We start from the raw sequence: 288,358 nt of genomic DNA on the forward strand, positions 1-288,358 counted from the left end.
CAGCAGCCCAGGGTCTGGGGTTCCATTCCCCCAAATGGCTCTTCCTTAATATAATCCAGCCATTTGGGCTACGTGATCCATTTTACTCCTTTTACCTTTTTTGCCCTTTTGGCCTCTTGGTCTCCTGGTCTCCCTTACATGGCCTGGCTCAGGGTCATTGTTACTCCGGACCCTTCCAGGTGCCTCTTATCTACAACAAACCTTCTCCTCCACCATACAAAGTAACAGTCATGCCCTCCTTTTTACTTCTTTTTTTTTTAATCAGTACCATCATCAGAATCCCCTACCTCCTCAGTAACAGCCGGCTGATCTCATAGCCACTAATCTGTGCTCACTAATCTGTTTTCCAAACTGTTGGCCCCTAAGCTAATTATAGCAGTGTTTCATGCCACCCACCTCAACCCTATTCTTGTTCTCTGACTCCCACCAATCTACACATACAGAGGACTGCAGATATAAGAGGCTGGGAGGCCAGCTTAGCAACCAGAGCTGAAGGCTCATGTGAACTCCAGCTCTAAATCTCCCTACTTCTAGCCTACTAGGCCTACCGTCCTTGCCTTTAGCATCTCCTTTAGGGGGAGGAGAGAGGCATCTTTCCTGATGCAAGCAATGGATTTTCAGGATGGTTGATGTAAGAGACTTCTAGAATGCACCACCCTCAACTCATCCCTCTGACCAGGCCTGGTATGTACTGAAGGAAAGCACCAGAAAGACATTTCCCTCTCTATGGTTCCCTAGAACCTGAAGAGATGGGTGGAGCTAGGGTGGGAAATTTTGAGGAAAGTAATAAGAGGGAAGATAAGTAAGGGCAAGGAGGACTTTTCATCTCCACGGAGACTTCTGCCACCAACAGCAAGAAATTGAGCGCAGCAACCCCTTCTCCCCTACACCTTTCCTCCTCCTCCTCCTTTTCCCCTTTCTTCCTTATCTTAGCTGAAGGTCAAAAACGTCCTAATTCAGCGTCAAGTTCATTCCAGGGACAAACAGAGATATAATCCAGTCACTTATTCATTCATTTAGTTAACAAACATGTCTCGCCAACAACTGTGCGCCAGCTGAAGTTCAGTATCGTGCAGCCCCCAAACCATGGTTTAAGAGACAAAGTGGGATCAAGTGGGATAAATAGAAAAGGTTAAACAAATAAGACAGGGAGCAACCAAGGAAGACACTGGACATCCTGTTGACTCTCACACACATGCATACATGCATGCATTTTTATACACACACACACAGAGACAGAGATCGGCTTATAACAAATAGGGAGGGAGGTGTTTTCCCCTTGTCCAGTTGGCCAAATGTGTAACTGAAGAGGTGTCATAGGAAGGGGGAAGAACAGAAAGCACTGGGTGCTGGTCTGGTATTTAAGTAAGTGTCTAGTATACTAGGGGCATTTCTGTGGGATACTGGAGTGCGGTGAGGAAAGTAGGGGTTAAGTAACTGAGCTTTCCTCCTTTCCCTGTCCCAGAAAAGAGTCAACATAAATTCCTTGGTCAGCATGTCCACGTTAAGAATTCCTTCTAATGCTCTGGATCTCTGGATTGTTCCTTATCCAAATCTGAGTATTTGCCTTTGGGATGAAAGAGTTCATAGCTTTGCCCCCCCCCCCCCCCAGTTATCCCTACCTTTGCTCTGCTCTATCTCATGCTCTTGGAGCCTCTTCTAATCCTAGGAATCTTTTCCTGTTCCCCAAACTTCCCTTTCTTTTCTCTCCTCTTTCCTACTCTGCCAATTCCCTTCCTCTTTCTGATTTGCACCCCATAGAGTGTTTAGGGAGACTAGCTCCAGTGGGAAGGTAAGAGAACCTGGTACAGCCGAGTAAATGAAAGTGCAAAGGGGACAAGCGGACACATCCCTCAAGGTCTCGGCGGGCTGAGCTCTGGGCTTCGGGAATATTCATTCAAAGATAACTGAGACTGACCCAGCAAGTTGTTCCACACCAGCTTTCCCTGTACCGGGGAAATGAGGCTTCGTGGATGATTTGGACATGATGGAGCCCATTGGTTAGTGAGTCCCAAGGGGGAAAGAGCCTGCGAAGGGAGTGGCAGCCAGGAAGTAAAAGACAGGCCAAACATGACCACACAGAACAATGAGGCCAATTGAAGGGTAGGAAGGGAAGCATCTTTCCAGGAATCAACCCCTGTCGAATTCACACTCAAAGGTTTTCTGATCAGGATGCCACCTCTCCCTCTCTCTGAAGATAGAGCAATCCTTGTCGACCCCGAGTACTTAAAAGTTTGAAAGAGTAAATAGAAGTCCTAATTGGTTTTTGTAAGCTGCAGGAGAACCAGCTCCTGTGCAGAAACGCCACACATGCGAGATAGACGACATGAATGAGAGGCCTAGGCCAGAGGGGCATCAGAAGACTGGAAAGTCACAGGAACTGTGAGTGTTTTGTCTGCCGGGTCCTGACAACCAGGAAGTAGGGCATAATGTGGCCTCGTTCTTTTGGTTGTAAAAAGAACTAGAAGTGGAGCTCACGGTAAGCACTTCATAGGACCCAAATCTCAAAAGATTGTTTATTTTTCCCCCAAAGAGTATTCAAAATAACTATGCTTCTAGAGAACAAATAAAATTATACTCTTCAAAATTACACAAAGCAAATATGTGTTGAAGTTAAAATAATGCCTTTCAAAATTTCTGGTTTTCCCCATTATTGGTATGGTGGTCCTGCACGACTGTTGGTTTCCATTTAAGCTTAGACGCCGATGGAGTGAAGCAATACACTGAAAAGCCCATATTTTTACATAAATGCCTTGACCTTCAAATGCTAACAACTCATTAAAGACCTGTATAGGTCTTTAACTATTCCATTTATTTATTTATTTATATTTTATACCCTAAGTGTCCCTTGGGCTTCCAATTTGTAAGCTGTGATATATGTCATTCCACTGAGTTTTTCCTTTATTTGTTTGTGTGTGTGTGTGTCTGTATGTGTGGAGACAGAGAGAGAGAGAGAGAGAGAGAGAGAGAGACTGCCTAAACATTCCTTTAACAAAAATTCCAAAGGAATAACAACCACAGGCAGTAACAGCAGGAGACGGCACTCTGGCAGCAGAACTCTAATTCAAGATTGCTCAGAAATATTTTCCACTGCATTTTCCCCTTTTAATTTGCACTATGGATTAACCCCACTGTGATCCAACTGGACTGAAAATTGGGTTCAACTTGAAAAAAGATTGAATCAGTTGGTGATGGCTAGTCTAGAAACAGCCCTTAGATGTTGAAGAATAAACGCGCCTTCATCTCCCAGATTAAGCACTCTGAATAAGCATTCTGGCAAGTTTCAAATATCAGAGAAACTTTGCAGGATAGCCACGAGTTAGCTAACTTATTTATAAGTAACAAATACTCTGTTTCTAACATCTAAATGCCCCGCCCCCAGTGCATTCCTAAAAATGCCCAGAATATCATAGGGAAGGAAATATTTACTTGTAAAAATTGCATGCTACTCGGCATGATGGCCTCCATCTATCCCAGTATCTAAGAGACTGAGTCAGGAAGCAAAGTACAAGTTCAAGGCCAGGCTAGCACGTAGCAACTTTCAGACCAATGGAGCTGCGTAGTCAGAACTTACCTCCCCCAAAATGCTCGTTTACTCAGAAATTAGATAGATTTTTTCGTTTCCTCTGAATTTCTTTTATGTTTCTTTAGCAGACTTTTATATTATTGTTCATTTAAATCATACACATTTCTGAAGTTTACCCCAAGTTCTATGTTTGTTCCCTTTCTGAGCATCATCTCACTTCCACCGTATTTTCTTATGTCCTTTTCATCAGAGGTGTGTGTTTTAATGGAAAGTATCTTATTCTATGCCATTGAGTGCTAGCGGTGAGTGAGATAAAAGACGTGGGGATGCGACAGTATTACTGTCTAACAACACTTTACTTGGCCTATCTCTGTGCTGTTTCTCACAAATGCATGCAAAGGTACACTGGTCATGAAATTAAAAAAAGTTTCATTTCAAAAATGAAATGAGAGACAAGTTCTAAGTACCTGAGATGACTTTGTGTTCGGTTACAGAAACAAAACAATTGGCAACAGATCACAGAAGATAAATAACATGGCCGTTCTCTCTGGAATATGACGTTGTGGGAGAGCTTTGGATTTTCTTTTCGATTCTACTTTCTAATACTCACAAGTTTGTATGTCTATGCTTCATACAATTAAGACAAAGAAAAAATGGAGCCATTTAGAGAAGACATTGATTTTTAAAAGAAAGCTACCAGATTTGGTAAGGTAGGCCTGTAATGCCCAGTAACTCAGGCAGGATGATCACAAACAAATTCAAGAATGGGCAATTTAATGAGAGCTTGTCTCAAAATAAAATGTGAAAAGAAAGCTAAGTGGTGGGGTGCTTGCCTAGCATGTATGAGATCCTGTGAGTTTGAGGCCAGCCCCGTCTACACAGTGAGTTCCATGCCAGCTAGGGCTACATAGTGAGACCCTGCCTCAAAAAAGGTCATAGGCTTGATCCCTATAATCACCGTACTACCACCAAAAGTCCAAAGAAGGCAAGGGGAGAGCCAAATGAAAGAGTTAAGGAACGAGTCAGGAAAGGGTCTAGTAACCTTTGTGGAGAGGTTGTCAACCTGATAAACTGTTCTTGGAACACCTTGCTATGGGTGCCTAACTCGGGCCATGGAAAGAGCAAAGTCAATGAGTGCGGCCTAAGCCCTGATTTGAGCTCAGCAGTTCAGCATCATCTCTCTCCTCTGCTAGGACATAGCCTTCTTCTGACTACAGAGGAGGGAGGAGAGATAGCAAGAGACCCAGAAGCCATGGAGATGGAAAGGGTTGGATTGCAGGGCTGGGGATCTGGCTTGGTGGTAATGCGAAGCCTAGCATTTCAGGAGAGCTATTCTCTTGGAAGGCAGAGGCAGATGGTGCTCTGTGAGTTTGAGCCAGCACTGAAGACTCTTTCTTACATATTTTGTATATCGCCATCATATTCATCCCCCATTCCCCATTCCCGAGGATCTCCTCCTTCCTAACCATTCCCCTCCTACTTTCGTCTGGTTTCGTTTTGGTGTATGCAGCAGTTATGGATCATGTACAACATATATAATAAGTTGTTTTCTATTCACGCATGGCTGTTGGCAGTTCTCTGTGTAAAGACTCCAGATAGACTTAAAGTTACCCATCTCTGTTCTCCACCTTTCCTGTCACTTTAGTTTTGGAGTACACCTGCCTACCCCGTCCCACACCCCATTAGTACACTTCAGAGGCTCTCTGTCTACCCCTAATCTTAGATAACAGCTGCAAAGTATGAGTTCACTTGTACCTGTTCCATCTTTTTCTAAGACTTCTATCACCATTATTATCATCATCATCATCATCATTATCAATCATTCATATCTATGGATGCTTCCAAATAAAATTATTTTTCTTTCTTTGTTAAAAACGGGGTCTTACGCAGCTCATTCTGGCCTCACTCATTTCAGAGCTAAAGTTAGTCATGAAGTCCTGATCCTCCTGTCTCCACCTCCCAGGTGCTGGGATTACATCTAAATACCACATTAAGCATCAAAGGGATTTTTATACATTAACTCCTCGTAGCCATCCTCTGAGTGAACTTTGGTACACATGAGACTAGGCTCTAGAGTCTAGACCCTCATGAGTTGTGACCTGAAGTTCTGAACCTGACTGGGGATGTGGCTTAGTTGACAGAGCGTTTGTCTGACATGCATGAAGTCCTGGGTTCAATCCTCAGCACTGCAGAAACCAGACATGGTGGCACATGTTCAGGAGTTCGAGACTACCTCAGGCTATGGGATACCCTGTGTCAAGATAAACAAATGCATAAATAAATAAGTAGAAGGAGGGGGATCCTGAACCACTACCTAACTTTTTCTTTACTTAAGGATTTTTGTGAAGTCTACATAATAGAGTTATGGCTCACAGTGCAGGACCATTTGTGTATTGAGGGTATGTATGTACGTGCTGTGTGAATGTGGCGGTAGTGCATGCGAGTGTACATGTATGCATGCCTGTTCACCCACATGCTATAACTTATGCACTTGAGATGGGGTCTTTCACTGAACTGAGCCCAGCATGTTGGAAAGGCATGATGGCCAGTGACCTTCTGGGATTCAATTGTCTCTTCCCACAAATGCTGGGATTACAAGCATATATGTGCAGCCATGTCCAACTTTTTATGTGGGTTCTGGAGATTGTAACTCAGTCCTTGTGGTTGTAGAGCTAGCACTGCTACCCGCTGAGCCATCTCCTCAACTCCAGTTCTATTTTTGACAATCATACTAACAGGTTCAGAGAAGTCAAGGGAATTTTATAAGTCCTATTAAAGTCCAGGTATCCTGACCCGAAATATTTTTGAAATTTTGTTGTTATTATTACGTGTTTGTATGGGCACACATGCATATAATATAGGTATGTCAATGCAGATGTGATGGGGTGTGTGCGGAGGTCAGAGAAGAGCTTAGGAGTGTCAGTTCTCTCCTTTCAGCTTGAGGTCTCTCTTGTTCTGCTACTCTGTCTAGCTGACCCATGAATCCCCTGCCTCTGCTCCCCTCTCGCCTTATGAATGTAGGGATTACAGATGTAAGCCACTATTTCCAGCTTTTCGTGGGTCCCAGGGATTAAAGTGAAGTCATCCAGCTTGTGGGGATTACCCATTGTGCTAGCTTGCTGGTACCTGACCCTAAATCTCGTTAACTCCTTTGAACTATTAAACATTTCAGGCATAAAGATTATAGCTACTACCTAGCTTTGAAAAGAACTATAGAACCTGAGGCTTCCTGTGTCCTTCTTTGAGTCTCTCTCCCTTACCTTTCTCTTTTCTCCTATGCAGGTGACCACTCTCCTAGATTTACTGTTTATTTGTTCCATGATGCCTGTACACTTATAATTTATGTTTATGTATCTACAACCAATTTTATATTGTTACATACAGTTTTAAGCTTTATATAAATGGTGATGCACCATGCATTTAGTTCTGCTGCTAGAAGTTTTTTTTACACACTGTTGGTATTTTTTTTTTGAGATTTAATCATGCTAATATATTTCTTAGTCCATTAATGCTGATATACCATAATACCCAAGACTGGGTGATATATAAGGAAAAGAAATCCATTTTCTTACCATTCAGTAGCCTGGCAAATCCAAGTTCAAATGATTGGCATGTTCAATTCTCTGGTAAAAGCTTCTCTTTGCATCTAAAATTGTACCTTATTGCTGGGCCCTCCAGAGGGGAAGAATGCTGTATCCTTAGCTGACAGAAGAAACAGAAAAAAAGATGGATGCTACATAAGTCTTCTCTAATAAGGGCCTTAGCCCCATTCATAAGTGAAGATGAGAAAAGTTTCAATTTTACTAGACAGCACCAGTTTTCCAAAGTGGTTATATTAATGTAGTTCCCACCAATTGTTCATTTGAACTCCAATTGGGCTATATCCTCGTGAACACTTAGTGTTGTCTGGCTTTAATATTTTGACAGTCTGATCTGTGTGAAATGTTTTCCCACTGTGACTTTAATTTGAGTGCATCTGATTACTACTGAGACTACACAAATCATTGGCCAGTCATTCCACTTGTGCTTCTACTAAGAATCCAACCTCATTCTTTGCAAACTTTGAGAATGGCATATTTTTTATTGATTTGTAACAGTTATTTTATTCACATGTGAACAGGTATATGTGGGGACCAGTGGCCAACCTTGGATGGCATTCCTCAAGAGGCACTGTCTACCGTGTTTTCTGAGATGGGATCTCTCACTGTCCTGGGGTTCACTAGTTAGACTAGGCTGGCTGGCCACTGAGCCTCAGGGCTCCCCACCTCTCCCTACCTAGCAGCGCTGGGATTGGGAGCATGTACCACCACCACGCCCCACCTTTTTACATGGGATCAAACAGAAGTACTTATGCTTTCACAGCGAGTTCTTTGTCAACTGAACAATCTCCTCAGCCTCCCAGAGTTCTTTATATTCCAGACACTAAATATGTGCTTCAAATATGTTAACTCTGGATTTCCTTTTTCAATTTGTGAAACTTTTAACAGAGACATTTAAATTTTGCCTGCAACCAAATGCATTGATCCTTTTCTTAATGACCACGCTTTCTCGATTATAACAGGGTCCTCTCTGGGCCCTGCTATCCCCCATTTAGGATTTCCTTCACCACTGCTCTGAATAGTCACTCTTTTCCTCCTTTGCCTGCAGTGTTTGTCCTGTTGACATGCGCTTTTCGCTATGGCCGTGATGACTTGGGTGTGATTGGTCTGACATGCGCGAAGATCTCTATGTACAGGCCAAGCAAGTGGCTCCAGCTGAACCCAGCAGCATCCAGGGCCCCCTCACAGCCTTACAGCTTCTGCACAAACTTGGGGCCAATGCCTACCCTTTCACAGTCCAGGTACTGACTTTAAGTCTTGGGCAATTTCCAGAGGAGACTAAGAGATAAAAGAACAGGAAAAGGTCTCCATGTTTTACTGAGCTCCTTTTGATTTCTTAGGTGGTTGCTACCCTGCCCTATTCGGTGACACTGCACCTAGGCCTGAAAATTCAGGAAAGGCAAGGGAAGATGATGAGTTAATTACCTTTCCACCAATGACATAGTCAACCTAAAAAGACTTTTTGTCTTTTTTTCTCTTATGGTTCAGTCTATGGCAACTCAGTTGATCTGGATTTGTGACAACACAGTACATCGTGGTGGGAGCATATGGCAGAAGAGATCTGGTCACCCCATAGTGTCCAGGGAGGAACCAAGAAGTGCATGTCTGCAATAACCAAACTTTCCCAATCTCTCTTAAGAGGTTTCAACTCTTAGGTTTTTTTCGGTTTTTGTTTTGTTTGTTTTTTTTAACCACCTCCCAATAAAAACATCAGCTAGGCTGGGTGTGGTGGTGCACATTTTTAATCCCAGCACTTGGAAGGCAGAGGTAGGCAGATCTCTGTTGAATTTGAAGCCAACCTGGTCAGTATAGTGGCTTCCAGGTCAGCCAGGGCTACCCAATGAGACCCTGTCTTCAAAAGAAAAGAAACATAAGCTGGGGCCAAACCTTTAATTCACAGGCACCTGGGGAATGCTTTGGCTTCAAACAGATAGAGAGCAGATAGACAGACATGTAGTTATGATGGGGTGTAGGAAGAAAGACAGGTGGACGAGATTGGAGAAATGGACAGCTAAGGGATGAAGACATTTTTATGTGGTCCCACAAGGAAGGGAGGGATAGAATTGGAAATGCATTTTCTTTGTTCCTCTTTACAGCTGTGTGGGGCGGACTTTGAAGAGTTTCTGTGCAGAAAATCTGAATGAGAAAATCCCTAAGAGGTATTCCTTGGTGTTCCTCAAATCCTTGCCTTACGCCTCTACCACAGACCCTGCTCTTAGGACAGAAGCAGACCTCGTTACCATAGCACCATTGCCACCAACTTGGATGTCCTGATTCCCTCCTATTTCACTTTCCTTCTTCATTCTAGGACATGGGTTGGGAGACATGTGAAAAGCCAAATGATGCATATTTATATTCTGTGGGCTCCCATGTTTTGGTTGCAACTGCAGAACTCTGTTGTTGTGGTGCTAGAGTAGTCATGGATACCAAAGAAATGAAAACATGTTGCTGCATTCGAACAAAACTGAATTCTTGGACACTGACACTTAGATTTTATATAACATCTGTCATAGACTATGGCTTTTTCTTTATTTTAGCCATTTACAACTGCAGGCATCATTCCTAGATTGCAGGCCATAGATAAACAAGAAATGGGACAGATTTAGCCAGCGGGCCAGTTTGCAACCACCAAGGATTCAAGGCGTTCTCTGAGGGAGGCCTTTCCCCACCTCCATCCCCAAGTAAACACAGAGATTTAAGGGTAGTATGGAGTTGTCTGTGGTTCTAGAATGAGATTTTGATCTTATCCCTTGCCTCTACTCAGTCATTCTGTGCAGCTGGTTACACGGAAAGTGCAGTTTTCACCCCAGAACCAGACCCTGGTCCCTGTGCACAGACTATTCGCAGCTTCTTCTCATCAGCTCAACCCCAACAACTCCAGGCCTGGATGGACAGCGAGGTTGGTGATACCCACCTATATCCTATCCCTTACATTAGAACCCCTCTGATATCCCCTTTTTACTGATGTCTTAACTTTAGTAGGCAGACATGGGAGTCGGGACAACAGTTTTAAGGAAATGAAAATTCTAGATTTACGTCTGGGCATCCTCCCTCCAACCTTCTTCTGGTTCAGGTTCACTACCATGGAGAAGCTATTTTTGTCTATGTTTCTATCAACAACTGTACCAACAAGGTCATCTAAAGAGTCAAGATTTCAGGTGAGTGTCTTATTGCTCTGCACCTAACCCCCAAACCACAGGTTCTAAAACGCAACTTGACTACTTACTCATTTACATTTATCTTAGTTTTGTTTTTGTTTTTTTCCCAAACAGGCCTATAAAAACATGTGATCACTGCTGGCTGGTGGCAGCACATGCCTTTAATCCCAGCACTCGGGAAGGAGAGGCAGGTGGATCTCTGTGAGTTCGAGGCCAGCCTGGTCTATAGAGCAAGTTCCAGGACAGCCAGGGCTACACAGAGAAACCCTGTCTGGAAAAGACAAAAGCAAACATGCAATGACAACTTACTGCATATGTATAGGGTCACGGACCTTGGCAGTAACTCCACTCCTGGCTGCCTACTACCAGAAACAGGGCCTGGCACTGGACGGCAAACTCAAGCACGAAGGCACCAATCTGGCCTCTAGCACAATGTAAGCTCATTGGTAATTTGCAACCTCTGCTTTCTACCCGTAACCCATCCTACATGCTATATGTATGGCTCTGAGGTTTCATCTTTGTTTGAGACTATTTGTCTTTTAAAATGCCCCTCAGCTAGTGTTCAGCATAGTCACAGGCCTCAGAGCCAGCCTCAAGCTAAATGAATACCTATGGGACCCATAGGAAGCTCAGATCTTAGGTAATGAGAAAGGAAAATGCAGAGAACAGAAAGTCTTTGTTATATAAGATTTTTACAGTTCAAACGAGTCACGGGGGTGCTTGCTTGTAATCCTAGTACACTTAGTGGTCAGCACTGAGGCAGGAGAATCACAAGTATGAGGCCTGCGTAGGCTGTACAGCAAGACCCTGTCACCAAAATGATACAAATGGGGCTAGTGTGATGTCTCAACAAGTAAAGGCGCTTCTTTAGCTCACTGCTTGAGTTCAATCCCCAGGATCTGCATGGTGAAGGAGAGAATCAATTCTTATTGTCCTCTGACATCCGCCTGTTTACAATGCCACCTGTACCCCCACACCCATACAAGGGCACAAAATGGAGAAATCAAAATGTACTAATAATAGAAAATGAAAACAAGACACAATTCCCGAAAGCTTTATGTCTATCTTCCCTTCCTAAGAATACTATTTAGGTGCACTGGCCAGGTGGGTCAGGGTTTCACTGTTTCTGAGGTGCAGAGGATGAACTCGGGGCCTCCCATCCCCAACCCTGGCCAGGTATGGTATTCGACTTACACATATGAACTCTGAGGCTTATACTTACCTGCCAGGGGAGACACCATGATCACACAGGTGGTTTTCCCAGGACGAGGCTCACCCATTGTACTTGGGGTGTGTTGATCCCTGAGATTTTCCCAAATGTGGGAAACTTGACTGCATAATTTTTGTTAGTGGGGGACTGTGTTTGTGCTTTCCCCTGGGGGTGAGGGAAGAACTCTGGGGCTTAAAGACAAGGGACTTGGTCAAGTTTGAGCGATTATGAGGCAGATAGGATTCTATTATATGCCATCTGGCTCTAACCATGTGATCTCCACAATAGCTACTATCCAGAGAAGATAGAATCGAGTAGAAGGTTAGGAGATAAGAAATAGCAGAAAAGGAGGACATAAAATGAGAATTATATGACTGGAATTGATAGAATTCTTTGATGTCATTCATTTGGTTCTATGCCTTCAGATTAGCACTAGATGTGTTTCTCACCAAAGCCATTTGTCCGTCATTTACAATCATAATTGCCCAGTTCTCCCCATGCCTTACCAAACGACTATCTACAGGTCATTATTTTTAGAAATAGCCTTAGAAATTATCCAAAGAGCATCATTTTATAGAGAGATCAGCACCCCATTATTTTATAGAGAGATCAGCACCCCAAAGCAACCAAAAGACTACCCCAAGATTCTTACAGCTTTGGTATCTTATTTTTATTGAGCGTTTATTACAAGTTCATTTCTCTGCAACACAATCAGATTATACAAAGAAATTTAAGGCTGTCTTTGCCTTCAGTCAATATACAGCCTGGATGAGGAACACAGGGGAAAGCGAATGGAATCCAACAGCTAAGTGTTAGTTGTATGCGGGTCATATTATGAAGAATGGGTAAAATCTGGATATTAATAAAAGAAGGAAGGAACATTCCAGACTGGAAACCTGGCATGGGAAGAAGCTAGAAGGTAGGAATCCCACATGGCATTTTGAGGAGCAAAAAAGGAAGGCGGTTCTGCCTAGGCTGTGTTCTAGGTGTTTAGGAGTTAGGGCAGAAAAGAGAGAAGTAGATGAGGCTAGATTGCTTTGGCTCCTGGAAATCAAACAGAGTAGTTATAGTCAATTAAAAAAAAAAAAGTCCCTCGAACAGACAGTAACACAGTCAAATAGAATTGTAGGAAGAAAAATGTCATCCCAACTGGGTAAAAGCAATCACAATTTGGGATATCTTTTGAGAAAGACACAGGTAACAGGGAATGGTATTAGAAAACCACAGGAAGAATTTGGGGGATCTAGATTCAATTATATTCCTAACATCCCTAAACTGACACTACAATATCAAGTCTTCAACCTGGAATGAAAAAGGAGCTTCTGGGGATCCTGGTATCCTACAAAGTTAGAGTCAACCTAATGGTGTCCTATGTGGGGGGTAAGTGAAGGTTTCCAGTTGGTCTGGGCAAGGGTAGATAGGATGCCTAGGTTTTCAGGGGACATATAGGTGAGGGGAGACCCAGGGGAAAAAAAAAGGAGGGAGAAGAGCAAAGAAATTTCCTCACGGGACTGCATAGCCACTTATGAGCCATTTTGCGTTCCTCTCCATCCTTGCCAAGGTGGCTACCAGGTAAGTCAGTATGAGGCTTGGAAGCCTATCCCACCCCCTTGCCTACTGCTGTTTTATGATGGAATTTTTAAAAGCTTCCTCTAAGTGTCGCTTTCAAGACTGAACCGGAAGCATGATCTAGCTTCATGTCACAGCCTGGTGCTTTCCACAGCCCTGTTTTCTGTCTCCCTGCCTGTCAGCTGGTGATCTTCTTGGAATTGTTCTTCCCCCTCATCCCTTCCATTCTCTTCTTTCCCTTCAAAAACCCATTCTGCTGTTTTCTTTATAATTCCTTACCCACTGACAAAACTGGGTTGGTTGCCCCTTCTCTATTTTAAGCTGTTGATTTGGGGTACATTGCATCATTCCTCTCTTCCTTTTATAATCCCTTCCCTCTTCCTGACCTTCCAACACTCCCGGGACACCATTGTCTAGACAGACTCAAAAGGGAAACAAGCCCTCCACGGAGGTGGGGGGAGGGCTGAGAAGCAGGAAAGGGAGTGCCTTTCTAGAATCAAGAATGTGGAGAAAGCCCAGGAAGAGCTTTGCTAACCCTCAGTTCTCCTATGCTGCTTCTGCAAGCTCGGAGGACATAGTCCTCGAGGAGTTTATGCAGCAGAACAACCAGGCAGAACTGGAAAACTCCAGCAGCAAACGGAGTTCAGAGACGCCAGCAGCCTATCTCTGACAGTTCTGTGTAGAAGCCCCACTGCAGCACTTGAAAAAATAGCTTTGTCCAGACCGGCTGGTGATCTCTGTGCTATTTCCTTCCTCTTGGGGAAGGATTGGAACTACGGGGGATGATCTGTCCGTTTCAAGCACCTGCACCCCTCCCCCACCTGGCTCACAAGCTTGATTAGATTACCTGTATTAAGTACTTTGCCCCTTTGCGGTCCCAGACTTTCCTCTGACAAGTCACTTGCCTTTTCTGACTTCAGCTACCCTGGTCCCCACTCGATCACTTATTCTTGTAATCAACTTTTGGCCTAGCAGTACCTAGTACTTACTTATACTGTTCAGAAGTGCAGAGGGGAAGCCAAAGGGGTGTGGCCACTGCCAGGCCTGGCTGTGAGGACGACTGTTACCAGTTGCTACTGGAGAAGAACATGGTGTGATGTCAGGTGGTACAGGCTCAAGTGCAGAAAACCATTGTTACATCATTTCTGCCTGTCCAGCGCAAGGAATGTTTCTACTCCTTCTATGGTGAGGCCAAGAGTCCTAGAATGAGGCCAGAGGCTATGTTCTAGAGCAATAGGAAACACAGATACCAGTCTCTATGCAAAGCCAGGCTCATGTTTCTGGTCTGGGATGGGCTTTAAGATAAGAAGCTACGAATACTATGGAATGGGATGGGGAGGCTACTTCCAGGATGAGTCTCTCTTGTGGTGCGCATTGGCATGTGTTGACGGTGAAGGGGTCTCTGAAGAAAACACAATGGTTGGCCTTTCACGGAGACAAGTACTAGATGTATGGGCAGAAAGAAGTGTCACCAGTGTGGTGTATGACTGCTCTGAACAACAAATAGTAAGGTTTGTTGGTCTGCACACCTCAAGTCCAATCCTCACAAGGAGGGCCTACTGTGTTGTTTATATGGGGGAGCAGAAACTAGGTTGGAACAGAAAGTCATGGGTTCAAGGCTTCTAGTGCTCCTGGCATCACCATATGTAAAGGAGTTAAGCTCACTACAGGTTTCCGTTATCTGGTCCCTTTACTATCCTCCTTTAGCTAGGCAAGTCTCTTCATAAGAGGGTGAAGAATAATTGAATTCAATGGGAAGTTTATTGAGACCAGTGCCAAAATCGGCTGCAGTGTGAAAAACACCCATTTCTCTTTCCAACACATCCTTTGCACTCTCTACTTACCCACCACCACTTAGATAACCTTATATTGCCCTATGACGGCGAGGAGGCAAGGTTCATCCCCCCATCATACAGCCTGAAAGCACAAAATCATCTCACTCTCTGAACTTTTGAAAATTGCTTGCACTATCCATATACTAAGGCAGCAGCACTTGCAGTAGTTTCTGCCCTTCCTTTCATAAATGGCTTCACCTCCACTCCTGAAAAAGGGGCACATCTTTTTTTTTTTCTCCCGGGGGTAGGGAGAGTGAAAGCAGAGCAGCAAGCTTCACTCAGTGTTAAAAGCCAGGACACTGCTTAGTGGTAAAAGAAAACAGAACTAACTTTAGCCAAAGGGAACTTCTTCGTTTGACTTTATGTAAAGACCATGTGGTCAGAACTCCTCATTTTTACTAGTTGTCCCTAGGAGACTGGACTCATCTCAACTCTCCTACCATCTCATAAAACTTAGGGGCTGAAAACTGACTTAAGAACTTTCAGAATTCAAGCATCAAAACCCCTTTCCCCATCTATGGCTTAGGTCATCGTTGCCCAATTTGGTAGACACTGTTTGGGCTTCCCATAGCAGCTATTCTTTCCCATCCCTGGGGTGATGGCGGTTTTGTTTTGGTTTGTGGAGACAGGGTTTCTCTGTGTAACAGTCCTGGCACTCATTTTGTAGGCCAGGATGACCCTGAAGTCACAGAGCTCTGCTTGCATCTGCCTCCCAAGTGTTAGGATTAAAGGCGTGTGTTACCACTGCCCAGCTGGTTTGTTTGTTTTTGAGACCACAGGAAAACTGATATTTACATTATAATTCATAACAGTAGCAAAATTAGTTATGAAGTAGCAACGGAAATGATTTTATGGTTGGGAGTCACCACAACACGAGGAACTGTGTGAAGGGTCAAAGGGAAGGTTGTGAACCACTGTTCTATGTAGTCCGGGCTGTCCTGGAGCTTGCTGTGTAGACTAGTTTGGCCTAGAACTCACAGAGATCCTCTTTGCCTTTGTCTCCTAAGTGTTGGGGGTCAAAGGCGTGCACTACCACACCTGGCTGGGTTATGGTTTTAATACTCTCTTCTAACTCGTATACTTAAAATAAAGCAGCTCCCAGGAGTAGTCAGCTCCTTTTACTCCATCTCCTAACTACTCAGTGACACAGAGTACCCTATCTATCTTCATTGATGACTAAAAGGCCAGGTTCACAAGCTTCATTAAATGAAATTTAACCTGGAATCCAGCTCAGTGGCACTCTACTGGGCCTTGAAGAATCTTATTTAGAACAATAACCACATCAGTAAAATTAAAATGACTACTTGTGAACCTCGTCCTAAAGCAGTGGTTCTCAAGCTTCCTAATGCTGCGACCTTTTAATACAGTTCCTCCTGTTATAGTGACCCCAGCCATAAAATTATTTTGTTACTTCATTACTACTTCATAAACTGTAATATTGCTACTGTTATGAACTATAATGAAAACGTCTGTTTTCCGATGGTCTTAGGTGACCCGTGAAAGGGTCGGTCAACCCCTCAAAGGGGTCGTGACCTACATGTTGACAAATGCTATTCTAGAGCAAGATCTTTACAAGAAGCTTCTATGGGCTTCCCCCAGCTCATCATACTAATCTCAAAAGTTCTTATGCAGGTAGCCATAGCTGTGGTGTTCGTGACTACAAGGCTATGTCACATCCAGGAGACAGAAGAAAGCTCTATCTATCCTCTGGCTCTGACATATTTCCACACCATCCCCCTTTTCTACGATGGGGAGGCAGAGAGAGGAAGCTCCCTGGGACTTCCTTGCCAAACAAGCCAGTCAAATAAAAGGATTCAGGTTCAGTGAGACACTGTCTCCAAAAGATAAGGTGGAAAGTGATTGAGGAAATAGTTGATTTGGACCTTCACACACACATGCACACCACACACACACACACATGCACACCACACACACACTTGTTAAACACAGCTTGGTGTAGTGGTGTACATCTGTGATCTCTGAGTTTCAGAGGATGAGGCGGGAAGATCCTGAGTCCAAGGCCAGTTTGGACTATGTAGCAAGAACCTGTCTCAGGGGAAAAAAAAAACTCAACACAAATTTATTAACCACGGAAAGAGTCTTGACTTTAACATTGTTTGGTAGACTCAGCTAATAGGTTTTGAGGAAATGTCCATGCTTTTCTTTCTCAGATGGCCACTGGGGGTCAGCAGAGCAACTTAGAGGATTTCTCAGGAAGACAAACTAATTCTACTTCCAGCTCTGTTCGAAAGGTACAGTGCCAATAACAGAACTGAGCCTCGAGCAATACCTTTAGTATAGCTGGGGTAGGATTCATGGGAAGAGCCAGTTTCTGCATGTCATCCATTTGAAAAACTGATTTAACTTGTTTATTTAAATAGGTAGATTTCTAGTCCTCCCACAAACCAAAGATTCACTCTCCAGAAGGAATTAGGAGATTCAGTTCAGTTCCCCAGGACTCTTGTATGTGCTTGCATGCCAAAGCCTGCAGGTGGAGGGCAACAGACAACTTTGGGAATCAGTTCTCTCCTTTCACCATGTGGGTCTTGGGGTCGAACTCAGATTGTCAACCCAGAGAGCCATCTTGATGACTCTGTGGGATTTTTAAGTCAAAATTTGGGCTTTCATTGCAGCAGCACCTTCTTCAGAGGGAATAAAAAAACTTTAAATTCTGAATGGTATTTTGATGTCAGTGGAGATTGCACAGATGTGATTTCTGTAGTATCTAATGGTCAGTCACTAAATATCTACGATGACAAAAAGTTATTTGGGGGTGGGGTCAGAAAAAGGAGGAAGTTGGCAGTTAGCTCTACTCAAACTACAAGTGGGAAATCACGAACCAGTTTCCTACTGCGGCTTGTGAGAAGCAGTGTATCCATGCTACTTCCTTGGTTTAAGTTCCAGATCAGAGAACATGGGAAAGGAGAATATATTAATACCAGCCCCTGTAGCAGACAGCCTAACACTCCTGGGGAAGGGGCAGTTTTAGCCTGCAGGGTCCTTGACCCTAGGCATCCCTTGGTTATTCTACAGCTAAGGTTCTTTAACTTCCCAAGTACTCTAGCCAGATACAGATAGTTGTAAAATAGATTTGATGAATGGGTCGTGGGGAGTGGGGGGAGGAGGAGGGAAAAGGGAGGCGGGGAGGAGGCAGAAATTTAAAAAAAAAAATAGGTTTGATGTTGCTGTTTCTTTCAATGTTTGGTTGTTGTAGGTTTTTTTTTTTTACTCAGTGGTATTTTATATTCATATAGTATCACTCAAGCCACATTTGTTTGGTACTGTGTTTTTACTTTAGGGGGATGAGGAAGAAGGGGCAAAACCAGTGTCTCTTCAGAGTCTCCCAAGTGTATGGGACTCCAAAGTATATGTACAAGGACTAGGTGGCATGGCTAGGCAAATCCGATGGAAGGTCCCCAGATTCTCTTTCTGATTTCTACAAATAAAATGCTAAGTGACCCATCTGTGGTACCTGATAAATGCCAGTTGCTTTCCAGCTGGCTTTCCACACAGGTTACAAACATCACCAGTTTTCTCCTTTTCCAGAATGAAACTCACCTAGGAAACTAGGGGAACTCCAAGGACAGTACAGTTGATATAGAACGCAGCTGGTAAGCTGCTCCCCATCCTCCCCACCCGCAAAGCCAGGAAGGCGCTGAGAGTAGAATTTCCCGACTGCATCTCAGAGGGCTAGCAGGCCTGCTCGGGCAGATTCCACATGGAGGGCTATGGGCTGCAAGCCTCTAGTGCACAGTCCTCTCTTTTTGGCGATGATAATCTGGGGCAAGAAAGAACACACCACATTATTTTCGGGCTGAGCTCCCAATTTCCCCATTCCCAACTTCCAGGGGTTGCTGTTCTCCATATTAAAAAGAGTTCTATGTACCTAGAGCCCTGCCATGTAAGGAAAAAAAAAGTTGTCTTACTGTAAGGAAAGAAGCGCACGCGCATGCTGATTTCTCGGGCTGTCTTCAGGATTTCAACAGCCTGGAAGGAACACAGCAGCTTGTACAAATGATGAGAGGTTACCCAGGACAGAAACATACCAAAGGAATGTAATATGCCACTTCAAACATCTAGGTCACCGAGAGCTGCTCTCTTCTGGTGCATTTCCCTTGAAGAGATGCTTTCTTACAGATAAAGCTAATCCCGTCCGGCCTGTCCTACCTGAGATGACTTCTTATACGACTATAGCCCATGTGCTATGCTTACTTTGCTGTGCTCAATATCCTGGAAATCCACATCATTCACAGCTAGAACTTGGTCCCCTTCTTGAAGTCCGGCTCGATGTGCATCAGAGTCTGGAATGACCTGTTAGTAAAGGGATAATACACGTAACTGAGATGGAGTAATTCCAGCAAACGGCAGGGGAAATTCAGGGTTGCTCAAGTGTGCCATTTTCTGTGGCACTACAGGGAGATAAGCCGGCTGCCAAATGAAATCTGCTTCTCAATTTGTTTCTGGCTTTATAGGTTTATTTTTTTTGGTTCCTTTTTTGAGACAGGGTTTTTCTGTGTAGTGCTAGAACTTGATCTGTACACCAGGCAACCTTGAACTCAGAGATTCACCTCCTCTGCCTCCCGAGTGCTGGGATCAAAGGCATGCAGTTGGCTTTATAGATTCTTTTTTTGTTGTTTGGTCCCAGCTGTTCTTAAACTCAGAGATCCACCTGCCTCTGCTTCCAGAGTGCTTGGATTAAAGGTGTGCACCACCACCACCTAGCCTACTTTATAGATTCTTATTGCCTACTCCTGACCTTCCCGCTCCTGCCTCTGGAGTCCTCAGATTACTGACCACACCTGACCCAAATGCAATTTTGAGAAGGAAAGGGTGAGTTCCTGTTATGCCCATTCTATGACTCCACCGGTCATCCATTCCCCAGCTATTGGGGCACCAGTGTATTTTAATAAATCCCCTTTGTTAAAAGGAAAGTAGCTAGCCATACAGCCTGCCACACACACATATTCATGCACAGACCTTGGAGATGAAGATGCCTAGCTGGGAGGCCTTTCCTCCTCGGATGTTAAATCCCAGCTGTAAGACAAGACCACAGACACAAGAATATGTAGGAACATCAGTGTACTCAGAAGAAAACGAGACACTACGGAAGCACCAGCTTTTCTGGCCACCTACTTCCCAATTCACATTCAAGCCCCAACCAAGTCCAACCTCTGGCATGGCCAAAATGTAGGCGAGATTAGCAGCCTCTATAAGTTTACCTGTGCACCAGGGGGCTTCTTCAGTGTGACGATTCGGGGCAGAAACTGTGTCAACTCATTGTTGTAGTCTGGGTGGTACACTCTCTGCAAGACACAGCAACCTCAGAAATCTTACTGCCAATCTTAATTACACCTACCTTCTTCTAGAACATCAATAAACCAGCTAACTTAGGGCTAGGAAGTGAGAAAGTCACAGACTCAGTTTATACGGAACAGATACCACAGTCTAAATGAGATGTTCAGCCTCAGGACCCGCTAGCAGCCCCAAAGATCCCTGTTTTATTGACAGAATGGAAACTATGATTCCTAGTTTTCGGCATTCACTGGTGTGAAAGGCCTTGGAAAGATGATACAAGAAGCCTCCTATGGATCCCCGTTTGGAATCCACCCCTTCATTCACTCCATTCAGCTGCACGATCTTGCTACGTTATCCTTCATAGATCTCATACTTGGAGGTAGCTATCCCTTATTCAGGGACGAGGATGGCTCCCACCTCATGAGGAGGAATCCATGCTGGGGGATTCTCATAGGCAGGCAGGAAAACCACTGGGTAATCATCATAAGGGATCCGGGTATCCATTTCAGGCAAAGCCCTGAAAAGGAGAAATCAAAGCACACAAAATGATTTTCAAAGGGCTAAGCTCTCTGTTTTAGAAAGCGTTCCACTCTAAGGCCATCCATATATGGGCCTAGCAACATGGACGTGTTGAGATTGGAGGGGGACAAGGGGGCAAAAAAAAAACTTATCAATTTTTCTAAATATCTAAATGCCTAGCACCTTGTTAAGCACTCTAATGGCATGTTCTCATTTCTCACAATTCTAGAAATATAGGTGTCACCGCCTTCAACCCAGAGAAGGGGAAATTAGAACGCAGCTACAAAGATCTACTTTAAAACAGCAAGGGAGTGCCAACTCTCTCCCATAGGGCTTGGGGCCAGGCGCCGCCCCACCTTCTCTAGAGGTGCTTAGTAAACGCGCCCGTCCACAGATGGACTCCGTCGGCACCGGCTCCTTTCCAGATCCAGGTCCTGCCTCCCGCCTGAAGCCCGCGCTCACGACCACTTAACGCAGCACCACCTCACCGGCAAACAGGCCTCCCTCCGCGGCGCCCTGGAATTCGGCCCAGGAACCGGAAGCGGATGCTGGCTACCAGCGAGCGTGGGCGGAGCTCGCTTGCAGCGAGCTGGTTCCCAAGCCCTCGCCGGCGTCACGTTGTGCGTGCTCACGCGCAGGCTCCCGGCCCGGCTGTCTGCGCTGCGATTGGCTGGCGCCTCCGGGCTCAATTTGAAACTTGGCGGTTACAGCTCCAGTTGGAACAGGGCGCCAGAAAAGATCCGGGAAAGGGACGTTTAGTTCGGTGAGTTATGGGGCCGCGGTAGCTCAGACGCGGCCCTTTCTAGAACGTTAGGGGTTTGGCGAGGTCGCTGGCTCCGCTGGAGGGTTTTTTTTCCTTTTTATTTCAGACACCGCAGTGCTGAGACTGACCGACCTTTAGGCTGTGGCCGAGTGTGAGTGACTGGAGGGCTGTGATCTCGCTGGGAGGGAGGCTGCCCCGCCGAGTTCCCAGGGCCCCTACGGCCTCAGGGCCTTCCCTCTCCCGCCAGCTTCCGGTGCCCCCTCGGAGAGCCGCCTTCACTCCGCGTGGACGCCTGCTGAGCTGCTACCATGAAAGAAGAAGTGAAGGGAATTCCTGTGAGGGTGGCACTGCGTTGTCGCCCCCTGGTCTCCAAAGAGATCAGTGAGGGCTGCCAGACGTGCCTGTCCTTTGTACCCGGAGAGCCTCAGGTGGGTAAGAGTTTAGCTCGCCCCAGCTGGAGCTGAAAGGCAGCTGGGGGCGTGGTCTGGGTTTTAGTTCTCCCCACCCCCAATGCCTATCTTTTGCCTTTTGCAGGTGGTGGTTGGTAATGATAAATCGTTTACCTACGATTTTGTGTTTGACCCCTCTACTGAGCAGGAAGAGGTCTTTAATACAGCCGTAGCTCCACTCATAAAAGGCATATTTAAAGGTGAGGCTGTTTAATTCACTGTTTTTTGAGCATGTATTATGTGTGGATATATAGGCACTACAGATAGGAATGGCTGAAGCAGACTCCTTCCTTAAAAAAAAAGCCCACAGCCTAGTAAAATTTGTGAAAACCTTTCAGTCTTTTTACCTTTGAAGCTAGTTTTAGACTATGCTGTTTATCTTTGACCTAGGCATGTTTTTTTGTTGTGGGATCACTAGAGGGCCAGCTCAGCCCTCGGAGTATGGTGGTGCATGCCTTTAATCTCAGTGCTTGAGAAGCAAAGGCAAGCAGATTTCTGAGTTCCAGCCTATCTGGGCTACACACACACACCAAAAAACAAACTCTGTCTCACAGACACACACACAAAAAAACAAAATATAGATTTGTTGGTGCTAATGGTATGCCAACCTGCTGGTGTGAAAAGCCTCAGTATTCAGATAATCTAGCCTCTGGGCTCTAAAAGGAGTTCAAAGTCCAGAAAGGTCAGAGAACAGGTAGATGACTACATAAGTGAGTTTGAATACATAGAAAAAAAACCTAAAGTTTTGCACCTATTTAAAATGGTTTTCGTGATTTTCTTTTTCTTTTCTCTCCCCCCCACCCAGAGTTTGTTATAGCCCAATCTGGTTTATAATATAGCCAGAAATGGATGTGATGGTGCATGCATTTAATCCTAGCACTCAGGGGTAGGCAGAGGAAAGTGGATCTCTGTAAATATCAAGGCCAGCCCGTTTGGTCTACACATATTGGGTTCAGGACCAGCCAGGGCTACATAGCGAGACCCCGTTTAATGTGTAGCATTGTGGGAACACACACAGTGACGCCTACTATAGACGTTTTGCTGCTTTCCTACGAAATACTATGACAAGTCAAAGGCTGCCACTAGCTCCTTTTTGGGGAGTTTAGGTGAAGGTCCAAGCATAGGGAACTTTTGAGGTAGGTATTGAATGATGAGTAGAATTTTTTAGATAGTTTTTTTTAAGCCCCTGAATATCATGGCCAGTTAATAATCTTTCTTACAGAAGCAAAAGTTTATTAGCAGGATTCCAAAGAGAATAGAACCTGAGAGATGTCTAATTGTTTTAGTACAGTGGTTATTCAATTTTTTAATTAGTTGAGAATTTCATGCAAGCATATCAGTTTTATCAGTTCTTCTCCCATCTCCCTCCAGTCCTTCCCCTATTTCCAGCACATATACTCTCTCCTCTTTTTTTGGAACACAGAGACTGTTTAGTGCTGCCAGTATGTAGACGCTTCTTATAGAGCATGGGTAGCTTCTGCAGGTCACATCCCTGAAGAAAAGTGATTGTTCCTCCTCCCTTGAGCTCCCATCAGTTGCTGGTAGTTCTTCAGCTAGGTGCAGGACTTCATGAGTATCCATGCTGGGACTTTGTGCAGACCTCACCAGCTGTTCATTTAAAAATTAGAACTGTATCATATTAGTCTTTTCAGTTATAAAATACATTGCATCTCGGCTGCCTAGACCCAAATAATTATACAGAAACTGTATTAATTGCAACACCATTCGGCCTATTACCTCAGGCTTCTTATTTATCTAACTCTTATACCTTAAGTTAACCCATTTGTATTTCATATTTTACCACGAGGCTCTTAGTTTGTTACCCCTTGCTTCTTGGGTAGCTACATGGTGTCTGCCTGACTCCACCTTCTTTCCTCCTCTTTATCTGCTTGGATTTCCTGCCTTACTATAGCAATTAGATGAACTTACAGTGTCTTGTTTGTGGCACGGTCTCATTTATCCCAGGCTGACCTTTAGATAGTTATGTAGCAGAAACTGACCCTTAACTCCTGATCCTTCTGTCTTTACCCCTAAAATGTTGGGGTTATATACACGCACCACTACAGCACACCTCCAATGTCTGTTTAAAGTTTTTCTTTGACAGAGAAGTCATACTGTCATTAAGTAGCCCACTCAATGGCTGCTTTCTTTTGGACAACTCAGTTTTTTTACAGTTACTTTGTGTGAGTGTGTGTCACAGTGTGGGAGAGGGGAGTCAGAGGACAGCTTACAGGAAATGGTCCTTTCCTACCATGTGTTCCCCCAGATATTTAAATCCATCTGTTGAACTTATCAGCTTTTACACAACTTTATTTGTGCAACAAAGATCTCAATACTGAAAAGAAATTTACCTCCCATTAGTTTCTACCCAGTGATCTTAGTTCATCATTCTAGATACGCTCAAGCCTTCTAAGCAACAGCTAGTCAAATGTATTTTCATCCTTTAAATATGATACCATGGGAACTGGACTCATGGCTCAGTGGTTAGGAATGCAATTACTAGCTGGGCAGTGGTGGCACACACCTTTAATCCCAGCACTCTGGAGGCAGAGGTAAGCAGATATCTGTAAGTTCGAGGCCAGCCTGGTCTACAAGAGCTAGTTCCAGGACAGGTTCCAAAGCTACAGAGAAACCTTGTCTTGAAAAACCAAAAAGAAAAAAAAGGATGCAATTACTGCTCTTGTAGACAGCCCAGGTTTGGTTCCCCACACTCACATCAAGCAGCTCACAACTACCCAGAACTCCAGTTACAGGGTATCTGGTGCACTCTGGCCTCCACAGGCACCTGGTGCACATAAACTCATGCAGGTACAAATAGAGTTAAAAAAATTTAATCTTAGCACTCAGGAAGGCTTAGACAGGCAGATCTCTGAGTTCAAGGCCAACCTGGTCTACAGAGGGAGTTCCAGAACAGCCAGGGCTACACGGGGAAACCCTGTCTCGAGAAACCAAAAGGAAAAAAAGCAAAACTTAAATGATATGGTGTCTCAGGGTATATTAAATATCGAAGTATATGCACATGTGTATACAGATGTCCTTGCTCATGCATGTCTTATTGCATGTAGAGGTTAACAGGTGTTTTCTCTATTGCTCTCCATCTTGTTTTTTGAGACAGGGTCTCTCTCCAAACCATTTCAGCTAGAATGAATGGCCAGCAGGTCCCCAGGATCCACCTGTGTCTGCCCTCCTAGTGCTGGCTTTACACAGCTATATGCTAACATGCCCAGTTTTTATGTAGCTTGCTAGAGATCTCAACTCAGGTTCTCAGGCTGCACAGCAAGCAATTTGCCCACTGGGACATCTCCCCAGACCCAGCCTTTATTCATTTATTTACTTTTTTAAAATATTTATTTAATGTGAATTGTATGTGCTAATGTGTCACAATGAACATGTGAAGGTCATAGAACAACTTGCAGGAGTTAGTTCTTTTACTATTTGGGTTCTAGGGCCCAAATGCCAGTTGTCAGGCTCAGGAGTAAATGTTGTTAATCACCAGACCATCTTGTCAACCTGTTTTGTTTTTTTTTTTCTTTGAGACAAGGTCTCCTGCAGTGCAGGCTTTCCTGGAACTCACTAAATAAGCAGGAATGACCTTGAACTTTTGGGTCTCCCTGTGACCTAAGTGTCAGGATTCCAGATGTGTACCTCCATCCCTGGTTTGCTTTATTCTGTGCTAGGAAGCGAACCCAGGGCTTAAAGAAGCTATCTTTTTTTCTGGAATCAATTGTGATAAGTTGTTAATCTATTGCTGCCATCTAATCCCTAGAGCTATTCAAATTTTGTCAGTTGTTTCAGCAGTACCCTTTAATAGCAAAAGGATTTAGTTCAAAAATCATGTTCTTTAGTCCTCAGGTATAAAGTAGTTCTTGAATCTTTGTTTACTTTCATTGTCTTGATACTTAAGATTACAGAGCACTTGTATGTCCATTTGCTTTTATCTGACATGATAAAATTTGAGCTGTATGATTTTTAGCAATAAACACCACAGGTGTGCTTCTGCATTCCCATTGATTCCTGTTAGGCAGTACATGGTTTTTATTTGCCCTATTTTTGCTGGTGTTCATTTTGATATTCTGGCCAAGGTATTAATCTGCCAAATTTTCCCACTGTAAGGTTAATTTTTTCTTGCTTTTTTGCATATTTGGAAAACCATTATGTTTCTAATTCTCTTCAAATTATTTTTCTCTTTTACATGATTTTGTTTAGTTCTCATCTAATTAACTCTTTCTTCCCTCCACTCTCTTCCTCATCCTATTTATTTTTCAATAAATTATTCCCCCTTCCTTTTCTCTTTAAGTGCATGGCCCCTTTTTGTTATCGTTTTCTCTCTCTCTCTCTCTCTCTCTCTCTCTCTCTCTCTCTCTCTCGCTCTCTCTCTCTCTCTTTCTCTCTCTCTCTCCAATGCATAATATGTAAATAGAACCTGCTGAGTCTATAGTGTTGCTTTATATATGATTTCAGGACTAACCACTTGGTATGGATAACCAATTAAGGGGATCATCCCTGGGAAAGACTTATTCATCTCTCAGCAGTCGTTAATTGACTGTAGTTCTCTGTGTAGGAGTGGGGCCCTATGAGTTTTCTCCCTTCCGTGTTAGCATGTCTGTTGGTATTGTCCTTCTTTGGGTCTTGTTTAGGCACCTATATTGTTGACGTCTTGTAGGAGAAGCCTTTCTGCCTTTCCTAGGTGACACAATCTCACAGCAGAGTTACTGCTCCTCTGGCTTTTAGAATCTTTCTTCACCCTTGTCTGCCATGTTCCCTGGCCTTAAGTGGAGGATTTGTGTTGTGTATGTACCCACTGGGGCTGAGCACCCCATGATGATGTGTCTCTGTATTTTGACCAGTTATAGTTTCTTGTAATGATCTCTATCTTTTGCAAAGAGAAGCTTCTCCAAAGTGTGAGGGCCTCTCTTATCTGTGGGTAGAAGGATAAGTATTTAGAATGCAATTTGAAATTATACTTGTTTAGTAAAGTAGCTTTAGTAGGTTCTATAAGATCCATGCCTCACTAGCCCTGGGTAGTTGGCTAGGTTTCAAGTATCAGGCATGATTTCCTTCCTGTTCAGGGGGCCTTAGCACCAAGATATGAGTGTCACTTATTGAACCTTTAGGGATATCAGGTTAATGCTGGCCGTTGTGGTTCATAAGCTTCACAGCTAGGTAGGACTATTGGTTATTTCACTTGCTCGGCAGTTTGCATAGCACCTTCCTTTGCTATGAAAGCTAGTTCCCGGGGAGGAGGCTTTCAGGTCAGATCCATTGTAGATCCTCCAAGTCCAGTGTCCAAAGTTCATGGTGTCTTCAGCAATAGGGATCTAACCTTCAGCCTCTGGAATGTAATAGCAGTAGCCTGTATTGTACTGGGAGTTTCTTGTTTCCTCTGATCAACAACTTGAAAGGAGGTTTCTCATGTCTAGCACTACTAGGGTTTTGTTAGATAATCTATGACTCTTGAAGGGGAGCATTGCCAATCCAAATGGTATAAGTTCATTTAAACTATATATGCATATACATACACTTATATGTACTATTTGTAATTAATAAAAATAGTATAATTTCTTATGGCATTTCAAACATCCTTAGTGTTATTTGTCCCTCTATCCTCCCTCTCCCGTATTGTCCTCTCTGGCTCCTTTGCAATTAAAGCCCCACCCTTATTTTCCTCTTTCCCCCTTCCTATCACATATATCCTGCTATTTGTTTTGAGACAGAGTCTCATCGAGTGCATGCTGGCTTTGAATTCTTTCTGTAATGCAGTAGAGACTAGCTATTAGCTCCTAATTTTACATACCAGCCTCAGTTCCCCTACTGTCCCTTTCTCCCCCCACCTCTCCCCATCCTATCCCCCATTCACTCCTTGGAGTGGGTAAGGCCTCTCTTGGGCAATCAACAAAGTCAGGCATACCAAGTTGAGGCAGGATCAAGCCCCCCGCCCCCGTATCAAAGCTGAGCAAGGTATCCCTTCATAGGGAATGGGCTCCAAAAAGCCGGTTCATGCACCCAGGATACATCCTGATCCCACTGCCAGTCCTCCCAACAGATCAAGCCACATAAGAGCTCCTAATTCTTTTGCCTCATTCTCCTATATGTCAGGCTTACGGGCCTGAGTCACCATGCCCAGCTACCACCCCTGTTTTCTTTGGTCATTTCTAAAACAATATTTTTTTAGACTCTTCACTATCTGGTCATTTTCCACAAATGCACTTCCGTAGTTTAGTAAAAGTACAGTAGTTGTACTTTTTATTTATCTATTTTTTATTATTTTAAATTGTGTGTGTGTGTGTGTGTGTGTGTGTGTCTTCTACCTGCCTGCCTGCCTGCCTGCCTGCCTTTCTCTTGGTGTGTGAGTTTGTGCACATGAGTCCAGGTGTCCGTAGAGGCCAGAAGTGTCAGATTCCTCTGGCATTGGTTGTGAGCCACCTGAAATGAGTGCTTGGGAGTTGAACTCAGGTCATCTGGAAGAAAGGTGCATTCTCTTAACCACAGAGCCATTCCTTCAGCCCCGTCTTTTGTATTCTTACCCTGAAAAGTATGAGGATTAAACTGTATTATTTGAAGACAATGGCAAGTATAAAGTGATTCAGATTATGTAGCACAAATAATAAAAACCCAGAGACAGATATTGGGGTTCAACTTGAAGATCAGAAAAGCAAAGCAGCCAAGCCACTAGAGAGCTCTTACCTCTATAAAATCTTCAGATTGAAGGAGAGTGAGTTCTTGTCTCATCCAGCCTTATATTCCTCTCTAGTGCTGGGATTAAAGGTGTGTGCCACCACCTCCTGGCCTCTATGGCTAACTAGTGTGGCTGCTGGGATTAAGGTGTGTGCAACTACTGTCTGACCTATATGGCTGACTAGTATGACTGTTTTGCATTCGATCTATAGGGAAGCTTTATTTATTAAAATATAAATGAATATATGAACACAGATATACATGTGTTTGTTTAACACCTTAATGGCAAGAACAAATCTTGTCTTTTTATGTTCAGCTCAATAGTATCCCCTTATACTCTGAACTCCTGGTACCAGAGTCCTGAGTGTTTTTGACACAGTACTAAAACTTGGTTTCCCAAGATGTTGTTGCTTATCTGCATTTGTGGTATTGTAGAAAGTTATAGAATGTTATATCCTGCCCGACTGTCATCAGATTATAGCAGCAATATATTAGAAACTTCTGGTTACCGGTTAAGAGCTTAGGGTAGAAAGATTTCTCTTCTCCATTCCCTCCCCTTCCTTCCTCTCCTCTCCTCTTCTGACAGGGTCTAGCTTGCCTGGAATTTGTTGTGTAGACCAGGCTGTCTTAAAATCCACAGAAATCTGCCTGCTTTGCCTTTCAAGTGCTGAGATTCAAGGTGTTGAATTACCACACCAGAACTTTTTTTTTTTTTTTTTTTTTGGTTTTTCGAGACAGGGTTTCTCTGTGGTTTTGGAGCCTGTCCTGGAACTAGCTCTTGTAGACCAGGCTGGTCTCGAACTCACAGAGATCCGCCTGCCTCTGCCTCCCGAGTGCTGGGATTAAAGGCGTGCGCCACCACCGCCCGGCCAGAACATTTTTTTTAAACTTCAGAGTTATCACTTAAATTGGCCTACTTTTTTTTCAAAATATAAAGATTTTTTTCATTTTCTATTTTTATGTTTTAAAAAGTTGTGGGGTTTGTGGGTTTGTTTGCTTTATGTATGGACGTTTTTTGCCTGGATGTATGTTTGTATACCACATAACTTGCAGTGCCTGGAGAGGCCAGAAGAGGGCATTGGATTTCCCGAGACTGGAGTTTCTGATAGTTGTAAACCACCATGTGTGTGCTGGCAATCAAACCCAGGTCCTCTAGAAAGAAGAGCAGCCAGTACTTAAAACTGCTGAGCCAACTCAACTCTCCAGCCCCAAGATTTTTCTTTTTAGGCTCCAAAATTATCTGGGTAAAAAGTAAATGACATCTTTGACAAAAATATAATGGTTGTTTTAACAGAGTTGCCTTTAGACTGTGTCTAATCCTCTCATAAGGGATGACTTTTTGAGGTATTTATTAGATGTTGAAGTAAATTTGAATTTATAGTTTCTTTAGCTATTATACTAAATTATTATACTAAATTAGTGAGTTATAATAATTTAATGTATGAATAACTCATAGATTATCTAATTGTTTTTTTTTAAATATATTGCTGTAGTTATAGCTGGAATTATCTGCTTCCAGTTTCAGTCAAAACTCAAAATTTATGGTATAAAGGGAAATGTACAAGTAGTATTCCGTATTCTCTGGCAAGGCAGAAAATAAAAATAGATGTAGAAAATAATACTTGAACTAAGCTCAAACAGGTATATATCTTATCTGTCTGCAAACGATGCAGATTATATAGGCAATAGGAAATACAGACACTATTCCATGATGCGTCCCATTTAGTAATTTAAAAGTTGTTTACCATCCTATTAGTCACAGATAATCATCACAATGTAAATTTATAGCCTTTTGATCTTTTCCTATATTTTTATTTACACTTAAATTACTTTTAACCTGCTATTTAAACCTCTTTTTTTCAGTTCATTATATCATGGACTTTTTAAAAAAACATTTCTAAAACATTGTTTTAGAGACAAGAGTATTCCTGTGTAACTCAATCTGGTCCTAATTTTTTTTCTTTTTTTGAAACAAGGTCTCTTTGTTTTATACTGGCTGGCCTACAATTCACTATCACTGTGTAGATCTGGATAGCCTCAAACTCAGAGATCCTCCTGCCTCTGTCTCCAGCATACTGGGATTAAAAATGTGTTCTATCATACCCAGCTTGGCCATGAACTCTCCAAAGTGCTGGCATTAACAGAAAAGCTCTACCAGGCCTGGCTCATGAGCATCTATGAATGGATTATTCCTTATTAATAGTCTATAAAAGCAAAGGATAAATATGACATTTAATCATACTTAAATGCTATTTCTGCATGGATCCTGACAATATGGTCTGTGTATGTTCAGATAGTTCAGAGAGATTTCATCAGTTGTAAAAAAAAAAAAAGTTACTGCTTTTCAAATTCTCTCCCTATCCCATCTCTTTCTTTTTTTTAAAGATTTATTTCTTTTTATTTTATGTGTATGGCTATTTTGACTTCTTGTATGTCTATGTACCACATGTTTGGCTGCTGTTCACAGAAGCCAGGTGAAGGCATTAGGTTCCCTGGAACTGGAGTTGCAGACAGTTATAGCTACCATGTGGGTGCTGGTAATCAAACCGGGGTCCTCTGGAAGAGCAGCTACTCTCTTAACCACTGATCCATCTCTCCAGCCCCAGTCCCAACTCTTAATCCTGCACAGCCACCTGAATTCTGGGATACAAGAATGTGCTTTCATATACAGCTGCTGAGACTTCTATTTACTTTTTACCTTTCATAATTTAGAATTGTTCGAAATAGGGAGTATAAATCCTCAAGAATAAATCTTTGAAAGGCTTTTACCATGACTTGACTACCTTTATTATTTTAGTCACGTCTGTGGTTTTTTTAAAAGGTTTATTTATTTATTATGTATACAGTGTTCTGCCTGCATACCTACACACCAGAAGAAGGCACCAGATCTCATTATGAATGGTTGTGAGACACCCTATGGTGGCTGGGAATTGAACTCAGGGCCTTTGAGTACTCTTAACCTCTGATCCATCTCTTCAGCCCCCACATCTGTATTTGACTTCCTAGCTTTTAAGGACTTTCAAAAGGTGGTACAGTTTGAGACCAGTAATTTTCTTTACTTTTCTTGAGTAATATAAAATTATAACCCACAGAACTCTTCTTTGTAGCTGCTATTAAAGGATTCTGTCTTAAGAAAGCAACTGCTATCCATATGGCTTCTATTTTCCCAGGATACAATGCAACTGTCCTGGCCTATGGGCAGACTGGTTCTGGAAAAACCTATTCAATGGGAGGTGCATACACTGCAGAGCAAGAACATGAATCAACTATCGGGGTCATTCCCAGGGTAATACAGCTTCTCTTCCAAGAAATTAATAAAAAGAGTGACTTTGAATTTACTCTGAAAGTGTCTTACTTGGAGGTAAGTGATTTATCTTGTTATTCTGAATTCAAGATTATCTTTGAGTAGAAAAATACATTGAAATGAGATTTTTCCTGGCATGTCTCAAATTAGTAAATTGAATTTTTAGTAAATTGCATTTTAATAAATTGATAGCAAAAACTTACTTTCTCAGTTGGATCTGGATCCAACCCAGTTCTTTTCTTAATTAGAATTAATCTGTTTAATCTGATTGTTATAAGAGTTGGCACTGCCATACAAAAATATATAGAAATTCTTTAATTTTAGTTTGGCTTATATCACTGATTCCCTGTGGAGTATGCAGAAAAGTGCTCCATTTCACTTTACTGCTGAGGCTTGAGTTATAATGCTGCTGCTTCATGAAGAATGTTAGTAAAAATCAGGCAAAATATTATGCCATGTAAGTGGTAATAAAATATATATTTACTCAATAGATACTTTTTGAGCATCTACTATGTGCCAGACCCTGATCTGGGTACTCAGATAGATAATGTACATGAGAGATTCAGTGGACTAACAAGATTTTAAAGACCCTGTCCTTAAAGGAGCCTGAATTGTAGTGTATATCAGTATAAAATTGATTGGCCAATTGTATCTAACCTCATGATACCCAAAGGCATAAGGCATATTTAGAGAATTTGGCTTCTGAGAAGCTAGTTTATTGGTTCTACTGCAGTGATGCAGTGATAGCTTTGAGGAATAAGAATTAAACTTGCAAAATTTATGCATGTTAATTGTAAATTGTATGTAAATAGTTCATCCTGATGTCGAGTTGTTATATATTAACAGAGCATAAGAGATAAAATTAGGAGGTTAAAGATGATTACAGTCACCCCTTATTTTCTAAAGATTTGTTTTATTCTTAATTGTATGTGTGTGTGTATGTGGGTCTGTGCACATGTGAGTGCAGGTTCCCGACAAGGCTAGAGACAAAGGATACCCCAGAACTGGAATTAGAGGCAGTTGTGAGCTGCTTAACGTGGGTGCTAGGGACTAAACGTGGGTCCTCTACAAGAGCAGTACACTGAGCCATTTCTTCAACCCCATCTAGCTTTGCCTTCTTGAGTTTTGATTGATTCAGCCTTGGTCAAGGTAATTGAATATAGAAGTGATTTGAGAAACTAGCGTGTTAAAAATGACATCAGCAATAACAGTAAATAAGTGTAGAGCTCATCATGTATGAAACATTCTCTTTTATACTTAAGTTTTACTGTTTTATTGAAGCATTAGTTTCAGCTCTTCCCTTGTTCCCAACTTCCACCCTTCCTCATCATAAGCAACCATTGTTCACATTTTAACTGGTAAAGTGATGCTGTTGTGGTAGCAGTAAGGAACTGAATTTGGGGGCTGGAGAGATGTCTCAGTGGTTAAAAACTCATGCTGTTTTGGAGAGTACCCTGGGTTCAATTCCTCCAGCTCTAGGGGATCAGATGCTCCTGGCCTCCACAGGCTCATGCCCACATACATACAGACATGCACATAATTAAAATACAAATCAATCTTTTTTTGTAATGGAACTGAATTTGAACACCCATATAACTAACTTTTCCTGTGCCTGTTATTTCCAAGAGACTTTATCTTAAAAGCAGTATTAATTTTGTTATATGAATTTAATATGAAGTTAATACATATAAAGCCCTTTTTCTTCTCCCCTTTATCTTTTCCTCTGCCCTAATCCCTTCCTTCTTTTTCCCCCTCCCCTCTTCCATCTCCTCCTCTTCTCCCTTTCCTTTTCTCCTACTTTCCTTTTCCCCTCTTCTGTTTTCCTCCCCTCCAGTCTTCTCCTATCTTCACCCCTCCTGTCTCTATTCTTTCCTCCACTCCTCTCTTTCTCCTCTACTTTGCTTTTCCTTTGTATCTGTTGTTTGCAGTGTTAGGGCCTTGTGCATGGTAGGCAAGGGAAGAGCTCTACTACAGACCTATACCCACAGCCATTAAAGGCTTTAAAATTAATTTCTTCCTTCCTTCCTTCCTTCCTTCCTTCCTTCCTTCCTTCCTTCCTTCCTTCCTTCCTTCCTTCCTTCCTTCCTTCCTTTCTTTCTATTTATCATGTGTAAAAACATATATTTCTTTTATATATTCTTAAAAATTACTTATGATTGTGAAACCCACAGAGATGGCCACTGTTAACATATTTTACCACTTTCTTTCAACAATGTCAGATTTACAATGAAGAAATTTTGGACCTTTTATGTCCATCTCGTGAGAAAACTCAAATAAATATCCGGGAGGATCCAAAAGAAGGCATAAAGGTGTGTTTTTCTTTTTTCCTTTTTGTGATGTTATTACAAATGTTGGTAAGTAATAAAGGTCACATCCCTTTTTTGCCACTGGTTTTTTAGTGATTGCCAACATCTTAGTCTTTCAGGTTTTGTTTGGCCCTAATTCATTTATATAAGCTAGAATTGCTAGAGGAATGCTCTTGTGAGAAGAAATTAAAGGAAGATTTGTATCCAGCGTCATCGCTTTCTTCTTGAAGGATGCAGAAGCAATTAAACATTGTTTATAGCATTCTGAGACTAAGCCCTTTTGTATGGTAGCCACTTGCTACAAGAAGGTATTTAACTTGTAATTAATTAAAATTGAACAATCTGTTCCTTAGGTACACTAACCACATATCCAGGGGTCACTTTTCTGTGCTGCTTCTGACTACTTTGTTGTTGAGCACAGATATGTAACATAGCCATGATCATAGAAAATTCTACTGGACATCACCACCAGACACTATACTGGGCTCTGGAATGGTTTTAAAAAGTAGAAAATGAAATACAGCAATTTAGAGTATATAGCCCCATAAGGAAATGATCACTTATCTGAGAACTTTGATCACATGATCTAGGTGCAGTACTTGAGTATTCAGAACTAGAAGAATCAGCGGCGTAGAACAGGCTTGGGGAAATGTGGGAAATTGTAGCTTATCTATCTTTTTTCTTTCTTGCTCGTCACAAAGAACAGAGAGTGACTATTTAAGGTGTAGCAAAGACTAGGTGCCAGTCCTTCTGAGTCTTTTTTCCTGTTATCCAGGTATTAAAGCCACACTTGAAATATACCAGGCTTGGTACGTTTGAAATATACAGGAAGATAATTTGGATAACAAAGATAAGAAATCTGGGCAAAATATATCACCAGGAAGAATGTGGGTGCTGAACTACCTCTTGACTATGTCTTAAGATCTTTTATGTGCCCCACATGAAGACAGGGCCGACATTGTGTGATTCAAAAAAAGGGGGGTTCCTGGCACAAATTGGTGTAAGAATAAGGTTTTACACATTTTCCAGATAGCATTTAAGAAACAATCAAACAGGAGGTCTGTTGAGATAGCCCAACAGGTAAAAATGCTTCCCACCAAGCCTGGTAACTGTTTGAGCCCTGGGGCCCACAAGGTGGAAGTAGAGAACTGACTCCTACCAGTTGTCTTCTGACCTCTGCACATGTGCTTTGGCAGCAGATGTATTGCTGTGGCAGCTGTATCTGTACACATACACTTACACAATAACTTGCATAAAAAGACTTTATAGTAAGGAGTAACTATAGCAGGAAAGTAAAATAAGCCTAGACCGGCCTGTCTAGGATAGGAAACTTGGGCTGGGAAGTGAAAAGAACTGTGTTAGGAAAAGATTATGAAGCCAGCCTAGACAGCTTAGTTTTTCCCTAGCCCCCATTCACTAACAGTACGTAATTATGTAAAGCTTCTGAAGGAAACACTCCCCTGGCTACTTATACTAGGCTTTTAGTCTTATGTGTGTATCTCTCCAACTTTGTTGCTTCCGGAACTTCAGAGAGAATTTCAAAGTGTCTTTGTATCCACCTCATCTAGAATAAGGGTTAGTAGTATGCTGACATTTTAGGAAGGCTGACTGGAAATGAAAATAAACCTAATGGGAGAAAGACTAGGGTGATGAAGATGCAATTGGGGAAATTATTGCCTTGTGTTTTGCACATGAGGTAATATTGGTGTGGATGTGGTTTTAAAAAGAAGTAGCTGATTCCCAATAATACCTGAGTTGGTGATACATGGGATATGAAGGAGTAAGAGGAACTGACAGTGACTTGAAGTTTTGAGACTATGAGGGTGGAGCTGTTAATAGAAATGAGACATAGTAAGGAGAATTGGTATTGGTGGAAGGAAGCAAGATGAATTTTGTTTATAATGTCCTGATTCCAAAGGATAAGTAGTCAGCAACTAGAAATAAAGGAGAAGAAATTGGAGTCACAGATACCGATTTAGGAATACACTCGTCGTATACTAAGGCTAGCAGGAACCTCATGAATAATACAGTCCTATCAGCCCGACCCCAAAGCTCCAAGAGAGTTTGACTTGTGTAAGTTCCTTCAGGTAGTTAAGGACCATGCCTAAAAACTTGATGTTTGTGGCTTCCTAAGCCAGTGAAAACATGCTGTTTTCTCTAGGAGAAAATGGAGTATGAAATGGATTGGAGGTACAGGAAGGAACAGTCATGTGGAGGAGAAAATAGCAAAGAGAAATGCCATTGCAATTTATGTTGTACTTGATCTCTTTTGGAGCAAATGTTGACTTTTTACCCTCCAAGATTTAGAGACCTTCTCTAACTCCAGCACCATATCTAGTACCCTTTTTCTCAACTTTATAGGTAAGATTGGAGACTTTGGTTCTCAGATGTCATCATATAGTTCCCTATTAAAAGTTCTCATTTTTACAACCTTGCATATAATGATATTCTCCTAGAACAGGAAGGCATTTTCCATTCTCTAATCCCTTTACGTCTATTCAAGAATTAAAAGAATGAATCAAAGAACCTTTTTTTTCCTCTTGAAATTAGATTGTGGGACTCACGGAGAAGACTGTGCTAGTTGCCTCGGATACTGTTGACTGCCTAGAGCAGGGTAACAACTCCAGGACTGTGGCCTCCACGGCTATGAATTCCCAGTCATCTCGATCTCATGCCATCTTTACGATCTCCATAGAACAAAGAAAGAAAAATGACAAGTAAGTTAGAGCATCACAGTTGTCATGTGCTGCGAAGACTGAATGTCAGGTGGCCTTTTCCGTTGATTTGACATTTAGACGTTATAATGATGAGCATTAATGACCGCTGGAGCTACTTTTACTGTCTTGAAAGAAATAAGAGCTGGCCAATTAGCTTTGATAACTCGGCTGCTTTCAGGCTCATGTATTGTTTTCACTGTGTCTTCCTGTTATCATCACAGAAACAGCAATTTTCGTTCCAAGCTGCATCTTGTAGACCTTGCTGGCTCAGAGAGACAGAAGAAAACCAAGGCTGAAGGAGATCGTCTGAAAGAGGGTGAGACAATTAAGGTCATAGCTCTTGATAAAAATGTGCATGCTTTTGTTGGTATTGTTGGTATTATGAAAGGACTATTTCAGTTTACCTTCTAAATAATATCTACAGTTCAAATTTGAGATTACTTTCAGAAATGGTGAAAAATTATTTCTTACCCTTGTACTGACTCACAAATTCAGGTATGAAATTTGAACCTCTCCTTTGGTTTGATTTCATCTGCTCCAGTAAATTTTAGGTTTATCTCCACCCACATATAATTAAAATATTCCAGTTCTGTTGTTACAAATATCTGCTGTCCCTTACAGATGTTGCCATATATAAACCTTATCAACATGGTTTCCGTCTTTGTTCAAGTTGTTGACTAGAGAAGTGTGAAAGTTGATGCTATTGGAAACCATCTAGTATGACAGTAACCCAGTGATATACATGAACTATCTCTTCGGCATCCATCTTTTATTTCTGAATGAGTTTTATACACACTCTTCTTGTTTACTATTCACACTTTGGATTTTAGCCTTTGTAATATAATTTCAAAGATCTCATACCCATACCTTCTTTTTCTTATTTCAGGTGTTTAGTTCCAAGTTGTTTTCTTTGGGAGATTTACATAATTGAGATATAATTCAACGTATTATGTTTAAAATTGTGCATGTCAGTTGATTTAGTATGTCCACAGAACAGTGCAGGCATCACCACAACCTCATCTCAGAATCTTTTATCATCTTGAAGAAAAGCATCACAACTTGTTGGTACCCATCCCCCATTCCCATTTATCCTTAGATGAAATATAGTACCTTTGTGACTGACTTGTTTAACTTAGTGTGAGATTTGCGAGGTAAGCACATGTAGCATATTAATCAGTACTCATTCTTTTTATTGCTGAATAGTATTCAGCTATATGGATATACCACATTTTGTCCGTTCATCAATTATCAATGATGGCTGTTGTAAATATTTTTCTCTAAGCCTCTCTATATAAGTTTTCAAACAGGTTTTGTTTTAAGACAGAATCTTGTTCTCTATTTTTAGCTCACGTGGAATTCACTATATATACACTAGGATCATCTGCCTCTGCCTGAGTGCTGAAAGTAAAGGTGTGAACCACTATGCCTGACCCAAGACAAACTTTTAAATATATATTGAGAATATACATAAGAATGGAATTGCTGGGCTACTTGTTAACTCCATTTTAACTTTCTTTTTTGTAAAGTTATGAGTAGTGTGCCCTTTTTAAAACATGTAACTGAGTGAATTTTAGTTACTCATAAGGAGTTCTTAGCCATCACCAAAATAAATTTTAGGTTATTTTTATTCTTCCCCCAAAGAAATTAATATTCATTAGCAGCCACTCCCTATTACTTATTAATCCTCTCCCTCTACAAATTTGACTCTTTGGAGCTTTTCATATACAAGGAATTATGTAGTTATGTGCCCATTTTTTATTGACTTTTTTTTTTGAGCCAGTGCTAGAGATTGAACCTAGGTTTTTGTGCATGCTAATCCTGAGTGCCTCAGCCCTTGATTGACTGTTTTTCTCAAAACATGTTTTCATAGTTCATCCATGTAGCATGTATCATTGCTTCATTCCTTTTAATTGAAAATTATTATTTCACGCATTTATTTATTTGTGTCTATGGTGTTCTGCCTACATGTATTCCTGCAGGCCAGAAGAGGGCGCCAGATCTCATTACAGGTGGTTATGAGCCACCATATGGTTGCTGGGAATTGAACCCAGGTCTGCTGGAACAGCAGTCAGTGCTCTTAACCTCTGAGCCATCTCTCCAGCCCTATTTCACACATTTTATTGATGTATTCTTCCCTTGACAGATGTTTGAGTGGTTTCCAGTTTTTGTTTGCTTTTTGGTTACTATGAATAATGCTGCTATGAATTTTTTTCAACCAGGTTTCATGTAGCCCAGTCTGCCCTTAAACTTTTGATCTTCTTGCCTCCACCTCCTATTTGCTGGGATTACACACATGTGTTACCATATAGATTATGAATATTTGTACACAAGTTTTTTTTAAAGATATATGCTTTCGCCCGGGCGGTGGTGGCGCATGCCTTTAATCCCAGCACTCGGGAGGCAAGAGGCAGGCGGATCTCTGTGAGTTCGAGGCCAGCCTGGTCTACAAGAGCTAGTTCCAAGACGGGAACCAAAAAAGCTACGGAGAAACCCTGTGTCGAAAAATAATATATATAACATATGTTTTCATTTCTCTTTGGTATAAATCTAAGAATAAAATTGCTGGCCTGGTACTTGCTATGCACAGCAGGCTGACCTTAAACACAGAGCATTCCTCCTGCCTCTGCCTCCTGAGGGCTAGGATTAAAGGCATGTACCACCATATCAGGTATTTACATTTTTTTTTTAATTCTAGCCCTCCTAGTAGGTATAAAATAATATCTCATTATGGTTTTTATCTGTATTTAATTGATGACTAAGTATGTTAAACATTGTTTCATGTACTCATTGATAATTTGTCTATCTTGGGGAAAATGACCATTTATTTATGTCTGATTCATTTCATTAATTTTTGAATGTCATGTTAAGATTATTTCCTCATTTCCAATCTGTTGCATGTGCATATCTAGATATCCAGTATTATTTATTTGAAGACTATTCTTTTCCCACTAAATCTCATTGATCTCCCTGTAAGAAGCAGACTATTCTGTAGATCTATCTCTTTTTTCACCAGTGCCTACCTGACTTGATTACTGTAATTTTGTAGTAAGTTTTGAAGTTGAGAAAAGCGATGCCTCTAACAATTTTTTTTTAAAGATTGTATTGGTTATTCGTGGTTCTTTAAATATTCATTGCAATTTGAGGATCAGCCTGATTGATTTCTGCAAAGAAGCAAACAGGAATTTTCAGAGGTGTTGCATACAATAAGCAGGTCTGTTTGGAGAGCATTACTCCTTCAGCCGTGTTCAGCCTTATAGTCGGGAACACTGTCCTTTTTCCTTACTATCTTTTAATGAGCTTTAAATTTTTTGAAGTATTTAATGCTTCTGTTAATTTTATTTCTAAATATTATTTCAGCATTATTAAATTGAAGTTTTCTTAATTTCATTTAAAAATCATTTATTGAGTTTAATATAATTGATCGTGTATCCATTGACCTGCACAGTTTATTGGTTCTAATAGTTTGGTTAGGTCTTTCAGGATATCTATCTACAGGATTATGCCATTTGTGAAGAGAGAATTTTACTTCTTTCTTTCCAATCAGGATGCTTTTATTTCTTTAGTGCTTTTCCTTTTCTGCCTAAGTGTCCTTGCTTGAAGCTTCAATGCATTATTTGATAGAAATATTAAGTGTGGCACAGGCTGGCCTCGAACTCGTGATCCTCCTGCCTCTGCCTCCTTCAGCAAATCCTACCGGCGTGCGCCACCACAACTAAAGTAATGATTGGCCCTAAGTAGCCCCAGATGAAAATTTTCCATTCTTATGTTCCCTGCATAGGTCTACCATGGCTGATGGTTCTATCTGTATATGAATACATTTTTTAAGGTAAAAGCTTAACCCTAGGAATCTCACATTAGAACTGCGTTCTTTAACTTCTGGGAACAATCATACTTTTGGCCATCATTAAGGAAATCATTGGTAATTTCTTCTCTAGTTAACTTTTTAAATCCATAATAATGCTTTGTTTTGTTACTTTTGAGTAAACCTTTACAGTACTTTTCTTAAAAATGTCAGACTGGTAAAGTTTTATTTTGGCTACATTTATAATAAATATCTCCTATTAAGAAAATAACTGAAGAAAAGAAAAAAAATAGAAGTCAGGAATCTCAAAGAGAGGAAAATTGGATAATCAAGGACTTACTTCTGTCACCTATTATAAATTTAGTTGCCACAAAGGGGTCAATGTTAAAAACACTAAAGCCAGTGGACTTTAACACATATGTTTTCAAGTTCTGATGCAAATTTAAAGGTGAGGCGTTCAATTTAAACAAAAGGAAAAGAAGGGATGGTTTAAATTTGTCACATTTCAAACCTGATCTTTGGACTGAATTTACCATCACTATCCTTTATCTTCTTTTACAGGGTCTTGTTTCCATATTCATATAAAAATCACAGATCTTTGAACTTGAAAGTATCTATAAATGTAAAGTTACAGACTGCACATGTTCTCACTTGGTTTGTTGCTCAAAAGTGGAGTTTTCTGGATCTATTCTGCAAAGAATGTAATTGGGTTGACCAGGAATGTTACCAAGAACCTGAGCTTTTAGAATAATGATTCAGTTTTGTGTCACTTGTTATGAGTGCACTAAACCTAAAACTAGCAAATACATCTATGTTTTTCTACGATGTCAGAACTACTGAATACCAATGAGCTTAACAAAGTTTAAGAAGTTCAATGACAGCAATTTGTCATATAATCTTACTTACCTTGATAGTCTGGCTAAGATAAATGAAAACTTTTATTCCAATCTTAATTAGTAATATTAAGTCACACATACCATCCAATAAATGTATCTATATCTATCTATAAAAAAAAGAAATATTAAGTGTGCATATTGTCGTGTTCTTGACCTTAAGAGAAAAAAAAACACAACAGTTTTTTTTTCTACATTTAGTGTATGTTTGCTATGCATTTTACATAGAAGCCTTCACACATGTTGAAGAAGCACTAAGTCTGGTTTGCTGAGCATTGCTTTTATTATATATGGGTATTTGTCAAGTGCCTTTTTGTCATTTTTGACATGGTTGCATTATTTTTATGCTTTCATATATTTTTTGGTTGTTGTTGGTTTGTTTTCAGTTTTGTAACTTTCTTGAGTTAATTCTGTGTAGTTTCTGTTCTCTCTAGTTTGCCATCACAGAAGTTTCTGCTTACTTAGTGATTAGCTAATGATTAGTCACAGGTTTCCTTAAATGCTTGGACTTGCAAATCTCCCATCATTTACCAAGGACTTTGTACATGTTGGGAGATACACCTTCCACACTCATGCACTTTACAGCTCTGCATTAGCATTTATTCATTGCTTGAGCAAGCCTCAAATTTTCTATATGCTTTCCCCCAATTATTTTGATTTTCTTTGAACATTTAGAATTAGCTACTGTTGGAGTGATTATTTTTCTCTCTTTTTAGGTTTATTGAGTTTTTTTTTCTTTTATTGTTTGGTTTTTCGAGACAGGATTTCTCTGTAACTTTGGAGCCTGTCCTGGAACTAGCTCTTGTAGACCAGGCTGGCTTAGAACTCACAGAGATCTGCCTGCTTGAGTTTTATTTTTATAAATAAACATCACATATGTTGTTTATACTACCTTTAGCATCATGTTTTGATAATATTATTGTGAAATTATTAGCACAGTCAAGCTAATTAGTATATCCATTACTTCACAGTTGTTTTTGTCAGTGCTTTATTGCTAGAGACACCATGACCAAGTCAACTCTTGTAAAAGAAAGCATTTAATTGGGTGCTTGCTTACAGTTTTAGAGGCTTAGTTGATTCTCATCACGGCAGAGAGCATGGTGGCAGGCAGATATGGTGCTGGAGAATTGCTGAGAGCTATATCCTAATCCACAAGCAGAGAAAGGTAGAGAGACTGAGACTGGGCCTGGCATGGGTTTTTGAATCCTCAAAGCCCACCTCCAATGGCACACTTTCTCCAGCAAGTCAGCACTTCTAGTCCATTCAAATATAAGGAATGATTAAAAAAAGATTAGCAAAGTATAAAATGAGGCTGAAACAAAAGGATTATAAATTCTAGGCCAGACTGGACTCATAGTAAGACCTCGAGACTAGGGCTAGAGAGGTGTCTCAGCAGTTTAGAGAATTTGCTGCACAATCATGAGGACCACAGTTTGAATCACAGCACTCCTGTAACAAGCCAGACATTTTGTCAATACCCACAGCTCAGAATCGGGTGAAGACAGGAGCATTACTGTGGTTTGCAGGTTTTCAGCCTAGTTGAGAAAACATGAATCCCAACTTCAGGAGAGACCCTACCTCAAAAGAATAAGCACAAAATGATGGAGGAAGACACCTGATATCCTCTTTCTGGCTTCCACGTTTACACATGCTCATATGTAAATAATGAATCATTTGAAAAAAAATAAGGTAGATTTTAGTTGTTTTAGCCAAAAAAGAAAATAGTTCTGCAACATGCAAGAAAATAGAATCAAATGTATTAAACAAATTAAGTCAGAAAGAAAAATATGTTTTCTCTCATTGTGGATCCTAAGTTTTATATAGACACATAAAGTCTTTTGTGTGAGTGTGTGTGTGTGTGCTTGCATATTAAAAGTAAAACTATTCAGTATATGAGCCTATAAGAGGTTATTTTTATTCAAGCTACCACATTCTGTTCCCTAGACCCTATAGACTTTTAGCCATATCATAATGTAGAATGCCTTCAGTCCAACTTCAATAGTTCCCATAGTCTATCAGTCTCAACAGTGTTTAAATGTTCAGAAGACTCTTCTAAGACTCATGACAATCTCTTAACTATAACCTCCCATAAAATGAAAATAAAAAATCAGATCACATACTTTCAACATACAGTGGCATATTATTCCAAAAGGGAGGAAAGGAAACATAGTGAGGTAATATTGACCAAAGCAATACCAAAACCCTTCAGAATAAATTCTGTATTTCTGTCTGATGTCAAAACACTCTTCAGAACAACTTCTTTCAGCTGTGGTAATTGCAGTGCACTTCTCTCTCTTGGGCTGGTTCCACTCCCTGTTATAAGCTCTCCTCAGCAGGTATCCCACAGCTCTGGCATCTCTAACTTCTTGGGGTCTCCAAGGCAATCCAGATTTCACCTTCAAAGCTTCACTCAATGACTTCTCCAGGCTTCCATGCAAGGAAATCCCTGAAATGCACCTACCCTCCGGGGATTTCCTTAGCCACAGAGAGAGATCCCACAACTACCCAAACATTAGACAACGTTGCCATCCCACCCAGAAATTTCCTTCACCCGTTTTACCCCCATTCTACTTGAAGCAGCCAATTACTATTTTCTGGCCCCATAGTAATTTTGCACATTCTTAGACTTCTTTTTTTTATTATTATTTATTTGTTTGTTTGTTTATTTGTTTATTTATTATGTATACAATATTCTGTCACTGTGTGCCTGCAGGCCAGAAGAGGGCACCAGACCTCATTACAGATGGTTGTGAGCCACCATGTGGTTGCTGGGAATTGAACTCAGGACCTTTGGAAGAGCAGGCAGTGCTCTTAACCGCTGAGCCATCTCTCCAGCCCCTCTTAGACTTCTTTTAGCTATGATGATGTAGTGTGTGTGACACACACCTAGCCTATTTTACTCAATATATTGAGCTTTGTGTTTCCTTTGCAGTGCTGACGACTGAACCCATGCCTTTGCATGTGCTAGACAAGTGCTGTACTACTGAGCTAAGTTCTTCAGGCCCAGTATAATGTTTTTGAGGCTTATTCATATTTTTGCTTTGATTAGTAATTGCTTTTTTTGTATTTCTGAATAATGTTCTAGCTTTTGATTAAATAATGATTTGACTTCTGTTACATTGGTGAATTATTTCAAATTTTATCCATTATGAATAATGCTGTTCAAAACATTTACGTGCCCTTTTGTGAACATGTTTTAATTTTTCTCCAGGACATACCTAGGAATTCAAGAGGGTAAATACATGCTTAAGATGATAAGAAAATGATTAACAAACTCTGGCATACTTGGTACCATTTTACATCTCCATTGTATGAGGGTTCCCACTTGTTCACATTTTCATAATTCAAATGGTTTCATAGCATACTTTTACTGAGATTTAGAGTTCTGACAGTTGAGGTAGGCACCAATCTATGAGTACAGCAGAATATCATTAGGAATCATTTCAGTGACTTTTTTGTCAGTTATGTTTGCTTCTATCCTAGATTTCTGGGCTGTCTAGCCTCTGGGTCCTGGCCCTCCAGGCAGTATCAGGGGTGGACTCCCTCTCGTGGTATGGGTCTCAAGCTGGACCAGTCATTGGTTGGCCACTCCCACAATTTCTGTACCACCTTTACCCTAGTACATCTTGTAGGTAGAATAAATTGTAGGTGGAAGGTTATGTGGTTGGGTCGGTGTGCCAGTCTCTCCACTGGAAGTCTTACCTAGTTACAGGACATAACCAATTCAGGCTCTGTAATCCTTATTACTAGGACTCTTAGCTAGGGTCACCCTCACAGATTCCTGGGAGTTTCCATTGCACTAGGTTTCTAGCTCATCCTCAAGGTACCGCTTAATTCTAATAGTCTCTCCTAGTACTCTCTCTACCTCCATTCTCCTTCCACCTGATCCTTCCCACCCTCCTGGTCCAGTGCAGACAGAGCTTTAAAAAGTTTTGTATATTGATACAAATTCAAAATTAATTTTGTTAAAGCCTGCTGTACATCTTTCTAATCTTGTTCAAGGCACTGTACCAATTCAGCTCATTTAACAATGTAATGCAAATTTCTAGTTATTGAAAGTTATTATTACCAATTGTTTAGGATAATAAAAAAATACAGGTTAGTAATTAGTCACCTATTACAATCAAACTTGTAGTCACATTAGGTATGTTTTCAAGGTCAAATATATTTTAAATAGACAAATAATCTTCAAAACACTCCAGAGATCTACAGAATATAGCACTTAAGGTGTTTTAATAGCCTAGGTTCTTTTTTATGACAATGAGACATGTCTGCTTCTGGCAGCCCCAGTCTACTTCAAAGAAGTTGATGGGCATCGAAGAAACTCCATATGGAGTTTACTTTCTTTGTGACAAAAGTAAGCCTCTGGGCAAGAAAATGCACTTGCCTTCACTGTTGACAGTATGCTGTCCTAATGAGATAAGCAGGACACAAAAGAGAGTGACTGCCAAATCTTGTCAAGACAAAATAGGACAGCACTTCAGAATATCCTGCTTCATGGAAAAGTCTGTCAGTTATTTTAGGCCTATAGTCTGAAGATGGATGCTCCAACATTTGGGTGACTGTCCAGGCACTCAGCTGTTTTTGTCATTTCTCACATTTTTTGAAAGTCACTTGCTTACACTTCCTGCTTACTGAGTTAATAATATTTCCTTCTCGGATCTCTGAGGTAGATGAAGACCTGATAGTTATAATTTTTCTTGTTTACCAGACTCAGAAAAGTAACTCACTAAAGAGGTGTAAAGTATAAAAGGTTGAGAGACCTTAAAAGATAATTTGATAAGGCAAATCAGGATAGAAAGTGAATTAGGTACAACATTTTGAACTCATCAAGATAGGATAGATATGAAGTATTTTTTTCTGAATTTGTCAAATGCAAATGAACTAGACATTGCTTATCTATTACCTGTATATATTGTATATAGTTATTGTACTTATTGTATAAAATTTTTATTAGTTATAGCCTTTTTATTTTAGACAAAAGGGGAAATATAGTGATATATTATTTGTGTTTTAATAAATCTTGCCTGAAGATCAGTGCAAAGCAGCCACACTAGGTAGCCATAGAGGCTGGGTAATAGTGGTGCACACCTTTAATTCCAGCCCTAAAGAGGAATATAAAATGGGAGGAGACAAGCCTCACTTTCAGTCTCAATCTGAGGATTCATGGAGGCAGAATCGCTCATTTTGGTCTGAGGTAGATGTAAGAGCCAGTGGCTGGCTGCTTTGCTTTACTGATTTTCAGCTTGAACCCCAATATCTGTCTCTGGGTGGGATTTTATTACTCATGCTACACTGCATGTCTTGTTAGGATTTCTACACAATATTATAGTTTTATTGATATTTTGAGTACTTCTGTTTTCTATGTCTGTATAGGAAAATATTACTTTTTAGATCTTGTTTGGAACCTAACTCCTTTCCACTGTTCTTTTTTTTTTCTGGCTTTAAAGTGGCTGGCTTTAGAACTCATGTAGACCAGACTGGTCTGGAACTCACAAAGATCCACTTGCCTCTGCCTCATTATTTTCAGTTAGATATTTTGGTCTCTTTATTTCAAATATTTATGCCTCTCTTCTTTTGTTAATTTCTTCAGGATTATGCTAGGTGGTGCCAGTGATGTTGTCATTCTTGTATTTCTTTTTGTTTTGTTTTTATGCTCTAACCAGAAAGTTTGCAACTATTTTACTCTTGGCTGTACATTTATAGCGTGTAGCCATTATCAAGTTAAGGAAGTAGTCTTTTATTGCTAATTTGTAAGTAGTAGAACTTTTAAATTATTTTATATGTTATGGGTATTTGGCCTGCTTGTATGATTATGCACCACATGTGTGCCTGGTGTCCATAGAGGCCAGGAAAGAGAGAGTTGTGAGCCACCATTTAGGTGCTGGGAATAGAATCTGGGTCCTCTGGAAGAGCAACCAATGCTCTTAACCACTGAGCCATCTCTCCGTCCCTAGTTGTATATTTTTAAAAGAAGAAATGAGTACCAGGTAGACATAATAGGCACACTATAATCCTAAAATGTGGGAGGTGGAAGCAGGAGTTCAGGATCATCATCATCATGTGCAGCCTGGACTGCATGAAACACAATCTCAAAACAGAAGAAAAGGAGAGAAACACATTAGTGCTGTATTTTATCTTGATTGGAAATGAGTTAGTGTACTTTTTTCTACACTGTTGATAAGATTATAAAATAGATTTTCTGTAAGTTACTGAATTGATCATGAAATGTTATTCTTTATCTCTGCAGCTAGGGTAACTGTCTTAGGACTCAGGACTTTTGCAAGTCTGGCTCTGTGAGAGAGTGCCTCTAATTTTTTTGGTATATGTGCTTTCCCATCTAATTTTAGTTTGAAAATAAAATAATTTGGAACATTTTCAGTTTTTCTTTAATGCCATTCTTGTAACATGGGAAATATTTTCAAAAATGTTTTGGATGATTTTATTTTCTATATATTGATTCAATTTTGCTCATTTATATTTCTCAAAAAATTATTCATTTTGTGTAGATTCTCAAATTTGTTGGCATAATATTGCAAATAGATTTGCTTTCTATTCTCTAGCTCTAATTATGTTTGTTTTTGTCATTTGTATGTCTTCTCTACTTCTTATCAGTTTGACAGATGTGTTGACTAGCTCTACTTTTTTCTTCTTATACTTTCACCCTCTTCCTGGGTTCTGAATTGTATATTCTTTGTATGACTTCTTAGGTTGAAACTGAGTTTGCCTCTTCTCTCTCCCTTTAAAAAGTTTTATGAGCATGTACCAAAGCGACCAGACTGGTATGATGACGCCCTCAGGTATGTCAGGCGGTTTTAATGGTGATTAATTTGTGGCCAGACTTTTCATCTGCACCCTACCTACTTTCACCCTCTGATAGTTTTCAACAAGAAAGTTGCATGCAGGGTGGTATGGCTGTAACCTGACAATATTTTGAAACAAATCTTGAATGTCTTGTTTTACTTATTTCAGTGTGCATATGTAGAAAATAAGAACTCTTTTTTTTTAAAAAAAAGATTCTTGCCTGAAATGACTTGCTATTTAAATTATCTCAGATTTTATTTGAATAAAAATCTAAACAAGAGCCATGCCTTGTCATTGTTTGATAGGCCCTAGGTTTTTTTGTTTTCTTTGTTTGAGGCAGGGTCTCACTGTTAAGCCCAGGCTGGTCTCAAACTCATGCTCTTACTGCCCCTGTCCACAAAAGACTGGGGTTACAATTGCGAGGTACCATATCCTGATTGTGAGATATTTTTAAATCTGGAGGTATCTCTTTCACCTACCTCTTCTTCCCCGTTACGTTCTTGGGAATTTATTTATTGAAAAGTTCAGGCAGTCTTCAAGAATTTCCCAGTCTGAATCACTGATTTTGTGTGTGTGTGTGTGTGTGTGTGTGTGTGTGTGTGTGTGTGTGTGTGTGTGTGTATGGAGGGCTTATTCTTGCCATATCTCTGATCTACATTTACTTACCTCATTTGTAAAAATAGCTCCTTAGAAATACACTGATTAAACAAACTCATAGTTAGAAAATAGCAGAAGTCCTAGTAAATAGTAGCCTGATTGAGAACTATTAATTCCTTCTGTGTTTTCATTTGTTCTGAGCAATGTCTAATAAGTAACAGAGTGTGCTAATATTTGTGTGCGTCAGCTGAATTAAGCATTCTAGGAGTTTTTTAGGTGCTTGTTACATTTGAGTAGCTTTTGAGAATGGAAGAGGGTCTTATGAATGTAGCTTCTACCAGTGGAATTACATCAGTGACTATTCTCAAAGATGCTTCCTCTCAAAGGAATCACTTTCTACCTATTAAAAAATAAGAAAATTGCTAGCTCTTTCATAATACTTGAACAGAGTAGATACAGCCCATCAGAGAATTACTACATGTTGTATTATGGAGAGTGAGGAAAGCAGGTATCCAAGTGGTTGATTTGATTTGTGAGGCAAAAGAAGTTAATGGAAAAAACACAGTTGAGTCCTAGATAAAGAAGAAGGTGCTAAAACTGTAGGAAAGGCAGAAATAAAGCTCAGCCATGTCACATAACCATAACTGTCAACAGGGAGCCACATGCACAACCTCAGTTACAGAAGATTATATCTCCTAGTGACATTGTAGTCATCTAAGTTTGTGTAAGTCTGATGTCTGCAATAATAATTAAATTATCTAACTGTTTTTCATGTGGTGTCCCTTGCTGTCAAGTGACTAGTAGAAAAGAGACTACAGAGGGAGAACTTCTGAATTTGATTTGGAATTTATCAGTTTTCAAATACATATTAGTAAAAGTCCAGGAGGGAGTAGTAAATTTAGGATACTGGACTAGAGACAAATATTTGAAAACTATGCAACTAGATAACGAGAGAACCAACATTACGTATTAGTGAGGAACACTCACATTTTAAGGCCAAGAGTAAAGCAGTCAAATAAAGACATTGAGGAGACAGGATGGTGTGGTGCCTAGAAAACCAGAGTATGGGTTTCTATACAAAGGGATTGTCATTTGTAGCAAATGCTTCCTTGCTGAGAAAGGATTCACCCCCCTCCTCCCCCCACACTCCCACCCTCCCCACCACCCCCAACCCCCCCCCCCCCCGAGGTTTTTAAGGTTTTGGTTTGGTTTGTTTGTTTATTTTACCAAAGCAGTCTAAGGAGTTAGGTCAGATTACATTGACCTAAGGAGTTAGGTCAGGTTACTCTCCTTAAGGGAGAGATCTAACTACTATTCTAAGTATGGGCTGCTATATTTCTCTTTTTCATTAATTTCTCTATCCTTGTATCTTTTAGCAATATGTACTGATGTTCTATCAAATTCTAAACATGAATGACTTCATTATGTATGTGTCTTCTGTTTACCTCAACGTTATATTCTTGAAATTCATCCATTTGATAAGACCTGTTTCAATAGAATTGTTTTATTAACTAGAATCTTGAGTTTTCTTTATCTTGAGTTTTCTTAATGCAAAACTGATTAAAAGAAAATTACCTTTGTTGATATTAAATTGTGATTATTTCTATTCCTTTTTTTATTTAAGCGCAAGAAGGATGTCATAGCATATAACCTGGGTTTATGAAGTTGTTTTCCTCAGGACTTTAGTTTCCAAATTAAATTGTAATTGTTTCAATGTTTTATTGTTTGAAATGATAAATTTTTGGCAAATAATATCTAATTCTTTTTTTTTTCTTTTAGAAAGTTTTTTTTTTTTTTTAATACAAGTTATATGCTTCTTTTTTTTTTTTTTTTCGAGACAGGGTTTCTCCGTAGCTTTTGGTTCCTGTCCTGGAACTAGCGCTGGGATTAAAGGTGTGCGCCACCACCGCCCAGCTAAGTTATATGCTTCTTTTAACTTTTTTTAAAGTTGTGTTTTATATATTCCTTCTACTGTTTGGTTTTTTAGTCCCTTAAGTGTACCGTTTTCCTTTGTTCATTAAGGCTCAAATATGCCAAAAAGGCACAACATGAGATTATTCCTTTTTCTACTAAGTATTGTTCTGATTTGCTAAGGGTAAATGCTGCCTCATGAGTTTAATATACTTTTACATTTATCGAGCATTTCTCTTCCTGGTAGAATTGCCCTTTCCAGGTATTGTTCTCCTTTCAGTCAGTGAATGCTGACATTTCCTATTACATCTAGCCCACTTTTTTTGTCTTGATTTAGAATATTTAAGCAACCACCAGATAGATTACAAAGACAGTACAAGAAGTGTGTTAGTCCACCGAAGTATTAATCTACATATATGAAAGTGCCCTGATGATAGTTGTACACACGTAAATAGCACCTAGTTGAAGAAACAGTATGAGAAGTGTCCCAGAAGTTCCATTTGTGCTCTCTTCTATTCTCCTAAAGGGTAACCACAACCCAAAACCCTTCATGCTGCTTAACTACACTTGGGATTCCCCCTTATTTTTTGTAAGGTAGCACAGAAAATTACATAAGTAATGACATAGATTAACAGATAATTATAACATAAATCCTACCCATGTAAATCTTACCTAGGGTGATAAGCAGAGCATTCCCTAGCATTTGATGGATATTTCAGATGTTCCAGATTGTGACTATTATCAACAATGCCATACAAACTTTTGTATCTTCATGCCTATGTACGAAAGTTTTCTAGAGTAGATCCCTACAAGTAGAACTGGTGGGTCATTGGGTATATATACTACAAACTCTTCCAAACTGTATATGCCTATGTAGGAGTCCTTTTCACTCCACATTGCCCAACTTTTGTATTTGAACATTTTTTTGGTGGTGGTGGTGTGTGTGTGTGTGTGTGTGTGTGTGTCTATATGTGCAGATGCATATTCTGATGCATGTGTAAAGTCAGAGGTCAATCTCAGGTGTCATTCGTTTGGTGCTGTCCACCATGATTATTGTGACAGGATCCCTCACTGGACCTTAGGCTTGCCATTTAGTCTAAGCTTTGTGACCTGTCTCCACTTCCCCAGAGTTGGGAATATAAGCATGGACTATCATGCCTACCTTTTTACATGGGTGCTGAGGATTGAACTCAGATTTCTATGCTTGCTAAACTTTACTGTCTTAGCTATGTCCCCAACCCCTTGTCTGAATTTTTAATTTTTGCCAGTTGAGTAGGGATGGAGTTCCTACTTCATTGTGATTTTAATTTTCTTCCCTGATGGCTATGGGATTTGTTCCCCTTTCATATATTTATTGGCTATATGTCTTTTGTTTTCTGTAAAATTTCTGTTCAAATATGCCTTTTAAAAATATTCACTAAGCTGGGCGATGGTGGCGCACGCCTTTAATCCCAGCACTTGGGAGGCAGAGGTAGGCGGATCTCTGTGAGTTTGAGACCAGCCTGGTCTACAGAGCTAGTTCCAGGACAGGCTCCAAAGCCACAGAGAAACCCTGTCTCGAAAAACCAAAAAATAAAAAAAATATATATAAAAATATTCACTATAGGGGGCTGGAGAGATGGCTCAGAGGTTAAGAGCACTGCCTGCTTTTCCAAAGGTCCTGAGTTCAATTCCCAGCAACTACATGGCGGCTCACAACCATCTGTAATGAGGTCTGGTGCCCTCTTCTGACCTGCAGGCGTACACACAGACAGAATATTGTATACATAATAAATAAATAAATATTTAAAAAAATTTACTATGAGCCAAATGGTGTTGCAGTTCTTTAATCCCAGCACTCAGGAGGCAGAGACAGGTGGATCTTTGTGCTTTTGAGGCCAGCGTGCTCTACAGAGAGAGTTCCAAGACAGTCAGGGCTGCTACACAGAGAAACCCTGTCTCTGGAACTAACAGCAATTCTCCTACTTCAGCTTCCCAAGAGCTGGCATGAGCCACCACACTCAGCTTTCCTTGTAATATTTTACATACTATTCATATAGTTATATTTTGGGGGACTCTTCCACTCCTATATAGTGTACATGTATCTTCCTCTTTTCTCCATCTAGCCCTCATTCTAGGGGTGGAGCCCAAGGTCTTGCACATGTAATTTCTCATTCTATTGAGCTACATCCCTAAACTTCACTTTCTTCATTCATGTATATGTTGTTTTGTGCCTTATTTAAGAAATTCAGCACTGTAAGGTCTTGAAGGTATTCTGTATTATCAGTGGAAATGACACAGTTTTATCTTTCGCAATTGTCTCTAATCTACCTAAAATGTTTTATATAAGGCATGATAAATAGTTCTAGTTTTTCCATATTAATATTTGTCCTAGTACTATTTAAAAAATTCATTTTCCCTCTGAGAAGCAGTGCTACTTTTTTAAAAAATATGTGTGGTTATATGGGGTTTTGTTTGTTTTCTCAAAACAGGGTTTCTGTGTGGCTCTGGCTGTCCTGGACTTCTTTCTGTAGACCAGGCTGACCTCAGACTCACAGAAATCCATTTGCCTTTGCTTCTGGCATGCTTGGAATTAAAGGCCTGCACTTCTACACCCAGCTAATGGATGGATGGATGTAAATAAAGTACCCAAATATTGCCTTGATCTGTTTCTGGGTACTTCATAAGAAAAAATTAGGGTGTGGTGACAAGTATCTGTAACTCCAATAGTTGGAAGACTAAAGCTTGGAGTTTGAGGTCATCCTGGGCAATAGAGATATCCCACCACACAGGTAGGTAGGTAGGTAGGTAGGTAGGTAGGTAGGTAGGTAGGTAGGTAGGTAGATGGATGAATGGGTGGGTGGGTGGGTGGATGGATGGATAGAGCTGAGGAGATGGCTCAATGGCTCAGTGGTCAAAATGCTTGCAGTGTAAATGTGAGGACCTGAGTTTGGATCCCTCAGACCCACATAAAAAGTAGGTATGGCAGCATGCATCTATAGTCCTGGGTTTGAGAGGCTAAGAAGGTAATGTCCCCACCGCTAGCTAATCTAACCAATCCAATCTAACCAATCTAGATTCAGTTTCAGGGAGATACCCTATCTCAAAAATAAGGTGGGAAGTGATAGAGGAAGACACCTAATGACTTCTGGATTCCACACACATATGCATAGGTAGGTCATACACATACCGCACCACAGCCACACACATCTAAAACATTTAATAAACATTTACATAAATTAATAAACATCAAAGCATATACACATATATATGGACTGGAGACAGTTAAGAGCACTGGCTATTCTTCCAGAGGACCCAGTTCTGATTCCAGCACCCACATGACAGCACACATCTATCTATAACTCCAGTTCCAGGGGTTCTGATACCCTCTTCTGGCCTCCTTAGGTAAATGCATCACATTTAATTTAAAAAAATTCTAACTTCCACATAAAAGAACCCATATCTTCCTGTGTCTGACTTTCTTATTTATTTATTTATTTCCATTTAAAAATTTACACTTTCTCCCCTCCTCCCATTCCCCTCCCGCTCCCCCTCCCTCCTTAAGGGAGGGCAGGGAATCCTGCCCTGTGGGAAGTCCAAGGCCCTTCCCACTACATCCAGGCCTAGGAAGCTTTGCATCCAAATAGACTAGGGTCCCAAAAAGCCAGTACACAAGTCTCAGTGCCTTTATCAATGGCTTCTCAGTCAGCCCCCATTGTCCGCCACATTCAGAGAGTCCGGTTTGATCACATGCTCATTCAGTCCCCAGTCCCGGTCCAGCTGGATTTGGTGAGCTCCCATTAGAACAGGCACACTGCCTCAATGGGTGGACGCACCCCTCGCGGTCCTGACTTCCTTGCTCATTTTCTCCCTCCTTCTGCTCTTCAACTGGACCTTGGGAGCTCAGTCCGTTGCTCTGATGAGGGTCTCTGTCTCTATCTTCATCCTTCACCGGACGAAGATTCTGTGGTGATATTCAAGATAATCATCAGTGTGATAGTGGTGGTATGTACTCACTCGTTAGTGGACTCTAGCCATAAACAAAGGACATTAAGCCTATAGTTCACATGCCTAGAGAAGCCAAATAACAAGGTGACCCCAAAGAAAAACATATATAGATCCTCCTTGAAATTGGAAGCAAACAAGATCACCGGGGCAAAAGTTGGGAGCACGGGGGGGGGGGGGGGGGTGGACTGGAGAGAGCTTGGGGGAATGGGAGGGTGGAGATGGAGGAAGGGTGGATATAGGAGCAGGGAAGAAGGTATCTACATTAAGGGAGCCATTTTGGGTTGGCAAGAGACTTGGCTCTAGAGGGGATCCCAGGTGTCCACGGGGATGACCCCAGCTAGGTCCTTGGGCAGCAGAGGAGAGGGTGCCTGAACTGGCCTTTCTTCGTTTAAAATAATGTTCTCCAGTTCTGTTCATTTTACTTTAAAAGGCAAACCTTCATTCTTTACTGCTAATAATATTCAATTGTGTGTATATGTACCAAATTAACTTTTTTCAACTTCTGTTGAAGGACACCTAGGCTGATTGCTGAGTTATCTATCCTGGTTAGTGCCATAATAAACATAAATGTAGATGAATAGCCCTTTGGCATTATTTTGTTTCCTTTGGCTATATAGTCATAATTGGGAGAACTAGATAATATAGTTGATCTATTTTTAGTTTAGCTAGTGTCCATACTGTTCTCTATGACAGCCATACTAATTTCCACAATGTATAAGACTTCTTTACTCTCTACATCCTTGCCAGTATTTATCTGTTTGTATACAGTGACAGTATCAATATAACTTGGATTTGCATTTCCCTGATAGCTAAATATCGTGAGCATATGTTCTAAGTTTATTGGTGATTTATAGTTTGAGAAGTATTTATTTCAATCATTTATCTATTTTTAATGGAATTGTGTGTATTTTTAAGGTTTTGGGGTTCTTTATATATTCTGGATATTAATCCTCTATCAGATGAAATGTTAAAAGATATTCCAAGCCGGGCGGTGGTGGCGCACGCCTTTAATCCCAGCACTCGGGAGGCAGAGGCAGGCGGATCTCTGTGAGTTCGAGACCAGCCTGGTCTACAGAGCTAGTTCCAGGACAGGCTCCAAAGCCACAGAGAAACCCTGTCTCGAAAAACCAAAAAAAAAAAAAAAAAAAAAGATATTCCATTCTGTAGCTAATCTTTTTACTTTTTTTATTGTTTCCTTTGCTGAAAGTTTTTGACTTTCTGTAATTCATTTTATTAATATTTACTTTTGTTTTCTGTGCCTTTAAAGTTCTATCCAGAAAATTATTGACCATACCAGTGTCTTGAAATAATTCCCTTGTATTCTAATAGTAGTTTATGGTCTTACATTTAGATTTTTCATCCATTTTGAGCTGATTTTTGTGAAGACTAAAAGATAAGGGTTAAGTATCATCTCTTCACGTGTGAACACCCAGGTTTTTCACCACCATTTATTTCAAAGGCTGTCCTTTCTCCAATGCATTTTTGGCATCTTTATTACTTTAGGTTTATTTCTGGAGTCTGTTTTTTGTTACATTGGTTTGTATGTTTGTCTTTCTTCCAGGGCCATGCTGTTTTGACTACTGTGGCTCTGTAGTGTGTCTTGAAATTAGGTATTGTTATCCCTCCAGCTATTTGGGGGGATTAAGATTGCTTTGGCTAGCTGAGAATGGTGGCACTTACCTGCAATGCCAACACTATGGAGGCAGTTCAGAGTTAGCCATAGTGAGCTCAAGGTCAGCTTGAATTACATAGCAAGACTCTGTCTCAGAAAAACAAAGAAAATTCACAATGTATCTCAGTGATAGAGTACTTGTCTTGGTTTTGGTCCCTGTTCATCACTAAACAAAATTTCTTTGGAGCCTTTTGTTCTTTAATATGAATTTTACAGTTAATTTTTTCTATTTTTGTGAGGAATGTCATTGGTATTCTGATGCAGTATGAGCATTTTGCTTTTTTCCCCCCTGAGACAGGGTTTCTCTCTCTCAGGACAGAGCTTTTGCTGTCCTGGAGCTTACTCTGTAGACCAGGCTAGCCTCGAACTTGGTGAGCCCTCTGCCTCTGGAGTGCTGGGATTAAAGGTGTGCACCACCACTGTTGAGCACAGTATGGACTTTAACAATATCTATTCTTCTAACCCACAAACATGGGAACATTTTCCTGTGTGTGTCTGTGTGTGTGGTTCAATTTACCTCACCAGACTTTTAAAACTTTTCTCTGTATAGGTGTTTCACTTCCTATATATTTATTTTGTAGCTATCACAAATTAGATTGTTTTAATAATTTTTAAGTAGATTCATTATTGATATGTAAGAAAGATTTTTGTTAGTTTTGAATCTTGCTATTTTACTGAGTTCATTTATTAATTCTAATGGCTTTCTAATGAAATAAAATACTTCAATTTTTTCTGTATATAGAATCATATTATCGCCATGGCTTAACTTCTTTAATTTTGTTTGTGGGATCAGAGGTTTGAACTCAGGCCCTCAAGTTTGCACGGCAAGTGTTTTATCCACTGAACCATCTCCGCAGTCTTATTTTTTTAACTTTACTTTTGGTATACATAAAAACAAAATTCACTTATTCTTATCTTTATTGAAACAGGTTCTTACCATGTAGCTCTGGCTGTCATGGAACTCACTATGTAGACAATGCTGGCTTTGAACACTCAGATCCACCTGCCTCTCCTTCCTAAGTACTAGGATTAACGGATCAAAAATAAACTTATTAATATTGATTTTGTATCCAGCAACTTGTTTTGTTTTAGATTCAGTCGTCTGTGTTAGCTTTTGTTAGTGCCAGTATGTAGAAGATCCACCATGAATATTTTAATTGTTAGAACCAATTGGTTCTTTCAGTACTTATCCGACCGCTCTGTGCATTGACACTTCAACTAAGATGTTTTAAAAATGATCTTTTTATTCTTTGGGAATTACATACAACGTATTTTATCATCTTCTTTCCTCTACCTCCCTACTCACCCAACTTTACGTCTCTTCTCTACTTTTCCCCCATCAAGTCCAGTTTGTATTGCCTGACTATTGCTTTGTGTGAGTCCTGCCCTAGAGTGGTCAATATGTCAGTTGTTACACCAGAAAAGAATATTGACTTTCCTACCAGAAACCAAATACCAATAGCTCCTCTGCTAGGGGTGGGACTTTCTGCCTTTCCCCCCTCCATGCTGGGATTTTGTCTGTCTTGAGCTCACACAGGTCGTGCTCATACTGTCACAAGTGTTGTGAGTTCATATGAAATCCTGTTTCGTTGATGTCATTCACTGCCTCTGACTCTTATCATCTTTCCATTCTTCATCCTCATCTTCATTCTCATAAATCCCTAAGAGGAGTGTGTGTGTGATGGAGATACCCTATTTTTAGGACTGAGCACTACACAGTATCATATTCTCTGCATGTTGACAGTTGTGTCTTGCTGTTGATTGCCATTTACTTTAAGAAAAATTTTCTCTCATGAGGGTTATAAGATATACTGATGTATGGGTATAGCAATAAGTCATTAGGAGTTGTTTTAATGCTATAATTGACTCCCCCTTTTTTGAACTTCCCTTGATTTGTAAATTCTTACTGTCTTAGTTCATTTTTTAATTCATATGATTCCTTTTCTTTTTGCTGTTCCATTAGGTTAATTATTACACTCAGCATGATCTCCCCAATTAGGAATGAGTACCCACTACCTGCTGTTCGTTCTTTCTTAGCACTAGTGTGGAGATGCACCCACTTCCATTCTGTTCCTGTTGTCTCTGCCAAGTTTATAGCATCATCCTGTACATCTGGAAAAGAGCTTCCTGACTGGACCATTAAAAGGCACTCCATTCCAAATACTATAGCTAGACCAAGTTTCTTAAGATGCCACTTTGCGTCTGATACCTGTTCCAGATACAAACTGAAGCATCATGTCCTACTTACAGGATGAACTTTAAACACTGCCACTTGTACCCTTTGCCCCCCCCCCAAGCTCTAGCCTAGCTCCTCTGCTGTCTTTCATAGCTTCCCTACCCACACTATCCACTCAAGCTATGTGGCCCCCACAACATGCTCGGTTTCTGTATATGTTCTCCACAGCCTTCTCCTCTTGCACAGAACCCAATGTGTGCCTGCCCCTACCCTACCCTCACAATCAAACTTTCTCTAACACAGCCTTTCTTTAAAGCTCAGTTTGTCTTGAAGGTTTAGACATTGCCTTTTAAAAATGATTTCATAGGGTTTTTGTCTTAAAATTCTATAGTGACAGAGAACTGTAATGTCACTCTCTGGCCTCTGTGCATTTTCAGTCCACATCCATCAACTTATGTTGTCATCTGTAACTCATCACTGTCTACATAGTTGTGTTGATTCAGATCTCAGTAGCATTACAGTTTGAGTGTTCTCTCCTGGGTTTTCTCCCCTTCCCATTGCCTTCAGAAACTTGGTTACATCAAGTGCACATGCTCCCTGACTGTGTATGTTGATTCTGGTACTGGGAATAGAACTCAGGTTTTTACAGGTGAATATAATTCTATTGTATAAATATGTATAGCATTTCTGCTATTCATTCTTCAGTTGATGAACATCTAGATGGATTCTACTTCCTTGCTATTGTGATTAGAGCTGCAATAAACATGGATATACAAATATCTCTTGTAGAATATGGAATTCTTTGAGTACATACTCAAAAATACCTAGGTCATATTGTAGTTCTGTTTTTAGTTTTTTGAGAAACCTCCATGCTGGCTTCCATAGTGGCCATACTAGATTACATTCCCATCAACAGTAAATAGGGCTTCCCCTTCAACTACATCCTCCCTAGCTTACACCAACATCTGGCTTTCAAGGCGCTTGAGTGTAAATTCTCTTGGTTTCCCCATATACACATAATTTTAAAATAATATCAAAATATTACTAAGCAAAATGGGTTTTAGATGCATTTATATTATTTATTTTTGTTTGTTTGAGACAGAGTATGTATTACAGCCTGGCCTCAAACTCAGTAGGTAGCCAAGGCTAGCTTTCCACCCTCAATCTTCCTGTTTCCACCTCTCAAGTTATAAGTTCAAATTTATGATACTGAGTAAGTAAGTCACTCTAAGAATCTCTGTGTGGAGGCCAGTAAGATTACTCAGTGACTAGAAGAGTTAGACCTAAAGATCTGAGTTTGGTTCTTGGTTCCCACAAGGTGACAAGAGAAAAGCAGTCAGAGAGCTGCCCTCTGATCTCCACTTGTCTACCAAGGCATGTGTGCCTGAACATAGGCACATGTACACAGAGAGATATACTTGCTAAATAGAATATTTTATTTTAAAATCATGCGTATGCTTGTATGTCTTTGGGTATTGTACATGAGTGCAGCTTCCCAGAGAGGCCAGAGGATGATGGCTTTGGTTCCTCTGACTCTGAAGTAACTAAACCACCAGACTTGGATGCTAGGGACACATAGGTCCTCTATAAGAGCAGAATGTGCTCTAAACCATTAAACCATCTCTCTAGCCACCACCCAATCTGTGAATGTAGAGGGGGGTGAGTTCAGATGGGTGTATGTAGACAGAGACTGCGCTTTTGTTTCCCTGCTTCCTAAACCCAAATAATCACACAGAAATTATATTAATTGTAGCACTGTTTGCCCAATGGCTCAGGCGTATTCCTAGCTAGCTCTTAAATCTTAAACTAACCTGTTTCTATTAATCTTTGTATTGCCACAAAACTGTGGCTTACTGGTAGTATTCTAGCATCTATTTTCTTCAGTGGTTACATGGCATCTCGTTGACTCTGCCTTCTTGTTCCCTGCATTCAGTTTAGTTTTTCTACCTAGCTGTATTCTACCCTACCATAGGCCAAAGTAGCTTCTTTATTAACCAATTCTAATAAAACTTGTTCATAGCCGGGTGGTGGTGGCGCACACCTTTAATCCCAGCACTCGGGAGGCAGAGACAGGCGAATCTCTGTGAGTTCGAGGCCAGCCTGGTCTACAAGAGCTAGTTCCAGGACAGACTCCAAAGCTACAGAGAAACCATGTCTCGAAAAAAAAATAAAAAAAAAAATGTTCATAGCATACAGAGGGGAATCCCATATCATGGGTATGTATGTGTGATGGATTTTGGGTATGTGCTTTGGTTACTCTGTATTGAAATAGAATCTCTCATCTATCCTGAAGCTCGTTGATTCAGCTAGCTACCTACCTTGTGAACTCTAGTATTACACTGTCAGTTTTTGTTTTGTATGTCAACCTCTCCTTTTAGGCTGAAGTTCTCAAAAATCAACTCATTTAATTACTTTTTTAAAAGATTTATTTATGTGTACATTGGTGTTTTTCCTATATATGTGTGTGTGTGTGTGTGTGTGTGTATCTATATGTATACACACACACACACATACACACATGTCTGTGGGGTGCCAGATCCTCTAGAACTGGAGTTATAGACATTTGTGAGTTTCATGTGGGTGCTGGGAATTGAACCCAGGTCCTCTGGAGCAATCAAGCAGTGCTCTTAACTGTTGAGCCATCTCTCCAACCCCTCATTTAATTCTTACAATAGTCCTATAAAGTAGATATTTACTCATCTTTATATATCTGAAAGCTAACTAGCACAGTGCTAGAGATTGTACATATCCACCAAATGTGCGGTGAATAAAAGCCTTGGATATGTGGGGGTGACAATAGGGAGACTCTAGGATGAGTCAGATTTGCTATTGATTGGATGACCTTCTAAAGATGAGACGATGAAAAGGAAGTGTTGGAAATAGAGTAAGAGTGCAGCTAAGCAAATTCTGTTCTGTTCAGGTCTTTTGTGCAGTGCCCTAGTCTAACCAAGATAGTCAGGGAGCGCTCACAGTACAGATTTGGACATCAGGAAAAAGGCCCCGTTTGTGGATACAGTTTTCAGGGCCTGATAGTAGTAGATACTTGGAACTCTAGGCATGGAGGAGGTTAAACAGAAGGAGTATAGACTAAAAAGATTATAACATGGTTATAAGGGAATACCAACATTTAATAGAGATACAGAAAGCCTTGCATAATATAGATAGAGAATGATTGAAAACAGGGGATGGGTATTGTAGTTTCACGACTCTAAAGAGCAGAATTTCTAGCTAAAATCATCTTCAATGATTTTAATTCATTTATTTGCAGATAATTATAATTTTATTAATCTTGAGGCTTAAAAATATCATTTATTCATTCATATGTATATGTATGTGCATGCCATGACACGTGTGATCAGAGGACAGTATGTGTCAGTTCTCTCTATCATGTAGGTTTTGGGAATGGAATTCAGGTTGTTAGTCTTGGCAGCATGCACCCTTATCCACTGAGCTATCTTGCCAGCTTGAATTTTCTCTTTTGAAAAGACTCCTATTCATTTCCCTTTACACTTCATAACATTGGCATCTTAAATATCATTCTTTCCTGAATTTTAGAGATGATTTTTATGAAATCTCAGGTACTGACATTTGTCTGTTCCTTAGTCTCCTATAACCAGATTTCTATCAGTCCACTTCTAGAGTCAGTTCTGTGTTATCTTGAAAGCAAAAGTATTCACTTCTGTAATCAGTTGTAGTTCCTTCTGGGTGACGTAATTGTCATCAGAGTAGATACGGGATTTCAGCCTCATGATCTAGCAAATAGCCAGATTATCTAAGGTTTTCTACCCTTTAACATGAATTACTTGTATATGGCTCTCAATGGATGCCAATTTATTTTTATCATACTTTCATGATCTAAGGAAAAGATTGCCACTGTTTTATGGAGAAAATTTGAAATTTGTTGGTAAGTGATTGAGGCCAAGTTTTAGTTAAGGTCCTCTTGTCTCCTAATCAAGTGCTCTTCCCACTTTTTGAATGGTTACCTCTGTAAGGTTCTTTGCTTGTTTTTGTTGTTTTAGAACCATACACATCTCGGGCTGGCCTTGAACTTACTTTATAGCCAAGGTTTTTAACTCTTCACCTTCCTGCCTCTCTACTCTCTAGTGCTGAGATTACAGGTGTTTACCACCATGCTGGTTTACACAGTCCTGGATGTAGAACCCAGGGCTTTCTGCAGTGCATGCTAGACAGGCACTCTACCAAATGAGCTACATTTCAAGCCCTATGTAACTTTTAAAATCTGTTTTGGTAACAGATTAATCCATTCCTTTTTGACTGGAGCACACAACCATATTATGCTATTACCTAAGTCTTTCCGGGCAACTTCTTCAGCCAGTCTACCTGACTTTTATCCATGCATAATTTTCCTTTCATGTTAACAGGATTTGTCACTTGTGGTACTGTTGACATTTTGAATTAAATTACTTTGTGGGGAGCTCTCTTGTACTTTTGTAGAATGCTTAACAGAATTCTTAACCTCTTCCTATTAGAAACATGTACCGCTCTCACCCCAAGTTGTGATAGTAACTATCTCCAGAGATTGTCTGCTGTCCAATAATAAGCAAAATTGCAAATAAAAAATTTTAAGAAAAAAAATAGAGCTCTGGTGGAAATGGCAGGTCATAGGAGCATTGAGTGCTTGAGAACACAAAACTGAAATGATTGGTTGTGGCTTCAGAATAGGCAGTTAATACCCCCAAGAAGCTAATCCTGAGATGTTAGTTTCAAATTGGTAGTCACAAGAAAGGAGAAAATAGGGTCCATGAAAGATGTAGTCAGTGAGGATTTTGGAGTTTTTCATCATGAACAAGACTGCTGAGAAAGTTGGCTTAGAGGGTGGAAGCTATCTTTTGGCTCCAAGTTTCAAGTTTCCGTCTAATGTTTCTTAGTCCTTCACTGAGCCTGTGGCGAGGTTACATGCCATTGTGGGGAGGAATGATTCACCTCATCTCTGGAAAACAGAATCAGCAGAATAGGAAGGGATAAGATATACCCTTCATGTGGCTGGAGAGATGACTCAGCCGTTAAGAGCACTGGCTCCTCTCCCAGAGGACCTGGGTTCAGTTCCCAGCACCACGAGCTGGTGGCTTACCAGGGAAGATCTTAACCTGCGTCTGTCTGGAGTGGGAGAATCATGGCGACTGCCTGACTCGGCTTCTTTCTCCCAGCATTTTGTTCTGTCTACTCCGCCTACCTAATTTTCTGTCCTATCAAAGGCCAAGCAGTTTTCTTTATTAATTAACCAATGAAAAAACAGATAGAAAGATGACCCTCCTCCATCACTACATGGTAGCTCACAACTGTCTCTAACTCCAGTTCCAGGTAATCTAACACCTTCATACCAAATGTACATAAAGTTAAATAAAGATATACCCTTCAGAATCATGCTCCCAGGGACCTACCTCCTCCAGGTAGACCCTGCTTCCTAGTAGTGTATTCAACTATGAGCTCATCAATGGATTAGTCCATTGATACAGATAGGGCTGTCATGGTCCAATCATGGTCCTGAGTTCAATTCCCAATCACCTGCCAATGGCACTACCAACTGTGGAGGAAACCTTCAACATACAACCTCTGGGGATATTTTATATCTAAACTATAATAGGATTGTGTAAATATATTTGTTTCACGTTATAGGGGAATCCAAAGTATGGCTGAATAAGTATAAAGTTAAGTAGAGCTAACAGTAATGATACAAGTTCTCATAATTCATCTGTACTACTTTCACAATCTACCTTAGGATAGGTAATCCATAAACAGTAGAAATTATGTTTTTACACCTGAAATCTATGAATGCCAGGATGATGTCACCATCAGAATTGGTATCTAATAAGGTTGCCTTCTCTGTGCCCTCACATGGCAGAAAGACTAAAAGGTCTTGCTAGATCTGTTCTATCCATGAGGGTAGAGACAGTATTATCACACCCTTAACCTCTTTTTTTTGCATTGTTATTATTATTATTATTATTTGGAACTGGATCTCTCTATGTAGCCCTGGCTATCTTGGAGCTCAGTATATAGACCAGGCTGCCTTAGAACTCACAAAGATCTTCCTGCTTCTGCCGTGGAGTGCCAAGATTAAAAGTGTGCATCACTGCCAGGCCATACCTCTTAATGTTGCTTTGGAGATCAAATTTCAACCTGAATTTTGAAGGAAACAAAAACATTTAAACCAAAGTATTATTTGTCTAACATTTAATTTCCTTTTAGTTATAACATCTCATCTAATTCCTTCCACAACCCAACAAAGTAGAGAGTTGCCTCATTTTACAGAGCATTTTACCTATGATCCTATGACAGTAACAGAGCCAGGATTAGAAATCTAGGTCTACATGACACCAAAGCCCATGGACTCAACCAGCATCCTATAAAGCCTTTGTGCTGTAAATGTAACAGTGGGAGAAGTCAAATGCTTTAGACAGACCTCAAAGATTTTGAGAGTGTTTGAATTAAGTAGAAAATAGAAAAGCCCAGCTCGGGATGCTGGTGGAAGAGCTTGCAATGAATGGAGATCAGCCTATAGAGTGAGGCCCTATTTTAAAAGAAAAGTAGATAATAAAGTAGAAAAGTAATCTTTACCTTTTTTAAGCAACAAGAAGTATGATATTCCAATGTGGTACAAAGAGCGTAAGATAGGCTGAAATTCTGAAGTGGAATCTCATGCCTACCACTTACTATTTGTATGTAGGGAAGCCATCTAACATCTGAACTACTTTCCTTACCTGTTAAATGAAAATAATGGTGATGAAAATAATGATAAGATTGTTAAAGTAGTTATAAACCTAGTTTCACAGTGTTACTTTAAAGATTGTCATAATGGATACAAAAGGTTACTTTACTATCTATGTATATGGTGGTTGTCATAGCAATTGTTACCTGTCTCCGCTTTGTTTCCATGAGAAACAGTAAGTGCAGTGCACTCAATTGTACGAACCTAACATTTGAACCTTTGCCCCCTGAGCTTTCCTAAGAAGCAGCACTCCCGGAAAAATGAATAGAATTAAGACTTTCCTTAGTATTGCTGGTGATATTTCTATGAAGTATTTTCCTTTGTCAGAAAAAAATGTACATATTTGTTAGCTGTTTTCCCAAGAAGTTTAAATTTTCTTTCCTACTATTAGGTATTAACATTAACCGGGGCCTCCTGTGCTTGGGAAATGTAATCAGTGCTCTTGGAGATGACAAAAAGGGTAGCTTTGTGCCCTACAGAGATTCCAAGCTGACTCGTCTGCTTCAAGGTAAATCCAAAGTGCCTCTAAAATAAGAGAGGGTAGTTTGGGATGATAGTGTGGAGAAAACAGAGGTGAAACAGGCAAAACACTAATGGGCTGTCACATCCACAGCTAATTGATGAAAAGATGAAATAGCTATTGGCAATCAGATTTCTAAGAGAATAAGAAAATGTCTTTACAGGTGGCTTTGAGAGCCAAGGAATCTGTAGAATGCCAACTGTACTTAGGACCTTGCACCTGAAAATAAACTTGGTTACATTTTCTTTAATTGACAGTATGCTAAGAAGAATTCTTTGGAGAGTTAAAATCTACATTGACAGGACATCCTAGGAATATTTAATCTCAGTAGAGGCTCGTAATGGGCCTGAGCCAAGCCTGGTTTTAAAACCTGATTAACTGCTGAACTCATAGTTTCTCTTGAGTCTAGTGGCATATAAAATAGGATTCTAAATCTCTATCATTTTATGCATCTGAGGTTTTACTATTCTTATATTGAAACAAATCAAAAATTTGTAGCTATCACAGTAAATGACCCCACACCCATGAGTATATATGCAGCATAAATTTTAATCATTGAACTATAAAAAGAAAAGAGATGAAATTAGGGTCAGATGGTTGATCTGGGATGGGTGGGGTGAATAGAATCAAAATATATTGTATGCATGTGTGAAATTTCAAACAATAATTAGAATGGTTTTAAAATTAAAGCCAAATAGTTCTGAAAAATAAAATCAAAGCCAAATCAAGTGTCCCTAAAATTTTTCCTTTCATCTATGAATTAAAAGTCATCATCCCAAATAGGCAGCTTTTGCTTGCAGCCTACTTGTTTGATTTTATTTCCTTTCATTATCCCTTATTGTTCTTTTCCAGATTCTCTAGGAGGCAATAGCCATACACTTATGATAGCCTGTGTGAGTCCTGCTGATTCTAATCTAGAGGAAACATTAAATACCCTTCGCTATGCTGACAGAGCAAGAAAAATCAAGAACAAACCTATTATTAATATTGATCCCCAGGCAGCTGAACTTAATCATCTTAAGCAACAGGTATAAGATTTTATTGGAAAGTTACAAAGTATGTGAATGGAATGATTTAGCTTCTATTTCTTTGTTCTACTTATATTTGTCAAATAATAATACTAATACGGTGTTTGCTATCCCTTTAATATTAGGGGGTGCCGTTGGGTATTTTACTGGTAAGAAGTGAAGGGTAAGAAGGATGGTGGTGGTGCATGCCTTTAGTCCCAGCACTTGGGAGGCAGGCAGATCTCTTGTGAGTTTGAGGCCAACCTGGTCTACAAAGTGAGTTCCAGGACAGCCAGGACTGTTACACAGAAAAGCCCTGTATTTTAAAAACAAAACAAAAAAGTGAAGAGTAGATGAAGCAAGAACACCTTGCAGGGCTCAAATCCTGAAGTTCTTTAATATGTTCTGTTAAAGAGCTTGGAACTGGAAAGTATTAAGGGCTACAGATTTTAAGTAAGAGAATAACTTGATGAAATGCGCTTGAAGGAAATCTGTTTTTTGTACAGTAACAACAGATGAAAGATGACAGGCTTTGTAATAACCTGGGTGAGAACTATGGTCTGTACTAAAGACCGTAGCAATAAAAATCAAGGAACAGTCACAGAAATAGAGGACAAAGAACAAGAAGTAAAATATATTGGGATTTGCTTAGTTGCAAAGTTAATGTAGGAAAAGAAGTGGGTAGAATGAGCCACATTTGATTTTCAAGTTTCTTCCTTGAATTACAAAAAATCATATTGATAAGGAAAGGAGATGGAAATCCAGAGTTGCACATGAAAACAGGAATGATATATTTAGGTCATTTTGAATTTGAAAGGTGTTTAGGGAATGTGTATAGAAATACTCAAATATTGCTGACTACATAGGCTTGATTTAGAGGGTCTCAGATGAAGAGTAAAGAGGCAGCTCTAAAAGCATTAGCATTTAGATGATATCTGAACTTAGTGAGTACGGGAGAACAAAGTGTTATCACACATGGAGTAATCACTGAATGTTTGCTAAAGAACCAAATGAAGAGATCCAGACCTACAACTTGAGAATACCAGCTCTTAAAGAATGGATAAAGGAGAAACAGGTAAGAATAGACAGGAAGAAAATCAATGATGTCACCAAAACCAAGGAAAGAGTCCTTCCTTCAAGGAGTGTTGCCATAAGAACAAATTTACTAAGAAGTATAAAGATGAAAAGTATCCATTGATTTTTTTTTTTTAATCGTCAGGGAAGCTGTTGGCAACTACTGTGAAGTCGGGAGTGATAAGAGCCAGTCAGTGAATGATAAGTAGATAGAATAGTAGATAAGTGAATGGCTTTTCATTCAAGGAGGCAAAATGAGAAAAGGCAATGGCCGGGTAATCAAGGGCAAAGAGATATAAGTTTGTTTTTTTAAGTATGATAGAGCCTTTAATCCAGAGAGACTGAAAAGGAAAACAGCGACTAAGGACAGATCATCTAATGGTGAGCAGTTGGGTAATAAGATAGAGAAAGGACTGGAAGAGACCACACATGGCTTAAAATCATTCTCAACAGAAATAGAAAGGTATCTGTCTCTTTGTAAATTTGTGGTGGTATACATATGACTGTAGAGCAGCTCACAGTCCTAGTACAGGAACCGTGAATGCAGGAATTGTATTTATGTGGAAGGTTTTGAGGGTTTCTGGTTGGCTGGTTGGTTGGTTGGTTGGTTGGTTGGTTGGTTGGTTGGTTGGTTGGTTCGATTGGTTTTTTTTAGACAGACTCATGTAGCACAACGTAGCAGAGGCTGGCCTTGGACATTTATGTATTTGAAGATCCTCTTCTCTCCTTAGTGCTGGGATTACAGGTGAACACCACTATGCTCAGGTATTGGTGTAGGGTTTTTGTATTTTGTTTTGCTTTGGTTTGTTTTGAGACAGGGTCTCACTATGTGACCCTGACTAGTATAGACTCACTATGAAGCCCAAGCTAACTTTAAAATCACAGAGATCAGCCTGCCTCTGCCTCTTGATTGTTAAGATTAAAGGTACACATCACCATTTTTGGCCCTATTGATGCAGGTTTAAAAGAGTCAAGTTTTCCTGCATGCTAGAGGAAAGAGGACTCGATTTCCACTTGGAACTGTATTCCCATCTGTCCAGTGCTCACTCCTCCAGCCTTCCTCCGCAGTGATAGTGACTATATGTTAATGTCTTCTTTCTTTTTCTTATTCAAGGTCTCTGTAGCAAATACAAGTAATAACCTGCATTATTACTTCTGAATTATAAAATAACATTCAATCTGTCCCTTTATTTTCTCTTATGTCTATTTCTATTGACAAAAAATGCCCATCTTCTACTTATTTGTTTTTCATTCAAACAGTTATATGACAGATGCCACATAAGATATACTTAAGTGCTTAAGGTGTACTTAAGGTTTCATGGGCATTGAGTAAAATTATCCTGTTGCTAGTTGTAATGACTTCATTACAAAGGGTTAGGCCTCATTTTGTGGATTGAGGTTGATAGTCTTGATTATGTATCTTGTTCTGGTTGGGAACTCAGAAACTCTGTGTAGCCATGGCTGGCCTCAAATTTTTGATCCTCTTTTCTTAGCTTCTCAAGTACTAGAATTACATATGTGTGCCACCACACCAGCTGATAAGTGGCTTTTGATTATTAATTAGCTGATTATTTTTATTGCATCTCCCAGGTCCAACAACTGCAGGTCTTGTTGCTACAAGCCCATGGAGGTACCTTGCCTGGAAGCATAAAGTAAGTCATAGATTAATTTTAAAGGTGTTTTCTTCTAGAGGGTATTTTGCCTGCTGACTGTTTTCTTCTGATAGCTTGTAGTTTCTCAGGACACTTGATGTCCTGGAAGTGATCCTGCCAACCTTGTCAATTACTTAGGATTTCAGTAGTTATCCTTATGTAATGGAAAGAACATAGATTCTATACCCAGAAATGTATTAATTAGAATGCTCCTTTAAGGAAGAGCTGTCTCTGCCATCTACTTATTTATTTGACTACTTAGTTATATACATAGATTCATGAATACTTATTCTTGGGTTAACATCCATAGCTATCATTTGGTTGATTTCTTTGTCCATTCAGAGTTCCTTCAGATGGACTCTTATGTTCAAGTGTTCGAGCATTTAAACAAGATATTACAAATAATTCTTTTTGCTCCAGGCCTAGAATTAACCATATCTCCAAGGAGTTTTGGTTTCCTGTATTGGAAAATGGTGTTTAGAAACCAAGATCTGTGTGGTTTTCTAGCTGTGCTCACTGTTGCAGGGGTATCACTGCCCCTGAGCCTTCTTGGTGGGTAGGACTCAGAAATACTTGCATGTATAATAACCTACACATGCACTCATCTACACTTTTGTATCTATCTATATTGTATGTATATTAAAAACCACAGTTTTCTACTGATACTTTTGATTTCCTTCCAGAAAATTTTAGTGTATGCTCCTCTGTGTCATTGTGTGCTAACTTGGGAGGAGTCCAGATCACTGCTGCCTGAGAATGTGGCTGGGAGAGTGATTCCACTGAGGGGCTGAAGACACTGTTCCCTGCTGCATTCAAGATGTACTGTAAATCTGTTACTAGGGACATCAGTGGCTGGATGGAGTTGGAAGGAATGGGTAGAGTTGAGAAGGAAAGGCCAATTTAGAGTTAGTCACATATTCAATCTTTGTGAACTTAAAAATATTTAGGCATACTTAAGATACAATTAAATTTACCCATTTAAGATGTAAAAAAAATACACTAAAATCTACTAAAGCAAGTCTCAACTATATTTCTCCTTGTTGTAGCAGTTGGTTCATCCATTTCTAATCACTTAACCTTGGTCCCTTTTCTGGAATTCTGACCAACTGATAAGCTCAAACAGCAGGTATACCCTTGCTTTCAATTCCCTTGAGTATGCACCTAGAATTAGAATGACTAAATCTTGTGTTAATTCTGCTTTTAATTTTATAACTAAACTACCAATACTGTTCATAGGTACTGTACCGTTCTACATTCTCACCAGTAGTAGACAAAACTTCTAGTTCCTTCATATTCTTACTAACTCTTATTTTGATGCGTTTTGAATGATAGTAAACCGCCCGGCATTAAATGCTATTTTTATAGGCCTTTGAAGTGTTTGAAAACCATTTATCTATCTAAATATATCTGTGTATGACCTTGAAAACATGCCTGATATAAGTTGGACTTATAGATGACTATTATCTGTATTTCTTAATTATAAATTATATTTTTAAAGGAGATGCATAAATATAATACTCCAAATAAGAGTAGACTTATACATACCATATAAGAAAATTAAATTTGTGTCAGTATACAAAAATCCATACCAGGCTGGGCGGTGGTGGCGCATGCCTTTAATCCCAGCACTCGGGAGGCAGAGGCAGGCGGATCTCTGTGAGTTCGAGGCCAGCCAGGTCTACAAGAGCTAGTTCCAGGGCAGGAACCAAAACCTATGGAGAAACCCTGTCTCGAAAATCAAAAAAAAAAAAAAATCCATACCAATTAAAATATTTTGAAATTAATAGTTGTTTTTTCTTTGCTTTAAAAGTAGATTCCATAATCTACCCTTTTATCCTATCATTTCTATATCCCCCCTTTTTCTTTTCAGAAAGATCCTTGTATCTAATCTTCTTTGTTCAGCATTTTTCCTGACCATTACCAATAAGAACTTGTAACCAACCCCCCTTAAAAGATAATGAAAATTTATAACCCATTTTGGGGGAATGTGGATGTTGTTCTCTAGACTACTCCCTGTTGTTTATGGATGCTGATATCTTTGGGGGCACCTTGAGACAACCAGAATAATTGTTAAGTCTTGGCTGGAATAGTTTGTGAAACTGGGTAAGCTCATCCAGTAGCCTCAAAGCTGTTTTTGATGCAGAATTTTGAGGAGACTGTAGCAGGTGTTTGGGGATGTTGGACTATCTGGGCCATCCATTTTTATTAGTGTCCAGTCCCCTTGTTCTGAAAATACATAAACTTTTAAAGGTAACATATATATGGTATGAAATATGTGATGTGTCCAAGTCAGTTAAAGATGATTTTTTTTTTTTTTTTGGTTTTTTTCGAGACAGGGTTTCTCTGTGGCTTTGGTGCTTGTCCTGGAACTAACTCTGTAGACCAGGCTGGTCTCGAACTCACAGAGATCTGCCTGCCTCTGCCTCCCGAGTGCTGGGATTAAAGGCGTGCGCCACCATCGCCCGGCTTTAAAGATGATTTTATTGTTTTATGTTTAAGCAGGTAAAATACACGTTATGTGTCTTAACTAGTTCTTCTAGGTTAAATTTTTTTAATACCTGTAGCCAGAATTTCAGGGGCACTTCCCTAATCAAACCTGTTTTCTTTAACCTGAAATGAATTCACAGCTTCTCATTGCCTGTGGAAATAAAAACATAACATCCTCCCCAAGGTAACATATCTTTTGATTTAAATTTTGAAATCAAGACATTTTTAAAATATATAGGTTGGTTTAATCTAGCAGCTTTCATATTCAAATGTGTCTCAGCAGCTCTCCTTTCTTTATTAGCAATCAGAAGATCTAAAGACTACACAGGAACATATGGGATCCAGACTCTGTATTTTCCACCTTTATGTGGCTTATTTTTTTTGTGTTACTTTACTCCCTTTTTAGGATTTTATTTTATTATTTTAAAATTAGTCATGTGCTGCTAATGCACCCCTTTAATCCCAACACTTGGGAGGTAGACCAGGCCAGATGAGTTCCAGGCCAGCCTGGTCTACAGAATGAGTTCAGGATAGGCTCCAAAGCTACAAAGAGAAACCCTGTTTTGAAAAACCAAACCAAACCAAAAAAAAAAAAACCCTATATTTCTTTTTTATAACTGTCTATACATTCGCTTTTCTCTCCCAAGCCTATGTATATTTTTAAACAAAACTGTAACCCATTTTTTCCTATCTGAATCTGTCTTTACTGTGTAACTGTAATCTTTTCTGTTTGCATGAACAAAATCCCAAACCATCCATGCAACGCTTTGGCAGAACTTGCACTAGCAGCTAAAGTCCACATGCAGTGACTGAGAGACAACTCTCTGTATGGCGGCTTGTGTAAGATACTACAGGAACCCACCATGTGGTTTAGCTCATGGCACACTGGCAGAACTCAGGCTGGCAGCTCAAGTCTGCAGGCAGCTTCTAGGAGATAAGTCTTCACATTGTTGCCATCATGAGAGACATGAGACTAGAAAGCCAAGTTTAGCTTTTTTGTGTGTGTATTTAGAGCCTTTTTAAAGATTTCTCAGGTTTTTTTTTTTTTTTTTTTTTTTTTTTGTGGCGCTTCATTGCCTGACACTGGGTACCATTTGTAGGTGGAATTTTTGTCCCATCTCTTCCCAAGTAACTGACATAGAGACTTAATATTAATTACACATGCTAGGCTGATAGCTCAGGTTTATTGCTAACTGTAGGAGGAGGGAACCGCTTGTTCATCCCGGCCACCCAGAACCGAAATAACCACACAGAAACTGTATAAATTAAATCACTGCTTGGCCCATTAGCTCTAGCTTCTTATTGGCTAACTCTTATATTAATTTAACCCATTTCTATTACATGGCAGTGGCTTACCGGGTAAAATTTCCAGCATCTGTTTCTGGTGGTTCCATGGCATCTTTCTGACTCTTTCCTTCTCCCAGCATTCAGTTCTGTCTTCTCTGCCTTCCTAAGTTCTGCCCTATCAACAGGCAATGGCAGTTTCTTTATTCATTAACCAGTGAAAGCAGCACATAGATGGAAAGACCTCTCCTTCACCATTATTTCAGGGCTAAGCTAGCTGGTTGGCCCGAACAAACAAGCGGCCTGCTGCTATAGCTAACTAGCTCTTACAATTTAAATTAACCCATTTCTACTAATCTACATATTGTCACGTGGCTAATGGCTTTACCTGTCCTCCAGCATGTCTTTTTCACTCTGTGTCTCTTAGCAACTCTCCCTAACTCTGTCCTTCAAACCAGAATTCTCCAAGTCTGGCTCTCCCACCCAATTTCTTCCTGCCCAGCTACGGGCAAGTCAGTTAACCAATGAGAGTAATATATATTCACAGTATATAGTTGGCGTAGTACTTGGGGTATGGTCTCTGAAACTAGATTGCTGACTTTAAATCCCACTTTCACTATCATCTCCTAGTTATTTGACCTTGGCTTATTTAACCTCTTTGTATATTAGTTTCCTCAACCATGAAATGAGAATCACAAAAGAACCTACTTAATGGGGCTGTTGTGAGAATGAAATATTTAATGTACATAAATGTTTATTATAGAGCCTAGCACATGCTACTATGGAAGTATTCACATATTTTAGTAATGTTTAAATATTCCAGTATTAACCTCAAATTGTAGTGAAGAGTCTTATAAGTACTAAATTTTTCTTGGAAAAATGAACAGTTCTCTTAAGTATGATTTCTCCACTTAGAGAAATATTTTAGGAAAAAATAGTGAGTTAAAAGTATCACTACTTTGAAGCTTCTTGAATGATATGGGAGTTTTCAATTTAATGATAAGGGAATAAAAAACAGCATTCTAAAATAATGCTACGTATGTTAATAGTTTTTGAATGAAACTTCTAAAGAGTCTTGGCAAAGTCTTAACAGGGTGATAAGAAACCTTATTGTGTGGCCTTGCTATTAACTTGTTGATAAAGAGCAAGTTTAAGAAGTTAAGATTGATTGAAGTCTAAAACTGGGTGAGAGGTCATGTTGTATTCCTGAAATCATTTGTCATTTACTGAGATTGTGAACAGCTGCTCCCTGAGCACTACTTCCTCTGTCTGTCTGTCTATGTGTCTGTGTGTGTGCGCGTGCACGTCTGTCTGTGCATGTGTGCATCTGCAAGTGCAAACACCCATTCATGCATGTATGAAGGTCAGAGGTTGGCATTAGGTACCTTTATAAGCACTTCACCTCTTTTTTTTCAGCTAAATTTATTATTTGTAATTGTGTGTGTGTGTTTGTGCATGTGAGTGCTGGTTCTCTGGACACCAGAGGAAGGAGTTACAGGTAGTCACCAGGTTGTAAGTTGTCTGGTGTAGATTTTGGAATCTAAACTGCAGTCCTCCGCAAGAGGAACAAACTCACTTAACCACTGAGCCATCTCTCCAGCTTCTATCAACCTTAATTTTGTGACAAGGTTTTTCACTTAACCTGGAATTCATTGATTGGCTAGACTGGCCACCAGTGAGATCCACAGTCCTATCTCTGCCTCCCAGCACTGGAATTACAACCACATTCCGCTATGCCTTGCTTCTTACAAGGGCACTGGGGATCCAAACTTGGGCCTTTGTGCTTGCAGAGCAAGCATATTTTTCCAGAGTCGTGTTCATGAGTCCATGGCCTCCTTAATTCTTAATGAGGAGTTAAGGGTGGGAAGAATGAGAGAATGTGTATTTCATTTTGTAAGCTGCATGACACAAATAGAAAAATCCTAAACTATGATCGGTGACAAAAGTTAATCATGAAGCCAAGCAGTGGTGGGGCACACCTTTAATCCTAGCACTCGTGTGGGGAGGGGAGGCAGAGGCAGGTGGATCTCTGAGTTTGAAGCCAGACTGGTCTACAGAGCTAGTTCCAGAGGTAGCTACGGCTGTTACACAGAGAAACCCTGCCTTGAAAAAACAAAAAAGCCAGGTGGTGGTGGCGCATGCCTTTAATCCCAGCACTCAGGAGGCAGAGGCAGGCAGATCTCTGTGAGTTCGAGGCCAGCCTGGTCTACAAGAGCTAGTTCCAGGACAGGCTCCAAAACTACAGTGAAACCCTGTCTCGAAAAAGCCAAAAAAGAAAAACCAAAAAAAGTTAGTTATGCCTATTATATAGCCTTATCTGGTTTTGAATTGTTACTTCTTCCAAATTATGAAGTACTTGAGTGCTTTTCTTATTCATACATTAATATACTGCATGATTGGGAGGATAGATAGTGGTGGCCTTTTCTAATGTAGTTTTACCCCAATCAGGCCACCAAATGTATTTTTCTAAAATTTTACTTTCTTTGTTTTAGTGTGGAACCATCAGAAAATCTACAGTCCCTGATGGAGAAGAATCAGTCTTTGATAGAAGAGAATGAAAAATTAAGTCGTGGTCTGAGTGAGGCAGCTGGTCAGACAGCCCAGATGTTAGAGAGAATCATTTTGGTGAGGCTCCAAAATTCAAACACCAACACTTTGAATGTTTATTAGCTTCATTTCTAAAATATTTAACATGATTTGTATTGTAAAAGACATTTATACAGCATGGTACAATGAATACTTATCACTACAATTAATCTATACTAATTCATTTTAAAATAGGTTTGTCATAAAATGTCCCAGAGGAAAGAAGTGAATTCCTGTTACCTTAAATCCTGCCCAATTTTTATCCACAATACAGCTTGAACATCCCTAATCTGAAATCAGGCAGAAAGCTCTGGGTTTGCTTTCCAGTTTGCATAAACTAGATGTGGTGTGTACTCCTGTCAGTCCAGCTCTTAGGAGGTAGGGTTCTGAGGATCAGATATACAGCAACATTGTCAATTTGAAGCCTGCTTGGGCTACATGAGACAATGTCTTAAGCATGTGTACACCCTCAGACTATGTTAATAAAAATGTTTGTGATGGAGACATAATGAATTTCATGTTTAGATTTGAGGCTCATTCTTGAGATAGCTTGTAATGTATACAAATATTCCCAAATCTGAAAACTATTTGAAATTTGAAGCATTTTTAGGTCTCAAGAATTATAGTAAAGGAATATTCTACATATGCCAAGTAACCATTCCTTCATTCCACTCTGAATTCTCTCACTCTCTTTGCCTAATGCTCTCACATTTCATATTTCATCCTAACAGCTGTCATGGGGAAGTAAAACAGCTGGGAAAATCATTTGAATTAATTTTCCATATGTTAATTTCCAAATAAGTGGTTTGCTACGTGACTGATTACACCACTATCAAATCCTGCTTGTCTGATTCTAACCTCATAAATCAGTCGGTGCATGCTGACTCTCTCACTACAGTTTTCCTCCTAGCCTAAGTAGAACTCAAATGTTAGTTGTATAGCTATTGCCGGAAGGGAAACAGTTTCTACCAAAATGGAACTGTGCCTCTGTAATGTAAACACTTCATGCACGAATGCTTTCTAGTTAAGGAGAGGGAAGCTCCTGAGAGTTTTCTTTAGAAATGACCAAATCCTGCAGCCATTTTATTGTCCTCTACTAGCAAAAGGTGCAAGTGGGATCTAAAAGAGTTTATTGGGGGCTGGAGAGATGGCTCAGCGGTTAAGAACATTGCCTGCTCTGCCAAAGGTCCTGAGTTCAATTCCCAGCAACCACATGGTGGCTCACAGCCATCTGTAATGAGGTCTGGTGCCCTCTTCTGGCCTTTAGGCATACACACAGACAGAATATTGTATACATAGTAAATAAATAAATAAAAATAAATAAATAAATAAAAGAGTTTTATTTTCTATTTTAGTGCCACATTTTTTTGTCTTCAAAGTGGTATGTTTCATATGTATGTGAGTATGACTGACATAGTAGATGATACTTCTTTTTTAATTATTTTTTAAATTTATTATTATTATTATTACTTTATGTTCATTGGTGTGAGAGTCAAATGCCCTGGAACTGGAGTTACAGACAGTTGTGAGCTGCCATGTGGGTACTGGGAATTGAACTCAGGACCTCTGGAAGAGCAGCCAGTGCTCTTAACCGCTGAGCCATCTCTCCAGCCCCCTAGATGATACTTCTTATTCTAGCCAAATACCTATATGACCTTTATAAGGTTGTTACAATGGCTCCCTGATAAGCTTATTGTTTTATTTCCTGTCAGAATTGTCTTTCCCAAATCTGTTGTAGCATCCAGGTTCTCATGAATTCTCACGAATTCTGTGATTGAAATAATCATTCTTCCTAAAACATAGATGCCTTCTGTCATTTATGTTTTTCACTAGCATTATTCTTATGCCTTATCTTTTTTCTTTCTTTCTCTTGTTAAAAAATAGCCTACCATATCAGACAGTATAATTTTTTCAAGAATCCTAGCTCAAATTGATCTGAGGTCCTTTTATGTTTAAATACTCTAAATCAGTAGTTTTTGACCTTCCTAATGTTTCAACCCTTTAATACAGTTCCTCATGTTATGGTGACCCACAGCCATAAAATGACTTTCATTGCTACTTCATAACTGTAATTTTGCTACTGTTATGAATGACAATGTAAATATCTGATATGCAACCTCTGTGAAAGGGTCATTCAACACTCAAAAGAGTTGTGACCCAAAGGTTGAGAACTGTTTCTCTTAAATGCTAAGCCGGAGAGTTGAGTCAGCAGTTAAGGATACTTGTTGTTCTTGCAGAGGTCCTGATGGTTTACAAATTTCTGCAACTCCTACCCCAGCAAGGCTCTCTTCAGGCCTCTCCAAGCACTGCACACACATGAAATACATAAATATATGGAGGCAAAATACTCATATACATAAAAAATAAAATAAATTGAAAATTCTAAGTACCGTGAAGGAGGCAGTTGAAACAGCAGGAAGTATTGGTTTTCCTCAAGTTGCAAAGTTCTTTCTGAAATCAAGGCTTCACACTCTATCCCATAGCCTGAGCTTCATAGAAGACATAAAAATCCAGCTGTTTAGCTGTTATTTTTAGTAGCTCATAATTTTAGGGCTAATTTTCATAAATGCTAAAAAATACCATTTCCTACTATATAACCAAAGCCCACTAAGTCCTCTCTTACAGGAAAAGAGATAGCCCTCTACCTAGGTCTTCATCCACAGGGTAGAGGATTGAGCATAATTAGGTGAAGCTCTCAGATACTGCCATTTATCATCTCCTGGATCTTTGTTCCAGACTGAGCAAGCGAATGAGAGAATGAACGCCAAGCTAGAAGAACTCAGGCAGCATGCAGCGTAAGTTTCCAATGAGGTATTTGTTAGCAATGTAAACCATCTTCATATGTAATCTGGCCTTTGTGGTATGATTAACCCTTGCGTTCTTTTGCTTGAATTTTTAGCTGTAAAGTGGATCTTCAAAAGCTGGTGGAGACATTGGAAGACCAGGAATTAAAAGAAAACATAGAGATAATATGCAACCTACAACAAGCGATTACTCAGCTGTCTGTAAGTCAAGTAGGTGCACTGTAATAGGCCTATCACTTTCATTCATTTTTTGACGCATATACACATTTCTAATTCTATGAACTTTTGCTGAAATAGCTAAACTGAACTGTTTGAGACATCATGAAACATTGAATATGATCTGAACATTAAGTTCTACATTAAAACATTCATAGGTTTTATACATATATATGTATAAATAATACATAAATATTTCTGTATTACACCAAGCCATGGCACTGCAGACCTATAATTTTGTCATCACAATAGATATGAGACTAAGACATGATTCATTCTCTCTCAGCAGAGGCAGGAACATCACAACTTTAAGGCTAGTCTAGACTACATAATATTCTTTCAGAAAACAAAGAACCACTCTTATTTTATGGATGGAGGTCCTGTTTTAAGAGGCTATCTTTAGAGCTTTTCTATTTACATTCTTCAATTTATTATTTTATAGCATAAATGTATTTGTAACTACCTAATGGAAATTCTGCCCTCTTGGGAAGAGGTTTATATTTTCCTAGAACAGTGAATTTTCCATCTCTGGTCTTGCCAGTTTGTTTTTTCTAGAGTTTCTGGCATATTATGACAAAATCATCCAAGAGATTTAAAAGAGTAAATGAAAAAATAAACTATTATTAAGTTATGGAGGTCAATTCTAAAATAAGTAAGTAAATCTCTCTAAAACATTAGACCATGGTTTAGAATGAGAGATGCTATAGAAAACTTGAGATCAAAACTGTCGTTTACTTATCTAAGAAACAGGACATAGTAATAAGGAATGTGGGCTCCAGAGCCAGACCTAGTCAGGTTTAGAGCCAACTCTGCCGTTTACTAGTTATGAAACCTTACTTAATGTATTTACTGTCAGAAAGAAATAATTGTAGGTGACTTAGGTTGAGGTTAAAGACATTATTTCAGCTTATGCACATGTGGGGAGGACTCAAACACTACATAACTTCGCAAAGATTGAAAGCTTTATAAGGTGAAAAGAAAAAAGGTGTGTGTGGTATCCTTGTGTTTTGGCTCAGGTGGCAGATTTTTTTATTTTAAGATTTATTATATATAAAGCATTCTCAGTATTCTGTCTGCATGTATACCTGCAGGCCATAAGAGGGCACCAGATATCATTACAGATGGTTATGAGCCCCCATGTGGTTGCTGGGAATTGAACTCCTGACCTTTGGAAGGGCAGACAGTGCTCTTTAACCACTGAGCCATCTCTCCAGCCCGGCAGTTTTTGTTGTTAATTGCTGTTGAACTCTTGGTTGTTTCAGTTTTCATGTCCCTTCCTTAGGAAAATGTTGATGCAACCCCTTTCTGGAAGTTTTCTAATTATTTTTGAGACTTTATTCAGACTCTCTGGGTATAATTTCTTCCATTCCTAGCAGACCAGGTCTCACAGCAAACTCCCCAATCCTCTGGCTCTTACAAGCTTTTCATGCCCACTTCCATTGTGTTTCCTGAATCTTACATGCAGGAGTTGTTTTGCAAATGAATCCATTGAGACTGGGCTCCAGAACTCTGCATTTTGATTGGTCATGATTTTCTGTAATGATCTCTGTTGAAAAAAGAAATTTCCTTGATGGGGGTTGAAGAAAACCTAGGCCTCAGCTCTACACAAAGAACTCCAGGCAACTACGGAATGCTGGAGTGGGACAAATAGTCTTCCCCAGGGAAGAGCATACCAGTTGGTTATCCGATGCCCAATGCTTAGCTATGAAAGCATAGATATATATATATGCAAGTAACATGCAGACTGAGAAGTGTAATTGTACTTTCTTATGTGGACCGCTAGCCTGCAAATAACAACACAGAGACTTCTTATTAATTGTGAAAGGTTGACCATTTGCTTAGGTTATCCCACTGGCTCTTATTGCTTATTTTAACCTGCTTTTATTAATCTATATTCTGCCATGTGGCTCAGTTACCTCTATTCTGTATTGTATGTCCAACCTCTTCAGTATCTCCCTAGCATATGCTGCACACCTAGATTCCTTCTGCTTTTCCTTTCTCTCCCCAGAAATTCCACCTATCCTCTCCTGCCTAGCTATTGGCCATTTAGCTTTTTATTACACCAGTTACAGCAACACATCTTTACACAGTGTACAAATATCCCACAAAAGAGGTGGTTATATATAGGATATGTGTGTGTGCATGTATACATATATGCATGTAAGTAATCAATGAAAAAAGAGACCATAAATTTGAAAGAGAAAGGAGGATATATGGGAGGGTTTGAATGGAGGAAAGGGAAGGGAGGAAATTGCATAATTTTACAATAATTTCAGAAAGAAAAGAAAAATAATTTATCAAATTAACCCCAGCACTTGGAGGGGGGAGGCAATTGGGGCTCAGTGAGCTCAAGGCCAACCTGGTCTACATAGCAAGTTCCAAGCTACCCAAGGTTACATAGTGAGAATAAAAATTTATTTTTATTGAGAAGCTAGAGAGATGACCACCATTTAAGAATACTCATTGCTCTTCCAAAGGACCCAGGTTTGGTTCCCAGTTTTAGGGAATCTGATGGCTTCTCTGGCACCAGGCACGCACATTACACATATATAATATCCAGGCAAACACTCACATAAAATAAAAATAAATAAATCTTTAAAATTACTTTACTCAAACTTTATGGTTTATGATCACTGGCATAAATGACAGCAAAGGATTGGAAGAGGCGAGATCTAAAGAAAACAAATACTGAGAAATTTCTCAACATCTGCCTTAACCTTTTATACATTTGCATATGAACATTTTTGGAGGCAAAAGAAATACTTCCAAAAGCCAAGAATTATTGAAATTTAGAAGATGGGAAGATTTTGCAATACTTGCTGAAGAATGGCTAGCACAAAAATAAATGCTTCTAGTTCTAATTCTGTTTAACTATATATGAAAAATATGAGTTAACCTTGTGAGTTGCCCCCAGAACTATGATAATGTAGGGTACAGAAACCTACTAGAGCCAAAATTTACAACCCCTGAAAATACAGGCTCAGGACAGCAGTGTTCGTTGTCACACCAACTTTAGAGAATTTCATACTTCTCATTTTTGAGATCTGAATTACATGAAAGATGAAGCAAAGCCATGGAATGAACTTAATACAATAAACCATCCTCACTGAAGAGCTGGCAATAGAGCTGCAGCCTGGTATGCCTGTAGGCAGTTCTGTTAGTGGTGACTGGCTCAGAAGAACTCTGTAGAATTGCTGTCTGCCACTAAAATGCACTTGGCACACACAGTAGGGGAGTGCTAAAGATTGCCACAAGCTGATAAAGTTCTTGGCTTCCCTCCACCATCATAGTTAATCAGAGTAAACCCTTTTATCCAAGGCTCCTGCTGGACTCTTGAATTAGAGTTTTTCTTCTCTATTGTCTAGAGACCTTCCCAGTTACATATTTTTTAAATACACAACAATATATTCCCCATGACTTTTATTAAGACTCACAACAGTGAAAGCAAAGTGTTTCAAATGTAAGTACATGTGCCCTTCATTCTGAATTAAAACTATTTTTATTTTAAGTGACAGGTGAACACCCCATTTTTATTTATGAAGGCAACCATTGTTCCTGGACGTTCCTCCTGGGGCTTTAGGTACCAAGCTGTACCCTTAAAGTATAATTCAAGTAAACTTTGTTGTTGCGGTAATCTGTGAGGAAAATCAGTCATTTTGTTCCTGCAGAATCAAGTACGATTTTTGTTTATATCCCCTCTTCCAGGACAAAGTCCATATAAAGTATTTTGCATATCTTTTCTAAACACATACTTCATTTTGGAAGGCTCTGCTATTAATTGTAAATGAAGTACCCTGCCTTTGATCCCCTATCACCTGAGTTGATCATACATTTTTTGAAAAAAAAAAAAGACATTGGAAGTTGCAGCCTTAGATTGGGTGTAGAAGAGGAGAAAAGGACTTGTTAGGCTGAAACAAAATCTACTGTTAGATATTTTCGGAAGTCTTTTGGTGGGGAGGGTTCTGAAACAGGGTTTCTCTGTAGCCTTAGAGCCTGTCCTGTCGTTCTGTAGACCAGTTCGGCCTCAAACTCACAGAGATTTGCCTGTCTCTGCCTATGGAGTGCTATATTAAAGGTGTGAGCAACCACCACCCGGCCTAATGTTACATAGTTATACATTTATAATTGTGAGAACCGAGCCATTCTGTGATTATACAAAACACATCGCCATAGCCATGAGCTGAAATGTTGGCATTTTGAAATTTCACTGGTCCAAAAGCCATCTAGTTTGATCTTGATCCTCTTAAAGGTGCTAGGAAAAGTCTTTAGGCTGGAAATGTTGTTGACTACCGTAATCCCAGAACTTGGGACATGGGAGCAGGAGGACAGTGACTTTGAAGGTAGCTATATGATTTCCAGGAAGTACATTGCAAGTGGCTGTTTCTAAAAAGAGCCCCCAAAGAAGACAGTGTTATGAGCTCTTATAATCTCTAATGGTTATATAAATATATTGAAATTTTAATACAGGAGAAAGGGTAACCACTAGGCAATCCTAGATTGGTGCCTCGTTTTTAAAGACCTTCCCCTATGTCTGGAGACTTGCCAATGCTGTACATTAGGATAAGAAAGAATTTGCAAACACTGAAGCTTCCTTTGAGTTCTCTTTGATCCTCACTGGTTAGGAATTTCTGGGCAGAACAAGGGAAATGCTTTACAAACAGCACTCATTAAAGGTCCATCTCCTGACCTTTAAGGTACTAAGATTGCAACTGTGTGTTGTTTCACACAGCTGATACAGATGCTGCGTGTTCTAACCCTAAACTCTTTGACAACCAACACTTGTCACCTCTAAACTCCTTCACCACATGACTTCCTGAGAACAAAGCTTTCTTCCTAAGGCTTCAGAATTACTGAAGCAGAAGCAGTGATATATACATTACAGTGCCGAGTGAAGTGTAAATTTCAGTGATGAGAATAGAACTGCTCAGATGATTGTCTAGAAACAAATTCGTCCTAATAGATAGTTTTCAGTTACCTTTCTAGGTGTTTGTTCCAGTGCACAAAAAAGGATTAGCCATTCTCTACAAGGGAACTTAACCTCCCAAGGTGCTTATTCTTTCACTCCTAGTAACTACCGACAGCAGCATCATAGGATGCAGCATCATAGGATGCGAGCAACAGAGGCCACAGGACCATGTGTAACTATGAGTACATTTTTTTCTGGCATACTCAATCTAGGACATTAATTTCCCTGTCGAGTGAGAGCTTGCCATCCTGCCTGACTATAAAATAAAAGTCAAAACCAGCTCTTCATTCTGTCTACTTTCCTGATGCGCTATCATTATTTTATATCTGTTTTTTTTTGCTGGTATGTCCAGAGGAGTGGCTAGGCTTGTACATTAATAGAGACTCAGTGGGAGAAGCATAAAAGTAAAGTGTAACTGTCTATAAAATGGGTTAAATTTTGACTAGAATGGTTAAATGTTTCACTCGGGCTTAGTGATCTTTGCTCCCTTACTACATGATCTTATTTTTTCCCCTAAAGACTACACAATTACCCTTTAGAAAAAAGAAAGCTTCCTGAGAGGTGGGAAATGGAAACACATTGCTGTTATGTTATCTCTGAGTACAAAATCAGTCCAGTACCATAAATGACCTCTGCATATAATTTAAAAATATCACTTAAAATCAAATAAGCAGTATAAAAAAATTGTAAATTTGACTTCACTTTTTTTTCCTAAATCAAAACATTTTTGCTGCAGGATGAAGCTGTTGCTTGCATGACTGCAACCATTGATACTGCAGTAGAAGCAGACACTGTAAGTAATTGACCCATTTGAGTGGAACCTGGAGCTCTCACTGCTGCTTCCTATAGCTTCCTATAATTGATCATTTGATTCTGGAAGAGGATCTGTGATTATTACCATTCTTCATAGAATACTCTGGAAATCTAGAAATCTTAAGAGTAAATCTGTTTCATAATATCTCAAACAAGGATAAGCTCTGTTTCTAATAATTTAACTAGTAATGAGCAGCAGGACTTCTCAGGGGGCATCGTGTTTCATTTTTCAATATGGCTTATTTTCTATTAGGTGGTAGAATTCTGTTTCAATTACCCAATAAGTCAAAACAAGGTAAGGAACAAATAATGACAGTGTCAAAAAAGCATTTGAGGAGAATGTTTTCTGAATATGCTTTTCTATGGATGGGATGATCATGGACTCAAAGAAAGGAAAATGTTTTGAGTGTTCAGATCATATTGATAAAGTGTATCTGTTATTTACTTTGATTGAAGGTTATACAGTAAAGTCAAAAATAGAAGTTTGGTCAGTGGTTTTCTTGAGGCAGCTTTTTACTCCCAAGCAAGTACATATTAGTAGTGTCCTTATTTTGAATGAAACAAGATGAGAGATAAATTAAGTAATAAAAGTTAGCTGTGTCAGAATAAATGAATCTTTTTCCATTTCCAAAGTGCCATTTCCTGTGTCTTCTCTTCTTTAGGGCCCTCTTGAGATGAAATGAAAGTAAGGATTGTTTGTCAGATCAGTATAGGAAAGAGCAAGAAAACTTGTGTTTATTAGAGAGGATTATATGAGCAAAGGAATAAGCTCCATAGCTAATTTCAAGTGTTTCAAGCAGATATTATATGATAAACCACAATAGTGAAAGAACACAGGTATTGCTGATAGAAAAAATGGCTTTGGGGAGTGAAGTAGTATTTTAGGCGCTCCAGCTTCCTGTATCTCTTACAAATCTGTATTAGTCAGGATTCTTTTAAGTAATAGTAATAGAACTTATAGAGTCATTCATAGATAGACAGATAGACAAATAGACGATAGACAGACAGATAGATAGATAGGATTTGTTAGAATGACTTACAGGCTATGGTTCAGCTAATCCAATAGTGACTTCATATGTATGCAAAGTCCAAGAATCCAGTATTTGTTGAGTCTATAAGGCTGGATGGCTCAACTGATCTTCAGTAAGTATATGCTAGAACCCTGGAGAAGTAGGCTCTAATGCCAGTGAAGGAATGGATTTGCTCGTGAGTGCAGGAGAAAGCAGGCAAACAGAGCAAGTTTCTCTCTTCCATATCCTTTATATAGTCTTCCAGCAGAAGGTGTGGCCCAGATTGGAGGTGGGTCTTCCACTTAAAAAAAGAAAAAAAAAAGACTGGCGTACCCAGTCATTTTTAGGTTTTAGTTAATTTTAGATATAGTCAAATTGACAACCAAGAATAGCTATCACAAAATCATTATCTTTTCCAGCAAGTGGAAATCAGTCCAGATACCAGCAGGTCTTCTACTGCTTTCAGCACTCAACATGCTCTTCGTCAAGCTCAGATGTCCAAGGAGCTGATTGAGTTGAATAAAGAACTTGCATTGAAAGAGGCACTAGCTAAGAAGATGACTCAGAATGATAGCCAACTACAGCCCATTCACTTCCTGTATAAGGTAAAGTGTTTTCTCCGTCAGCAGCTGGTCATGTCTACCATCATTAACTGATAGAAAGAAGATAAGCACACCACTTTTGATAATGAAAAGACAAGGTAATGTGCACGGTGCACCTGGAATTCTATTATCAGGTTTTCTTAAGGATACTTTCCTTACAGGGAATTTGTAATTTTGTTCCATTTAATGTACTGTCCCATTGTATGCCATGAGCATGTGATAGTTTGATAATGTTACCATAAATGTAGTCCCTACTTATAGAACAAGTGTGTTCTAATAAATGTGTGTGGTTTCTAAGACTGTTTCCATTCTGGAAGTCACTTGCTGTTTTTCAAAGTTTGTTGAAATGTTTTGAATACTGCCTACTCTTCATGCTTGTTAATTTACACAATTTTTGCCTCATTTTAGTGGAATTACAGGAAGAAGGATAAAAATGTAGTTCAGTTGTCTATGACAAGGCATACAGTACAACCCTTTTTATGTCAAATGTGTTTTTGTTTTCCAGGATCAATAAAAGATTGCTAGTGAGTCTCTCTTCTTATATTACCCAGAAACATGGAAAACAAGTTTCTCTAGGATAGTTCTTACTCTATAATATAAATAATGAGATATAGATGAAGGAATGTAGCTAGTTTTTACCCCCTAGGAACCAATTGTAAAAAGAAATACTCTTAATAAAAATAGTACCTTTTAATTACAGGTAAATCATTCCTTCTCTTTCTAAGAAATAATGACAGTTTTCCAATTTTAAAAAAAAGTGTGTGCTTGCGTGTGTGCGCACACATGCTCATCACTACACATATGTAGGGATCAGAAGACCACTTTGTGGAGCTGATCAAAAGCCAACCTTGCAATAAATTCTTTTTATTGATAGGTGTCTCAGAACTACTTTATTAACTCTTTTCGGAATAGAAACTAAGCCTAAAGGGGGTTTTCTATTGTATGCTTAGTGTTATATTTAAGATTCAAATTGGAAGCCGGGTGGTGGTGACGCACGCCTTTAATCCTAGCACTCAGGAGGCAGAGGCAGGTGGATCTTTGTGAGTTCGAGGCCAGCCTGGTCTACAAGAGCTAGTTCCAGGACAGGCTCCAAAGCTACAGAGAAACCCTGTCTCAAAAAAACCAAAAAAAGAAAAGATTCAAATTGGAGCCTTTGAAGTTCACAAGTCCTTTTTTTTTGCTACCACCCAGCTTCATTAAGTTAAAAAGTATTTTTAGCAGCTGGGGAGTGGTGGCGTGCGCCTTTAATCTCAACACTCAGGAGGCAGAGGCAGGTGGATCTCTGAGCTCAAGACCAGCCAAGTCTACAAGAGCTAGTTCCAGGACAGGCAGTAAAACTACACAGAGAAACCTTGTATTGAAAAACCAAAAAAAAAAAAAAAAGTATTTTTAGTGTGCAATTAAAATTTAATTCATAAAGCCACATGTGGAATCCCTGTAACCTTAGCATTTGTGACTCTAAAGCTTGAGAATAGCAAAGAATCCAGACTGACCTGAATAATAAGAATCTGATTGTTTCAAAGAAAATGAGACCAGGTGGTGGTGGTGCACGCCTTTAATCCCAGCACTTGGGAGACAGATACAGGAGGATCTCTGTGAGTTTGAGGCTAGCCAGGTTTACAGAGACAGGTTCTAGGTTCAGGTTCAAAAGCTACACAGAAACCCTGTCTTACTTTTAAAAAAAAAAGAAGAAGAGAAAGAAAGAAAGAAAGAAAGAAAGAAAGAAAGAAAGAAAGAAAGAAAGAAAGAAAGAAAGAAAAGAAAGAAAGTGAAGGAGAGAAAGGAAGGGAAGGAAGGGGGAGGAAGAAAAGAAGGAAAAATTAATAAAAGTAATTCACAGGCCAGGCAAAGTAGTATACAACTTTAATACAAACACTCGGGAGGTAGAAACAGGCTGATCTCTATGATTTTGAGGCCAGTTTTCAAGTTCCAGGCCATCTACAGCTGTATAATGAGACCCTGCCACAAAAAAAATAATAATTTATGGTTCTTGGAGACAGAATGTTGAATCAATTGTCTTCCCATTCTATTTGATCCTTTCTTTCTGGCCTGTATTGTTTTTAGGATAACATTAAAAATCTAGAGTTGGAAGTCCTCAGTCTACAGAAGGAAAAGGAAGAATTGGTTCTTGAACTTCAAACAACAAAGAAGGATGTCAACCAAGCCAAGTAAGAATAAAGTCTTTAAATGCTAAGGCCCTGTCATATATAAGGTGATTTTGAGAGAATGGAGAAGTAGAAGATCCATTCAATGTCCCCAAATGATTTAAACATAGTAGGGAGGGAAAAGAAACCTAGACAGAAGAAAAATTAAATAATTGAGATTTTTTTACTTTTTTATATTATTGGGTTATAGTATGTGCACATGAGTACAGGTGCGCATGAAGGCCAGAAAATGGTACAAGATCCCCTGACAGTGGAGTTACAGATGTTGTTAGCCCCCCAGTATGTGTGTTGGAAACTGAACTTGGCTAATCTGCAAGAACAGCATTTGCTCTTAACTCTTAAGCCATCACTCAAGCCTCAATAAAATAACATCTCAGGATGACAATAAAACCATGCTATATCACAGCAAACAACTAGTGCCCAAATCAGTTTTTAGCAGTAACTACAAGTTAGTTTGTTAAGAAAAAGCAGTATTAAGCAGGGCAGCAGTAGTACACGCCTTTAATCCCAGTGCTAGAGACGGGTAAATCTCTGTGAGTTCAAGGCCAGTCTGGTCTATAAAGCTACTTGCAGGTCATCCAGGACTGTTACACAGAGAAACCCTGTCTCGAAAAAACGAGAAATAAAATACAAAGAAAAGATTGTATTAGCGTTCACAGACAGGAGCTACTGATTCAGGCTAGTGTGATCTAGGAAGGATTTAAAAAGTTAAATGTGAGCAGGCACTTGAAAAATCTTAAGGCCTCCTTGACAATGTTTATGCCTCTGTTTGTGAATAGAATTAATGCCCAAGTTAATAATTAAAAATCAATCTAGCCATCCATCGATTAGTTAGAATAAAGCTAAGATAGGCAATCAGAACCCCCTCCTTTCTCTTAGATTTTTACCGTAGACAGCCTAATTTGCTCTTACTTGGGATTGTTTTCATTTTAAACCTCAGGTTCTTTAGAGTCATGTTAAATGCTTACTTTCTGTCTCCAGTTTATATAATAATCATTAGGATTAGTGCTTACAGCTAAAGCAAAGTGACTTCCTCCCTTTGGACATGAATGATGGGAGAGTATATTAGAAGCAGTTCATTTTTGTCTACTCAAAAATGTGTTGCTTTACTCTGAAATGAAGCTCTCATTAGTAGAGACAGTTTCTATTGGATGGGTTGTAGTCGTTATTTTAAAGAGGGATGGATCTAAAGTTGTAAACCTGAGAGTCCTTTGTTACATGTTTTAAAATAAACCATTTCTCTTCTCTTCTGTTACAACTGTGTTTAGGTTGAGTGAGCGCCGTCGCAAACGTCTCCAAGAGCTAGAGGGTCAAATAGCTGATTTGAAAAAGAAACTGCATGAACAGTCCAAACTTCTGAAGTTGAAGGAATCCACTGAGTATACTGTCTCCAAACTGAACCAGGAGATACGGGTAATAAACTCTTACCCTTGACCACATTGGAACTGCAAGCATAGGTGTTTCATTTACAGCCATGCCCGAAGTGGTTTCAGGAGAGAAAGTGGGAAGCAGGGCAATTATTTCAGATGTAAAAATGACCATAAGTATGGTATTCTAGGACATTGTACTAGTCACTCTCTAGAATCTAAAGTATAAAATTTTGCTTTGACCTTTGACTTCTTTTTTGCATACAGAAATTTTAAGGTTAAACCAAGAGATTAAAATATGTCAATATTTAATGGTGATGTTCTAATCTTCTTCCATGATCTCAGGGTACAATTTTGTAAAGTAGTAGCAAGATGTCAGACATCTAGAGGATATTTTCAGTTACTGATTGTTTAGCTTGTGCTATCAGCAAAGTGATTACAGCTCATTTGTACTGAATTCTTTAGAATATTAATAGTTGATAAGCGAATTTGTCCCTGATTTTAGGATTAATTCGTCGGAGCCACCTTTAATCCTAGTACTCCAAGTGCAGAGACAGGTGAATTTTTCTAAGTTCAAGGTCAACCTGCTCTACATAACAATTATTAGGCCAATAAGAGTTACCTGGTGACACTATCTAAAAAAACAAAATATCTTCTTTACTTTCTTGAGGGGCTAGAGAGATGACTTGGTAATTAAGAGCCCTTGCTGTTCTTCCAAAAAATCCAAATTCAGTTCCTAATAATACCCACCTCAGGTGGCTCACCTGGAACTCCAACTCCAGAAGACCTAACACCTCACCAACATTCATACACACACACGTACACAAAATAAAAAAAAACACAAATGCTTCCTTGAAAGTCTACTTATCTAAAGTAAAGGTAGGGCTGTATTTAGCTTTTTTGAAGGTTTCTTTTGAGTCTCCATTCGTATGGTCTATATTTGGAAATCCTGTGTAAGTCTAGCTAAACTAACCAGCATTTGTCAGTGACCTTCTCAGCTTAGCTCTAGCCTTCCTCTCTTGTTTATGGCTGCTCTGTCCTTCTGTACATCAGCCTATAATAAAGTACACATGACTAACACACTGGTTTTGTTTGGTTTAGTTTACTTTTGTTTTTTGCAGATGATGAAAAACCAACGAGTACAATTAATGCGTCAAATGAAGGAGGATGCTGAGAAGTTTAGACAGTGGAAACAACAAAAAGACAAAGAAGTAATCCAGTTAAAAGAACGGGTAAGTTAGTTAAAGCTTCTCAAAAGCCTAGCTAATGAGCCCTTCTCCAAGGTTGTAATACTCAAGATTCTTTTTGTATATTTGATACCTCCAGAAGTATGACATTCATGAATTGAACAGCTTTCTATTGGTGCCTACCATATGCAAGGCACTCTGGCCTAGGTACTATGGGAAGTTAAAGCTGAGTAATAAATGTGCTCTATCCTTGAATAATATCTTGTTTATACAGGAAAGTGCAATGTAGGCCTGGATTTCTTGAATATAAGGACTAAATCTTTGGAGGATTTAAAAATAATACAAAAAGAGACTCAGCAAGTAAAGGTGTTTGCTGCTAAGCCTATTAATCTGAGTGACCCCCAGAAACATATAAAGATGGAAGGAAAGAAGTGTCTCTACAGATTGTTCTCTGGCCTCCACACATGTGCCGTGGCACATCCCTAAACACAATGATAAATAAAATAATTTTAAGAAGAACAACACACAAGAAAAATAATCACTTCAGCAAAAACAAGCAGTAACGGAAAAACAAGACCAAAATATATGAGACATAAAACAGAAGACAGAAGGTAGACATTGAACCTCATCAATAGCATTTGATGTTGCTGTGGGATAAGGGACACTATCTGCTTACCTCCAGTGATACTGTGCTAAAACCAGAATGATCTTATAAGCGATTCAGCAAGTTACAAATGCTTCTGATCCTAAATACAGGAAGGATTTGGCAGGGGAGAATTCTAAAGAAACCAAAGTGTCACTAGGGAAAATATACTTCTGATGATTGCTTATGGTAATATATAGCTCACAGAGTCAGAAAAAAACACTTGATTTAGCAAAATCTTTTAAGAATTATTTTTATTGTATTGTGCAGAGAGAGGAGGACACCATCAGTCAGATTTGGGAGGTCAGAGAGCAGCTTGTGCTCTACCATATGGATTTAAGAAATCGAACTTAGATCATGAGGCTTGGTGGCAAGTACCTTTTCCTACTGGGCCATCTCACCACCACCATCTCACCAGATTTTTAGTATAGCATTTTTCAGAAAGATTTTCAAAGTGTCTGTGTTTAGTTTAGTTTAGGCTTAACAATGGGCAGTTCAAAACCAAGCATGCTACTTGGACAAAATATGAGAAGAAAGAGCATAGTATGTAATAGAAAACAAAAAAATACTCCACAATTGAATGGTTTAATAGAGCACACATGGAAACCACAGTGGAAATCACCTCATCCAACTGGAAAAGCTGCAATTGAAACAGAAAATAGCAAAGTTGGTGGTAATGTGATGAAATCAGAACCCTCACACATTACTAGTAGAATGTAAAATGGACTGGCCACTGTTTTTTTTTTTTAACACTTATCTCATATATGTGTGTGGGTACACATGTGCCATGACCCACTTGTAGAGATCAGAGGAGAAGTTGCTCTAGTTGATTTTCTCTACATGTGAATCTCAGGAATCAAACCCAGGTCACTGGCTTAACAGCAGGTGCTGCCACCCTTCTGCTGGCTTACCTCCCCCTTTTACAAATATACCATCTGTTAAACAGAGAATTTTCATGAAATTTGGTTTGCTTGAGAACCTGGCTTCAGCCCTCAACACACACAAACACACACACTGATTTTAATCCTCAACACAAATCTGCAGAGGCATTTTACAAAACCCAACCTTCTTTCATTAAAAAAAAAGTTAAAAGATGACTTCCTGAATCTGTTAATCATGTATGTAAAACTAACATTAGATTATACTCAATGATAAAAATTTTTCTCTTAGATAAGGAACAAGGATGTCCACTCTTATTGCCTTCTCTTAAACATTCTCATATTGATTCTAACCTGTAAAATTGTTGGCAGACATCATGACCAAATATACAGAAAATTCCAGAGGGTGCACTAAAATATTTCTGCTAACATATCAGTTCAGCAAGGTTGCAGAATACATAGTCAATATAACAAAATAAGTTGTGGGGTTGGAAAGGTGACTCAGTGGTATTTCCTGCTCCTGCATAGGACCTAAGTTCAGTTCCCAGCACCCACATAATCACTTATAACTGCCTCTAACTCCATTTCCAAGAAACCCAATGCCCTCTTCTTCTGGTCTCCTCAGGCTCATGCATGCACATAGTACACATTAATTTACACAAGTAAACACATGTGCACATAAATAAATAAAATTTTAAAGCAGAAAAAGTTGTATTTTATACATAAAAAGTAGGGAAAACCATTTAATTTGGAATAGCCTCAAAATAAATACTTAGAAATAATTAGCAAAAGAAATTTCCAATTTCACACTGAAGACTATAAAACATTGAATTAAAGACCCAAATAAAAGATAGTTCATGTTCATGGGTGGAAAGATTTGATATTCTAAAGATAGAATATCCCTCAGATTTCTTTGTAGATTCAATATAGTCTTAGTCAGAACTTTAGTGACAAAATGCAGTCCTGGGTTTAGTCCCTAGTGTTACAAAACAAAACGTATCTGACTTTCTCACAGAAATTCACAAACTAATTCTAAAATTCAGGAGGAAATGTGAGAGCAATAAAAAAGAAAAGGCTATAACAGTTATGACTAACACTGCACAAACATAGATACATTATCAGTGGATTAGAATTGAATGTCCAAAATCATGATTTATAATCAGTTGTGTTATTGGAGTGCCAACATCAGAGATTGAATGTGGAGCCTTGCCCACATTCAGCAAGCATTCCACCATTGAGCTATATCCTTGGCCCTGGTTGTACTTTTATTTTTAACTTCCTAATTTTTAATATTTAATATTTGGTAATTCCATACATATCTATAATGTATTTAGATCTTATTTACCTCTACCCATATTTCTCTAATTCCCCCCAGATGCCCTCTTCTACTCCATGTCTTTTTAATATATTTCTTTTTCATTCCAATCTCATTGAGTTGTACAAACTGGGCTACAACTTGCTTTGTCCCAGACCCTGCCTGAGTAGTTGTGGAATTACAAACATGTATCACTAGAACTGGTGACCCAATTGATTTTCAGCAATGGTGCCAAGACAATTCAATGAAGAAAGAATAGTCTTTTCTTTGGGGAGGTGCTCAATACCCAATCAGACTGGGCTGTTCTATGAGTCATTGGTGCCAGTGAGAGACCATGTCTCAAAAAACAAGATAGATTCCTCCTAAGAAATAACACTTGAGCCCGAGGGGGGGGCGGGGGGGGGCACACCTTTAATCCAAGCACTTGGGAGGCAGAGGCAGGAAGGGGGATCTCTGAGTTTGAGGCCAGCCTGGTCTAAAAGAGCTAGTTCCAAAACAGGCTCCAAAAGCTACATAGAAACCCTGTCTCAAAAAACCAGAGAGAGAGAGAGAACACTTGAGACTCACCTCTCACTTCCACCATGTGCATATGTATGTATGCACATATATCCTCACATTTGCATATACACAAAGAATAGTTTTTCCTTCAAACAATGCCAAATCAACCAGGTAATCAATGGACTAAAGTTGGAACCTGCCTCACACCGTATATAAAATTAAATCAAACCATATAAAAAGTTCCTCTGTGACCCAGTGAGATAGCCTAACCAATAAAGGTACTTGTCACCAAGCCTGAGTTCATTTACTAGAACCAGCATGTTTAGTAAAAGGCGAAAGATTTATACGATCTGAAGAGAAACCAGAGTATGAACCAGCATGTTTAGAAGGAGAGAACTGTCTTCTACAAGTTCTCCTCACTATGCATACACACACATTCTAAATAAATATATAATAAAATTTAAATATATGTAAGAGCTAAATCTATGAATTTCTCAGAAGAAATCAAAGGTGGTAATATTTGTGACCTTTGATTAGGCAAAAGGTTTTTTATTTTTCTTTTATTAATTTATTACTTTATTGTTTATTTTTTACATACCAATCCCAGTTGCCCCTCCCTCCTCTCCTCCTGCTCCCTCCTTTCCCCCCTACCTCCCATCTGCTCTTCAGAGAGGTTAAGGCCTCCCCTGAAAAGTCAACTATGATGGTCTCATCCCCTCATTGAGGTAGGACCAAGGTCCCCCACCCCCTCATGCCTAGGCTGAGCAAGGTGTCTCTACATAGAGAATGACCCCACAAAGCCAGTTCATGTTTTAGAGTTAGATCCTGGTCCCACTGCCGGTGGCCCTATATACTTCCCAAGCCACTCCATTTTTTTCAATTGGATACCTAAAGCATAGTCAAAGAAAAATTAGATTAGAAAAACTTAAAACTGCTCTACTGTAAACAATACCTGCATCAATATAAATAGTAGACGAAAATGGCAGAAAGTATTCCTAAGTCATATACCTGCTAAGGGTCTTAAATTGAAAGTTCATAAAAAATCTTACTGCTCAGTAAACATAATCCAGTTGTAAGATGAATAGAGCAGCAAAGTGCACAAAAGGTGCTCTGTGTCATTTGCCACCAGGTATATGCAAATGAAAACCACAATGACATACTACTTCACACCCACTGAGATAATCATTGTGAAAAGAAAAGGCAGGGTTTGGCAAGAATTCACAATAGATAACATCGTACATTTGCTGGTAGGATGGGAAAATGGGGTAGCTGCTTTGACAAACAATTGACAGTTTGTTAGGCTAAAAAAAAATTGAGGTACTGTAATGATCCAGTGATTCTATTCATGGTTCTGTCTACTGAGAAGGTATAAAGGCTTATCCTTGTAAAAACTTGTATGCAGATGTTCACAGAACATAAGTGATATTAGCCAAAAATGTAGAAGGAAACCTGAGTGTATCAATAAGTATATCTATAAATAAAAATATATGTATAGAGTGAAATACATAATCATGAAAAGAAATTAAGTACTGGCATATGCTACAACACAGATGAACCTTGAAAACATTATGCTAGTCACAAATAATGATATATTACAGGAAATGTCCAGAACTGACAGATTTATAGGTTGAAAATAGTAGTTACAGTGACATGTGTCATGATAGGTAAATGTTAACCAAGGTTTCTGTCCCACCAGGTCCCTCAGTCGTTCAGTCCCAAAGAAATACACAGAGGTCTACATTAATCATAAACTGGTTGGCCTATTAGCTCAGGTTTCTTATTAATTAATTCTTAACATCTTAACCCATAATTCTTTTCTGTGTTAGCCACGTGGCTTGGTACCTTTCATCAGCGAGGCATTCTCATCTGTGTCCTCCACATCTAGGTGACAACTGCAGATTGAATCTTTCCTCTTCCCAGAATTCTCCTGTTCTCTTTGCCCCGCCTCTACTTCCTGCCTGCCTACTGGCCAGTCGGCGTTTTATTAAAATACAAGTGACAGGATAAAAAAAAACCATTGTCCCATAGCACTTCTCCCCCCTTTAAAAAAACCTTTTAACTTTTTGTTCCATTAATCCATAACATCTTTTAACAACGCTCTAAACATAGATAAAATACATACTCCATTTTTGTGGAATATGAGCATAGGTTTATAGGCTACTTCCTGCTGATTGGGGACCCTGATAATCTTATGGGGGGACCTAAAGAAAATTTAAGATTATGGTCAAGTCCTGGCTGGAAAATTCTGTGAGGCTTGATCATCTCAGCCAACAGTCTTGAAACTCTTCTGGATGCAGAGCTCAGAGGAAACTCCAACAGAAGTCCTCTGAAATGTTGAATCATCTGTACCATCTGCTCCTAGTGGAGATTCTTCAGGGGGTCTTCCTTGATCAAACCTGATTTCTCTTAGCCCAGAATGAATCCGCATCCTCTCATTTCCTGTGGAAACAAAAGCAAAACCTCTTCTCCAAAGTAACATACCTTTTTGATTTAAATGTTGAAGTCAAGGCATTTTTAAAACATATGTGTTGATTAATCCAGCAGCATTTATAATCAAATATCTTTTAGCAGTTTTGCTCCTTCCTCAACCATCAAACAATTTAAAGACAACACAATTTAACATACAATATCCAGACTCTGTATTTTTCATCTTTACATGGCTTTATTTTAAACTCTATGTCATTTATTTTTAATTTTTAGCTTTTTGAGACTGGGTTTCTCTGTGTATCTTTGGTTGTCCTGGAATTCTCTCTGTAGACCAGGCTGTCCTTGAACTCACAGATCTGCCTGCCTCTGTCTCTCAAGTGTTGGGATTAAAGGTGTGTTGCCACCAAACCCAACTACTCTCTCTTTCTTTCTTTTTTATTTTAAGGACTTTATCCTTTTTCTTTTCTCTCACAAGCCTACATATATTTTTAAACACAGTGTAAACCATTTAGAGGTTTTCTTCATCTGAATTTATCTTTACTGTTTATCTCTCTTTTTCAGACCACATGAGTCTTTAATTTGCTAAACAATAATGGCTAAGATTAAACCTGTGGCTTTGACAGCTGGATCCAACCCATTCCTTAGCTTTCTGAGAGCCTAGCTTCATGGCGGAAGTACTGGCTGGAGCCATGTTTATTGCCACAACTCAATGGAGTTTCAAGGTCCCTGACACCAAGAAGCATGTTGTCAGCAATTCATGAACACCATTTAAGTGTTTGGTGGCAGTGCAAAGTTTTGTAGCTAAAGCTGAGTCAAGAAGCCACTCTTAAATGAGATGCACTTGCCTCTAGCAAAGAGAGCAAACCCAAGAAATTACTGCTATCAAGAAGCCATGCTTGATGCTGTTATTTTTTGTCTAGAATTACTTTCCAAGCTCTCTCAGTTTTTCTGTGGATGCAGTTGTCTACACTTTGGTCACCATTTGTTAACAGAGATTTCTGTTCCGCCCAGTCCCGAAGGTGTTCAGTCCCAATGAAATACACAAAGGTCTACATTAATTATAAACTGATTGGCCAATTAGTTCAAGCTTCTTATAACTTATATTAGCCGATAATTCTTTTTTTTCCCCCAGGGAAAAAAGAAATCTCTTTATTTAAAACTGCAGGTTTTTTTCCTCACTGTGAGTCTACAAGTTTATAGGAGAGGAGAGAACTGCCCCGGCCCTCCCTCCCACCACTCTCCTGCCTGGGCCTTTGGTGGAAGGGATTCCCCACTGTACAATCCTGAAGATCATGAGGATGTCTGAGGGGATCAGAAGGGTTCAGGGCTGAGATGAGACCTTGTTTATGTCTTCACTCATACCTGGCATTCTGCAGCCTCCCTCTTCTCCCCACCCCCTTGATTTTGGCATGGGATTTTAAAAAAAAAATCAGCAGAAACACTTATTTTTGTAGCCCATAATTCTTATCTGTGTTAGCCACGTGGCTTAGTACCTTTTTCGGTGAGGTAGTCAGATCTTGCTTCCTCTGTGTCTGAATGACGACTGCAGACTGAATCTTTCCTCTTCCCAGAATTCTCCTGTTCTCTTTTCCCCACCTCTACTTCTTATCTGGCTACTGGCCAATCGGCATTTTATTAAAATACGAGTGACAGAATAAAAGACCATTGTCCCACAGCAGGTAAAGGAATTGAGATTTCTTTCTGTGGTAGTGAAAATGTGGCGAATGTGGTGTTGGTTTTACATCAGTTCTATGAATATGCCAAAAGCCATGAATCATACATTAGGTGATTAAATTGCATTATGCATTATCTCTATAAAAGCACTAAAAACAAAAAAAGGCTTATCTATAAAACCCTATGTTATTACTTTATAGCAGTGGATATGCTTTATTGCCAAGAATCTTCATTTTGTTCACTTTCATTTTTCCATTGACTGAAACAGTGATTGTATATTATAGTATGCACTCAGCTAATGTTTACTGAATTACCATGGTGATAAGAAATGTAAATATACGTTTCAAAAATGAATCAATGGCCAGGTCATCACCTGGCACACGCCTTTAATTACAAGACTTGGGAGGCAGATGCAGGCAGATCTCTGTGAGTTCGAGTCCAGTCTGGTCTACAAAACAAGTTCCAGGACATCCAGGACTGTTATACAGTGAAACTCTGTCAAACAACCACAAAAAAGAATCAAGGAGAGCATCAACAGTTACTCCAGGCTTTTGAGTGAGGCAAATTCTAGTTTGCAATGATGATGGTGATTTCAGGAGTGTAATCACTGAGACAGAGAGACAGTATTAGCTGAGTTGAAAAGAGAGAATGGACTGGAGTTAATAATCAGGGAATTATCTAACAGAAATGTGAAAATTGAAACCACAGGAATAATATTACTGTAGAGATGGGGACTATATAGAAAAAGGAAGTATAATTAATTCAAGGGCATCCTGTAGAAAGAAAGAAAAAAGAGAAAGCTAAGAATAAAATCTCTTTATTTCACATAGAATAAAATAATGAAATTTGTAAGACTGAAAATGGACAAAGATACTGCAATAAGGTTTTGAGAGTGCTAATGATGTTTGGTCTGTTGTCAAAAGTCAGGGAAGAGATTTCAGGACAGCAGCAGAACTAATTACAAGTGAAGTGTAAGGACAGCTAGAACACTAACTTCTTTGAGAAGCTTTGTGATGAGAGTGTTGGGTTTTCTTGTGTCACTAAACAAGTTCAGTCTTCTAGCTCTTTAATTCCGTCAACCTCATACTAACACACATCCTATTAAAATAGGCCTAACTACAATTCTACAATTATATTGTACTCTCTTTAATTATGTGTCATTTATATTCATTTGTAGTCTGTGAGAATGCTTACCAGATCATCTTCATGTCTACATCCCAGAACGTAGTGCAGTACCTACTGTATAAATTTTATGAGTTATACAAAATGAATAGTCTTCTTCTTTTCCCTAAGACTTTTGCACAGTGGACAAGCACTCTACCACTAAGCTACGGTCCCCAGTGATGAAACTAATAGTTCTTTTTTATTCAATTTTTTAATTTGTTGTGGATGCAAGATTATTTCAAGACTTCATTCCAGCTTTAATCAGTGCGCACATGTTATAGTTTTCGGGGTCAGATAAATTCAAAAGGCCAACTGAAAGCCTTATCTCATGCCTCACATGGCCTGTTTCCTAGAATCAGTATGTTCATCTTTTTATTGAAAATAAATTTTTTATATTCTGATCACCATTTCTCTTCCCCCAACTCTTCCCAGATCCTCCCTGCCTACCCAAACTCATGCCTTCCTTTTCTCTGTTTCGAAAACAAATAGGCAAAACAAACCAGAATAATTTTTAAGTACAAAAAAGTGTATACAATAAACTCCCAAGAACATAAAATTGAAGAGTAATATACAAGTAAAACAACAGTAAGACAAAAAAAGTACCAAAACAAAATTAATATGAGACAAAAAGTCTACAAAAATACCCTTGAGTTCATTTGTGTTAGCCATCTCATAATAGTTCTTGTATTTATGCTGGCAAAGACATGACTAAAATGGTTGACAATGCCATCCAGATTCGGTAAGCAACAAGTATAACCAGAAAACTGAATGAATTAAAAAGATAAGGACTGAGTTAAGAAATCAAAGCAGTTAAGTATGTGGTTGTTTGAAGCGACTAGTATCCCATAATGTTTCATGATCCTGATTTTTCATCTCTGAGCAGAGAGGATATATTCAGATGAGCTAGATTTGTTCAGAAATGAGAAGCTTCATTAGCTGGAGTTGTCCTAATTTTATAGATGTCTAGCTCTGTGGTAGCTTTCTCCTTTTTTCTGGCCACTGGGTTTTATAACCAATCAGCTCCTAAAGTTGAGGATAAAAGAGTACTCATCAGTAGAACCGAGTTCTAGCTGTCAGCAGCCACCTATGTGGACAAAGCTCTTCACTGGATGATCTTTGATAATATTTATAATTGACGTAAGTCTGAGAAATGGAGAATTTGGACATAGAACAATAAGCTGAGGAAGACAAGGTTCTTTGTTATGTATGCAAACATAGTTTCTAGAACTTCCAGTTCTTAATTCTGATAAGAGAAGATAAGGCAACTCACAGTATTGTTGTACTTAGACTTAAATATGAAGGACATCTGGGAAGGCTTCTCAGTTTAAGTTTTCATTTTAGTTAGCTGAACATCAATTAAGATCTGACTCTTTTGTTATCAGGATCGTAAGAGGCAGTATGAGCTGCTCAAACTTGAAAGGAACTTCCAGAAACAGTCTACAGTGCTCAGACGTAAAACTGAGGAGGTAGGTAAGAAAAGCCCAACTGCTGCACTAAATGCTTTGTCCTTTTCAAACTAAAACATGTGTCTTAGGGATGGGAGGTGTCAATATTGGCCAACAGTTCTTAAGTCTTTTTCTTTCTTTTGTTTTATTTGGGGATTTATTTTTTGTTTTTGTTTTTCTGTAGTTCAGGCTGTCATTGAACTCACTGTATAGCCAAGGCCAACCTTAAACTCCTAATCTTCCTGACACTACCACCTAAGTGTTGGGACTACCTTCCAAGCTGTATAAGTCCTAAGTCTTCATCTCTTTTTATCTAGTATGACCTGTGAACAAGTAAATGTGTTGAAAACTACCATTTAAATGTGATTTTTTTTTAATTCTAATTTGGATTTTTATTTTCTTAAAAAAATAAAACAGACTGCTAGCAATACATGACACTCCCAGACATTTTCAGCCTGCAGGAGTTCCTTTAAATCTACCCCTCTTGCAAGTTGAAGCAACAGTTATTCATCAGTTATGTCCATGGAGATTTTAAAACCTGGCTCCTATAGGAATTCAAACCGAGAGTTGTTTACTGAGATGCTACAAATTAGAATGTTCTTCAACATCACCGTTTCCCGTTGTATTTAGGTAGCAGCTGCCAACAAACGTCTTAAGGATGCTCTCCAAAAGCAAAAGGAGGTTGCAGATAAACGGAAAGAGACTCAAAGCCGTGGGATGGAAGGCACTGCAGCTCAAATGAAGGTATGAACAGCCTGAACTGCCATTTTCCTTACATGCACTTGGGATAGGAAAAATAGGAAATAACTTTCTTTTGATTTAAAAGTAAATATGGAATTTGAAGTTCTGCCTGAAATCCTTATTTTTCAAAAGATTTATATCTGTAAACTGTTGTCAAGAACAAGAGTAGAGAATTCTATCCCTGCCTGTCAAAGCTCAGTTTCCATTTTATTCTGGTATAACAGACATATGGTGACTGGCACTTATTTAAAGTATAGATTGATGAAATGCTAGGTCGCATCATACCATGAACCAGGTTGTAGACGGAAAAAAAGGACAGAGTTTGAGTATTCCTGTCATTCTGCTTTCTGACATTCAACATGGTATGACCATCCACCTCACACTCCCCCCCTCACATGCCTTCCCTGTTATGGGGAGCTGTATTTCACTAAACTGTGAAAACCAATCAATTGTTCCTTAAGTTGCTTTTGTCACGTGTTTGAGCAAAGCACTGAGAAAAGTAACCAATATACACAGAATCCCCAAATACATTTTTTGGCAAGGTATGGTGGTATACTGGTGACCTAGTAGCATTTATGAAGCTGAGGCAAGAAAATCATGAGTTCAAGGCAAGTCTTTGCACCATGGATTTGTTTGAATCCACTGGTTCATATACATACATTCAGGCAAAACATTCATATACATTAAGTAAATCTAAAGTTTTAAATTTTTTTAAATTAAAGACCCAAATATAACCAGGCCTTTAATCCCAGCACTTGGGAGACAGAGGCAAGTGGATCTCTGAGTTTGAGGCCAGCCTGGTCTACAGAGTGAGTTTTAGGACAGCTAGAGCTGTTACACAGACAAACCCTGTCTTGACAAACCAGAGAGAGAGAGACTGGTTTAGCTTTAACTATAGATTTGTTTTAATTTTTTATAATTTTATTAAAATGAAATTGCATGGTATCTGACATTTTGGCCTCTTATCAGCATAATTATTTTCACATTCATTCATATTATTACAACAGTTACTTTTATTGCTGAGTGGTATTTTCATTCATTGTATTAATATATCATAACTTCTCTGGTCACCCATTGTTGCTCATTTGAGCTACTTCCAGTTTGGACTATTACAGATACTACATTGAATATTCATGGACTAAGTTTTTGTGGGAACTATGTGTCTTATTTCTTTTGGGTAGACATCCCAGACTCGAATGACTTTCTCATCTGCTAAGTATATGTTTTACCTATTAAACAATTACTTAACTGTTTTCAAAGTGGTTGTACTACTAGCAGTGAATGAAAAGGTCCTTGTTGCTGCATTTTCTCAACAATACTTATAGTATTTTCAGTCTTTTAAATTTTATTTATTCTACTAAGTAAATAATATACCTTGTTTTCATTTTCCTAATAACTAAGGATGCTGAGCATCTTTTTATGTGTCTACTTGCTTTTTGTTTTTGTTTTTTGTTTGATTGTTTTTATTTTTTTTTTTTTGAGACAAGGTCTCTGCATAGCCCTGGCTGTCCCAGAACTGACTGTGTAGATCAGACCGTTCTCAAATTCATAGAGATCTACCTGCCTTTGCCTCCTGAGAGCTGAGATTAAAGGTGTGAGCCACCACACCCAGCCTACTTTTTTGAGTATGTTTATTCTGTAAAGTATCCAAATATTTTCCCCACTGTTTGACTGGATTTTGTTTTTCTTATTATAAACGTTGAATTCTTTCTGTAACTTGGATATATCCAATAGATGACCTCTGTTTTATAATTATTTTCTCTTAGGCTCTGACTTGCTTTTTTCATTTTTAAATGGAATTGTTGGAATACCAAAACTAGCTACTTATCTTTGTTGAGACAGGACCATGTGTGTTCCTGGCTGGCCTCAAACTCACTGTGTGGCTGAGGATGAACTTGAGCACCTGATCCTCCTGCCTCCACCTCCTGGGTGCTAGGAATATGCTCTTGGTTTTTCTTTAGATTGTGTAATCTTTCACCACTAATTTCTGGAATTACAGGCATGCACCACCATGCCCAACATAGGCTTTTAATTGATGTTATCCAATTTATTGATTCTTTTATGATTCATAGTTTCCATGTTTTACTTGACATCATTAATAAACTCAGGTTTGCGAAGATTTTCTCCTAAATATTCTTTTTGAAATGTGTATTTTTAATCATTACATGTAGGCATATGGTTCATTTTGGCATGAGACTTCTGTCAGAATTATATGTCTGTATATCTATTTGTAGATTCCATTACATTGATCTACATATTTATGCTACTACCAAAATGTCTTAAATGCTATTCCTGAATTTCCAAAACATCAGATAGTATAAGTCCTCATAAGTTCATTATTCTTTTTTCTTTTCTTTCTTTTTCTTTTTTTGTTTGAGAAAACTAGGTCCTCCGCATTTCTATCTGAATTTTAGAATTAGTTTTTAAGTTTCTGTCAAGTCTGCTACGAGTTTGATTAGGATTGCATAAAATTTATAGCTAATATGTAAGAATATTAAGGGTTTTACAAAATGAGGGGGCTGGAGAGGTGACTCTGTGGTTGCAAGCACTGGCTCTTCTAGAGGACCCAGGATCAGTTCCCAGAACCCACATAGAAGCTTAAAACCATCTGTAACTCCAGTCCCAGAGGATCAGACATCCTCTTCTTACCCATCCAGTACCAGGAACACATGTGGTACACATACATACTTTCAGGCAAAACACCCATATACCTAAAACTAAATAATTTTTTATCAAAAATTGATTTCATTTTTTTCAGTTTTCCCTTTATTATCAAAATAATCTCATGGCTTGATTGTTTTAGCTCTTAGGATATAAAATGATATTACTTTTTTTTACCAAGTTTATTTTATTAAAGCATAATTGACAAAGTGTGTGTGTGTGTGTGTGCGCGCGCGTGTGCTTTATTGGGTAGTTTAGTAAGTGCTAAGTATTAAAGCCAAGGCCTTGTGCATGCTGGACAGGTACTCTACTGATGAGCACCTCCCATACACTGATCTAGATCATGGTTAGCTCTCCTTTGTGTTGGTCTTATAATTACAAACATAAAATATGGGTTCTTTTTTTTTAAGTTACTTTTTTATTTAACTTCATTTTATGTGTATTGGTGTGAATGTATCAGATCCCCTGGAGCTGGAGTTGTACAGTTGTGAGCTGTCATGTGGGTTCTGGGAATTGAACCTGGGTCCTCTGAAAGAATAGCCAGTGCTCTTATCTGCTGAACCATCTCTCTAGCCCAAATATGGCTTATTTTAATATGATGTATTTAAGATTGAATCATCTCAATTTTTGTGTATAAGTCCTATTCCAGTGTATGGATTTACTATGGTTTGTTTATCCAATCAATTGTGCTTTTGACTTTTTTAGGCAAAGGCTGGCCTGGATTGCTTGTGTAGCCCAGGATGGCTAGTCTAACTTGTAGCATTCCCCTTGCTTCAGCTTCTAGAGTGCTGGGAAGTATAGCTATGAACTGCCACACCTAAATAACAATTTGGGATTATATCAAGTTTTTCAGAGTGACAGAACCAATAGACATCAGAGATTTATGAGGAGAAATGGCTCACATAGTTAGAGGGCTAAATGTCCCATAGTAGTTCATCTGCATGCTGGAGATCCAGGATACCATACCACACTTGAGTCTATGATAGAAGGCTAGTTATATAACTGTAAGTCACAGGGCAAAGGCTTGAGAATCTGGGGGTGTTGAATTAAGTCCTGGAGTCCAAAGATCAAAGTACTTGGAGCTCTCATGCCCCAACTCCAAGAAAGTTAGAGGGTTTGCCCTCCCTGCCTGTCAGTTTTCTTCTATCTGCTACTCCGGCCTGTTGTGCGTGGTAGCCACCCACATTGATGATGAATTTTCTCGAATCAGTCCACCTTCTCAATTGCTATTCTCCCCTGAAAACACCCTGACAGATATACTCAGAGAAATGACTTCACTTGTTCTTTAGGTATTCCTTAATCCAATCAAATCAGAACTTAAAATAAGCCATTACATGAATTAAACTACTACTAGAAAGTTCACATGCAAATTTCTTTTTTAAAAAACATTTATTTATTTATTATGTATACAATATTCTGTCTGTGTGTATGCCTTCAGGCCAGAAGAGGGCAGAAGACCCCATTACAGATGGTTGTGAGCCACCATGTGGTTGCTGGGAACTGAACTCAGGACCTTTGGAAGAGCAGGCAATGCTCTTAACCTCTGAGCCATCTCTCCAGCCCCCCACATTCAAATTTCTGCATAAGCATTACCTTTCACTTTGGCACACCTAAGAAATGGGATACATCATAATTTCATAGAGAAAATCTACTAAGATTCTGAGCCATAAAATAAATTTTAGTGTGCTCTGAATGACTTAAGATGGTTTAAGTCTTGTGCAGTATTTTTTTTTTTGACCATGATGGAATTAAACTAGAAATAGATATCAAAAAGATACTTGAAAAACAGCATGGTGGTACATGCTTGTCATCTCAACATCCCATGGGTAGAGGCAGGAGGATCAGAAGTTCAAGACCAGCCTCACTACAGTTTGAAGCCAGCCTGAGTTACATGTACTATATTTGAAAAACTCCCCAGGTACTTAGAAACTAAGTGATATGCTTCTAAATAACCCACCATCAAAGAGAAAATTAACCCAAACTTTTAGAATTTATCTTGAATTGAATGAAAATACATTGCTTTTAAAGGAAAATGAACGCAAGTCATTGATATCAACTTCTTCCTTGAAGAAACTAAGAAAGTAAAATTAAATACAAACTAAGCAGAAATAAGGAAGTAATAAAGACCAGAGTAAAAATTAATTAATGAGCTTTGTAAAAATTATTACTAATTTTGATAGTTCATACCTATGGTCCTAGAATTTTGGGGATCAAGGCAGGAGGATCACAAAATAAAAGTAAGCCTAGGCTGCATAATAGCACCCTATTTCAAAAAGTGTTACATTAAGCAAAAAATATGTTTATGGTAAAATAAGCATCAATTTTTTCCAAGTTAGCCATCTGTAAGAAGGAGTTGGTTGAGGAAGGAAGGAAGAGTTGGTTCTTTCATAGGCCTCTGGATTTCCTGATCAAAAAAAGGTAGAAAACAAAATGTAATTAATAGAAATTTCATAAATTATATCACTGTATATTTTATATACTATAATGATTAAAAAGGAATGTGCTAAATGCCTACTTTGAGAGTTTGACTGAAATAAACAATTTCTCTGAAACATACAAACTACAGAAGTTTACTGAAGAAGAAAGAAGCATGTAATAACCTGAACAACCTGATATCAGTTTTTGTTGTAAGGAGAAAGGGGCCCTTTGTTTATCCCTGCCACCCGGCTAGGTTACACCTGAAATAACCACACAGAAACTGTATTCATTAAAACACTGCTTGGCCATTAGCTCTAGTTTCTTATCTGCTAATTCTTACATCTTAATTTAGCCCATTTCTATTCATCTGTGTATCGCCATCTGACTGTGACTTACCAGCAAGATTCTAACCAGTATCCATCTCAGACAGAAGATCCATGGCATCTCTCACACTGCCCTTCTTCCCAGCATTCAGTTCTGTCTACCCTACCTACCTAAGTTCTGTCCTATCAGGTCCAAAGCAGTTTCTTTATTCATTAACCAATGAAAGCAACACATGAAGAGAAGAACCTCCTACACCAAGTTTTTGTGTGTTTAGTATGTGTATATGCAGGTTTGCACAAGTGGGGGGGGGTGGACCTTGTGAAGGCATGGGTACCCTGTTTCTGCCTCCCAGGTACTGGACTTACAGGCAGGCCCCCATCCCTTGCTTTTTAAATAGATGCCGGGAATCTAAACTTCACTTTTCATATTTCTGTGATAAGAGGTCTAACCACTGAGTCACCTCCCTAGCCCCTGCAATCCAATTTTGAAGTTGAATTTGGTTAATTTCCTTTCTGGTGATGGGAATAGGGGAAGAAGTAGAGGGTGGCCTTAAGTTAGTCGTATATGAAAAGATTTATTTAGGTTTGGCTTCCTGGAGCTCACTATGTAGACCAGGCTTGCCTCATTCACAGAAATCAACCTGCCTCTGCCTCCCACGTTAAAGGTATGGGCCACTACTGCCCAGCTATGAAAATCTTGATCAATAAAAAAATTTTAAAAGCCCAGGTGTGCTAATACACACCTTTAATCCCAGCAGATCTCTGAGTTCAAGGGGACAGCCTAGTTTACATATAGAGCTCCAAGACAGCCAGAGAGACCCTGCCTAAATAAATAAATAGATAAATAACACAACAAAGCAAGCAAGTAAACAACTATGTAGCCCTACAAATCCAAATAGCTTTTCTAGTTCTCTCTCTCTCTCTCTCTCTCTCTCTCTCTCTCTCTCTCTCTCTCTCTCTCTCTCACACACACACACACACACAGTCTCTGGGTTACCTGTAACTCCCTAAACAGATTAGGCTGGCCTTGAACTCACAGAGACCTGCCTAGCTTTGCCACCCAAGTGCTGGGATTAAAGGTGTGTACCACCACGCCCAGCCCAAATTCTTTCAAATTTTTAGGGAAGAAATGATATTAGTTCTGTGCAGAGTCTTTTAGACAACTGAATCAGAAGGACTACTTTTGCTGCTCAACTTATGAGGTTGTCAGTAGTTTTCTCGGATAACCAAAACCAGATACAGACATTACAAGGAAACTACAGACTAATATCTTACAAACATAGTAGAACTTTTTTTATTATTTTATGGATGGATGGTTCTCATCTTATAATGAGGCTCTATCCCAAAACACTTGCATTAAGTCACAAATGTACTTAGTACACCTCATCTGCTAAGTATTATAGTTCAGACCTATCTACCTTAAGTATGCTGAGAAAAGTTTGCTATAGAAAGCCTCTCGTGACTTTGGGGATATTGTTGATAAAAGTTCTTAGAGAGGTAATGGTTTTAGTGAGATAGACATAAATAACAACCTCACTTCTGGTTTCATAGGCTCTAGTCCAAATGAAATTAAGTTCAACTATATCTAGCCCAACTCACACGTCACTGATTTCTCTTCTAGAATTGGCTTGGAAATGAAATTGAAGTTATGGTCAGTACTGAGGAAGCCAAACGGCATCTGAATGACCTTCTTGAAGATAGAAAGATCCTTGCTCAGGATGTGGCACAGCTCAAAGAAAAAAAACAATTTGAAGAGAATCCACCTCCTAAACTCCGAGTAAGTGTCATGGGAAAATGCTAACAATAACCACATAGAATTTCCAGCAAATCCTCACTGCTTTGGAGTACTCTTTCCTTTTAACCTTCTTGCCCACTGTCTTTACAGAGGCGCACATTCTCACGTGATGAAGTGCGTAGTCAAGATTCAGAAGCAGAAGATTGTATTGCAAAGAAGATTGAAAGCCGGGAGACTGAACTGGAGCTCAGGTAATAGGGCTATAGCTGAAGCATAAAATGTTAAGCCTGGAATCCAAATAGGTGCCACCATCCCACTCATTCAAGAGTTGTCCTCTTCAAAGGATTTTATGGTGGGAAAACAATAGCAAACAGAAAGTATCGGAATTTTGAAATCCATTCTGGACTGTGTCACTATGATGCTCTGTGAGGTAAGTGTCATTCTTCTCTCTTTACATTTGTGAAGCAAAGTTGGGGGTCTTAAACTTTTTGACAGAGAGACCAACAATACACACTGCAACAAAGACAGCATCTTTAAGAAATGATACAGTTCAAACTTGTAGCACCAATAATAAAACCCAGAGACAGATATTAGGGTTCCAGCTGAAAAATCAGAGAAGCAAGGCAGCCATCCACTAGAGAGCTCTTACCTCTACAAAATCTTCAGACTGAAAGGAGAGTGAGTTCTGTCTCATCCAGCCTTATATTCCTCTCTTGTGCTGGGATTAAAGGAGTGCACCACCACTGCCTGACCTGTATGTCTGACTAGTGTGGCTGCTTTGCACTCTGATCTTCAGGCAAGCTTTATTTATTAAAACAAATAAAATATCACTATACAAACTTGTTAGCTACATATAGAAGAATGAAACTAGGTTATTTATTTCCTCTCATACACAAAAAACTCCACATAAATCACAGACCTGAGACCATAACCCAATAGAGAAGAAAATAGTGAACACACTTCAACTTATAGGAAGCACACACTTTTTTTTGTTGTTGTTGTTTTTGTTTTTGTTTTTTTTGGTTTTTTGAGACAGGGTTTCTCTGTGGTTTTGGAGCCTGTCCTGGAACTAGCTCTAGTAGACCAGGCTGGTCTCGAACTCACAGAGATCCGCCTGCCTCTGCCTCCCAAGTGCTGGGATTAAAGGCGTGCGCCACCACCGCCCGGCGGAAGCACACACTTTTGACAGCAGATGAGACCTCATGAAAAATAAAAGCTTCTGCACATCAAAGGACACCATCATTCCAGTGTAGAGGCAGCCCATAGAATGGGGGGGGGAATCTTTATCAGCTGTACATCTGACAGAGGGTTAAAAATTAGAATATATACTGAAGTAAAAAATTTTGTTTTTGTTTGTTTTTCGAGACAAGGTTTCTCTGTAGCTTTGGAGCTTGGCCTGGAACTAGCTCTTGTAGACTAGGCTGGTCTCGAACTCACAGAGATCTGCCTGCCTCTGCTTCCTGAGTGCTGGGATTAAAGGCGTGTGCTACCGCCACCTGGCATAGTAAAAAATTTTGAGACACTGAGACAAAGAACTAACAGGTAACATACCATGATGTGCTTACCCCACACCTACATATACACAGAGATATAAATAAAAGGTAGAAAAAAATCAATTTTTCTAAGCCTCTACATATATATATTCTACTTATTTCAACCAATATGTAATAAAATTAGATCCACTTTGATATTTCCTTGGGCTTCCATTTGTTTATAGATTTGGAGGTACCACATAAACTTTGAATAAGGTGGCTTATTATTTTTTTTAACTGATCACTCCATATATAAGAGTCTTTTAATTTTCTTCTCAGAGCTCCTCCCTTTCTTCTTGCTGTTGAGGCTGATCACAGTAAATCTCACTGTTCTCTCCCTGAAGGAATGCTCAGATTGCAGACCTCCAGCAAAAGCTCCTAGATGCTGAAAGCGAAGATAGGCCGAAAAAACGCTGGGAGAATATTGCCACAATTCTGGAAGCCAAATGTGCCATAAAATATTTAATTGGAGAGGTAAAATTACTCTTCCTAATGATAACAGTTATAGGGGACCTGGCTGGGTAGGTTGAAGTGTAAGGAACACTTTTTTCTTTTTTTTTTTCATAGTTTAATTTTTATTAAGACAAAATTTTACTGCTAGCAAAGAAACCTTCTACTTAGAAACATGATGAGCTAGTGCTTTAGAATTACGTTTTGTTATTTATGAAGTACTGTTTTACACAAAGGCATTGTAGTAGCTATTGCCATTCTAAGCTGCCAAAATGCTATGAAGGCAAAACCATCTCCATCTACTTCTCTTGCCTTCCAAACTGAGAGTTTGGTACATGAAACTGGATCCCACCTTTGTTTTTAAGAACTGCTCCTATGATGGATCACTATTTTTGTTTTCCTTTTATTTGCCATTTTTTGTCTTCCCATAATATTTTACTTCTATTATAAGAAGAACATGTGAAGAAATAGTATAGAAGGAAGGGATTGCTGTGTCTCTCCTGTTTATTATGGACAAATGAAGGAATACTTTCTTAGTGCTATAGCTACTTTTCATGGTAAAAACTCCAAGATACTAACATTGAAGAGTTTGGTAGATGAAAGGTGGTTAAAAAGAAGGACAGGACAGTGACTTAGAAAAATATCATAAATTGATATTCATCATGCCTGACATATAGCAAGTATGCAGTAATGTGACCTGTTGTTAATAGAAAAAGAAGTTACTGGTAAGCATGAAGTATTGTACTACTTTGAAAAACACCTCTGAGATAGTATGTTTAAAAATTTGAGACATAGTCTCAAGGAGAAAACTTAGTCATTTTGGCATATACAGATTCGTTTTAAGAAAAAGCCCTCTTTGTTATCTTGAATATATTTTGTCGTAAGCTGCCAGAAAGTGAATCAAAATTGATCACTCAAGACAAGCATATAGTTTCTGAATTCAGAAGTTTGAGCATTATTATGCTTTATACGTTTTTATCTTGGGCTAGCAGATTTAGTCTACTAAGGAATCTTGACTAGTCTAATGCGTACTGGTATTTATGATGCTCACTGTCTGGACTAGTAGTGAAAATAAAAGTAGGTCAGTACAGCATTCCAGTCTTGCCTAAAGAGGTTTGTCTTGAAAGTTCTACAATTTCAGCTGTCAGATCTACAAGTTCGAACATGTGAACAGAGATTCTGAAACAGAATTGACAATAAGCTGTGTCCTGTGAGTTCTTCTTTAAGATTTAAGATCTTTTTAGAATTTCAGAATTTTGGAATTGTCAGATATTGTCCATGTTAGGTTTCTATCCTTGCCTTTATTCAGAGCAGCAGATAAATGACTTCAGTTGTGGCTTCTACTGCTAAGATACCTGTCTCTGTAGAAATATCAACTTTATGGCCTAGGAATAAAACAGTGCTGTTAGGGTGCTAGAGAGATGACTCAGTGACCCAGGAGCACTGACTGCTTTTCCAAAGGGTCCAGGTTCAATTCCTAGCACCCATGTGGTAGCTCACAACTATCTGTAACTCTAGTTCTAGGTGACCTGACACCCTCTCTTCAGACCTCTACAGGATCTCGGCATGTACATAGTGTGCAGACAGACATGCAGTCAAAACACCAGTACACATCAAAAGTAAAACTTTTAAAGCCAATAGTAGTATTTCAGTTCAGTATTATAATCTATTTGACATGGTAAAAAATTAGAGTGGATTTAGACTTTTTTGGAAGAACTTTTCTCAAACTGTTTCAAGAAAACTGACCCTTTCTTGTTTAGTGAATGGGGGGAAAGACAGATCATTCTTCAAATAGAATGACTCTCTCTTATCCTTTCAGCTAGTCTCCTCCAAAATCCAGGTGAGTAAGCTCGAGAGCAGCCTGAAGGAGAGCCAGGCCAGCTGTACTGACATGCAGAAGATGCTGTTTGAAGAGCGAAATCATCTTACTGAGATGGAGACAGAGTTAAAAGCTGAGCTGATCAAAGTGGAGCAACAGAACCAAGAAAAGGTAACTTTTAGCAAGATAAGAAGTTAATGATAAGGCATGGGCTGTCACTGCCTTTGGTGGTTCATTATTTTAAAAAGTAGAATATAAAAAAAATAAAAAAATTAAAAATAAAAAGTAGAATATGCCTGACATGGTGGCTGATGCCTGTAATCCTAGCATTCTGGGAGGCTAAAGCAGAAGAATCATCTCAAGTTCAAAGCCTATCTGGACTACATTGAAACCCTATCACTATCTAAAAAAATAAATAAGTAAACAAACAGTGATGGCACATGAAGCTTTTTTCAAAAGGCTATGTGGTCTTTTTCACATTTTGTAAGTAAGTAACCTGAAACAAAAATGACTTTTCTAGCCACTGGCTGCAATCCCAAGGATACATGCTGAGAAACAGCTTTAAGAGGCTTATTGCTTTGGACCATGAGAAGACATTTTTTACCTTTAACTCACAAAAAAGTTACATGAATCACTACTTGAGCTAAATAACATCCTTTCTCCCCTTACTCCTTTCTTATCACCCAGTGCTTGTGTCTTTCTTTAGGTGCTGTATCTTCTCAGCCAGCTGCAGCAATGCCAAATGGCAGAGAAGCAGCTGGAGGAGCCGGTTAGTGAAAAGGAACAGCAGCTGCTGAATACACTGAAATGTCAGGTATGCAAAACATGATGGAAGGTCCTGTCCCATTTGAGCCATGGCACTTGCAGCAGAAAGTAATTAATGACAAACCAGAGCCTTTATTCTTTTGAGGCCCTGTTGAATCTGGTTATGGCAAATCAGTGTAACTACAATAAGAATAGCCTGATATTCAGGCAGGGCGGTGATGGTGCACACCTTTAATCCCAGCACTTGGGAGGCAGAGGCAGGCGGATCTCTGTGAGTTCGAGGCCAACCCAATCTACAGAGCTAGTCTAGGACAGCCAGGGCTACACAAAGAAACCCTGTCTCAAAAAAATAAGGATAAAACAAAACAAAAACCTAATTTTCAGTACTAAAACAGAAGGGTCCATTTCAGACTTAGGCCTCCTGATTCTTTTGCCTTATTAACCCTAAGCTCCAGAGCTGAGGAAAATATGGTATTTACTTAAAGTCTTGACGGCAGGGGCCTGAAGAGATAACTTAGTAGTTAAAAGCACTGAGTGCTCTTGCAGAGGATTGAGTTGTCACACACATGCCGGGCAGCTCACATGTGCATGTAACTTCAGCTCAGGAGGAATTCCATGCCCAGCCTCCAGCATGTACAGACATCTGTGCTCATATACACTTAAAAATAATACAAGTAAATTTTAAAAAATACTGAAGGCATTCAAATGTATCTCTCTGAACTTGTTCTGGGCCAGGGCCAAGACCTGACATGTTTTAGTTTTTCGAGACAAGGTTTCTCTGTAGCTTTGGAGCCTGTCCTGGCACTAGCTCTTGTAGACCAGGCTGGCCTCGAACTCACAGAGATCCACCTGCCTCTGCCTCCCGAGTGCTGGGATTAAAGGCGTGCGCCACCACCGCCCGGCTGACATGTTAATAAAATGCCTAGGTCTAAAATCTTTCAAAGTCCGGGAACACCACACCCTTTAGTAGCATGTGAGAGCACTATTTTAGTCCAACTTAGAATCTTAATTTCTGCACTGTCAGTCCGGGAGTGCCTTAGCCCTTCACACCTTAAGACATAACCAGACAAATTAAAGTTAGATAGATGAATTCAGTTGCCTTAAGTGCTAGCAAGTTTAAGCAGGCTTGTTAGAGTAGCATTCAGACTAGGTAGTCTATGTGAGAAGGGTGCACAGAAGCACATGCAGATTTCTGAATCAGCATGCTGATGTCCATAGATGCTATGAGAGCGGGAAATGACAAGAAAGCTTACTTCCTGCAAGTATATTCAGGGATGTTGGGGAATACTGAAATATGAGGCATTCACAGTACCTAGGAACAAGGAATGAGACATCTTTCTGTGTGTCTGCCTGGGATGTAAAAACCAATCATCTACCAGCCACTTGAAAGCAGTGTTTTCGTCTGAGTTGTTTAGTAGCTCGTGTGTACGATCCAAAATAACCCCATCTATAATTATGCTATCGGGAAATAGGATGAAGAGCTTAGGAAGATGCAAGAAGTATGTGAGCAAAATCAACAGCTTCTCCAAGAAAACAATGCCATCAAGCAGGTAAGATGGCGTTCCACCCACTTGATAAGCCTCAGGAGACCCTTGTTGCCACCAAGACTAGCTAACCCTTGGAAGCAGTCCCCAGTTTTGATGACTATATTTAGCCTGATTTTGTAAAGTCTCCATCAAGGTTTTATGTGAACCAGTCATATGCATTTCAAAGTGTTGGAATGCAAGTTTTTGTCCAGCAGTTTTAATCCCAGCACTCAGGAAGCAGAGGCAGGCAGATCTCTATGAGTTCGAAGCCAGCCAAAGATATATAGTGAGACCTTGTCTCAAAAACCCACATGGTAACAAACAAAAAATAAAGTATACCCCTCCTTAAATATCTTTCCTTAATCTAATAGTGATCTTAGAAAGTTAAAGTCCTCCAAATACTCTATTGTTAACCATCCTCACTTTATTGTGATATACAAGGAGGATAGCCTAGGTCTGGAATCTTTGATTTAGCCATGAACGCTCCCAGAATCTGCCTTAACATTATATACTTTGGGGGAGGGGGAGGGAATGGGAGGTGGTGGTGGGGAAGAGGCAGAAATCTTTAATAAATAAATTAGTTAATAAAAAAAATAAAATACAGTTCCTCGTGTAAAATAAAATAAAATAAAAAATAAAAAAAAAACATTATATACTTTGTCTCTCCTATTCAAACAGAAACTGACCCTCCTCCAAGTAGCCAGCAAACAGAAACCCCATCTTATGAAAACTATCCTTCAGTCTCCAGACTCTTCCTTTGAATATATTCCACCTAAGGTAAAATGTTCAGTTGTCTATGATACCTTTACATAGCCCAAGTTTGAGTGAGTGTACTAAACCTGTTTTGCGTAAAAGGCTATAAGAGTAAGGAGTCCCAATAAAACTAGAATACACTCGTAAGGAAAATAGGCACTCAGCTTCCTCAGAAGGTTAATTGTGGTCAATCATGCAGTTATTACGTAACATAGCTGAGAAGGAACAGAAGCAAAGAGCAATGTTCAGCTGTCCATCCAGAGATGCTTATCTTATTAAACCATGAGTCCTCTCTTCCTCCCTCAGATTGATTGACCTCCAGTTTCTAGCTCTTCAAAGACTCTGCAAGGCTAAAGCAGAATTTTTGTGATTGGCAAAATCAAGTGGAATATATTTGAGAAGTCTGAAATCTCTGTAAATACTGCTGACAATAGTTACTGAGATGATAGCATGTTATATGTCGTTTTCAAAAACTTTATTAACAGCCTTATTTTCTATAGCCCAAACCTTGCCGAATTAAAGACAAATGCCCAGAGGAAAGCTTGGACATCGAGGAGCTACAATATTATTCAGAGCATTCTGTGACCGAGCAGGAGAATGACAGTGATGATTGTGCTGATGAGGAGTGGATACCAACAAAATTAGTCAAGGTGTCCAGGAAGAACACCCAAGGGGTATGAGCCAACTCTCTAATTTCACTCATTTGAATTAACTCCAGTGGGCTAGCTTCTGAATCTCACATTTGTCCCTGCCCTGCATCTGAACTCCTTAGAGCTCCTTCAGAGGCATCAGCTCTAAGGGAAACTTGTCAGACTACCTCTGTATGAGCTGTGAGGGCTGCATGAACACCGAGTATTCAAGTTGGCTGGCTTGTTTTGATTGTTCAGGATTGTGGCAATCTGAATGAATACTAGCTTTCTGTACCATTTCACTGAAGCTGATACCCAAGTGATCATCCCAGTCCATGTTGTACAGCTTTTTTTATAGTTTAACCAACCATTCTTACACATCATCTTTTAATAATTATAAACAAATCCAGAGAGGTATTTATGGTTTGCATCTTACAGATAGGCTTCAGATCCACAAGAGGAAAGTGAATTGGCCCATGGTCACCAAAATAAGTGATAGTCAGTATTTGAAATTTAGTGTTTAGACTCCCAGATCTAGTTTATTTTCACCATATTATGGTGGTCACATTAGTGTTTTAAAAAAAACCTTGGACCCGAAACTGAAGTGGGTACTTTATCTTCCTTGCCTGTTGTGGTCTTTTTCCTTTTTTTCTTACTAGGCTAAGGAACAAGTGGAATTATGGAAAAAGATAAGAACAAACATGCTAAGTTAAGGCTAATTAGGAATAATCTGACTTGGGTGTTGTTTTGCTTTGCTTTGCTTTGCTTTGTTTTAGACATGATACCTTATATAATCCCAGGCTAGGCTTGAACTCATTGTGTAGCCTAGGGTGATGATCAATACCTAGTCCTCCTACTTCTACCTCTTGAGTGCTTGTGTAGCCTAGGGTGATGATCAATACCTAGTCCTCCTACTTCTACCTCTTGAGTGCTAAAAACTGTCCTGACTTTAAGGTGTACTTCCACAATGTTAGTGCTCCATAATTACTAAATACAGGTGTTTTATACTGAAACATTAATTTCCAAAATACTATGCTGCATCAGTAGTCCTCCTGTGCTCTGTAACCACCTTCTTAAAGAATGGCTCCTAATTTAACTTACTGGCTTCCTTGAAATAAACTTGATTTGACCAGTTTTGTAAAGCAAAGTTAAGTGAAGCAGACCATAAGGAACAAACGGACAGGTGGTGTCACTGTTGGTCAGGTGGTGACATGGATAATGCAGCATACTGTGCCCTCAGAGAGCTTCTAACCTAATGGAGGAATCCAGACAAGAAATATGAAGAAGCATATTGAGAACTTTAGTGCATTCGTGTCCGGAAGAATAATTGGGAGGGTTTTGGTTTTTAAAGCCAATCAGAAGAAGTGTAGATAAAGGAGATGACATTGAAGGAGGTGACTGTTGTGGCAAAGATAGTGTTGAGGACAAGAGAGAGAACATTTGTGGCACAATAAATCATAGATATCAAAAACTTAAAGCAGAGTGTTGAGACACTTACACAAAATGAAGCAGGATTTTAACTTTCGATGTATGTATGTGTACTGTTTCACCTGCACGTTTGTGTGCACACTATTTGCATGCTTGTTGCCTGCGAAGGTAAGATGAGGGCATCAGATGTCCCAGAACTGGAGTTACATATGGTTGTAAGCCACCATTTGGGTGTGGAAATCAAGTCCAGGTCCGCCGCAAAGGTAGCAAGTACTCTTAACTACAAAGCTATCTCCCTAGCCCCCAATGTCTGTCTTTTGTTTATTTCCTCAACCAATATTTATACTATTATGATTGAAGTAACAGTGTGAGCTAAATGTAGATTAAATGGGCATCTAAGTTATAGAGACAGAGTTCAGAAACATACATAAAAACAAAAGGATAGAGGGCCTAAAACCTTTGGAAAGGAGTTTGCAGGTATGAAACAATTATGGATACACTTGCTCTTGAAAAAGCTTATCAGCAGCATTGTTGCTCTAACACTGGGAAGTGATTCTTTATAATTTGGTAAGTGGCTATGCATGGACTTTAAAGAGATCAAGTGGACTCTCCTATTTAACAACCTCAAAATATTTAGATGCCATGTCCACTCTTGATCAGACTGCTTGGAAGACACATTAGCTATACATGAAGGCCATCTTTATTATTGTTGCTTCAACCCAGCTGAAGATGGCAGCTCTAATCACTTTCTTGTGCTTACTAGAAAAAATACTATAGCAGACACCAAAAGGATGGCTTTTCCAGAATTAATGTCTTCCTTGCTAAGGAGATGCTAAATGATAAGTCACTTGCTATAGTAGACTGAGTAACAACTCAGAAGGTAAATTGGCATGGGTTCTAGTCTGGAATTTATCAATAGTTCATTGAGTAACTGAGCAAGGTACTTAATTTCCCTGAGCCTGCATTCCCTTATGTGTACAATGAAGAGATTAAACAAGAGTAGATTACGTCCAGTACTAATGTCTTGAGTTCAAGGACTAGTGAAAAATTTAATACTACCTTTATATAATGTTATATTGTATATTAGAAGTTTAAAAATATATAAAAATCACCTTGTAAGGGATAAAATAATTATATATTTTTATTAAAGCACTGAAAGCATCTTTAAATATTTTGCAGTCAAATGCTCTACCACTGAGCTATATCCACATTTAACTTTTTTGCATTTGTCACCTGTGTTGGGGGCACATCTTTATTTGTTTTGCTCTGTTTTCTGAGACAAGATCTTAGGGTAACTAGTTTGGCCTTGAACTCCTTATGTTGCTCAGGGTGGCTTCAAAATCATGATCCTCCTGCCTGGGCCTCCCAGTACAGATGTGTGCTACCATATGTGCCCAAAAGGGAACAGATATTGTCTCTTCTGTGCTAAGGAGAGAGTAGAGCTGAAATCGGAAGTGACTTTTCCATGGTCATGCCAAATATTAAATTTAGGGATAAAAGCCATGCCTCTTAAGTCCTGCTCTGGTATTCTTTATTCTTTGAGTTTAAAATTTGACCAGATCTTATTCTTCTGAGACATACTGAACTTACTACTAGAGTTACAGACTGTCAAACAACCATCTCAACCCTAGTTTTTCTCAGGGGAGCTCTTTAAAAAATAGAACCTGGGATGAGTTGATCTGAGGTAGGACTTGAAGTTTTAGAAAAGTTCCCCAGAGATTTTTTTTCTCGTGTATATGCGTGGGTCTGTGTGGGTGAATGCCACATGTGTACAGGTGCTCGAGCCCAGAGGCATAGAAGCTCCAGTTTGAGCACATTGGATCCTTTGGATCTGGGAATTGAAGTTGGGTCCTCTGGAAAAGCAGCAAACACTCTTAACCACTGAGCCACCTCCCTAGCTCCTGCAGAGATTTCTCATGTATAGTAAGTGCTGAGAAGGCAAACCTAGGAGTCGTCCTGTCCGTGCTATCTCTTGAGATATGCAGTTTCCGTACAGTTGTGTCAAAGTCCTTCTCTGGCATTGTAATCTGCTTCCTGGGATGAGAGAGAATAAGATGGAGGCATAGCAAAGGCATATGACATTCGTTTGGCGCATCTGTCAGATATTCATGAGCATTCAGCTCTACCATCATCACTACCAAGTGCCCGTCTCTAGTCTCTGCTTGCCTGAAGACTAGCAAAATCAGAAGTCTATGGGTTCAAAAGCAGCCAGCTGCTGTATGCTATTAGATTTTAGAAAGTGTTCCTTCCGTGTGTAAGTGTGCTATTCTATAAATCCTTTCACCAGGTTATGGCTATGAAAAATTCTAATCACTCATGACGGCCCTTCAGATATCATTTGCATCATCCCGTGTGATAAAATAGAGAAATGCTGGCAGGGTAAAAAGAGCATTTTTGAAGCCTTTACATGAGCCACAAATGGACAAAGGACCTAGGATGCTGTAATGGTTCAAGGCCATGCTGAAGGAATGTCTAGAAGACAGATCATAAAACTCTTTTTTTTTTTTTTTTTTTTTTTTGGATTTTTCGAGACAGGGTTTCTCCGTAGCTTTTTTTGGTTCCTGTCCTGGAACTAGCTCTTGTAGACCAGGCTGGCCTCAAACTCACAGAGATTCGCCTGTCTCTGCCTCCTGAGTGATGAGATTAAAGGCGTGCGCCACCACCGCCCGGCTCATAAAACTCTTATATTTTGTTTGTCTTGCTCAAAGTAGCTAAAGGGATTTTTTAATTTATTATAATGTATCTTGTAGATAAAAGTGACTAAGACGGAAATTCTTATTTAATGCTACTAGAATTATAACTTGGTATACCTGTTCTGGAAGGTAACCTGAAAATATCAGAAACTTTAAAAATATTCCGTCATGCTCACTTCGGTAACACATATATTAAAAGCGTTCCTATTCTTTGATCCAGAATTACTCACATAGTAATTCATACTAAAGAAATAATCATCAAGAATCTTTTCTAAGTAGCTTTTTGCCAGGAATGAGCATATTTCTGAGAATACATTTAACTTTATCGTTGTGAACATATTCTTGTAGGAAAAGAGATAGTATCAAGAAAAACAAAGTAGTTCTGAATGGTGATAGAGAAGAAAACAAAACTCCATAGTGAAGTTAAAGTGATAATGGGGAGGGGAAAGGCTGTTTGGGAAGCAGATGGTTAAGATGAGATCTAAACAAAATGAGGAGCACCAGGCATGGGGGGACATAGTTGTATTCCTGGCACTCTAGAGGCTAAGGCAGAAGAATTACAAGTTCGAGACCAACCTGGGCTATGTAGTGCCAGCCTAAGTCGCGAAAAGAAAGTGAGAGAAGTAAGAGTAAAGGAGAGAAGAAAAGGGAAGAGCAAATGAAAAGACCTCAGGGTGGGATGAGGTTCACATACCTGAAAAGGCCATTGTGACGGTCATGCATTGAGAAGTGGGAAAGGTGAAGTTAGGTGTACTTGGGCCAGAATTTGAGGGCCTTGCCTTGTATGTATGGTTTAGATTCCATATGTGTACAAGGATATTCACTAAACATGATTTGTAATAGCGAATTTTTTTCTTTCTAAACTATCTTAGTATCTATCATTAGGGGACTGGTTAAACAAACTGACGTATCTACATGATGGAATATTGTATATAGCCTTGGGCTTTAAAATTTTATAGGATGATATACATTATCCTCCTGATCAAAAAAGTGTTATTGTGGGTTTCCTATATAGCTACAGAACAAAGATGATAGTTCTTATGTGTAAGGCCCTTAAGATCTTGAATTTTATTATAAATTCAGGATAAGTCCACAGATGTCACCAGGAAAAAAAGCGCTGACAACTGTAATCTCAGGACTTGTTAACCACCATACTATTGGATTGATTTTGGTCTCACTGTGTAGGCCTGGCTGGCCTGAAATTCTCCATGTAGATTGGGTTAGCTGCCTCTGCCTCCCGAGTGCTGGGATTAAAGATCTGAGCTGCCTTGACCCACCGTGCAAACTACTTTAAGCTAGATCTCCATATATTGTATTTAAACAGCTGATTTGGAGGAGCCCAGATGCCAATCTTGTATTTATTCCTATTGTATCCTTTCTTTCTACTTTCAGCCTATAATTCCAGCCTGTCAAAATATTTAGATTGTGATTTTTGTTATCTTACCTATTAGTCATCCTTTCAGCTTTTTGCCATCATTAGAGCCAATAAACAAATTGACTATAAGGGGTGTGTGTGTGTGTGTGTGTGTGTGTGTGTGTGTGTGTGTGTGTACTGCATGTGTGTGCTGTGAAAACTGCAGTTTCAAATATAAATGATTTTAATTCCTATCTTTGGTGATATTGAAGATGAGTTAGTGCTCAGGACAAAGCCCTAGCTGACACTGGACAAAGTGTAGAAATGTGCATTGAAAGAAAGTACAGTTAAGTAGGTCACAAAATGCAGAACAACTTGACTCTGTCCCTAAATAAGCCTAACTGTACTAGCATGGTCTTTGAGCGTGAAACTGTGACTAGTATTTGTCACAGTGACCCAGTACTTGTCACGAGAGAAGGGTGTTAGGACAGCCCACTTATCTTTCTTCAGCTATACTGCCTAAAATAGAGCATTTCATTGTTTGGTGTAACCTGCTCTTAGTTAACCTATGGTGGTTCCTGGTGATCCTGGTTAATGAAAGGGACTGGTTTGGTAGAGATGGTGGCTCTTTTCTCTTGTTTCTAAAAAGACTTGCATATGAAGGAAAGGTACTTTAGAATCTAATCCTTTCAGTAATGTGTCTTCCCACAAACCTGTTTTGCAGTGTTCCTGCAAAGGCTGGTGTGGGAACAAGCAATGTGGATGCAGAAAGCAAAGGTCAGACTGTAATGTGGCTTGCAGCTGTGACCCCACAAAGTGTCGGAACCGACAGCAGAGCCAAGTAAGATCAGTATTGCTTCTTCTCACCATCTCTTCAGACCTCTCCAGAGTTTCTAGCCTTTTGCTCCTTCTGCCCTGAAACCTGGAATCTCCTAACAATAATCCCTACACTTCTTCCTCTGTACCCAGAAAGAAACATTTCACTCCTTAGGTATGCAGTCCCCACCCCTAGCCTTGTTGGAGAAGCTTCTGCATGATTTCTGAAACAGGAACAAGGAACAGGAAAGCAAGAACTTACAGGTTACAGAGACACAGGATCAAACTAGTCCAGAAGCTTACTTGGAATTGTGAAAGCCATGTACTGAGATAGCAGTTTCCAAAAAGGAAGTGAATCCTTCTGGCATCTTGAGACAATTGTTAGTAGGCTGTATGGGAACCGAGCATTCCATGACTCTGGGAAAAGCGCGTTGTGAAGCAAATTAACGTAGCTGTCCTTCTGTTAGTCCCAGGAAGAGCAAACTCCGGGAAACAAAATGTTCTCTGAAAAGAGCAGCAGCAACCAGGTTCAGTCTCTGTACTTGCCTTATACCTGCTTAATCCGATGGCAAGAAATCTTGGCCACAGCTCTTGACACATAATACAAGACTTGCAAGTGTACTGTATAATGAACATTCATCGTGCATTTCTGAACATTTGCACAGGAATAGTCTGGGCTTGGGCCTTTTATTTCGAAGACTTCTAAGCTAAGTAAGTTATGTATAGGTCAGGCTAAAACTCAGAGACATAATGGAGGCCTGTAAGGGTTCACTGTTCTCATGGTTTTTCATTTAGGATTCTAGAACCCTGAAGCTGCAGCATAAAAGGGTCTCTGCCTGAAACCTTTAGAATTTTATTTCCATCAAAACAATTTGCTCTTCACTTACTTTCACATTGGGCCTCTCCTTATATTTTCAGTTAAAACCAGGCAGTGGTGGCACACAACTTTAATCCCAGCTCTTGTAAGGCAGAGGCAGGTGGATCTCCATGAGTTCGAGGCCAGCCTGGTCTCTAAGAGCTAGTTCCAAGACAGGTCCCAAAGCTACAGAGAAACCCTGTCTCGAGAAACTAAAATAAATAGACAGACAGACAGACAGAATTTCAGTTAAAGAAAACCACTGATTTGGGGCAAGGTTTCCATTTTACAAAAGAAGAAATTAAATTCCAGAGGCAAACTGAAGTTACTTGCCTGATATATAGCTGTCCTGACAACTAAGATTAAACCTCAGGCTTCCTGGATCTCAATCCAGCTGTTTTTTACAACAAACCACTCCAGTTTTAATCCTAATTCTGTGCAAAGTCACCTTATGACCCAAATGACTTCTGTACCCTAAATAAATACTAATGCGGAGAGCCTCCTATAGGTGCTATTGCAGGTTATAGGCAGAAGAACTTTAATCAAAGAAATAGCCAGCCGGACGGTGGTGGCGCATGCCTTTAATCCCAGCACTTGGGAGGCAGAGGCAGGCGGATCTATGTGAGTTCGAGACCAGCCTGGTCTACAAGAGCTAGTTCGAGGACAGGCTCCTAAACCACAGAGAAACCCTGTCTCGAAAAACCAAAAAAAGAAAAAAGAAAAAAAAAAAAGAAATAGCCAAAGCTTGACCTCATTTTCCTTCTTTTATAATTTTCTTTGAGACTAGGTCTTGCTAATTCCCCCAGGTTGTATCAAACTTGTCATCCCTCTGCCACAGCCTTCCAAATCCTGGTAGTAAGCTATATACCCCCACACCCAGCTCGGCCTAATTTTAAAGTTCCCTTCACCATATGTCTCATTCTAGACATGAATAAGTCCTTGGAGGCTACCTCTTCCTTTTTGTTGTTATTTTGGTTTGGGTTGTTTTTTTGTTTTTGTTTTTTGTTTTTGAGACAGGTTTTCTCTGTGTAACAACTCTGGCTGTCCTGGAACTCACTTTGTAGACTAGTCTGACTTCAAACTCAGAGATCCACCTGCCTCTGCCTCCCAAGTGCTAGGATTACAGGCGTGCGCCATCACTACCCGGCCTAAAATTTGCCTTAAGTTGAAGATATTTTCTTTTGTTGTTGTTTTTTTTTTTCCTTTTTTGGTTTTTTTTGAGTCAGGGTTTCTTTGTGTAGGGAGTTCACCTCTTAAGCACAAACTCATTTCTTTGGGGACAGAACATGTTAAGCCCTATGGCTTCTCTGAACAGTAGCTCCCTTAGGTTTGCTTTGAGTAATGGGCTGATCAAGTCCTCAGAGCTGGGACTTCCCTGACTGAAGAGGAACAGGCTATTTTGTAACTCAGGGAGCTAAATTATAATAAGCCTGTCTGCTTGATTTCAGGATAACTTAGATGCTACTGAGCAAACCCAGGATTCTGAAAGTTCCTTTAAACTGGAAGACCCTACAGAGGTGACCTCAGGATTAAGCTTCTTCAACCCTGTCTGTACAACTCCCAGTAGCAAGGTGGGTGGCTAAATTCAAAACATGAAAAAACTGTGTTTGCATCCTTTTCTGCATTAGCTATGATAGAAGCCCATGGGAGATAGTTGTGAAGAAAGATATAATCAAATTGCTGGGTGCTGGCTGGAGTGTGTTATCTAATAGAGAGCATTTGTAGGGGTTGTATAGAACCTTTGTAGTGGCTCAGCTGGGCCCGTCTATTCATTTCTGTCTCTGTCTTTCCTAGATCCTAAAAGAGATATATGATGCAGATCAGGTGCTGCTGGGCAGGCCTGCTTTTGTTCCTTCCTCTGACCACCCAGAACTGAGACCTTCAGAATCACAAGAAAATAAGGTCACAAGCAAGAAGAAGAAGCGAGCTCTAGCCAGCAATACCAGCTTCTTCTCTGGCTGTTCTCCTATTCAGGAAGAGTCCCACTGAGGTTATGGTCATAGTCTCTCTTCTGTCTGTCCTGGACACATTCTCAGGGTGCAGCTCAGAGGGGAAGGGTGCTAAAGACTTCTGTAGCTTTTAGGTTTTGCTTTTGAAAAAAGGAAAAAAAGTGTCACTGAAAGGAAGAGGACCTTTGCTGAATGTTGACCTTTTCTGTCTACTCCAAACAACTACTTTTCTTCTCCAGAAGGTGCTGAACCATCTGTTGGAAAGAACTAACTGACCTTCCTGATGACTGACTCATAGGACACCCAACCCCAGCACAATCTAGCTCTTTCTTTGCAAGCAATTGAGTTGTCTCCTCATGCAGCAGAGGCCAAGATGTTCCTCTCTCATGGTCATGTCAGCTTAATGGAGGAGCCTCGTGCAGGATGGAGACCTGACTCAACTCCGTCACCGCAACTCAGGAGTGGGGCTGCTCCATTCCAACTCTGGATTTTAACAGGAACTTCAACTGTCTGTCATGTTGCTAAAGTGAATGAAACATTTTTAAATGTTAAGAAAATAAATAAACCTTAGCTCTTAAAGGAGATCCTTTTTTGTTAGAGGAAGAAATAAAATTCCAACACTTTTTCCTCAGCCCCCTGGGAAAACAGTTAAGGGGATCTATTACAATTTCCCCACCAATCCGGATATTTCCTTCGTCTAGGAAGTCTGCCTAGTGTTTTGTTTGTTCGGTGTTGTGTTTTGTTTACAGGGATAGGAATTGACACAGGGCTTTGGACATGTCAGACAAGCATTCTGTCACAGAGCTACACCCTGCCCCAGCTTCCTACCCTTTCCTGGAGCCTGGCACACAGCATGGCACTGCCTTTCTCTGCTGTGCTGCTCTAGGAAGTAGGAATGGCATGGCCATTGCCACATTCCTGCCATAATTGTATTTGCTTCTCACCAAAACATGCTCGAGGTTGATAGGAGCCTGTACTTTACATAGAAGAAAATAGAGTGTCGGCTTCCCCATACTATAGCAAATGCCTGGGATAATGAGTTCATGGAGAAAATGGGTTTATTTTAGCTCACAGGTTTGGGGGTTCTAGACCATGGTTTGTAGCCCATATCAGATCATGACAGAGGCGTGTGATGGTGCAGAGCTGCTTACCTCATGGCCAGGATAGAAAAACCAGTAGAAGGATCTGGATCCCATCATCCCTTCAAGAGAATACCCTAAAGTATACTAAAAACATTCCACAAGAAGCTATCTCTTAAAAGTGTCCACAGCCTCCCAAATGGCACCACAGGCCAGAGAACAAATCTTGAACTCATGGGCCTTCCGGGAAATGCTGAACATCTAGCACACTGATAGTACCGAGGTACAGGGAAGTAGTTATGGAGAGTTACAATGTTCATGAAGAAGAGAACTCAATATATACTTACTATATGACCCTTATGCCCTGCAGTCTGCTCAATGGGTGTCGCACCACGCTGTTTTTCAGTTACAGAACAAAACTACCAACTGGCTCCTTGTTTCCCCTTGAAAAGAGAGAGGAGGAACAAGACTTTTTACCATCATCTCCAATTAAAAGATAGGGGCAGCCTTGCAGGACCACATACAGGCTAGATTTGAAGCCTTGAGACTCATAGCAATGCATACTGAATCCTGGTCTGTTCCCCCACCCCCTCTGCTTCTCAAGAGCTCACAAACTGTCCCCACATGTAAGAAAGACAAAATTCTAGAATCCAACACAACCAAAGCAAAGAAACGAAATTGAAAAACAACCTGCCAAGAATGACTCCCGGTGGAGGACTAGGTGACCCGCTGGCCCTCCCTGGCTTCCTGCCAGCAAGCAGCCTTGTTTCTCTTTGCATTTTAATTCTGAGAGAATTAGGGAATCTCTGTCATTGCCAACTAGAGCCTCTGGATACAATGGGAAAGCTGAGAGGGAGGGGACCAGCTCCTGGCAGAAGAGAACCAATCTCCCTCACTCGTTGAAATTGAGTGTGTGGAGGGGGAGGGGAAGCCAGCTTATCTGTAACAACACCCCATCAGTGCTAATGCACAGACCCCAAGTCACTGCATCAGCCACAATGTAAGAGCTGTCTCAGCCCTTCCAAGCTCACAGGCAACTCTGCTTTATACTCAATTTACCACAACTTGCTAGTCCACCTCCTGTTGATGCTGGAGTGATTCTTTTGTGCATGCTCATCTTCCAAAAGCATGGTACCCCAATACACTCCACACTCCCGAAACGATTCTTGAAATGATTCAATGTTCAGGTAAGCAAGGCAGCAAGCCCGATATCCTGAATGAGGATCTCATGTTCCGCAGAGGGGGCCACAGGGACCCCTAGTCCAGAAATCGGGCAACTGTCTGCCCAGAGTTCAGAAAGTCATGCAAATAGCCCAAGAGGAAAGGGAAGCTAATGATTGGAAGTTGTACTTCCAGGAAGGTTGAGGTGAGACTTTCTCATCTGCTCTAGAGTTTCCAGGGGACTGGCAGGGCCCCTTCTCCTCACTGCCAAGTTGCAAAATTGTGTGGTCACCTCCCCCATCTTCCCTCCCGCCTGTGCCCTCAGCCCTTGCCTCCCAGAACCAGGACAAAGCCCTCTGGCAGTGACTGGGAGGGGAACAGGAGGAGGGACAGAGGGATGGGGAAGGCTGCACAAAGAAATTCCTCACACCAAGCCCCCTGACCGCCAGTTCCTGCGAGTAAAGAAGCCGACCTCCTTTCCCAGCTCTCTGGCTCCCGCCCGCCCATCTTCCCACCATGGCTGGGCTCGGGCCATAGAGCCTCAGCGAACATTCCAAGAGGACCCACACTTCTTCCTGTAGGTGGCAACAGTGACACCTGTTTGATCTGTGAGGCTGAGCCAGGGACTGCAAAAGGGAGGAGGCAGACACCTCGGAGAGGAGCTGGGAAGCAGAGCTGCGCGCTCCCTGAGTAAAAGGTGTGAGGGCTGGGGAAGGCTGGGGGCGACCGGTGGGAGCTGGGGAGTGGGGACCTGCTCAACCCCGCAGGGATGGAGTCCAGGGGTTCAGGCAACACCCCTATCAAATTCTCTGCTCCGGGTCTTTCAGACTGGCCAGATCCTGATTCATCTTCCAGGCAGCTCTGGAAGGAGGGAGGGAGGACTCTGGAAGTCTGAGGTGCAGGGGAACACCCTAGAGGAGACAAGGGGTGTGTGATAGTGCTCAGAACAGGCTAGTGTAGCCCAGTTCGGGGATGGAAGAAGCAGGGGCTTCCCTTTGGGTTGACTACAGTCTGGGAAGAGACCCACAAGGTAAAGGTTTCTTTCTTCCCCAGACCCCACCCCACTACTCCCTAGACAGAACCCTCCTTTCCCAGAGGGAACTTGAAATAAGGGGAGCAGTTTCAAGAACAGACACACACACTTTTCCTCCTTGCTGGAGCCCTCCCACTGTGGACCCCTATAAGACTCACGAGTGAACAAGGGGCCCTGTCCTTTTGTACAGGACAGTTAGATGAAAGAGAGAGGCGGAGGGAGGGAGGGAGGGAGGGAGGGAGGGAGAGAGAGAGAGAGAGAGAGAGAGAGAGAGAGAGATTACCCAGGGATTCCTTTACATTTTCAGTCAGTTTGAAACCCATTTACTGGCAGCCACTAGTCCACTAGTGCACATACACGTACATATGTTGACATATCACACACAAGCACACCCTGCTTACATTGGTGGTTCAGTAGTAGAATTCTCTACCTGCTACAAACCGTCCAGCCTCTCACATAGAATCACAGTCATATGCCCAGCCCAGTTTGTGGATCAGCTTGGTCTCAGCCATATTCAGAACTATAAGGTACAGGCCTTCCCTGCTCCAAGACAACTCCCCTGCCGCCACCACCACCACCCCTATACACACGTACACGCAAATGCAGGCACTCACACATGCACCTTTGCCCTGTGTGTGTGTGTTGTACTTTCATTAAGGATAACTCCGAGGGTGGGGCCCCTGGGAGGGGGAAGGTGAGAGCTGGATTTCTCTTTGGGGTGGAGGGTGACTGTACATGATGCCTGGGCAGGAAAAGACGAGGCTAGAGTGGGGGGGGGGCTTGGATTTTCTGGACTGCGCAGGCGGGAAAGGGGCTCCTTTAGAGGCCTAGGAGGAAGGGATCCAGGCAACCAGCTCCTCTCCAGTTTTCTTAGCAGTGCCCCCAACCCTGGGAAGTGGACATGGAATCTTTCAGTCCAGGCTTTGTGGTTTGTACAATGTCTGTATCCATAGCAACTAGTCAGCCTGCTCTGCCTCCCTTAGCCCAGGGTCGAAATGGGAACCTCTACTTCAGGTTACTCCTGCTTCCTGGGGTGGAAGGCAGCAATGGGCTGGCTGCTTCAAGCTCGGTCAGGTCTGCCTTAACTTGCTGAACTGAATTTGCCCCACCCTGGGGCAATTCTCATAAGTTAATCTGGGCAAGGACTCCAACCCCAGACCTGGAATGTCATTAAATAGAAAGGAACTGGAGAGACAGGTACACATTATGCCTGCAAAAAGGCTGGACCACTGACTTCCCAAATATCAAAAATCAGGGGAAATGAAAGACTCCAAACAGTCCCTCTTTTCCAGGCTTGGGCCAGTCACCTCATTGAATCCAGAGTTCTGGGTCTTCCTTGTGACAGCAAACCCAGGAGGGAGGGGAGGCTGAGATCTGTCCTCTGTCAGAGTTTCCTGACGGTCATGTCCCTTCCCCCAGGCCTTCACCATGGCCGAGTCTCCTGGCTGCTGCTCCATCTGGGCCCACGGCCTCCACTGCCTATATAGTTGTCACTGGAGGAAATGGCCTAGACAGAGGATGAAGACCAGCAAGGTAGAGTGGAGTTGGGGGGGGGGGCAGGCCTCGAGTTAGACAAAGGGCTGCTTGGAAGGAATATGGAAACTGATTGTACTCATAGGCAGTTGGGAGGAAGGAGTTTTCTCTCCCCAGGAAGAAAATCTCCTTCAAATACAGGAAGAGCGGCTCAGTGTAGGACAGAGCTGCTGTCATGGGGGCCTCTGAGCATGAACAGGGGATCAGCTGAGAGCTTCTCTCCTGCCCCTCTGCAGTGCGACTGCATCTGGTTTGGCCTGCTCTTCCTCACCTTCCTCCTGTCCCTGGGCTGGTTCTACATCGGGCTCATCCTTCTCAATGATCTGCACAACTTCAATGAGTGTGTCACGTTTCACCTACCCCTTCCTCCGCATATCAGCCTTCCTAACCCATGCTCAGCCCCCCCCACACCCCCGCTATCAGTCATCCCCAGCTCTACATGGCCCCGGAATCCCGCATTCCCAACCTCTTTAGAAAAGATCCCCCCACCCCCACCGTCCCATCCCTGGAGACCTTGGCCCTATGAAGCATTTCCCCTTTGCTCTAGTTATTTTCCTGGACTCAACTCCCAACCCCCTTCAGGTCGCCTCCTCCCCTTGAACACCTCCCTTTCCCCTCCTACAGATTCCTGTTCCGCCACTGCGGACACTGGATGGACTGGTCCCTGGTAGTCGTGCTGGTCACCTCTCTGCTGGTCACATACGCATCCTTGCTATTGGTTGGTCCAGGGATATCTGACCTAATTCCCATCTAAGCCCTTCAGTCCTGCTCAGGTCTATTGTCTTGCTCTCGTCCTAACCACTGAAGGGATGGCGATAATTCTGGGGTGGGAAGGAGATGCCAGTCTGCACATCCCCACTGGGTGAACTTGCCTTCTCCCGGCCCCTCCTCAGTGCCCCTACCCTCTGTCCCCAGCTCCTGGGCCTGCTCCTGCAGCTCTGTGGACAGCCTCTGCATCTTCACAGTCTCCACAAGGTACAATGATGTGGCAGTGAGGGAGAAGGAATGTCGGGTCCAACACCGATGGCTATTTGCTTGAGGCCGTCACTTTTCGATCCCTGGGGTCTGGGTCAGGACCTGAAACCCAGCCCGTATTTACTGAGTGAAAGCAGAGCGGATGTGTTCAGGAAGGGGAAGAACCCTGTGTCAACGGCATAAGGAGGTAGCGCACTCAACCCTGAGCCGAGGCTGACAGTGAAGGCCCATTTGTTCTTCCTTTGCCCCAGGTGCTATTGCTCCTCATTATACTTCTGGTGGCCACTGGCCTGGTAGGACTGGATATCCAATGGCGGCAGGAGTGGCATAGTCTCCGACTGTCACTGCAGGTGAGTGGCTGATCTCCACTGTCTAGGCGGGAGCGGAATATTACATTGCCCATGGTCCCATGAGACTGCAGGTCTCTCTGAACTCCAAAAGTTCGGCCCTAAGAGGGAGGCGGGGAGACAATAGGAGGGCGAGCCTTCCTCAGCAGCTGTTATCCACAGGCCACAGCCCCATTCCTTCACATTGGAGCAGTTGCTGGAATCACCTTCCTGGCCTGGCCTGTGGCAGATACCTTCTACCGTATCCAACCAAGAGGTGCCAACTTCAGCCCATACACACCCTCACTGGACACCAGTGTCTCTTCCCACTGCTCATTCGGCTTCTTGTGCATGAGCGTCTGCCCTCTGCCCCTAGAGTTCCCACTCACTTGCTGCCTTTCCCCAAAGCCTGTCCTCCACTTTCTATAGGCCCCAAGGTTCTACTACTGTTCCTATTTTTTGGAATCACTCTGGTCATCTACCTGGCCCCCCTATTCATCTCCTCCCCATGCATCATGAAACTCGGAGACTTGCCCCCCAAGCCTGGTCTGGTGGGACACCGAGGGGCTCCCATGGTGAGTGACAGAAAGAAGCCTGGGCAAATAAGGGAGAATCTGCTAGGCTTCAGCAACTCGGCCTGTGGATTTCCAGACCCCTACCCTTACCCTACTACATCCTCCTGACTCCCTTTCCCAGCTGGCCCCCGAGAATACCCTGATGTCCTTACGGAAGACAGCTGAATGTGGAGCTACTGTGTTTGAGACAGACGTGATGGTCAGGTGATGGAGGGTGGGGCCCAGAGGCGTTGGTGGGCTAAGGGACACTGTGAAGGTCTCAGGAAAAGATGACAGCTCCAGAGCTTGGACACCTGACACTCCTTGTGCCCTCAGCTCTGATGGAGTCCCCTTTCTCATGCATGACGAGCGGCTGAGCAGGACTACCGATGTAGCCTCTGTGTTTCCAGAGCGAGTCTCAGCCCACAGCAGCGATTTCTCCTGGACTGAACTGCAGAGACTCAACGCTGGAGCCTGGTTCCTAGAGGTGAGGACGCCAGCTAAGAGGCCACCACCTCGGTGGCACTCAGGACAGAGTTCATGCCAGCAGTATGTACTTGCTGCACCCTGTGCTGGTCACTAAGAACAGTCTCTGCCCTCATGTCGCTCCCACGTGCTAAGAAGGAGAGAGAGCCAGAGCAAAAGACAATCAGAGTCGGAAATAGAGCAATAAAAATACTTCTCCTGGGCAGACGGGCGTGAGGTCCACTGTTTCGCAAAGCCAGAACGGGAAGCTAGTTTCACAGTGCTAGGATGGGCCTCAGAGCCTTGGCTAGACAAGCACTTAACCTGACATCCGCTCCAAACCCTTGCTTGGGACATGGAGTTGCTAGTTTGAGGTAAGGGCATGTGGAATGACCAGAAACACAAGCAGGTTTCTAGAGAATAAAAAGTAGCTCAGTGGAACTGGCAGATTCGATTCATGGAGCCGTGGGAGGTAGGGCTTGAGCTTAAAGAATTTTGAAGGTTGGGCCATTAAAGTGTTGACTTTAATCCTCTAGGCAGTGACAAGTATTTAAAAGGATATTTTAATTTCATAGTACCTCTTTTCCTGATGGCAAAAGTAGTATTTGTTCATTGTAACAAAAAAAAACACAGAAAAATAATTTATGAATTGGAATCTCCCATAATCCAACCATTTAAAATATTCACTGATAATATGTATGTACGTATTTTTTTTTCAAAAAGATTAAGATCACAACACAGACTTGCAGGTTTCTTTTTCTTTTATAAATTTAAGTCTATATCTGATGGCATAGTAGAGTAATTAAGAACAAGAATGTCTATCTTTTTTTGTTTGATTTTGTTTTTGTTTTTCAAGACAGAGTTTCTTTTTTTTTTAAATATTTATTTATTTGTTATATATACAATATTCTGTCTGTATGTCTGAAGGACAGAAGAGGGCACCAGACCTCATTACAGATGGTTGTGAGCCACCATGTGGTTGCTGGGAATTGAACTCAGGACCTTTGGAAGAACAGGCAATGCTCTTAACCTCTGAGCCATCTCTCCAGCCCCTCAAGACAGAGTTTCTATGTAGCTTTGGAGCCTGTCCTGGAACTAGCTCTTGTAGACCAGGCTGACCTCGAACTCACAAAGATCCGCCTGCCTCGGCCTCCCAAGTGCTGGGATTAAAGGCGTGCGCCACCACCGCCTGGCAAGAATGTCTGTATTTGAACTTTGGCTTTAGCACTTACTAGCTATGGTGACTCTGGCCAATGATCCCTAGCCAATCTGTGCCTCAGTTTCCTCATTTGTATAACAGGAATAATAATTGTAGTACTTCCTTTCTAGGGCTCTCAGATTGTCCGTTCATATACAGAAAACACTCGGCACATAGCAAATACTCAGTGTTACCTAGGTTTACCTGTGTCAGCACTTGAGATCTTTAGTTGATAGTAAGGGAAGGAAGGCAGGATGGCAGTAGCTTAGAACAACCCCTAGGAGCAATGGGAGAAAAGGCCAGTCAAGAGCAAGTAAAAGGTTCATCAAGCCACAGTGAGTGAAAACAGGAAATGCAATGCCGAGAGTCTCCATGCTGTCATCTGCCTGAGACAGTATGCAGCCCCCTGTCCTAAAGGTGGAGGAGGCAGACAGTTGGGAAACTGAATCAGAGTTTAGAGGGTGTATGTAAGGCAGAAAGGAGTCTCTTGAGAGCACTGTGCAAAGTAACTCATGCAACAAGAAAGGAACCGGAGGACCAGGAGGAAAGCAAAGGCTTAAGATCACAGAGGCTATGAGACTCAAGAGATGGTGTAGAGCCAGGCGGTGGTGGTGCACGCCTTTAATCCCAGCACTCGAGAGGCAGGGGCAGGTGGATCTCTGTGAGTTCGAAGCCAGCCTGGTCTACAAGAGCTAGTTCCAGGACAGGAACCAAAAAACTACGGAGAAACCCTGTCTCAAAAAATCACCCCCCCCCAAAAAAAAAAGAGAGATGGTGTAGCAGGAGGAAAAGAAGTTAGAAACCTGGAGGGGTAGGAGGCTGAGCCATAGGGTAAGATTAGATGGGAGAAAGCAACAGTTTGGAGAAAGAGACCTTGGCTCAGAGGTGGGTAGAACCCAGGTAGCACACTTAGTAAGATTGAGGGAAGCAAGCTGGGTGTGGTAGCTCACATCTTTAATCCCAGACAGAACTTGGGAGGTAGAGGCAGCTCACTGTGAGTTCAAAGCTAACATGCTTTACATAGCTGCATAGCAAATTCCAGGCCACCAGGACTGCATAGTGAAAGCCCGGCTCAAAATGAACGAATGAACGAACGAACAAATAATGGCAAGTATCAGGAGAAAACTAGAGGCTTCCTGTGATGTTGAAATAATTCCCTTCTCTTACAGAGGCAACCCTTCTGGGGGGCGAAAGTGCTGTCAGCCTCTGATCGGAAGGAGGCTGAGAATCAGACAGTGCCAGCCTTAGAAGAACTGCTGAAGGAAGCAGCAGCCCTCAACCTCTCCGTCATGTTTGACCTGCGCCGACCCCCGATCAACCACACATACTATGACACGTTTGTGAATCAGACATTGGAGGCTGTGTTGAATGCAAGCGTGCCCCAAGCCATGGTGATGTTGTCCAGTGCTCCCAAAGTCCCCCTTTTTGCCCCTCTTCCCACCTACCTTCCTTAAGCCATGATGATTCCGAGGCTGCCTCCTGCCCTCACCCTCCTACCCCAGGTCACATACCACATTCTGTGGCCAAAGGTCTCTGCACCTGTCCCTGGAATCCCTGGGACTTCCTTGGCTGCACACTCATCTCCCCTGAACCACAGGTCCTTTGGCTCCCGGATGAAGACCGTGCTTCTGTGCAACAACGGGCTCCCAGGATGCGCCAGATATATGGACATCAGGGGGGCAACAGGACTGAGCAGCCCCAGTTTCTCAACCTCCCCTATCAAGACCTGCCAGTGCTGGATATCAAGTGAGTGCCAGAGGAGAAGAATAAAGGGAACCCCAAATTGAGTGTCAGGAAAGAACCGCTGCTGGGGGTAGCTACCCATCCATCCGTTTGTTCCCACAATGGATACCTATCGGATGCTTGCTATATATCACGTAGCATTTATTGTAGGCCTAAAGAGATCATGTGAATAAGACAAGAAAGGTCCCGGCTTTCATGGAATTTGGGAACTACCAAAATATATAGACAAGAAAATCACATTTTTGTCGGGTAGTGATTGGGGTTGGGGGTAAGGAAGCAGGGAAGCCACGTTAGGATGCACTGAAAAGTGGGGTGAGCTAACCGTGGGAAACCCAGAAGAAGCAAGGAGAGAATAAAGAGCAAGAAAGGGGAAGAGGAAGCTGGAGAGAGAGACAGGGGCTAAACTGGATAGAGCTTTGGACATGAGAAAGGCGTTAGTATTAATTCTACATCCCAGAGATCCGTATAAAAGAGAATGGATCCAGGGCAGAGTCTCAGCCGTGAGCTGGGCAAACTCTGGATGCTTCCTCATTCCTTTCCCACTTGCACAGGGCACTCCACCTGAGTAATGTCTCAGTGAACCTGTTCGTAGTGAACAAGCCCTGGCTCTTCTCCCTGCTCTGGTGTGCAGGGGTAGATTCGGTCACCACCAATGACTGCCAGCTGCTGCGACAGATGCGCCACCCCCTCTGGCTTATTGTAAGGGCTCCCGCATTGTCACTGTTCCTCATCTCCGGTCTCTTGCCTTCCTTAAACCTGTCCCCTTCCATACTTGTTTACACCCATATGCAACTCCTGGGGACTCGACCACTGATGGGCCTCTTCTAACCCCGTAGCCCCCTCAGATCTACTTAATGATATGGATCGTCACCGACTGTGCCTCCATTCTGCTGCTTTCGTGTATCTTCGTCCTTCGAGGGTGAGTGTTTTTGCTTTGGTCACCTGGGTCACTGCTTCCCTGGGGCCCCAGGTAATAAAGCTAATTCTGACTCATGTGCTGCCCAGGATTGGGATCTGGTCCAGTCCGGTTGATTTTTGAGCTTTCCTTATACCAATAAATTGTCTTGGCCCTGGGCAAAGCAGTTTGGAGAACCCCTGTGTTCTGCTACAAGTCAGTGGAACTCACAATAGAAAAACTTTCTCTCTCTAGGAGATGTGCCAGGAGAAAGAGAACAGGTAAGAATGCCCCTTCGCTTCTCATTGACTCCTCCTCATTCCTGTTGGTGTCGCCCCCTACATGAGCCACCTCTTCTCCCCTGCCCTAGGCTTAGAAGCAACAGTGTTACTGACCAGGATCAACAATGTCACCTCGGAGTGAATGCGGAACCCTTGCCCCCATCAGCTACAGACCAAGGGCTGTGTGCAGCAACCAGAGGGAAGAAAGGGAAGGAGCTCAAGTGGAACATCCCGGAATAAAATGTTTGGAGGAGGGGAGCATTCATAACAGAAGTTTTCAAACTAAGAGGGCCCTCTGTCCAAATGGTGGGCATGTCCCAAGCTGCCATGGAATTTGCTGCCTTTGACATTTTAACATGACTTAGTTGGAAAGACAGTGACAGGAAGTTACTCCCAAAATTATACCAAGTGAGAGATAATGTCTTGGGCCTGCACGCACATGTGCTCGGGTAGAAGACACCGGGTGTGTCAGGGTGGAATAGCACCGAATGATGACTGAGGGAAATTTGGCAAAATGGCCTTTCCTGGAGAACGTAAAGATGATGAAGACAGTCCCCACTCCAGTCCCTTTCTCTCCTCACCCTCACAATTTAGCGTCTTTCCTGCCCACAGGTTGGGAGCTGGAAAGCTCATTTAGCATTGCAGTTCTGTGCCTACGGTGCTTTTGGTTGTGAGCCATGAATGGTCCCTGTATCTTGCCTGTTAATCTGTTATTCAATGAATTTTTAATTGTCATTCAGTCACAGTTTAATCATTTCAGTGCTGGGGCTGGACAGATGTGCATTCCATCAGGAACTGAATGTAAAATGACATTGAGAGGTCATCACATGGGGAGACGGGTGGGGGGCTAACACCTCCCGCCTCCCCAGCAGGCTGAAGAGTAGCAACTGTGGCCTCTGTCCGGGTGGCCCAGGAGCAGGATTGCGTTGTAGCTCCACCTTGTGGTCATTCGTCCCTGAGAGGGCTGGATCCCTTGCCACAGTGACATGCTTGATGAATGCCACCAGTTTTCCTTGCGTGTTCAGGGACTTGTGCCCTTGACTTCAGACTGAGGGCAAGGACTGATTTCCACCTCCCCCCCCCCGCGCCGTCTCTGGGATACATACAGGGTCTGGTTCTGGATAGCCTTCCCCTTGAGGAGCAAATGCCTCAATATGTTGCTGCTTGTAAGGCTAGAAGCTGAGGCGGCCAGTGTCAAGCTGACCTGGCGGTGGTGAGGCAGATAAAAGAGGATTGGGAAGCAAAGACAAAAACTAGGACAAGAAGGGCTCTGTCAGGCTGACCCTGCAATCCTTCATTACACTGTCATTCGTCCTGGTTTGCCCCTCCACTCAAAGGCTAGTCAAATTAAGGTTTTGGTCTGACAGGGAAAGGTCCTCGATTCATCCTCTCCTGTCAGATCAGAACCTGGAGCAGTACTAGCATCTCAGGCCAAGACTTCACCCCCATCCGTCCCCCCCATCCCCCCACCCCTGGTTACCGGCAGTCATGGGAACTACAATTCCCGTTGCCATGCCTCTCTCTGTCTCTCTGTGTCTGTGTGTGTGTGTGTCTCTCTCTCTCTCTCTCCCCCTGCCTCCCAGCTCTCATAGTCTTCCACACCGACACACCTGGCCCAAGCAGGCGTGGCATGGGGGACAGCAGGGTAGACCCTTGGGAAGGTCCATGGTGCCTTCAACACAGCAGATCATACTGCCTTTCAAACTGCATTCCTTCCCTTTCCTTCCTCCCAGTCCCGCTCCTCAGTCTAGCCGACTACCGAGCTCAGCTCTTGGAGTCCCCCAGCCTGTCAGGTTGTGACCCTTGGGCATGTGTACTTGCTTTCCAACTCATACACTTTTTTCTCGGCTCTTGTCTTTTGACCAGGCTCGTTGCCCTGCAGCTTCTTCCCTCCCCTCCCCTTCCCTCCCCTCCCCTCCCTTCTCTTCCCTCCTGACTCCATACCATCAACCTCCAGCCTCGCAACTCTAACCTCCCAACTCCCCAGCTCTCGGCTGCAGTCCTCTAACCTCAGCGTCCAGATTCCCCGAGTGCCAGCACCAACTCAGACCGTGCTCCCAGCTCTTAGCTTCGCATACTGAGTTCTGAGTCAACCACTGTAAACTCTTCTTGCTGGGAGAACCAGACAGCTGTAGGCACTGAACCTCTATGAGGCCCCGGGACTGGAGACTAAGACTAACCAAAATTTGAGGGCCGAAGGCCAGGGGGAGCTGTTCACTGAGTTTTGAGTGCAATCGCTCGTTATTTTTAGCTGCTGAGTCACAACTCCTGGCATCTGGGTTTGGGGCTAGCAGGCTGGGTTAGGGGCTATTAATAGAGCGAAGGCACAGCCCCGACCCAGTTCAGTTTGGAAACATGGGGAGCAAGGAGCTTTGAGGCGCTCCAGTGGATAGAAGTAGTGACTGGGACAAACACTCTCTGGCTGCAAGGTTCCTCAGCCTAGTATCACTCAAGGGGTAGCCTACAGGCACACTCCTGGGTACAGCTGTCCCCATGCTTGCTATGAATCGGGGGCTCTACCACAACGAAGCTTCTGTTGTACTAGCTGAGAGGGCAGAGGAGAGCCCCTCGACGGAGAAGTTACTGCGGCAGGGTCTTGGCCTGCATGGGCCTACTCCTAGGTTAGACAAAATATTAGCTTACTAGACGGGAAAACTGAATTTCTGGTCCCCACAGCCTCATGAAAGTAGGGGACTTCAGCACCATCCTGGTAAAGGGGGCACAGAGCCAAGAAGCCTCCAAGTTCCGGGTCTACCACCCGACCACTCTTCGTATTTCTCTCCCTCTTTTGAGGCTCTGGTCCTACTTGATGAGCTCTCCTTCATGTCTCCGCAAGGAAACCTACTTCAAAAAAAAAAAAAAAAAAAACACGGGGGGCGGGGGGAACGTGTCCTGCTGAGGTCTGAATAATCCTTTATAGTTTGTCATTCCTGTGGAGACTTTATTTTAATGGGCTAAAGTAGGAGTTTCCTGAGGCACATGTTGAGAATGGTAGGCAAATCTTGATACTTTCGCTGGCCTAATCACCAAAATTATTCCCACCCACTCGCAATTTTCTACAATTCCCTTTGGTTAGGAACATCAATCTTCGTCCTCCACCCTTTACAAACCGGAAATCCCTGCTTTCAGCAACCTGCTCATCTGGCCCCTAGATGAAACCATGTGTGGGCCAAGAGAGATTGTCTCTCCACCAGGACTGAGGTCACCTGCTAAAGCTCTATTTTCAAGAATGAGCTCAGATTATGAGACAGCGGTGAAGAGTGCCGCCCCATCCCAGCTTTATTTGCTGAGGGCGCTGGAGAGGCGGTGGAAGGAGAGAGAAATGGTCTCTGCGCTCACAAATCCCCCAACTGTTCAATCTCTGAGTCTGAGCGCAGGCTGCCTGGTTGCCTAGCAACCACAGCAGCCTGACTGTGTTTGGGGGCTGCGTCAGGCCAGTAGGGGGCGCCTGTCTCCCTGGGGCCCCTAGCACAAGCATGAGCAGTTGGCAGATTTCCTTGTTAGTGTCAAAGCATCAGCCTCGCAGTGTTACTGACCTCCTCCTCCCAGGCCTGTCAAGCCAGTCTGTTCTAAGTGTCAGAGTGCCTGTGGAGTAGGGAGAAACACCGAATCTAGATGGAGTTTACACAGATTCACTAAAAATGCAGCAAAGGATGGGACTGGAGAGACGGTTCAGAAGCACTTAACCAGAGGACCCAAGTTTTGTTCCTAGCACCCACACTGGGTGGCTCACAACCCCCCCGTGACTCCTGCTCTAGGGTATCTGACACCCTCTTCTGATCTCTGAGGCCAGCCACACATATGCAGTATATATTTGCATAAATACACAAATATATACATAAATAACCTCACACACCCTTTTAAGAGAGACTGGCAAGATAGCTCAAGGGAGTAAAGGCAGTTTCTGTCAAGTCTGACAACCTGAGTTCAATCCCTGGAACACATGTAGTAGGAGAGAACCAATTCCCAAAAGTTGGCCTCTGATCTAAAGGCACGCATATGTGAGCGCTCTCTCTCTCTCTCTCTCTCTCTCTCACACACACACACACACACACACACACACACACACAAATTCGAGGGGCTGGACAGATGACTCAGTGGTTAAGAATACTTGTTGTTCTTGCAGAAGACCCAGGTTTGGTGCCCAGAATGGACATGGCGGATCACACCCACCCAGTTCCAGAGCATCCAAGGCCTTCTTCTAAACTATATGGGCATCAGGTACTCACGTGGGGCACATGTAGGCAAAACTGAATTTTTTTTTAAAAAAAATTAAGAGTAAATGTCTTTGTCAGTGTTCTCTTGTTGTGTTGAGACAGCATGGCCTTGGCGACTCTTATAAAGGGAAGGATTTAATTGAGACTTGCTTAGAGTTTCCATTGTCACTGTGGAGGAAAGTATGGGGCTGGATGGAGAAGGTGCTGAGAGCTATACATCTGGATCCACAGGAAGCAGGACAAAAGTGACTCTGGGCTTGGCATGGCCTTCTGAAACCTTAAATCCCATCCCCAGTGACACACTTCCTCAAACAGGACCACACCTCCTAATCTTTTCAAATCTTAGACTATTCTTCTTCAAACCACCACATTCAACTCCCCCATAGGACTGTAGGATTGTAGCCATACCATACTGTGAAAAAATGCAGCCAGTCCAATTTCAGGAATCCCTATAGATCTATCACAGTCTCAGCACGGTTTAAAAGTCCAAAGTCCCTTCTGAAACTCAAGGCAATCTCTTAACTGTAACCCCTGTAAAATCAAACCCAAAAGCAGATCACGTACTTCTAGCATACAATGGCAAAATGGGGGAAAAGGAACATGGTGAGGAAATACTGGACCAGAGCAAGACTGAAATCCAGCTGGGCAAACTCCAAACTCTAATGTCAAGTGCTCCTCAGATCGCCTTTCAGCTTTGTTGACTGCAGCACACTTCTCTCTCTCTCTCTCTCTCTCTCTCTCTCTCTCTCTCTCTCTCTCTCTCTCTCTTACTCTCTCTCTCCCTCCCTCCCTTCCTCCCTCCCTCTCTCCCTCCCTCCCTCCCTCCCTCTTACTCTCTCTCTCCCTCTCTCTCTCCCTCCCTCCCTCTCTCCCTCCCTCTCCCTTTCTTTCTCTCCCTCTCTCTCTCCCTCCCTCCCTCTCCCTCCCTCTCTCTCTCTCTCTCTCTCTCCCTCTCTCCTCCCCCCTCTGCCTCTCTCTCTCTCTCTCTCTCTCTCTCTCTCTCTCTCTCTCTCTCAGTTTTTCGGGACAGGATTTCTCTGTAGCTTTGGAGCCTGTCCTGGAACTAGCTCTTATAGACCAGGCTGGCCTTGAACTCATAGAGATCCGCCAGCCTTTGCCTCTCTAGCAGCGCTGGGATTAAAGGTGTGCCACCACCAGCAGCCAGCCACTTCTCTCTCTTATGTTGGTTCCACTCCCAGTTAGCACTTTTCCTTGACAGGTATCCCATGACTCTGGCATTTCCAACATCTTGGGGTCTCCAAGGCAATCCAGACCTCATCTTCACACAATGACATCACTGGGGCTTCATGCAGGAGCACCCCAAACACGCGCTTGGCTTCAGGGTCTTTCTTTAATCATGGAGGGAGATTTCGTGACCCCTTTCATCTGTCCTTGACTCTAAAGCTAAAGCTTCCAAGTTCTGCTGCTTGCTGGAGCTGAAGCATACCCCCTTGTTCAACTACATCTGCATCAGTTTTCTGCTTTCAGTGCTTTTTCACTGCTTAAGCTTTTCTCTAGTTCCTTTTCACAAGTTGGAAGGTTAGCTGGGTGGGGTCTTGCCATGAGAGCACCCCTCCTTTAATGCATTTAGCATCAGCCTTTTCTTTAATCTTTTTATCTCCTCAAGCCCAGGACTTACCTCCATTATATTTCCTGGTGCTCCTTTTCTCCTCAAACTGTGTGTTTTGTATTTTTTCTTTGCTTAGCTTGCTCCTTTTCATTATAGATCTGCATGAGAGAGACCACTAATAGCCATATGACACAGTCTATACTAGGCTGTCTGGAAATCTCTGCCAACACTAATAGTCCAAAACTCTTTTATTTAGCCTCAGGCAGACTTTTGGATAAGGATAGAAAGCAGCCACATTCTTTACCGAAATTTCACAAGAACAGTCTCTAGGCCACTTACTAATATCCTTCTCCTTTGAAACCTCTTGAGCCAGGACATCATAATCTACATTGCTCTAAGCACCACCATCTTCCATGCTCCTACTAATATGGCCCATTAAGCTTCACTTAAAACATTCAACTGTTTTTCTAATACAGAAACATTCCAACATTCACATCTAATTGGGGCTTGCTTGCAGTTCCAGAGACTTAGTCTATTGTCGTCACGGTAGGGAGCCTGTCAGCACACAGGCAAACATGGTGCTAGCCAAGGAGCTGAGAATCCTGTGTTGGACTTTACACACAGCAGGAAGAAATACAACCAACCATCAGACTTGACTTGGGTCCTTGAAACCCCAAAGCCCACCCGCAGTGACACACTCCCTCCAACAAGGCCACACCTACTTCAACAAAGTTATACCTCCTAATCCCTCTAAAATAATGCCACTCCCTAATGACCAAACATTCAAATAAATGAGCCTAACGGGGCCATTCCTATTCAAACCACCACAGATATCTTTACAGTGATTGCACATGTATGATCTTGTGATTTTCTAAGTTACATTGTTCAAAGGATTTATTCTACAACAAGGTTTAAAAGGTGAAGCAAAGCTCAAAATTTTAAGTAAAGCTTAAAAAGAAAATGGAGAGATGGTTCAGTGATTAATAACATTGGTTGCTCTTTTAGAGGACCTGGATTAGATTCTTAGCACACACATGATAGCTCACAACTGTCTATAATGGCAGTTAGAGAATCCAGCACCCACTTCTGGCCTCTGCAGGTACTGCACACACAACACAGCCATATATGGAGGCAAAACATTCATGCCCATTAAGAAATGTAATTTTTTGAAAGTTAAGAATATATAGGCCGGGCAGTGGTGGCGCACACCTTTAATCCCAGCACTCGGGAGGCAGAGGCAGGCGGATCTCTGTGAGTTCGAGACCAGCCTGGTCTACAAGAGCTAGTTCCAGGACAGGCTCCAAAACCACAGAGAAACCCTGTCTCGAAAAACCAAAAAAAAACAAACAAACAAACAAACAAACAAAAAGAATATATGAGTCAGGGGCTGGAGAGATGGCTCAGAGGTTAAGAGCATTGCCTGCTCTTCCAAAGGTCCTGAGTTCAATTTCCAGCAACTACAAAAAAGAAAAGAAATCAAAAAAAAGAAAAGAAAATTAGTGGGAAAGACAGTTGAGGGGGAGGGATACAGATGGACTGCTCCATGCGAGCAAAGGATGTGAAGGTTTTTGTGTCCCTTGTTAACACTCACCAAATGTGACCTCATCAGAGGAGAGCCCCAGTGATCAAATAGATAGATGGATGACTTGTGGTGTGGATGATGTCAGTCTCTTTTCCCAGCTATCTTTATCACTGTCCAATGGGCTCATGGAAAAGTGGCCGTGGTGGAAAGGATGGAGGATGCGCATGGACTCAACAATATGGACTTTCACTCACCGAGGATGACCTGGCTGTGGCTGTTGCACAGTGATAAATTTTCCATAGTAGGGGCTAACACTGAACCTCCAATGTAACACTAGTCCCTGGTATGGCCAGCTAGTGACCTGGTAGCATATATGGATTACGTTGGGTCATTTCCATTATGATGAAAAGGCAATGTGTTGTTCTTACTGGAATAAACACTTGTTCTCGTTATGGATTTGCCTTAACTGCACATCAGAGTTTTTCTGTCAAAATACCGTCCACAGGCAGGGGGATAACTAATATGAAAGATGTCTGTAAAAGTTCTATGGAAACCTATTATTTTATGAGCTACACACAGACACACACCCACACACACCCGTACACACACATGCACACAAAACAGTTCAATTGGAGTTACCCTACACAGAGGATAAATCTCCCCCCCAGAAGCCTTAGGTTGCCAAATAAAAAGCCCAAAGCATGAGATCTCCTCCTTAGTTGTTGGCCAGGGGTGTTCTGGAGATTTCCCCAAACAATATAAGATATTGCTAGTGCTCTTGGTTGCCTACCAGAACTTGATATTAAATCCCTATTGCTGAAGACACCATGTATTTTGGTCACATGGCATGGAGAAATCAAATTGGTACTGACTAGGAGGCTTTCTCCCTATTGGACAGCTTTCAGAGTACTGGAAATCACTATGCAGGCTGCTAGGGAAGAAAAGTCTTCAACGGTCTTACCAAACTGTGACCCCTATGAACTACAGTAAGGAGCGGTGTAACAAGATAAACCTGTGGGTGGAAATAGTGCCATGGATGTCACAGGAGTAACCAACAACTTTACTATTGGATTTAAGTCCTACTCCACAGGTAGAAGCTCACGCCTGGTACTGTAACTCTAGCCAAGCATCCAGAGACGGGGAAGATACAGGCTCCAAGGGCGAAGCTACTGTACTTATTTTGCTAAATGAACATAGTATTGTGCTGCCGTCCAAATTTTCACTCCTCTACCCTTATGTTTAGCACAGCTCTGACACCTCCTTAGAGAGGCTTCTTTGTGCAGTCAGTAGATGGCAGTTGATATAGAAGCAACCGGCGCAGAGAATGCGTGTCTGTGGAGTGCTCAGACACAAATGCGACATCTGTATTGTATCTCACTTCAGTGAAATTAGTGTGCTGGTGGGCTCATGTTCATAGAATTCACTGCCTTACACTGTAGCCTCCACCATTCTAAAGCAACTGGCTTGAGAGAACAATGAAATAACCTTTCAAACAGTGTCTACTACGTGGCAATAGCCTGGAGGGCTCGGTAGGGTTCTCCAGAAGGCTGTAGGTATACTCTCAGAATTAGCATCCAATATATGATGTAGTTCTTTCTTGGTCAGGATTCATGGGTTCAGGAATCAAAGGATGGAAATGGGAATGATACAAGTCACTATCACCCCTAGTGGCCACTAGTAAATTTTTTAAAATTTCTTTTCCTGAGACCTCACATTCTGCAGGCTTCTACCAGGATAAACAACAAACACTCGGTTGAACTCAAAGCTAAGACTTCCCCCTGGCCACTTTGGGCTCCTTGTGCTCTTGAGTTAACAGGCTAAAAAAAGAGTTACAGTAGTAGCCGGAGTTACTTAATCCAGACAATCACAGATCTATTGGCCTCGTGCAGATCAGGGAAAGTATACCTGTAGTGTAGATGATCCATTAAAGCCTTAGTGTCCTGTGATTAGGGTCAATTAAGGAAATCCAATCCACAATCCAATCCAGACGCGATAGGAAATGGCTCAGCCCCTTCAAGAATGAGGGTGTGAGTCATTACTCCAGATGAAGAATCGAGACCTACTAAGGTGCTCACTGAGCGTGGAGGAAGTTCAGAATGTGTAGTAGAGAAAAAGAACTATACATACTAGCTAAGGCCATGTGGCTGGTTGTAGAAAGAATTATATGACCCTGAAATTTTGTTTTCAGTTACATTAAGGATGTATTTGCTTGTAGCAGTGGGAGTTCTGGAGAGAGGGCTCGGTAGGTAAGGCTTACAGAAGACCCGAGTTCGGCTGCCAGCACGGTCTCAACAGCTCACCACCCTAGTAACTCCAGCTCCAGGGATCTGATGCCCTCTTCTGGACTCTGGGAACACACACACACACACACACACACACACACACACCATAGTCTATTGGTTTTGTTTCTCTAGGGACTAGCTTCTGGACGTGGGTCACAACTCCTCCAAGGCCTGAAAGTCAGCAAGTGTAGAAATCCTTAGCCCTCTGCAACCCACTTCAACCAGAAGTAGCCAAGCGGACTTGACATTCATCTTCTAAACTATTCTAGGGTCTCAACTCTTGAAGGGGATGTTAAGTAGCTAGATAGTCATTGGTAGACTTAGAGGTCATTGAGAATGGGTCCCTTCCTCCCAATCACCTTTGAACCCCACCCCTTCTTTCCACGGGAACCTTAGAAAGGGAAGCAACACACTTACCCGTCCTTGATATTTAAAACACCATATGAAAAGGGAAGGTAGCAGGACTTTGTTGAGGTCCACTAAAGGAAAACTACTTCCTCCAGGTCAAAGGAATGGACTTTGAGTCATACCTCAGTCACTGGGTGGAGAGATAATGACATTCTGACTTGTCCCAAAGATTAGAGCAGTTCATACTATTGTTCCTTCTCTGAAGACTTCCTTTAGCTGGGCCTGTCAGAGGACCATCCCTCAGGAAAGATGAGTCACCCGAAGAGGCACTAAGAAGATAGGAATGAGATAATGTACTTCTGCCCCCAAGAGCACCTCCCCCGGAGCATTTACTCGCAGTGCTTCACTGCCCACTTCCCTCAGTTCTAACTCAAAAGCCTACCTTTTTCTTTTCCCCTTTCCTTGAATAGCAGCCCAAACCCAAGCACGCTTTCTCCGACAGTCTAGACTTCCGTTCTCCCTCGAGCTGCTTGCAGACTTCCATTACCGACCCTAACTCTCCTCTAGCCATCTCATTCTTCCTAGTACCTACTGGGATTTACAGTTTGCCTGTCCTGCTTTGTTCTGTTCTGTTCTATTCTGTTCTGTTTTTCTCTCTCAAAAACTAATCAAATGGTTCTCAAGCTTTTAAAGAAAGGAAGAAGGGAAGAGTTCCTGTATACACAATAGCCAAAAATTAATTTAAAATCAAATGTTGAAAGAATTTAAGGTATTTCTTTTTTTTTCTTTTATTGAGACAGGGTTTCTCTATGTAGCCCTGGTTGTCCTGGAACTAGCTCTTGTAGACCAGGCTGGCCTCAAACTCACAGAGATCTGCCTGCCTCTGCCTCCTGAATGCTGGGATTAAGGGTGTGCCACCAGCGCCTGGTGGATTTCAGGCATTTCTGACAGCAGTCCCACTGAAGTCTTGTTTGTGAGGCTATAACGTATGCATCTTGCCCTGCACTTGCCTTCCCATCACACAGCACCAGCCAAAGCTAGGCCTGGACACTTAGACTGGGGTTTTGAGACTGTTGGATGTTATGTATCACCGCACTTTTTACCGCACATACCAAGTTTTCTGGCTTATAGACATATAAAAGTTTGATTAAAGAAAACCTAGCCTTGCAATGTCTTCTTTTCATCACTCCTCAGCCTGTCAATATAAAATGGATGTGCCTCTGAGAGCTTGTGCGGAGACTGTAGTAGGGGAACACACCCACGTGTCTACTCTCGATCAAAGCGTAGCCCTCCATTATAGAGGGAGGCCTTGCTCTTTGAATACACAGCTTCAGGAGGGATACGAGCACATGGAAAGGTGATGGAGGAAGGAGCCACCTGCATAGGCAGCCAAATCAACTGAGTCCCTCGTGGAAGTCAGTGGAGAGATACGCTGCAGCCAGATCGCTCTCATATTCAAATTAATATGTTGTTGCATTAGAATGTTTTGAGGTGGAGTGGCCTCACACAACACAGGTTGGCCTTAAACTTGCTTCATAGTTGAGGATTCCTTTGAACTTCTTGTGTGTGTGTGTTTTTTCTGGGATGGGGTTTTTCTGTGTAGTTCTGGCTATCCTAGAACTCAATCTGTAGCCTAGGTTTGCCTCAAACTCATATCGAGCTGCCTGCCTCTGCCTCCGAGTGCTGGGCTTAAAGGATTCTTTAAATTAATTCGCTTGAACTTGTTATCCACCTACCTCTGCCTCCTAAGTACTGGAAATACAGGCATATGTCATCATACCCAGTTTTAGGAGGTACTGAGGATCGAACTCAGGGCTTTACATGGTAGTAGTAAACAAGCATTCTACCAACTAAGCTACATCTTTAGCTACAAGAAGATCTTATTTAAGAAATTTTTGCCTAAGTTTCTGTTTTGAGTTACATTTAAAGATGTGAATTGTTGGGCTGGAGAGATGGCTCAACAGTTAAGAGCATTGTCTACTATTCCAAAGGTCCTGAATTCAATTCCCAGCAACCCCAGGGTGGCTCACAACCATCTGTAATGAGATCTGGCGCCCTCCTCTGGCGTGCGGTCATACATCGAGGCAGAATGTTGTATACATAATAAATAAATAAATCTAAAACAAAAAACAAAAAACATTTGTAATGAGGTCTGGTGCCCTCTTCTGGTCTGCAGGCATGCAAGCAGACAGAATATTGTATTCATAATAAATAAATAAACAAATAAATAAATATTAAAAAAAGAATGTGAATTGTAAGCCTGCTATGCTAGTGCATGTCTTTAATCCTGGCACACAGAAGCCAGACGCAGGTGATCTATATGAGTTTGATGCCAGCCTGTTCTGCATAGGACAGCCAGAGATACATAGAGAGAGCCTGTCTCAACAAAACAAAAACAGAAATGTTAAATGAATTTTGAATTGATATTAAAACATAATTTCTTATAGTTTATGAGTTGAACATATTTATCATATATGCACACATACAGATACACTCATAATTAAAAAATCAGTCAAGATTTATTTGCATAAAAGTAAACACACTTTCACCTTAGTAATGCAAATTTCTTTTCATCTTTAATGAATGGTAGAATTATATGTATACTACAGAACTTTTAAAATAAATCTCTTTGTAATTGCCAGCATACATTTATTTTGTGCATCTCTTTTATGTGCCTGTATACCTTGGGTGACATAAACATTTCTGAGGTGAAAAGAAGTAACAAGTGGGAGACGTTTCCAGAGCCCTGAGCTAGAGAACCCTGTGTAAGCATGCTGAGCCATGCTTCAGATGAAAGGAAAAGGGTGTGCAGCAAGATGCTTTAGCAGTGCTAGGAAAACAAGCGTGTGATATTTTGTCCAAAAAAGAAAAAAGAAAACATTGTCATCACATTTTCGTTTTGTTTTATTTTTGTAATGCTGAGGTTCAAATCCATAATCTCGTGCAGGCTAAGCAATTCCCTTACCACTGAGTTCCATCCCCATTCTTACTCTACATTTTAATGTGCCAATTTCCAAAAAATAAACAAACCCCTCATTTACAAAGAACAGACAATTATCCTCCACCTGGATCCTCGTGAATTTGGTTTGCTTTATCACATCTCTGTCTTCTACAGATCTCCTCCAGGATAAAAAAAAAAATGAGGAGCTGGAGGGATGGCTTGCTGAGAAAGCACGTGAGGACCCGTGACTTCAGATTCCCAAAACTCACACAAAGCCAGGCACAACCGTCTGTGTCTATAACCCCAGCACTCCTACGGCAAAATGGGAGGAGAAAACCTGAGAATCAGGGATGCTCCAGAGCCAGACAGCCTGGCGTACACAGTGGCAAACAAGAGATCCTGCTTTTAACAATGTGGAATGCGAGGACAGAGAACTAAGACTTCTGACCTCAGCATGCATGCTGTGGCCCACCACTCCACGTGGGTAGATTTTAAGAATTGTTTTATTTGATGTGTATGCACAGTTTGCTTGCATGTGTATATGTGTACCACATGTGTGCCTGGTGCCCAAGTCGACCAAAAGAGAACATAGGATATCCTGGAACTCAAGTTACAGAAGGTTGTAAACATGAGGGCTGAGAATCGAACCCTAGTCTTCTGAAAGAGCAGCCAGTGTTCTTAACCACTTAACCATCTTTCCAGCCCTAACAGATTTTTGTTTTAAAAACTGAACATTTACCAATATACGGAAATGTTCAGAGGATACTGCATGAACACTGCTTCCTTATCGGGTAAACAAATGCTAATGCATTGCAGTGGTTGCTCTGTTCTTGAATTTCCCCACACGTTTTCCTGACCCATTTGAATCTATTATGGTATATTTCATCTCTAACTGCTTCAACAAGTCTTTACTGATGGACATTTTCTCACATGACCTAATAAAAATAACAAGAGTTGAGTTGCAAAGGTGGCTTTTCCAAAGGACCTGAGTTTGGAGCCCTGAACTCACATCAGGACACTCACAAATGCCTGTAACTCCAGCTTCAAGGGATCTGGTACCTTTTTTGACTTCTTCAAGCACCCACCCATTGTGTATACACACACACACACACACAATAAGTAAATAAACAAATATAAAATCTTAAAAACAACAATAACTGCTTCTCATCTGATGCTTTCAATTCTATTATCCAAGTTTAACAAATTTATCTTTTCTATTCTAAAATCAAAATCTAATCAATCATAGTACTCACAGCATTTGTGTCTAGAGGCTTTTGACTATTTGTGGCTCTTCCTGCACATACATCTGTGCACCGTGTGCAAGCAGTGCCTTGGAGGTCAGAAGAGGGTGTCAGGCGCTCTAGAATTGGAGTTCTAGATGGTTGTGAGCTGCCACGTGGGTGCTGGGAATCAAATCCTGGTCCTCTGGAGGGGTAACCAGTGCTCTTAACCACTGAGTCATCTCTTGAGCACCAACTTTTGATTTTTTACTTTTGAAATATTTATATATTTAGAGTAACTTGCAGATAACACAGAAAAGACCTGAGTCCCTTCCCCCAGTATCCCATAATAATCACAATTTTCAAAATTATAGTACAATTCAAAATCAGGAAATTGACATTGATGCAGAACATTCACAGTTCAATGCCATTTCAGCACGGGCAGAGAGTCCTGCGATGACAAGTGCAATCAGTTCAGAACGACCGTGTCACCAGAAAGATCCCTGATGTCATCATTTAGCCAGACAGAAGAGAGAGTAGAAACTTTCCTTCCCTCTAAGTCCTTTTCTCCTGCCCTATTTATAGTACAGTTCTGTTAACTATCCCCTCTAAACAAATGCAGATCCATACTAGGCAATGGTACAATTTTTGCTTCAACTATCAAACATAATTTAGACAATTGAAGAGAAGGGAAGTCTATTGTATTCACTTGTACTTTTGTTCGTTCTGTTCTTTCGTTCCTCCTGATAGTCTAAGATTTCTTCTTTTATGATTTCCTTTCTGTATTGAGAATGTTCTCCAGCATTCTTTAAGAATGGCCTGCTAGGACAAATTCTTTCAATGTTCCTTTGTCTGAGAATGTCTTGGTCTCTTCCTCATTTCGGGAAGATATTTTCATTATACAAAACATTCAGGGTTGACAATTCTTTTACTTTCTTTTTCAAATCATAAAGAAATTTTTTTTGTCCCTATTTATTTCTTTTTTGTTATTATTTTTATTGAGCTCTACATTTTTCTCTGCTCCCTTCCCTTCCTCTCCCCTCCCCTTCAACCCTCTCCAAGGTCCCCATGCTCCCAATTTACTCAAGAGATCTTGTCTTTTTCTACTTCACGTAGATTAGATCTGTGTATGTCTCTCTTAGGGTCCTCATTGTTGTCTAGGTTCTCTGGGATTGTGGTTTGTAGGCTGGCTTTCTTTGCTTTATGTTTAAAAACCACCTATGAGTGAGTACATGTGATAATTGTCTTTCTGTGTCTGGGTTACCTCACTCAAAATAATGTTTTCTAGCTCCATCCATTTTCCTGTAAAATTCAAGCTGTCGTTATTTTTTTCTGCTGTGTAGTACTCAATTGTGTAAATGTTCCACATTTTCCTTATCCATTCTTTGGTCGAAGGGCATTTAGGTCGTTTCTAGTTTCTGGCTATGACAAACAAAGCTGCTATGAACATAGTTGAGCACATGTCCTTGTGGCACGATTGAGCGTCCTTTAGATATATACCCAAAAGTGGTATTACTGGGTCTTGAGGAAGGTTGTTTCCTAATTTTCTGAGAAATCACCATACTGATATCCGAAGCAGCTGTACCAGCTTGCACTCCCACCAGCAATGCAGAAGTGTTCCTTTTACCCCACAACCTCTCCAGCATAAGTTGTCATCAGTGTTTTTGATCTTGGCCATTCTTACAGGTGTAAGATGGAATCTCAGAGTTGTTTTGATTTGCATTTCTCTGATGACTAAGGATGTTAAGTATTTTCTTAAGTGACTTTTATCCATTTTAGATTCCTCTGTTGAGAGTTCTCTGTTTAGGTCTGTGCTCCGTTTTTTAAAATTAATTTCTTCTTATTTTATATACAATGGTTTTTTGTCTGCATGTCTATCTGTGTGAGGGTGTCAGATCTTGGTGTTACAGACAGTTGTGAGCTGCCATGTGGGTGCTGGGAATTGAACCCTGGTCCTCTGGAGGTGTAGTCAGTTTTCTTAAATGCTGAGCCATCTCTCCAGCCCTGTACTCCATTTTTTTTATTGGATTATTTGTTCTTTTGGTGTCCAGTTTCTTGAGTTCTTGGTATATTTTGGAGATTAGACCTCTGTCTGATGTGGGGTTAGTGAAGATCTTTTCCCATTCTGTAGGCTGTCGTTTTGTCTTATTGACCCTGTCTTTTGCTTTACCGAAGCTTTTCAGTTTCAGGAGGTCCCATTTATTAGTTGTTTCTCTTAGTGTCTGTGCTACTGGGGTTATATTTAGGAAGTTGTTCCCTGTGCCAATGTGTTCAAGTGTACTTCCCACTTTCTCTTCTATAAAGGTCAGTGTGGCTGGCTTTATGTTGAGATCTTTGATCCATTTGGACTTGAGCTTTGTGCATGGTGATAGATATGGGTCTATTTTCATTCTTCTACATGTTGATATCCAGTTATGCCAGCACCATTTGTTAAATATGCTTTTTTTTTCCATTTGATATTTTTTGCTTCTTTATCAAATATCAGGTGTTCGAAGGTGTGTGGATTGATATCCGGGTCTTTGATTCGGTTCCATTGGTCCTCCTGTCTGTTCTTATGCCAGTACCAGGCTGTTTTCAGTACTGTAGCTCTGTAGTAGAGTTTGAAGTCAGGAATTGTGATGCCTCCAGAAATTGTTTTATTGTACAGAATTGTTTTGGTTCTTCTGGGTTTTTTGCTTTTCCATATGAAGTTGAGTACCGTTCTTTCAAGGTCTGTGAAGAATTTTGCTGAGATTTTGATAGACATTGCATTGAATCTATAGATTGCTTTTGGTAGGATTACCATTTTTACTATGTTAATTCTACCTATCCAAGAGCATAGGAGATATTTCCACTTCCTGGTGTCTTCTTCAATTTTTTTCTTCAAAGATTTAAAGTTCTTGTCATATAAGTCTTCAACTTGTTTGGTTAGAGTTACTCAGAGATATTTTATGCTATTGTGGCTATTGTGAAGGGTGATGTTTTTCTGATTTCTTTCTAAGCCCTCATAAAGAAATTTATTTCATTTGTGGATTTATATGTGCCAGCCTGGTCTAGAGATCCAGTTTCAGGACAGCCAAGCTTAGACAGTGAAGGACAGAAAGCTGGTGAAGATGTAATTGAGCAACAGGGTCATGTTCCAGCCCCAGTAAGCAGCAGAACTTGGCAGCTTTGGCCATGTGGTTCCAGAGTTAAGGATAGAAAAGGGGCGCTATGAATTTGCCCCTGAGACTAAGGAAAACTGTTGAAGCTAGGCATGTGTCAGGACTCTCTCTGAATGGAGGCCTAGAGAGGCCATTGAATGAAGCTCTGAAGGTAAAGCCTGGATAGCCTTGGAGACCCCAAAATGTTGGAGATGCCAGAGTCGTGGGATACCAGCTGAGGAGAGCTGCTAAGAGGGAATGGAAACAACCCAAGAGAAAGAAGTGTGTTGCAGTCAACAAAGCTGAATGGAGTTGGAGATCTGAAGAGCGTTTTGAACTAAGATCTGAATTGAGACCATTTCCTGTTGCCTGCAAAGATGTAGGATTCTCAGCTCTTTCTCCAGCACCATGTATGCCTGCATGCTGCCTTGTCCCACCATGATGCTAATGGACTGGATCTCTGAAGCTGTAAGCCAGCCACCCCAGTTAAGCGTTTTCCTTTATAAGACTTGCCATGGTTATGATGTCTCTTCACAGCAACAGAACACTAAGACACTCATGTTTTCTAAACATGGTTCAGATTGGATAAGCTCTAAATTTTCCCTTCACTAAGACTTTCTTCTGTCCTGATCAGTCTAATGTTGAGCCCATCCAGTGTGTGTTTTAGTTTGGTTATTTCAGTCTTCTGTTCCAAGCTGTGTTTACTTCATTTTATCTCCTAGCTTCTGGAAACAAATTTCTAATTAAAAAAAATGTTCCAATGTCATCTGTAGTTGCTCATTGGAGTATTATTTTTTGAAGCTTGAGAACAATTTTATTAGAGTTCCAAAGAAAAACCTCAGGGCAGGCAAGCTGTAAATCTTAGCAGCTGCCCAGTAGAGGATAGGGGAGGGGGGAGCTATGCATGCCATTCTGAGTTAAGCCAACCAGCTTCGTGGTGGACACGCAGCCTTATGGCTGGGAGGGGTCCTGTAGAATCATGGAAGGAAGCCTAAAGTGTTAGGTAACACATGCTTAGAGCAGAGTTAGAAAGAATGAAAGGGCTGGGTGGTGGCGGCACACGCCTTTAATCCCAGGGGAGGCAGAGGCAGGTGGATCTCTGTGAGTTTGAGGTCAGCCTACACAGTGAGTTCCAGGACAGCCAGACTTATACAGACAGAGAAATCCTGTCTCAAAAAAACCAAAAATAAAACAAAGAGAATGAAAGGAGGAAGAGCTGTGCTGACTTACAAAGCCACATGGCTGGGCAGCTTTACGCCACTCAGGAACAATTCTTTTTTTTTTTTTTTTTTTTTTTTTTTTTTTTTTTTTTTTTTTTTTTTTTTTTTACTTGTTTATTTATTTTTATTCTTTTTTAATTAAAATTTCCACCTGCTCCCCATTTCCCATTTCCCTCCCCTCCTCCCAAATATTGCCCTCCCCCCACTTCCCTCCCCCTATCCCCACTCCTCTTCTCCTCCCCCCACTCCATTCCCCCTCCCTCTCGTTACTGAAGAGCAGTCCAAATTCCCTGCCCTGCGGGAAGACCAAGGTCCTTCTATCTACGTCCAGAAAGGTGAGCGTCCAAACAGGCTAAGCTCCCACAAAGCCAGTTCATGTATTAGGATCGAAACCTAGTGCCATTGTCCTTGGCTTCTCATCAGTCTTCATTGACCGCCATGCTCAGAGAGTCCGGAATCAACCCATGCTTATTCAGTCCCAGACCAGCTGGCCTTGGTGGGCTCCCAATAAATCAGTTCCACTGTCACAGTGGGTGGGTGCATCCCTCGTGGTCAGGAACAATTCTTTATGTTCGATTTTAACCTTGTTCAATACTTTAAGTCTGTCGTCTGGGGGCTAGAATCTGGTGACTGTTGTTGCTGTAGCCCATGGAACATTTTGTCAGGAGACTCTGGATTTTATTCAGATCTTTTATTTGTGATAGGCTTTCTCCAACAGCAATGCCATGGGAGAGCACACTGCCTGGTTATAACTGGATAGGAGGTCAAGTTCCAGGCCCCCTGTTGATCTCAGCTAAGAAAGGAGAGGGTGGTACCTCCTTACTGCTGAGCAGAGATGGTTGCAGTGGTTATCCTTTTAAAATTTACTTTTAACTTAAAAATTTTTAGAAAATTATTAAAAATGCTTTTCATACAATGTATTTTATTATAGTCTTTTCCCTTCCCCAACTCCTCCCCAGTCCTCTCTACCCACCTAACTTCATGTTCTTTATCTCTCCCTCACTCTCTTTCTAAAAAAAACCCCAAATATAAAAACTAAGTAACTAAAAAATAAAAACCCAATAGGACAAAAAAAATATCAAAACAAACAACAAGCACACAGAAAAACAAGGAGTCTATTTTACATTGGCCAACTATTCCTGGGCATGGAGCCTGCATTGGAGTGGTGTTTTGTATACTCAGTGACACTCCATTGGAGAAAACTTATTTTCCCTTTCCCAGTTTTGCTTTTTTTTTTAGGGGTGGGACTTTGTGTCCATTTCCTCTTCTCAGTGCTGAGATTCTGTCTGGCTTGAACCTGTGCAGGTCTGTGAGTTCCTATGTGAATCGGTCCTGTTGCATTTGTAAGATGCTGTTTCCTTGGAGACATCCTGCCACCTATACCTCTTAGAATCTCTTCACCTCCTCTTCTACATAGATCCCTGAGCCTTGAGAGGAGAGTTTTGATGAAGACTTCCAATTTAGGGCTGAGTGTTCCAAAGTATTGCCCAGTTGTGAGTCACTGTGTTGATTCTCATCTACTGCAGAGAGAAGCTGCTATGATGAGGGCTGGTGGAGGGTCACGGGGCTCTCATCTGTGGTGGTGGCGGGGGCGGTCCCTGGTAGAGAGTGGTTTTGTGACAAAGGAATGGCGATGGACGATAATGATAGCTGGAAGGCTCAGTGGCAGGGAAGAACCAGGAGAACCCTGGGTCCAAACCAGGAAACTGGGCTCCTAGTGGATGCAGGTGAGTAGGAAGGTGAACAGGAAGGTGAGCAGAAGGGACTGCAGTGGTTGTTATCCAAGAGCAGCTTATTTGTGACTTTCTCTGACATCTCTTGTGGTGGCATTTCTAAGCAGTTGACTTCTTTAGCAGCCGGTCTGGGACAGATGAGACACCAAGAAAACCCGGGGAATCCACCATGAGTTCAGGTCTCTTAGGTTGCAAGTAAATCTGTTCCTTTCTTTTTTAAGCGTCATATGTTTGTTTGCTTTACATATAATGCACATGGTTTAGAATATACTATGTGTGAGGAATAGGGAAGAGTGGGTCTAGTCCATTTAGCAAGCATTTGGTATTTGAAGCAAATTGGAAAGCTGAAAAAGCTTGCTAAGTGGGTGCCTCATGGGACAACCAAAGACTTTTTCAACATTCATTATTTTGAACTGTCATCCTCATTTGTTCTATGCAACAATAACGAGCCATTTCTGGATCAGATTGTGATGTACAGCGAGAAGCAAACAAGCAGCTCAGTGGCTGGACTGATAAACTAACCGCAAAGCACTTCCCACAGCCAGACTTACACACACATACACACACACACACACACGGATGCACACACATGTCATTGTCACTGTTTGGTGGTCTGCTGCTGATCTGATCCACAAGTTTCTAAATCCTGGCAAAACCATCACACTTAAGTATGCTCAGCAAACCCACAAGAGACACTGAAAACCGCAATGAATGCCTGCAGCTGGCATTGATCAACAGAAATGCCAGTGCCCCACAGCAATACCCTATCACATAAACATAGCCAAAGCTTCAAAAGCTGAATGAGGGGCTGGAGAGATGGTTCAGCGGATAAGAACACTGGTTGCTATTCTAGAGGACTCAGGTTCAACTCCCAGCATCCACATGGCAACTCACAGCTGTCTGTAACTCCAGCGCCAGCCAATCTTATGTCCTCTTCAGGCCTCTGTGGGTGGTATACCTCTGTCCTATGGTGCGGAGACACACATGCTGGGAAACCGCCCACACACATAGAATAAAACTAAAGGAAAAATATTTTTAATTTGGATGAATTGAGCTACAAAGTTTTGCTTCATCTAATTTCCTGACTTCCCCCCAACTGGCTACCACTTCTTCAGGCATCTCAACTATTTGCATGGAAAATGCTTCATAATCAAAGAGATAAAGAAAATGATTCCCAAGAATTTCCAAGAATGTACTCCAGAAGCATAGGTTTTCATGATCTAGCAATAAACCCATTGATTTTTTTGTTGGCAAAATATATTGATTGCAATGGTTCCTGTTTTGAGTATTAAAGATATATTTGAGTATTGTTGTAGTGGTTTAAAATTAATGGTCTGTAACCTCAATTCCTTTTTTGCCAATCTAATAAACAGGTTGAAGACAACTTGACACTTGAGTAGACTGCAGGGACGTGAGTACTGAGTCACACCAAATGGTAAACATACCTAGACAACAGGCATTGTGGAGATTGCACTCAGCTTGTTGATGAAAACCGAAAAGAGGCCCAAGTGACTGCAACAGAGTGAGGGAGTTGAACACCAGCAAACAAGGTCTGAAATACAATGAGGGAATCACATTGCTTATCACCTGGTAGACCACTACAAGGATTCAAACTTTATTCTTAGAGGGATGGGTACTCACTGGATGGCTTTGTGAGGACAACTGATGGAATATGACTTGGTTTCATCAGAAGGGGTCTGATTTCTTTGTAAACAGACTACCACATTGGGCAAGGGTGGAAATCTTGAGACTAATCATGAAGGAGACTACTGAAATGATCCAGTTGAACAAACAATTGTGTTGTGGACTAGAGGAATAACACTAGGTAGGATGAGAAGCAATGTAGCTCTAAGTTTATTTTGAAGAGACAGCTGATGGGATTTACTGATAGATTGGATATGAAGTAGTGTTCCAAGGATTTTGCCCCCAGAGAAACCAGGAACGTCAAATTACTATTTTTTTAAATTGAGTTACACAAGTCTCTTAATTTTTTCTTTCTTTTTAAAAAAGATTTATTTATTTATTATGTATACAATGGCTTGCCTGCAGGTGTCCTTGCAGACAGAAGTTGGCATCAGATCTTATTACCAGTGGTTGTGAGCCACCATATGGTGATTGGGAATTGAACTCAGGACCTCTAGAAGAACAGTCAATGTTCTTAACCACTGAGCCATCTCTCCAGTCCCAATTTTATTCTTTCTTTAAGATAAAATATTTATCTACTTATTTTATGTGTGTGTGCCTGTGTGCTATAAGCAGACAGATACCTGCAAAGGCTCAGAAAACAAACAAGCAAAACCTCCATGCCCTACAGTCTGGACCCTCCAAACTTCTCTGGTTGAGAAAAATGCATAGCTAAGTCCAGAATGGATGGAAAGGTGAAATTGTCTTCCCAATTTTGTCCTTCCCGATCTCTCGGACTCCTTCCTTCTATTCTACCCCCCCTTCTCTCTTTTACTGTGGTGGTTTGAATAAGAATGGTCTCCATAAGCTCATATTTTTGAATGCTTAGTAACCAGGAAGTAGCACTATTTGAAAGGATTAAGAGGTGTATAACTATCAGGTACTTCTCCAGCATTATGTGTCTGGCACCATGTTGCCTGCCATGATGAAAATAAACTATACAGCCGAGCGGTGGTGGCACATGCCTTTAATCCCAGCACTCAGGAGGCAGAGGCAGGCGGATCTCGGTGAGTTCAAGGCCAGCCTGGTCTAGAAGAGCTAGTTTCAGGACAGGAACCAAAAAACTACAGAGAAACTCTGTCTCGAAAATAAAATAAATAAATAAATAATAAACTATACCTCTGAAACTATAAGCAAGCCCCAATTAAATGCTTTTCTTTGCAAGAGTTGCCATGTTTATGGTGTCTCTTCACAATAGAACACTGGCTAAGACAAAAGTTGGCACCAGGGAGCAGGGTATTGCTGTGACAGGCCTGACCATGCTGTTTGTTGGTGGAATGTAGATGTTGGGAAACTCTGAATTGGGAAAGCAATTTAATGTTTTAAGTGGGGCTTAATGGGCTACACTAGTAGGAGCATGGAAGGCAGTGGTGCTAAGAATAATGTAGATTCTGGCTTAAGAGTTTTCAGATGAGGAGAATATTAGTAAGTGTCCTAGAGACTGTTCTTGTGATATTTTGGTGAAGAATGTGGTTGCTTTCTGCCTTTGTCCAAAAAAAATCTATCTGCCTGTGACTAAATTGAAGAGTTTTGGATTAACATCATTGGCAAAGGAGATTTCAAAACAGCTTCATATTGACTGTGCCACATGGTTATTAGTGGCCAGTCTTATGCAGATCTATAATGAAAAGGAACAAACCAGAAAGCAGCACTTCTCAATGGCCTTTACATCATCTCCTGCCTCCAGATTCCTGCCCTGTTTGAGTTTCTGTCCTGACTTTCTTCACAATGAGTAGTACTGTGGAAGTGCAAGCCAAATAAACTCTTTCCCCATCTTGCTTCTCGGTTATGGTGTTTTATCACAGCAATAGAAACCCCAATTAAGACAAGATCTAAGTGTGACTCTTAAGTCTACACATTTTTCTTTTTGCCCCAGACAGAAATTAATGAAGGAAACTCACAACTAGTCAATGTTCAGAGAATAAATGTCTTTGGAAAGCCAGCCATAAATGGAACATCCATATCATCTGCTTCCACATAGACTCAGGGACCATTGTAGAAGCAAGGATAGAAAGATTGTGAGAACCAGAGGTTGGGGAGGACCAGAATGGAACGGTGTCTTCTGGACACACCAGAACTGTTGGACTCAAGAACTTACAGCAGCTGTGTTTGTTCGCACAAGACCTGCACAACATCATGCTGGTCAATATCCTAGCATGGAGAACTGAGGGGCTCATGAGCCCCACCTCATACCTAAGGAGCTATTGATGGGTGATGGCTTTTGAGAAAGTCCATTTTGTTTAAGGGTAGTTTGACCCCTGGTAGTTTGACCACACTCCAGTGGATGGTCACACCCATGTGTATATGGGCAGGACAAACTGGACTCACTGTGTTATTTTTTTAAAAGAGGGTCACGTTAGAAGGCATGGGGAGGTGGGAGGTGAGAGGAGTTAGAAGGGGGAGTGAGGGTGAATATGATCACAACATATTGTAAAGAATTCTCATAGGATGAATAAAATTATTATATTAAAAAGAAGGCTGCATCCATATCTTGGAGGTGTGTACCATCTTTGTTCTATGTAATCTTGGGCAAAATACTTCATAAACTTATTAATTTTGATTCACTCTGGTTTATTCTGAAAATATTTTCAGGATGTGGGATAGTCAAGAATTTGGCTTTACCTGAGCGGAGGTCCCTAAGAGAGATGGGAATTCCTTAAGGCTGCTATTAGTTGTATTGGCTGTGTTTCTCTGACACTGCCCCTAAAAGGTTAGTGAAGGTGTACTGCTGGCCTTTCCAGATGAAAGCAAATTGTTTCTTGGGAGTCCTTTGGGACAGGTATGGATAAAAAGCATTTGCAAAATCAATAGCTGCATATTAATCTAGGTTAAGCAAAGACTCGAATCTAGCACAGCAGCTTCAATTTGAGTCAACACTTGATTGATCTTATGGTACTAAATGGTCATTCCCTTCATATTTTGCACAGGCCAAGTAGGAGAGGTAAATGGGGGATGTGATGAGGACCATCACCTTGTGTCTTACAAGTCCTTGGTGAGGGCACTAATCTCTGCGATCCCTTCAGAGATACAATATTGCTTTTGGTTAACTTCGCTTCCAAGCAGAGGCAGCTCTAATGGTCTATATGTCATCTTCATTCCACAGGTCAGGGGACCAATGTGAGGATTCTGCCAACTTCTAAGTTGTTTATCAAACCCAATTATGCATTCTGAGACTGGGAAAATAACTACAGGAAAATAACTATAGTTCAGGCGCTCATTGAATCAACTGTGAGTCAGACCTTTGATAAAATTCCATTGCTTATCTTGTATCCTTAAGTCCCTCCTTTGACTGAAGAACCACAATGCTATTTGAGATCTCCTGGACTTAATGTCAATTCAGAGCCAGTGTAGATACAAAATACCTGATTATTCCCTTTCCCCAGCATATAGTTACCTGGGAAAAGACTGTAGATTCATTTCAGGAGAGATTGAAGAAAAGTTAATAATAAAAAACAATTGGTAGTAGAGTAGGGTCCCTCCTCAAGGGGACCTTGAATCCATTTCTTTCATAGTCCTATAGATTGTCTAAAGTGTAGAAGTTGGTTAAGGAGCCATGGTTCTTTGTGAGAACATCAAGATCATTGCTTTTCTTCTACTGTCTGTTAGGGCTGGTATTCTCACTTTGCCTTTTGTAATTTAGTACGGCTACTCAGTCCTTGTAACTCTTAAACTCTTACACGCATTGCATTTAGGTTACCCAATTGAATAGCTATGTCTCCCACTCTAAAGTCTGCAATACACAAAAGAGCAATGACAGAGTTCCTCAAGCTTGCCGGTGTGCCTCTCTCAAACACACTTATAGTATTATTGGAAGGCATGTGTTCTGGACTGTCCTATGGTAGAGGAATAAATATCCAGTTACCCTAAGCCACTGAATCTCTCCTCAACATTAAGCCAAAGGACGTCAGGCATATTCAGATATCCAGCTTGCTCACAGTAAGCCATCTCTAGACTCATATTCCATTCAACCAATCAAATAAATATATGTGTATGTGTGTGTGTGTGTGTGTGTGTGTGTGTGTGTGTGTGTATCTCTGGGTGGATATGTGAAGATGTGAATGCAGTACCTGCAGAGACCAGAAGAGGGTATTGGATCCCCTGGGGCTGGAGTTGCTGGAGGTTGTGAATTGCTCCAAGTGGATATTGTGCTAGCTGAAACATTAAACCCAGAATCTCAGCTCATATCAGTAAATTCAGCCTGGAATGGTTTTATGTTCTGTTCATCACTATGTTATAGCCTTAAAATCTATTAGCATATACATTCTCCAGACCTCTGCTTGTATGAACTAGAAAATTCAAGCAGTTCTTTTGAAGCATAGTGCATTTCCTCAGGGTCATACTGTGTTCCTCACCTCTAAGAGTCTGGTTATAAGTCTAGGACTAACGATGGGCGAGAAGGAGGTGTTCTGAGGGGCATCAGCAATATTTTGCATGGTATCTCCTTCAGAGACATAATTGCTAGTTCTATAGATAATGAAGAATTGATTCTCTTGAACAATGATGGAGAGAATAATACTTCAGGGGACAGAGTTGAGGTAAACCTATTACTAAGAGTGGGAGACTGTTTGTTCATGCAAAATAAATTCAACACTTTGGGGGTTGGAGAAACGGCTCAATGGTTAAAAAGAAATTTATTAGTATCCAAGGACTCAATGTTTTGGCCTCACTAGGAATTCCTACACAAGTCTATCTTAAGTTATAGGATCCCAATCTTTTCCAGTCAGTGTCCTCACTTTAACTGCAGACACCTTTTGAGGCTCCAACCTAAACTTGTGCTGTAAGTCAGCTAAACTAATAATGAGGGCTCCTATTTGGATTTTGGCATCTTCACCACTATGGGTGCTGGAGAGGGGATTCCCTCTCAGGGCACACTTAGAACCTTTAGATTTTTTTTTCTAGACAGGTTTTCTCTGTGTAGCTATGGAGCCTGTCCTGGAACTCACTTTGTAGCCCAGGCTGGCCTCGAACTCACAGAGATCTGCCTGCCTCTGCCTCCCGAGTGCTGAGATTAAAGGCGTGCGCCACCACTACCCAGCTGAGCCTTTAGATTTTTTACTACACACCTGGAGCTGGAAAACTGCACCTCCGAGCTTGTGTTCTCCCTTTGTTACTTGATCCAGAGATACTGGAAGCAACCAGTCAACACCATTATATTCCCTGTTTTCCAGAATTATTCAAAGGTATTATGTATAAACTCATCAAATTTCCTGCTGCTCACCAGTGGTGAACTAGAAGTGTCCAATGTGTTTATTTCACATATTTTTTCAAGACAAGGTTTCCCAGTAGCTATGGAGCCAGTCCTGGAACTCGACCTGTAGACAAGGCTAACCTCAAACTCACAGAGATCTTCCTGTCTATGCCTATAGAGTGCTGGGATTCAAGGAGTGTGCCACCACTGCCCGGCCCACATATTTCTTTAAACAGCTCACATCATGGATTTCCAGTCAGTGCTCTCCATGCTATCAAGAGAATATTTAATTATATATATATATATATAAAATAAAATTAGAGAACTAGCTCAGAAACCATTAAGCATTTGTCCTTCTTTCTCGAGAACTACTTATGGTACCAAAATCTGCATTAGACAGGCTTCTGTAGAGGAATAGAACCAATAGAATGCATGCATATTATCATAATGGCTTATTGGATTGGCTGACATGATCGGAAGGTAGCAGCCCAACAATGGCTGTCTGTATACTGGAAAGGCACAGAACCTGGTAGCTGTTCAGTCCAAACTGTATGTTTCAGCAGCTCCAAACAAGTGCTGAAAGCCTGGAGGACCCCTGAAGAGTCACTGGCAGTAAGTTCATTTGGGAGACTGAAGACCCTGGAGTCTGATGGCAGCCAAGGATGGCAACAGTAGCGGTAGAGGTGCTCACTCAAAAGGGAGTGAAGAGGGGCTGGAGATGGCGCAGTGGTAAAGAGCATTTGTAGTTCTTGCAGAAGATCCACGTTTGATTACCAGCACCCACATGGTGGTGCACAACTATCTGTAACTCTAGCTTCTGGGATCTGACACCCTCTGCTGCCCTCTGCCAGCACTGCATGCAAATGGTGCCCATACATGCAATACAGGTAAAACACTAGTACACAGAAAATAATAAGTCTACAGATAGTTTTTGAAAAGGAGGTGAAAGCAGGCAAACGCTTGCTGCATTTCACTCAGACGTTTATACCTTGGTGACCCACCAGAAGATGGCACTCACATTGAGGGGCAGCTCATATGCTTCAGAAATGCCCTCATAGATATGCCCAGATGTGTATCTTCTAGGTGATTCTAATTCTAGCCAAGATGCCAGTCATGGCCAATCATCGTGACTCTATGATTAACTATTTCTGTTGTGATTATGTCTGTCTGCATCCCCTCAGTAGAATGTAGGCTCCTCAAGGACAGGGATTTGTTCTGTGTGTTCTATATTGTTCAGTCTTACTGTTCTATCACCAAATTCTAGAACAGTGTTTGGCGTGAACATCGAGTGAAGCCTGAGTCTCTATTCACAGCACTAACGCAATGGACTTACATGGGGGTTAGTGCTCAATGAATGTTTGTTGAGTTAAACCGAGACCTAAAAGCTGTAGGAAAACTTAGAGTTTTATCCATTATATGGGTGGTTTGAGTCAGATGGCAAGGACTTACATCTTTCAGCTATGTTACCTAGCTGTGTTAACGTCTCTGGACTTCCCTTTTTTTTTTTTTTTTTTTTTTTTTTTTTGGTTTTTTGAGACAGGGTTTCTCTGTAGCTTTGGAGCCTGTCCTGGAACTAGCTCTTGTAGACCAGGCTGGCCTTGAACTCCCAGAGATCCGCCTGCCTCTGCCTCCCAAGTGCTACCACCGCCCGGCTGGACTTCCCATTTTTATTGGTAGAATTAAGGTAACTTTAATTTTGCCTTGATAGGGCTATTTGTTTGTGCTTCAGACTATTTAATGACTCAGTCATTGTCTGCTAAAGAGAAAACAAAGACAGCAACAAAAAGTTAGGCCAGGCAACACCTGTAATAGCACCAATCAGGTAGTTAAGGCAAGATGGTCACTCAGTCTCAAAAAAAAAAAAAAAAAAAAGATTCTGTCTTATCATCATCCCTTTCCCACCTTCTACAGGAGAATCTACGGAGACCTCCTTCAGCAGGTATTCCCAGGAGCTTTTCCAGAGCCGCAGAGCTGGCTTTTCTCACATCAGAGCTTTCCTTGTCACTTCCTTCCTTCTACTCTGGACTCCCTTTCCTCTCAGCGTCCCAAGGCTTCTTGGCCTAACAATAACCACGGAGTGGAGGCAGAAGTGTCTGAGGAAGGCTTAAGTAGTTTTCTACTATTGCCAGTTCTGGGGTTAAGTCTCACTGGTGATGTAAGAAGGTCGACTATGAAATAGCCATTTCAGGGCCTAGAGGATCGGAGAACAATGGTCCCGATTCGGATATTTAATAGATCTAGATAGATGCTGCCCTCTTCCTTGGTCCCCTGCAGGAGGCAGCACTTCTCGCACCCTGCCCAGAAGCCCCTTCGGTCTGTTCTGTTGCTGTCTTTACTTCTGGTGGCCCTAGCTTAGAGCAGGCTTAGGGACCCATTGAGCATCTCACTGCAACTCCCTCTTGGAAGTGGGGCGGGGTGGAGTGGGCAGAAGACAGCCTGAAATTGGCGACAGGGGGACAGGGGATCGTGCTTCTCAGCTCTCCAGTGGTCCAAATCTCAGCCACCTAGACCAGGGTAGCAAGTACCCCAGAGAACGGGGGAACTGTGGCTGAGCTCGGGGGGGTGGGGGGCGCCTCTGCTTCTGTTCCTTTAAGGAGCGGCTGTTTAGCATTCCTGCTGCTGCCACTGCCGCTGCCTGATTCTGTACGCTGATTGGCTGGAATCAATTGAGAAGGGAGCCAGGGAGAGATGCTCTTGACTCCACTCAGATCCATCCTGGGGACCTGAGCAGAAGAGGTTCTCACCGCGCCTAGTCTTTGCCTGGGCTCCCGCTTCTTCTTTGCCGCTGGGCCTTGGCCCAGAAGCCACAACGGGCGACACGGAGCCACCAGTGCTGGAGGGGGAGCCGTGGGCTCGGGGCAGCGTGGGGGCAGAGGCCCCGGGACGCCCGCCCGGCCCCAGGCCCCGCTCTGCCCGGGCACCCCCACGGGTGACCCCCCCATCCTGGTCTGAGCAGTGCGAGTGTGCTCGGGAGCCCGGTGGTGGTGGCGGCGGCGTGGAAACTGGCGTGGGCTGGGGGGTCCGAGCCGCGGGGGGCAGTGCCATGCACAAGCACCAGCACTGCTGTAAGTGCCCCGAGTGCTATGAGGTGACCCGCCTGGCCGCCCTGCGGCGTCTTGAGCCCCCTGGCTACGGGGATTGGCAGGTGCCGGACCCCTATGGGCCAAGTGGGGGCAATGGGGCCAGCTCCAGTTATGGAGGCTACAGCTCGCAGACCCTGCCTTCACAGGCAGGGGCTACCCCCACCCCTCGCACCAAGGCCAAGCTCATCCCCACAGGCCGAGATGTGGGGCCAGTGCCCCCTAAGCCAGTCCCCGGCAAGAGCACCCCTAAACTCAACGGCAGTGGCCCCAGCTGGTGGCCCGAGTGCACCTGTACCAACCGAGATTGGTATGAGCAGGTAAGCATCAGCGGATGGGCGGGTGGTGGGGGCTGGTGGGACAACCCAAAAGGACTAGGGATTGGGGTCTAGGAAGTCTGGGAAACAGTAGGGATTGCTGGGGCTCCAAGTCTATGGACCCTGAGCCTTAACACTGCGGCTGACCAAAAAGATAGTGTTGCAAATATGTACATCCTTGTGTGTCTGTTTAGGGGTCTCCATTTGAAGGGGATTGGGAGGAGCTGTTTGTGTCGGGGGTGATGGTATGGCGGAGGGGCACATTTTCCAGTGTGGGGGATTTGGGTTTGTCTCAGTGCGGCGAGGGGGGGAGGTTGGCAGTGTCTCTGTGTCTGGCAGGGGGCGGGAGGTTCTGCGGGGGTTGTATGTGGTGTGTGTCTCCACAGGAGGGGAGGAGGGGGCATGGTGCTCTGCGTAGGGGGGGACATATGTGTTTGTATGTATGTTGGGGTGTGTGGAGGAAAGTAATGGAGCTTGTGTGAATGTATGTAGCGGAACCCATGTGCGGGACTGGCTGAGCTTCATCTCAATACCATGAGTCCCTCTCCGTCCCAGTCCCTTTGTGTGTGAACGTGCACATGGATGTGCGAGGATGTCTCTCTGGATGTGGAGGTGGCTCTGTAGACGAGGCTGCAGGAGTAGTTGTGTTTGCCTATGTGTGTGTCTCCATGTATATGTGTGTAAGCATGTGGTTTCGAGAGTGTACACGTGTGTGTGCCCGCGCACGCGTGTGTATATATGTGTGTGTGTGTTGTCCCTGGTGAGAAGCGCTTGACAGGAAAAAGAGGGGAGGGGGAGGAGGCGAGACACGTCCCAAGCAAGGCTGAGAGGCTGCTGAGAAGGACAGACTCTTTTGTCCAAGCCGCTTGCTCTGAAGTGTGTGTGCTGGTGGGGGGTGAGGGGTGGGAGGTGTTAAACAAGTCTCCTTGCTCCAAAGCAGGCTTATTGCCTGAAGCCAGGGGAAGGGTAACTGCCCTAGTGCAGGGTCTTCCTCGAGTGGGGCATGGCCCTTGTAGGTACCCACAGATGTGGGAGAACTTAGCTCCCCAGCTCTGTTTGGCACAGCTTGGGAGCCCCTGGGTGCTGGGCACAACTCCGGCTTCCACTCCCAGCCTGAACTGCCAGCTTAGAAAATGGAAGGAGCATCTGTGGGAGAAGCAGCAAAATGGAGGCTGGGCCGGCAGAGCCAGGTCTCTGGCATGCATGGCGGAGGGCCTCTCTAGTTCTGCAGCCCCCAGGGTGGAAAGAGAGGAGGAGGTTTTGCCATTGATGGCCATGTGCTGACTGCCCCAAGCTGGTGACCATTCTGACCATCCCTGTCCTCCTCTGAGGATGGGATGTGTTTCCACCTAGAAGAAAAAGAGGGGGTTTCTTGGAGTGAGGGATCCTATGTACTGCCTTTCTGTCTGCCTACACCTCTTCCTGTGTCCCCTAGCCTTGGTTCTTTGCCCTCTCCAGTGAATCCCCTCTCCTTTGCTTCTCCCTTACAAACACATGCTCATGCTTGGCCTGCCCAGTGGGAGATAGGTGCCAATTCCAGGGCTGGGCCCATTGGGTACCATTTCTTTACCCAGACTGATCTTTGGGTGGCAAGGGTTCTGAGTGGGAGTGGGACCAGGTCTAGAGGGTAAGCTACTGGGAGCTGAGATCTCCAGGTACCACCCAAACTGAGCTTGGGGGGGGCATGGCTTGGCACATGTGGGCACACATGGTGCACCAGGGGCACGAAAGAGCTGCATGGATTTTCTTTTCCTCTGTAGTTATTGCATTGTACTTCAGTCAGCTGTGTTGGTCTGGGGGTGGGGTCTCTGAAGAGCCAGAGGTTGTTTTCCTCCTGGGACCAGGATGAGGCTGGAATCCTACCACTGACTCCTTAAGACCACAGAACAAGAAGGAGGGAATAAGGGCGGGATGGCTAGTCAGCACTCTTGAAGCCAGCCCTGCAAAGGATGGGACTGGGAAGGGGGAAGCAGAGCCGGATAAGCAAATGAGCCCTCACCCTTTCCAGCTGTTCTCCCCTGTGGCGGAAACTTCCGAAAGGCGCAAGACGGCCATTGAAATCTGGATTAGTGCTGGGACACATGGGGAGAGAGACAAGGGGGCTTCTTCAGTCTTGGAAATGAATGCGGGAATGAAGAAGCAGGTGTACTTGTCTGGGCAGAGTCAGATTCCCATTGGAAAACCGGCCACAAGCTTGTCCTGTCAGTCAGGCCACGTCTGTGTGCTGCTGAAAACAGCCTGTGTTTTGGGAATCATTCTCTTGCCTGTCTTCTCATGGCCACTGTGTGTTAAAGATCACATGTTCTGCTTCAATGTCTGTGGGCCATCAGGTTCTCCTTCATGGGGAATTTTGCCTACTCCAGTCCTGTCCTACCCCTGGTTTGTCCTTAGACTCCTGACCAGTTCCCACCCCGACCCTTTCTTCTGGGACACAAAGGATTCAAGTCGAAAGTCCCTTGGGGGAAAAATGGATTAGAATTTTTACTCCCATCCATTTGAGAACTTGAATTTCTGGAACCTTTGAAGAAAGTGTAAAAATAGGGCTTCCAAGGTACTCTGACAGAAATAACACGGAGAAGGGATGAGTAGCCAAAATGCCACTGGCCTTGAAGCCTCCTATAATCCAAAGAGCACCTACACAGGTTTTACACCCTAACTCCCAGTGTGCCCTTAGGCACACCCTACAACCTCTCTAGGTCTTAGTGTCCCCAGCTGTCATGTGAAAGTGGTTGGCTAAGATGGTGTCTGCTGTCTTCCCGTATCTGACATTGTGGGAATGTATGATCCCGAAGTCAGGGGGAGCTGTGGTTCAGAAACGGAGAGGTTCCCTGGCCAGGCTTCTGGGCACTTCCTATTGATGCTGGGTGTGGTATGGTTTGCCCACCATGCTCCATCTCTGCCATCCCCCTTAGGCCAGCCCTGCACCCCTCCTAGTGAATCCCGAGGCCCTGGAGCCCAGCCTATCGGTGAGTGCACCACTGATTGGCTCAGTCTCAGACAATTGATCTGGACTAAACAAGCTGCTGGCTTTGGACTTACACGGTTGAACGCAAGGGGAGGGGTGTGCTCGCTTGGGGTCAGCCTGTCCCCATCTGTGCTCTAGTGATATCCTGTGGTGTGTTTGAGATCTTTGTGGGAGCGGGGAAGGAAGCACATGGACGAGAGGGCAGCTGGCTGGGAGGGCAGGAAACTCTGAAGGAAGCACTCTGTGTTCCCTTAGGTGAACGGCAGTGATGGCATGTTCAAGTACGAGGAGATAGTACTGGAGCGGGTAAGTTTTCCAGTAGGGAGGGTGGGAAATGGGAAGCAAGGGTTGCATCCAGGAGAGAGGGGAGGGCCTTGAGCAGCATTTCAAGACTCGCAGGGGAGCCTTATTGAGAGTATGGGGAAACAGGGCCCTCAGAAGCCATATCATTCATCTACCAAATAAATGTTCATTGATTTTTTTTCCTGAGGCCTGGAGAATTGGGGTGGGGGGTTGGTTTGCTGAGGCCTCCCCACCCAAATTGTCAACACAGGCTGAGAAACTGCTAGGTTTCTGATGAATGTGCCCCATCCTACCATGGGACCTGGAGAACCTACTCTGGAACATAGAGGGAGAGGGAGTGCCAAGACCCTTCTTTCCTGTGCTCTCAGAATGAAATGACTATTGCCCTTCCACCCCCTTCTCAGGGCAACTCTGGCCTGGGCTTCAGTATCGCAGGTGGCATCGACAACCCTCATGTCCCTGATGACCCTGGCATCTTTATTACCAAGATCATTCCTGGTGGAGCAGCTGCCATGGATGGGAGGCTGGGGTGAGATGGCCTGGAAGCAGGGCTGTGGGTGGAAGGAGGCGAGAAGACGAGGGTCAGCCTGGCAGCATGATCCTTCTGTTAGGTCAGAGAGGGAAAGGAGAAAGGGAGAGGAGAGGGAGGCTATAGAAGACACGGTAGAGGGATGGTGGCACGGTGTCATGCCTCTCGGGCTTTCCCACAGGGTGAACGACTGTGTGCTACGGGTAAATGAAGTGGACGTGTCCGAAGTCGTGCACAGCCGGGCTGTGGAGGCGCTGAAGGAGGCAGGCCCTGTGGTGCGGTTGGTGGTGCGGCGGCGACAGCCCCCGCCTGAGACTATCATGGAGGTCAACCTGCTCAAAGGGCCCAAAGGTGTGGCCCCCCTGGTTCCTAGCTCTAGCCCCCCACCCCCACCCCCAGGTCCTAGGTCACAGCTGCTCCGTGGGGGAATGGAAGGGAGTGGCCTTCCTCCTAGCACGAGTCCTCCAGTCCCAGCTCATAGTCTTCTTTCTTGACCTCAGGTTTCACCCCTTACTGCCCTTGGGGTGCTAGGCTGGTGTTTGGGGTTCCTGGTGGGAAAGGAGCTTTTGGAAGGGATATTGGGATAGCTGGGAGGGAATCGACTTTGCAATGTAGGAACTGTGCTGATCTCTTTTTGTGGCCCTTTCCCACCTTCCTGCGGGGTGCCGTCTAGGCCTGGGTTTCAGCATTGCTGGAGGCATTGGCAACCAGCATATCCCAGGAGACAACAGCATCTACATCACCAAGATCATCGAAGGAGGAGCTGCTCAGAAGGATGGCCGCCTACAGATTGGGGACCGGCTGCTTGCGGTGAGACAGCCTTCATGGGGATGCCCAAGTGGTAGTGTGGGGAGGGGCAGCCCTGGTGACCCTCTCACAACACCTAAGCCTCAGCAGAGAAGGAGGCATTTCGGAGAATTTCAAGACTATCACTTGAGTTGTGTGTACCCAGGAATCAAGACCCTAGTTCTTTCCATAGTAGGGTTAAGCACCTTTATATCCTTTAGTCCTACCTCACTTGGACCTGTTAGTATACTTAAAGGCCATTCCTTTGAGCTCCCTGGAGAGGTTTCCCTTTCTTAGACCCACCCCAGGGTGTCTCCTCTTCCAGGTGAACAACACCAATCTGCAGGATGTGAGGCATGAGGAAGCTGTAGCCTCACTGAAGAACACATCAGATATGGTCTATCTGAAGGTGGCCAAGCCAGGCAGCCTCCACCTCAACGACATGTATGCTCCCCCTGACTACGCCAACAGTATGTACCCGTTGGTCTTTGGCCTTGGTTTCGGGGGGCCGGGGGTAAAGTGTCTGTACAAATACAAATGCCTGTGTCATAACTGAGTCCAGGCCCCAGCCCTGTGCTTGGGAGTTGGGTGTCCTTGGGCAGGTTCTTTTCGCACCTTTGGTTTCCTCTTCAGCCTAAAGGAGCTAATGATACATATGCTGCCTTCCTCATTGGGCTGGTGCAAGGATCAAATGGGATCATGGATGAGAAAGCCTTTGGAAAACTGTTAGGCTACAGAGATGTGAGGGATTATTATTAGTCACACCCCTAGCCATGCCTTTCTTTGTAGAATGCCTTGACTTCAACTCTTTCTAAGAGGCCCAGGGTTTAGAAAAGGACTGAGGAGGAGGAACCCTGGGGTGAGAGTGGGGGAGTGATAAAGCAGAGGGCTGCGCCTAGGTAATCAGCATCCCTGGGTCGTTTTTTGCACCTGAGGTAGGATGTATGGAAAAATCCTTGAAGGGGGTTGGGAAAAATTCCATAGTGGGGGCATCTCTGGACCATTTTCTTTCTTTTTCCACCTCAGCTTTCACTGCCTTGGCTGACAACCACATAAGCCATAATTCCAACCTGGGTTATCTCGGGGCAGTCGAGAGCAAGGTCACCTACCCTGCTCCTCCTCAGGTGCCCCCTACACGCTACTCTCCCATTCCAAGGCACATGCTGGCTGAGGAAGACTTCACCAGGTAAGACCCTATCCTATTCTTTCCACCTAGAGTGGAGTGAGGATGCATTTTCTGGCCGGCAACAGTGAGGCCTTGGGACTCTAGGAGGGGGCAGAGGTGGCTGCAAGAACGAGTTCTGCCGTCAGGGGGAGTGCCTAGCGAGTGGCCCAGAACAGAAAAAGCAGATCCGGGGTGGGGTGAAGCATTTAGGGGGCTGGGGGGAGGGGTCGGGCGACGGGGGTTTCCTGCCCTGCGACAGTGGCAATCCTCTCTGCGGTAGCCATACATAATCACTGAGGAAGGTCTTTCAGCCCACGGGGTTGGCGGGACTCTGAGAGACCGCCAGGCCGGCCCGGACCGCGCGGGGAAGGGCTCCGCCCCGTGGTGGTGGCGGCGGGCTGGGGCTGTTGAACTGGTCAGGCCGGCCAGGGTTGCAGGGGGACAGGTTTGCGGGGTGGGGCCCAGGTGGCTGCTGGGCCTGCTGCAGTGGAGACGGAAGGGTAGGCTGAGCCGGGGAGAAGCAGAGGAGCCATGGAGAGGGCTCGCAAGTTCTCAGGCTCAAGCTTGGCCCTGGGTTTGGGCACGGCCTCGGCTTCGGCCTGGAGGAGGGCCTCGCAGAGGTGGGCCTGGCCGCTCCGCTCCCTGCGGTCCGGAGGGGATGCCAGGTAGGGAGCATCGCACCCCGAGACTCGGAACAGCAAGAAAGGAAGAGGCTCACTTGAGACCTGGGCGAGGAAAGAAGTAACAGATGAAGATGGCAGGATGGGACAACGTGCTGGGGAGTGGGGCGAGTTGTAGAGATACACATGTGCAGAGAATTCCGCTCACCTGGTGGCACTATGACCATTTAGAGACAGCTTCCTTGCATATGGCCAGTTTTAGTCAGTTTTTTAAAGGAATATATTTGTCTCCTCTCTTCAGTGTAGCCCTTAAGCACCATTTCGGGACCTGGGATTTTTTTCATCTCTGTCTTCCACACTGGCCAGCGGTAGCTGTTAGGTTGTTGGGGGAGGGTAGAAAGGGTCCTAAATTGGAGGGTGGGACTTCAGAGCTTTGGAGCAGCAGGTGTAGTGGAAGTATCTTTTGGATGGTGAGGGCCGTCAACCCAGGGTCACTCCACTGCCCTTAATGGGTTTCTCTTTCAGCCTAGGGCCTTTCACAGACCAGAAGACTCTGGGGGAAGACAAGCGAGTGAGCTGGGAAATGTGGGCTCTAGAGTTCTGGCTGAGGTTCTCTTGACCCGAGAGTGCGGAGGAATGTCCATTGGGAAATTGACTAGGGCGCTTTAGGAAGAGGAACTGAAACTTGGCACCTGCCATACCAGAGCAGCCAAGCAGGTTTCAAGAGCCAAAGGGGAAAACAGGGTATCACATATAGAAGCCCAAGTCTTTTCCTACAGCAAGTATGGCTCTCATGACAGACTGGTCTTCGCAGGGTCAACTGTTCTTGTCATCCTTGGTCCTGACCTCCCTGTCATGTCTTTACTCCTTTCCCTCCAGAGAGCCCCGCAAGATCATCCTGCACAAAGGGTCTACAGGCCTGGGCTTCAACATCGTAGGAGGAGAGGATGGAGAAGGCATTTTTGTTTCCTTCATCCTGGCAGGAGGCCCAGCCGACCTGAGTGGGGAGTTGCGAAGGGGAGACCGGATCTTATCGGTGAGACAAAGGCGATGTGGGAGGATGGGTGCTGTGCCAAACTAAAAGGGAGGAGGGGAGCCTTTGTGTCCGCCAAGAAATATTTCTTGAGATGAGGGAAGGGCTAAGAACTGAAGAAAATGTAAATTGTCTTTATAAATATCTTTAATGAGGGAAAAGGGACCAAGACTTGTGCTTGAGGAAGAAATGAATGTCCCTGAATCTTAAGTTTGATTGGCATTTGACTTCCACAAAAATAATTATTACACTAGTGATAGGCCCAATTTGGGTGGGGGCAAGGATGGAATTTGGGGAAAACAAATCCAAATCGGCTGAGAGATGGGCTGTAAGCCCCTTTCTAACTGCTATGATTCTTTCTTGCCATTGGGGTGACTCACAGCTCTCTCTTTGGACAGGTAAACGGAGTCAACCTGAGGAATGCCACTCATGAGCAGGCAGCAGCTGCCCTGAAACGGGCTGGCCAGTCAGTCACCATTGTGGCCCAGTACAGACCTGAAGGTAAGGGAAGACGGGAAGACGATTTGAAACCTATACTTAGTGTTGGCTTTTCCTACCAAAGGAAACAAAACCATTTGACTAAATCTGCGGTCCTCTAGTGCGGTAACCTCTTATTTCCTTTCCCTTCTAGACAGTGTGGTTGGTTTGGGTGGTTTGGGAGCATCAATCAAGGGGCGTTTAGAGCCTGCTGATGAGGGGTGCAATATTGCACAAAGCCAGTAGTGGGCAGCAGCCCACGGGGAAGAAGCGTCACAGATTTTAGGGCAACTGGAAAAGCCAAGGAGAAGCGGAGGGCTCAGAGGCGGTGATTGGAATTGTGTGCCCTGGAAAAAGAGTAACTCTCGGTTAGAAGGACTTCAGAGAGTAAGAAATCCTAAGCGATCTTGGGTCAAATATTTGTGAATCCCATTTATCTCCCTTCATCAAAATGACTGCAAGACCCGCACAGGCTTTGAAAGGTGATGCTAAACCCTTGGGATGGGGCGCGGTGGGGGGGTTTCAGGAGAAGACTCACAGCCAGATGGAGAAATTTGTTTTCTCAGCTAGCACGTCCTCAGCAGGGGCGAGTGGGCGGGGCCGGCTATACAAACAAAGGTGTTTGATTGGCCGGGGCCCGTGGAGGCCCAGGTGCTGAGGTGAACCATAGGAAGGCGCGCCCCAGCCTGCGAGCCTGCTGGACAACCATTGGCGCGCCGAGCGCGGCCTCCAGCCGCACGCCCCGCCCCCTGACCCTGGCGGAGGGCGACGGGCGCCCCTCCTCCCCTCGCGCCTCTGGCGTCTCCTCCTCCATCCCCTCCCCCTCCTCCCCCTCTCCCCTCCTCTCGCGCGCCCCGCTTTGTGTCCGTGGTCTCCCGCGCGGGACAGAGGGACCGGCCGGAGCCGGCGCTTTCTCGACACTAGACCTGAACTCCGACTGGGCGCCAGGTGAGGTGGGACGGACTGGGGCCAGGCCCCCTCGCAGTCCCCCCTAGCCTCTTCACTGTTCTGTTCTCAGCCTCTTTTCCAACATTGCGCCCCATCTCTGTCCTCTCCCTCGAAAGCCTGAGCTGCGCACCCCGCGGCCCCTTCTCCACCTCCGGGGTTTGCTCGGCCTGCATCTGGGCCGCGAGGGGCTCTCCGTCCACCGAACCCTGGCTGGCTTTCACCTCCGTGCCATCACCGCTTCTCACCCATCAGCTGTGCCCCCTTTTGCCCTAAAGCCTCAGTGTTGCCCACAGCCTCCTTCCTGCTGCGTCCCTAGCTGCCCTCGAGTCCTCACAGGAATTTTCTAAATCATCCCTTTCCCCCATGCGCATTTTCTCTCCCTAACCCTAAGAATGCCGGCAATTAGTTTAGGATTCTCGTGCCCCCTGTCTTCTCAAAGCTTCCATTCGGTACCAGACGTCTTTCGTCCCCCCTCCCTCTTGTAAGGCTGGCCTTTGTCCCTTAGGGCTGCAGCGCCCGGAGTTCCTTGGACACCCAGGCCCTGCAGGCCTGTAACCCATGTGGAGGAAGGGACCTGGTCCTGGCAGGTGCTCCAGTTTTGCGAGCAGAACAGGAGAAGCCAGCCGGGATCCCTGTGACAAAGCTAGGAAGCCTCAAAAGCGACCACCTTTGTCCTTCCTGCCCCTCCCCCACGCTGGTTCCGTGCTTTCTGAGCCCTAAAGAGAGCCGGCCCTGTCACCCTTTACCAGGCTCCTTGGGAGACAGGAGTGAAGGGAGGTAACTAATAGGCGATCTCGTTAGTCTCAGGTAATTGGAAAGAGAGATGCAAATGGACATCTCGACTCCTTCATCTCCATGTTTGGCTTTCAGCTTCCTGACAGGGAATGAACGCACCTTATGGGTCTTGTTTTTTATGAATCAGGCTTGTGCGGTTTGCTTCTCAGGAGAGAATTCGCCTTTGGATTTTTTCTTAGCAACTAATAGTTGTCAGTTTTGGCTCTCAGTTTAAGAGTGGGTTCTGCAAAGGAAATGGCTTCTCATTGCCTGCCTGTCCCCCTCACTGCGAGCTCTCTCTCTCTCTCTCTCTCTCTCTCTCTCTCTCTCTCTCTCTCTCTCTCTCTCTCTCTCTCTCTCTCTGTGTGTGTGTGTGTGTCTGAAGAGCCAATGCTGTTTCGATTTTCTCTCTCATGCTGGGCATATGGAAACAATACTGTGAGTTTGTCTGGTGGTGGTATGCTGGAAACTGGTGACTAACTGTTTCTCTGACTTTTGTTTGGGGAATGCAACTGGTCTGCATAAAAAGCTGTAAGTGGCTAAAGTGATTGCTGCAGGGTTTGCTGCTCTCAGTGTGTTTTTGAGTTTATGACGTTGCCTGAGGAGCTGTCTTGTGGCAAGTCCTTCTTCCACTTGCTGCACAGGGCCTTCCTTTCAGGAATTAGTTGAAGCACTGCTTAGCAATGCCTCCGCAGTCTTATTTTTTCTTTGATTTACTCAATTCAACAGAACCCTAATAAGCCAAGCTTTGTCTTCATTTGCAAATGTATCTTTAGGTACTGGTCGAGACATCAGACATTCTGTATTGAATCCACACTTTTCTTAGATTAAATCCTTGTATTTAATGGTAAGGATTCCACATTGGTAATTTAAAAATACATTAAAAATGGTTCTTTGGAGGATTGCATCATGGTGGCTGCTTGCGAGGTGAATAATTCAAATAAATGTATCTGTTGGCAAAAGTGGCAGAGACTTTGCATACTATTGGCTAAGCAACCGTTCGATTGGATTTCTCACTTAGAACACGATCACTGGAAAGGGTCAGATCACAGTCGGCACCCCTACTGTGCAGACTGGAACAACCCTGGGAGAGTTAGAACTCAAGTGGCCCGAGGTCACACAGGCAGAGTTGCTGAGGGTCAGCAAACCATTTGATTTTGAGGTCCACCAGGGGCACATGCAGTGCTTGTAACAACTGTGACCCAAGACTCGTGCAGAGTGGAAGCCCACCAGGAACTGGGGTGGAGAAATACCAGGGGGCTAGGGAAGGAATGCAGGAAAGACAGATCCGAATGGAAGGGGACTCTGCGAAGGCACCGTTCCCGTGCAGGCTTTGACTACATCATATTTAGCACAAGTGCTTAAAATAGCGCTGACTAATTAGAACAGTCAGGATAAGAACTTTTTCCCTGCCTTTTAAAATGGTTTAGATGAGATATAAGTCATAATAGCACTCACTTCCCACATGTAGGTCTATAGTTCAATGACACAGAGTTGTGCCTGTATTGCCACAGATAAATTTACAACATTTTTATGACCCTCTCTCATTTGAATACATAATGAAGGACAAGCATTGGGGATGTGATAGGCAGTTGCTTCCTAATGTATCTCCCTTGAACATTCAGGGGGCTAGATGGCAACTTAAAATGCTCATACCTTGAGACTTTTTGTAAATGTGTTTGCTTAGTGTGAACTAATGAGGTATAGGAATTGGCTCTCTCTATTTGTGGTTTATATTGTGCCTAGCATGGGTGTCTTACAAAATGTTTTCATGATGGAGTTTTGAAAATATGAAATAGAAATAGAACTGCTAAATGACAAGACACCACAGTAAAAGATGTTATTTAATACTTTCACTTCTGACTGCTCCAAACTGTAGTGGATTTCAAAATCCTACCTGTTAGCTAAAAATATCAAAATGGAAAAATTTAAACAACTGGTACTTGGCAGAGGCTTTCTTCCAAACTCTTTTAAACTGGATAATAAGTCTCATTGACTTATGGAATTATGGCACCAAGGTGACGGTGGGCTTGCCATTAACATTTTGAAATGTACATTTTTTGCCTAGTTACTCTGTTTCAGCCTTTGCTTAAATTGAGCTAGTGTTTTTCTGAAAAGACCTTTTGTTTTTAGAGTAGAAACCTGATGTTCAAATCAAGAAGTCAGTCAGAAATTGATCACCTAAAGTAGCCCAACTGGGGACTGATCCTTTGTGAACAGGTTTTTCCTACTGGAATGTACATCCACATAGGGTAGGAGTATGCCAATCGAGAGAATGACTTTTTCCATTTTAAGGGGCTGAATGGGCTCACCACAGAAACCCTTTCACAGAAGGCCTGAATAGCTAGAGGCCAGGGCAGCTAACAACTAGAATGTTTCAAAGGGTTATTTTTCCCACATCATTTCTCCAAATCTGGAAATGAAGGGTGTAAACATTGCTACCCTATCAGTATGATCTGTCATGAGAGCAGAGCTAAAAGTACATCAAGGCAAAGAAAGTTTGAAATACCTACTACATTCCTAAAGCAAGACCAAGGCGAGGACAAAGATGGCTCCTCAGTAGTGAAAAGGTGGAAAGGCCCCAAATATCCATCAAGCCAAGAAAGGGTAAACAAAATGCACTCTCAGCAGAGACCAGGTTTTTATTTTACCATCAAACATAATAAAGAACTGATTGTCACTACATGCCTGTGAACCTTAAAAGCATGAAGTACTCCCACCAGCACTTGAGAGGCGGAGGCAAGCAGGGATCTATGACTCTGAGGCCAGTCTGGTCTACATAAGAAATTCAGACCAGCCAGGGCTACATAGACCCTGCCTCAAAAACCAAACCAAAACAACAAAAACACAATATAAACCACATATTGCATGATTTTATTTACATATATGGGCCATAAGAGGCAAATTAATGGAAGCAAAGGACCTAGGGCTGTGGTGAAGGGAGGAATGGGAGATTTTCTCTATTCCTCTCCTTTTAATACACAGAGAGGGGCAAGCTTTGGGAGGGTGAAGGTTGAAGATACTTGCTTTCTAGTGTATCTCCCCTGCACAAGTAGGGGTTGGACATCATCTAACCTGTGGACTTGGCACATAGGTTGTTAAATTGCTTTATTTAGTATCACTATGATACTTTTTTTTTCTGAGACAGGGTTTCTCTGTGTAGCCCTGGCTGTCCTGGAACTCACTCTGTAGACCAGGCTGGCCTCAAACTCAGAGATCTTCCTGCCTCTGCCTCCCAGTTCTGGGATTAAAGGCGTGCCACTACCACCAGGCTGTGCTTTTCTTTGTTTTGTTTTTTGAGAAGGTTTCACTTTGTAGCTTTGACTGGCTTGGAACTTGCTATGTAGATCAGACTGGTGTCAAACTTCATAGAAGCATTTGCCTTTGCCTCCCCAAATGCTGGTGGGATTAAGGGTATGTGCTACGACACCCCATTTACCTCAGCTTTTCAGTTCAGGTGATTGTACAATCCTGTCCCCAAAGAAATAGTAGTGGACAAGGGATTTCTGGAAGCGTGTGGGAGGCTCTCCTGCAGAAGCAAAGTGAGTTTCCCACAGAGAGTGATTTTGTTGTGGGAGGGGGGCGTTTCCGGGAGGTGCCAAAAGGTAGAAGTTGTGTTGCTCAATTTTATAGCAAATGTGTACAGGTTTAGGAATGTTAATGGCATAAGTAGGCATTTCTCATTTCTTTTTAATTTTTTTTGTTTTTATTAAGCTATACATTGATATCCAGGACTTTATGTATGTTAAGCAGGGGTGGGACCACTGAGCGACATCTCAGCCCTATCACTCATTTTTTATGACCTTAACAATTTATTTCAGACTACACATAAATGGAACTTAACAGCTTAACCATCATCCCCAAACTTCTTATCTCCCTTAGCCCCAGGCAACCACAAATCTTCTTTCTGATGCTTGTGGGGTTATTGTTTTTTCTGAATTTTTCATGTAAGTGAAATTATATGGCATGTGGCCTTTTGAGACTGGCTCCTTTCACTTAGCACAAGATCAATGCTAATTTATGTTGTAGCATGTGTCGGTACTTCATTTCTTTTTATGAATAAATAATATTCCTTTGCCTGTGTGTGTGTTGTTTTGAGTTGTTTCTACTCTAGAATGATTATAAGTAATACTTTATGAACATTAATATTCAGATCTTTCAATGGACATAAGCATACATATTTCTTGGAAATAGTCTCTGGATTTGGAATCAAGTGAACACTCAATGTTCACCCTTTAGAGGCCTGTCCAGGCTGCTGTCCATTTGTCTAGGCCTGTACCATTTCTGTGTCCTCCCCAGCACTTGTTAGCATTAGTCCTTTTGGTTGTCACCATCCTGCTGGGTGTGAAGTGGTATCTCATTGTGGTTTGGATTGCATTCCCTGATAGTAATGTTGAGCGTATTTCACAGGCTTATTGTTTGCTGCTCAGTTTTGCTCTGACTGGATTCTTATCCTGCTTATAGATTAACTTGAGAATAAATAGAAGGCCCAGCATACTATTGGGCCAGTGATGAGAAGGTACCTGAGGGTAACTAGCTCTCATTCTTATCACCTGAGTGTGCTGCAGGGGTTTAAGACTTGAGTAAAGGTCCTTTAGCTAGAAATGCTGACCTGATGAAAAGATAGGGCCCACCTTTTTGGAGTCAGGTTATTGGGATATAATTCACATGCCATAATACAAGCATGTTCGCTTGAAATATACATTTCAATTGTTTTTACAATTTTCAGAAAAGCATTTTGATCACAATTTTAGAATATTTTCTTGCCTCCCAAAAGCCTTGACCCTAACAGTCACTCCTTGTTTCTCCTTAGCTCTTTCCCTCCAGACAGCCCTAGGCACCTTCTAATCTTTTTTTTTTTTTTTTTTTTTTTTTTGGTTTTTCGAGACAGGGTTTCTCTATGGCTTTGGAGCCTGTCCTGGAACTAGCTGTTGTAGACCAGGCTGGTCTCGAACTCACAGAGATCCGCCTGCCTCTGCCTCCCGAGTGCTGGGATTAAAGGCGTGCGCCACCACCGCCCGGCACACCTTCTAATCTTTTGTGGGTAGTTCATGTAAACCTTGCAATATGTGGCCTTTTGTGCCCAGCTTCGCTTAGTGTAAGCTTTTCATGGTTCAGTCATGTTGTGACACGTGTCGGTTCTTAAGTGTTTCAGGGTGGAATAATAGTGCAGTCTATGGTTAGAGCACATTTTGTTTTTCTCCATTCTTGAGTTGATGGGCATTTGTGTTCTCTTCACTTCCCCACTCCTGCGAATACTGTGTTACAAACATTCCTGAAGAAGTTTTTGTGTGAACAGATGTTTTCAGCTTTCTTGGATTCACACCTGGGAGTGAAGTTGCTATGGGTCAGAAGGTAACTGCAGACTTTGAGGAACTGCCAGACTTTTTTCTCAAAGTGATTACACTCTTTCAGGCCCACCCAGTTTTGTAAACTTAGAAGACTGAGTGTGAAGCTTTCCTTATGGTTTTGTTCTCTGGCGCTGCATGTGTGTTTGTGTTGGACTTTTCCGTATTCCGTGTTTCTGTAGCCCAAGGACATGGTAGTGAGATTTGGCACAGCATTTTGAACCTAGCTAGGCAGGTGCTTTCTTGTCCTTGCTAGGTGGTGTGAGTCAGAGTGCTAGGAGCTTTGCTGTTAGTAAAATATCAGATCTTCCTGCCAGGTGGAATGATTACCGTAATATGTAGTAATGAAAATGGATTATTTCTTAATGTAATTATAGAGTTTGAGGGTTTCTTTTTTAATTCATTGTGTTATGTGTTGAAATCTTGACCCTGATATTGACACTGTTGTTGAAAAAATACTTTAGAATTATATTTCACGATAGGGATAATGTTCTGTTGCTCTAAGCAGAGGAATAGAAGTCGAATAATTTGGGACTACCATTGCCCCTGAAATTAAAGCGATTGTCTTTGCTGACCTTGTGTAAGAATACATGCAAACACACACATGTACATCCCCACACACATCTGTTAGCTCAATAGACACTAGACTCATACATATATGATATAGCGATAATATATCTATCTACATCAGAGAACCCAAGCTCCTGAGAGCTACTTCTGAGTTTTTCTTTAAATGGATGAAAGTCCTTGACTCTTAGACTTAGTTTTCTAATGTATAAAGAGAGGATATTATGCAAAATGACTGGTGATATGTTTTCTAGCTAAAATTCTGTGTTTAGATCAGTGGAAGTAAGTTTTGAATTCAACTATGAATTCTTGCTTTTATCTATCCACGTATTAAATCACACGGTCTTGAACTAATAACTGCCTTGCTTTGATAAAGGCTCCTGTCCATCCCTCTCTCTTGTGATAGGCTTTTATCATCTTGAAAAAGGCTTCTGTTTACTTTTCACTGAATTCACAGTTTCTTTAAAAGCAAAGGCCCCAGAGATTTTTTGAATTTTCTGCTTGACAAAATTAAGTGATGAAATAGTTTGTTAGATTAAAAAAATGAAGATAAACATGTTTTCTATAAATATGTACTTTTAGGATTTGGACTTCAAAAGAGAGAAAGAATTTTGTAAATGTGGGGTTAAATTCCAGACTGGATTTTCTAGTGTTTTCTAAGCACCCTGAGAAAGAAGTTATAAGAACTAGTCAGCCTCTCTCAGTGGACAGGCTTACTGCTTTGCAGGTTAGGAAAGTGTAGCTATGGGGTATGCGGATTTCAGGAAGGCACTAACTTGGTTCCTTGTTTTTGTCTAAAATGGCTGGGTTAGAACAGTTATGTATGTGTTCATTTGGATTTGTTTGCATCTGTTTGCTGAGCTAGGAGCAGTGTATATAGAAATTTCTAGTACAAGCATACTCTGGTTTTGTCCTTGGTACGCTGTTGGTCTGTTCAGTGTGCCTGCTTACCAAGATCCCTTAAATTTTATTCCGGGATATAAAAATGTTAGATATACATTTATGGACAATTGGAAATAGAGAAAATACACAGTCAAAAAAATTCAAATCACCCGTCAAACCACCTACAGGGATAATCCTTGGTTTATGTGCATCTTCGTATATTTCTTTTCAAACTTTATTTATTTATTTATTTATTTATTTATTTATTTATTTTGATTTTCGAGACAGTGTTTCTCCGTAGGTTTTGGTTCCTGTCCTGGAACTAGCTCTTGTACACCAGGCTGGCCTCTAACTCACAGAGATCCGCCTGCCTCTGCCTCCCGAGTGCTGGGACTAAAGGTCTTTTCAAACTTTATATATTTATATTTTATATATCATTTAATGTGTCTGTAAGCTTTTAAAAATTAGATTATTAGATTAAGGTAGTTTTATTCTTTCTACTATTTCAAACCACATCATGAATATTTTCCTAAGTCGTCATATATGATTTGAAAAAATTATTTGAAGTCGTTAAATAGTCCCTTGTGTGTGCCATAGTTCAGGTAACCAGGTAACCATTCTTCTGTTATTGACTGTGGATACTTAGTTTTTCTCCCAATATTTTGTTCTTCTAAAATACTTTGATGAATATCCTTGTGCAAGGTTTCTATGAATCTATAATTATTTCCTGAGAATATGTTCTTTTAAGTGGAATTATTCATTTAAAGGATATGAACATGTTTAATGCTTTTGATACATTTGTTTTTCAAATTAGTTTTTACCTCTGCAAGCAGTATAAGGAAGGTTCTCCCTCCAAGATTTTCACTAATGTGGATTAATTTTATTTTCATTCTTTTGGCAGTTTTATACATGCATATAATGAATTTCAATCTTTTCCACCTCCCATTACCCTCTTTTATTTCCTCCCCTCTCCTGCTTAACTCCTTTCTTCCCAACACATTCCTCACCTACTTTCATGTCTTTTTGCTTGTGTACCCCCACTGAGTTTAATTAGGGTTCCTTGCATGAACATAGGTGGGAAGTTATTTACCAGAGCAAGGGCAACTTATCGTCAATTACTGTACTATTAAAGAGAGTGACAGCCCTTCCGAGCCACCATTAATTGGCAATAGCCCCTTGTGGGACTGGAGCTTCATGAGCCCCTCCCCCTTCCATGATGACACGTTGATGGGCCTCCCCAATCTTGTGCAGGTCTTATGTAGATAAGCAGAGTTGCAATGAGTTTGTGAGTGAAATCACGGTGTCTTTTTTTTGCAACATACTTCCCTATCTTCCAGCTCTTCCATTCTTTTCACCCCATCTTGATCTATCCAAGCCTTGGAAGCAGGTGATGGTGAAAATCCATTTAGGGCTAACACTTTACCATCCCTTCTTCTCAGCACTTCCACCAATTCTGAGTCCCTTCATTAACCACTGTTCAATTCAGTAAGAAGCTTTTCTGATAAAAGCAGAGAATAACACTGATCCATGGATATAGACATGAGTGCTTAGTTGGCTCTTTAACCACATGTCCACTCAGAAAAAAAGATAGAGCCTTTGATCTATAACCATCAGCTCTTGACCAGGTTTACAGTACAAAGCTTGAATTCCCCCAAATCCACTCACAAAGAGTTACTTACCCCACAAGATTCATGCCATCATTGCACCAATGGATACATCTTGCCAGGCTGGTCATTGTTGTGGTTTACAGGGTCACAGCTGGATTAAGACTGTTGATGACTTCTCTTCTAGTAGCCTGGGTAGCGCCCTCTAGCACTATGAAAAACTAGCCAGCTAAAGAGGAAGCTGCCAACTCAGTTCCAGCTTAATTTCTCCATGTCCTGTGACTAAAGTATGTGTACCTTCAATAGTAGGATCTTAACCATCTAGTTCTGGTGGTCAGCCAACAACAGGGCCAGTATCCTTATTTCAGTGCTGAGAATCAAGTCCCAAGACCTCACGTAAGCTAGTAAGACTCTTTACTACTGAGCTACACTCCTGGCCCTTTTTGTTTGAGATGGTACTGCTGTGTAGTCTAGGCAGGCTTTGAACTCAACTATCCTCCTGCCTCAGCTCCCCATGTGCTGGGATTACAGCTCCCATCCAGTGTTTCCCTTTCATTTATTTGGTCTCTGTTGGGAGGTCTCGAAGGTCCTTCCCTATCTTGAGAGAAAATAAATACCTGGCTGTATTTTCTTCTGGTTATTTAATGTTTTCATTTCATATTTAAAGTCTTACCTTGCCTACAGTTTACTTATGCTGTAAAGGAGACAGGTGTTCTTTCTGTTCCAAACTGTAATGAGTTACTTCATTCTCATTTATCAAGCACTCCATTTCCCCACTGTCTTAAAGTTCTACCTTTTATTATAAGCAAATTTATTTTATATATTCATAATTTGGATTTGGGGGTTTCTTATTTTCTTCTGTCACCTTTTACCCTGGATTATCTTATTGTTTTACGGAGAGATTACCTAAAAGCAACCACAGATATTTTAGCAACTACAAGTTAGAGGGATCTTTCTCTAGGTTCCTGTTTCTGTCCTCCTTCTACAGAAATGGGACCTAAAAGAGATTCCCATGATGCTGTAGTAAAGATGGTTGAAGAGCTTGGGATTCTGTGGGAGTGTTACTGTAAAGGGAGGTTGAGATTAGATTGTTGACCTGGTAAAATACAGAAATTGGTTACATCAATTTAGATTGGCAAGCTTCATCATAAGCTGTGTGTATTTTGGTCATTATGAGGTAGCATCACCATTAAGTAAAAATTTGTTCTGAGAATGCCTATTTGGTACTGAGAGCAGGATAAAGGTAGAATTCTGCCTTCATTCTAAGGTTTTCTGCAAGATGTATTTTGCTTTGGGTAACCTTTCTATATACTTTGACTTGTGGAGTAAGGGAGCCAAACACTTTGTTAATCTTTCGTTGGAACATGCTATGTGAAGTTTCCTTTGAAGTGGGGAGAAGGCCCTATTTGAAGCTTTTACCCAATGCGAATACTCGCTCTTAGCTTGATGGATGCAAGGCACTTTTGTACTCATTTCAGACCAGGTGACTGAGTGTAATAAAACCTTTAGTGAGCATAGCACTTTCACCCAAATGGCTAGCTCTTCCTACATCCTCACTAGATGCTTGTGAGACAGACATATAGACACACACACACACACACGAACGTACGCATGCACCAAAATAAAATGAAGCAAAAAAATAACCACCCAGTCTGTAGGGGTAAACTGGAATTTTTTTATGGCATGCTTACACAGTGCATCTTGTTTTCTGGTTTTTTTTTTTTTTTCTCAGCATACCTCATGATGCTATCAGAGCCCTGGATAAATTTGTGTATGGCTGAGAAAGTACATTGTGACAGGGCACAGATCAGAACAGGTTTCTGTTTAGGGCTAGTCATCATTTCAACCATTGTTCTAAGGGTAGACCTGGAAGTAGTTTTCCTTAAGCAGTATTTGTCCTTATGGAAGCTGTTTGTCACTTGTGGTTTCTTACATAGCCTTGGGAAATTTTTTTTGCAATTTATATATTTTGCTTTTTTAATTCAAAGAGTTTGAGGTTATTTGTAGATTTTTAGATTTTGTTAAATAAATTGGCGTAATCCTAGATTTGATTCCTTATGAACCTCGCTGATATTTTTTATAATCATAGTGTTATAATTAGAAGATACTTTCAGAATTGTTTAGTTTTAGAGATATTGGATTCTTTAAGTAGTGGGCCCATAACCCAAAGCTTCTTGATTAATTGTGATTCAGAGAAGTGTACTTTTTGGCAATTCATGTATGCTGTACTAACAGGTTTCTTGTTGCTGTTCTGTTGAGAATGGTATCACTATAGTTCAAGCTGACCTGGAACTCACTGTGTAGCTCAGGCTAGCCTTGACATTGCAGCAGTTCTGTGCCTCGCCTTCCTGAGTGCAGAGATTACAGATGTGTGTCACCATGCCTGACTTGCTAACAGGTATCTTGATGCACTTATTTTACCTTCAACTCTATTCATTTATTTGGAAGACAGAAAGGGCTAGAGTGTTCCCATAAGTGCTTGGAGTTCACACACATCCCAATGGTTCATCCTCCAAAGACAACCATAAAAGGCTGAAACAACTTACACTCATCAAATCTGTGCCTCTCTGTGGAACTTGTAACTTTGTTTCCACCAGTGCTCTAGAATTTTTCATAATTGGTGAGTCCTTAAAGCCTTTGGGAGTCTCCACAATGGCAAACAAGAACTATGTGAGTTTCATATCTGAATGGCCATACTTCCATAAGGACAGATAAGCTTTTTGGATAGCTGTTTATTCATTTTGAACATGAGCTAGGTAGGATTCAGCCATGCCTTTCCTACTCAGCATTTTGTGGGACCTCAAGGCCAGAAAGTTCTAAGTTCTCTCTCTATCCTTCTTATGGACATAAATGTTACTCCCCCCATGGGAGAACTTTGCTTAGATCTACCGCTCCAAGTAGATTGGGGCACCTTTTCTAAATCTCCCTCTACATTTTTATTTATTACAGTTTTAGCAGTTGTAATTGAAATTGTAATTAAATAGTTTTTGTTGATATGATTGTAGTTTATGGAGACCGTTTTGATTACAGCTAACACAGTGGCATGCAGTAGACACTTGAATAAATACACGAATGGATAAAACTCCTACGGTGATAAAAGAATGGTGTTGAAGGGCAGAAAAAAGGTTTGGCTTTAGGCAGTGGAGAAAATTTCAGGAGGAGGGATTAACAGATGTGAATGAATTATATTCAACGGTCCCAGACCACAGATATCAAGAGCATGTGTATAATGAGAAACATGTAGATAATAGCCAGGAGAATGGTGGAGCAGTCCTTGAATGTTTAGTTCAAATAGCAAGGTAAGATTCTTTAGTTGCTGTGATCATAGATACTTGGATGGTGAGGTCTAGAAACTGAAGTTTCATGGTGACCAAATAAGGATCTAAAGACCAGTTAGTACAATAGAGCAGTGGCCCAGAGAAAAGGTGACACAATGTGACCTAAGTCAAAACAGGGCAGGGCTGGGGTAGAGATAAAACATTCTGACACTGGTGTGGCAGCACACACTTGTAGTTCCAGCTATTCAGGAGGTCGAGGGTGGAGGATCATTTGAGGCCAGGATTTTCAGCAGGTTTGGGTGATAGAGTGAGACTGGTCTCTAAAGAAAATAAAATAGTCAAGAGAAAAATGAAGAGAAAAGAAAGAAAACAATAGAAAGGCAATGGTCAGAAAGCAAGAGGTAGGTTGAGGACATGATGTGATCAAGAAGAAAGATCAGAACTTAGGAAGCATGTTGGCTGTGCACAGGAAAAGTGGGGGTGTCAGTTATAGTACTGGAACATTTTAGTGTCAGGAAAGAAAGGCTTGGGTTTTGAGTAGGAGAAAGCACACTGGGTGGTCAAGTCTAGTCTTAGATGCTTATAGAGGCAGGTAGGTAGAACATCTTAAAGGTCGTAGCTGAAACAAGGAATTAACAGTGCTAACAGGAGAGGGAGACCTGTGACTGGGGCCTAATGCTAGAGTACTAGCAACTACACCCACCAGTAGAGCAGCTCTTTCCATTGTTGTGCAGAGAACATTCTACCTTCCTTTTGTCTCTTCCTTTCCATACTTCATGTTAGTCAGAAGGTCAGGAAATGGTTTCTGTTCCAGAGTAAAATCTTGCCTTTACTTTGCATTACTGAAAGGCTCATTAAAGTCTATTTCCCAAACAAAAGATCAGTCTGTCCTCAAAGGTAAATTTTGCCTCTACTTCTGCAGAAACCAAAAAGCTTCTGGAAGCCTCCAAATATCATTTTATTTCCACAGTCAGAAGGGCTTCAGAATGTTAGGATTCCATTTAGTAGTGACAATCAAAAATTTGCTTTTTTGTAGCGCTGAGATGAAGCTCAGGGTCATATTCATATTAGGCAAATGCTCTACCACTATCCTGTATCCTGAGCCCTGTGATTTGGATGTGCAGTGATTGGTCATTTGACTCTGAACTTTCACTTTGTGAAATCTATACTTCAGATGGGTTCATACAATTATAATGCAACATTGATTGCAATATTAAAAATTATTATGTGTGTGTTGGTGCACACCTGTAATCTCTATACTCCAGAGGCTGAGGCAGAATTGCATTGAATTGAAGGCAAGCCTGGGCTATACAACAACTGAACACTAGGCTATCCTGGTTATATAGCAAGACCCCGTCTCAGTGAGCAAATAGTTTAAATGTACATTGACCAGGATATGACTAAATAAGATATTATGGCCTCCACAACATGCAACACTTTGTGGCCATTAATATGTATGAGGTCTTATATTTTTGTACTGATGTGAGCAGGTTTCTATGACATATCAGAGAATAAAAAAGTATGTGTGTGAATCTGTGATCTGTGAATACATGGATATAAAAGATGTATGGAGGTAAGCTTGGATGGTCACATAAGAAAAATACTAACAGTGGTTGCTTCTGAATAGTGGAAAGAGGAAACCATACAGAAATTTCAAAAGAAGGAAGTGGAAACATTTTTTAAAGTCAAAGGCTGGCCTGAAGCTCAGTGGTAGGTACCCGCCTTAGCATACGTGAAGATTGGGTTTGACTCCCAGTGCTGCAAAATGTTTAATGAATCATGTGTTACTTTTGTAGGTTTTTTTTTTGCAGTTGAAAAAAGGCATTTATTGGGGGGTGAGAAAACACACACATGCAACATACAAAGCAGGGTGAGGACTTAAAAAGCAGAAAAATCCCACTATTGTAGTTTTTTTTTTTAAAACTTCCCAGAGCTGGGAGCATACCTTTAATCCCAACTCTTGGGAGGCAGTGGCAGGTGGATCTCTGTGAGTTCCAGGACAGCCAGCGCTACACAGAGAAACCCTGTCTTGAAAAACCAAAAACCGAAACAAAACAAAAAAAGAAAGGAAGGAAGGAAGGAAGGAAGGAAGGAAGGAAGGAAGAGAAGAAAGAAAGAAAGAAAGAAAGAAAGAAAGAAAGAAAGAAAGAAAGAAAGAAAGAAAGAGAAACCTCACATTGGGCAGTGGCCTCTTTTGCATGGTCCTTTTTTGTGAATTTGAGATTGTATTGCCAGGTTTATTTGGGGGAGCACCCAGTCCTTCTTGCCATGCCTTCCTTTGGAAGCTTTCTGAAGGACTGAAACCAAACCGATTCCCTCCCAGACCAGCAATTTCCAACTTGATGGGGCATGACAGTTCCTTGATGCTTTTTGGAGGTCGATCCCAGGGCTCAGCTCTGTTCAGTGACTTTTGATGCAGTGTATCAGAGGTTGGGTAGGGGGGGGCTTTCCAGAATTCTGATCTTAAGGCCTGCTGTGTATGGTCCCTGAGAAACCCTCTTTCTGTACTGGCTTCTATTTGTGCCAGTTCTGGCTTCTTTCTCTCTGTGATTAGCATTGGTAAAAGGGAAGGAGGAAGCAAACGATGACTCATCATGGATATCTTTGTGGGTCACAAATGGTTGCGTTTATCTGAATGGGAAAAATGAATAAAGTGCAGTTTAATAGACTTGAGATTTTAGTAATAGGTGGTGCTTCTTTAGAGTAGCCTATTTGAAGTGGGGCCTCTCAGAAGGAAGGCTGGTCAAGTAGCTTCCTACGCAGTGACTTGGGCCTAAGAGATGCCCTCCAAATAATGACTGCTTTACTGATAAGTGGAAGGGAAGGAAAAATCTTGCGAAGTCTTGCAATTGAGCTGTTCTTTTAAGTGACGCTTTTGTCATGGGGAAATATTTAACAGTATTAAGAGTCACTGTCTTAAGTTCATTCCACATGCTTTTTTGTTGGAATGACTTTTTGTCTTTGTTCTGTACAAAGTCTGTTAACCAGTCTAGCGTGTAGCTTACTTCTGCCTTGCATGCAGAAGGCCTCTGTTCCCTCCCTAGCACTGCTGCCCTGTTAACTCAGTGCCCAACAGGGGGTTATTAACACCCTAAAGGGTGTTGGGCAATCTCAGTGGCTCCCAGGAGTTACCCTCTAGAACCAAAGCATCAACTCTCCCGGAACTGTAGTTAGAGACAGGTGTGAGCTGTCGCGTGGGGGCTGGGAACCAAACTCTGGGCTCTCCACAAGAGCAACCTGGTGCTCTTAATTGCTGAGCTCTCTCTCCAGCCCCTCAGTACTTTTATTACCTTTGAAAATCCTCTGTGAAGCTGGCCCCATCAGTTAAATAAATCATTTGCTTTATTAGTTTGATAAGAGATGGACACAGTTTTCTAAATTGTCCCTCATTTACTCAACAGTCATTTAGCACAGGCTACTAGGTGCCTATGGACATTAGATAACTATCTAAATAGAAGCCAGAAACTGATAAGGAATGAAACTCTAGGGGGTTCATCTGAATAAGAAAAATTAATAACACAGCCTAAGGAACTTGAAAACCAATAACAGATTCCTCAAAGCAGCAACTTTGCTCCCCTTCCCTCTGTTATTTTAATTGGGTCCTCTGGTCCAGAATTATCAACCTTGGATTATGAGTTTTGAGGAAATGGTGGTTTGGTGGTTGTTTTTAAAGGATTTTTTGAAAAACACAGTTACTAAGCAACCGCTGTGACCTGCTGCTGCTCAGTTAGAGTTCAGTGGACAGGGTCACCTCCAAAGAAGGCAATGCATAGACAAGAGCAAAACGCTTGCAGACAAATTGGATGTCATTTTGCTGTTATTGTTCTGAGTTTAGGAGTTATGTTGTTTTAGTGAGGCAGGGTCTTAGTCTGTACTTTGGGCTAGCCTGGAACTTATGAGCCTTCTGCCCTAGTCCTATGGGTGCTGTGATTATAGGTATGAGCCACTGTGCTAGTCTGGTTCCGGGTTCTGTGTATAGTTCTTTGGTTCATCATCACCAAGGACGTGCTGCCTAGTCAAATCTCTTGCCTGCAAGGTTCCTCCCTGAGTGAGCCAGAAGAGAGGGCCAGAAGGAAGGAGCAAGAAATGATCCCTGTCAGGGTTAGAGGCTAAGCCCTGGGGTGAGGTCAGTAGCCTGTCTCTCTGCACAGCCCAAGGCGACTATGACAAATCAGTCACCACCCTTTACGTTTAGATTAAGACGCCTTATTTATATTGATGTGCTGCCTTGTAAGTCTCAGAACAGGGACAATGTCCAGCTGCTGTGCCCCCTCCCCCCACATTTAATAGGTGAGTCAGTGACTCAGTGCTTCCTCCAGGATAGTAGGGACAGGAGTTAAGTAATGAGGACAAATCACCATAACATTCGGTGCGTGATGAATGAAAGAACACACGAATTTAACCAGTTGCCTTCATTGATACCACTGTGAAGAAAACCAACTTTGAGAAGTGGTTATTTACCTGACTTTTAACTCCACTCCCTCCTCCCGCTTGGCTTCTTAGCATTTCCCTTTTCACCCAGCTGAAGGTCAGGTTGCTTTGCCCAGGGAGCTGAGGGCGGCGAGGGGGAGGGCAGGTGTTGGAGCAGGTGTTGTGTTTTCTCCCACAGAGTCACACAGACTAGGTGGGGTTCTTCTTGCCAGCCCCTCTATGGTGCATGAAAATGCTTTTGTGGAAGTTTTTCCCTGGAAGTGTTTTTAAGCAGTTGTCCAACCTTCAACGTCCAGTATAAATTTTGACAGCTTTTAAAGTCAGCTTGTCACTGAAGTATGCCTTGTTTTCTGCCATTTCTATAGCTTGTGTCTCTCAGTATGCCCCATTTTACAAAGCAATTATAGACCTGAAAAATGTTGTGTAAGAAGACATTAGATTTAATGCTTGACAAATGATTGCAGTTTGTTTCTTTTTAGACTTTGTACTGGGATCCACTATCTCCTCACTAAAAAGTCGCCCTGGGAAAGCTGTCCTCCTTACCTCACAGTGATTGAATAGCCGCTGGTCCTTTCCAGCCCCCCTGCCCTGCGTCTCAGGGCCATCTGTTCTCTGCACTGGGCTTTTTGGGAAAGTCTCCTTGCCCATCTGCTCTCCTTTGGCCTTAGTGCCTGCTCTAAAGATTTATAAAGGCTACCCTGGAACCTCTTTCCAGTTGTTATTTTTTAAAGATCAGTGAGATTTTGAAGCAGATAAAAGCAGTTTCCATTTGACAAGCCCAAATGCAACATTTTTTTCTTGGTGCTTTTTTCTCTGGGGGGGGGGTGGTCTGTCTTTCTCAACCTGAGGGAGGGACTCTGCTTATCAAAGCAAAGATTCCACCTCCCGCCTGCTTTGAAGCTAAGTCTCCTGGCTTTGTGGCCGCGGGTGTGCTGGCCCAGGGAGCTCCTTGGGCTCATTCTTTCCCGTCTTTCCCCTTGTCTCCCTGACAGAGTACAGTCGCTTTGAATCCAAGATCCATGACTTGCGAGAACAAATGATGAACAGCAGCATGAGTTCTGGGTCTGGGTCTCTCCGAACCAGTGAGAAGAGGTCCTTGTATGTCAGGTAAGTTGCCCCTCTGAGCACCAGGCCTAGCCTTTCTTGTCTAACTGGTAGGGTGGGGCTTGTGTACTCCCTGCACTAAAACTACACTTTGCACTGTGTGCTCAGGCTGTGTATTTTATGGTCAGTATCTCCTCCCTTCTGTGAACTGGTTTCTTCCTCTTCACTCCTGAATGAGTCAGTACGGGAAATGTTCAGTTTGCTCTAATTGTACAACTATTAGGTGATTGTTGCTAGTCAGCATTCAAATAACACTCGAATATTCAAAGCATGGTGCTTGCAGTCTGTGCTTTGAGGGGAAAGCTTAGCATCCCCACCCCCTTCCACTTCCATATATTCACGATAGACACAAGGGTTTGTGTTTGAGCATATCAGTTATCACAGTGTTCTAGTACAGGGTCTCTTAAGAGACCAAAGAGCTGGCAGGTTGCTGTATTCTGTATGTTTTGCTGTGTTTCTATCCCCCTCTCTCCATCCGCTGCATGTGATTCATAGGACAAGATGGTGTATGCTCCCTAAGAAGAGAAAAGCAGGGACAGATGATCACACTGTACTAACTGATGAAAGCTATGTGGTGACATTGTCAAGACTGAGTTTTTGACCCTTGAGGGGTCAAAGTACAAAACCTTCAATTGGTAGACTGATAAGGGGGGCAACTGAACTTTTCTTAGAATTAGGGGTAGTTTCCTTCCTGCCGGGCTATTGAGCAAAATCTGGCCACCAGTACGTTGTAGCTCTAAAGGGCAGACACCTTATAGAAAGGTGGTGGGGTTACTTCCCAGAGCCCGAAGTAGTTCCAGGCTTATTTAACTGGTTGAACATTTTATGGTGGCCTCTGATACTTGCTGGAGGCGGGAAGGAGAGGCCAGTTGCCTGGTAACGTGACAATTATTGTGTCCTTGGGGTGTGAAATGACGGTAGCTAGCTGATGTCAATGCTAATTGCAGTTCTCACGTGCTCCTTTTCTTTTTCCACAGTTGGTTATCACTGACCCTGCTGCAGGGAGTCAGCCTAGGGAGCATTTTGTGCATCTGAGGCCCACTAGAGCCCTTTGAGCTCTTTTATAAAGTGAACCCTGCACTCTACTCTTTGTGGGTGGAGAGAATTTGCTGCATTCACCTCCTGCTGGCAGCAGAAAAGGGTAGAAGAGAGGCTTGGCAAGGCCCAGCCATCCTTCCAGGTTCCCTCCTGGAGAAGAAAGGCCTGCTGGTGGTCACTAAAGCCCTTGTTCGGGATCTCCAACATGGGCAGTGGGTCTCTGATGGGGGGAACCATCATGTGCTATTACCCCCAAAAGTGGGTAATACTTATGTGACTTGGTCAGGATTGTTCCGTTCTGTGCTTCCAGCCCCCGCAGATGTGGCACTCCAGTGTGCGTGGGAAGCTCTCTTTAGGCAAGACAGTTCCTTCAGAGAGCTTTATTTTTAGATCTCTCCTCTCCGCCTAGCCTCTTGCTAGTGCTGTCCCTGCCTGGGTAGGGAACCGGGCACTGGCTCTTGATGTGGAGCACCCTTGTGTGGCTCAGGCAAGGCATGCAGTCAGCTGGACTCTGGGAAGGAAGGGAAAGACCAGGACGCCCTTCCTAGTGAAGCAGTTTGATACAATCCGCTCCTAACCCTGCCTAGATAACTGTGTCCTCTGAGGAAAGGAGATAGGATTTAGAATAAGAACTGCTTATGATCACTAGATGCAACCAGGGGAGAAAGGATGTTTTATGGTTACAGCTGGGAGCGGGAGCCCCTTCCTGGGTTAGCCCGTTGGTCTGCCCGCCTCTGTCCCTGGCACAGTCCTACTGTACTCTTTCTTCTGTATGTGAACAAACTGGCTTCTTTCGTGGGTGGTGACAGTGGTGACTGGGGACTATGTTGGGACTTGGACTTAAGGTCTCACACATGCTAGGCAAGAACTCTGTCACTCAGCCACATCTCAGCCCCTTTTATTTATTTATTTATTAATTTTTAAAATTTAAGATATGCATGCTGGCCTGTAAAGCGCCTTGTAGCCCCACATGGTCCTCTTGCCTCAGCTTTTTGAGTAGTTGGGATTACAGGCCTGCACAACTAGTTTCAGCTTGTTTCTTACATTCTTAAAAAGAAAAAAAAAGCATTCCATTCATACCAATAGTTCCTTAAACTATTACCTCCTCTCTTCTTTCACTGGATTCTGTGGTAGGAAACACTAGTTCCTTAAAAGATTACTATGACTGCATAGAAAAGCAAGTTCTTTAGTCGAACTGGGCAAATGTGGGCTTAAACAGAGGAAAATGGGGTTCTTCTTTGTGTGTGTGCGCGCTCAACTGTATGCTTGCATACCTGTGTGTGCATGTGTAGACCAGGCTGGCTGCCAGGAATCCTCTTGCCTTTGCTTCCCCAGCACTGGGATTATGGGCATGGACCGTCCTGCCCGGCATTTTTATGCAGGGGCTAGGGACTGAACTCAGGCCCTCATGTTTGCATACCAAGTACTTTTCTGACTGAACCATGTCCCCACCCTCAAGAATAGATTTCTACACTGTTCTTAGTCCAGAAAACACGGTCTTAGGCAGTGCTGCCCTATCAACAAAGGAATATCATTTGCAGAAGCCTATCCTCCTAACATCCAGGCTGGGAAAGTCACCTGTACTCGCTGCTGCCACTTCTTCCAATCACTTTTTTCAGTGGCCTCGCATGACATGAGCGCAGCTTTTCAGCCTGGTGATAGGCCTCCTGAGCAGCCCTTGTCAGAGATCAGCAGTGACCTCGGCCGCCATACTCAGTGACCGGTTCACTGGTTCTTCAGCACCAGTCTGACCTCTTCATCACCTGTGTTTCTCCAAGGGTCTCGCTTGCTGCTTCAAAGGCTCTGTCTGCCTTGCTCAGTGTATCTAAACACCTCGTTGGCTCTTGTCCTGAGATGGCAATACCATTGCTTTCTAAAGCTCTCCATCACACAGTTGTAGAAATGACCTCCAGCCCGCACAACCTGATGGACATATGCACAAACTAAAACCGCTCACCTCCTGCTCCAACAAACTGGGTTCTTCTCCCTCCCTCCTCCCAATGCTGCTGAAGTTAATTGCCTTACCTTGTCATGTGGAAAAGGGATTAGATTTGTTCTGTCACCCAGGGCATATTTCAGCTCACTGTAAGGAAGAATGCTCATAATCGAAAGTCTGTAAAGGATTGGACTGCTTTTTTGAGAGAAGATACTTGATTTTTTTGGTCACTGAAGGGGTTATACAAGAGCCCGGGTGACCTTTTGCCCTGGGTGGGACAGAGTTAAAGCTAAGGCAGTATTCTAGGCCTGTTCTGCACAGAAGCTTTCCGTAGTGCACTGGCATCTTCAGCCACCATACGTGGCTTTATTATTCTTTACTAAATAAAGAATAACCTTTATTATTCTTTTGAAATGTTTTCAAAAATCCTTTAAATAATGTTATATTATGATCCCATTTTGCATATGAGAAAAATGAGGCTTGACTCAGACTGTTAAGAAGTTCCTAAATTGGAACTGAGTTGCACTGACCTTTAATAAAATGTAATTTTTTTCTTAAATTTCCCCAGCCCACTGACTGGTGGGAATTGGCTGGGTTGCTGGTAAAAATACATTCCTAGCTACCTCTTCTAGAGATTCAGGTCACTGCATAGTGAATTTTTTGGTTGTGGTTGCTATTGTTTGTTTGGTCAGTTGGTATTTCTCCCACTAGTACTCGGGGTTGATTGAACCTATGGCCTCTTACCGCTGAACTACATGCTCAGCCCTCTTTTCTTTTTCTTTGAGAGAGTCTCACTGTGTGAACCAGGCTGACCTCAATCTTGTGATCCTCCCACCCCAGCATCTCAAGTAGCTGGGATTACAGGCCTTTGCCACCAAGTCTGGTACAAAATGTGTTTTTAACAGTCAGAATGCTCAAGAATGGCCACTTTATGCCATGATTGACGCTTATTTTTACATCAGTGGAGCAACTAAACATTATGTTTCCTGTTCTATGGAAGGCGGTAGCACAAAACTAATAACTTGAGCCGGTTGCTGGGGTAAATTCAGGGAAGCGGCCGTCTGTGCCTGTCCTGCAGCTCGCCTTTTACTCAGAGGGTGATGCAGCCGCACTTTGCAGTTCCGGGTTTCAGTTCGGTTGCTGTTTCCCCTCTTGACACTTTTTCCTTTTTCTTTCCTCTCTTCCCCTCCCCTCCCCTGTCCCTTCCCTCCCCCCAGGTTCTATCCCCCTCCTGTTTGCATGGGTTTGCAGAGCTATTTTGAAGGAGGTAACTCCCTCTCATAGCTGCACTGAGGCTGTACCAGGTGAAACCCTGGGAGCTGCAACTGTTTTAACCATAGGGTGATGGGAGTTTTGAAGAGGGGTGCAGGAGGAAGAAGGAAAGATAACAGTGTAAAGCCACCAGGAACTTAATGAGAAAGGCCTTTCCACTCTTGACTGTACTAGAATAATCTCTTATTGGGTGAGTGTGATAAGCAGAGCCTTTTGCTGCCCAGCCTAGGGCTTTTGCTCTGCTACTGCAGTGTTTGCTGGTAGAGACCACAGAAATCACCTGTCATGCCACCGGCTCCCAATGTGCTGGCTAGGTGTTTAATTTAGGCCATTTGTATGTGAAGGCCCACCAAAACTGCTAACTAAGTTAGCATTCCAGAGGTGACTTTGATTTTATAAATGAATGAATGAATGAATGACCTTGGCCTCTAAAGGTTGCCAGGAGGCTCCATAAGCGTAACTGTAGAGGTAGCTTTTGAAATTCTGTGCAGCCTCGACTGGCTGTATTCTTTGCCACCTCAGGACAGCATTCTGGCAGTTTAGGAATCTTGGCCTCCTTCTTCGCACTCGAAAATGGAGATCCTGTTGGGATCTGTAGTTTCCATTCAGTGGGACAATGTTAGGATATTGGCTTGGTCATCAAAAGACTAGGGGGTGCTTCTTCCATCAACAGCAGGATACTTTTACCCAGTGGTGTTCGTTGAAGCCCAGCTTGGTTTATTCACTAATACGTTTCAGTAGTAGAGGAAAATGCTAATAAGAAAATGTTGGCAGCTTTACTGTCTGACAGAATTTGGGAGTGACAACAATATTAATTTATTTTTGGAGGGCTAGGGGTCAAATATAGGGCCTCACATGGACTAGGCAAGTAGTTTACTGCTGAACTACACACCCAGGTTTGTTAAAAGCACCAGTAATATATGGAAGTCACCAGTGCTACCAGTGTTGCTGGAACTGCATGGTTCCAAGAGCTAGTGCTAGTAATCCTGCTCATTCCATCATTTGCAGGGCCTGGGAGCCCTGCATGCTCTCTTATTGTGAGTTGTTGGTCCTTGGATGTCTCTTAAATTTCATGGTTGCCTGTTTAGGGCCTGGCACTTTTAGATAGACTAGAGATGAAGTCCCTGACCTGCTCCTTTTTGGAAGGTGCACCAAGATGACTGACTCTGCTAGCCACATTTGGTGCACATAGACACTCATACATAGACACTCTTATGAGTGTCTCCCTCAAAGTTTGGCTTTAGAATTTTAGGATGTTCTTGGAAGCTGCTGGAACCTTTAACTTTGTAGCAAGGTAAAGAACTGGTGTGGACTCTGTGGGTTTCTGTGTTTGTGTTAGGCCAACCAGGCAATGGATGGGCTGTTCAGTCTTTGGATTATATGCGCCCTAGAATATATAGCATTTTAGCAATGCACCAGGCCTCAGGTGCAGTAGAAGGGAAGCACAGCAGAACACGAAGGGATAATTTGAGGGTATCTGTAGGATGGCCTGGGCTCATCCACTTCACAGGCACTCAGAAGGGCTTCCTTGGGGGCTGGAGAGATGGCTCAGAGGTTAAGAGCACTGTCTGCTCTTCCAAAGGTCCCGAGTTGAATTCCCAGCAACCACATGGTGGCTCACAACCACCTGAAGGCATACACACAGACACACAGAATATTATATACATAATAAATAAATAAATATAAAAAAAGAAGGGCTTCCTTGGTGATAATACTATGAAAACTCAAAAGGAATCATGGGAGAATTAATGGCAATAAATAGGGAAGCAGGATCACAAAGCAGGGATGAGAAACTTGGGCTGGGCCATGGAGGATTTATGCAGGGGACTGAGGGAAGGCACACAACCTTCAGTAGGTCAGGAAATGGGCATAATCCTAAGAGAGTTCTGTAGAAGCAGCCCCTTGCCTTTGAGGCTCTTGGTACTAAAATGTTTGCTCTGTGTTGGGAAACCTGCCTAACCAGTTCCCTCCAATTAGTTGTGTTTTCATTGTATTCTGGCTTGTTAAGTTTCAGGTGCCACAGTGGCTGTGCGAGGTGCTTATGATTTCTCTGGATCTTTTATACTCAAGCTTCACAATTTAAGATCTGAACTGCAAAGACTTTCGCTAGGTAATCTGTTTGCTTAGAGCTGATTATATCCTTGCTTTCCCCTCCACTAGAGAAGGGTCAGCTGAAATGAGGATTGGCAGTTCTCCTCAGAATATATATTACCCCTGTGGATGGGCACATGCAAGATCTCTTTATGGATGTTTAAAAGGTCACCTCTTAAACAATATAGCTTCAAGACGGTTGGAAACATTGTCTCCTTAGAGAAGCAGGCTGTGGCCTTCAGTGTTGGTATGCTACAGACCAGTCTGGAAGCTCTCTTCCTATTCGTGCTGATGGAACAGCACCAAAGGCTTCTTTGTTGTGTGCTCTTATTTATTTTCCCAGGCCATATTGCTTAGCTTCTTCTCTAAACAATTCAATATTTTTCTGCTTTGACCTCGATGATTGGAAAGTTGTAGGGGTACCCAGGATCTGTCTCTCCTTGGGGCATTTTAGATACATAGCCATGGTCAGAGCTGGAAAGTCACTTTTTGCTGTGTACACTGAACACTGTGGCTATGGATTTGGGAGTGGGAATATTTTTGGAAGCTTTGGTCTTTCATAACATAGTGTTTCTTAGTGACCTCACTGATCATTAACTTAACCTTAACTTCTTTTTTTTTTTTTTTTTGGATTTTTCTAGACAGGGTTTCTCCGTAGCTTTTGGTTCCTATCGTGGAACTAGCTCTTGTAGACCAGGCTGGCCTCAAACTCACAGAGATCCGCCTGCCTCTGCCTCTGCCTCCCGAGTGCTGGGATTAAAGGCGTGCGCCACCACCGCCAAAAAGGTGGCTAGTGGGGGAAGGTGTTTCCCATTGAAGCCTGATGACCTGAATTTGATTGGTTGGATCCCACCTAAAGGTTAATTAAAGCAGATAACCAACCCCACAAAACTCTTCTGGGATCTCCACAATGTGCTGTGACATTCATTGCCAATAACAACAACAACAACTAATAATAATAATAATAATAATAATAATTGAGGAAGAAGTTAAGTTCTTAAGTTAAAAAAGAAGAGCCAGATGGTGGTGGTGCACGCCTTTAATCCCCGCACTTGGGGGGCAGAGACAGGTGGATCTCTGTGACTTCAAGGCCAGCCCAGACTACAGAGTGAGTTTCAGGACAGGGTTGTTACACGGAGAAACCCTGTCTTGAATAAAACCAAAAAAAAAAAAAAATTAAGAGGAAAAAAAGGTGGGGGTTTCTCAGTCTTTTAGTCTTCAACACAGCCATCCACAGGTAAGCTTCCTTGTGTACACACACAGTGGCAGATCATTTTATTATGTCATTTTTTAGGTGTGTGAAGACAAAGGTTTGGCCTTCTTTTTTTTCTTTCTTGCTGTCTCTTTGAATCAGATGTTGAAATGGTTCTTTGTCATTTGGGCCTTGCATGTGGTAAACTTCAGTTCTGTGGCAGTGATTCAGTTTGACTTAAAAGAGGGCCAGTATCTATCTTAACTTCCTTAGGCTAAAGGTGGTGAGGAGGAACTATGAGGGTCATGGAGGAAGAAGGTGCTTAGAATAAAAGGCTTGGACCGTCACTTTGTTAGGACTCTAGGCTGCTTGACTGACTTGCTGATAGAAGGCCACAATTTTCTTTTCAATTCGTTGGCAATTTTATAAGGATATATTTGTGTGAGGGGGGAGGAGAGAGAGGGAGAGAGATGTATTTTGGTCAGTTGTCACTCCCGTTACCCTCTCTCGTCCCTTTTGTTTGTGACCCACTGAGGTTAATTATGATTGCTTGCATGAGCATGAATGGCAAGTTATTTACTGGAGCCTGGGGAACTTCTCAGTGGCATGGAAGAAAATGACTCCCTTCTCTTCAGCAGCCATGTTAGATGTTCCCAGTTTAGCATGCTTTTTCTTAAAAAATTTTAGATTAAAAAAAGACTTAATGTGCATGAGTATTTTGCCTGCAGGTACATAAGTGTACGATTGTGTGCTTGGTGCCTGTGGAGGTCAGAAGCTGGGGTCCGGTCTCCTGGAACTGGATTCATTATGAATGGTTATGACCTACCATGTGGGTGCTAAGAACAGAACTTGGGTCCTCTGCAAGAGCAACAAGTGCTCTTAACCTCTGAGCCATGTTTCCAGCTTATAGCATACTTTTCAAAGATCTTAGATGATTGCTGATATCTTTTTAAATGTTTATTAAGGTTTAATTTATATATCTTTTTTGGCTACATGAAGCATGCTATGTGAGAGATTGACTTTAATCCCCTGGCTTGTTCTCCTTTGCTGTGTTCATTTCCACATGAAAGCATAACATGATGATAATGAAAAAGTCAAGGCAATGAAGTGGCTTACACAGGCCTAGTAAGTGAATGTCACACCCCTCAGCTGGACAGTCCAGCTGCTCTTCACTGTGACCCAATCAGATATGGATGCAATGATGAAACTTGCCCATACCTTTTTTTTAAAATATTTATTTGTTTATTATGTATACAATATTCTGTCTGTGTGTATGCCTGAAGGCCAGAAGAGGGCGCCAGACCTCTTTACAGATGGTTGTGAGCCACCATGTGGTTACTGGGAATTGAACTCAGGACCTTTGGGAGAGCAGGCAATGCTCTTAACCACTGAGCCATCTCTCCAGCCCCCTTGCACATACCTTTTATTTCTTCCTTCCTGGTCTTTGCTTACTCTGCCTAGAGAGACTATTTTCTTCCTATCTTTACCTTTGGAAATCTTGAACCTTTATTGAGACTCTATTCAAAAATCAATACCGTTTTATTGCTTCGCAGGTGCTCTGTACTCCCTGGGAATGATCTAGGCTTTGCTTTGCCTCGTTTCTGTGCCTGTTGCTGCACCACACTCAGTGTGCTGTGCTCCTCTGTCAGAGGGCAAGCTCTGCTAGGCCATTCAGTTAAGAATATCAGAGATTAATTAAGAGCTTTCTTTTCTGTCAATCCAAAATGCAAATAGAAAAAACCTAGCACAACATTGTTTTGTGTTTCTCCTATTTAACACAATGCCTGCAGAAAGAATACTCCAAATGTACTTACATAATGAAGGAATGGTATTTTATAGATATAGCCATATGGCAAATTAGTGTGTGCATTTTTAAAGATACCTGGCTATGACTTAGACCTCATGACATTTTTTTGACATTTAAGGGTCCTGATCTGATAGTGCAGAATGCTGTCCTGTGTACTGCTGGGTCTGACCTTCATATAGGAGGATGCCTTCTAGTTCTTAGCAGAACATAATTTCAGCAGGAAAAGAGGAGTAGACTTAGAGGAAAAGGCCATATCATGGGTTTGGAAGACAGACCAAAATCAGGACAAAGCAAGGAATTGTTGAAGGAAAGATCCAGACTCAGCAAGTGCTAGAAAGAAGCTCCAAGAATGTATAAGAAATTCCCCCCTTTAGACAGGAAAGTGGACAAAGTGAACTTGGAAGGCCCAATGTTCTGCTGAGTTATTTTCCTATTGGCAGCCCTGATTGATAGAAAAGGAAATTCTTTATTCATCTTTGGGTTCGTAACTGCATATATAAATTACAATTTCAAACTGAGATTTCATGTTCCTGTTTCCTTAACAAAGCTGTGGCTTAAAAGCATTGTCCATCCCTGTCTTTGGTGTAGGCGTGCCCATCATTCATAAAGCTGTCAAACAAAATCCAGATGGAACAGGTGCTACTTTTTAGTGGGAATTTGGAGTTATGTAACTTTTGACCTTATTTGCCAGGGAACTTAGAGCCTCTCCTGAAGTAAAAGACTCAAGCCTGTACTTAGTGGAGCTGTTTCTCAATTTCTTCTTTAATCGACTTACATTTTTGGAAATGGTAAAAGGAACACACGCTGTGGTTACAAACAAAGCGAGCAGTACAACTCCTAATGTACATCAATAAGTGCCGCCTTTCTTGCCGGCTTTGATCAGGCTTTGTTCCAGCTTGACTTGTCTATGTTTAATGTTGTTCAGTGCCTGAGCTTATCTTGGAAGATGTCATGAAGTTTTAGTAAAACCTTCAGATGTTTTAAGCTGACAAATTATTGGATTCTAGAAAACATACTTATATTACTTTCCCTATGTTCCCCAGCTTGCTATTGTTAGCAAAGGCCAAGCAAGCCCTGTTCTTTGGGTGTTAAAATATTTCTACCCAGTCAACCCTGCCGTCTTATACACGTACATTCTAGTTTACCTTAATTCTTTTGTTTGCCTTTAGTTTTGGTTTTAATTTGTGAGACAGGATCTTGCTGGTTGTCTTAGTTACTTTTTTATTACTGTGAAAAAATACCATGACCAAGCACCTAATAAGAGAAAGCATTAATTGGGGGCTTCCTTACAGTTTCAGAGGGTCAGTACATGGCCATCATGGTGGGGAGCATGACTGCAGGAAAGGAGGCATGTCACTGGAGCAGTAGCTAAAAGCTTGCATCTGATCAACCAGCAGCAGGCAGAGAGAGCTAACTGGCAATAGTGTGGGCCCACCTTCAGTTGATACACCCCCTCCCAAAAGACCACAGTTCTTAATCCTTCCCAAACAGTTCTACCAAGTAGACCAAGCATTAAATCTATGAGCCTATGGGGGCCATCCTCATTTAAACCACTACGCTGTGTATGCCCTGCACTCATGATCCTTCTGCCTCAGTCTCTCCAGTGCTGTGACCTACCAGCCTGGGACACTATACCCAACTCCTGATTCATTTTGAAATCTTTCTGCTCCTCCTCCAAACTTCTAAACTAAAGTGTGCTTAATACAAATTCTGTTCTTCTCCAATTTTGAAGCTCATAATGCTATTATGTATTGCTCATCAGTTAGAATTAGGTTGCTCCAGCTTGTGGGTCTTTGTAGAACAGCTGACAGATGCCTGCCTTGCTTTAGGTTGCATGGAACTCAATTTATTTCAAATGCATTGAGTCTGGTCCTGACACATAGAGCTTGGAAAAGACCTTATAGACCAAATGCCTTGTCTGCTGGCCTCTGCCTCTGCTCTTATTGTTTGGAGTGTATGCATTGAGAATTAAAGGGCTTTTGATCAGAGCTTGTTACTGAAGTCCCCTATTTGTGCTGGCCCTACACACTCAGAGTTACTATAGGCTGGGATGGATAGTTTACTCAGGTGTGTTTGTTTCCAGAGCAGGAAGCTCTGGTGATAGGCTAGCTTCCCCAAGACCTGAATTTTGGAGCTTTGTTTTATATTTGCTTCCAAATCTCCTGCTCTTACATCCTACTGCATTTGAGAGTGGAGAGTAGACAGCTGAGCAGGTCCTACTTTGGGCTGCTACTGTATATCTAGAAGCTGGGAGAACATAGAATTTGTGAAAGAATTGCCCCTTATGTTCACCGGGAATAGGGTATTTCTTTGAAAAGCAGGTATAGATTTACTCGCTGGGGACTGAAAGGCTACCATCTCACGGGGTCTTTCTGTCTGCCAAGACTACTATACCTGTGCTGTTATTGGGCTGCTTCTCTGTCCTCTCCTGTCTGACTGCCAGCCTCCCAGAATTCAGGGGTGGGGTGATCTCTTCACTTCTCATGTGTTACAGGGCCCTGTTTGATTATGATCGGACCCGCGACAGCTGCCTACCAAGTCAGGGACTCAGTTTCTCTTATGGTGACATTCTGCACGTCATTAATGCCTCTGATGATGAGTGGTGGCAAGCACGACTGGTGACTGCGCATGGAGAGAGTGAGCAGATTGGTGTGATCCCCAGTAAAAAGAGGTGAGCTGTCAAGATTTTTAGCAAGGCTTTTTCTGACTTGTTGTGTTCTCCGCCCCACCTCTCTCTCTCTCTCTCTCTCTCTCTCTCTCTCTCTCTCTCTCTCTCTCTCTCTCTCTCTCTCTCTCTCGCCCCCCTCCCCCTTCTCTCTCTAGTTACTTTATTTGTTTTGTGAGACAATGTCTCACTTGTAGCACAGACTAGCCTGGAACTTCCTGTTTAGCCTAGGCTGGCCTCAAACTTGTTGCAATCCTACTGCCTCTGCCTCCAGAGTACTAGGAATCAGTTGTGTTCCAGCTCACCAGGCTTGATGTTTTGTTTTTGTTTTGTTTTTTGTTTTCTGTTTTTTGAGACAGGGTTTCTCTGTAGCTTTGGAGCCTGTCCTGGAACTCGCTCTTGTAGACCAGGCTCGCCTCATGCCTCCTGATTGCTGGGATTAAAGGCATGCGCCACTGCCTGGCTCAGGCTTTGTTATTTATCTTTGTTAGCCTGTCATACTGTAAGTTCCTTGAGAGCATTGTATAGGCCTTGTTAGGCCTTTTAGAAAGAGTCAGGACTTGGGACATAGTATTCACTGAATGAGCCATTGTGGTTGCTGTGCCTGTCACAGCCCATTGCTGAGCCCATGTGCTGGCAATAACTAAACTTCCTGACTCCCAAACAGGGTTGAAAAGAAAGAGCGAGCTCGGTTGAAAACTGTGAAGTTCCATGCCAGGACAGGGATGATTGAGTCTAACCGGGTAAGTGGGGACCCCCTGGCCAAGGCAGGCAGCCAAGGTGTAAAGAGGGGTGAGAGGCGGGAGAACTGGGAAGCATGGAAGGCTGTCTTTTTCAGGGGGCTGGCTCTGTCCTGCTAGGAAATTGCCTGCTTTTCAGCAAGCAGCAGGAGCACTGAAAGCCCAGTTAGTATGCGGCCCTGCTGTCGGGTGACTGATTCTGGAAGGGTTGGAGCTGGCTGACTTGGTGGGGAAGATGAAACCACTTGTGCTTGTCTCCCTGGCAGCAGACCCTGCCAGAGCTATGGAGACCCCGAGCAGAACCTGGTGTTGTCATCTTGCCGAGGGCCAGCCCCAGAGCTTCTGCCTGCCTCCAGACAGCACCGGGCAAGGGAACTCTCCCATCATTTTCTCTTATGAACTTGGGAAGCAGTAGGGGGAAGAAAGGCATGGAGTTCACTGTGTCAGTGGCAACTTGGGGCTGTGTCTAGGAGGCAACAGTGACCTTTACTCTGTAGGAAGCCAGTGAGTGATGCTGACCTAAGCAGAGCATCTAACATCCCTACCACATTTTCCTATAAACATGATTTTTCTTCTTAACATCAACTTTCATTTAATCTCATAGACTCCATTTGTGGAAGATGGTCTTTTATTTAGTTCATCATTGTCTCCATTTTAGTTTTTCTTGCATGCTTTAAAATCCATTGTTTTTTTTTCCTTCTGTCCTTCCCCCCCTTCCATCTTCATGTTCTTTCACAGTCGATCAAAACGAAACGTAAAAAGAGTTTTCGTCTCTCTCGAAAGTTTCCATTTTACAAGAGCAAAGAAAACATGGCCCAGGAGAACAGCATACAGGAACGTAAGTAGCAGCAGAGTCCAGAGAGCAGACCATTCACAGCCCTGTCTTCTCGTCCCTTAGAAGGAGTCGGTGGCCGCCAAGTGCTTGTCTGCGCGCGCCTGCCTACTTCTAGTCGGGCTGAACCCGAACTGCACAGGGAAATGTTGGGGCTTATTGCACAGCCCCTCACTTAAAATGTCGGAGGCTCTGAGGATGGCCCAGGCACCTGTGCTGGAAGTGTGAGACAGAGCTGTGCTGTGGTGATAAAGAATGGTTTGCAGCTAGGGTCGAGGTTAGAAAATGGTTTTTCAGGAGAACAAGATCAAGGAACTAAGTGTTGCTCTCCTGGCTTCCGCTCTTATGTTTTCTTTCCCACAATTTCATTCATGCTTGTTAACAGAAGAGCCTGTCCCTCCCCAGATCTCTAAAGTTGGAGGCTGCTTTTGGAATGCACACACATGTGCAAGTGTAAGGATACCCACGTGACTCATGGCAGGCTTCCTGTTATGCAGAGTTAGTTACCACAGGAAAATATTCCTGCTCACATGAGTTGATGTAGACACAGTGTTTGTTGCTCAGCATTATCTAAATAAAGATTTATTGAGAAACACAAGGCTAATTTGGTAGAACAGGCTGCATTAGGAACCAATTCAATCCTGATACATCATCTTACCCTACCACATGCCTCAGAAATTAGTTGCTCTGACAGTAACCTTAAATACCATGTCAGGTTTGTACAGTAGGTTCTCATTCATGTCATTGTGACATTGTGAATTGTAGATGTCTCTCATTTACCAATCACTCCTCCATCTTTCATGGAGCAATCTTGTCATCCAGGAGTGTGGGATCTGACAGGAGACTGACTAGTTCTGGTAGAAAATGGCCCCTAGTAGGCCCACCTAGTTCATGATTGTGATATGTGTGGGTTGTGGCCACTTGGGATAACCTCGATAGGACAAGGTGTCTTCATCCAAATGAAGACCAGGGCTTACTCAGTGGCAGGGGACAGAGGAGGTTGATTCTGCTCATGAGCAGCGGGAACCTGAGACAAAGATCTGAGATAATGTTGCCACAGTTTACCAGATAAGCCCAGAACCTCCTCATGGAGCCTAGCCTGGGGAGATGTCACTGTTTAATGGCCTAGCCAGTTGGGGGTGCCCATTGGCCAATAGGGTTGCAATTTTCTGGTGCCTGTTTTCCAGAAACCAAGTTTAGGGAGCTTTGGACACCACACCACAGAGAAGTTTGCTTTGAAGGGCTTGGACAGATTGGGGTAGTATGGCGGCACGTTCCCAGGGGGGTGATAATTCTTTCTGCACACTTGGCATATAGACGTGTCTCTTTCATGCACCAATGGGAGATGTGTTGCCGGGGCAAAGCAGAGACCTGGCCTCTACAACATAAATTTGATCAAAGAAGGTGTTTTTAAGCCCCAGAGTGTTGCCTGTCATAGGCTATGGGTATGTGGGATATAGACTACCTCAGAAAGACCGTCTATTCCAAGGCCTTTTGGCCACAAGCCAAATAGCACCAGGGCCAGATATCTTATATGACATGGGCTATTCTTTCTTCAGCAGATAACTTCACTTTACTGTAGTTCTAAGTCTTCATTGGACTTTATACTCCTATCGCTGATGCTCACCTGCCTCTGTATTCTTCCTTCCCCTCGTTTTTCTGTTTTTTCTCTTTTCCCCGGTTTTCTCCTTTTTGTCCCTCCCTCCCCTTCCTGTACCCCTTCTGTCCCTGCTGTCTGTGAAATCAGGACTTCCCTGGGTTAAGTGACGATTATTATGGAGCAAAGAACCTGAGTAAGTCAAACATACACACCATTAACTGTATTTGTGGCATGAATGGAGATCGTGGGAGTGGGGGTGTAGGGCACATGGGTGAAAGGGTGAGGGAGGGCAGTGTTTGTGAGACCCTTTCCCATGGCAGAAGGAAATGTGTGTGGCTTCAATACCATTGTCCCTGGTATTCTAACAAATCTCTAGCATTCCTGTCTGTGTTTTCCTCCTACACCTCTGAGTGGTAGGGCATGAGCTCAGTGGCTAGGTCTAGGTGCCTTAACAGGGTGCGTGCTCGCTGACGTTTAGCTTCCTGGGGAGGGTGGGGACCTGTTGCTTGCATCTTCGCCAAGTAACCCTACATCAAAAAGTCAAGGTTAGGAACTGCAGCTTTTCCAGTAACCGGAGACATGGTGAACTCCACATCTGAGCTGTCCCAGGGGGTCCAGGTGTTACCATAAGGCCAAGGCCAGCTGTCCATAGAGCATCTCTAAGGGACCAAGATGGTCTTGTGGGGCCACCTGCACCACTTAAGGGCCATGTATAGTTAGTGCTTTTATCTCAGAAAAGTTCTGACTGACATCTCTATTCTAGAACTTAGTCCAGATTGAGGACTAGGCGGACCTAGATGAAGGTTCCTTAGCAGCTACCCTTGCTTACTGCACCCATCCACAGTACAGCCTTATGCGTGGACTCTGTCCACATGTTTTCCCTCAGTAAAAGATAAAGGTGGAAGACACAGGAACTGTCCTTGGGGGCTATTCAGGGCCAAGCCATGTGTCATGACAGCTCAGCAAGTCCTTAGGGAGGTGGGCACAGCATATCATGGTCCTGGCTGAAACGAGCAGCGTCTCTCCATGTTTGGTGTGTCTGTGTCTCATTTCCATTTGCCTGCTGTTCTTTTGAGAGGGCTGCCATGTCTGTGCCTCCTGTGAATGTAGCTCTTTGCTTGAGCTTTTTCCGCCCACACTCCAAGATGGGCTGACCCCAACTGTGATGGGAGGGCTGGCTTGTCTTCCAGATAGTCTTACTGGCTTGTTGTTTCTATGTATCTGACATGTGTTTTGTGGTGGATAGAGGCACACCCCCCACTGCTGAAGCCAAGCTTTCCTCAGCAATGGGAGAAAGGCGGCTATGGGTCCTCCCGAAGATCAGAGTAGTGTGCCTGGTGACTGGTCCATCATCCAGTGATGAGCCTCTAAGTTGGAGAGTCTCACCCGATTCTGTACTTTTGGCGACTCTGTCTTAGGAGGAAATGTGTGAGCAGCAGCATGCCTGGACTTTTCTCTTTGACTGCCCTATTTCTCTCCTGCCCATTAGCCTTAGGAGATGAGTTCTGAGGCAGGATTTGGAAGCCATCCAAATCAGCTGGCTTGATTCAGATAAAGAGAATGCTATGAAAGGGAGTAAGCCTTCTAGCGCCCCTGGAGGGACTTGGCAAACTGAATGGTCTCTGGGGACATGGAGAAGATGGCCAGAACCTCAGGATTGGAGTTCTGCTTCCCAGTTGGTTGCCTGGATGTGGCAGGCCTCCTGTGGCCTGACTTGATTAGCAGCTCAGTGTCTCTCCCGGTGCATTTGAGTTTGTGCTGCATGGGACCTCTCAGTGGTGTGTTCTGAATTGGAGTCTCTTTCTTGTTGGCTTGCAGAGGGAGTGACATCCAACACCAGTGACAGCGAAAGCAGTTCCAGTAAGTGTGTGTCATGCCCCCGTGTCCTGTAGCTCCCCCATGTCTCCCAGCCACCATCATTCCACTGTTGCACCGCTGCCATCCCTGCTCAGAGGCTGCTGCTCCTTTTAGCCATGTACACTTTGAGCCCCTGGAGATGCCGTGGCCAGTTCATTCACTTTGTTGGATGGAATGTGTAGATTAGAGAATAAGCCCCACAGCTCTGCCCAGGATCTGGTTTGAAACCATCCCTGGGCGATTGGGGGAAGGGTAAACTGCCAATGATCAGGTCCCTGCCACAAGCATGTAGACTGTTGAGACTGCCGCCAGGTTTACACATTTGCTCAGAGACCAAAAGTAAATGGCTTCTGACCTCCATCTGCCTTTCTGGGCACCTAGGACCACTTTAACTTCTGACTGGGTTACATAGGAAGGAAATTGTCCAGTATGCTTTGGGAGTGCCTATGGTTCAAACCTCACAAGCTTTGGAACACTGGCCTTTGAGGAGCCACAGTGACTAGAGGTCTTAAGAACTTCGCCCAGGAGTCAGTCTCAGGCTCAGAAGAAGCCCCATAGCAAGTATCCTGTGGCTCCATGCAGAAGCCATTGCCTTTCCTAGTACTGCTAGTTTGGGGAACGCAGGCACCCAGCACCAAGTGTCTTGGTGACTGTTTTAGGAAGACTTCTTGATTGCCAGGTTGCATGGGGTCCACCATGAGCAGAGAACAGGCTCAGCATTTCTCTTAAAGGGCACTGGGACCTTAGCTCAGATGTTCCTCACTTTCCAGATGCTTCCTAGATGTGTAAAGTGGGTAAATAGACCCACAAAGGGGTGACATTAGGCTGAAGCTTTGGGGCTTGAACTAAGTGTCTGGACTCAGGTAAAGTGACTCTGGCAGATGTGTTTCAATTGCTTGGAGCTTCTCTGTGGTTTTCTTCAGAATAAAGGGGCCACTGAACATAACCAACTATTACCTATAAGTAGTTCCCTAGAGCTTGGGATAGTTTGGTAGAGACTTCTTGGCTTCTGGGTCTTGGTCCATAATTGGGCAATATTTTACTGAATGAAACAACCCAGCCCAAGGCTGGTGAATGGCATCTTAGCCTTCTTTTCAACAGGTGATACTGTTGTGGTGGGTGTGGGCTATGGTGAGCACTATGTACAGACAGATCATAAAGGACTAATGTGTTTCCCTTTTTGTTGCAGAAGGACAAGAGGATGCTATTTTGTCATATGAGCCAGTGACACGACAAGAAAGTAAGCCCCCTTCTGAGAGTCTTGCCTTTGTGCCAGTCTCCCGGTCATGGGGCTCAGTATAGAGGGTAGCTAGGGGGCAGGGGAGGAGGAAGCTTGGCACATCCAGCCGTTGGCTCCTCCCTAGCATCCCTGGGCATATGCCATGCTGCACATACTTTTGCACACTGCTAGGACGCCTTCCAAAGGGCAGGTGAAATTTGAGGAAAGCAAGGGAAGGTCTGTTTCAGTGGAGGCAGTGTGGTTGTAAAAGGGGGGGGGCTGTATCCTCCCCTGGGAATCTTCTTTGTAAGAACCTGTGTGGAAATTTTTCCTGACTCTGTTGGAAAGGGAGATGCATCTGATTTCAGACTTGTCTGAACCTAAGATTGTCAAATTTAAAGGCTCTTTGAAGTTTTTATAGTTAAAAACCAGAGAATAGGCATAGTTGCTTCACCTTGTCTGAGTGGTGGTCACAGAGCCTCTGTCCTCAGAGGTGGGACAGGCTGTCCTGTGGGGCCTCTGCTCACTCACTGACTTGTGCTCTCCTCCCCAGTTCACTATGCCAGGCCTGTGATCATCTTGGGCCCTATGAAGGACCGAGTCAATGATGACCTGATCTCTGAATTCCCTCATAAATTTGGATCCTGTGTGCCACGTAAGAGCCCAGGCAGACCCAGAGGAGTGAGGTTTGGTACTCTGGGAAGTATGTACTTTAAGACAGGGTCTAGAACCAGGGCCTTTGGGGACCTCCTGGAAGAGAGTAAGTAACAATCAGATGCACCCACAGTAGATGGGATTGGTAGGGTTGACATCCAACTTGGCTGCTTGATTTATGCTCCAGAGTAAAAGTTTGGGTGGTGATGGTCAGGATTGATTTTACAAATGAGGAGGCCCATCATTGTTTGAGTTTTTCTTTGTGGTGCTGGGGATTAAACCTAGGTACACAAAGTGGTTTGAGGAATGATCTGTTTGGTTTCTCTAACTCCCATGCCAAGTTTTATGCCCTCCACCAGGCCATGTCTTAGGAATCTCTAACTTTTTGACCCATGTTAACCTCAGGCACCCTGTATTTAATACCTGGAGTTTGGAAGAGAAATAGGCCAGACAGAATTCTTTCTAAATGCTTTTTCTCATTCATCTGAAAAAATGTGTAGTGGCCTTGTGTCCCTCCCATGAGAAAGGATGAAGTGGGCTTTTATAGCCCAGATCATTCTTTGAGGCACATATCATTTCCTTCCTTTTTCCCTCCCTCCCTCCCTTCAGATACCACTCGGCCTCGCCGTGACAATGAAGTAGATGGACAAGATTACCACTTTGTGGTTTCCCGGGAACAGATGGAGAAGGATATTCAGGACAACAAGTTCATTGAGGCAGGCCAGTTCAACGATAATCTCTATGGGACCAGCATCCAGTCAGTTCGGGCAGTTGCAGAGAGGGTAAGCAGAGAAGAGATGGTCTGGCTACCCTAGGGCCATAGGAAGACAAATGCTCAGGCCTGGCATCCACTCACATTCACATCCTTCCCACACTGCCTATCAAAGCCATGGTGTCTCTCCACGGGCCAAGCCCCCAGTTATGGCATATGTCCCTGTTGTGCAACTCTCATCGGAGCACCAGCCAACAGGGAAAAAGGCCCTAGGAGCAGCGACCTTTTCTGGTTTGTGGAAGCCGTGTTCATCAGACTTCTTATCACGGCGACAAAACAACTTGGAGGGAACAGTGATTTTGGCTCTGGCTCCAGAAGCTAGTCACTTGTGCTAGTGCGGGCATAGTAACGCCCGCCGAGCTGCTTATAGCCTGCTTGTCTCATGTCAGGCAGGAAGCACAGAGAACCTGCTGTATGGGGAGCTTTCTTATTTCCCCCTTTTTGTTCCATCTGGGGTTTCCAAGGCCATGGGATGACAGTTCTTTCCCCTGAATTAATCCTTTCTGGGAAGGCCCTCACAGGCACAGCAGAGAGCTTCACTAATCTCAAGGGACTTCTTAATCTGATCTATTTAACAGTAAAGACGAACCGCCACAGCAACAAAAAAATAGGCTTTGAGGACTTCTCTGGGTGGCCCTCAGTTGATGTGTGGAATACCCCTTCATTTCTTGGTGGGGCCCTGTAGCCAGGGACTGGATGAACTGATATGGGTCTGCTTTTTCAGGGCAAGCACTGCATCTTAGATGTTTCTGGCAACGCTATAAAGAGACTGCAGCAAGCACAACTTTACCCCATTGCCATTTTCATCAAGCCCAAGTCCATTGAAGCACTTATGTAAGTGTCCATGGGACTCAGGTGACCTTGGAGAGGAAAGGAAATAGATGTGTTGGGCAGGGGTAGGACCCAGAGAAAGCCTGAAACCAATTCTGAGTGCCTGCTGTTCCTCCTGTTTGGGGGCCTGGGCATGTGCTTCCCTCCCAGTTGGACTTTTAGACTTGAAGGCTTTGAGGAGGGAGTTTGCCATGCGCTACTCTAAGGTGTTGTTTAGCAGATTTTTAGGAACTCTAGAACATTTTGTTGTGTTAATTAAAACATAAGCTCTCTTTTAGAAATGCATTGCTTCTATGTCTTTGGCAGGGAAATGAACCGACGGCAGACATATGAACAAGCAAATAAGATCTATGACAAAGCCATGAAACTGGAGCAAGAGTTTGGAGAGTACTTTACAGGTAAGATCCAGGAGTCCCTGTGCTCCCGAGTCTGTGGGGTCGGCCAGGCCAGCTCAGGGAGACTTAAGCAGAGCGAAACTGCCTGGGGAGCTTTCCAGTCACTGAGCACAGACCTTTCTCTAGCACTCAGGTTTCCTGTCAGCCACCAGTTAGCCAGGTTCTAGCACAGGCCACTCCCAGACACTGCTCTTGTAGGTTGCTTTGTTTGTTTTCTTGCTCTGTGAGATTGCATGTTCCTTCGACTCTTTTCCTCCCTGCTTTTCTTCCTGATTTTTATGCGGAGTAAATATCTGTTGATGTTTTCTTAGTATGGTGTTTAAGTTGTCTGTCAGTCTGCACGTGTGCACATGTCACCTACTTTAGAAGGCCAGTTCTTAAAAGATTGGGAAGTTTCCCTTTAAAGTACGGTACTGGCTGTGTGCAGGCTGGCAATGGATAAATTCAAGTTCAAATCATTGGATTAGCCAAGTTAGGAAATTATTTACATGCCATGGGTCTTTGAAATCCTTTTAAGCATCCATATCTCTGTCTTTGTTTGTCAAACTGACCCCTGACACAGCAGATGTGATGGCTCATAGGAGCTCTGCCTTTTGCCAGAAATTGTGGTTTCTGCTCTTCCTCTGCATGACTGGGATTTTCCAAAGCTTTGGGTGAAGCTGCTTTAGAATTATAGGCTGCCAGCCCATGGCAGACAAAAGCAATGGGAGCTTCAGTGGCTGGCATGCATTGGGTACTCAGTAAATATCTTCACAATACATGCATTTCCTGTTCACTGCTAGTCTCACTGTCTCTGGCCTATTCAGCCAGATGTGCAGCCCTGGGCTCTGGGCACCTAGCCAGCTACACTTCTGCACTCAACTCTAGACAGTTAACACAAGAAGCCAGGCCCATGTTTCTGTGAGCACCCATCATCCCCAGGGACATTACAGGAGGGTTGGTCATAAGAGGCGGGACGGCTGGGGCATAGAGGGGAGGCTTATGGACCACAGTGATAACTTTTTCTCTCTCTCTTCACTTTAGCCATTGTACAGGGTGACTCACTGGAAGAGATATATAACAAAATCAAACAAATCATTGAGGACCAGTCTGGGCACTACATTTGGGTCCCATCCCCTGAAAAACTCTGAAGAACCCCCTCCAACCATTCTCTTGTGAACAGAAGAAAATCAAGTCCCTCTTCCCTCCTTCCTCTTCATTCCTGTCCCCATGGGGAGAACAAATGACTGTTCTTGTCCCCCTTTTTAGATATGTCAAAAATTGAGTTTTCTAGTCCTGTTCTTTTTTAAAAATTTTTGTTTTGTTTTAGTTAATTTTTTGGGATGATGCCATCTCACTCATCATGTGACTGTGCCCATTCCTGCATGGACCTTTCCCAAGCGCTAGCACAGGTGCAAATCCATCAGAGTTGTTTTCGTAACCACCCAGCAGAGGCGAAGAGAAGAGGACTGATGGAAAGGCAGACTCTGGACTACTGCACAGCTTGTGAAGTGAGCGAAAGAGCCCACATGATGAGGTGCTCCTGGGCATTTCTACCCTGTACTGCTGGCTTGCAGCTCTGAACAGTACAACGTAATGGCGACAGAAAGTATCTTATTTATATATAGATATATATATGTAATTTATATAAAATATATAGAAATTATCATATATATATATTATACACTCTTCTATAATATATATATATATACACATACATTGGGACTAGAAAATCTATGGAGATGTCCATCAATGGTACTATGTTATTAGAGAAATGCTTTAATTTTCATATTCCAATCAGATGACATCTTATGTTCCACCTGGTTGGGAAGGGGTTGACAACGGTAGTAAGTGCTACACCAAAGCACTCTTTCGAATTTGGTCATTCTCTTTAGAGCTAAGGTTTGCTCCAGGTGGGGCCGACCTGCATCATGAGAGAAGGGGCTTTGACTGGGAGCTTGACATTGGAGACTTGACTGAAAGCAGTTGCTGCCCATGCAGGGCAGCCAATCCTGTGCAGAAAGAGACAGAATGGCTAATGGTGCTCCGGATGAAATTGCCTATTGTTTTATGCCGCCTGATGTGTCTGCATGAGAGGTTTCCTTTTTGTTCATTTCTAAGCTGCTGTTAAACCAAAACCATGTCGTGCTACTGTGTCGGCCTTCTCATTCCTCCAAATTGTCCTTTTCCTATTTCAGTGAATGCGTAGAATCCTATTTGCCAGCGCTCTCAAGGCTTGTGAGGTTCTGAAGGAGCCAGGCCTGGGATACAGCAGGAAACTTAGGCCTGGCCATCCAGTCAGCAGAGGGAAAGCAGGGGCTGGTGAGGGCAGAGAGGAGAAGCTGAGGTTCAGAGTTCCCATGCTGGACTTAGCTGGGGTTCCTTCATGGGGCCACGGGCAGGAATACGGGGTGCTGCCTTCCAGCTCTGTGCTGGGACAGTGAAAGAGCACCAGGCTCGGCCAGCCATGTAGTGAGTTGGATTTGGGTTTTTCTTTTGCAACTGCTCCATTTGCCCTCCCCCGACCCCCTCACCAACAGCTGGTAGCTTACTGTTTCTTCAAGACGAAAGTAGACTTTAATGCTGTAAATTTGAGCTGTAGCGCTAAGACTCGCTTACTGGTGAGCTGTGAAATCTTGTTGCTTTTTCCCAGAGTCTGATGGCAGTGACTGGTCCAGGTAGTTTTCCTCCCGCCGCCAGTGCAGGCAGCAGGTGTGGTCCAGGCCCTACCCCACCCCACTGTGCTCCTTTGAAGCCAACGTGCCTCCCTCACCTCCACACTGGAGGGATGACGCAGGGGAGAACATAGAATTGCTTGGCCCTCCACTGGGTTAGGACCATTGCAGGCAACTCGGTGTTGTTGACACTTTAAAGCACTACCAGCCACATTCAGGAACTCTCTGGTCACAGGTAGCCTACCAGCATAATGAGGCTAACTGTGACATAATGTGGGGCCCAGATCTAGGAGAAAGAAAAGGCAGCAGCTTTCTCTTGGGCAGTACACTGGATTGAAGGCAAAGAGGGATAAAGCGACAGGTGATTGTGACTCTCATGAGGGGGGTGAGCAGGGAGTGTTGATTCTCTGATGGGAACTGACGTGTCTGTACAATGCTCAGCCCTCCCTCCAGGGAAGAAAAGCAAAGATTCAAAGTAAGCATGATAATAGTTGGTTTACCAGTGTTCCTTCCAAGGAGACATATATTTTTTAATAAATGATAGTTGCAATGAACCATGGCTCAGAGACCTTTTTGAAGTAGTCAGGGAGGGTGGTTGGGGCCCAACAACAGGAGGAACAACTCAGACCAATGCTTTTAGAAATGGGGGAGGAAGGCTCCCCGGGCAGTCCTTGAGAAGAATGTGGCCCAGGGTGGCGCTGCATCCTTTGCTACAATGAAGCTAAGAGTGTGTACTTGGGCTTCACCCTGACCTAGAAGCTGCCTTCACATCACCAGCTACACGGGCCCGTGTCTTTGGTGGCAAATACTGATACTTTTCTAAAAGTTGGGTTGATTTGGAAGATGGTACCATAACAAAGACACATGCTAAAGAAGCAGGAGCCAGCCTGGCAGCACGGGAATTAAGAATGGTAAGAGAAAGCCACCTGCCAGCTACCACTTTACCACAGTGGAGGTAGCATGGGCCCCGGGGGAGAAGGTGGCAGGTGTCCTTGTGGCCCTCAGACACTGGGAGAAGTGCTTGAAGCAGGTATTTCTGACCATGGCTGATGCCATGCAGGCAGCTTGTGGGAAGAAACCTGAGGTGGTGCTACCATAATTAAGGTACAAGAGTGAAACCTGAATGGTTGGGCCACCCCTAAGGTGTGTGGGCTGAGCCCCAGGAGGGATGATCACCTCCTCTCGTTTGTGGGCTTTCATGGCATGCACAGCTCTTGCCTCCATACATTCTCAGCTCTGCGGGGTTGAGGAAATTCACTTGGCAAGAGCAAAGGGAATAGAGTTGGCCTGTAGTCACACTGTGCTGAGAGTCCGTCTTCACAGTGGATGGCCCATCGAGAGGGAGGACAGCTGGAGAAAAGCCCCAAGAAAACAACTGAGTAACTTGGGAAGACCAAAGGGAAACAGGCCCTAGTGCCAGCAGTGCCTTGGATCTATGAAGTCCGGCGGGCTCTTCCCAAGTCTGCTGCTGACTGAGGCCAGGCCTGACTCAATTTCTTCTTCATCTCTAACAGGAAGAACTCAAAATATCCAAAGGGTGATACTTATCTATAACTAAAAAATACTTGTTACAACACTAATTACCAATTTTATCCTAATTTGAACATTAGCTAATGAAAGTGAAATCTTTACCTGAAGCAAATTTAGGAGTTGAGAGGCCAGGAATGAAGCTAATAAGGACACAAAAGAATGAAGTTGAGGACTTGGGTAGCCAGACAAAAGGTGGGGCCGAGAAGGAACCTTTGGGCTCAAATCGAAGTCACTGCTAATGGCCACCAGAGTCTTTCCTGAAGGGACATTGCCTGCCTAGTTTTAAGCACTGTTTAAGCCGAGGGAGCAATGAGATGAACGGGGTTCCCAGCATTCACTTTTTCAGGACAGCCAGCAAATTAGTGCTGAGCACAGCGCAGGCCCAGAGGCCTCATTCTCCACGTGGCTGTGCCATGGCCACTTAGTCTTGCCACTTCTCAAGTTTTGTCTATCGGCCTGGTTTCCAGCTGGGCTTCCATGTCTTCAATTCCACTAATTTTTTTTTTACCCATTCAGTAATTTCCTAGGCACCTCTAGGACATTGTATTATCATTGCAAATCATTTCTGAAGCTCAAATCCCAATTTCCCAAAAAACCTCCATCACTTCCAAGAGAAATCAGAACTAGCGCCTGTGCTTCTTCACCTCCCACCAGAAGTGTTGAGACCTGGGCTTTGTCAGAAACTAGAACCTCAACAAGTACTGTGTGTCTGCAGAGCCATCACCACTGGGCACGGTGACTCCTAGTGGGTTTTTCCCATGTACATCAGACTGCATGAGCTACTTCCTAAGGCTACCCCTCCCTGACTGGGTTGCCCGTCAGCACTCGGCCAGGGAGGAACAGAGGCAGAGGCGGGCTGCTTGCCACGTTGTCCACCTCCAGGAGCCCATTGCTCTTTGGTGTGGCCTGTCAGCCTTTGGCTTTTTCTTCCAAGGCAGCCTCCTCCAGTCATTTGCTTTCCCTGAAGGTGCCCCCCCAATACCCTGAGTCTTGGTTCTCTGCCTAGAAATGCCTACTCCCCCTTCATAGTTCCCTAGAAGACCCATTAATACGTGAAGACTTGGTACAAGAATTTCATTCATTCCCTCTCACGGGGCCACACCCTCTTCCAACCAGGAGATAGAACTTGTCATCTTTGTCACCATTCACACATGTGCGCTTGTCATCCATTGCCAAGAGCAGCTGGGAAGGAGCTGCCTTATCACTTTCCTAGGTAAGGAAACTGAGGCATGGTGTGATCATGTGGTTAATAAGTCACAGAACCATGAGCCAAGCAGCCTATGGCTACAGCAACTGTGCTCCCAGGCACCCCAGCAGCCTGTACCTTTGCTCAGGACATGGGACCTCACCTTGCCCATTTGTCTTTCTTTCTGAGAGCAGTCTCGCTGCTCCTCCACACACCCAAGTGCTGCCCCAGAGGGTGGAGCGGATGAATGAGCAGCAGTCTGTCTCAACCCTGGGGACAGGGATCTGACTAGGCTCCTGCCTGTGGGTGACGCTTTGCTTTCTGACCTTACATCTTCCATTGGGATCTTGCTCTGTTTGCTTAATTTCTATTCACCTTCAAGCACTCTGCCTTTCATTCCTCTTTGCGCTCGGCTATCCTCCCAGAGCTAACTGGCCACCCACCATGCACCACAGACAAGCGACAACACTGGGGCTCAACCAGGGCTATCCTTGAACAGCACCGGAAAGCTCTCAGATGCGAGCCTTTTTCCCCAGCAGGACATTCCGGGCCCTGTCCTTACTCTCCACAGGGGACCTCATTTAGCTCGGAGCAGAAGCCTTCCCTTCCAGTGGCTCACCCAGCTGGCAGATCTGTCCCTGTCGGTGCACATTTTCCTATCCGCAGGCTCAAACCTGATCTGACTCCCTGGGTCATCATATGGACTTTCCAGCCAAAACTTGTTGAATATTTATGACTCTTCAATATACTTCTTTGTTGCCATCCCTGTCCAGCCTGTACATCAGGAACTGCTGCTTACTGTAGACAGACCTTCCTTTTGGTGATAGAAAGACAAGGGCACAAGAACAGTCCCAGTCTGAAGGAGCCTGTGATCTCATAAGGAGCAAATAAATACCACATGGAATTTTACCTTAGGGCGAAGGCAATGAAGGAAATACACAGGATGAGAAGTGCTTAGGAAAGGGGGCACGGAGACACCTCTAGAGGTGAGATTCAGATCAAGACCTTTAAGACCTGCAGAAAAAGCCACTGGGGAAGGAGCAGGGGAGTGGGGGAGGGGACAGTTTTTTTGTTTTGTTTTTTTTTTTTACTCTTAAAAACATTTTATTGGGCCGGGCGGTGGTGGTGCACGCCTTTAATCCCAGCACTTGGGAGGCAGAGGCAGGCGGATCTCTGTGAGTTCGAGACCAGCCTGGTCTACAAGAGCTAGTTCCAGGACAGGCTCCAAAACCACAGAGAAACCCTGTCTCGAAAAAAACAAAAAAAAACATTTTATTGGGGTGGCTTGCTTATGGTTTCAGAGGTTCAGTCCACTATCATGGTGGGGAGCAGGCAGACACTGTATTGGAGAAGCAACTGACAGTCCTCCATCTTGCAGGCAACAGCTGATCGCGGACACTGGGAGTAGCTTCCACAGAGAACTCAAAGCCCACCTACACAGTGACACACTTCCTCCAATAAGGCCACACCTACTCCAACAAAGCCACACCTCCTGATAGTGCCACTCCCTTTGGGGCCATTTTTTTTTGTTTTTATTTATTTATTCATTTATTTATTAAAGATTTCTGCCTTCTCCCCACCACCGCCTCCCATTTCCCTCCCCCTCCCTCGATCAAGTCCCCCTCCCTTGTCAGCCCAAAGATCAATCAGGGTTCCCTGCCCTGTGGGAAGACCAAGGTCCTCCCTCCTCCATCCAGGTCTAGTAAGGTGAGCATCCAAACTGCCTAGGCTCCCACAAAGCCAGTACGTGCAGTAGGATCAAAAACCCATTGCCATTGTTCTTGAGTTCTCAGTAGTCCTCATTGTCTGCTATGTTCTGCGAGTCCGGGTTTTATCCCATGCTTTTTTAGACCCGGGCCAGCTGGCCTTGGTGAGTAGGGGACAGGTTTTGCTGAGCACTCTGTGCTTACAGGGCTAACCGCCTGACATTTCTTGAAAGACCAGTATAGATCCATGCTTTTTACCTAGGATCAAGGCCCCTGTCTGGAGTCTTTGTAGTTCACATCTCTTCAGTGAAGAAACCTTGAAGCTTCCGCTGGAATGTCAGTGACCTCTCAAGAACCCCCCTCTTACACTCTAATAGTTTCTCCTGACTTACTCCTTTTTGCATGTTGGCTGTATTCATATGTACTTCTCCAACTAGACAATGCTTCTAGGAGGCCTGGAGCACCTCTGTTGTATCCCACCATACCCTGGGGCACCTAATACACACCCTACATTACCGGTGCTGGCTAAGTGACTGTCAAAATTTCCCTTTCTGGGTCTCAGTCTTCCTTGAAACTGAGGTGATCTCAAGGCTCTCCCTGCTCTAACACTTATTGAAATGATTCAGCAGAATGCTAATGTGGCTTTGCCAGATCCTTGACAAAAAGTTCATGTTTCTGTGAATTTGCACTTGAGACCAACGAAACGGGTAACGTAAAAGGTGTAAGAACAGCTGCTGAAGACGAGCATTTGTTACCACACAGGCAAACATTACTCGTTGCCAGGCTCGGGGCTTTCTTCTCAGGAGCAAGGGAACAGGTCCTGGGGCTCAGACCAGGGGACGTTGTTTCTATTGGCTGCTCACAGAGGTCAGATTCCAGAGCAGATTGAAAAACTAGGAAGCTCTGGATTAGAATAGATCATTCAAATTTCATAAAGAAGTTGTAGCTGGGGAAATTCTGGAATAAAGGTACAAAAAAACAAACAAAAACCATCCAGAAGCCTGCCTTTGAAGAGATGTGGTGGGTCTTGCCTGAACGGGGCTACCGAAGCAGCAAGAAGGTGGCAGGGTAGAATCCTGGGTGATACTAACCAGGTGACAGTCCTGCTCCCTGTGCCCTGCAGCTAGCGGAGGGCTCAGTTTGTCTTCCCGGTGGCCTTACTTAAGAGCATGGGTGAGGGGTTAGGTACCGAGTGTGAGTGACCCCAAAGTAGCACACCACCAAAAAGTCGCCTGAGACTAGATGACTTCCCCATAGGAGCATAGATGGAATCAACTCTCCACTGTACTGGTATTGCCTCCAGAGACCACAAGACTCACATACAGCTTTGAGAGAAGCATAAGAGGAGTGGCTAGAATCTTCCTAGACCATCTCTATGATGCAGTCTTGTTATAGAGATGAGGCAGACTCTTGGAAGGCCCACTACTCTGTTCATGCCACCAAGCAAGCACCAGTTGTTCCAGGAGTCAGCACCTAAATGGACAGGTACTCAAGAACATTAGCAAAGTTCAAAAAAGCATGGGCCGATCTTATCGCTTCTATCAGTTGTTTTCATCAGAAGAGCAAAATTGGGTACAGTGGCATGGATGGTGGTCCTGCTTATATAACCTACCATATTTATAATCTACCACCTACAATCTGCATCTCTACAACCAACAATTGTTCTCAAGCTGTGGTGCTGCCATAGGCTGTATCTCCCCAGCCCAAATGGGCTTCATGAGGCTGACTCAAACTGCTTGGCCTAGCTCAAGAGAGTGAGGCTGGGCTCGTTTTCCTGGCTTGCTCACTGCTTTGGCTGCTCCCAGCTCACCCTCCCTGGTCTGATAGGCTCTGGGTTAGCACTGTGGCTGCAGCTGCTGGCTCGCATCAAACTCACCTGGCTGCTGAGAGGGACCCTCGCTGGGTGACAATCTCTGCCCTTGTATACTTTTTGTGTAGGAGAGAAATGGACACAGCTTACTCTGGGGGATACCTGCCTACCCCTGGGACATACCATCTTTACCTTGAGCGTTTTTATATACATTTATGCCTTCTATGAACTATAGTCTTCTAGAAGGTTCACTAGTACAGCATTGTAGTGATAGGAGCAGTGGGCTGCGTTCCCGCCCAGCTCCTGCACAGCTAGCTTTATACCTGAAACAACAACAAATTGTATTCTTTTAAACACTGCTTGGCCCATTAGCTCTAGCCTCTTACTGGCTAACTCTCACATCTTGATTAACCCATTTCTATTAATCTGTGTAGCACCACAAGGTGGTGGCTTACCGGAAAGGATCTTAACCTGCGTCCATCTTGGAGAGGAGAGCTATAGCATCTGCCTCACTGCCTTCTTCCTCCCAGCATTCTGTTCTGTCTACTCCGCCTATCTAAGCCACTGTCCTATCAAAAGCCAAGGCAGTTTTCTTTATTAACCAATAAAAGTAACACATAGACAGATGACCCTCCTCCATCACAGCATTTGGCTGTCATTGCCCTGCCCCCCTTGGGAAGGCTTGACACCTTTCTCTGCTCTGCCCTTTGCTGTCATCTCTGGATTGCTTTATCATTTTACAGGCCCAATTTATATGTCAATCTAAGTCACTCAGATCAGCAAAAGCCTCTTTGACATCACAAAATGCCTCACCAAGGGGCTCAGCAAGGCCACTAAAGTTCCTTAAGTTCCCAAGTCCATAATGAATTAACGTCTTTTATTGTGGTTTTTTTTTTTTCATTTTTGTTTTTGAGACAGGGTCTCTCTGTGTAACAGGCCTGGCTATTCTGAAACTATCTGTAGACCAGGCTGACCTTGAACTCACAGAGATCCACCTGCCTCTGCCTCCCAAGTGCTGGGATTAAAGGTGTGCGCCACCACCTGCAGTTTTAAATACTTAACTCTCTGGTGAACAGTCTTATCCGGCTCAGCGAACTGGGCATCAGACATCACCTTGGGCATGCCTAGTTCCCTCAGTAACTCCTGACTCCTCTGTCGTCTTCGTCCACTCCCTGACACTCAGACCTCAGCCTGTGATAACCAGGTGTCCTGACTGGCCTACAGAAGCCTGTCCATCGGTGACTGATTTCCCTCAGATTGCCTCATGTCGTGCAGCTCTGGAAGAGTTATATCCTACAGAGGACTCAGACTGATCCTATCCCACGTCTCACTCCCCTCGTAAGCCAGGCTGAGAGGCTCTTTCATTTCTTTAGCATACCTTCCCCTAAATCAAGCAGCCCCAGGGCTGAGTATTCCCAGTTTATAACAGTGTACTGGACCATTTTTAAGGCTCCGGCCTGTATGCCGAGTCATAGATGTTCCCTTCCTCTGTAATATGTTGGACCCAAGGGTTATCTTGTTCAATGTCCACCTCACTTTCTTTCTTCATGCTGTACAATTCTTCCCACAGTTCCCAAGGTTTTAGAGCCCAAGAAGGGCTCTCTAGGATAGATATAACTTATACTCTCCTTTCCCTGCACCCTGTCATCTTGAAGAAAACAGCAAGCCAGGGCCAGGGCCGGGGCTGAGTACAGCTTCAGCTCAGCTGATAGAGAGTGCGTGCCTACCGAGTATGCACAGAGCCCTGGACTTGGTCCCCAGCACTGCATACTGGACTCTGTGGCACATGCCTATAAACCCAGTACCAGGGATGTGAAGACATGAGGGTCAGAGGTTCAAGACCATCCTTAGCTACATAGAGCCAGTCTGGGCCACATGAGACCCTAACTCAAGGAAGCAAGCAAGCAATAAAAAGTACAGCAAGGCAACACCTCCATCTTGCTGTCCCTTTTCCCACGTTACAAATCGGAGGCAAATGCAGAGGATAGCATGTCGTCTTCTTGTGATTCCTCACTGTGGTCAAGGTTTTCTCTGTGCTGAGAGCTGCACCTCAGTTGCATATCTTATCACCCAACTCATGCACCTGACACCCCCACTCCTTTCAGGGAGTGTGGTGCGTTCTCTAGTTCATCAACGGTTTGAAGGACACCTCATCCATCCAGTTGCCATGGCACACGGACTAGATAGAGAAGAGGGTGACCATAGAATTCCCACCAAGAATGCTCCCTCTCAGCTTGCCCTTGGTTAGATGGCCTGTCATCTGTCACAGGTGTGCAGTCACCAGCACAGCGAGGAAACACACTATAGCACACTACCTGGGGAGAGGGAGCCACATCAGGATGGCCCCTGCGGACTCACTACTCTTTCATGGATCGGCCTCAGTTGAAGGCCTCAGCCCCTGCTGCAGGGCTGTGCAGTCACCCCTCCCAAACTTAGTTCTGGTTCTGTCATGTCTGTCTGTCTTAGGCACCAAGAGTTTGGGGAGCTTTTCCTAAGGAAATAGGAACAAACGCCTACTTACCCTGCATAAGGCACCAATCACAAATCAAAATCCAATTCTAAAGTTGGGCGGTGGTAGCATGCCCCTTTAATCCCAGCACTTGGGAGGCTGAGGCAGGCTCTGTGAGTTCGAGGCCAGCCTGGTCTACAAGAGCTAGCTCCAGGACAGGCACCAAAGCTACAGAGAAACCCTGTCTCAAAGAAAAAAAAAAAAAAAAAAAAAGGACAAAGTCCAATTCTATCAATTTGGGGAGCTGATGAATTTCTTTAACTTCATTATGGAAGCCTGAGTGAACAGCCGAACCATGAAAAAGCCTCACCCTCTCCATAGCTGTCTGAGCGAAGCCTAGCCTTCAGTTAACCTTTCGCCTATATACTCTTACTTCCCGAGACTACCAGCCCGTGTGCCGCCCGGGGCAGGGCTGCGCACAGCTGGCAAGGAGCTGCAGGAGGGTGCGGCTGAGATCTCAGGTGGACTCCAATGACCTCCTCGCCTCTTCTGTGAGGAAACCTCAACAGGCGTGAGGGCAAGAGTCTTGCAGGAACAGGAACGCACTGCTGCTCTGAGGAAGGTAATCACTGTTTGGAAGGTAATTGCTGTTACGCTCAGAGGACACTGTGCCCTGGCATAGGGTATAGTCTTGGGGCTGATCAGAAAATAATCACATAAATATGTATTTATTGCTAAGTTCTATTGTTGAAGGTTCAGCGAGTAACTGCAATGGCTTCCAAATTAGCCTTCCTGCTTCACGCGCCCTTCCCCCAATTTACCCACTGTTGCCTAGGTTACCATTCTTAAGGGCCGGTTCTGCCTCTGCCAGTTCCCAGCTTAAACTCCTTCAGTGGTTAAGTTGCTCCTGACTCAGGAAAGGGCAGCTTTTTCCTGACTTTCTTTTGGACACTGCCCAGAACCTAAGTATTCTTTCTCCTTATACTGGGGGCTTCCTTTCTCTTCCTGAAAACTCACCATATTAGTTATTTCTCCGTTGCTGTCATAAATGCCATGACCAAAACAACCTAAGAAAGAAAGACTTTAGTTTGCTCTTTAGCTTCAAAGGAGGACGTCTACAGTGGTGGGGGAGGCAGAGAGAACAGCTCCAGCTGCAAACATGGAGCAGAGAGAGCCAACTGGAAGCAGGGTGGGCCACGGGCTCTTAAAATCTGCCTCCAGTGACAGACTTCCTCCATACCTCCTAAGGATTTTACAACTTGCCCCAAACGGTTATTAGCTGGGGACCAAGTGTTCAAATACACGTGCCTGTGGTGGGGGGTAGCGTGGATGGTCTCATTCCAAACACTCCGCTCCGTTCTTTGGCTCCCATAGCCATATCATAATGTAAAATGCATTTAGTCCCAACTTTGAAAGTTCCCATAGTCTATCACAGTCTAAACACAGTTTAAAAATCCAAAATCTATTCTGAGACGCAAGGCAAACTTTTCATTATAACCCTCTCCCATAAACTAAAAAAGCAAATTACATCCTTATAGCACGCAATGGCATGGACTATAAATTGCCATTCAAAAAGGAAGGAATGGGGGCATAGCGAGGAAATACTGGCCAAAACCAATAATGAAACTCATCCTGTAGTTCCATATCTGGTGGCTGGGATTCCAGCTTTCAAGGGCTTAGATGGCCCCACCCTTCCAGCTTTGCGTCCTACAACACACATTTCTTTCTTGGGCTGGTTCGCCTCCCTGTATGCAACTCTCACTGGCAGAACAGCTCTGGTATCTCCAATATCTTGGGGTCATCTTTGCAGCATCACATAGCGTCCTGTCAGGGCCCTCTTCTTGTAGTGACTACAGCGTTGCCACACCTTGCCCACCCTCGGTGGCTCTCTGAAACCATCGTGGAAGAATACATGACCTTCCACTTTGCCTGCCTCCCAAGCCACATCCTATGGATGACACAGCCACGTCTGAGTGGACCTTGGGATGGACCCTGGTCCCTTAAGTCATATTTGCAGTACACTCTGTATGCTGTGTTCTGGAAGCAGAAAACTCATTAGGCCTCTTCCTTTCACAAATTGGAAGCTTAGCTATGTGGGGCTCTTGACCTGAGGGCACCCTTCCTATTGTTCCAAAGCTTAGTGGCACTAATCTCCTTAGCAATTACAAGCTCTCTAAGCACATGCTGTAACATTAAGCTTCTTAGTGCCTTCCTGTCCAAACTGTACCTTTTTTATTGCTTGTTGCTCCACTTGCTCTTGACATTGTAGGCCCAAATAAGAAAAATCAATAATGACCACGTGTCTTAGGGTGTCTGTTACTGTGCTAAAACACCTTGACCATAAGGAACCCAGGGAGGAAAGGGTATTATTTTGCGTATGCTTCCACATCAAAGACCAACATCTATGGAAGTCCGGCCAGGAACTCAAGGTAGAATCCCAGAGGCAGGAATTGATGTAGGAGCATGGAGGAACACTGCTTACTGGTTTGTTCTTCATGGCTTGCTTGGCTTCATTTCATATAGAATCCAGGACCACCTTCTCGGGGCTAGGTCCTCCCACATCAATCACAGAAAATGGACCACAGGCTTGCCTACAAGTCAATCTGGAGGGAGCATTTTCTCAACTGAGGATCTTTCTTCCAAAAGGTCCTTAGCTTTTGCCAAGTTGACATAGCTTGACAGCACAATTGACCTTTGTCAACTTGACACACAGACACGTCACTATTCAACTAGAACCTTTCCTTTCTCGTTTATCCCCAAGATGGCACATTAACATTACTATGACAATACAAAACAAATAAGTTTAAAAGTTCCAATCTGTAAATTTAAGACATGTAAAGTTTCTTTCAAAGCTCAGTGTTTTTCTACAGTCTCCCAAGTTTGTCTAAAATATCCAAAGTCTCTGTAAAATTTCATGGTCTCTTAACTGTGGGCTCTTGTAAAATGAAAAAATAGGCCTCATAATTTTTTAATCCAAGGAGGAAGGACCAGGCTACAGTGACAATGTGAACAAAGTAAAACCAAACTCTCACACTGATAAAGACCCCTGGGACTCACTCAGCATCTTCTGGGCTCCGAAGGGCTGTGCAGCCATCCACACATAGCACACACAGCTTGTCTTGCAGGATCAGGCCAGCACCACTCCATGGTTGCTGTTGTCCCATTATACTGGCATCTCCAAAATGCTGGCGTCTGCCACGCACCATGGCCCCGGTCTGCGCTCTATGCGCTAGACCCCAGTTGGCAAGCTTCGGGGAAGGGGCTGGAGGTTGAGAACACAGATGCAGAGACAGACCCACACGCAGACCTTTTAACACTGATACCAAAGCCCCACTTTACTAGCACCATGGAGGCTTAAATACGCTGTAGTCAATGGTCAACAGGTGAAAATCCCATCCTCTGAACCTCTAAGCTAGGCACAGCTTCTAGTAACTTTAATTAGAAGGTTCTAGGAGGGAAGAGCAGCTGAAGGCCAGGACTCATTAATCCCAACATCCAGCTGAAGGCCAGGACTCATTAATCCCAACATCCAGCTGAAGGCCAGGACTCATTAATCCCAACATTCAGCTGAAGGCCAGGACTCATTAGTCCCAGCAGGCGTCTCCTTCAGAGCTGGGCTGCACCTTCATCATAGCTTCTCCGAGGTTCTCTTTAGGGAATCTAAACCTGCTACATAGTGCCCAGCCTCAGTCTCTCTCCAAAACTCCTTCCACACTGGGGTGTTCACTGATACTGGGGCTTCACTTTCACCAGTGGTCTGCCTCGAATATCATAACTCATGTTTCAGCTGCTCCCAATGGCCCCTCTTTACTTTTAAAACCAGTACCTGCTGTAACATCAGATTCAGCTGGCAGCATGAGATCCAGCCTCAGCCCATTCTGGATCACAGCTTCTGTGTGCTGACCTGAGGAAACACTTCTCAGAAGACTGCGATTGTTCCACTTTAGTGGCTCTGGTCTTTTGTTAATGACAGCTGACTTTTCAGCCCCACATAACTAGGGCCAGAAATTCCTCACTGAAAATATAGAATGGCCTTAACAGTCGTAATAAACCAGGCCTCCATCACCCGCATTTCTTCCGCCATTCTCATCTTCCAAGCTCCCACAGAACAGTCCACTGAGCACCAAACGCTCAATGGCTTTTACAGTCAACTGCCACTAAAATTTTTACCAAAAAACATGGTCAGGTCTGCCACAGCAATACCCCATGACTTGGCACCACTTTCTGTCTTAGTTATGTTTTCTATGGCTATGATAAAATATCATCACCACAGGCAACTTGAGAAAGAAAGGGTTTCTTTTGATTGCACTCCCACATCACAGTCCACTACTGAAGAAGGTCAAGACAGAAACTCAAACGGGCAGGAGCTGAAGCAGAAATCATTGAGGAACTCTGCTTACTGACTTGTTTCTCATGGCTTGCCTGACCTGATGATAGCATCCAAGACCACCAGCCCAAGGGTGACACCATCCACAGTGACATACACGGACCCTTCCACATCAAACATTAACCAAGAAAATGCACCACAGACTTGCCCAGAAGCCAGTATAGTGGGGGCATTTTCTCAACTGAGGTTCCCTCTTCCAAAATGACTCCAGTTTGTATCAAGTTGACATAAAACTAAGCAGCATGTCCTGCCACAAATACTTAAGACATTATGCAGCCTTGTTACCTCCTTTGCAAAAAATATTAGTCCAGTACTTTCAATTTGACTTCAGGAAAGTTCCCAGAACATGGCTAGAAATGGTCTCTAGCCCTGGTGCTCTTGATTCCCTCTGACACCTGTGGAGTCAGGCCTCTAAGTCCAGCTGATTCTCAGCGTTGCTGTTTTCCAGGTCTGTGCTAGGAAAGTCCACTAAACTCTATTTACAGCATTCAGCCAACTTCTTAGTCCAAAGGTCCAAAGTCTTCTACATTCCTCAAAACCAAACAACAACAGCAGCAATAAAACAAAACAAAACAAAACAAAACAGAACAAAATACCAAAAAGAAACAACACAGTCTGGTTGTCCTACTTTCTGGTGCCTCAATCTGCGGAGGCGGATTTCTCTCAGGGAACAGAACTGATGGCTGTCTCACACTGCAGAGGCCGAGGATCTGGTAGTTGGCTACTAGACTGGATGGCTCAGTAGTCTCAGTCTGGCACCGGCGTGCTGGAGGATTCCTGCAGAGCTGCTGCCCGGCAGCCTGTGTTGGGAGCCCTGAGAAGCCCTGGCTGGAACCAGAGAAAGGATGCTGCAGCCGTGGAACTGATAAACCTGACAGCGAGAGGGAGGGAAACAGGCCCAAGCCATTCCTTCTCTCATGTCCTCGTTTTCTGGGCTGCCTCCAGAAGGCGCCGCCCACATTTGGAGTATGTTTTCCTGCTTCGAATGATCTGATGAAGGAAACCCCTCTGAGGAGTCCCAGCAGCTTGTGTTTTAGTTGGTCCCAGAAGCAGTCAGGTTGACAACCAAGATTAGTCACCACAGCCTCACCTCTGCCATGTGGCTGCTACTGCCATGTGGTGGATCTCCACGCTCTTCACTCAGATGCTGCGGCTTTCTCCTTCCCTCTCCTGCTCTCCTGTGGGCAGCTGCTCAGATTCCCAGCTTGCCTGCTCTCCTGTTTTTCTTTTAAACTCCAATAAGCCTGTTCTTGAGCTCAATAAAAATAATCCTTCAAAGTCCTTAGAAAGATAGTGGGAATCCTTCGCCCTACCTTTAAAGCCTTTCTCCTCCCAGTATTCTCCTTTGAGCCCCAGCATGGCAAAGGCACAGAGCCTTGCGGCGCCTCCTGCAGGAGCCTGCGTGCTTCCCTCGGTCATGGCCTTCCCCTCGTGCTTATGTCCAAATGGTACACATCTCCTCTTTCTTTCTGTCTTGTTCTCTTGCCCAGGATGGCTACAGACATGATCCTCTGCCCAGCCTCCAGAGTACTGGGACTCTGGGCAAACCTCACCATGCTGAGCTCGGATCTTGTCTTTAAAGCCTGCTCCAACACCCTTCACAAAGCACGTCCTGCTCTTCTGCTCTGGAATCCTTGTTCTTCCCTGACTAGACAGTTCCACGGAACTCTTCTACATCCAAATCTTAAAATGCAAGCCCAGCCCTTTCTGCTATCAGAACACAAAACTCCCCGAGAGAAAGGTCTTGGTCCAATGGATGAAGAAAGTATGGAATATATACATATTAGAGTACTACTCAGCAGTAAAAAACAATGACTTCTTGAATTTTGCATGCAAATGGACGGAAATAGAAAACACTATCCTGAGTGAGGTATCCCAGACCCAAAAAGAGGAACATGGGATGTACTCACTCATATTTGGTTTCTAGCCATAAATAAAGGACATTGAGCCTATAATTCGTGATCCTAGAGAAGCTAAATAAGAAGGTGAACCCAAAGAAAAACATATAGGCATCCTCCTGAATATTAACCTTCATCAGGCGATGAAAGGAGACAGAGACAGAGACCCACATTGGAGCACCGGACTGAAATCCCAAGGTCCAAATCAGGAGCAGAAGGAGAGAGAGCACGAGCAAGGAACTCAGGACCGCGAGGGGTGCACCCACACACTGAGACAATGGGGATGTTCTATTTGGAACTCACCAAGGCCAGCTGGCCTGGGTCTGAAAAAGCATGGGATAAAACCGGACTCGCTGAACATAGTGGACAATGAGGACTACTGAGAACTCAAGAACAATGGCAATGGGTTTTTGATCCTATTGCATATACTGGCTTTGTGGGAGCCTAGGTAGTTTGGATGTTCACCTTACTAGACCTGGATGGAGGTGGGTGGTCCTTGAACTTCCCACAGGGCAGTGAACCCTGACTGCTCTTTGGGCTGACGATGGAGGGGGACTTTATTAGGGGAGGGGTAGGGAAATGGGAGGTGGTGGCGGGGAGGAGGCAGGAATCTTTAATAAAGAAATAAGTAAATAAATTTTAAAAAAAGAAAGGTCTTGGTCCAAACCACGATCATTTATTGACTGGAAGGACAGATGAATGAATGTATAAAAGAGCACATGAATGAATAAACATTCGAGGTTTCTCAATTAATAGGTATGTGACTGCTACAAGACGATGGTCATGTATCGACGTAAATGAATGCAGACAGATTATAAAAAAATATACAGCTTTAATGGGGAAATAGACTTACAGGACCACAGGTTCCCGCGGAGAACAGGAAAGCAGAGAAAAAACGGCTGCTGGGATCATGCCCGGCAGATTTATCAGTAAACATTAGCCTGAGGCGAACACGCCCCCAATGGGTGGGGCTTATCCCTACATCTCCCCCTTTTGTCTAAATAAGACAGAACTAAACCAAAATACAACTATATACAATAATAACAAATAATAAATATAACAAACAATATTGAGAACAAAAGTTTTGCTAAACATTCTATCTCAAGGAGTCTAAATAACATAGAGAGTAACTACAATTATATAATCTTCAACTCCATCAAAGATCTGAGAAGGGAATAAATATTACTTAACAAACGAGAGATATCCAAAATGTGTAACAGTTGACAGAGACAACTGACTACCTGGGCAATCACCCAAAGTCTCGTTTGCAATGTTGAGTCAACCAACTTTGGCTAAGGCCTAACATAACTGACATACCATTCTTAGAACTATCCTACCCTGTCTTGGCAGGATAAGACAATCCTGTTTCATCCACTTAGGGATATTCTGTATCTTTGTCAGAAGTTGAGGTATGGGCTTTTCTTAACCCAAAGGCCAGTTCTGCCAAGAAGACAAGCTCCCAGTGGAGTGCCTTTGGTGCTCAACGTTCTCTCGGGAGTAGAGTGGCGTTGCCAGGAGTAATTGTGTCTCGTTGGCACAGAAATTTTAGGTTAGATTAAAGGCCATTTTCTACAGCTCTTCGAAGAGGCTGAAGATCATACTATCTATATTAAATATAATCTCTATGTATCTAAAAGACCTGATTAACCTAAAAATAAATGTGACAAACATATAATTCTCAATACCTATCTAACTTGAAGACTAAAAGAATAAATAACTGTGCAATATATGAAGACAATGATCTTCAACTGTAAACAATGTCATAGTATCAGAGGTAGAAATGTACATTGTAATATGGTAGATGTATCAATACAATATAGACAAAGTTATAAGCATACTCATACAAAAATAGAGGTAGGAACACTCACATTCAATATTCAATATATCAATATACAAGAAACAGTACCAATACAATTTTCTATAAACAGTAATTCACAAATACCAATCATCCCATAAAACTAGTTAATCCCCCTTCTTCTTTTTTTTTTTTGAAAATACCCCTAATTCCATAAAAATATCACCCCATCCCCTCAACCCTAAACCAACCACTAAAAGATGTACCTAACCCTGAGGGCAAACTCTGTTGGGAGAGGGGATGTCGTCCTCTAAGATTGCTTCTAACTGACGTGGGGGCGACGTTCTTCTTAGGGGGTCCTGTGAAAGCAAATGATGGTAAAATTCCCAATTTAACCTTTGACCTAAGAAAATTGTAACTAGTCTCTGAGCGTTTTGAGAAGGTCCGGCCAGAGTGTTGTCAAAATTGTGCACCATTCGAAATTGTCTCGTGTAATTGATACCAAAAAACAGGTCTAATATTAGCGCTTTAAAAAAAAAAATTCACGACGTCATAAAAACCAGATTGAGTTGATGTCGTGGGGTCCCATCTTCATCCTGGAAACTTCAAAGATTACTGTAAGAAAATTTGTTGCTTGTTATGGGAAATTTAAACATTAATAACAAGGACATATACTGACATATAAAGAAAGACACAGATATGAGGAAAGGCAAAGAAAGTTTAAGACATATATATATATATATATATATATATATATAAATTAATACTTACAGAACATGTCCCTCCATCAGTAATTAAATATTCAGGGTCCCTTAAATTCTTTGAAGATGGGTATTTTCCTGTGGAGATAAGAAGAGAACCCTGCCCCCAACCTATCTGTATTACTTACCATCAGTATGATCGCCATCCATGTGATTGAATTGTTATTTATCTTTCCCAACTGGCTTCTCTTCATCAAAACGAACCTTTATCAATTTTGACGGTATCCACAATTTTTCCTCACCTGTGGAGACAAGAGCAAATCCCCTTCCCCAACACAGCACATCTGCTGGCTTCCACTGTGAGGTCAGCACATCCTTGAAATAAACTGGTTGATTTAGTTCAGTAGACTTTTCCATTATCCAATGTCTTTCTGCAGCCGATGTTCCCTTCTCATTAGCGTTGAGAAAATTCAAGGTTAACAAAGCATTATGTAACCTATTTCTGGGGGTGTTTTCCACCCCTTTCTGTTTGTTCAACATATCCTTTATAGTTTGATTTGATCTTTCTATGACTGCTTGACCTGTAGGATTGTATGGTATACCTGTAACATGCTTGATATTGTAATAATCAAAAAACTGTTTCATTTTCCTAGAGACATAAGCAGGACCATTATCTGTCTTTATTTGTGTAGGTATACCCATGATAGCCATGACTTCTAATAAATGAGTGATTACTGAATCAGCTTTTTCTGAACTTAAAGCCATTGCCCACTGAAAGCCTGAATACGTGTCAATGGTGTGATGAACATATTTTAATTTGCCAAATTCTGCAAAGTGGAACACATCCATCTGCCAGATTTCATTCCTTTGGGTGCCCTTTGGATTAGCCCCTGCAGACAGTGGCGTTTGGTTATAGAAAGAGCAAGTAGGGCATTTCTTTACAATCTCCTTAGCTTGTTGCCATGTAATAGAAAACTCTTTCTTCAAACCTTTGCTATTAACATGATGTTTTTTTATGAAATTCAGAGGCTTGTAGTACACTACCAATCAATAATTGATCAATTTCTGCATTACCTTGTGCTAGAGGACCTGGCAGACCCGTATGGGATCGGATGTGTGTTATGTACATAGGGCAAAGCCTGTTCCTAATCAAATCTTGCACCTGGATAAACAAAGAGGTTAGTTCTGTATCATCAGGTATAAATTCAGCAGTTTCAATATGTAAAATAACTCTGCGTATTGTGAATCAGTAACTATATTAATAGGTTCTTTAAAATCCCTTAGCACCATAAGAATGGCATATAATTCTGCCTTCTGGACAGAATCATAAGGACTTTGTTCCACCTTACCCAAGTCTTCTGATTTGTAACCTGCCTTCCCTGATTTATTGGCATCAGTATAGAATGTACGGGCTCCAGTTATTGGACCATCACGGATGATTCGAGGAAGGATCCAAGAAGTTTTCTTTATGAAGTTAAGCCTCTTGCTTTTTGGATAGTTGTTATTAATGTCTCCCAAAAAATTAGCAGAAGCTCTTTGCCATGGTTCATTATCTTCCCATAATTTCTTTATTTCATCAGCAGTGAAAGGCACTATAATTTCTGCTGGGTCTATGCCTGCTAGTTGACAAAGTCTCAACTTGCCTTTTATAATTAACTCAGAGACTTTTTCCACATAAGTTTTCAGTTTCTTACTTGGTTTATGTGGTAAAAAGATCCATTCCAAGATAATATCATCTCTCTGCATTAAAATTCCTATAGGGGAAATTTTTGATGGTAGTATGACAAGAATACAGTCGAGCTCTGGATTTACCCTATCCACATGTGCCTGTTGTAATTTTTCCTCAATCATTGTCAGTTCCTTTTCTGCTTCAGCTGTTAATTCTCTGGGACTGTTTAAATCTTTGTCACCATCCAAGGTTTTGTTCAAATGAATTATTAGATCAGGTGTTATCCCAATAGCTGGTCGTAGACTGGACATGTCCCCTAACAGTCTTTGAAAGTCATTAAGAGTCCGTAGGCGATCTCTCCGAATTTGTGCCTTTTGTGTCTTAATTTTTTGCAAACCTATTTTATAACCTAAATAATTAACAGAATCTCCCTTCTGAATCTTTTCAGAAGCAATTTGTAATCCCCATTTAGGTAAAAGTATTCTTATTTCTTCAAACAGTCTGTTCAAGGTATCCATGTTTGAATCGGATAACAAAATGTCGTCCATGTAATGATATACTATCGATTTGGGAAATTTCTTGCGTATTATTTGCAATGGTTGATTCACAAAATATTGGCACAGGGAGGGGCTATTTAACATACCCTGGGGGAGGACGGCCCAGTGGTACCTCCTCGAAGGTTGAGAATTATTATAAGTAGGCACTGTGAAGGCAAATTTTTCTCTATCTTCTTTTTGTAAAGGTATAGTGAAAAAACAATCCTTTAAATCAATAACTATGAGAGGTCATCCTCTTGACAATAAAGAGGGCAAAGGAATTCCAGATTGCAGGGGGCCCATAGATTGAATAACCTTGTTGATAGCCCTGAGATCTGTCACCATTCTCCATTTACCTGATTTTTTCTTAACCACAAATACAGGAGAATTCCAAGGGCTGGTAAATTCTTCTATATGTCCAGCATCTAATTGCTCTTGTACCAACTGTTCTAAAGCCTGTAACTTTTCCTCAGCTAAAGGCCATTGTTTCGTCCATATTGGTTTCTCAGTCAACCATTTTAAAGGCAAGGCTGTTGGTATCTCTGAAGGGACATCAATTGCTTGTTCTTGTACAGCCCGAATGGCCAGTTTTCTCCATTTGTAATATCTTTTAATATTATTCTCAGAAATATAGGCTCTAGAAGTAGCAGGAATGTTAATTTGGGTATTCCATTGTTGTAATAGGTCACGCCCCCATAAATTCATTGCAATATTGGCTACATATGGCCTTAATTTTCCTATTTGTCCCTCTGGTCCTATACATTCAACCCATCTCGTGCTCTGCCTTACTCGAGATAGGGTTCCAATTCCCAGGAGCTGAACGTTTACATTCTGAAGAGGCCAATACGGATGCCAAGATTCTGGGGTAATGATACTTACATCAGCACCTGTGTCCAGCAGGCCAGTAATAAAAATGCCATTTACACACACTCTCAGTTTAGGTGTTTGATCATTTATAGAAGTTTGCCAAAACACACGGAACTCATCTTTCTGATCATTATTGCTTGTAACAGTAGGCATGGGGCTTCCTAATTGTCCTGACGAGTCACGTTCTCTGCAGTAACTGGAAATGACTGAACCATGTTTGCCATGGGGGCCTGTGAGGCCCCCCGCTCATGTTTCCCGTCTGTATCAGGTTGCCTTGTCTATCTCTTGTAGACCTGCATTCATTCGTCCAGTGTCTGCCTTTCCCACATCTTCCACATAAACCTGAAGGCTGAGTCCTCCTATTTCTGTTATTTCTAGAAGATGCATTATTATTATTTCTGAAAATCCGTTGTCTACAATTCCTTTTCATATGACCCATTTTGCCACAATTAAAACATTTGGTATTCTGATGTCTCCTTTTACCATTGGAAATTGCTTCTTCTACCCATGCTTCAGTGCCATAGTCAAATGTCTCAACATTCAGTGTATGCAAGACCCATTCTTCCAATGGCGCTGATCCGACCTTTAAAGGTCCCAAAATCCTTTTGCATTCCACATTTGCATTTTCATAAGCCAAAGACTCAATCATTATACGTCTTGCTTCTGGGTCACATATCCCTATTTGTACAGCTTTAGTTATTCTTTGTAAAAAGTCAGTAAAGGGTTCTCTCTGACCCTGTTTAACTCTGACAAATGATTCCATTCTTTGTCCTGGGTCTTGCACCCTGTCCCAAGCCCTTAAGGCTGCTGTAGTACACATGGAGAGTATGTTTTCATCCAAATTAGCTTGTTCCTGAGGGTCGGAAAAGAGCCCCTCTCCTAGAATTTGATCTAGGGAAATCTCAATTCCCTTTGCTCTTTCCTGCTGTTCTAAAAGTCTAGCCTCTTGCCTGAATAAGCATTTCCATTTCAATTGCGGTCCACAGCAGAACTCAGCTGTAACCAATCAGAGGGAGTTGCTTTGCTTGTCGTGGCCCAAGATCTTAGCATCTCTTTAACAAAAGAGGCATGCATCCCAAAAGTCATTACAGCCTGTTTAATTTCTTTGAGATCATTCATACGGACAGGTTCCCTTGTATCTTCCTTGATGACCCTAGGGTTTCTGGAACCAACCACTTTCTCTGTTGTTACTACTGGAAAGGCAGGTAGAACTGTAGGTAGAGCTTTGTGGGAATTGTCCTGGAGAGATTTACCCACAGATGTAGTTAAAATTTGCCTTTCTACCTCTTGCTCTTCTTCATCAGAATTTAGAAATTCCTCAATCTTTTCAATTATATTCACCATTGCCTTCTGCAATGTCTGAATCTCCTGTCCAGAATTATGTTCTAAAGCCTTCATTGAGGATTCTAAAGTATGAAGTTTGTCCATTAGAGATAACATCTCATCTTTGGACATAATTTTTATAGCATAAACCGTGCCTTCTTGTATCGACAATCTTTCCGCCAATCTGTCATAAGCTTTAGACAAAATCTGATTGTCACATTCAGCAGTTTTGATTCTCTCAGTTAATGTTTCAGTTCCTACTGAAAGGGACTGAAGCTTACGACTCAAATCAGCTGTTCCCTCTTCCATAGTAATGAATTTCTCCTTAATATCAGCCGTTAATGTTTCAGTTCCTACTGAAAGGGACGGAAGCTTACGACTCAAATCAGCTGTTCCCTCTTCCATAGTAATGAATTTCTCCTTAACATCAGCCTGTACCTCTTCTAAATTTTGTTCAGTTTGTCGAGTTGTGTTAAACAAAGATCTGTTCTCTGCCTGGAGAACTTCAAACTGATTTTTGAGAAGATTGTTGTCATTCTCAATTGTTTTTAAGCGTTCAACCTCGTCTCGTAAATACTTTATCATATTTCTATTATCAAACCATATAGTACCAAGGAAAACTACGAATCCCAGAAAGATCCATATCTGTGGGCTGACAGACACTTCTTGTAAAATCTCCCACATGGTACAATTGAAAAGGCTGTTAAAGTCTTGAATGGTAATGTTTTCAGACATTTTTCTTATTTATAAAAGAAAATTATTTACCTGTAATGTCGTTTTCCTGCCAGTGGTGGTGAAAGAAATGCACCTGAGTCCACGTGGTCTAAGCCAGAGCCAGTCTGAAACAATTAACTCAAAACGAAAATTATTGTACTGCCTGAGAAGTCAGATTGGTCGCGGAAGGGGTCACTCTGCTGCTGTGGCGGCTTTTGCTTCAAAACCGCTGGTGCTTCTGTTAATTCAGGCAGTGTGGCTTAGCCAAGCCAGGCAGGGAGCGGTTAACTGCTCTGGCCTGAGTAAGTCTGAAAGAAGGGGCAGGCCCACCGTAGGCGTAAGGGGCCAAGTGGGGTCGCCGCTCTGTGACTGTATTGTGGCCTGGAATGGGGGAAGGGAAAGCGAGCAGGGAGCGCGCTGTGAAAGCTAGCAGGCTATGCTCGCGCAATCGCACTTCCTGAGCTCCGGTAACTAACTTGCTCGCAAAGGCTGGGAAAGATGGAGCTTGCCCAACATTCGACGCCAAATGTATCGATGTAAATGAATGCAGACAGATTATAAAAAAATATACACAGCTTTAATGGGGAAATAGACTTACAGGACCACAGGTTCCCGTGGAGAACAGGAAAGCAGAAAAAAAAGGGCTGCTGAGATTATGCCCAGCAGATTTATCAGTAAACATTAGCCCGAGGCGAACACACCCCCAATTGGTGGGGCTTATCCCTACATGGTCATTGATGATATATTCCCATTCCCAGGGAGCTGTGGAAGACGGAGATGACTGTATTTAGAGATGGGATTTTAGAAGAAAATGGTTTGAAATGCTAGATTACTGGACTCTTAGCTAAGAACAGAGGAACAAAGCTCTCTGTGATAACTGGGAAAATATGTTTCCTAGAGCTTTGATTATGTGATAAAGAAAACTTTAAATTGGAAGCAGAGGGGGAAAGAGAAAAGTACTTTGATATGAAAATCAACTGCATGTAGATAATCTTAGATATGACAGCAAGAGCAGCTCTCAGGAAGCCACTCATGAAGCCAAAGGAGGATGTATCTAGAAAACAGCACACATATCGAACTTACAACTTGAGAACTTTCTGTTCCAATGCTCAGCACAAACATTAAGTTGAAACATATGAAATTGCCAGTATTCAACTATTTTTGACCTACAAAATGGCAGCTCCATATGGTTCTACCTAACAGTAAAGTTGAAGTGCTAGCTCAAGATAAAGCATGTAAGATTAGGAGCCACTAAGTTTTGGAGGGATTGCAACTTACAAGGGGAATCTGGCATTAGAAGAAATATTAAGCAGATACCTTCTAGAATGGGAGGTGACACTGTGCTATATAAATAAAACCCCACAGAGGTGAAGGCAGAGTCCTCGACAGAGATGTGACATTTATAAGGAGAAAGGAAGTGAAAGAGTGAAATACATTACATTCCACTGCCCAGGAGAAAGCTGTAAATGGATGTCGTGGTCTACTGATGGATGCAGGACACAAACGTTTTAACATGGCTAAATACAGTGGAATTGAGAGACTTGGACCAGATTTGCTGTGTTGGACATGGTGACACACATCATAATCCTAGCACTTGGTGAAGCAAACAGGAAACTCAAGGTCATCACAAGCTACATCATGAGTTGGAGGATAACCTGTCTCAAAAATAAGTTACTTTAAGATTTATCTGCAGAACATTTAAAGAGTCTTTACCTTTCTTCCTGACAGCATTACCCATCAGAGAGAACAACAAAATCTCCAAGAGGGATTCTTTGTTATTCTGACTTAATTCCATACCCATAATGAACTGACCCATAATGACTGGTAAAGTGGAGGCTTGAAGATGGCCACATAGTACCATCTTAGAGTTTGTGAGAGTTCAAAGCTAGACAGTACTGAAGTGTTTTGTCTTAAAAGTTAAGAAGGCAGATTTGGAAGAATTCAGAGGACATAAGGGTGATATGAAGGCAGGGGGTTGGGTCCTGTGTAACTGGGGGCCTTGTGCATGCTGGGCAAGGGCTGTACCATGGAGTCTATCTCCTCGCCCTTTTTGCTTTTTGAGACAGGTTCTTGTTAAATTGTCTAGGCTGGCCTTGAACTTGTGATTCTCTTACCTCAGCTTCCAAAGTAGTTAGAATAACAATTATCCCACTAAGGTCAGCTTAGGTCTGACTTTAAGTCACACCTGTGCCACTCACCAGGTGTTATGTTGTGCTGTGGTTTGAATGTGAAATGTCTTCTGTAGATTCATGCATTTGAATTCAGTCTCCACATGGCAATGCTACTTGGAACTTGGGAAGGTAGAATCTTCCTGGAGGAAGTCAGTGCTTTCTAGTCTGGCCCCTTTGTTCTCTGCTTCCTAAGACTGGGTTCAATATGACTATCCAGTTTCTTGCTCCTGCCTTCCTGTCTCTCCTGCCTGCTACCATGTCTTCCTTGCCACAATGGACTGGATTCATCTGAGCCTGTGAGCTGAAATAAATCCTTTCTTCTGTAAGCTGCTCTTGTCAGAGAGCTTTATCACAACAGAAAAGTAAGTCACTCTAAGTTCCTTAAACTTGCCAAGCTTCATGTGCCACAGAATGACAAGGTGGGGAGGGGAGCAGAGAGAGGTATAGAATCACCTATCTGACAGTTATTTTGACTACTAAATGAGAACACTTGTGTTAGATTTCTTTTTAAAGCTGTGCATATAAGCAGATAATCTATTAATATCAATATAGATGGAAAAGCAAGCATAGAAATTTCATTCATTCTTTCAACAATATTTATAAGTGTGCCAGGTGCTGTATGAGTCATTGGAATGTACAGTTGTAAGGAAAACATTTTTCAGTATCTTCCTGGAGCTCAGGAGATACTGAGGATGGGGCTGGGAGAGGTAGTTCAGCTGGCAGAATGCTTCCTAGTATGCCTGAAAGCCTGGATTCAATCCCCGGTACCCCATAACTGGCTGTGGCAGTGCACAGTTGTTTTCTCAGCACTTGGAAGGTGGAGGATCTGGAATGAGAGCTTTGCAGATGAGTGCCATGGAGTGAGAGGGGCAGCTGGGGGTGGGCTACAGCTTAGGAGAAGGGGTTGGGAGATTGGGGTCATGCAGAGAAAAGGAACAAATCACAATAGTGGAAGAGCTAACACATATGGAAAGGAGGGAAAGTGTGGGACAATGGTCTTGCACCCTGTAAAGATTTGTCTTTGTACTGCTTTAATAATTGCTGATTGGCCAGTAGCTAGGCAGGAAGTATAGGCAGGGTGACCAGAATAGGAGAATTCTGGGAAGAGGAAAGGCTTGGCCTGCAATAATCACCTAGACACAGAGGAAGCAAGATGACAATTCCTCACTGATTAAAAAAAAAAAAGGTACCAAGCCATGTGGCTAACACAGACAAGAATTATGGGCAAATTTAAGATGTAAGAATTAGTTAATAAGAAGCAACCAGTTTATAATTAATGTAGGCTTCTGCGTGTTTCTTTGGGACTGAATGGCTGCAGGACTGGGTGGGACAGGAACCTCTGACAACAGGAAGTCTAGAATCTGAGTACTCGATTGAAAATGGAGGCATCGGTATAATCTATTATATAAGTGTGTGTGTGTGTGCACATGTGCATGAGTGTTGGGGATCATGTTGTATAGGCATAAGCGTGTATACACACATACCCACAAATTTATTTCCTAGCTCCGTTGGCTCCGAAGACCTAGCAACAGTGTCACGCTAGTTAATAATGAATGTAACTAGGAACTAGATCCTGGGACCTATCACCATTCTCTATCCAAAGGAACCAGGTCTCTTTGGAGAAATCACTGATCTAAGATTGGGGCAGGAAATGACTGAGATGAGCCTGGAGCATCTCACTGTGCCACAGGTAAAGAAGTACTTACAGAAAATGGGGACATACCAAAAGAGCACAGGACAAATAACGATGGTGAACTATTGGTCACTCAATAAGTAAGACTCTATTAAATGTATGCTAAAATGTAGGTTAAAAGAATGGCTGAATAAATAAGTGGAGATGAGCCCAGTGACGGAGCATTTGCATGGACAAGTCCCTGGAGGGGATAGAAGTGGAGGGGCGGCCAGACAGTGTGGCATGCGCCTTTAATCCCAGCACTCGGGAGACAGAGGTAGGCAGACCTCTGTGAGTTCAAGGCCAGCCTGGTCTATAGACCAAGTTCCAGGGCAGCTAAGGCTGTTACACAGAGAAACCCTATCTCAAAAAAACAAACCGAAAAAAAAAAAAAGAAGTGGATCAGAAAAGGCCTTATTTTACCAAGGCCACCTAGGAAAGGGAACAATGAGAAAGAAAAACCACCACTTACCAAGACATCACATAAAAAGGAATTCAGGTAAGAATTAACAATTAATGCTAAAACTTGTTTGTGAACATTAATGAGGAACAGGATATTTGCTTAGTCTCAAATTAGCTTCCACCAAGAACTTCCTAATTATTTACTAATTACTAAGTACAAAGTGTTTATCAATTAACCTCACACCGGAGAAGCCTGGCAGAGATCATCTTAACTTCAGTGAGTAATAGGGCGAACTGACACTGAGAGCTTGCTGGTGGGCTGCACCAGGAACACACTGTTGTTGCGGCGCTGCCTGTCCAAAGGGAGTAAAGAGAATCTAATCAGCAGGAAACATCTGACCCACCAAAACTGAGACTCAGGCTACAGAGCCATTACAAAGTCTGTTCTCTGAAGAAAAGCTAAGGTCATTTGCAAGAGATAAAAAACATGACAACTCAGTACAGCTTGTGATCTTTAATTTGTGAGGACGATGGGGACAGCCAGTGGCATGTGGGGCAGACGCTGGAACTGGAGCATTGCTGGCCTTCTGATTCTGATGTTTGTGCCATGGCTAGGCATGTAGGACATTTTTACAATGTGCACTCTTGCAGCAGTGAGCGTACGTTTTGTTTTGGGCTCCTTCTCTTGTCCTGCCATGCATTCTTGACTATGATATTCTAACCACATATCCAGAGACAACAGAGCCAAGTGACCGCATACCAAAACCTCCAAAAGTATGAGCCAAAATTAATCTTTCTCCCTTTAAGTTGACTTTCTTAAGGATTCTTGACACAATGGAAAACAGACCAGACAGTAGTTCTATATACACATAGCATCTCTGCACATGGTCCTTGCTGTTTATAGTTTAGAAATTTTAAAGGAGTTTTTTTTTTTTAAATCAGCTAGCAAAGAGTTTGAAGTGAAGAGTTCAGAAGCCTATTAAGAATCTGAGATCATGCTGCCAAAGATGTCACGAATAAGAAGCATTTAGAGTTAAGACTAAACTCAAATATCAGCCCTGAAACATGCGTAAGAAACTGTGAAAATCTGTCTAGTGCCAAACACATCACATCTTACAAAATTTACTTTAAATATTATCTTCTCGACATCTCTTCCAGGTTTTGGAACTAGGAGCAAACGGAGTGACCAAATCTTACTCAAGCATGTTCTCATAAGCAAAATTAGAGGGTAATAAAGGAGCTCCTCTAATGTCCATGGTGGCATGTCCCCGTGTCACCTGCCCAACAGGTTTCCAGGATTGCAGAGTGTGTCTCACCCTCCCTCTCAGAGGCAAGTGCTCATCACATCCGCCATGTTCTCCCTCTCAGAGGCAAGTGCTCATCACATCCGCCATGTTCTCCCTCTAATGCCAAGTGCTCAACACATAGCATGCTTCAGTTCATGGATCACAAGGAGTGGAGGAGTCACTGGGAATTTGATGCAGAAGGCTGCCCATCCCCAGAGAGTCTGCGGAACAATCTCAAGGGACTGAGAAAGCAAGCAAGCAGAAATAAGGCAATGTGGCCAATTAGAATCCAGGGAGGTGGAGAAAGGGCGCACAGCAGGTGTTTGTGCTAACCTACAACTTTTATTCCATCCACAGGTACTTGGAAACCAAAGGTTGAAAATGTTATAAGTGGAATAGGAACCAAGCAGGAGCGGGACAGCAATGTGGTACTGCACCATACCACTGTTAGTGCAGGTGCAATGAGCATACTGACCTCTCCACGGGCCAGGCCTCTTGGGAATGGGGATTCGGCTCTTGGAACGTAAGGGGACCAGATCACAGGAAGAATGACTGAGAGGCATGAGGATGCTGAACCTGAAGAAGAAAAAGCTGGATGACGGAGTGGTGGTGGCGGGGAGTGGGGACAATTTCCGTCTTTGATTCTCTAAAGGGCACCTGAACGGCAATAGCTGAGTTATTACTGGGAAATAGATTTTTGTTCAGTATAAGGAAAAGCTTTTTACCAATTAGACAAGCCCAAAAGAAGGATGTGTTTGAAGAGTCACAGGATGTGATTCATTCTCCTCTCCCACTCTCTGACCTGTGCTGACTGGAGCACAAGATAGGATATAATAGAGATGGGGTAACAAATTCTCATGGATTTGAAAGAAAGATTTCATGACTCTGATAAATCCAAGAGTTAGTGACCACTAAGGTCACTTCCAATGACGTTTGCAGTTCTGTATTATCCTTTAGTTTGGGGAGTTTGGGCACTTTGGGCAGGGGTAGCCACTCCATTTAATTTACAAGAGGTATCTTGCTCTAGCATGGAATCTTCCAATATAACTCTTAGTAGTTAGGAAATTAGCTGATCACCGAGTGAAAGTCAAAATGTTTTTATTTGAGAAAATTTCATTTAACATAAAAATAGTGCTTAAGAGAACAAAAAGTTCAAGGGAACATATGGCAAAAACTGAACTATTCAACAGCTTATGAAGATACACCTTCAACTTTCTCTGAGCCAGCCTGCTTATCCACCCTCTTCCAATCAGTATCACCCTTCACTGAAAGATAAACTCCTTTAAAAATAAATATCATTTTTATTTCATGTGCATGTGCCATGTGCATCAGAAGAGATCCCACAGGGATCTGGTACCATCAGATACCTGGTACCCCTCGAACTGGAGTTACAGATGGTGGTGAGCTGTCGTGTGGGTGCTGGGAACTGAACCTGGGTCCTTGGGAGGCTCAATCAGTGCTCTTAACCGCTCAGCCATCTCTGCAGACCTTAACTCCCACCTTTTATCTAATGCTTCCATGAGGTTGACATACAGAAGATTCACCTGAGAAAGAAGACAGAAAATAAACTTTGAGAAGAAAAAAGTAATGCAGGAAAGCTTCCCGGACCCACAGCGAAGTCTGGTCTGAGTTGTCATTTGGGGAGTACATACAGTCCTCTCTTGAGAAAGTGGAATCCGAGGGCAGGAGGTCTGTTTAATTAAGAACAGACAGCTCTAGAAGGGAGGAGGTACTCAAAACAAAATTTATTCTTATTTGGTAATAAGGCTTTTCCCTTCCCAAACCTACCCTGGTTAGCTAATGGTCTAGACTCTTGAAACTGAGAATAACAATCCCTGGGGAAATTCGGGTTTGAGCAGCCATTGTCTGCAGAGGTCAGCCCTGGCCCATATCCATTGGCACTGGCAGTGATACATCTTTCCAGAGCTCACTCCTGGCAGTGCAGTCCTCCTGATCAGATTCTGTTCCCCATCCCTATGTTTGCTGTTCCCCATCCTTCTCAGTGTTCACCCTAAGAAATTACTACCCTGTCTCCTACCTCATGAAATGCTATGGAATCACTGAGCTCTTCAAAGATAAAGATTTCCCCCCGTCAAGCATGGTAAGATGTGCTTATGGGAGCCTGTCATGACTTCTGTGCCCTCTAAGTCCTCCACCTACTGCAGAATTCCCTCCTACCTTAGCTTCATAGCTTGTTTTGAGGGAGCCAAGGTGGCCAAGGAAATCCAGTGCCAGGCCAGCCCATCTTTTTGCAGAATCATACATGTTCCTGCTGTACATCAATATTCCAGTATTCCAAGACTTGATCATTAGCCAGAGAATCTCCTCTTCTGGGTAGCCCTCCTAAAATCCAAGCGAGTGAGTGTTTCAAAGATGGCACTGTCACTACTGATCGTAACACTGTATCATGTCCCATTGTTATTAAACAAGAGGTGCTCAGCTAGCCCTAAGGAAAGACCTCTCTTGGAGGGCGGGCGAGTACCTTGACAGCATGGCAGCTGTAGAATGTTCCACAGTGAAGTCTTGTGGAGTGACACAAAAATGGAAAAAAAGCAATGAGGCCCTCTACCACTGAAAGAAAAAATATCAAAGAGACTAATTCCTGCTCTTTCTGAAGCAGAAGAAAAATCTGCATCCGGCTTGACTCTTCTGTTGCTGCTGTCTTCAGCTAATTATCTTCTCAATCCCCACGTTTTCTTTTCTGACATGGTCAAGAAACTGTTTTGTTGAGTTTCTTAATTCCCTTGACCACAATGAATTTCTGTTCTTGCAAAAGAAATATTAATCTTTAGTGTTAAGATAATCTACTAAGCTACGAACAAAGGGCCCATTTCTAAGATGGTACTAAAGCCTTATCAGTGGTTTTTAACTCCGCTAATCACAAAATTATATTTGATTCTTCATTGTATTTTGTAATAGTGAAAAGGATTAGTATAAGAAGAAACTTGCTCTGTGCTTGTAAAGGAGATGGAGAACAAAGACAGCACTCACGCTGAAGCCACATACCAAATATGGCTCAGGCCCTGGAGGGCAAAGGTGTGACAGACTTGGAAGACGCTTCTTGAGTGGCAAGGGTGTTGGCTTGGCTTTTATGCACTATTGTTTTGTTTAAGACAGGGACCTTGCTATGTTGCCTAGTCTGTTCTTAAACCCCTGGGTTCCTCTGATTGTCCCACCTCAGCCTGCCACATGCTGGAACTACAGACCCATACCATCATACCCAGCTGTCCTTCAGTTGGATCCATAAAAACTACTATGTATAAGACAGTACAGTTGCTAAAGGGATGAGACAAAGCTCTCTTCTTAAAAGATTCACGGCAGCTTTGGGGGAACAAGGCATCAGCATAGAAAGATGACTTCATGGATCTGAGAGGACAGCTCAGTGACAGAAAGCTTGTCAAGTGTATGAGGCCCTGAATTTCACCCTTAATATCACAAGGGAAAATAGCTTCTCAAGGTGTGGTTAAGGGTTTGTTGGAGTGACGTGGACATGAGGCACAGTCCTGATACAGGGATAGGGAAGAGCACTGCAGAGCTTGGTCAGAGGCAGTTTAGTTTGCCCAAACATCGGCTTTGCAGATTTAGAGTTGTTTCTTTCCATTTCTATAGCAAGCTTTACATTTCTCTAATATAATTTATAACACATCATTTTGAAAAACATTACATATTTATTTCTTCAGCCTGTTGAGTTCTTTGTGGTATACAGATTTTTTTGTTTCATTTTTGTATCCTCAGAGTACAACACTATGCATGGCATTCAACAGAGGCACAATACATTTACTGAATGAATTAATGAATGAAGAAATGGTCCAATCTTCAATCAAATGTGACTTTCTCAGTGAAACCCTAAAATGGCAAGAGACTTAGCTCCACGGGGATGTCCTCAGCTAGGTCCTTGGGCAGCAGAGGAGAGGGTGCCTGAACTGGTCTTGTCCCACTATCACACTGATGATTATCTCGAATATCACCATAGAGTCTTCGTCCGGCGATGAATGGAGATAGAGACAGACCCTCATCAGAGCAACGGACTGAGCCCCCAAGGTCCAGTTGAAGAGCAGAAGGAGGGAGAACATGAACAAGGAAGTCAGGACTGCGAGGGGTGTATCCACCCACTGAGATGGTGGGACTAATCTAATGGGAGCTCACCAAGGCCAGCTGGACCGGGACTGAACGATCATGTGATCAAACTGGACTCTCTGAATGTGGCTGACAATGGGGGCGGACTGAGAAGCCATCGATAGTAGCACTAGGACCTGTTTCTACTGGATGTATTGGCTTTGTGGGAGCCTAGTCTGTTTGGATGCTCACCTTCCTAGACCTGGATGGAGGGGGGGAGGACCTTGGACTTCCCACAGGGCAAGGTATTCTGCCCTCTCTTAAGGAGGGAGGGGGAGGGAGGAGGTGGAGTAGGGAAGCGGGAGGAGAATGGGAGGAGGGAGGAAGTGTAAATCTTTGAATGGAAAAATAAAAAAAATAAATGGAAACAAGTTTGCCAATGCAGGATCAAATTTCTGAGTGTTTCCTCAGAATAGTGTTGGCATGAGATAGTCTAATGTGATACTTCAGTGAAATACATTCATTTGGAATTCTGCATTCAATAGGCCACTCTCTTAAAGCATTAGGACACATATTAATTCATTGCAAGCTTAGGAAAGTTTTATAGTAAACAATGTTGTGAGGCTGGAGAGATGGCTTAGCAGCTAAGAGTACTGGCTGCTCTTCCAGAGGACCCAGATAAAATTCCCAGCATCCACATGGCAGTTCACAACTGTCTAACACCAGTTCTAGGGGATATGACATCTCATACAGACATACATGCAGGCAAAACACCAATGCATATTTAAAATATGTTGTAGCATGTAACTGTTAATACAAGGTATGTGGAACACTTACTGACACCATAAGGGCTGGAGTGTAAAGTGTTTCATGTTGTGGAATATTTGTTTAACTATGCAAAGATGTGCTGCATTTGCTTTATGTTGTGGAATGTTTGCTTAACTATGTAAAGATGTGTTGCTGTTTTACCTTGCCTGCCTAAGGCACCTGATTGGTCTAATAAAAAGTTGAATGGTCAATAGTGACAGAGGAGGTATAGGTGGAACTTCCAGGCAGGGAGAGTAAGTAGGAGGAGGAATTTAGGCTTGAGGAAGAAAGAAAAGATGCCAGGGAGATGCCAGGGGCCAGACAGCCAGACACAAAGGAAGCAGGAAAGTAGAACCTACAGAATGAAAGAAAGGTAAAAAGCCCCAGAAAAAAACACAGGTGATTAGAAACAGGTTAAGTTAAAAGAGCTAGTAGGACAAGCCTAAGCTAAGGCTGAGCATTCATAATTAATAATAACTAATAATAAATTTCGTGTCTTTATTTGGGAGCTGGTTGGTGACCCAAAGAAAATGACAACTACAATTTTGCATTATACACCAGAGCTTAGACTACCAAGCTACTCTTGGGAAGTCACTGAAATGTTTTGTGTCTCAGTGACTGTCCTCTGAGCCAAGAAACCACTATTTTAAGGAGTTCAACTACGTCCCCCTTGCAAAAGATCATCCCAGCTGATCTGGTTCAAGGTTTACAGCCTCTCATAGCTGTGCAGAGTAGGTCTGAGATTTGAACCTGAGTATACAGCTGTTTCTTTAGCTGTATACAGCTCTGCAATGCTTTATGTGGCCCGGGGGAGGAGTTAGAGAATATAGAGGCCAGAGAAGATTAGAGCTAGGTGGGGGACCCATCTATATGGCTACAGGGAAGCTTTCATCCCTGCTTGGTAAAGCTTTTCAGGTTTGGCAGGTTGGGAGAGGTGTGCCCATACCCCTGAAAGTTGTCAGCCCACACGGAAGCTCTGTAAAGAAGCCCAATAAATTCACTGATTACCCAGAGTAAACTCTGGCAGAATTGTGCCTGGGTTTGTGACTGGGACATTAGGAGAAAGGGTAGATGTTGCTTTATGTCTCCTGCTGGGAAGGGATTTTAGCAACACTTCATGAAAAGGGAAATGATGAGATGAAGAGGGATTTTTCTTTCTCCTCTCTTTTCCCTCTTCTCTCTCTTTCTCGCTCTTGCGATGTAGTTAGACTAGCCTAAGCCTGGTGATCTTCCTGCCTCAGTCTCATGAGTGCTGGGATTATAGACACGGACCACCAGGCCCAGCTGAAACTAGTTTTATCTGGTGCTGGAGATTAAACTCAGGGCATGCTAGGAAAGCAGTCTACCATTGGGTCACACCCTCATCCCAAGACTTCAGAATTATTATCTATTTATTTGTGTGTGTATATGTGCATGGCACCCTACTTGGGTAGAGGTCAGATGATTTGCAGGAGTTGGTTCTCTCCTTCTACCATGTGGGTCTTGGGAACCGAAATAAGCTTGTCAGGGTTAGCAGTAAGTGCCTTTACCCACTGAGCTACTGTGGCAGCCCTATATTTCTTTTCAAGACAGGGTCCTTCCTATGTAGCCTAGACTGGCCTTGAACTCATGACCCTGAGTGCTTGGATTACAGATATGCACCACCATACTTGACTGGTTAGTTCTGTTTTATGCATGTGGGATTTAAGGTAATTTTGGAGCTACCTTGTAGACAGCAGCAGATAATAATTAGAGCATGTCAATTCAATGAATGGAACACAGAATGCAGGGAAGAAAAGAGAATGATGCAACTGTCCATAGTTGGGTGTAAGAGAAAAAAGACAAGTTTCTTGAGTTCTTTGTATATTTTGAGATCAGTCCTCTGTCAATGTGGGGTTGGTGAAGATCTTTTCCCATTCTGTAGGCTGTCATTTTGTCTTGTTGACTATATCCTTTGCTGAACAGAAGCTTCTCAGTTTCATGAAGTCCCATTTATTAACTGTTGCTCCCAGTGTCTGTATTATTGGTGTTATATTTAGGAGGTGGTCTCCTGTGCCAGTGTGATCAAGGCTACTTCCTACCTTCTCTTCTATGAGGTTCAGTGTGGTTGGTTTTATGTTGAGGTCTTTGATCCATTTAGACATGGGTTTTGTGCATGGTGATAGATATAGATCTATTTGCATTCTTCTACATGGTGATATTCCGTTTTGTTAGCACCATTTGTTGAATATGCTTTCTTTTTCAATTTTATACTTTTGCTTCTTTGTCAAAAATTAGGTGTTTGTAGGTGTGTGGGTCGATATCCAGGTCTTCAATTAGATTCCATTGGTCCTCCTGTCTGTTTTTATGCCAATACCAGGCTGTTTTCAGTACTGTAGCTCTGTAGTAGAGTTTGAAGTCAGGTATTGTGATGCCTTCAGAAGTTCTTTGGTTGTACAGGATTGTTTTGGCTATTCTGGGATTTTTGTTTTTCCATACTAGGTGGGCACTCTATTAACTGGTAAATTCCTAACCCCACATAACAGTTTTAAGATTTATTCATTCTATAGCATGTATCAGTATGCCATTCTTTCTCTTGGTCAAATAATACTCCATTATATGGAAATATCACAGCACATATTTACTAATCATTTGATAAGACATTTGAGTTATGTGCCTTTTTTCTGTATGAATGAATCTGCTTTGAGTATTTGTGTATGTGTTCCTATTTGTATACTGTTGTAGGAGGCTGATTGTTTGTTCCTGGCAGCTTAGCCCTGAAATAACCACACAGAAACTGTATTAATTAAATCACTGCTTGGCCTACTAGCTCTAGCTTCTTATTGGCTAGCTGTTACATCTTAATTTAACCCATTTCTATTAATCTGTATGTCGCCATGTGGCTGTGGCTTACCGGCAAGATTCCTGCTTGTCTGTTCCCAGCAGTGACTACATGGCGTCTCTACACTCTGCCTTCCTTCTCCCAGCATTCAGTTTAGTTTCCCCAGCCTAGCTCTACTCTTTTGCCCTATCACAGACCAAGACAATTTCTTTATTAACAAATGGTATTCACAGCATACAGAGGGGAACCACACATTATCTCCCCCTTTCTCTTTAAATAAAAAGGAAGGTTTTAACTTTAACACATAAAAATTACATATAACAAAATAGGTGTCAAGCAAGAATTACAGTCTCACTTCCAGTATACATTGTTTCTCTTGGGTATATAAACAGGGATGGAATTTCTGGGTCATATGGAAAATATATTAACCTTTGGAGGCACTTTTAGGCTCTTCTTCCTTCTTCTCCTTTTACCTTGTTGGGAATCAAATCCAGGACCTTGCACATTCAAGGCATGCACTGATCACCCTTCAGCTGATTTTCAAAGCTTCTGCACCACTTTGCTTTGCAATCACAGTCTTTGTTGAGAGCACTAATTATTTGCCAATAGTTGTTTTTTTCTGTCTTTTTGAGTATAGTCATCTTATTGGATGTAAAAGTGACAGATCACTTTATTTTTGTATTTGTATATCTGTGATAACAAATTATACTGAACATCTTTTCATATGCTTGCTGGTCATATAACTATCTTCTCTGGAAAAACAGCAACTTCCATTCTTCCCTCACTGGAAAAATGTGGCTGTTCTTATGGAGTTGTAAGGTTTTTTTTTTATATATTCCAAATGCAAATCTCTTTTCTCCAACATTTACTCCCATGCTTTCAGCTATTTTTTATTTCCTTAGTGGTGTCTTTTATAGGAAAATGTTTAAATTTGTCTCAAAAGGAATTATTTATTTTTATTTCATTTCATGATAGGGGATCTAAAAATCCATTTCCCAATACAAGGTCACAAAAGATTTAGGATTCTGTTTTAGAGAAACGGAACCAGATGTGCTGGTACATTCTGGCAATCATAGCAATTGGAATATAGATGCAGGAAGACTAGGCACTCAAGATTATTCTCAGCTATACAATGAGTTTGAGGACAGCTACATGAAACCCTGTCTTAAAAAAGAGCAAAACAAAACAAAATTTTTGAGTTGGCAATGAATATGAATAAATGAAATAGTAAGCTACCTGTATGGAATTTCTGTGAGGTTAAACAACTGCCAAGATGGGTAGCACAATTACATAGAATAACAAATTAACTATGAAATTATCAAGGAGGGAAAATCAGCCTAGGAATTCCAGCCCATGACAACACTGGCTAATTAACAGATAAAATACATAATTAGTTTCCTTTGGATTGAGATACGGTCTCTTTTCTCTGAAACTCAAAATATAGCCAGGCTCATCTCAAATTGATAGTCTTCTTGCCTCAGCCTCTCAAGTGCTAGTGTTATAGATGTGTGCCACTATGCCTTGCTCTTAGACATAGATGTTAAGTGAAAAGAAGCAGCAGGGGGAATTATGTAAATAGTACACAGCAGGGAGAGGAAGACATGATAGTTGATAAAGAAGACAATGTTGACTACTGTATGGGCAAGGGAATATCTTGTTTTTCATTTGGATGAGACTCAGGATAAGGATTTGGGAAATACAAAAGCTACTAGAGACTTAGGGGGAAGAAAGTAATATATAAAGTTTGTGCTTTGGGAAGATATATTTGATAGGGATACAGAGGAAAAACAAAAGAAGAAAGAGACAAAGAGAAACTTGGAATCAAACTACAGAAGCAGAGGAGAAAACAAACTTTCAAAATCTGACTCAAAGATGCCTTTGTAGAAACCTCAATTCCAATGCTAGAAAAATACGAGGATAGGAAGAAATAAGATTTAGATGAATGAAAACCCAAGAACCATTGTGTTGTGAAGAAAGAATTCTAGTTTCAATTCTTGGCTTTTCCATTACATATTTACATACCTTATATAAGATATTTAACCTTTCAATGCCTCAATTGACAAAATAATGAACTCAACTTAGTATAGTTATGTACACCTATAATCCCAGCACTCAAGGAGCTGATGCAGGATGATCGTGAGCTTAAAACCAAATTGAAATACATACTGAGACTCTATACAAAAAATTAGAGAGACATTTAATTTGGTAACCCCAAAGACTATTGATTCTCCAGGTCATAGAATGAAAATTTATATGATTTTTAGATCCCAATGGTGTTACCTAAACTAGTAGATGATCATAAGAGAGAAGACAATATTGCTAAGGAAGTTTCTCAGATGCTAATATTCATCTTAAAGTTTAGATTTTCGCTTCTCCAAGCCTACATCCATCTCTTAGGGACTCAGCCTCTTGGTGAAAACCCAGAGGCTCCTAATAATTTCCTGCCACCCCCTTTATTTTTCCCTTCTAGTACATCTATTCCTTTGTGACTTCTGCCAACCTGCAGAATCCCTCTCTAACAGGGACCCACAGTGGCTGTGCTAGACTGAGACTCAGGGACTCCACCACAGCTAGCACATTTGACTAAGACCCAGAGTGGGCAATAGCAACTAAAGTATGGAACACCCATTCAATGATGAAACGAGATACACACACCAAGAAGCACATCAAATGTTGTAACTCCAGATGTCTAAATCCAAGTACAAAACCATAAACAAGAAAATATGCCTCCTCCAGGATGCCAAACAAAAGCCTCAGGGATAAGCCTCACCAATAGATTAAAAAACATGGAAGAGAGAATTTCAGGTCTTGAATACAGGTAGAAGAAATGGACAGTTCAGTCAAAGAAAATGTTAAATATAAAAATATCCAAGTACAAGGCATCCAGGAAATCTGGGTCATTATGAAAAGACCAAGCTTTTTAATAATAAAGAACAAGGGAAAAGCCCAAGTGAGAGGCATGGAAAATATTTTTAACAAAATCATACAAAAACATTTCCAAAACCTAAGGAAAGAGATTCATATCAAGGTTCAAAGGGCATCCAGAACACCAAATAGATAAAAAGAAACTCCTCATGATACATAACAATCAAAATACTAAATGTATAGAACAAAGAACAGATATTAAAAGTCACAAGGGAAAAAGACCAACTCACATATAAAGGGAGACCCATTAGAATAACACATGAGTTTTCAGTGCAGACCCTGAACTAGAAGGGCTATGATGGATATTCTTCCAGCTCTGAGAGATCACAGATTCCAGCCCAGAATACTATACCAAGCAAAACTACCAATCACAATTAACAGAGAATGAAAAACATCCCATGGTTAAAACAAATTTAAGCAGTTTCTTTCTACCAATCCAGATCTACAGAAATCATTAGAATGAAACCTTAAATTTGAAGAGAAGGTTAACTACACCCAAGAGGACATTAGGAATAAATAATCCCAGCACAGTTAATCAAAAGATGGTAAGAAACCTACACCAAAATAATAGGACTCGATAAATACTGTTCATTAATAACTCTCAATATTACTGATCTCAATTCCCCAATAAAAAGACAGACTGGACCAAAAATAGAATCCAGGCCTGAGGCAATGACCTCCACAGGAGCAGGTACAAGGGAGCCACCCCTGAGGGAACAGGCCTGAGCCAGAGACCTCTGCAGGACTGGGTCCAAGCCAGGGACCTCTGCTGGAGCAGGCCCAAGCCAGGAAAATCTACAGGAACAAGCCTGAGCCAGCCACCTCTGCTGAAGTAGGCCCAAGCCAGCAACTTCTGCTGAAGAGGGCCTGAACCAGCTACCTCCGCAGGAGCAGGCCTAAGGCATCAATCTTAGCAGAAGCAGCCCCAAGCAAGCAACCTCTGTGGGAGCAGGCCCAAATGACCCCTGGTATTGCAGAATGACCCCTGGGAGTCCTGAGAGACTTCCAGGAACACTGAGTGACCTCCAGGGTGACTGGAACCATGGTCCTGACTGCACCACGGGGAGCAACCATCTGAGCCTTGGATCCATTGACATCTTGAATCCACTGGGAAGATTGATCACCAGAGAGATACAGCCCCAACTACACCACTCAGAGGAAACAATAGGTAGACAAGGTAAGAACACAGCACCACAAAAGAGTAACAACACATCAATAAAAACTAGTGGTCCTACAACAGCAAGACTTGAACAACCAAATATAGATGATGAAGAAGAAAAGGACCTAAAAAATAACTTTAGGAGAATATTTGAAGCCCTTAAAGAGAAATAAAAAATTCCCTCAAAGAAATGGAGGAAAAGACAAACAAAAAATTGGAAGAAATCAACAAGTCCCTTAAAGAAAACCAAGGAAAAGCAATCAAAGAGATGAAAAAAATGATTTAAGATTGGCAGAACAGGACTGAGTCAGCAACCTGGGCCAGAGCATACCCTAGACAGTGAAAGCCACCAGAACAAGTACAGGGGAGCAACTGTGTTGCGGGAGGTCCTTCCGCTCCTCCAGCCAATAGCCGCTGAGATACCAGCCCATTGGGGCGTGGTCTCTCTCCCTTTAAAAAAGCAGCTACTTCCCTCCTTGCTCTCTTTACTTCCTGCTCCAGTTCGGTGACTAGACTTCTTCCTGATTGCGCAAAGGGCTGTTGTCTGGGATGGTGATCTGTAAGTTTTTTCCTCTTTAAATAAATACCACCCTATTAATCATAATTCCAAACTGGTGTGGGATTGTTTATGACTTAGGCCTTCACAACTGCTGAGTGAGTGAGCTAGAGCCAGAGCCAGAGACTGCTGAGGGTCCAGATCTGGGACCTTCAAGGGAGTAAACCTAAGCCAGGACCCCTGTGGGTCTGGGTGTGAGGTGTGAGTCTAGTACCTCTGAGGTACTAAGACTGAGCCAGGACCTCTGTGGGTCTGGGCATTGGTCTGGGACATCAAAGGGAATAAGCAGGAACCAGAAACATCTGCGGGTCTGATCATGAGTCCGGGACCTCTGAGGGAGTAAGCCAGATCCAGGTCCTCTGTGGGTCTGGGTGTACCCAAGTCTGGGAATTCTGAGGAAGTAGACCAGAGCCAGGATCCTTTACAGGACCAAACCCAAGCCAGGGACCTCTGCAGGAACAGATCCAGACCAGGGGCATTTACAGAAACAGGTCTGAGCTGACAACCTAGGCTAGCGCAGACCTGAGACAGCAAACTCCAAGGGAGTGGAGCAAAGCCTGGGAGTGCTGAGCGACCTCCAGGAACATGGAGTGACCCACGGAGTAACTAGAACCACGGCACTGACTGTATCACAAGGAACAACCATATGAGCCTTGAATTCACTGGCACCTAGAAGATTAATCAACACAATCTCAGACAGCCCCAAGTACATCTATTAGAGGAAAAGATGAGTAGAAGAGGTAAGAACACATACAACATCACAAAGAGCAACATGACACCAGTAAAACCTAAAGACCCTACAGCAGCAAGACTTGAACAACCAAATATAGATGAAGCAGAAGAAAATGACCTAAAAAATAACTTCAGGAGAATGTTTGAGGCTCTTAAAGATAAAATGAGAAATTCCCTCAAAGAAATGCAGGAAAAGACAAACAAAAAATTGGAAGACATCAGCAAATCCCTTAAAGAAAATCATGAAAAAGCAATCAAACATATGAAAGAAACTATTCAAGACTTGAAAACTGAAATAGAGACAATAAAGAAAGCCGAGGAAATTATAGAAACAGAAATATGAGAAAACGATCAGGAACCACAAATGCAAGCATGAACAACAGAATACAAGAGATTGAAGAGAGAATCTCAAGCACTGAAGACACAATAGAGGAAATAGACTTATCAGTCAAAGAAAACATTAACAAAGCTTAAACCAAAATACCCAGGAAATATGGGACACCATGAAAAGGTCAAACCTAAGAATAATAGGTATAGAAGAAGGAGAAGAAGCTCAACTCAAAAGCACAGAAAATATACTTAACAAAATCATAGAAGAAAACTTTCCCAACCCAAAGAAAGATATGCCTATGAAGATACAAGAAGCTTGCAGAACACCAAATAGACTGGATCAAAAATGAAGTCCCCTTGCCAAATAATAATCAAAACACTAAACATACAGAATAAAAAAAGACTATTAAGAGCTGCAAAGGAAAAATGCCAAGTAACATACAAAGGCAGACCTATCAGAATTACACCTGACTTCTCAATGGAAACAATGAAAGCCAGAAGATCCTGGTCAAGTGTTATGCAGACAATAAGAGACCACAGATGCTAGCCCAGACTACTATACCTAGCAAAACTTTCAGTTACCATAGATGGACAAAGTAAGATATTCCATGACAGAATCAGATTTAACTAATACCAAGTCACAAACCCAGCCCTACATAAAGGACTAGAAGGAAAACTCCAACCCAAGGAAGTCAACTATATCCACAAAACCACAGACAATAGATGATCTCACAGCAGCAAATCCCAAAGAAGTGAAAAACACGTATGATAACATCACCAACAATGAAAAATAAAATAACAGGAGCTAGCAATCACTGGTCATTAATATCCATTAATATAAATGAACTCAGTCACCCATAAAAAGACACAGGCTAACAGATTGGATATGAAAACAGAATCCATCCTTCTTCTGCATACAAGAAACACACCTCAACCTCAAAGACAGACATCGTCTCAGAGCAAAAGGTTGGACAAAAAATTTTCCAATCAAATGAACCTAAGAAACAAGTGGGTATAGCTATCCTAATATCTAACAAATTAGACTTCAATCTAAAATCAATCAAAAGAGACAAAAAAGGACATTAGTCACAAGAAAAATCCATCAAGAGGATATCTCAATACTGAACATCTATGCCCCAAATACAAGGGCACCCTCATATGTAAAAGAAACACTTCTAAGAGTGGTATTACTGGATCTTGGGGTAGGTTGATCCCAAATTTCCTGAGAAATCGCCACACTGATTTCCAAAGTGGTTGCACAAGTTTGCATTCCCACCAGCAAAGGCTATCATTGGTGTTTTTGATTTTAGCCATTCTGACAGGTGTAAGATGGTATCTCAAAGTTGTTTTAATTTGCATTTCCCTTATCGCTAAGGAGGTTGAACATGACCTTAAGTGTCTTTTGGCCATTTGAATTTCTTCTGTTGAGAATTCAGTGCCCCATTTTTTTATTGGGTTAATTAGCATTTTAAAGTCTAGTTTCTTGAGTTCTTTATATATTTTGGAGATCAGACCTTTGTCTGTTGCAGGGTTGGTGAAGATCTTCTCCCAGTCATCTTAGCCTGTTTAGACGCTCACCTTCCTGGACGTAGATAGAAAACCTTCGTCTTCCCGCAGGGCAGGGAATTTGGACTGCTCTTCAGTATCGAGAGGGAGGGGGAATGGTGTGGGGGGAGGAGAAGAGGAGTGGGGATAGGGGGAGGGGAGTGGGGGGAGGGGGCAATATTTGGGAGGAGGGGAGGGAAATGGGAAATGGGGAGCAGGTGGAAATTTTAATTAAAAAGAATAAAAATAAAAATTAAAAAAAAGAAAAAAATAAAAATAAATAAAGAGCCCTTGTACAGAAAGGAAAAAAAAAGAAACACTTCTAAAGCTTTAATCACACATTAAACTCCACACACTAATAGTGGGAGACTTCAATACCCCATTCTTACCACTGGACAGGTCTGTCAGACAGAAAATTAACAGAGAAATAAGGGAACTAACAGATGTTATAACTCAAATGGACTTACCAGACATCTATAGAACATTCTATCCAAATATAAAAGAATATACCTTCTTCTCAGCACCTCATGGAATCTTCTCAAAAATTGACCACATACTGGTAACAAAGCAAACCTCAACAGATGCAAAAAACTGGAATAACCCCATGTATCTTATCAGATCACCATGGCTTAAAACTAGAATTCAACAGCAACACTAATTCAAGAAAGTCCACAAACACATGGAAACTAAACAATGCTCACCTGAATCATCAATGAGTTAAAGAAGAAATAAAGGGAGAAATTAAAAAGTTCCTAAAATTCAATGAAAAAGACCACACAGCCTACTCAAATTTATAGGACACAATGATAGCAGTGTTAAGAGGAAAGTTCATAGCGCTAAATGCCTACATAAAAAAGCTGGAAAAATCCCACACTAGTGAGTTAGCAGAACATTTGAAAACTCTAGAACCAAAAGAAGCAAACTCACCCAAGAGAACTAGATGGCAGGAAATAATCAAAATGACAGCTGAATTCAACAAAATCGAAACAAAGAAAACAATGCAAAGAATCAATGAGACAAAGAGTTGGCTCTTTGAAAAAAAAATCAACAAAGTAGACAAACCTTTATCCAAAATAACCAAAAGGCAGAAAGAGAATATCCAAATTAACAAAATCAGAAACAAAAGGGGGTACAAAACTACAGACATGAAGGAAATCCAGAGAGTCATTAGGTCATAGTTCCAAAACCTATACTCCACAAAATTGGAAAACCTAAAGGAAATGGACAATTTTCTGGATAAATATCTCCTGGGTAAATTGGGAGCATGGGGACCATGGGGAAGAGGGTAGAAGGGGAGGGGAGAGAAAGGGAGGGGAGAAGAGAAAAATGCATAACTCAATAAAATTCAAGAAAAATAGAAAAAAAAAGAAACAGGACCTCATGAAGCTAAAAGCTTCTGTAAAGGACATCAGCATTCTAGCAATTAGAAGCCTAGAGAATGGAAAAACTTTATCAATTACATAACTGATGGAGAGTTAGTGTCAGAATATATAAAGAATATGTGTGCGTCACTCAGAATATCCAGAGCTCAGGTGGCTAGTATGACCTCAGAGGAAAGGAGGGGATCTTCTAAGGGAAGGAAAAGAGAATATAGCATTATAAAGAGATAAAGAAGACTAGAAGTATTCAATGAGGTGAGGAGCTGGAAAGCAGGGTAAAGGAAGAAATATGGGGAGGGAAGTTAACACTAAAGGTCTTTTTAAAAAGTATAAGGAAATCTATTACTACAGTCATTTCCTAAAACATATACATATATAAAGGAATTTAAATGGGGTCACCATATAATGAGGTAGACAAGATCTCAACTAGACATCTTATGCCACTAATTAAAAACCTTCAGTGCTAGGAATGGGTTACATGTTGCTGATTCATTGGCCAAAGAGGTCTTATAGGCCTGTACAAACATCACAGGCTATTGCCAAGGCTACCGGCTACTTCTCCACAATCTGAAGACACCATTTATTTATGTCACTGAATGTAAGAGAAATCAAACTGGTGCTCAATTAGAAAGAAGCTTTACTCCTACTGACCAATACTCATATGCTGGAAGGTGCTCTGCAAGCTACTGAAGGAGGGAAGCTATTATCAGTGTCACCCACGTACAAAGTCTTTGGCCTACCACATTCACCTGCCTGCATCACATACAGGTGAAACAGCACAGGTGTGATGGCAGTAGCCAATTACTTTTCGATTGAATTTAAGGCCCACTCCATGAGATGGAATCCACATCTCACATTAAAGTGACCAACCTCAGACTAGATAGGTCACAGGTTCTAGGGAAAAACTTCCTGTTGTAGGATCCCTGGGTATTCTTTTGCTTTACATATCCCCAGAATAGATACCAGAGACCAAAATCAGATGCAAACAAAAACATTATGTTCTCTCTAGTAAAGAGACCCACAGTAACAAGGAGTCCTCTGCCTCAAGCATCAACAGAGGCCAAGTGGACAAAAATTTATGTTTAAGTGTGTGTGTATGTGTAACACTTGTGTGCATGTGTGTGAGTGCTGGTGCGAGGCTTCTATTTGGAAGCACCAGGGTCAAGCTTCCTCCCCTGCACTGTGGTGCTAGAAAAAGCCAGCTAAAACAGAAGGCTAAATGAGATTCAAGGTCTCAACATGACGTAAAATGTCTATATTTCAGTAAAAAAAAAATTCACTAAACTAAGAACTCAGAATATCTTCCACTGAACAACAAAAAAGACAACCACTTAATATTTCCGAGATGACCAAAATGTTACAATATGTGCTAAAGATTTTTTTCTTTGGCTTTAAAAAATAGTACACTACAGCACAGTTTACTACCTGAGCACTTTTAAGTGTACAGTTCACATTCACATTGCTGGGCTATTAGCACCACTACCCCCACCTACAGAACTGCTTCAACCTTAAAAACTCAAATTCCCTGGGCTCTGTCCCTAGCAACCACCACCACTCTGTTTTTCATATTTATCAGTTTACCACTCTTGCTACTTCACGTAAGTGGAGTCATATAGATTTACCCTACTGTGACACATAATAACTTGATGAACCTCCAGAGAATTATGATGAGTCAAAAAAGCCAATTTCAGAAGGTAATATATTATACTTTTCTAAAGCTTAGTGTGTGTGTGTGTGTGTGTGTGTGTGTGTGTATGACTCCATTTAGATAACAGTCTTGGAATGACAAAGTTATAGAATATAGAAACTGGCAATCTGCTAGTAGTTGGTTATTTTTAAAGCTGGGACTGAGAGAAGTGGGACGCATAAAAGGGCAACAAGAAGAATATCTGTGCTGATGGAGATGTTCTCTGTGGTGCTTGAAATAATGCCAACATTTTGGTTGTGATTTTGTTTTTTTCTTTCTTAGGTTTTGAGGTAGGTATATATGTAGCACAGATTGAACTCAAACTCTCTACGTAGTAGAGTATGGCCTTCAACTCCTAACTTTCATACCTCCATGTCCTGTGTGCTGGGATTATGAGTATGTGTCACCATACCTGGCTTTTGATAATGATGTTTTATTGTTGTTTTGTAAGGTATTATCATTTGGGGAAAGCTGCGTAAAGAGTATACAAGATTGCTATGTTATTTCTTAAGTATAACTATTTCAAAATAAAAATTTAGTTAAGAAGGAGTCTAAACAACCTGATTCTTTAAAAAGAATCTAGATTATGAACCTATTATTAGAGCACATAGGAATGCCTACTTATCATGTGATCCCCTCCCCACTGGGCTTTTTCATTGCCATTAGCTCTGAATAGAAACCCAAGCTTCTCATATGACCCGAGATTTCCTAGCAAAAACAGGTAAAGATGTATGTTCTTGTAGAACGAGTCCAGGAATTAGAGGCAATTGACTGAATGTTTATATAGCCTCCAGAGTCACATGTTAAAGTCCTAACCTTCAAAGTGCCAATATTAGGAGTTTGGATCATCAAGAAGTGATTAGATAATAATGGCAGCCTTCAGAAATAGGGTTAGTGCAAGTCTAAAAGATCCTAGAGCGATACCTTGTTCTTTTTGCCATCTGAGGTTACAGTAAGAAATGATCTCATCAATGAGGGAGCAGGCTCTTACAGAGGCTGCATTAGGCCTTAATCTCAGGGACTTCTCAGCCTCTAAAGTTGAGGAAAGTAAATTTCTATTTAAAAATATTTCTTTATTATTAATGTATGTGTGTGTGAGTGTGTGTGACTGTGTGCGCATGTGCATTGAGATGGAGCACAGTATACCACAGCATGCATATGGAGGTTAGAGGACAACTCTCGGGAATTGGCTCTCTTCGTCTATCATAAGTTCTCAGCATCAAACTCAGGTCATCATGTTTATGTGGCAAGAACTTTTACTCATCGAACCATCTTGATAGCCTAAATTATAATGCACTCAGTCTACGATATTTCATTCTACCAGTCCAAACTAAGACATAGCATCCAAAGACCTGGGTTCTAGTTCTGACTCCCATTCGTTAACTACAAATGATTTTTGTCTGAATTAGTGCCTTGATTTTTTGAATTTAAAAAATGTCTTCAATTGTAAACCCAAGATAAATAGTAGTGTCACTGTCTATAGAATCACTGAGGGGGAATCATGAGATAATGGATCTAAAAGTAAAACATGGCCAGGCACTGGTGGCGCATGCCTTTAATCCCAGCACTTGGGAGGTAGAGACAGACAGGTGGATCTCTGTGAGTCTGAGGTCAGTCAGGTCTACCAAACAAACTGTAAAGCATGATGTATTAGGCAGAGGTTTTGTATTTGTGTAATAGGCATTTTGCCAATGTATGGAGGTAGCTGATAAAAGTTATCAGCTTAATAAATAATGAAAAATGATGAATGGAGACTTTTCTCTCGAGTATTTGAAACAAAGCAGATATATAGCACATTCAATAAAAAAGCAATACATAGAAGATAAAGAGCTAATAGAGTCACTAAATTACTCTCTGTATAAAAAGCTAAGCATATGGTCATGTTTCAGGGTATGGGCAATAACAGACAGGAAATGCATCAGAAAAGTAGGAAACACCAGGCTCTCTAAGAGATGAGAGACGGGGATTGGATCTATAGTGTGATGGAATAGAGGTGGTAAAACCAAGTTCCTCAGAGCAGCTGTGGAAGAAGTCTCTCACAGAACCGTGCAGACTGACAAATAGTCAATATGGAGTTACAGTAAGTCTGCTTTATATAGAAGACATAGCTGAAGGTCTGGATGCAGCTCCTGTCTTAGAAGATGGTTTTCCCCTCTTACTAGAGGGTTGCAAAAGAAAAGAAATCCAAATTGTTCAGTGCTGAAGCTTTTCCATCTTTAAATTCAGACAGGTCAGAATTTAATTGTTCCAGGAGAATTATAGGTTCCTTTAGTCACTGATAGCTTGCTCTAGGTTGGCATCCTACTATATGACATCATGAATTGCAGACACTGGCATAGAAACTCCTTTGAGGTCTTCTATGCTATCACACTACCAATATTTCATTCTTATTTTTAGCTTGAAATTTTAAAATGAAAGATTTTCTTTTTTCCCTTTTTCCTTCTCTTATACAATATATTCCAACCACAATCTCTATTCTTTTTGCTTCTACCTTCCCTCTCCCCCAGATCCATTGCTTCTCTGTTTCCCTTCAGGAAAGAGCAGGCCTTCCAGGGATATCCATCTAACCCAGCATAACAGCATACAATAAGACCTGCCACAAACCCTCATATTAGGGCTGGATGAGGCAACCCAGTAGGAGGAAAGGGGTCCCATGAGCAGGCTAAAAATAAACAAATGGGCCTCTATAAATCCTCAGATTGAGACTGGGGGTGAGACTTGTCTCCTTCTGTTTTATATTACTCTCTAGGGCTGGGATTAAAGGTGTGCACCACTACTGCCCAGCCTCTATGGCTAACTACTGTGGCTACTGGGATTATAGATGTATGCAACCACGGCCTGGCCTGTATGGCTGACTAGTGTGGCTGCTTTGTACTGCTCTTTAGGCAAGCTTTATTTATTAAAACACAAATAAGCCGGGCGGTGGTGGCGCACGCCTTTAATCCCAGCACTCGGGAGGCAGAGGCAGGTGGATCTCTGTGAGTTCGAGGCCAGCCTGGTCTACAAGAGCTAGTTCCAGGACAGGAACCAAAAGCTACGGAGAAACCCTGTCTCGAAAAATCCAAAAAAAAAAACAAAACAAAACAAAAAAACCCACAAATAATAAAATAATATACCACTATAAAAACCTATTCCTTAGAAAACTTATACTAGAAAATTCCTATCATAAACACTTTGTAGTACGTATCTTCCTTGTAATGTAAATTCACCACAAAACTCTTATCAGAAAGTATCATTCTATATGAATTCTATTATACAAGACACATTGGCTCCTTAAAATCAGCTCAAAGTTTAACATTGCTCTTTGACTTACAGTTTGGCTAATGAGGCTCAGAGCATTTTTTAAATGGTCCCAAATCTCTCTCAGAGAATACAGAACTATACTTGATACTGCATCTGATACCAAGAGTTCAATCAAGTTGCGCATGCATTCACTGAAAAACAAAAAGAGAAGAGTCATCCCATAAGGAATGAAATCAATGGCCCTGGGGCTAAGCAGTCAAATTTGAGTCTCATCTACACCAAGAGCTCCACAGCACTTCTGCTTTCCCCATTTTCTCTTGCTTCTAACTTGGAAGGCAGATTTCTGAAGGCGTAATAGAGGTCCATCAGTCCTTCCTTTGATCATGCCTGTGATTGTCTTTTTAGACAACCTTGCATTTCCTTCATGGAGGAATTGTTTAAGTTTGTGTGTGTATCTATGTACATATGCGCCTGCTTATAAGGAGGTCAGGGGACGATTTTCTAGAGATGGTTCTCTCTTTCCACTATGTGAGTCCTGGAGGTTGAACTCCGATCTTCAGATCTGAGAACAGGCACTTTCATCTGCTGCACCATTTTGCTGGCCAAATTATACCACTGTCATATTTTATGAGCGATTCAACTTATGGGCATTTAAAGGATCATGCTACTTCTCTAACTGGACAAAGGAACTGGGATTTAAATAGTAAAAAAATGGAAATCTCACTTCTCAGAACAGAAAGACTGTCATGAATTTTTCAAGAGAAAACCACCCATATCACCTATTATTGTGACTTAAAGACAAGTAGTAGGTAAAAAGAAGAAAATAAAGAAAAGCTGTTGAAGTTGAGTGGTGGCTACTAATTTCTGATCACTTGAGATATTTAGCAAATGACATGAAGGAAGAAAGATACATAGAAATATTTTATTATATAGCTAGACAATGAAAATCAAGATACACCCCTTTTTTCTCTCCCAGGAACAGCAGATTCCTTGATCTTCCTTAATATTCCCCAGTGTCTAATATAATTCTTACTACAGAGCAGTTCACAGGTTAGTTTCTCTATCATCTTCTATGTTGGCCCAGCTGATTATTGTGGATGACTTATGAGACACTGATTACAATTTTTTTGACTTCTAAAAAAACCTGATTTAGGTGTCAAATTACATTTACTAACCTGTATTTCAAAACATCAATTGGCTCTTTATTTTTGTGGATGAATAAAAGTCTTGTCAAGGCCTTCCGTGCAATAGCAGGATAGTGTGCAGGCTTATCCATAGCTAGTACTAGAGGAGGGAAGGGAAACGGCTGTCAGCACCACCATGATCTTATTCATCGCAGTTTGCATGCACAGCTACAACCTGCACTCTCTAATGGAGCAAGATTCTCTCCCTCTCTCTGTCTCTGTCTCTGTCTCTCTCTCACACACACACTCACACACATACACACACACTAAATAAAATGTAATACTGCATCAAATATTTAAATATTTCAAAATTGCTCTATAGATTTTAGCAAATTACTAAGGTCGAGTCATCTTTGATCATCAAAGTAGCTATTTATGATTTCTAGTTGCCTAAATAAAACCAACTTTCTAAGGTTTGAGCTTCCCCTATCATGTAGTTACATAACTAAATTCCACATATAGAATATATTTGAGCACCTATTGTGAAGAGTGTTCTCCACTAAGATTTAGTAGTAGAATACATATATGTAACTATTGCTAACGACTCTAGTGAGATTACAATCTTATAGAGTGAAAATATCTAGATAAACACATAAATGATTCCAGTTCAAAACAGTTTAAGAATGCCATCACAAAGGGAGAAACAAAGGACTATTAGAAAAAAATCGTTTTCTAGCTCAAGGTCAGAAGAGAGAAAACAGTAGGATCTAAATGGGCACTAACCTTACACAAGCAGAAATAAAGCACTTACACGCTATTGTTTCAAGTGTTCTGCTTTCTATATCAGGCATTTTCCATACTGAATCCAGGAAGCTGTACAGTGATGGATCATTCGTTTTGGTCTTAACTTCAAACTCATACAACAGAAGCATTGTTCCACAGTTATCACCGGAGAAGTCTCCTAAAGAAAAGGCAAAGTGTAACATTTTCTGTTACTGCACGTTAGTACTGCCTCCTGGGCTAACCTAACTGTTTCCAAAAGGAAACAGTGATTTCACTTACAATTGGAAGGTCATCACAGTCTCTATCAATAGATGCTCAACATTTTAATATCTATAAACACATCACCATGTTTACTACCCTGTAATGCATTTACTAGCATTTCTTATATATTCTGCAAGTCCTGTTGCCATGCTTGTAACTGGACTGAAAATTCTCTGCTGCTGTTGATAAGATTCTTACTTGCCTCCTTTGAGCTTGAACTTATATCCGTGTTCACTGTCATAGCAGGATTAAACAGAAAATACAATGCTGTATGAACTAACTGGTTTTATTTTGAGCAAAAGAGTTTGCAAATTTGTTTCATTTGTTAGGTTGATAGTTCTCATCACGGAAAGAGTCTTATTTCAGATGACATACAGCATATTTTGTGAGACGGTTTCATTTACCTTCTGTTGAATGAATGTTTGAGGGAGCTGGGTGCAGTAGCATGGTATGGTGGTGCCCGGTATTGTGCTACACACCTGCAATCTTGGCCTTGGGATGCTGAGGGCAGGATCACTGAGAATTGAAAGCCAGCCTGAACTACAGTGCAAGATCCTGTTTAAAACGTTTTAAGGTATAGAGTAAGTACAATAAACAGAATGAAGTGTCTCTAAACCTCATTAACAACTGGATGAATGTCTATACCCTAATTCTGCTTTGAACCACTATTTGAATAGAGTTCAGAATGATTTGCTGTGTTGTGTTTTGGCTTGTTTGAGATAGTCTCCTTGTAAAGTTCAGGTTGTTCTAAAACTCTCTGTCTTGCATCAGCTAGAATTACAGTATGTGCCATCATATCCAGCTACAGGGTTCATCAAGTCAACTTTTTGTTCATGGAATGTTCTCATTTTAGTACAAAAGCTGCAAAATAACAAAGGGCTAATTAGTCATAAATAAAATGCTGGATTAATTATCATGTGTCACTATTCCTAGGGAGATGTGACAAAACAGCCACTCACGCCAGACAGGGAACTGAAGATACACCAAAGTAAGGATACTACCAAAGACCAACATGGTGAACCAATGAGTTTTATTGGTATCACTTACAGAAATATCATTGAGGGGTCACTTACAGGAGCAGGAATGACTCAAAGACAGCTGCATTATCAAATGCCCACCCCAGCATGAGTGACAGCTCACACAAGCTGGAAATCTGGGGTGCACTGCACAAACTACGAGCATCTCACAGGTTCGAGAGTGCCCTTTCGAGGTAGTTCAGTTGTTCTGAGCATCTTCTAGGCAGCTTGCTCATCTCTGCTTCGTCCAGGCAGCTCAGCTTAAGAATGTCTCTCAGAAGTTATTACTGCTTAAATATGCTTCAGGAGGGAAGGACCCAGTGCATCTGGCCAGTTTCAGGGACTTCTTAAAGCCAGTAAGTTGTTTACTTCCTGATCTTAAGGAATTTGCCTACAACAGGGAGGTTTTACTTTGCCTTAGAACATCCCGTTGTTTTAACTCCCTACAACCACCCTGTGTTTTAATGAGTCCCCCTTAGGATATCCTGGTGTTGTGCTGGCCTTTGAATACACATCCTGTCTTAAAATACCCTATTGTTGCACTCCCTTTAATATCCTGGCTTTAATGAACTTCCTTCCAAGATGAAAAGTTTTGATCATGGAGAAAACTGCTACACAAGAGAGCACCCCCTTTCTGAAAATGCTTAGGAGCAGAAGTATTTCAGAGTTTTCTAGATTTTGAATACTTGCATATTTATGAAATATATTGAGAATTAGACAAAATCTAAAGACAAAATTCATTTGTTCTGTTATACGTCTATGCAGAACATGAACGTAATTTTGTATATGTCTTTTCTGCCTTTCTCCCTCCTTTATCTCTCCTTTCTTCCCTTTCCTTCTATTTATTTATATGTGTGCAGGTATCTGGAGTTTAGAGGACAACTTGCAGGGGTTGGTTTTCTCCACCTACCATATGCGTCCTAGGGATCAAACTCAGGTCATCAGGATTGACAGCAAGCCCTTTTACCTATCTTGCCATTTTGCAGGCTTTCCCCTCACTTTTTAGACAGGGTTTTGGTATGAAGTCAAGGTTGGTCCTGAATTCATCCTCCTCCGCTCCCCACCTCTTGAGTACTGGAATTATAGGTGTGAACCAATGTACTCAGCTTATATAATATCTTTAGTACTCTTTGGTTTTTACTCTGACTGGTCATATGAGGTCAAATATAGAATTTTCCCCTTGTGGAATTATATCTATCCTAAAATGTTTTGAAGCATAATTTTACTTTAAAGAATAGATAATAAAGCACAGGCATTCAAATTTAGGCATCTGACTAAATATTTTAGCCAAAATTAACAAAAGAAAGCTGTTACTTTAAGAATAGTAGCATTATTTTGGCCAATATTAAACTTGATATTTCAAGCAAATGTTTGAAATAAATTATTTTAGATTTATTTTTTTAATTTCATGTTCATAGGTGTTTTGTCTGCATGCATGTCTATGCACTACATCTGGTAGCTGTGGAGGCTAGACAAAGGCATTGGATCCCCTACAACTGGAGTTACAGACGCTTATGAGCTTCCATGTGGGTGCTGAGAATCAAATCTGGATCCTCTGGAAGAGCAGTCAGTTACCTTAACCTCTGAGCCATCTTTCCAGCCCAAGTGTTAGAATATTAAAACACTGTTTTCATCACTATGAGATGGTAGCTTACCAAAGAACATCTAAAGATTTTTCTTCTGAGATTACTTATATTAACAAAAAGTAATATCATTTGCTAAAATTTTAATATATAACAAATGTAACTATTTTATTGTATAAATTAATGTGTCAATGTTTGGACAACCTTCATAATTAGGGAAATAACATTTTACAAATGACAATGTAGAGTATCACCTTGATAAAATCATTGGGAAGAGGTCCATTCATAGTAGCAGACACTAGATTTTAGTGTAACTGCATGAAAACTGAATGGTACTGTTTCTATCCTTTAGCTAGCCTGCTTTTTTCTTGACCTGAGATGATTCAACAGATAAAAATGTTAATTAACCTTGATTTGATCAGTTAAATGTTGTGTTGATATATGACTTACACATAAATACCATAGAAATAAAGTCTTTGAAGAAAGAAATCTAAGAAGATATCAGAAAATGAAAAGATCTCCCATGCTCTTTGATAGGTAGGACAACACAGTAAAAATGGCAATCCTACCAAAAGCAATCTACAGATTCAATGCAATTCCTATCAAAATCCCAACACAATTCTTCAATGACCCCGAAAGAACAATACTCAACTTCATATGGAAAAACAAAAAACCAGGATAGCCAAAACAATTCTGTACAATAAAGGAACTTCTGGAGGCATCACCATCCCTGACTTCAAGTTATACTATAGGGCTATAGTAATAAAAACAGCTTGGTATTGGCACAAAACCAGACAGGTGAACCAACAGAATCGAATCAAAGATCCAGGTATCAATCCACACACCTATGGACACCTGAGTTTTGACAAAGAAGCTAAAATTATACAATAGGAAAAAGAAAACATCTTCAACAAATGATGCTGGTATAACTGGATGTCTACATGTAGAAGAATGAAAATAAATCCATATTCATCCCCATGCACAAAACCTATGTTCATATGGATCAAAGACTCAACATGAATCCAACATGAATCCAGCCACATTGAACCTCATAGTAGAAAAAGTAGGAAGTAGCCTTGAACGCATTGGCACAGGAGACCACTTCCTGAATATAACGCTAGTAGCATAGATACTGAGAGAAACAATAACAAATGGGGCCTCCTGAAACTGAAAAGTTTTTGTAAAGCAAAGGACACAGCAAACAAGATAAAATGGCAGCCTACAGAATGGGATATTTCTTTGCCAACCCCACATCAGAGGGCTGATCTCCAAAATATATAAAGAACTCAAGAAACTAGACATCAAAATGCCAAATAATCCAATTAAAAATTGGGGTATAGATCTAAGCAGAGAACTCTCAACAGAGTAATCTAAAATGGCTGAAAGACACTTAAGAAAATGTTCAACATCCTTAGTTATCAGAGAAATGTAAATCAAAACAACTCTGAGACATCTTATGCTTGTCAGAATGGCTAAGACAAAAAACACTAATGACGACTTATGTTGGAGAGGATGTGGAATAAGGGGAACACTCCTCCATTGCTGATGGGTGTCACTTTGGAAATCAGTATGGCGGTTTCTCAAAAAATTGGGAATCAAGCTACCTCAAGATCCAGCAATACCATTCTTGGGCATATACCCAAAGGATGCACACTCATACCACAAGGACATTTGCTCAACTATGTTCATAACAGCATTATTCATAATAGCCAGAATATGGAAACAACCTAGAAGCCCCTTAACCAAAGAATGGATAAAGAAAATGTGGTACATTTACACAATGGAGTATTATTCAGTGGTAAAAAAAAATACATCAGGAAATTTGCAGGCAAATGAATGGAACTAGAAAAAAAAACATCCTGATTGAGGTAACCCAGACTCAGAAAGACAAACATGGTATGTACTCACTCATAAGTGGGTATTAGCAAAGAATAACCAGCCTACAGTCCACAACCCCAGAGAAGCCAGGTAACAAGGAGGACCCCTAAGAGAGACATACATGGATCCCCCTAGAAAGGGGAAATAGACAAGATCTACTTAGTAAATTGGGAGTGTAGGGGTAGGAGGGAGGGTGCAAAGGAAGTAGGGAGGGAAAGAGGATAGAGGGGAGGAGAATATGAGGGATTGGGAAAGTCAAGTTAGGGGAAGGACAGAGGAGAGCAAGGAAAGACATATCTTGATAGAAGAAGCCATTATAGAGTTATCAAGAAACCTGGAACTTGGGAAATTCCCAGGAATCCACAAGGATGACTCCAGCTAACACTCTAAAGCAATAGTGGACAGGGTACCTGAACCAGCCTTCCCATGGAATCATATTGATGACTACCTTAATTGTCATCATAGAACCTTCATCTAGTAACTGATAGAAGCAGATGCTGAGACCCACAGCTAAACACTGGGCCAATCTCCTGGAGTCCACTCATAGAGAGGGAAGAGCAATAATATTAGCAAAGGGGTCAAGACCATGATGGGGATACTCACAGAAACAGTTGACCCGAGCTAGTGGGAGCTCACTGACTTTGGACTGACAGCTGGGGAACCTGCATAGGACTGAACTAGGTCCTCTGAATGTGGGTGACAGTTGTGTGGCTTGAACAGTGTGTGGGGCCTCTGGCTGTGGAACTGTATTCATCCCTGGTTCATGAGCTGACTTTTTGGAGTCCATTGCTTATGTAGGGATACCTTGCTCAGACTAGATACAGGGAGGAAGGTTTGGTCCTGCCTCAAGTGATGTGACAGACTTTGTTGATTCCCCATCTGAGGAGTGGTTGGGTAGTGGGGCGGGGGAACGTGGGGAGAGTAGGAGGAGGAGAGGGAGAGGAAACTGGGATTGGTATGTAAAATTAAAAAGATTGTTTTAAAAAATAAAATGTGAAAAAATAAAGATATAATGAAGTATTAAAGAATTAGATTTAACACTGTTAAGAAGGCAAATGATATTCAGATTTGAAACAATCCCATCAGGAATATTTTCCTCAAGAAACTGACAGGTTGTTTCAAAAATTCATATGGAAAGTTAACTTACACAGAATAAGCAGAATAATCTTGAAAGAATATCTGATTTCAAAGTTTACTACAAAGGAACGAAAGGATGGATATGAGGGTACTGCCATAAGAACAGATGCATACACCAATGAGACCTAATTGATAATCCAGAAATACAGACATACATTGATGTCAGACTCATTTTTCACAGGTGAGAAAAGACTATCCAGAGGAAATGACTGGCTTTTGAAACAAAGTAGACAATTACATGAAAAAGAATGAAACTGGAATTTTACCTGATAAAACACGTACAAAAAAATTCAAAATGGATCAATCCTTTTTTTCTGGGTGAATTCCAGTCTGAAGGGACTAGATTGGGCACTGTGTTAGTGGGTTCTTTTTTTCTTTATTTGACAATTTATAGATATTTATTTAGGATATACTAATAAAAAGAATTCATGGATAGATTGACAGATGGGAACTGTTTCTGTATCATGTTGCTGTAAAGCAACAGCTAGTTGATATCAGTAATATTAAACAATAAGTCATCTTTTGTTCTATATTTTTAACTTTAGTGCCCTGATTGAAGAATGATAGCTAAGAGAGCATGTCTTTGATAGTAACGGCCAAATATAAAAGCACCAAGGCAAACTGTGTAGCCAATCAGATGCTAGCAGAGAAAATATAAATAGAAATAGAAAATACATCTGCACAGTTTGCATTGTTAGTGGGTTCTTCAAAGGTATAGCTATCCTTCCTGTTTCTTCTTGTTACATACTAGCTTACCCTTTAACCTTCTGCCATGTTATGCTCTCATAGATACCTTCGCTGATTTTGGACCCCCCCGCCCCCGGCCTCCAGAATTATGAGACAAATTATATAGTAGATAAGAGCTATCTGAAAAAATGCACACCACCGGTCATTAGGAAAAATAGTCACCAGTAAAATCAAAGCCATCATAATCTACCACTGCACACTCACTAGGATGGCTGGAATTAAAAATAGTCCCCAGTAAAGTCAAAGTCATCATAACCTACCACTGCACACTCACTAGGATGGCTGGAATTAAAAATAGTCCCCAGTAAAATCAAAGCCATCATAACCTACCACTGCACACTCACTAGGATGGCTGGAATTAAAAATAGTCCCCAGTAAAATCAAAGCCATCATAACTTACCACTGCACACTCACTAGGATGGCTGGAATTAAAAAAAATATTGCTAACAAGGTAGAGAAATTTGAAGCTCTATATACTACTAATTGGGATGTAAAAATGTACAAATTCTTTGGAAAATGTTTTGGCAGCTTCTCAAATGATTAAGCATAGTTATCATATTACTAGCAATTCCACTTCTAGGTACATACCCAAGAAAAGTAAAAATATGTACAGACAAAATGTCTATATAAATATTTATAGCAGCGTTCCTCATAATTACCGTAAGATAGAAACAAGCCAAATGTCTATCATTGATCAATAGATAAGTAAAATAAAATAGTATATTTGAGCCGGGCGGTGGTGGCACACTCCTTTAATCCCAGCACTTATGAGGCAGAGGCAGGCAGATTCTGTGAGGTTTGAGGCCAGCCTGGTCTACAAGAACTAGTTCCAGGGCAGGCTCCAAAGCTACAGAGAAACCCTGAAGAAAAGAAACAATCTATATTAAATAATCTAGTCACAAAACATACATACAATATAATTTCATCTACATGAAAAATTCAGAATATGCAAATCTATTTGAATAGAACATAAATTAGTTGTTCGTCAAATGCAAGAGTTGATAAAAGGTTCCAAGTTTCTTCATGAGGTAATGAAATGTTCTCTTAGTATGGTGGCAGATATCTGTATATAACAGAATCTATTGAATTATACATTTTATGGGTAAATTGTATGGCATGAGTTATATCCTATTACATTCATTTTCCCAAAGAAAAATTAAAAGTTAAAATACTAACTAGTTTGTTTGTGTGGTTGCCTGAAAGTGTATGTCACATGTGGGGGCACCTGCAGAGACCAGCAAAAGCTATTGGATCCCTTATTACTATATTTGCAGGTGGCTATGAACTGTCAATGTGGGTGCCAGGAACTGAATTGGGAGCCTTTGAAAATCAAGAAGTATTCTTGATTGCTAAGCCACCTCTCTAGCCCCCCACATTTGTTTTTCCAATTGAATTCGCTATATCCTATTGAGCTTGATTTCTTCTCCTCAGGATAATACCTGTAATTTTCATCTATATTTTTGCATGGACTAGAGACTATTTCCTTTTGTTGTTTTGCAGTATTCCATTATATGAAAATGATTCAATTTTTAAAAATATATCCTTTTGTTGACATAGTTGTTTCAGTTTTTTGATCTTATGAATAGAAATAATGTGAAGATTCTTGTGCTTATTTTACTGAATAGATACATTTATTCTCCTTGAATATGTGCTTATGGGTGAGACTGCAAGGTCACTGCTAAATGTGTGAGTGTCAGGTTTGAGGAGATGCCACTAAACAGTTTTCCAAGGCGATTTAACCAATTGCGTGCCTCCCAGCAGTGCATCAAATTATTCAGTTGCTTCCCATCCTTTTTAACAGTTGGGATTCTAAAAAGTCTTTTAAACTTTATTATCACAGGGGTGGGGCATGCATGCCTTGGTGGTGTATGTGGAGATCAGAGAACAAGTTTATCAGTCATTTCTCTCTACCTTTCCATAGGTCCTAGAGATTGAATTCAGGTCATTGAACTTGCATGAATGTACAGAAAATGTTTTTAATGTTTTTACCCATGGAGTCATCTTGCCAGCCCAACAGTTGGTATTTTGATGTTAGGCACTTTAATGTGTTTTCAATGTGTGGTAATGGTGGCACACACCTTGAGTTTCAGCATTTAGGAGGCAGAGGCAGGTGAGTTTGAGGCCATCCTGATCTACAGAGGGAGTTCTAGGACAGCCAGGGCTACACAGAGAAACCCTGTCTTTAAAAAAGAAACACCCCACAAAAAAGTAGTCTCGCATGGACCATGAATTTGAACCCTTAATCCCTAGCTAGTGGTATTGTTTGGAAGTTTATGAAACCTTTAGGAGATGAAGCCTTGTGGGGAAAGTATGTCATTAGGGACAGGCTTTGAAGATTTATGGTCTTGTACAACTTCCTGTTCTTCTCTGCTTCTCATGTGATGATGAAAATATGATCAGACAGCTTCCCTCTTCTGTTGACAGGAATTCCCTCCCTGTTGCCATGCCCTCTCCACCATGATAGACAGTATCTCTTTGGAACTGTTCGCCCCAATACATCCTTTTCTTCTCTAAGTTTCTTTTGGTTATGACATTTCATCACAACAGAAGGTAATTAACACAAGGTAGCATCACATTTTGCTTCTAATTTATTTTTCCTTGATGAATAATGACATTAAGCATTGGACTACTTGGTTATTATTATTATTATTATTATTATTATTATTATTATTAGTGATATTCCCATGTAATTCTCACGCCTATTTTGCACTGGATTGTCTTTTTTTTTTTTCAAGACAGGGTTTCTCTGTAGCTTTTTTTGGTTCCTGTCCTGGAACTAGCTCTTGTAGACCAGGCTGGCCTCGAACTCACAGAGATCCACCTGCCTCTGCCTCCCGAGTGCTGGGATTAAAAGCATGCGCCACCACCGCCCTGCTGTCTTGTTGAGTTGTAGGAGTATTTTTTTTTTTACATAGTCTGAAATTTGTCAAACTTACGTGTTGTCATCTTCCTATTTGTGGTTTGTACTTTTCTCAGTGGTAGCTTTTGACAATCTAAAGTCTTAATTGTAGCAAGGTGTATTTTATAATTATTTTCATATATAGCTGACAATTCTTTGCATTCTCTAGATCATACAGATATTCCTCTATGATTTTTCTTACAAATTTTATTGTTTTACATTATAATATACCATTTTTTGAGATGGGATCTTACCATATTGCCCAAGATGGCCCTGAACTCCTGGTCTTAAGTAGTTGTGCCTTAGCCTCCAGTTAGCCATGATTACAGCCTGTGCCAATGTGCTCAGCCTATCTCAGATCAATGTTTGTATATGGTATGAAGGAGGGATCAAGGTTAATGTCTTTCCCATGCTGACATTATTTTAATATAAAACAAGAGCAACACAACAGACCTGGCCCCATTGTAAAGCACTGGACATGTTTGTTGCAAACCAAATCACTACTTGTTGGCCTATTTCTGGATTCTCTGTTTTGTGATTATAAGTCCTAAAATTCTACCTATCATTTCCACAATTGTCCTTTGCATCTCCAAAATCAATTTCATATCATTATGTCAATTTCTTCAATTAAATAAGCTGAAATTTTTGACTGGGATTCCACAAATCTATGGATCAAACTGGAAAAACCTGCTTAATAATATTTACTTTTCTAGCTTATGAATATTATACTTAATATGAGTATATACATATACACATATATATTATCCTCATTACTTTAGGTCTTTAAAAATTTCTAATGTTTCCCCTTTTCTGTCTCTCCCCCAAGGAGGCAGCTTCTGCCTCTCCCCATTCATCCTACTTCTCCCTTCCCCTCTCTCTCCCTCTGTTTCTCTCTGATCTTCCCCCTTCCCTCCTTTCCCCTTTCCCCTCCATAACCCACTAAATAAAAAAAGAAAAAAATTCTAGTGTTTCAAACAATTTCATAGTAGAAGTCTTCAACATCTTTATCAGCTAATTTCCAAGCATTGAATGGTATTTAAAGTGGTATTTCAAAAGTTCTTTCTCTACCATTCTTGCTAGAATATAGAAATAGAATTAATTTTGTATAATGGCCTGTATCTACTAGCCATGCCAGAATCACTTATTTTTCCAACATTAATAAAAATAAAACACAGATATCAAAACCCACACTATCAGTGTGCCTGTGCATCTATGCACACAGAGACACACGCACTTTCAGTTCTAACAACTTTTTTGAAAATTTGAATTTGCTCCAACATGATAGGTCTATCAGGGAATATTAGATATAATGTAAATGAAGTGTTCCTTTAAGTTTACATTTCTATATCAAATAGCAGATGAATGCAGAGAACTACACCTAGCTGTACTATGCTGTATAGGAATCCATAAAACACATTTAAGTGTACAACTCAGATTTTTATCAGCCATCTCAGTTCACGGCATATGCTATGTGAGATATGGTCATCTATGTCTATTGCTACACATTCCCCCAGACTTCAGATACTCCTCCTTCCGTTACTTCATATTTCACAAGCTGCAATCCTTTTGATGTCCTTTCTTACAAGCAGCCATCAGGACTATTTCAAGAGAAAATGCCGTATTTATTGAAGTATTGATGTATTTGAGTCATTTAACAGATACTAAATGCTTACAAAATTTTATTAGGTTGTTATCTTTATAAAATATGTCTTTAAGTTCTCATGTATATTCCTGACTTCATTTTCCCCACAGCTCCTTAGAATTTATTACACACATTTGCATGGTAGAATCATTTCCAGTAACACATGTTATACTACAGCACAAATGACTATCTACATGCCATCTACAGTAGCATGTGCATTATTGCTAATCTATATACCCATGAAAATCAGAGTTCTTAACCAGAGCACAGTAGTGTGCATAGTATGTTTGTCTTTAACCTTGTATCCAAGTCAAAACAGTATTTTTCAAAGTTATTTAAGTCAGAATTCTTTCTTCAGTTCCTTCAGTATGTTTGTGTGGTTAAATTTTTATATAGTCAGACTCACTTATCACAGTGTTAATTCTATGTGTAGTTCCCTCCACAATCTGGCTGATTTATTTTTATGTTATATAGTGAAATTACTCTTTATAGCATATAGTTAAATGGGTTTTGATAGTATATACATACATATGATGGCTCCTTACAAAACATCCCTTTGCTTTTATTTCTTATATTGCCCCTTTAAAGTGAATTCATCTCATGTCAAACTTCTGACAATCACAAAAGTTATTTTTGGTTACTATACTTTCATTTATTTCAGGGTGCCAAACAAATGTAATTATCTCCATATAGATATAGTCTGTCATTTTTAACTTAGTAAATACATTTAATATCAATTTATCGCTGAACAGCATTGTACTGCAAAGGTGTATCATAGTTCATTTATCAATTTCAGTTGACCTTCTGTTCCTGTTAGAATTAATTATATAAGAATATCTTAGGAATGGCAGATTGTTCGGTTATCCATAGATAACACATTCAAAGTTATAGTATATAAAACTGCTCCACTTTTATGATCTCTTTAGGGAGGCAGAACTCCCAACCAATATATATGCAGGGCAGAGAGTGTTTGCTCTACTCCACTTTCTAGTACAGAAATTAAGGCTGAGAGTCAGGTATGGTGGTTCATACCTATGATTCCAGCACTCAGGAGGTTGAAGCAGGAAGAATGCAAGTTCAGGACAGTTTGGGCAAATTAAAGCTGAGAGATCAATCTTTCCATAGACAGATGTCCAGCAAACTAATGCAGAGTCAGGCAGGCCTGTACTCTCAGGTGTTCTGATTCACAATCTACTACTAAAAGACAAGTAGGGGGGAGATGGGACTGGCTAGACAGTTGGAATGAAACCTCCAGAGACTAGTTTTTGAAGTATTTAGCCTGACAGAGAGAACTAGCAAATATTTTGAAATGGTCTTACATCAAGATGATCACAGATAATCTTTAGGAGCTAGCCAGGAGAAAGTGATTTCTGGTAGTCCTGGAATTATTCCAACACAATGTTTGGTGGAGGCAATGGTAGCATATACCTCGTTTCTTGGCACAAGCAGAGAAATCTTCACATCCATCATTAAAAATGAATTGCAGAGTAATATTGGTAATATTTGTCACAATGAAGATGTCATCTTCCAGTCTTAGTTTTTTGCATACTTTCATAATGAATGGGTATTTTTCTTTCATCTTTCTTTTCCATCAAGAAGAGCACATTTCCCCCCCTTTTTGGTTAATGTGAACTACCTTTTGCATTGCTGTATTCTTAAACTACTAATTGGCCATAAATCATTCTCTTTGTATATAACTGGATTAACCATACTAATTTTTTTAGGACTTCTGTACCTATCATTCAGAATAAGGACTCATCCAAGATAAGGACGTGTAGTGTGTTTTTTGTTTGTTTATTTTTGTGTGTGTGTATGTATATATGTATAATGGATACTCTTTTCTGATTCTGATATCAGGGTCATGGTAGCCTAATATCATTATGCTACTTATCTATTTTTCATATGTTTTATATTGAAATGGAATTAAATCACTTTCTCCACTCTCTTTCCTCCCTCTAGCCCTTTCCAGCTCCCCTCCCTCCATCCCTCCCATGTCCTCCCTACGTTCTCTTTCTCTTTGATTATGATTGTTACATATATATGTATGTGTATATGCCCCCCACACCACTGAGTCTGTGCTTTTGTTGTTTATGAGTATATGGTTTCAGGGCTGACCTCTCTGCACTGGATAATCAATAAGGTGACACATCCCTGGGAGAGGCTAATTCTCCTCCCAGAAGTCACTGGTTTCGTATAGTTCTTTGTCTAGGGGTGGGTAAGAGATATTTGTACAAGACTGCCATTACTTCTTAATATATTTGGAAGAATCTACTAATGAGATAATTTCCTTTACATAAAGGTATTTAAGATTTCATTTATTTAACAGGCACAGAACTATTCAAAACATTTGAAACTGGCTTGTTCAGATTCTTTCTCTTTGGGCCAACTCTGATTCACCTGTCAGGAAAAAAGAATAGAGCTTTCAAGGAATTTATTCATTTTGTCTATGGCCAATCTTATTATAGCATAAAATCCATTTTGGAAAATGTTACAAAATCTCTCAAAGATAGTATACATTCTATGGTTAATAAGTGTATTATTCTATATATGTCTCAATAGGTATTAATTGAGGCTTAGACTTTGGGAAATCTTGCACAAATAATAATGAATATTTGTAGATCAACTACAGTACATCCTTTGATCAGGAGACACTGTGTTAAGATAACTGTATGGGAAAATATCTGAATTTACATTTGTGTATTTATAAAGGAAAGATGCAATGAGATATAGTTAGGACTACAGAAACTTGAGTGGCATTCCTGCTTAGGTCAGCCATTAAGGAAAAGGAATGGTAGTTGTCACCATATCTTGAATCTTCAATGACTTCCTCATCTCTACTTCTACTTACTGCCATTAGGGCTTTATCTCGTGTTGTTAGAGTAAGTTTATGAAACCTGTGAGGCATAATTAAAACCAAATGCTGCCCAAACTGAAGACCTCTAGATCAACGTCTACCAGATATTCGGGCATCTCAATGTGTTAGTGTCATTTCATGGTATCAAAAAGCCAGAGAGGGGGGGGGTCTAGGTCCCAGTATCCTCTTCAAAGGCATGCTTCTAATGACTTTACTTCCTTTTTTACTAGGCCTCACTTCTCAAAGGTTCCACTAGCTCCTAGTAGCATCAAGCTGGAGGACAAGCTTTTAGCAGACTGCTTTTGAGGGGACATGTATGAACACAGTACCCCAGCTAATTATCCAATTTCCTTTCAAAGAAAAGCCCTGAAACTCACACTTTTATTTCTGGGGCCAAAGTCCTGAACTAGAATGTACTCTAGAAAACCCACTTGTTTGTTTAGCATACATAAAGATTAACTACAATTGCCTTTTCTCTTGAGCAATCTGAAAACAATCTTAAAGTATTTCTTAGTCATTGAGAACTAATCTCTAGAGCAAAAGTAACCCATGACTGATTAAGTACTTATTAAATCAATGGAACTATCAAGTAAAGACTGCCTGCTGAAGGGATAGACATGTAATGTGAATTTTAGTGTATAAACAGAATAGACTTTTCCCCCATAAATCTAACAGAACTCTTCTTAAATGTTATCTGTCATCTGTGGTATTTAGATAAACTAGAATGACTTTTTCAGTTATGGGCTACAAGCCCATAATATATAAATATATGATATCTCACACACACACACACACACACACACACACACACACACACTACTCTGTCCTGCCAGCTGAACTATATTTCTCTGGCAGAAGATTAATGCTAGGCTTTGTTCTAAAGCTCTCCAGTAGTGTCTTGTTTATCTTAACCACTAAGACTTTCTGTAATAAACTGTTGTTACTTTATGCCAAAGTCAAGATTTTATCACTAGAGATAAATGAAATCCCATGAAAGAATTAAAGACTTTTCTCTTATAGTTTTATAATAATAATTTTACTCATGTTACAAAATAAAGAACTTTAAGAAATTCAGTAACTAAGATTATTCTTTAGCCCCAACATTCCAAGATCTAAATTAAAAAGATCTCTATATTTCTGTGTTTGTGTGTCTGTAATTGACAGAAGTCTTGACATTGCACTTTGAATGTAGAAAATCTATATTGTGAAATACATTAAGGAGTATAGGTATTAGCTCTTCTTGGAAGTTCTGGTAGAATTCTGCATTGAAATCACCTGGTCCTGGGCTTTTTTTGGAAGGGAGGTTTTTGATAACAGTTTCTAATTCTTCGCGATTAACAGGTCTATTTAGATTGTTCACCTGGTCTTGGTTTAACTTTGGTATATGGTACTTATATGGTACTTATCTAAAAAGATGTCCATTTCCTTTGCATTTTCCAGTTTTGTGGCATACAGGCTTTTGTAGTAAGATCTAAAGATTCTTTGAATTTTCTCTGTGTCTGTAGTTATGTCCCCCTTTTCATTTCTGATCTTATTAATTTGCGTGTTCTCTCTCTGCCGTTTGATTAGTTTGGATAGGGGTTTGTCGATCGTGTTGATTTTCCCCAAGAACCAACTTTTTGTTTCATTGATTCTTTGGATTGTTTTCTGTGTTTCTATTTTGTTGATTTCAGCCCTCAGTTTGATTATTTCCAGTCTTCTACTCCTTCTGGGTGAGTCTGCTTCTTTTTTCTAGAGCTTTCAGGTGTGCTGTTAAGTCTCCAACATGTGCTTTCTCTGTTTTCTTTAAGTGGGCACTTAGTGCTATGAACTTTCCTCTCAGGACTGCTTTCACAGTGCCCCATAGGTTTGAGTATGTTGTCTCTTTATTTTCCTTAAATTCAAGGAAGACTTTAATTTCTTTCTTTATTTCTTCCTTGATCCAGGTGTGGTTCAGCAGTTGACTGTTCAGTTTCCATGAGTTTGTCAGCTTTCTGGGGGTAGCCTCATTGTTGAATTCTAACTTTAATCCATGGTGATCCGATAAAACACAAGTGGTCACTAAAATTTTTTGTATCTGTGGAGGTTTGCTTTGTTACCGAGTATGTGGTCAATTTTCGAGAAGGTTCCATGAGCTGCAGAGAAGAAGGTATATTCTTTCCTATTTGGGTGGAATGTCCTATAGATGTCTGTTAAGTCCATTTGCTTCATTACCTCCATTAATTCTCTTTTTTCTCTATTAGGTTTCTGTCTGATTGACCTGTCCAATGGTGAGAGAGGTTCAGCTCTAAATGTGATAACTATATCAAAACTCAGAGAATATTGTGGAAGAGAATGGAAAGAATGTAAGCACTATAGGGATGATATCTTTTGGACATGACATGGCTTTTTGGATTCAAGTCCTTCACAAGAGTGGGTTCCATCATTATACTGTCATGATGGATAGTCCTATACTCATGTAGATATAGGCAGCACTAATTGCACTCAGTATGCTATTGAAAAATAAAAGAGAATATGAAGTTGGGAGGGGAACATGTTCTGAGAATCTAGGAAAAGTTGGAAGGGGTAAGACGGTTGATATAAGAAAAAACCATTGAAAACAAGTACAAAATTTTCATATAATATATGTAATTCTGTCATGGAGGAGGAGGGGCTACAGGCAAACATGATTTCCGGGAGATATTTTTTTTCCCTCTCACTTATATATTTTAATCACATTTTTTTGTTTTCTGAGAATTTCATATATGAAAACTGTGTTTATATCATTTTACCCTCAAATTCCTCATATTTCTCCATACTCCTTTTCAAATTAATGGTTTCTTATTATTTATTATTGTTCATATATACACAAAAACTTATAAATAAAACCTGCTGAGAGTATTTAGTGTTGTTCATATTTGTTTAAGGCTGACCTCTGGAGATGGCTAAACTATTAGGGCTTGTCTTCTAAGGAGGAAGCCTTATGAGAATTCTCCTATCCATATGGGCATGTCACCGGTGCTGTCACATTTTAGATTTTTTTTTAGGCAATCATATTGTTGAGATATCTTGTGTACAACTCTCCTATTACATATAGAAGATAGTATCTCCCTGAACATGTACCGGGAGACATTTCCTCTGTGGTACAGGTAAGGTGACTCATGCTGCTATAAACAAATGCCCATTAAAGCTCCAATGAGCAATCCTAACTAAATTCATTAAAGCACATGCACACAAAGGCAAGAAAGTAGAAGGGGACTAGTTGGGAAGAAGAGAGTAATCATTAGAGCTGGGAGGAAAGCAAGAGAGGAAAATGTGGAATGAATGCTACAAATACATTAAATATATACATGGAAATTTATGAAGACATAAACCCATTTCTATATATAATTAATATGTGCTGATAAAAATACTAAAAAGATGACAAAATCAGTTGCATTTCTATATACCAGTGTTAAACAACCTAAAAAGGAAATAAAATAATTCAACTTACAATAGCTGGCAGGAATTAAATGATCAAGGAGTTGAAAGATCCACACAGTGATAACTAAAACACTTATGAAAGATACGAAAGAAGATTTAAATAAATAAAACTCCATACATTCATGGGCTAGAAGACTTTAGACGATAAATATATTCATGCCCTCAGCAATTCCTACTAAAATTTGAAGACTGTTTGCCCCTCAGAATTGAAAAAGTCAATCTTTACACTAACATGGAATTTTAAAAGCCCTCCCCAACATGCCAAAAGAAATCTAGAAGGAAAAAAATAACAAAACAACAAAGTAATAACATTAATACTTTATTATTTCAAAAATGTCACACACATACAGTAATCAAAACAGTGTGGTAATACTATAAGGTTATATACTATAGTGGTATATAGAATTAAGAGTCAAGAAGTAAGCTCACTCAGTATGTATGGCCAGCTGATTTCAAAAAATAGATATCAAGACCATTACACGGGAGAAGAATAATACCTTTAGCAAATGATGCTAAGGCAATTGGATTTCCACAGATAAAAGAATGAAATCATATGCCTACTATACCACTAAGCACAACATAACTAAAATGCATTAACGCCATAATTAAAAAGCTAATATTATAAAAATTATCATTAAAAAATGGCAAATCTTTTTCTTTTTACTAGATTTTATGTTTTATTTTTATTTACATGTATACATATATATCTGTGTGGGTTATGGGCATATGAGTGCAGGTGCCTGCAGAGGAGAGGAGTGTGTCAGATTCCCTATAACTGGAATTAAAAGCAGCTGAGAGCTACCTAATATGGGTGTTGGGTACTTAACTCTGGTCCTCTGAAAGAGCAGTACACACTTTTAACTGCTGAGCTATCTCTCCAACCCCAAAAGGGGCAAATATTTATTTCTTAGACTTGGCAATGTATTATTAAATATAACACCCAAAGCAAAAGCAATGAAAGGAAAGAAGAAAAGTTGCACTGAAAAATAACTTCCATGTAGTAAAGGACATTATCAAAAGAACAAAAAGGCAAAATAGGACAAAACATTGCAAATCATATATTTGACTTAAACAGGTAAGTGTTCCTCTACAAGGATAATACACAAATGATCGATAAATATATGGAAAGATGTTCAGCATCCTTAGCCATTAGAAAATGCAATGACATACCACTTCATACCTACCAGAATGGCTATAATTTTCTAAATAAGCAGAATATTTTAAAGAGTTGAAACTGCAATGCATTATTGGTAGGAATATAAAATGGTACAGCTGCTGTGGTACTTCTTCAAATCTTTAGATATAGAAATATCAGGTGACCCTTTAATCTTACTTCTAGGTATATATCTCAAATAAGAAAACCTATGTACCAATGACCACACTATCAGTAATAACAACTAAAAAAAACAGAAAAAAACAAGTGCCTATCTACTGATGAAAGGATAGACAAAAGTGATACATTCACATTGGAGTAGTAAAAAAGGAATGAAGTACTAATAAATACTATAACATGAACTTTAAAATTATGTTAAGAGAAATAGTTCACAAAGGACATATATGATAATATATAAACAAATAATCTACAATGTGAAAATTCTAGAGACAGAAAAAAATGACAGCTTTCCAGGGACTTCAGGCTCAGAGAATTGGTGGTTACTGCTTAATGTGGTTCACAACTTTTCTATTGGTGAAAAATAATCTCATAATACAAAATGGTACATAAAACCATGACTGACTGTAATTAATATATTGACTTTTAAAAATAATTTTATTTATGTACATATATGTAGGACACTTGTATTGGTGCTTGCAGTGGCCAGGAGCTACAGTTACAGGCAGTTGCAAACCTTCTGACTTGAGTACTAAGAACCAAACTGGTCTTCTGCAA

General features: G+C 41.9%; 6 protein-coding genes and 1 non-coding gene across 17 annotated transcripts in view; 5 read left to right on the forward strand and 2 right to left on the reverse strand.

Moving 5' to 3' along the window:
• Nucleotides 1-1,495: 1,495 nt before the first annotated feature.
• Arr3 (arrestin 3) lies at nt 1,496-13,185 on the forward strand. Its single transcript, XM_057760676.1, is given in 14 exon segments — nt 1,496-1,503; nt 1,762-1,792; nt 1,941-1,950; nt 1,953-2,000; nt 2,198-2,242; nt 8,174-8,236; nt 8,239-8,366; nt 8,466-8,534; nt 9,220-9,284; nt 9,890-9,930; nt 9,933-10,024; nt 10,199-10,283; nt 10,606-10,717; nt 12,788-13,185. Coding segments are annotated over 14 exon segments (891 nt in total). The 3' UTR covers nt 12,882-13,185.
• On the forward strand, nt 11,498-11,661 carry LOC130868749 (U1 spliceosomal RNA). The gene has a single exon (XR_009056561.1). It is a non-coding gene; the product is annotated as a U1 spliceosomal RNA (small nuclear RNA).
• A 3,808-nt stretch (nt 13,186-16,993) lies between the features above and the next one.
• Pdzd11 (PDZ domain containing 11) lies at nt 16,994-21,311 on the reverse strand. Of its 2 annotated transcripts, none has more exons than XM_057760009.1 (7): nt 21,200-21,311; nt 20,610-20,709; nt 20,117-20,200; nt 19,875-19,931; nt 19,110-19,208; nt 18,824-18,884; nt 16,994-18,675 (listed from the first exon to the last, which is right to left on the reverse strand). In XM_057760009.1, the coding sequence occupies exons 2-7, from the start codon at nt 20,694-20,696 to the stop codon at nt 18,641-18,643; spliced, it is 423 nt and encodes a 140-aa protein (XP_057615992.1). In that variant the 5' UTR covers nt 20,697-20,709; nt 21,200-21,311; the 3' UTR covers nt 16,994-18,640. The 2 variants fall into 2 exon arrangements, with proteins under 2 accessions (XP_057615992.1, XP_057615990.1); XM_057760007.1 differs by having other exon boundaries at nt 16,995-18,675; nt 21,068-21,250.
• An 85-nt stretch (nt 21,312-21,396) lies between these two features.
• Nucleotides 21,397-126,256, forward strand: Kif4a (kinesin family member 4A). Of its 2 annotated transcripts, none has more exons than XM_057760005.1 (31): nt 21,397-21,474; nt 21,581-21,902; nt 22,009-22,123; nt 31,769-31,959; nt 34,122-34,211; nt 36,759-36,925; nt 37,147-37,241; nt 65,889-66,005; nt 66,870-67,045; nt 69,689-69,750; nt 76,014-76,146; nt 78,844-78,902; nt 79,007-79,121; nt 84,830-84,886; nt 86,336-86,521; nt 88,583-88,686; nt 89,952-90,096; nt 91,172-91,282; nt 101,219-101,302; nt 101,912-102,025; nt 109,046-109,201; nt 109,310-109,410; nt 111,036-111,165; nt 112,961-113,131; nt 113,667-113,774; nt 115,198-115,275; nt 115,930-116,028; nt 116,505-116,678; nt 122,833-122,949; nt 125,229-125,351; nt 125,575-126,256. In XM_057760005.1, the coding sequence occupies exons 2-31, from the start codon at nt 21,783-21,785 to the stop codon at nt 125,767-125,769; spliced, it is 3,693 nt and encodes a 1,230-aa protein (XP_057615988.1). In that variant the 5' UTR covers nt 21,397-21,474; nt 21,581-21,782; the 3' UTR covers nt 125,770-126,256. The 2 variants fall into 2 exon arrangements, with proteins under 2 accessions (XP_057615988.1, XP_057615989.1); XM_057760006.1 differs by having other exon boundaries at nt 21,398-21,474; nt 79,007-79,112.
• Nucleotides 126,257-128,365: 2,109 nt separating this feature from the next.
• Nucleotides 128,366-137,701, forward strand: Gdpd2 (glycerophosphodiester phosphodiesterase domain containing 2). 2 transcript variants are annotated; one of them, XM_057759968.1, is made up of 16 exons: nt 128,366-128,666; nt 130,422-130,535; nt 130,772-130,875; nt 131,160-131,253; nt 131,451-131,510; nt 131,762-131,860; nt 132,020-132,113; nt 132,266-132,411; nt 132,533-132,615; nt 132,727-132,877; nt 135,223-135,444; nt 135,651-135,799; nt 136,348-136,495; nt 136,633-136,715; nt 136,947-136,972; nt 137,062-137,701. In XM_057759968.1, the coding sequence occupies exons 2-16, from the start codon at nt 130,431-130,433 to the stop codon at nt 137,112-137,114; spliced, it is 1,617 nt and encodes a 538-aa protein (XP_057615951.1). In that variant the 5' UTR covers nt 128,366-128,666; nt 130,422-130,430; the 3' UTR covers nt 137,115-137,701. The 2 variants fall into 2 exon arrangements, with proteins under 2 accessions (XP_057615951.1, XP_057615952.1); XM_057759969.1 differs by having other exon boundaries at nt 128,366-128,546.
• Nucleotides 137,702-166,707: 29,006 nt separating this feature from the next.
• Nucleotides 166,708-218,338, forward strand: Dlg3 (discs large MAGUK scaffold protein 3). 8 transcript variants are annotated; one of them, XM_057758978.1, is made up of 21 exons: nt 166,708-167,418; nt 170,328-170,381; nt 170,636-170,686; nt 171,088-171,212; nt 171,394-171,563; nt 171,886-172,022; nt 172,324-172,468; nt 173,025-173,184; nt 174,663-174,819; nt 175,215-175,317; nt 194,118-194,232; nt 206,060-206,236; nt 206,898-206,973; nt 207,709-207,808; nt 211,221-211,262; nt 212,449-212,499; nt 213,032-213,133; nt 213,742-213,914; nt 214,629-214,738; nt 215,042-215,133; nt 216,154-218,338. In XM_057758978.1, the coding sequence occupies exons 1-21, from the start codon at nt 167,062-167,064 to the stop codon at nt 216,258-216,260; spliced, it is 2,604 nt and encodes an 867-aa protein (XP_057614961.1). In that variant the 5' UTR covers nt 166,708-167,061; the 3' UTR covers nt 216,261-218,338. The 8 variants fall into 8 exon arrangements, with proteins under 8 accessions (XP_057614961.1, XP_057614964.1, XP_057614962.1 ...); XM_057758981.1 differs by lacking the exon at nt 207,709-207,808 and adding an exon at nt 209,550-209,595; XM_057758979.1 differs by lacking the exon at nt 211,221-211,262.
• Nucleotides 218,339-247,274: 28,936 nt separating this feature from the next.
• Nucleotides 247,275-288,358, reverse strand: part of Tex11 (testis expressed 11) — a 301,187-nt gene continuing 260,103 nt past the window's right edge. The window contains exons 24-28 of the mRNA XM_057760677.1: nt 269,041-269,190; nt 268,281-268,389; nt 267,176-267,296; nt 248,065-248,229; nt 247,275-247,430 (exon numbers count right to left, since the gene is read on the reverse strand). Coding sequence (XP_057616660.1) covers nt 247,275-247,430; nt 248,065-248,229; nt 267,176-267,296; nt 268,281-268,389; nt 269,041-269,190 — 701 coding nt within the window. The remainder of the gene's footprint in view (nt 247,431-248,064; nt 248,230-267,175; nt 267,297-268,280; nt 268,390-269,040; nt 269,191-288,358) is intronic.

Source organism: Chionomys nivalis, chromosome X (genome assembly GCF_950005125.1).
Source record: "Chionomys nivalis chromosome X, mChiNiv1.1, whole genome shotgun sequence".
In the NCBI taxonomy this organism is placed as follows: Eukaryota; Metazoa; Chordata; class Mammalia; order Rodentia; family Cricetidae; genus Chionomys; species Chionomys nivalis.

What these genes read in the sequence shown, in the direction of transcription:
- Dlg3 (XM_057758978.1), top strand. Translation starts at nt 167,062, where the DNA reads ATGCACAAGCACCAGCACTGCTGTAAGTGCCCCGAGTGCTATGAGGTG. An exon ending in GGCCCAGTACAGACCTGAAG is followed by an intron (nt 175,318 to 194,117) that starts GTAAGGGAAGAC and finishes TCTCCCTGACAG; the next exon opens with AGTACAGTCGCTTTGAATCC. An exon ending in TTCGGGCAGTTGCAGAGAGG is followed by an intron (nt 213,915 to 214,628) that starts GTAAGCAGAGAA and finishes CTGCTTTTTCAG; the next exon opens with GGCAAGCACTGCATCTTAGA.
- Pdzd11 (XM_057760009.1), bottom strand. Translation starts at nt 20,696, where the DNA reads ATGGATACCCGGATCCCTTATGATGATTACCCAGTGGTTTTCCTGCCT. An exon ending in AGAAGCCCCCTGGTGCACAG is followed by an intron (nt 19,932 to 20,116) that starts GTAAACTTATAG and finishes CTTGTCTTACAG; the next exon opens with CTGGGATTTAACATCCGAGG. An exon ending in CGTGCGCTTCTTTCCTTACA is followed by an intron (nt 18,676 to 18,823) that starts GTAAGACAACTT and finishes TTCTTGCCCCAG; the next exon opens with ATTATCATCGCCAAAAAGAG.
- Gdpd2 (XM_057759968.1), top strand. Translation starts at nt 130,431, where the DNA reads ATGGCCGAGTCTCCTGGCTGCTGCTCCATCTGGGCCCACGGCCTCCAC. An exon ending in CTGGAGCCTGGTTCCTAGAG is followed by an intron (nt 132,878 to 135,222) that starts GTGAGGACGCCA and finishes CTTCTCTTACAG; the next exon opens with AGGCAACCCTTCTGGGGGGC. An exon ending in TGTATCTTCGTCCTTCGAGG is followed by an intron (nt 136,716 to 136,946) that starts GTGAGTGTTTTT and finishes TTCTCTCTCTAG; the next exon opens with GAGATGTGCCAGGAGAAAGA.
- Kif4a (XM_057760005.1), top strand. Translation starts at nt 21,783, where the DNA reads ATGAAAGAAGAAGTGAAGGGAATTCCTGTGAGGGTGGCACTGCGTTGT. An exon ending in CAAAGAAAGAAAAATGACAA is followed by an intron (nt 36,926 to 37,146) that starts GTAAGTTAGAGC and finishes TTATCATCACAG; the next exon opens with AAACAGCAATTTTCGTTCCA. An exon ending in GGAACCGACAGCAGAGCCAA is followed by an intron (nt 122,950 to 125,228) that starts GTAAGATCAGTA and finishes GCTTGATTTCAG; the next exon opens with GATAACTTAGATGCTACTGA.